The sequence below is a fragment of the Pseudopodoces humilis genome, chromosome 16 (genome assembly GCF_049639895.1).
Source record: "Pseudopodoces humilis isolate 2021_Gansu_Grassland_sample_001 chromosome 16, ASM4963989v1, whole genome shotgun sequence".
NCBI classification, from domain to species: Eukaryota; Metazoa; Chordata; class Aves; order Passeriformes; family Paridae; genus Pseudopodoces; species Pseudopodoces humilis.
The window spans coordinates 13,989,344-14,277,701 of record NC_142215.1 but is presented as its reverse complement, the minus strand read 5'-3'; the positions used below and the strand labels follow the sequence as shown (position 1 = coordinate 14,277,701).

Sequence of the window (288,358 nt, the reverse complement as noted above, 5' to 3'; positions counted from 1 at the left end):
TGCTATAACTCAGAGTCTGGTTTCCTAGGACGGCATTTTCCTGATCAATTTTGTTTTGCCCAGATAATGCATGAGGTGCACAACGAAGTTAGCGTAAACTGTATTGATTTAAGAGACAAGAATTAAGCATAGAAAATTTTATGCAACGTCACCGATGGCAAGGACTCTTTAACACTATGGAAGGATTGAGCTGTACATTTATGAGGGTTTTAGGGTGGGTATTTTTGTAAATATGCAGTTCGTGCCCTACCAGGAAAGAGGCTTATAAGGATCTGTCAACCACACCTGTATATACACATGATGATTTTGCATTTGAATCATACCTTGGATAAATGAGAATTGTGTACATTCATTTAGTAAAAAAGTAGACCTGATTTTCAAATAGCATAGTGAATTTTGCAAAAATAATGTATAATATTTTAACAATGTCATTATTTTAATGCTAGGCATGTGAATGTTGTAATATCAGCTAATCCCAAGGGAAGCAGTGAATATAAGCCTTACATTCTCTGAAGCTGGAAACTTGGTGAGATGTGGTCCTGTTATATTTCCTTCATGTGAACTGATGCTTTACTAGATAGTGTCCTTTCTGCTTATTTTACATAAATTCTATAGGAATGATTATAGTAAAACCTTTTTCTGAGCAGTGCTCTGGACACATAGTACATTGCTGTTACAGTAGATTTGCTTTTTGTTTTGTTGTTTGAATAAACAAAAGCAAAACATCATGCCAATAGAAGTACTGTGACATAAACAGAATCAGAGAGACATTCTCACTAGGTATCCCCAAATAATCACCCTGAGTTTTTTCAAGCATTTTTTAAATCTGAGTTTCTCTACATGAAGAAGAACTGATTTCTATTGGTATCTTTGTAAATGATCTTTTCCACACAAGTCAATTGCTGGCATTTAACATTGCTAAGCAGTTGAACAGATTGAATGACATCTGTAAAGGAAGCCAGTTAAACATCTGTGTATGGGATCAATGAGCTGGCTTCAGCATTTGCATCTTAAAATCAGTCCCAGTTCCTAACATCCATAGAATTTTTTTATTGTAAATAAAATTCAATTTCCAAACATAGGTGCTGTGCTTAATTGTGCCTAAATAAAACATAATTAAGAATTAAGAGATAAACATCCATTAAATTAAGATAACTATTCCAAGTGGTCCTCAGAAAGTGCCAAATCAACTCTACTAGTTTGCAGGTATAGAAATGGTGAAATGTGATTAACTTTGTAAAGATGACCCAGAATTGTATTAAGATCCTCTTTCTGGAAATATTTGGAAATGTAAAGATGCACATCTGTTACATGCAGAGATGACTTAGTTCCTCCTCATAATGCATATCAAGGTGTCAGCAAACGCCGTGCAAGGAGTCAACATAAAATCTGGATACTAAACTGAAGTTACAGAGTCAGCTATGACTGGAAGAAGGACTGGAACAAGAAGAGGCACCACTGTGCAGAATTAGCCACTGACTCCTGTTGGGGCTTCCCCCATTTTCCTCTTTTAGTTTGCTATGCTGCCCTTTGCCTGAATTGTCTCTGCACTGACTCCTTTGTGTCCAGTTCTGTGCAATCCCTCCATGACCCTTTTTATCATGTTGAATGTGAGGAATATTCCTTGGGTAATTCAAAGAATCTGTTTAATTTTTTCCTAATATATCTTCATATTCTTTTTGGTCAAAAAACCAGTACACCTGAGTTTAACTATGGCTTTATCACTGAGAGAGTTTTTCTACTCCTGCTTTGTTACACTGGCGCAAGTTCTTCATTGATAATGAGCTGCTGAGATGTTACAGAGATCATAATTTGATCTGTAAATTTTTATTGCTTTTGATAGTGCATGAGAAGGGAGCAATGTGGCTTGACTTTAGGAGTTTTCATGACAGCTGAAGAAAATAGGTGTTACTGTAGATTGAACAAACAGTACAAATATTAAGAAGTGATAATTATGAAACCTCACAACTGCATGTTCAGAGAAATTATCTGAGTGATAAACTCGGTTCTTAAAACTATTCCCTTCTTTTTAAAGGATCGTTAATTCCTACATCTCTGCAACTGAAGGCTACTATGCAAAAAGGGGGGAAAATTAAAAATCAGCAAGTCCAGAAAGGTCACTAAACCCATGATGTGCATAGTAAATATCTACTTGTACAAACTCCTCTTCAGCAAAAGGCTTGAGCCTTTTGGCTGTGTGTCAAATTATGTCAGAGACTCTGACCATTAAAGAAGCTGTTAGCCTCAAAGCTGCTTCCAGCATGGTGTCTATCCAGGAAAATGTATGAATTTGGTGTGGGCGGGGCTTTGCATATATGTGTGTGCACATGCACATAAATTCTTTATTAGACTTGTACCGATTCCATAAATGTAGATGATTAGGATTGCAAAGCAGTTAGCTGAAATATTGTGGGGGTTTTTCTCAAGCAGTAAGAAACTGGCACTTACAGGCTGTTATTTTGAAGTACTGCTGCAAAAGCTTTGCAAGCTGAACGTGACAGGCACACTGTGCTAAGCTGGGCCAAGTTTGTGTAGCACAGGCTGTGCCCCTGGAGAGTCACTCTCTGTGAATGCTGTCTTCCTTTAAAACAGAACCCTGGGACTTCACTGCTGCTTGTCATTTTTGTCCAAGGGTGCCAAATAGAACTGTTGTGAAAGTGATTTTTCTCTTTCTATGTGAATGAAATTCTGGGGGCAATTAGGCTATGGTGGGTTTTTTTTGATAGTGGGAGTAGGTAGGCAAATAAGCACAAACATGATGTGTGAGGGAAGACGCTGAAGCTTTGTCTTTCTCCAAAATATAATCAGAGTTTGACAAACGGTAGAAAACCTGCAACAAGGCTGAGTTTAGACCTGCTACTGCCATCAGTTTCAGTATAATAGAATTAAACTGAAAATAGAGTGTATTTGTGTGCCTTAAAACCAGTCATTATCATTTGGTGTACTGATAGAAGTGGGCTGGGCAAACTGGTATTGGTTAATGTAAATTCAAATTAATGTAATAACCTTCCCCTTCTGGATGAGTCATCAGAATTAACAAATGGTGTAATCTCATTTATTCCTCTGTGGTTCATATAAGTAGTTGGTAAATAGCAAAAGCAAATGGTATGTCAGGACTGCCAATGATATAAGAAGGAAGGGATAAGTGTGCTTTATTCTCATCTACAAATCTTCCAGTTCTGAATGTGTCCTATCATTTCAGAAAAGACCTTATGTCTTATAAGGCTATTTGAGATCCTGTAATGGATTACTTATCCTTTGAAGAGAAATATTCAGAAGGATATTTGCCTTGCTCCAGCCCACAAATGGCAGAATAAATATAAGGAAGAGGTGTTTGAAAGCCAAGGGGTCTCTTGACTCTTAATTTCCATTAGGAGTAAGTGAAAAGCTGGAGCTTGTTCCATGAAGAGACCATTCAAGGGCTGCTTAGCCACCTAACTCAGTGATTTTGTGTCTGCTTTAAGATCTGGATTTTATCAGAGTGGATTACATGTTGAGATGATATTTCTGTCTTTTAAAATTTGCTTCCCTGAAGTATTTGCAAGTATTGTCACAAGAAGAGAGTTGTTTCTAAATGTTTGTAGTAGGGAGCCTGTCCTTCTTTTATTTGTTATGTCTTGCATTCTCTGCTCAGGTTTTTTTACTCCAGAGTGCCTTTGTTCTGGGCCAAGGTAATATATAGGAGATGGGTTTTTTTTGAGAACCTTTGCATTTGAGAAAAGATTTTAACTCCTTTAAGCTGTTGTCCTACTCAGCTGGTTCAGAGAAAAGCTGTAATTGGAATATGAAAGAGAAAGGTATTTTCCTGGCTGAAATAATGGTAGAAACTAGATTGCACTGCAGAGATTCTGAGCTGAGCTTCCTGGTGTGATGAAGAGCTTTGTTTCAGAAACAGCTTCTGAAGGTGTCAGTGCAGTTCTTTACCTGACCTTTACCTGTTCAGAAGTAGGAGCACAAAACAAGTGGCAGGTACCGGTGTTGTCCTTTTCTACAAATTATTCCATGAGTTACCTCTGCCTACATTTTTGTTTAAAAGTAGCAGCAGAATTAGGTTTGCAAATGTCAGCAAGAACTATAAATAACTAAGGGATGCAGCCAAAAATTCACTTTTTTCTTCAGACTATTTCCAAGTTTATCTCTTTTTTAAAAATAAGAGGGTTTGTGTTTCAGTTTTGCAGTTTAATTAGATGCAGTTTTTCCCCTACAGATTATTCAGAAGATGAAGGCTTCATTTTTTTGTCTAACTCTTTCTGGCTTTTTCTTTTTGTCCTTTTTTTTTTAATATTCCTATAGATATTGTGCAGGATTTAGATCTTCTGGCAGCTTTGTAATGGAACAGTTTCCCTCCTGCCTAATAATTTTTGAAACCAATTCACATGCTGATGAATGTTTTATCCTAGAAAGAATATTAAGAGCGCTGATTATGATATCAAGATCAGTAAACTTTGACAAACCTTTCAGTAATGATGCTTATCTTTTAGATTATCCCCACCTTCCTTTGCCTGTCAACCACTGCAGTTAGTAATAAGAAGGGAAGATGGCAGGACGTGTCAAACTCACACCTAATGGGTGCTTTTGGCAGCAAAGGAGTAGTTATGTGCCTTTGAGATTAATATTGCCCCACTGAACTTCAGGTTATGACAATGCTGTGTTCTCGCTGGGAAGTGCAGAAGGCAAAAATGGGCAGTGGTAACTTACTAGTTTATTGATCAGGGCAAATCAAGCTTACACCAGTGGGGTATCAGTGGATTTGTGGTGATGCTTTTAGAGTACACCAAGTCACAAGGCAGCCTGACCTAGGTTCTGGAATGGAGCTGTCATGGATGGGTGGACAGTGGTGGAGAGACAGAGAGCAGCAAATTCCTGCATGCAGAACCCAGTCTTCACAGCTTTTTATGCCTCTGATAGCTAGTACAGGTTCCCTTTCTATCCTTGTTTTGGAGCTCTCCACTTCTCTGCAGTGGTCAGTAACATCTCATCTGAAGACTGTTGTTAGGGCTGTTTATTGCACACTTGGTGCTATTTAGTTTTTATGAGAATGCATCCTGCGTTTTGTATATTCAAATCCCGTAAGTAAAACTGTATGTTAAAGGTTGTATACTTTTTTTTTTCAATGAGGTGAGATGTAAGGGCTCAAAAGTGAAAATTGTGTGAGCTCAAAAGAATTGAAATACACAAATGACAAAATCCTTATTCTGGTGCTCTAATAGGTCTACAGCTGGTACATCTACACTGCAAATATCTTCTGTGTTCCGGAACTGCTGCCAAAACCAGCAGTTTGTGATTTGGAATACCACCTTAGTAAAGGGAAAACAACAGGAGCCAAAGATGTTCTGATCCTCAGCTCTAATGGATCTGGAAATTATACATAACTTTGACCTTTCCCTAGATGAGTTGCTGTAGAATAGAGCCATAAGTTTGTCCAGAAGGTGCACAGGCAAGTTAGTTTGGTATATTTATAGAGGTATTGTTATACTAAAGCAAGCTACCTTTTTTACTTTGTTTTTTAAACATCTATTCAGGTGAATAATTTTGTTATTTAGCTTTTTGTCATTCTAGTTGCCTTCTGTAACATGTTCTGATCTTCAGTAGCTGATTGAAGCTAATTGATCTCAATTCAAGTACTGGAACAAATTCAGAAGAGAAAAGTGATCTCATGGTCTTTACTGCAATTCTGTTTCCTTTTGATAGTCATTCTGTCAGGGCAGTGCTACAGCTGTGTTCTTGGCCACTGCTCTCTGTCTTTAACAAAGCCTTTGAAATGCATGTATTTGTTGTTTATAGTGTAGTTGACTTGGCTAGGAAATCCATATTCATTCTCAAGAAGGCAAAATATCAGCATCTGATCCTAAGTAATTACATGAAAGGAAAAGGAAAACTAATTAGCCCAGATTGTCTTTTCATTTCTTTGACTTTGAGTTATTGAGTATTTTGTTACTGTTTTATTTATTGAAAATGAGTCCTGAAGTAATAGAGTAAAAGCTTGTTATGCAGAGTGATAAACTGGAAGAAAAATAAATACTGATAAATGATAAGTATATACGGTTTGCCCAAATGAGAGTTAAACTCTTCAGGTTCTATTCTTCACTTATAGTAAGGATTGTTCCAGTATCATTGTTTTTCTGAAAAAGAAACTCAGTAGGAAATCAAAACTACTTTTCTGTTTTGACTGTGACGTTTTGTACTATATTTAAAAGGATCAGCATCCTAAATATGTTGTCATCTCGTTTCTGACTCACACATGCATTTGAACCCAAGATAAGCAATTACTTTTCATATATCTGTTGTTTGGCTGTAATGGAAAAGTGACTTGGATCTGCAAAGTGCAGCCAGGTCTTCAGGTGTTCTGTCCCCTAGACTAATACACTTGAGAAATTCTGAAAGTTAATGAATGATTTCTTTAGGGAGAGAAAGGAAAAATATATTTTACAGAATTCATAATCCTTAATGTGTCCTGTTAAATACCATTTCATTATTGATGAGTCACTCTGCTCTTCAAGGAGGCATATTGAAGGAAATCTAAAAGATTATCTCCAGAAGTGGGCAGCCTTGATTCCTTCCCTGTCTTCATGTGGAAACAGTTTTTCTTGGCTGTAACTGGAAAAAACACTGGAAATTAGAAATAAGCTTTGGGGGAATGCACCTGCCAATACCTAGAGGGAATTTTTTTGATCTTGGAGTCTGTTCTTGCATTTGGCAAGAATTCTCCTTCACTCCTCTCCATGTCTTTCTAGGCTAATCTCTCTAGATTTGTCTGTTCTAGCCCAAAAATAGAGCTATAGACAGGAGTTATCTGGTAGCTGTTAGTGACCTAAATGCTTTTTCAAGGAGGAAGACAGAGGCTAATGCTGTAGGTCTGAAACCCTTTTTTCCTTGATAACCCACGTGTATGTGCTTAATTTGTTTCACGGGTCAGAGTTTTGTTTGCATTACTGTCACTAGCCATGTCTTTTGATAGGCATTGAGCAGAATTCAGAAAGGAAACCTCTTTACTGAAAAATATTTCATTTGAAGAGACACATTGTGTTGTTTTTCATCTTAAAAACAAACAAACAAAAAAAAACAAGCTCCCAGGGAATGATGGTTAACTTTTCCTCAGTAAACCATCTCTAGATTCACATGGATGCCTTTCACTTCAAGTAGCTGGTGGGTGATTATTGACTGTGAGCTGTGCTGTACTTTTTGGTTGCCACACAGTTTGTATAACATTTAGTGTTGGTTGCCACACAGTTTGTATAACATTCAGTGCTGTATAGTGCACTTGCAAAAAAAGAAGACAAATCTCAAATTAAAGTATGTATGTATGGATGCCATATGGCTGGCTGTTTCCAAAATCACTATCCCTGTTTCTCTGCATAAAAGAGAATATAAAATTGAAGATAAAGAATATATTTATATAAAGAATACAAAAATTGAAAAAACTGCCTGAGTTTCTGAAATACTTTCGGTATTTTATAACCAATTTTCTCTTAGATAAACTGTATCAGAATAATGTAATATTTTTAAATATTCAAGTGTTACTCTGTAAGAAAAAGAATAATTTTGAGGCCTAGATTCTGATTTAAGTATTTTCTACAGTTTCTATAATAATTTTTCGTGACATGGTTGTGTTTGAGCTGACAATACTCCAATATAAATCCAACTGGATTTTTCATCCAAACATCAGCATATGCCATGTGTTTCCTTGGTACCTCTGTTATTTGTACCTTAGTTGGGATCCATTAATATTTCTGCTGTGATGGGAAAATGCAGCAACTGAGAATCCTGTTAAATGACAATAAAATTTCTCTGTGAGGGTGTCTGCCATAGCCTTTGCCTAAGAGTCTGGAAAGGCATTTACTGACAGAAATTCTTAAACTGGCATTTATCACATTGCACTTGAAAAATATCAGAGACCTTCTGGCCTGTGTTCTTGTTGCTTGTATTTGTCACCATTTGATTGGTTTTGTCATGCCTTCAGTTTGTTATACTGACAGCAAATGGAGGCATATTAATAGCTTGATGTGGAGGAATTTTAGTCAAATACACATTTTTGTATAAAGTTCCCTGTTTTTCCACATAAAACTTGTCCCATCATCAAGGGAAGATGTCTTTGCTATCTTTTCTTTTTACTGAAGAATGCATGCTGGATTTGTTTCTTACATTAGGAACCTTCTGTGCCTAACAAGTTTGGCCTTTGGCAGTAGAAGTCAATCTAATGCCCTCTCTCAAGGCCAATTTCCAGTTGCTCTGTTTCTTACTCAGAGTTGGTTGGTTTGCTTATTTATTTTCCTATACTCAACCATTGATTTAAAGCAACATGTTTTAATCTTTCTATGCAGTCTGACAATTGCCAAAGGTTTTCCTCCTATTTCTCTGCATTTCTCCCAAACGCCACCCAGTCACTGAAATAAACTGTTGTAGCAACTCAACATATGCTATAAGCTCTTGTGTGAGAGGGAAGGTTGGTTCAACCTTCTTCCTTCAACTTCAATTTCCTAGGTGGTTGTGATCAGAAGGGTCATTGTTTTCCTGAGCAAACAAACCAAAGGCAGCTGATGCAGGAACCAGTTAGGCAGCCCCAGCATGCCTGGCTAAAAGAGAACATCCTTAAATTCCCATTTTCCTTGTGATTCAGTCAGAACATCATGGTTGTGGAAATAACTTTCTAGTTATTCTAGACTACTTTATGAGTCATTCCTCAGTCTTGGTTCAAAGTATGGTTAGAAGATTACTTTCCATGTGATGGGATTTTAAAGCTTTTGATTTCTTTTGTCTGTAACACTCCATGTGGTCTTGCAAGGGGAAGAGGGGGATATTGCTGATTCCTTTGTCTCATACCTAAAAGACTCAGGAGGAGGATCTAACAAAGTCAGCCCCTTGTGCTGTACTGTTACTGTAAGGATCTGCAGACAGCTGGTAATATATACAGTAAATAGAGGCCAGAATGTTCCTTTTTTTATTCCCAGTTTTATTGAAATTGTGGAGATGAATGAGGTATCAAAAAGAATTTCCACAGAAAGAAACTGTCTGAATTTTAATCAGGGTCAAATCATTGAACACAGCTGTGACAGATGAATGCAAAATTTAGTAAAGTACCTATTGTGAGACTGTAAATTACATTTCTCAAATAGTTGACATACTACTTGGCAATGTAATCAATCTGGGTTAAACACTTGCACATAAATTATTTTTTCAAACAGTTCCTTGAGATACAGATGATGAACTCCAATTATTGAAGAGATAAATGCTTTGTCCTTGTTCATGTGTTTGGAAGAGGTTAAAAAGCACTTGTTTGTAGCACTGAGGCAGTTTGTTTTGCCTTGAAGGAGTTATTACTAGATTAGAAGCTGTACAGTTATGTAAACTTCTGAAACAGCTTTTGTACTTTTGTTGCTGGAGAAATTCAATCATTCTGGTAGCACATTGAAATGAAAATACAGTCTGTGACCTGGGAGAGCAGTTTTAAAAAGGAGGGAGAGATTTGAAGATGTGTTTCTTCAGAACTGCTTTTATTAGGGGTAGTAATATCAGCTCAGACCTCATGATGGAGGCAGACACACCAAACTTCTGTAACTTAACACACAACTTGTGTGCCAGTAGCAATTTCCCTAATGTGTTTATAATTTAAAAGCGTGTTGCTCAGAATATACAACAAATAGCATGGTGCAGTGCTGGCCACAAGAGAAACCCACACTGGTGGGGTCTGAAAAAAAACCTCAATGCTAGAGAACATCCAGTGTAGCATCTGAAATGACCACAGAATGCAGAATCTGCAGCTCAGCTACACAAGTCACACGGGTGCTACTGTGACTGGCTGTGGCTGTAAATGGGCACTGTCCAACCCTGGCACAAAGGGACTTGGCAGAGACTGGGACTCACTGACAACATCTATAGCCAGCTACATGACTCATGCAAGCATTTACAATTAGATGAGAATATTTGATAAAAGCTGGGTATAAAACCTGCTACAGCAGCATCATAAAGATGCCAAGATGAATATCAGTCATATGTTAAATATGAATGATAAGGAAGTGTGAAATTATCTTCTGTTTTATGCAAGTGTTTTGTGCACAGAAAAATACAGGTAGCTGCTGCTGCTGCTGCTGCTGCTGCTGCTGTTGCTGCTGCTGTTTAACAAAAGCATGGCAGTAAGTTTTGGAGAGTCCAGAATAAGAGGCTTTGAGGGCCTGTGCCAATCAGCAGGGAACAGGGTGTTGTGTGTGTTTCTAAATACAGTGTGAGTTTAGAATAGTTCCAGGGAACAAAACGGTTAGACATAGGAAACATGTCTAGGAAATATGACATAGGAAACATGTCTAGACATAGGAAACATACAGTAGGATAGATAATTAGTCCTGATCCTTAGGAGAGGAAACTGATGGGCAGAATTTATCCTATACACATGTAAACCATGATGTTCTTGCTTCAATATTGCACCATACAGTAAAAATATAGCTGAGAATCTGTTCTTCTGCCTGTGTCATTCTTCCATATACCAATGTGCACTGCTGCTCAATAATTCTGCAGAATTCGCTGTAGTTTACATAAAGAAGGCATCAGTATCATGACTTCTGACATTAAGGCCCTTCACTCCTGTTCTAAGAGGAACTCTGGTGTTTGGTTTGGGGAAGGCATTCCTCAAGAAATTAAAATGCAAATGATCAATATTAGCAGATGGGGTCCTACAGTATCATGAAAGGAAGGCAATTTTCCCAGAGAATAAAAACTGCCAAAGGGCTGCTACAGTACAATTATCTTGAATTAGGTACTCTTCTTCCATCAGATAATGACTTTTTCTCTTTTGATGTATTCTGGTAAGGTCCCTCAGTCCTTTAAATTAATGTTGAAATTGCAGGCAAATACAAATTTAATAATGTTGATTATTAGTGATACAGTTTGCTGTCTGTGTCCCTTCCTGGGTCTGTTGTCTGTTTTCTTTAGTGAGAAATAATTGGGTATTTTCAGGTGTTAACCTAGCAGTTGGTGAGTCTTAAATGATTAGAAATAAAAGATCTAAATTCAGGAAATTGTTAAAAATGGTTGCTACCGCTCAGAGACAAAAGTTGGTTAAACATCTCACGGAAAATGTGTATGGAAAGCTATTGATAAAATGTTTACATTTCAGAATAATGTGTACTAAGAGCCTTACTCCAGCACACCTGTAATGTTTGTGCTGTCCTGTAGCTATTGGTGTTACAGCCTTCCTGCTGATGACAAGCTCGGTATCCTATACAAAGGACATGGTCCTGTGGCAGTGCAGTGGGCAGAGACTGTACCAGCCCTGGGTTCTATCTGTAGCTCTGCAGGTGAGCTGCTGTGTGACTCTGATGTCTTGATCATTATAAGTGCTACAGAGAAACTGCTGAAAATCTCTATCTGCACAGACAAGACTGAGATTTTAGTTTATTATCTTTGCCTTCATAGCTGGTTAACTTGTAAAGCTCTGGGGTTTCTCAAGTGCAATGGATGTTTGCCTTGCTATCCATGCAGAGGCTGGCATGGTGAGTTTGGGTCTCCTTGACACAGATTTTCAGTAATGCAAGTGGAAACAAACACTGCAGCAGTAAAGGCATTAGTACTTGACACTTGCCACCACCTGTGGAACATCTCTCAGGGAGCAGATCAACCTGACACTCAGACCATTTGCATTTGCAGTCTCCGTAGTCAGCTTGTTTAATTACATGTACCCAGTGTTACATTGTTTCACTCAGAGGCTCTGAAGTACTGCCCATACAACTCGTCTTCTGTCATTCATCCTTCGGAAGGATTTTACATAGGCAGGTAAAATAAATAAGAAGTTAGACCTTGCGTGTTTTCATAATTAGGGCTTAAGACTCTGGATCTTTCATATGGGGAAAACTAATAAAACTTGGAAATATTGAAGTTCATCTGTTTCCAAGCAGGCAAATTTAAAGGCAAGTGTTCCTTTAATGGTTTTCTTTAATACCTCGTTTTAATTAATGACTCAGATATAGCTGGAAATCTTGGAAATAAATGAGAGTCTCTGGAGAGTTATTGACACATGGCATGTATAGAAGTTTTGTAAAATAGTTACTGGCAGTCTGTCTTCAGCTAAGACAGGTTGCAGTGTTGCTGTGCCAAGAATAAACAAGCAAATTTTTCTTTAATTGTAGCTTGTTGCATTTCAGAGTAAGAGCTGTTATGAGAGAGTTGTATAAAAGCTTTCTGTATAGTTCTGTAACACATGCCTCACCAGGCCGAGTACAATCTGACTAATCAGTCGTTCCTAATTTAGCAGTGTAGTTTTGCTAAAACAGTATGTTCTTGTGTTACTGATTTTGTTTGCCATTTTCACAGTTGAAGTAGAGCTGAACATCTGATGAATTGTGCCCACATCACGATCTCCTGCAGCAGCTAATGACAAATGTCATAGCCAGGGGCACTCTCGCCTTTCTGCCCGGCTCACAGTTCTGTAATCTTGTAGTACTGATGCACTCCAGGAGACTGTTTGCCCTTATTAGAGGTGTCTCCTGCAGAAAGCCTGGCCAAGAGAATTTTAGGTAGTTCTGTGGGGTTTAATTTCCACTTTCAACCAAATCCAAAATACATTTGGCCTGGTGCTCACTTGGGCAGTGCAGGTGAGAATTGACAAAAAGAAGGACAGAAACTTCATTGAACACTTACATGGCTACCATCAAAACATTTCCAGAATGTGTGTATTCACATATGCTTTCAAGTGCATGTGTATATGAAGAGAAATAAAGAGAAATAAATTAAACTATATTTGATACAATTAAATACAATCCTATTTCAGTAGTTAGAGCCTACTTTGGGATTCAGCACTTCATCACTGTTAAGTATATAAGACTCAAACGCAGCAAAAATGTGTCTGACTACATCTGGTATTCATACTGCAAAAACTGTGTATTTTGGGTTGACCATGTTCAAATTGATTCAAGTTTCCTGCATATTCTAAATATCCGAAGTATCTTGACAGAAAAAATGTATGGCAAGGCTTGCATTAAACTTTTTAGGCTGAGGACCAAAACTCCACTGCAGTTACTGTGTACTGCAGCTTTCCATTTGTAAAAGGGGAAGAATAGAATACAGTGTGAGACTAGACATACTTAAGGTTATGACATGTTCAGTGGCTTTTTAATAGATGCATGAATACACTGGAATAGTAGAAGCTCCTTAGAATATTACATAATAGATTTAACAAAACTTTAAAAGAATTATCCAGATTCAGGCCATGTGTCCTTATGGGATCTGTATGTGTGTAAATCTCTACTGAGTTCTCATTGATTTCTACCTTGTGTGAGGATTTTATGCCTCATTCATCAGAAATACAGGCACCCTGTGCACATAATGAGCTTAAGGTATTAATTTAATTGTTATTTTCCCTAAGAAGGCTAACTTGATGAACACACAATATTGACCTTGGTGTCACTGTTTAGGAGAGAACTCCGCTATGATATTTTGCTTACCTCTGATGTGAAATGGCATATTCATCCATGATGTAAGGAGCTGACAGAGAAAAAATCCCTTAGCATTTTAGATAGCTTTCTTCAGGTGACATCTTGCTCTTTGAGATGATTTATTTCCACATCCTTTTCACTATTCAATTCTGATGCTGCTTGGAATGTTTTCTGTCAGTGCAGTTGCATCTTCTAATTTTAATCTCAAGATGTCAACTTGCCTTTGTAAACCTGTACTAATAGCAATATATAGAAACTTACTTGCCAGCTTAAGAAACCTTTAATGCTTAAGGGAAATGGGAAATGTAGAGTTGGTGATCTGGCTCAGTGTAATTCACAAATAATATGACTGAACAGGATTTTTGCTGGTTGGATTTATCTGGTTTGCAACCTGAATAGTAAGAAATAGAATAAAATCATAAAAGTGATGTTCCTAAACAGGCATTGTTAATATTTAAGATGTATTGGTTTTCATTATTTGTAAGAAATTCATGTCATGGAATGTTGTGGCCTGACATATTTTTTTCTGATGTGCAGCAGTCATGATATTCCTAAATTAAAATGGACTTTGCTTCATACAGCCAAATCACAAGCCTTTAATATCCCCATCAGAGGGTGCTCGTTTTGGTATGTTCTTTCACAGTGAACATCCATCGTGCTCCCATGGGAATGTTCCCTCCACTGCTGGGTGCACAGCAGCAATAGTAAAAAGCCAGGAATGCACCAGGAGATTGATCCATAGCACTCAAAACCCTGCCCAAAAATAAGCACTCGGCAGGGGTATTCCAATATATTTACTGCAGCTTCAAGTAAACAAAGATGCTTCCTTGCTCAGTGTTTTAGGTAAAAAATAAAGCAGCTCTCCTTGGGAAATTATTTTAGCTGAGTTGCCATCATGAGGTAAAAATTTCCTGCCTGAAAAGTCTTACTAAGGCTGAGGGAGGAGAAGGAGAGAGAAGAAATTTATGGGCAGCAAGTCTCTTATATAGTGATACCTTTTATGTTGTTACTTTCTTTTTGTGGAAAAGTCTTTTCAAACTCAAAACTCTGCAGAAGAAATAGGCTGTTGTACCTCAAGCAACATAGTCCCATAACTGCCATTTCTGAAGCATTTGGGTACTAAAGGATTTAGAATTCAAATGTGTAATTTTAGTATGTGTTGAAAACATTAATAAATTACTTTGCAGTTTTGTACCAAAATAGGCATCTGTTGTGAAGCAGAGGTTTCTAATATGCAGCTATAAATTGCTGTCTTACAGTCCTAATGTCCTACAAAGTTGCACTATCAAAATTTAATAGGGTTTATATGCCGTGAAAAGACAAGAAGCTTCAAATTCAATCTAAGATTGGACTCTTCTTTATAAAAGCTGATGGAAGGAAAAAAGTCCTTCCTCTTATCTGGCTTTACTTTCACTGCTTTGAAATTTAAGTATGAAACAATCATCTGAAATGTTTTAAAGCATCAGTAATTACAGTGGCATTTTACATCTATCAAATCTTTTGTTGATATAATCTCTTGTTATATAATACGATCATTGGGTGATAAAACAGAAGTAGAAAGACTTAGTGTGTTCTGTGCTGCCTGTTGTTTTCCAAATGCTCTCTGCATTCCTTCTGATTGGTAGTAAAGGAACTTCAGCAGGGTGGTCTGTAGCATTCCATGACACTGAACAGGCACTGGGGTAAAACTGGCGTAGTGTTGGGACTTGTGTTCCACACATCCAGTAGTGTCCTGCCAGGGATTAGTTTCATATTTCATGTGTATGCAATCTGCATGCATTGTTGAACACTAACTGGCTTAATAATGTTTAAATTCATCATTCAAAATGTGATTTTGCCCTTCAGTGTCTTAGAGCAAAAATTTGGCTGAATGAATTGGAACACTTCTGCCTAATTAATGAGTTTTATGTGTCACCTCAGTGAAGAAGGATATGAATGATGGATTAAATGCCACCTGTCTTCCCCCATCATTGCCAGATGTGTTTGTGCCAGTGTTTGTCAAGTTAGCACTCATACATAAGTGAGGAATGAATGGGATCTCTGCACTTTGTCCTGATCCACAGACTTGCCAGTGGAAATAAATAACAAAGTTTCTGCTGTACTGGATTATGGGGCTGTGCTAAAGAACCAGCTACCAGTCACTCAAAAATAGAGCTGGAGGTTTTCAAAAGAACAGAAATGCAGTCACAGAGCATTTGCTAAGAGCAGCAGAAGATGCCTACGTAGTTGGAAGGCATGAAGAGGCTTCAGGGCACCTCTGTGGAACAGAATGAGCAGTGACTCATTCAGAATAAAGTTTGAAGGGTCTGGTGGGATTCTGAATGAGAAAGAAGTTCTTCTTAGATTGGTGCATGCATTTTGATTGAAGAGTGAGCAGCTTTTCTTGCGTTCAGTCTATTCTCTCAGCTTTCCACAGGCAAAATTCAGATTGATTAGGAATAATTAGGAATGATTCATTAGGAAGAGTACATTGGAAATACTGTATCTATAAGAAATGCTGGATCCCACCTGAATGAATAGAAGTTGTGCTCTTAACAATGAGCGACTTCAGCTTTTCCACAGGCTTGGGTTTTTTCCTTTTTGTTTTGCTGTCTCTTGAAGTGTGCATCAGCATTGGAGTGATAGAGCTGCCCCTTCAGAGACATCTTCCTTAGTAACACACCTGGTTAACTGTAGTGTAAAAACTAGGATTTATTTTAAAAAGAAAAGAACTGTCACAGCTGTGAGTACCTATTGATTGAGGGTAAGAGCATTGTATTACTAAGAGAGAGTTACCACAGGAGATTCCCCTGATTTAGTCCATTAGTCAGCCCTGAAATGATTTCTCGCAGTAGGGCACACCTCCCCCAAGAAAGAAGGAGTGGAAATCTTGACCCTAAATGAATCTCCCTTCTGGATCCAGAACAAACAGTAGAGCATTTGTTCAGTTATCTCAAGTATTTTATGGGCTATGGGTTTCTAACTGCATTTTCTTGTACTGAGTGCTAAACTCTCCATGTCCAGTGTTGACCCCCATCCCTTATCTCTGGAGCCTATGGCACTACTCATCAAGAGCACACTTTTCTTTAGAGAATGAAGGCAACACTGCTGAGCTGCTGTTTCATGCTAGTGACTGAAACCCTCAGATGAAAAAAGGGGCGGGAGCAGCCATGTGAATTATTAAAATCAAAACAACTGTCTGCGCATTTTGGTGAGGTATTTCTTATATAATCAACATTTCTGTGGTTAGCAATCCTATTTTCCTTGAGATAAAGAACCCTTGTGAGTGAAACAATGTTCTCAATCATAACTGTGCACTACAAATATGGTATCAGGTCTCTTTTTTTATTAACTTTCCTTGTGCTGTAAAGAAAACAGTTTAAAATATTCAAATCTTTCCCTTTGATATGCAGTCCAGTACCCTTTTGTAAGCTGTTAATAATGTTTTTAAATATATTTTCTGAAATGTCTTTTGGAGAAGTGTTGAAATCAATGATGGTTACTTTTTTTGACAAGATGGTTTTTCTCAACAATTAAAATTTCCTAGAACTATGAATTTATAGAATTACACTTTTCTTGCACTAAAAAATCTTTTTTAGAGATTTTTCACTGTTTTCACCAATGAATTCTATTAGTGAATCCTTAAGCTTACAGAAAACAAATTAATATGTGTAAATAAGTGAAACATAGGTATGTTGTAGTGTGACAGAAGTGAAGACAGCAGTTTTTCTGAAAATCACTGTTGATTAGCACTGATGAAGGATAAAAGGCAGTATGTCAAATTAAGTAGGATTTATATATTATTTAATTGAAATCATTTTACCCCAATAGGTAGGTATTTGTCTTTTGCTGACAAGAACACCAAGTCAGTCTTTCATTGATTTTGCTTGGACACATCAATATGGCTTTGCTGACACAAGCAAAAGCAGCTCATTATCTTCTCTTGCTCTTTCCAATTCATCACCCAGGGCAGTTCTGTCCTTAAATCGTTTAATAAATCTCACCACACCGTCCTGAAGGCTCTGAGCACATGGGGCTGCACCGTATCTCCTACCCTTGGGTCTATTTATTGGCACAAGCAAAAGCACACTGGACTCAAGGACTGCCAGCTGTCTCTTTGATACTGCTCCTCATCTGCCTTTAAAAATAGAGAACTACTTCTCTGATTTTGAAAACCACTCTTCTTCTTGTCAACTTTATTGTAACTTTAAATTTTAATTTTCCAGTCATTACTTTACCTGATAATGCAAAGATTTTAATATACAAAGCAAGATTATTATTCTATCCCCGTGTTTGAATTCAAAAACAAAAGGATGACTCTTGCCAGAACTGCACTTGACAGAAATTGCTCTGTTGAATGTCTGAACATGGACAGCTCTGAGAATATAGATTACTGCTCCTTTTAAAAATGATATTTTTCAATTTGTATAAGCACAAAGGAACTTGCATTCAGTTGTGATAAGGAATAATACCTTGTCCAGATTTTGCTTAAATGTTCAGGGGCTTATAGACAGCATGAGGCACCCCCTTCTAATGCTGTGCAGTGTGAAAGGAATCAGTTCTGTGACCAACTGGATTTACAATGTTGTATCACTATACGTACACAGGTCATAATGTCTTTCCCTATGTCTTTGACTCAGCTGGAATTCTAATTTCAGTTATTGTTGTCCATAGGCTTATTATTGCAACAGACTATTTTTTTCCAACAGTTAATCTGGAAATTAATATAACAGAACAAATATAATTAATAATGGGGTAGCAGTATTTTGAAAGATAGATGCTTTATGTTCCAAAATCATCCTTTCAAATGATCTATGATTATTTTATCTATCAATAAAATGTAGTCTGTATTAAGGCATAATGTGTGTGAACTGTGAGATCATCAGCAGAATGTAGCAGTTATTGAAGTGGCACCATAAGTCAGTAAAGCACTTCTGGAGTATCAGTTCAGTATAAAGCATGCATGAGATGGATTCACAAATGAAACAAAATTAATCTGGGCAACAAAAAAAACATGAGAAGGTGAAGGAAGTATAAACCACAAACTAATTCATATACCCTGTCAAACCACTCAGAATTCTCTTAATAAATCTCCACAAACTGAGCACATCAGTATCAGTATTCTATGTGCTTTTGCTAGGAGACCCAGTAAATATGATAATTTGTCATATACTTGCATGGTTAGTGAAACAAATGAGTTATGTTTTCTATTAGCATTATACTCCTCTAAGTCTTGTAACCGTCTTGCACTTCACATGAAATTTTTGCCACGGTTCATAAGTTGCTCTAGAAACTGATACAAACTTCTATCTGCTCTGGAAAATGGCAGAACATTTTGCATTTTTCAGAGAGATGTTTGAGATTACAAGATTCCTTTTCATCTCTGTGTCACATTAAGTCACTGTTTCATCATTGTTTTTTTATTACTGTATAAATTTATGTTGGCTTTGCTATTCATATCCTTTAATGTTCTCTACCTTCTCTCTGTCAGTGAGATGTTAGGATAATGAACTGCTTCATAAAATTGTTTAAAGCAAATAACATTTGTTAATGCCCTCATTATGGTATTTGACAAAGAACACATGGTCTTATTCTAGCAAAAAGATCTTATTGGATATTAATGTCTGATAAAAGTTCTAAAAGTGAAATCAGAATAATTGATATGTGAAGAGAACTTAAATTTCAGCTGCCTGATTCTTGATATAGTACTTATCAGTTTAAGCTGACCCTTTTTATTGTGCCACAGTCTTAAGTTATATGGTCTTTCCTACAGAAAAATCTTTACTACAGTTCATAAGCTCCTAATAATAGGAGTAGCAGTACACAGACTGTGATGCTACAGAAAAAGGGTTTACACAACCTTCAAGTTACTCTGAAAAGTAAAGACACTTCCCCAGCAATTGTGTCAACTTGAGAATCAATTACAGCAAATCTCCAGCCACTCCTGATTTCATACAACTCTATTCTAGATTTTTAGTATCTAATTTTATTCCCTTCACCTCTGGCTCATATTTATTGATTTGTATTCTGTGCAATCAATATGTCTTTCAGTATGGATCATGTCAGTATTTGTTCTTTTAGGATTCTCATGGTATCATTAATCAGACTTTCTCCAGGGCTTCCCAGGCACTTGCTGCAGTATTATGTAAGCTGGTTACATGATCAGAATTGGCTTCTGATACGAGATCACCTCTCTTCCCCATATTCTTTCCCTCAGTTAAGAACAATTGCAAATTACAGCTGCTACCAGCTAAATAAAAGCATAAGTAAAGCTTCTTTGTGCAGCACATCTCTACTCACATGCAGACTGCTTTCACTGCAGAGGTAACCCAGAGCCTTACAAAAACAGTCTTTCATACCAATTTGTTTATACCTCCAGTGTAGTTTTGCAGCAGGGGCTGTCTCTGCTGTTCTGGTGAGTGCTGATGATTTTCAAGGTCACTCCCACTGTACTGGCAGCAGCCTTTGTGGGTACAGCATCTATTGGTGCTGTCTCCTTTGTAGTCTCATTGACACAGATATGGGGCTTGCTTAGAACTGCCAAATGGTGGCAAAGTCTGTCTAAAAGCCATTCACCTTGAAATATAGATATAAACTTAAAATTAGTTTTTTTTCAATTCATGACACTGTTAATATTGCTGAGAGGGTGAAGTAAGACATTAACATAATTGTTCAAAAGATTTTGTAAATCAGATTTGAAATCTTTTCCAGATCTTTACATGGTTTCCTCAAAAAAGATGTGATCTGTTGTTTAAGTCAATCAAAGGTTTCCCTTCAACAGGAATTATGTCAATTATGCTGATGTTTTCATTAATTTTTTTGGTGTAAAGTAGTTTCCTCATGTCTTATTTTTAGTGGGAAAAATTAATTGTATTTCAACAGTGGCTTTCTAGTTCATGCAAGTTGAGCAGTCTTGCCAAGCTATGCTAAGAGCATCTGCTTGTTTGTTTACAGATTGTCTGGTTTCCTTTAAATGTTCAGTGGGCTGCACTGCTCAGCCCACCAGGACTCTGTTATGCTTCCTTATTGAAAAAAAGGAAATTGAGTTCCGTGGACTTGGTATATCCTTTCTGTAATAAAACATACTGAGCTGCTTTTCCTAGAATCTTGTGATTATGGGTTTTATTATTGGCTTGGGTTGATTAAAAGTTGAAACTTTTGCTTTACTGGGTGCAATTACTGTCCATATCTAACCAATGTCACACTGTATGTATAATATTTGTTAACTTATAGCTGTGTAAATTATAAACAGGCATACCAGTCATTTGCATTAAAACAGAGAATTGATTCCTCTTAATTCTGAAAAACATCCAGCCTGTACAATTAATTTTTCTTTGAAAGTGTTAATGTAATTAAAATGCAGAAAAAGCTATTTGAATACTCCTTAAGCCAACAGTTATTTCAGAAGAATATAGTTATTCTAACATTAAGCAGATTTCAAAAACAACAACAAACATTTTTAGTGTAGGTGTTGTGTAGTGTTTTTGAAAAAACTTTTTTTTTACTCCAAAACCATGGAAATTTGAAGAGGCACAGACTAAAATACCAATACCTTCAAAGCTGGATGTTACATGCAGAGAATAATTCAGCAGTTTGAAATTTGGCATATAAAAATCTAACCTTGAATGTTTTATTAATGTTCCAGATTACTTGAGCTCACAAGAACACCACGTCTTCCCAGAATTTTGTAACATGGGCCAGTTCTGTGGGTGCATAAGAATCTATGTCCCAGCAAACATGGAGGTAGGTGTAAGGCTTTTCCTTCTTTTTTATTTGTGCCACCACCACACTCTCAGTAATTTGGGAAGGTTTATTTCATATCCTGTAGCTGCAAGTGTCTGGGTGTATGATTGTTCTTATGCATGATCTCCTGTATATAACTATTGCTGTTACATTGGTTATTGCTGCTGTATAAGTATTGTTCATTTACTGTCACAGAAGTCTTGGTGTAAGTTGAAATGAGTCTGACAAATTTGTTCTGATTGACAGTTGGACCCTGATTATCAGATTGGGAGATGGGTGTTGTATGGGCTGGGTCAGTATGACCAAGGGCATCAGTGTTTACCCAGTAGGGTTAGTGGACTGCAAATGAACATGGAGAACTTGCTTGCACTTTAATTTGCATGGGTTTGATTTCCAAAACAAGGATCTGAACTTTCAGTAGAAGAGTATAACACAGAATATGCATTATGAAGACTTAGAAGTGTGAATATAAGGGCAAGAATTGTGTTTTGATAAAGTGATAAATGCCTGATTAATCTGAACAGTAGAAACACGGTGGTATTGACTCTGCATAAAAGGTAAGAAAAGGTTTGGTTATTACATGTGTCCCATAATATTGTGTTACTCATTATGCTGCGAGATGAGTAATATTTCACAAGTAGCTTTGTTTGGCCTCCTAAATGGACCAAGTACTCACAGCATTATCTTTAGCTAAAGTATTTTTGATGTCTAAGTTGCTTCTTTCTCTATATCTTCATGCTATTCTTGCTTAAAATAACCATCACAGACAAAACCTTTATCCATTTGGCCTCTCAAGTACACTTTACTCAAGACTAGGTGTTACGATTCAACTTTCTAAAAATCTGTTCATCAGTCTTTGTTCAATAGTAACTTTGTATTTCTTTGTGATAGCCTCAAGTGCTCTAGTGTTAGTAAAAGCAGTAACAAAAGGAGCAAGCAGCGTGGACTACAAACTTGCCAATGAGTTACCCCACTGATTTTGAGTTTCACTTCCTACCCTTTCATGCATTTGTATCCAGAGGGCTTTAGCTACTGATAGATGGCAGCTATGACCCTAATGCAACCCTGTGTCCTCAAATATTCTGAAACTTTTAGGGCTGTATGGGAATCTAACTGTTTCTCTATCACTCTTTAGTGTTGATAACTTGGTATAAATTGTGAAAGAAGCATAGGTTATGTCTTTTCCCTGACAAGACACACTGTATGTAAAATATGGAGTATAATATTTGAGGTGTCACCACTTTGCTCATACCATCAGCCTTGCTATTTGGAATTTTCCATATATCCGTAGTACAACACATTTCCCTGCTGAATAACTATATGCTTCTTTCTAAACTATGCCCATAATATTCCATGGATTATTAGGAAAGGTGTTACACCTTAATACCAGCTTTCTCTTGTGACTTATCTATTTGTTTGGGATCATAGATGGGGAAGATTATTCAAGAAAAGTGCTACCCATCAAACCTTTTTGTTTTCACAGTGGAAAGGAACCCCATTTACAGCAAAAGTTCAAAACATTTAATACCCTTGTCAGTAGAACTACTTAGTCATCTCTGAGTTATCCAAGGTAATGGGAGATAAGAATGGGAGAGAAATTCAGTGTAGTACAAATTATATGTAAATTAGGCTTATACCTTCAGTAAGTTCATTTTTGAAAAGCCTCTAAGCAGTTTTCTCTAGAGAGTAGGTGTGGGCTGCTTTTAACATCAGAAAGCAGAACAGAGCCTGATGTGAGTGGCTTCCCTTATGAGACTGGGAGCAGGCAGGGAAGCAAAGTCCTGTGGTCCTTTGCTCATACTGAACTGCATTGCTGAGAATGGACTGTAGATCCAACTGCAGCTTCAGACAAGCAGGGAATGGTAAGTATCACTGAAGCACTAAATCAAGCATAGAAGAGGATTTATGCAAGTGAAAAAGGGACTTCCTAATCATAAAGCTGTTGCTGTAACTACTACATCAGAATGAGGATCTGTGTCACTGATGGGCCATTGTGTCTGCTTCACTCTGTTCTGACTGGAACATGCACCAAAGCTGTGCTCCTGTCTTTTAAGGGAATTATGGGAAAGATTAGAAAGCTCAAAACTGCATGCTGATTTTTTCTCTTTTGTACTTTGTCATGTATTTTATTTCTGAAGTATGAAAAAAATTCATTAACTGTTCACTAATATTGAGAAGGTGCAGAGGTACAGGGGAGAACCATCTATTTCATCTTCAGGGAATTTCCTTGCTGTCAGGATGTGCGTTAAAGGTCACATTTTGCCTTCACACCCAACATCTCCTCACTAGAATCCCGGGACAATATAAATAAAGAAGTGGTTTAATTTTAAATGCTCATTACTGAGCACACAATTTAAAAATTTTGAATAAACAAGTGTTTTAGCTGTGCTGGGAATCACTGACATTGCTAATTATCCTCCTCATATATATCCTCTGAAATAATCAGACTTACATGTTCATTTACTAATTACATGGCATCTTCCTATTTAATTAAGGTGCTAGTGAAGCATCCTCTTGAAAATATACACATGATGTACTTTCTTACTCTGAAAGGGATCTCTTTACAGACTTATTACAGGCTACATGCTTGTACTTAAAAATAATCATTTTCTGTTTTATTTTTTTCAAGAAATATCCCTTTTAGTATATAGCCGATCTGAATTCCACTTTTTCTTAGTGATAAAATTGCAGAGAGCTGAACACATTGGAGTTTGGCATGTGGCCTTTGGTCACTCATGACTGTCCTTTGTTGATGATGCCATGGGAGTATTTCCATGATGGTCCTGTACTTTGGAGATCCTTCATTTAAGATAAATATGTTGCAAAGGAACTTGGGATCTGAATAATAAATTGGTATTAAACCATCTAAATTAGAAAAATGCACAGTTTATTAAGCTATAAAAGCAGTGTTTGAATTTTTTTGAGTGAGCTAAGGAATGAGAACTCTGAATTAGTTAAAATGCAGTTCTGGTATTTCTACCCTGCAAGGCTTCATAGCTTTTCATTTTTAATACTTTTTCAGATAACAAAATAGAATAGTGAATTTTTCTGATGATTAGTAATTATTATATAATTATTGATTTAATTTAAATTTTGAATTTGTATATCTTGAATTAAAATGCAGTTTAATGTAATTGGTCTATATTCTGCTGGTAATATCATCTAATACACACAAAAAAATGCAAATTTAAGGCTTAGTCTGTATCTAAATGTTATCAGGACTCCTTGAGGCTAATGCTCTTTGCATCCAGCTACTCTGGATGTTCTTTGCACTCCCTGAATGCTCACTAACTTATAGGGGCCATGTTTTGGTTTCTTTCTCTATATTGAAATGAATCATATGAATTTTTTTCCTGTCAAGGGGTTTATAGTTCTGATAGACAAAGGAGATCAATATCAAGCCCTTCATTTACAGTCAGCTGCAATTTACAGCCCTTCATTTACAGTCATTTACATTTTATCAACCCCTTCATTTACAGTCAATTTTGTCTTCTAACAATATCTGAGAGTCAGAAGAAACATTTTCAGTGTTTTGAATCCATTTGAGTGTGTTTGCAAACATTTCTATTGAATATCATATGTATTAGCCCGTAACCATTGAGGAAAAGCAGGTGGGTACAGAAATAGCTGAAGTTTTTTTCTCAGGAATTGAAATCTATCCTAACTACATGTTTGCTCTACTAGAGAGCAAAAAAAAACCCAATTTTGTGACATGGTTTTATCTTCCATGGTCCAGTGAGTTTGAGAGGTATGTTGAAGTGCATAGTTGTGCCATTAAATGCCTTTTTTCTTTTTTCTTCTAATTAAAGTTTTGGAAAGAACCAGTTTGTGCTCTTTGGATTTTATATATGGACTCTTGATCTTTTGAGAAGCTGAATCTTTTTTTCTTGAGAGCATTACTTTTTCTATATTATTCTGTTTGGCAAGAAGAGAGGAAGACTTTCTTTTGTGAAAGGTCACCCTCATTTCATCACCTTAATTTCATGTTATTAACTTATTTCTGTTAAAATTTGAGTTTTAAAATGCAAATTTGATCTGAATACAAGCAAAATAATCTCCTTTGCATTAGCCACTTGTATTTATTCTATGGCCAATGGAGCACCAATTACTTCTCTAAAGTGGTTTGTTTTGGTTTCTGGTAAAGAATCAAGCTTTTTGACAGTGTGGCAAGCATATGCATCTTATCATGTTATCATGGAACTTAAGAGATTGGTTACTTCGCATAGTAGTTGTATTTCAAATGAGAATGTGTTGAATGATCTCTTTCTGGGGCTTTCAGGCAATTGCATTTCACCAGGGCTCTGAATGGACTCAGCAGGGGCTGGAGGCAGCAAGTGTGGCAAGAGCTGTGGGATTTGAGCTGTGAGAAAATAAGGTTTGCTCTATAGTTCTGACTGTTGCAGCTGCTAACAGGTCTGTGCCTGCACTCAGTGCATGGGAATCACTCAGTGGTTACCCAGGGGATGCAGGAGCTGCAGAGAGAAGAGAGTGGAGTAGTTTGCACTGGAGTGATGAACAGCTCTCCCAGTCACCTTTGCAGAGACATGTTTGAAGGCTTCAGGATCTTTCCAGGATAGAATTTTGGCAGGTTCTCAAGTATTCCCCTGCCAGCTCCTGCCATGTCTAGTCCAATTTGTAAGCTTAAATTATTGTCCTGGTGGAGTGTCCTAGAGTTCTCCTGCTGCAGAAGAGGGCAGATTTAATATAGTGAAGATATTTATATATAATCTATATAAACTGATCCTGTAGGTGTGAAAATGGTCAGATATTAAGTTAAGATAAAGGCAATGGATTATGCCTGTGCTGGAGTGGTTGTGTGGGACCATGGGCCAGCTGGATTGTGAAATTTGAGCAGAAGAATTGTCTGGGTAGTCACTCACAATCCAGATGTAAATGCTGCTGCAAGGAACCTGGTCACAGAGGCTCCCATTGCCTCCCTGGCCATCCTGGCAGAGAGATCTGGTTCCTCATGATTCCCAGATCCTAAAGAGTTAAGATTTTCTTTACAGTGACCACTCCATTTATGGGTGTCAGTGCAGAGGTAAGCACCATTGAAAACCAGCGTCCTTTTTTGTCATGGTGAAATTTTATCCTTTAATGGTAAAAATGTTCTATTTTCTCTGTTTCATTTCATTCACAACTTGTTCGTAAATTCACTTTTGACTGCAGTGTTTGTCCCCACTTCTCTCTCTCCCGGGTATCTGCCACTCATCAGTTCTGTCAGTTCAGCTGCTCAAATGAGCCCTGACCTGCTCCAGCTAAAAGTGGATCTGAGGGAGCTTTAGCAATGCACCAGCTTTCCAAAGTAGCCATCAGTTAGTGTTTATTAGATTAATAATTAACATGACCATGCTCTTGCAACTATGCATTTTTTATTGCTAATTCCATTTTGATAGTAATTGAAGGTGATTTATATTTTGTCTTGGTAAACAAACAAGACTCTGTTTCCCAGTCACTTTTCCAGTGTCTGAAATTTCCTTTGTAGACTGTTCATTCCAAAAAAAGAAATATCTTGAAACAATTATTAATATAGCTTGAAAAAAAAAATTACATCTTGCTTTGGTTTATAGCTTCTGTCACTTTTATGATGCAGCCTTAATAAATATCTCATAGCTTATTGCTTTCTTTGACTTACTTTGTTCCTAACTCCCGGTAAATTGAGGCTTTGGGTGATGATGCTGGTTTTTTTAACCTGCTTGGGCATGGTGTCACTTTTAGCTGCATCAGACTATGGCAATTACATAGATTTTATTATCAGTGTCATTTTTCTATTGCCTGCAAGACACAATGATCCTCTTTTGTTTGCCTCAAATGGTATTCTCTTTCCCACTGAGCTATAAAACCAGTTTCCAGCTTTCACTTAATAACTCCTGCTTATGTTATTCATGGCTTAAATGGTAGTAATTACTCATGTGTAAAATAAGTATGCATCCCCTGTGATAGTTTAATAAGTTTTTCCACTGTGCAGTACTGTCTGTTGATTTATAATGAATAATTATAACCTATTTTTATAACCATATTTAACTACATATAACCATGTTTATGTAACCTTTATAACCATGTTCTGCAGAGGGTGAAATAGAACATACATTGAGGGTATGTGTTTTGTGATTATGCATCCACAGTAACAGCAGAGAATAGGAATAAATGTGGGTGACTGGGAGCTTTTTACAGCAAGCAAATATCTGTGGAGTGTTTGAAGCTGATTTTACTTAGTGAAACTCCCTAGAAAAAGTGAATGATACCACAAGTGAAAGCATTGCCAAATCATGTAGGGTGTTCATGTCTTACACGTGAAGGGAATTGTCCCCAGTGTTTTTCTTCCTGCTTCTGCTTGGGCTAAGAAGGAAAGAAAGCAGTGGCAGACTTTCTGAAAGGATCAAGATGGAGTGGGCACAGATGATATGAGTAGGGTGACCCAATTTAATTAGCCCTGGACTGAGAGCTGCTATTTGATACCAGACTATTTGTGATGCAGCAATTGCATCTGGATTTCCTCTTTTCAAACCGCAGTGCCTGCAGCCCTGCCCTCCAAAGGGAGCCTTTATGCTCTGTAATCCTCAGCCATCAGCAATTGTCTGAGGATTACACCTCACCAAGACAGATTAAGAAAGATCTTGTGTCATAGTTCATGTGTTCTACTGATGAGGAGACTTTTGGGGCTAAAACCCTTGTTTCCATAAATTCCGTGCTTGAAGACTGGATAATTTTAAACCACAGAGGAGTTCCTGTGATTGAACTAGGGGAGTGGAGCCAAGCCATACCACCTGCAGCATCATCTCTAGACACTGTCTATTGTGACAACAAAAGATATGAAGATGTGGATCTTGTCCTATGCTTCAGCAGCAGCAGGCATTTTTACAGCCACTGAATGCTGTGTCTTTGCTTGGGAATCCGTCTCTGTGGTGACCATCCAGAACAGAACCCAGTAGCTTCCACTGGTTTTTCTAAGCCAGGCAGGCTAAAGTTCCATTTATTTCCAAACCAAACACAAGAGGTGTGCAAGGCAACACTGAGCAGCTGTAACTCCAAAAGGAAATCTGTCTGATTCTGTGTGTATGTGGCACATCATTAGGAATGTTCTTTTAGGAAGAGCAGGGCAAAAATATATAAGATTTTTCCTGTGTGTATATTAGGAGAGATCCTGGTCTTTGCCCAGATCAGTTCTACTACCTACCAAGGCACACAGTTTAGAAAGTGGTTTTCTTGTGCTCAAATGGAAAGATTTTAATATAAACTAAAGGATTTAATTAAAATAAATACATGGTAATCATTTTTTCTCCTTGCATAGTTAATAATGCTGCTATTCATGGTGCTGATGTGTTCAGAGTTGCAAAGTATTAAGTAGGGCAGATGAAGATTATTTGGTGCTTCCTGGGGTTAGCATAAATTTCCAAAATATTGGGATACACTGGTAATTTATGTGGTAGGAGAAGAAAATACTGCTTTTGACTTTTCTTATGTTCCCCTAATGCACATCTGTAGCATAATAATGAGAAGTTCTGTGTGTGCCTGTTTGTGTCTTGCTTACAAAGAACAGCAGCTTGAGGGGCTTATCAATATTAATATACCTCTGCAAGTCTGTAGTTTCTTTCATAAAATGAATACTTACAGTAAGAAACTTGAATACAAGCTTCAAGAGAAATATATTTAAATGCAGACAGAGAGAAAAGGACTATTAAAGGTAATGTCCAGTGTATGTTTGTGTATATATTATTTTATATATGTATTTATATAGTACATATATATATGCATGCATGCATAAATATATATACTCACATATACATGTAGATGTACAAATTTGTTCTTTGCCGTCAAAGTGTAAAACTGAAGCCCCAGAGTTTCTTAAACAGCTGAAGGAATTCTCCTATATTTTCAGGAGAAATTTATAAATGATGCTCATGCATCAATATCAGCCAAAGATTTAGTACATAGACTTCAATGGGAATAGTTGCAAAACACTTTGGTGTTTTTTGTTTGGGGGTTTCTTTGTGCTTTCTGTTTTGTTGGGGTTTCTTTGTGCTTAATTTCTTAGAAGGGGTTTGTTCTGTTTTCATCTTCTATGTCTTCACAGCTAAATGCTCTCTGGACAAGGTACTGTGCAGTTCCTGTTTGTTACTTGCTGAACTTCAGGAAAAGACTTCACAAACTCTGTCTTGAGCTCTGAGATAGCCCAGCTTAATTGGGAAGTTTCTTGATTAACCAAGAATTCTTTCTGACACTTCTTTGGAAAAGATGCAGAGGCAGCACAGCTACTTCTGGAACTGATTGTCCTTGTGCTAGATGTAGTCATTGCAGTTAACCTTTATACTTTGGTAGCTAAATGCATTATTTGGACAGGTCTCTGCCAAATATTTAAAAGCAGTTTAACATAAAAAGGTTACTGTACTGTTCAAAATTAGGAAAAATTGTTTATCTTGACCAAAGGGGAAAAAAATGGAAATCTTTTTTCTTGATCCTTATTTGTCATTTCGGATAGCTGTGAATGAAACAGACTTTTTCACATAATGTCCCTGAAAAGATGTCATTAGGTCAATTGTTTGATTCCAAAAGTAGAGATAATATTTATAGGAGGGAGGAAAAGAAACAAAATCCTGGTTTATTACATTTTACAACAGTGGGGGAACAAAAAAATTAATGTTTCTGCCATGAGCCAGTTACCAATTAAGAGGTACTGCAGTTGTGCTAAAATGATGTGGTGCTGCTCATGTTTCTGGTACATTGCTAGGTCATTGCTGTGATGCTTTCTTGTTCCCTAAAGAAAGGATTTAATATGGGATGAATTGTGCCATAGTGTGTGTGCCCTTGTTGTTCATCTCTAAAATTATGGCCTATTACTTTGGCTCTTAAAATAAAGGAGGAAGGTTTGGTATAAGTAGCTTAAAGGTTGCTAGGAAAAGAATTATATCCACGTCCCTGGTGTCTATATGAATACTTGCCTCCATTTCCAGTCAGATTTATAACCTTGTGGTCTAAATCAATAACTACATTCACTTGATGGGTGGTTCCAGCAGAGCACAGAGCCCTTGTACTCAGGTGTAAGCAGTTTATAGATGGAGCAATGTGTAAAACCAGGAATAGGTTGAGGGTACTTATTGGAGTTGTGAAGCTCATCCCACAGCCTCACAAAGAAACTGGAGAGAGAGACTCCTCCACAGGGCATTTCCAGGTAGCTTGATGAGTCTGCCTTCGGTATTGAGCCTTCCCTGGAGAAGGGATTCCACTGCAGCTGTGAGGAACTGCACTGGCTGGGGAGCATCGGGTCTGTCCCTGAGTACAGGTGCCTATGGACTCACCCATTCCATACAGAACAGGATGCTCTGGTTAGGTACTTGCACAGGGAAGGATGTTAGAATGAGTTTTCTATGGAGAGGAAGTGCATTCTTCATTTATAATGGAGGTAAACCTGGGTGAGAGAGAGAATGTCATTCAAAATAAAAATTAATAAAATAATTTGGTATTAGAAGCCTGAATTTATACAAACATGACCTTTATTCCTACTTTAAGTACAGCTTACAAAGGGAACACATGTTTTAGAGGCTGCAAACAGTAGGAGTCATTTGGGTTGGTTTAAATGTGCATTCTTCCTGCTGTGATAATTAGCAAAAAGTTGAAAGAGAATTAAGCATGAGGGGTTTGTTTCTTAAACATTAACTTTTGGATGAAGCATAAATAATGAAGCAAAATATGTCCATAATTAATATTATGTCAGTCCTACAATTCACTGAGTATTAGATCAAGCTGCAGGAGCACCAGAATATTAAGTAGTTTGTTCTGCTCTTTAAGGAGCTGATACCAGATTTCTGTTCACACTTCTTGTTTTTGAGCCCATAATGCAGACCTATTTAGAAATGCACAAACAGGGAAGAATTCATCTTTATATAGTATTGGGAGTTAATTAAGAATTATCTGCCATTATTTCTCGAAGAGCAAATTTTAGAATTGTCTGGCAGAAATGCAGATTAGGTACTTGGTTTTCTAAGTAACAGTGAGGAATATGTCTTCTCTGTTGGCATTTTGAAATATATGTGAGACTGTCCAGGCTTCATCTGGGATAGGATAAAATTGTATATTAAATGGTAGATAAGTGTGTGCATTCTAGAATGGTGAAAATGGATCTGAACTTTAATTCAGAAATAATAATTGGAACTAGTTCTAAGAATTCATTAATGAATGCACTTTGCATGAGAATGCTATAGATACAGACTAAAACTGTATAAATATAAAAAGCTAAAATAATTTTTATGTAATTAATTTCTAAATGCTTCTGTGTTACTCAGAAATTGATGGTATATAGATGCTCGTCACTGGAAAGGAATTTCAATTTACATGGTTTAAATCAGGATCAAAGGGATTTATTTTCTTATTAATGACACATATTCAACAATCTGTAAATTCAGAATCAAAATGTTTTCTATCATATCTCTAAATAGAGGTATGCTTTGAAAGTTTTTTTTATTTATTAAAATGAGCTATCCAAATTTCTTTGCATCTCATTAAACACCAGATCAACTTTTCAGTGTTTGAAATAAAATTATTTAGAGTAAGAGTAGCTGTTGGAGCTAAATACAAAGTTCTGTCTGCCTTTCCCATTCTCCCAGGGAGCAGTGACCCTGCAGTCAGAAGCCAGTCCCATGGGTAAGATGTTCCTGTTGTCCTTCTGCCCCTGTGCTCTGCTGCTCAGGACAGAATGGGCCAGAGGGGAGAGGGGCCACTGACCCCCAGTGCACAGGGAAAAGTTATTACAGAGATGTAACAGGCAGTGTAAGCAGCAATGTTAATTATCCTTCTGGCTTCTAAATACAGCATTTGGGAATTGATAAATTAATTTGGGGAGTGGTGGGGGATGGGAAATGTGGCACTACAGTGTTTCAGGGACAATGCAGCTGAGAAGTTGGGTTTTATATTAAGGTAATCCAGTAAACAAGTTTAAGCTTGTTGATAATTACATGGGACCCCATGCTGATCAAAATGGAATGGTTTGGTCATTTATTATGGCAGTGCCTTGTGTTACTTTCTGTAATGTTTAATATTTGGTGAGTTTGGGTCACTAAAAGAACATAACCCTGGATCCACATCCTCAGTTTAATTTCCAATAAACAGGACAGCCTTGGAGATCCTGGCAACTTGAAATTTGTTGCAAATGAAGAAACTTAAAATTGAGTTTCTCCATTTGCAACTTTGTAGATCATGGCTTGCAGTTCTGATTCCAAATCACACTAATGAATTGAATCTTTCTAACATGATGTCAAAATCTGTTTAATTTTTTATCTTGCATAGGGTGAGATGGTTGCTTTTTCAATAGCAAACAGAATGTAAGATCAAAGAGAGCGCTATGTCTCAAATGTTCCAAGTATTGATATTGTGCACTAACCCATCTATTTCCAAGTATTCCTTAAAATAAGGACTACTTATTTTGTACATCTTTGCATTTGTAAGAGTTACCAAACCAAAGGCAGAGTGAATTAAATGTCAGCTCACTCAGGTGAGTGAGCTTAGGGCCTTCAAAGCCCAGGTAAAAGCACACAACTTTCAGTGCATTGTATTCTTCCTGATTTTAGTTGTATGACAGCACCTAGTGATGCCAGTCTTAGTGAAATGTGATGTCTGAGGAGCTCATACTGAAACACAACACTTGGAGTGCAGCATGTATGGTGGAACCATGGAAGACAAAGGCTGGGAACACCTAGGGCCTGCAGTAGTGCATTGAAAAGCCCTTAGCAAGCCACTGGCAGCACTGGAGAACATTTTAGAGGTGTTTCCTGCTGGAGTGCCATGTGGATTTTTTTAATCATGGCTAGTGATTATTTTTAGCTTCTTTTGGGGTGGGTAGGGGTGGAACTGTTTTAAAAGTTCTACAGTCTCTCATTGACAGAGGAAGGTGGAGAGTTTGCACTGTTTCAGCATGAGCAGCTCTACACTCACAGTGAGCCCATCACACCCATCACACAGAATGGGCTGCAGCTGAGCTGGTGCTGCAAGGCTGCCCATCTACACAGCTGAAAGCCAGGCTGTCTGGAATCAGAATTAACTGTCTTGGATGTTATAAACCCTTCTAGTTTTATTAATTCTCAGTGTAGTTACACTGACCTTGGTCTCAGAATATTTCTGATTAAGGGCAGAAATAGTAATTACAGATTACATAATTGTAATTTCTACTTGAACATCAGCTGCTTATTCTTTTGAAGCTGTATTGTAAATGTAGGATTGGATTAATTTTTATCCTGTACTTTTGATATTGATAGATTAAAGACTGTGTAGAAAAACATTAAAATTGTGGAGAGCTGAATCTTCAGCTGGCTGAGGGGCTTTGAGTAAAAGGACTGATGTTATGGTTGATGATAGTTACAAGCCTTTTAATGTAATTCAGATTTGGAGGTCTCCATAAAAACACTGACTTCTGGCATCCTCTAAAGACTGTGACACCCACTTGGTATTTGAAAGCAAAGGAATTCCCTTCTATCAGTGCTCTCTCTTCTCTCATGGGATTCCACCCTAGGAGTAAGTACTCTCCTGTTTGGATGTACTGGGTTTGTATTTTGTGAAATGTTGTTCTGCACGGACACCTGCCAGCAGCTGTGGGACTCTTAAAGCACTTGCAGTGGCTCTGTCTAAAGCAGCACTACATTAGTGTTGCAGCTACTGAAGCCACCACTGATCTGCATTTGTTCACTGTGCTGCATAATTTAAGTCTGATGTTTATACCCTTCACTGTCAATTTAAAATGTAGCATATATTTTCTGGTGCTTTCTGTTATTTATTCTTTATGAGTTTTTTAAATTTAGTAGGGTAAGTAGGAGGCCACTCCCCCCACAGAATGAATGCCAAAGAATCAAAATTTTTGGAGGAGACTGAAAATAGAACAAGCTGATTTGAGGTGCTGAAGAGGTCATTGCAACACAGGTCATTGTTTCCTTGTGAGTACAGTACCTTCCACTGTCCCTTTGGTCTCCATACTACTTTTCTGTAAACCTGATTCCAGCTGCAATGGAATTTCATTCTCTCTTTAAGTTCTTTGATACTTTATTTACAGTCATCATCTGGCTCATCAGTCCTGTTAGATTAGGATGAGTTTAACTGTTTTAACTCACTGTGAATTTGTTACTTGGGTCCCTGTGTCTAATCATATTCTTTCTAGCCAAATTGACTCAAGAGAACTCATGCCATGTTTGCTGTCTTTTCCCACCAATTCAAAGAGAGGTGTTAATCATTCTGATTAAGGCCAGCTTCATTCTCATAAATTCTGGCCAAAAAGAAGGCTCATCCACCTTGCTTCTGATCCTGTAGCTGTAATGGCTGATAGCAGACATTTTGAGTCGCTGGTTCTTTGATGATACCGTGAAATTCCCAGGAGTGTAGTGATTATGAAATGTGAGAACATTTAAGGGATGTTTTGAGGATGAATGCATTCATGTTCGCGGGACATTACCATCCTGTGGTGCTGAAAACCAACAAAGTTAAACATTGACATTTACAGTTTCATTTTTAGTCTTTTTTGTTCCGATATGTTTGTGGAGAATTGGGGATATATTGGAATGCGTATGGTCATGAATCAGTCAAGAAAATGTTGACATTTTGTATTTTATATGTGATCAAGTTATTCTTGAACTTCTGCACTTGCTGAACCTTTTACATTTGATTTTTTTTGTTTTTTAATGGTAACAAATCAATGTGAAGCTGACGTGTAAAGTGTTTTACTTTTCCTCTTTCATCCTATATAGGTTTTTCTTATTTTTCTTTTCTATTTTCTTATATTATTTTTTTCTCTCCTCCATTGATTACTGTAACTAGGGGCAGATTTTGCAGTAGCTTGTAGTCAGATCAAATTCTTCCTGTCTATAAACAGAAAAGTCCTTTTACTCATGTTGTCTGTATAGTCTCAGTGAGAATCATGTAACATTTAAGTGCCCTTGAAAGATGAAATCCCAGACCTTGCTCATGCATCAGCTCTGTAGCATAATTAAAGGATGAAAATGTATCATACTGTTTTATGCAGGTATTTGAATGCTAAGTGAGGAAAGCTTCAATCTTTTTTCTTTCTAATTACATTGTAGCATGAAGGTTAAATCAGATGAATTATAAGACTCCTATGCTTATGCTTAGCATTTTAGTTACATATATTCTGGTTTATATGACTGTTAAACAATGACAAGTTTTTATATATTCATATATAATTTTATTTATGTGCACATACACAAATATATCAATAGCATATGACAGTTAAAACATTCAGCCTCATGATTTGTGGAAAATCTGTTGCTTTTCTGTTGGCAGACTTGTATAAAATGAGTGAATTGTTTATAACTGACACTACCGAGTGCTGCAAAGAGACACACATTGTTACAGGAACTTGTTGAACAATTTTTCCTTCTGAACTTCTGTCTTAGAAGGAGTCTGGCACCTCAGGGATTGAATATGGGAATATATTCCTGCAACCTCTCACCAGGAAATGGAGAACACCTCACTTTTCCATATTTTCTTTTAAAATAGAGAAAAAAAGTTACTGAAAATCTGTATTACTGATGAGTGGGAACACTCTGCAGTCTCCTTGCGTGGCTTCTGACAATTAAATGTGTGCCTGGACATCTGCTTCAGATTGAAGGGCCTGAGAAGGGAAAGATACTTAGCTAATTCAACGTAAGATTATTTTATTGATAGTTTTACTTAAATATAAATCTTTAGGAAGTCATACGTTACTTATTAGGAATGAGATTAGTTAGGATTTGTATGCAATTTTTAACTTTGATACAATTAATCATCACACACAATACAAAGATCATTAAGAACAAAGTAAGTGTGAATTCTCCATTATTAGTGTGGGAGGCTACTGTAGTTGCTTCAGCACTCAACAAAAGGAGTAAAATTTTTGGAGGTATTCCATGATTGATTTAGAAAATGAGAATCTTACCTGCCTTCAGACACAGTGAGAGAAGCACACTTCTTCCTGGTTTTCTTCATCAGAGAGGAGTCTGTAAGGACCTGTTGAAAAACCTACTGTCACTTCTACATTTGTAGCAACTCTTTTCTATCCTTGCATCCTAAGCTGTCCTTTATGCTGACCATAAAAAGTAATTTTGTTCAAGTACAGACACTTCTGTGGTGGAACCATAATGCAGGAGAGGAAATGAAGAAAAACAATTTCCAATTAAGGCTGCAGAAAGAATTTAGAAAGACTGAATGTAATTACATAGATTGGAATCTGTCCAGTATTCCAGGTCTAACAGCTCTATAATGAAATAAAAACCTTCTGTTTACAAATATTTTATTCTCATGAGTGCATCCTACACTGGGCTCCAATCAATTTCAATATTACCCAAAATAAAATAAATGACAGCCTGATGCTGTGAGTGGGAGTAGCATTGTAGGGGCATTCTTTTATTGATATCTTCAGTGATTTTTACCTTCTGAACCATGAGATCTAATTTGTCAAATTTCATTTTTCTGTTTTTTCATAAGCACCTCTAGAGCAGATGAGACCTTACTCCACTGATCTAAAACAGGTGGCTCATTACAGGGAAGACAGGTCTGGTGGAGTTTTTTTTCCTCCCTGTCTCTCGTAAGGGATATTAGGGAGGCAGAAATACCAACGGCTTGGTATTTGCCTTCTGTTGCAATTAATTAGACTTGATTTAAATCCATTTCTTATTCCTTGATGAGCTTCCCAAAAACTAATCCTGAAGGTCAATGAAATTGTTTTACCTATTGAAATATTTCTGGTTAATATATGGGAATCTTTAGCTGGAAAAGTGCAGTGCAGGATTTGGGGGCAGAAATCAGAAATTAATTGGATTCATCAGTATGTTCCAATGAGCTCAATCTGCTCTTGAAGGAGATTGTCTCTGGTGTTCTTGTGCACACGGCAGTGGGGCTGAGGGAGGAGTGGTTACTACAGTGAGAGTTGATAGCCATTGGATAAACAGGTGGATAATGCTGAACAAGCTGGCACTTGGGACGGATGGAAACTCATTCCTAGTGCTTGAATTAACCCAGTCTGCAGTGCTTTGTCCTGGCAGACCTTCCTTCAAGGAAACTTAGACTTGAAGAAGATGATATAAAGAAGAACAGAGTCTATTATTCTGCACTGTGAAAAGTGTATTCAAGTAAGCAAGACATCAAAAATTCATTGACCTTCAGTAGCAGAGAAACACCTAATTCTTCAAAGCGATAGAAAAATTGGTTTAAACAATGTAAAAATCAAATGCATTTCTAACCTGAGCAGCTAAAACCAAAATTTCAGCCTAGAGTATCAGTGACAAATCTCCATTTGGGGAAAAGAGAAAGAAGAAAAAAAAAAAGGCAATAACGAAAGTGTTAATGGGCTGTGACACACAGACGGTAAGGCTGCATGTTTGGGTGACATTTATGACCTTAAATACTGTGACTTGGAGTCTTTCTCTCTGGTACTGCTGGCATATTCTTGAGTGGTGTTTTTAGCACACTTGACATGAATAATGTGTATTTAAAAAAATTAAATTAAGAAAAAAAAAGTCAAGTCTTTCTAAATATAATTCCATTATCTTGAAAAGGGAAGTGCCAGCAAACTTGTTTGTAGTGATACAAATCCATGCATTTTAGCCATACCTTTATCTTCTCAATTATGAGAAAATTGCACCTTACTGAATAGCTGCTGGAAAGAGGAGCTAGAGTCTGTTAAATATTCAAGTAACTGAGCAGAATCCTTTCCTGAAAATTATTCCATAGCTATAAAAATGCAAGTTTTACTTTTCCATAGTAAGAAGTAGTCATTCAAGAGATTGTTCTGATTTTATTACTGCAGGCACTTGAATCTTTAAAAAAGGTAGCATAGTAGATTAAAAAGTATCAGTAACACAGATGTGTAGCAGTGGTCTGTGAAGAAAACCCCAGTACTGAATGTGCTGTTGTAATGAGGCACTGAGATGCAGAGTTTAATACCCAGTTAACTCTGGAATCACTTGTGATGCTTGGTTACTTTTGTAGTGCTCATGTGTCAGTGCTTTAGGAAAGAAGCGCTTGCAGTAGAAAAAAGGAGACCGTGTGGTTTACAAATAACTGCAGCACAGCACATCCACACGTAGGAGATTGCACCTCAGTGTATCTCAGTAATACAGCCTGCCTTCACCCTGTTCTCAAAACAGACTTCCTAATGGGATTCCATCACCCATGGATGAGTAGGAGCTTGAAAACATGGACTTATTCTGCTTGTCTACATATAGACAGCTGGATCTGAAACCTGGGAGCTTTAAGGTGTTTTCCATGATCAACAGGAATACAAAAATGGGAGAAGAGCCTGTTACTCTGGTGTCTTTTTGATTATCCCTGATGTTACTTTGATTCAAACAAAAGGATGTTGTAATTTAAAGCACATGATTATTCTTAGTATTTTTTCTCAGTCTTTTGAATATTTTTAATACATGTACTAAAACAGTCCATAACATAGTCTATGTTTAGGATACAGAAAGGTCCTTTCTTCATTTGTGTGAAGTCTGGCTCTTCATGAACTGTCCACATCGCTGGTGTAAGAAGAAGACCAGTGTGACCCAATAGCACACAGTGTGGTGCCAAGTGTCCAGCTGGCTGTTTCCCTGTACTCCATTTATGCATTTAGATCTGCAAGCCAGTACATCAGGAGGAAAGCAGCAGGCACAGATAGGCTCCTTATCCAGTTCTGCCCAAGGAAATGTCTTCACATGAAGATGTCTGACAAAAATAAAAATCTCCACATACCATGAATGGGTGTACACCTTCTTATAATTACTTCAGAAGTAGTTAGCTTCCCAAAGCTTCCAGGGGTCATGGAATTACTATGAAATTAAGGTGGTGTTACATCATCGCTAATTTGTATTTCCCTAATGACAAAAATCTGTATCTACAGATGGTGATTAGTTTATTATATCTGATAAATGCTATATGAGCTTTAGATTAGTTGAGAATAGTGCAAAATCTCATAGATTAGGAGACCAGTGTCTGTAATTTTTCTCATGATTAGTTATGGTGGGGGTTTTGTCCATTTTTAATATACAATTAAACGTCATCTTGAACATATATTCCAAGGTTATTTTCCTGAAGGCATGATAGGTACAGATGTGTTGGTGAAGTTACCGCCTGGATCCACCCTTTCACTTCATTCACTTCATTTAGTAGTATATATTCAGCCTGATTGAGATTTCTGTAGATCTGCAGAATTCAAATCCCAGGGTTTCAGTAGAATGTCACTCCTCTGTGTGTTTTGCTATTCTCTGTTTTGCTAATTTATTTCTTCCAGTCCCTTAGTATAGAAATCAATTCTAAATATGGTACTCCTTGATAGGACCTTCCAGGAATGTTTTAGGTCTATGAACTCTGCTTGAAAGAGTGGCAGAAAGAGAAGCACTGGGGAAAGGGAAGAGAGCACCTGAGATCTGCCACATTGAAGCAGTAAAATCACAAAGGACTCTCCAACTATTTGAAGTTAGGGAGGGTATGCTTTATTACAGCCAGGCAGCACATGGAGTCATCTCCCACAGATGTGTGCACCCCACCACTGTCCCTCATTCCCTATTTATTCCCTAAAGTATTACATATGCTTAGGAGTACACAATGTACCAAATACATATTCATTGCGTGAACTCCATCTGCTCTCACCTCATGGTAATGAGCTCCACACCCCTTTGGGCATGCTCAGTTCTTCTTTTGAAATGGGTCTGTGGTCCTTTTAATTGATTATTAATGAACTCTCCCTCTTCCTTGGGCTTGAACTTTTCAACTGTGTCTTGTTGGCAGCTCTCCTGGTCCTCTTGGACATAGTTCAGATCTCTTGCCTGCAGGTGCCGATATGGTTCCTTCCTTTCTACAATAGTTTATCTTTCTTGTCTCTTTCTACAAACACAACTTCAGATAAGTAAAAATGATATATGGTCCTATTCTAACTAAGCTTTAAAACAAGCAGGCTGATTATATATATCCTTGGTCTATTCAATTCATCTTGGCAATTGTTGAGCATGCATTCCTTCTACAAGCAGGAGGTATATAGCTTAACCATATCTAGTAATCATTAACTACCTACATTGCTCTTATCTTGGATTCTTTTATATTTCTTATATTTACTTTGAATTTCCTTAAATTACTCTTATTCTAGTTAAAAATCTTAATTTCCCAATTTTCTTAACTCAACGTGCCCAACGGGAGGATGGCACCAGAAGCTTTAGGCCTGTGTTTGGCAGTTTGCAGGATCTCCACAGTACATGTTCCAGCAAATTAATGTTTTTTCTGCCCACCAAACTTAAAAAAGTGATCAGGCCACCGTGTGCTTTCTTGCTCATGTTCTCCACAGACTGCTGCAGGCACAGAGATGGGCCTACTTTGGCCTTTTTTCAGATGGCTCCGGTGGTTTGAACCTTTGCACTCCCTCAGAATGAAGTTGTGTGGAAAGTTGCCCTTTTTTAGGAAGAGACGGATCCAAGCTCCATTAGACTCAGTGGGAGTCTTCGTCATTAATGGCTTTAGAAAGTGTAATCTCAAGCCCACAGTCACTTCAATAACCCTACATGTAGTTTAAATTCTGCCTTATGCCCTTTAATCTTTTTACCATTCCTCATCTTGGAATTAACTTCCTTCTCCAAAGTGAGTCTGTCAGTTGAAAGTCACTGTACATTTTGTTTAAGCTGCTTGCAAAATTTTTAATTAGAATAGTTTAAGAACTGAATCCCTCCAAAGATTTTTCCTTGCTTTGCTTTTTTCATCTGTTATTTAGAAATATGCTATTTTCCAGGGAAATACCCTTTTGAAAGACAGAATGAGGTTAGCAGTACAAGCTTCATAGTGGATTTAGAGAACATTTGCTAAAAAATAAATTTAAAAAAAAGTCTCAAGATAATACTACTTTTATATTTCTTGCAGTACTAATCATGGGTTTGAAAGAAGGTAATTATTTTGTCTTGAAAGTTCCTGTCATGATACTGTGATAGTCAAAATAGGATAAAATTATGCTTTTTAATGGAAAAATGCTGAGGTGCATGTATAGAGATATAGCCAGTCAATATATAAGCTATTAAGTGAATTGCATTTTTACAATTGTATTTACAAATTTACAGAGTAATTTGTAATTTGGTTCTTCAAAGAAGTGAACGTATGTTCTAACTTATTTCCTCATGCCCAAAATAATAATGGTTTTAAAGAAATTAAAAACCTGGATCATTACCTTCCTTTTGTTTTCCCTCAGGGCAGACCACCTCCAGGCTTAAGACTTTTCCTGTCAAGGCAATTTTAAACTGACACTTTTGATGTAACTATATTTCCCTTCTTTTCCAATTGCCTGAAAGCTCCAGAATCAGAACTGTTCAGAAAATTGAGAGGAGGTAACTCCATAGATAGATACTGTGCTTTCACTGAGTTTTGGAATAAATTCTGAATTATTTAAAGGACCCTGAGGGTGGGAGTTTGTGATAAAATTCAAGCATCAATTGCTTACAAACTGATAAAGTTGAACTTGAAAAGATAAATTTTGGAAGGGGAAGAGTTTAACATCTGAGGAATTTCACATTTCGCTGGTTATAAAATCCAGATGCTACTGTGCAGTAAATGCCACAGGCATGGATACATGAGGAGTATGTTACATGTTTGCAGAACATATAAAGATTGTTCAGGATCATGTAAACTGCTTTTTAAACTGCAGAATTATATGAATAGATTTATATTCAAAGAATAGAAATTTCTGTCTCAGAAAAGTTAATTTTGTTTTTCTTACATGAGGAAAATGTAGCAATTATAGATTTTCATTTGCCAGGTCACATAGGTACCATTTAACCAACTCTGTAATTGCCAAAACAGGAAACTCATTAGGACAGAAATGAAGCAAACTGAAGGGCTGTTAGACAGACTAATAGTGGCTTTTTTGAAGACCTGTTAATTTCACAAGCTAAATTCACTGTCTTGTTGATTTGAGATAATTACTGGAGTGGGAGGAGAGGGAGGGAGGGTTGGCTGGGTCAAGGCATTTCATAATAAGCTTGACAACTCCTGCAGGAAGATTGTGTCTTTTACCTGCTGGTATCTCTTAGTGCTAATGTTTGACGTCCTGTGGTTATTAAAGATCTATAATAGCATTTTAATCCTGCTCCACAGCTCTTTTACAGTTGAATTTTCACAATTCTTTTTAGTAGGGGCCTGATGCTTTCTTGGAAGGCACAAGGCTAGGCATAACTCAGATAAGTCACAAGAAAATTCCTGCAATGATAAAATAAAGAAAAAAATAACTCCAAAAGCAGATAGGGTCATACTGTAGTGTTTAGTCTGTCATTTAATTTGAAATTTATGTACTTTCCTAGCCTTCCTTCCAACTTCCTTGAGAACTTCAGCACACCTTGGTAACTGCAGCTTCAGGCATGTCTTGTTATGTGCTGCCTGTTTGGTTGTGCAATCCTTTTGTGAGAGCTGAGAGCTGACTGGGCCATTTTGGGGGCATCAGCACTGGGAGTGCTTCACAGATGTGGCACTCCAGCAAGGACTGCTGGCAGCTGGGAAGCATAAAAATGGAGAATGCAGCTGTATGTACAGGCAGAATTTTACACAGGGTAGAAAAGTAATTGTTGCTGTCCAAATTATATTTGTATGTCTATAATACCAACTTATTCTATATTAGAAATAATTAATATTTTGACAAGAAAGCCCCATTCTATAGGTTTTAAGTGTTTTCTTAATGCTAATATTTCACATGGATGGGTCACAGACATTTTCAGGTTAATAACAGTGCACTTGTGCCATATTGTTCCACCCCCTTGAGATTTCTTTCACATGCAGTATGTGATGTTCCACACAGAAATGGCAAAATCCCATCTCTCTTTTTAATGCAAAATTTGTACTTTTACACTGAGGTATTTCAAAATATCCCCAGCCTGCATTCTGTCCCGGTGAAATCAGATGGTGTCACCAACATTTTCATAAATGAGTATATTTCTGTTCATGCATACACCAATTTAGCTTACAGTAATAAATTAGCATCATAAAGTCAGCTATTTATAATGCAGTAGTATCTGGAAGTCAGTCAGTAATCTGTTTCTGCTAAGTTTATTATGCTATAGCTCTTCTCTGGAAGCAGGAGCACTCCTACTCACTTGCTCTGTCTGTAAACAATGTACTGAGAGTTATGGAAGCTTTATGTGATGTCAAACTCAACCCTTTCTTTTGTATGATGGTATAGACACTCGGTTTTTCCAGTGCACCTACTATATTTAATTAGAATATTGTCATCAGAAATTAAAAGTGTTTTCCCAGAGATAGCCCAGCAGCTGCCCTCTTAAACATAGATGACACTGACTCCAACAGGAAGTATGAGGAGCTAATAAACACCACCAGGAACCATTTGCAAGTTTTCTATGAATCTGTGTGTAAATACAAGTCATGTTAGGCCATGTTAGTCCATCAATTGCCAAAGTGAAGCCAAAGGAGGAAGAGCAGGTACACCAGGTTGGAGGATGAATTGCTATCATCAGAAAGAGCTTTTCTGTGCTCACTGCAGGACTGCAAAGAGGGATAGGATGAATTTCTTCCCCAAACATAAGCTCTGAAAAGAACTCTTTACAAAGTAATAGCCAGTATTTCTCAGGCTTGTAGTGCCTTTAGTCCCTGAGCACATACTGCAGGAGAGACATCTTCCTTGGTACTGGCTTGTTGCCTCGGCAGAATCAGAGGTCTGTCAGTTTGCCTTGCAACTTAGACAACCTTTTCAGTAAAATAAGAAGAAATTACTTAATCAGTATTAGGCACAGTCATATTGACAATAATTTATAGAAATATTTCAAATATAACCCCAAAAGACCTCCTGATAATGCCAGGGATTTTTTTCCCAAAATATTGTGCTGGTTTCTGTGGGGCAATCCTGTCATCCTACTCATAAGCTCAGCTGTAACTCTTCAGCAAACTGTGTTTTTTGAGGTTGTTGGCTGAACAGTTTGGCAGATGCAATTTTTCTGAAGGTTGCATATCTACTTCTGAAAACTAATTTTCAGGTCCTTACTGTACTCTTTTACCTTTCTTCCCTTCTTTATCCTACTTAGACAAACTCATGGAAAAGTATTGAGACCTAGAAATCCATCATGTCCTCTTGAAAGTCTCACCCATATTTGGACACCGGTTTTGGTAAATTTGTGGTCTTCATGGTATTCTGAACTTTTGATAGAAACCATTTAAAACTGACATGGATCTAGTACTTAAAAATTCCAAACATTGTACAGGGCACTGGTCCTGCCGTCTGTCTAACAGCACACTGTCCCCCCTGCAGAGTTTTGCTTCCAAAGAAGTCCTGCTGAGTCTTTTCGTGCTCCTTGTGGATTATTAGCAAGTGGCAGCACGACTCCCTGTGCCTGCACACAGAGCAGCGCTCGCACACTCACTGCTTCAGCAGCTTTCTGACTCAGCAAGAGCTCGTTCTCTGCTCTGTCACAGAGCAGCAGATTGAGTGCTCTGCGGTGTGGGTACTGAAAATTTACTGCTTTACAGTTTCCTTTAAACTATTTTGGTGTTGAAAAATACATCTTGCTTCACCAGCTTCTTTAAGTACATGTATTCTTCTAGCTTTGGTCCGCTCTCAACAGATGTTGGGTTCTAGCTTCTCTGTGATTTCATCATTTAGGCTAAAGGACAGTTAAAACCTAAAAAAGTCCTGTAAAAATAATTACACTTTGGGCTACAATCTATGGCATTGAGTCCTGCAACCACAGCTAAGCAAAGCTTGGACCATACGTGGCTGTGTCAGGTAAATGAAGGGAAAGTGAGTTTGTTGAATTGTTTTGTCAGGTGAATGGGAAAAACAATGCTGCTGCTGTCTGAGAAAGTACAGGAGTACCTGGGAAGCCTTATTGTGCTTCCCAACCCAGATTATTTTTCCAAATCAGTCATGCCATTCGTGGCACAACACAAGGACTATTGAAGTTTCCATACTGACTCTGCTCAAGGGAAAACATCTAGCATCACTGGAGGAGAAGGCCCTGTATGAAAATTGTCAGTAATGAAAGCTCTTTGATCAAACACGTTGCACACTAATAAGAAAACTGAGACATGAAAGCAGCCATCTCTGAAATGTCAAAGAATTGGTAAGTAAATGCAGCTATTTCTGAGCCCAAATGGTCTAAAGGTTTATATAAAGGTGACAAATACTGGTTTTATGTAAAGAGTTCTGGCATTGTTTATCTTGGAGAAAACAATTTTCTGTTGCTGTTGTTACTCTGCCTGTTGTGCAAAGACTTGGTACCACTATTCTTTGAAGCTAGGGACAGATTTTGAACTTGCAGAAGTTGCAAAATTAAGATGTGTCCTGTATGCAATACTGGGCTAAATCTCCTGTAATTTACACTGATATAGGATTACTATTAAAATGATAAAGCAAATACATGGAAACACAAATTTCAGAATTTGCACTGCCAGTTTTCTTGCTCCAAGTGCACAGGATATTTTCTAATGCACTAGGAAAAGTGCATGAGAAAATAAATCGGCACAGATCCAGTCTATCAGAACTGAGGCTGGACACTTTAGATGTCTGCAGTGCCATTCATTATGGGTTGGCTTCTGTTAGGTGCAGGGAACGATCCATTAAATGATTGCAAAGAACAGTGAGCTTTTTTAAAAGACAGGCTGTAGTGTGCTCAGCTAAAAGCTGTGCTGGCCATAGGAGTTTGCACTTATACCTCATTTGACCCACACAGATTGCTTCGAAATTTCAGCAAGAAGGTTGCTACCCCCATTGCATTATCAGCTGGCATAATAAAAGCCCTGGCATATTGCTGCAACTGAAACCTACTGTAAAACTAGGAATTCCAGTATATTTTTAGTGACAGAAACCATGCTGGTTTTGAGCTAACATTGAGATTTCCTCTGCATAGATTTTTCTGAATACTTTGTAAATGTTTATTTAAGTCCTTGAATATGCTTATAATAACCCTGTTTCCCTGGAGGAGCAGACTTTATATGTGTATGTAGAAATAGGGGGAGAACAGTGAGGAGTTCTCTGAGTTAGATAAAAAGTGCTTTAAGTCATGACCAGCTCTACACCTGTACCTCTGTGTGTCATCAAATGAAGTGCAGTCATCACAAATGCAGCACAGGTATGTTAAGGACACAGACTGAAGGCTGGCCCTCTGTGACTGCTCTGTCCCCAGTCAGTGTGGACCTGCTCCCTCTCAGCCCCATCTGGCACAAACAGCACAGGCTGTGCTCAGCTGCTGGTGGTCAAAGAGACTCTTCTGGCTTTCTGGGCTTTGAGGGACAGGTGTGGTACTGATGACATGTCACAGCTCTCTGCTGATGATAATATCAAACCTGCCTCCTCTCACTCTCTGCCAGTCCTTCATATGTCCTTTTTATCTTTCGCTGTTTATTTTAAAAGGTGCATTACTTTGGCTTCTTGTCCTTGTTTCTAATCTCTTCACTGCAAGAAACTTTCAATTATAAACAGTGTAAAATGTAAAGTATCATTAAGCAATGTTACCACTTTGCTAACTGCAAACAGGAATGTGAATGTTAACCCTGACTGCAGAGAAAGATGCAACAGATTATCTTCTATGGGTTATAAAAGTGCTTAGCAAAAAGAGAACTACAAGCAATGTCCATATCGTTAACCTGGTTTCAACTTGGTCCAGTTTAAGATAGTTCCTGATGGTGTTACGATAACACCAATTAAGCTGTGGTGCAACCTGTAATTCCCAAATATTTTACACTGTTACCTCATCAAAAGAGAGAAAATCTCACTAGCTGATCAGTAAAGACAGCATATACTGTTTGTATCCTCGATCAGAGCATAGTCAGAAGAACCAGGAGAACTTACTTTCCATGCCCCATGGAGGGATGGGAGAGCCTGCTTTGTCCTGCCACTGCCCTGCTGCCATCTGGGAAGGCCTCCTCCACTGCCCAGGCACCTGTGCACTGCAGGGCTGGCATGGACTTCCCACTGAAGTATCTTCTTTCTAGCACAACTTGGCACAACAATGTCAGATTTTCTGATGAAAAGCCAGAAAACTTAAGTGTTAAACTTACACAGGATTTCTGAATGTCAGGCCCGTAACATTTCTTCTGATCAAAATAGTCCGCTGATTAGGTTTCATGTGGCCAGAATTTGGAAGGACAGTGGGCAGTAAATGTGCTGCACTAGCAAAAGCAATCTCAAACTGGAATTCTTTTATAGGAACAAAAATTATTATTGAAATATTTCGTAGCTGTAATACATGTACACTGAGAGATAAGATAATATTTTCTTAGGGATGTTGTGCATATATCCTGCTCTGGGATGCAGTTGGGTTTTTTTAGCCTAAAACAAATTTAATATAAATATTTAATACTTGGCTTACTCTTATTCATCTACATACCTACCATGAACCAGACTAATACACAAATGATAACTGTGAGGTTTGTTGGATTGAATGTGTTCTTGATCCCAAAATTTCAGACTCAGTAGAAAGATTTCTCTGCCTTATATAGGCACTGAGGCATTGGGTTATGCCTTTAATTGTTTAGCTGAGAGGAAAGCCTCTATACATGTTATTGTCATGCACACATTTTCCAGAGTAGCATTATATTATGTCGCAATTATGAAATTCCTGCTGGGTTTTGGTTTTGTTGGGGGTTTTCAAAGGTAAAAATAAATATGTAGCTCAAATTATTTTGAAGTTTAAACTGTTATTCCTTGTGGACAAGTCACTGCAGCTCTGAAAGCCCAATGATTCACTTGTGATATCTTTACACGGATGCTAAGTTTCAGACTACCTCAGAATACTTTCATTTTCTGTGAATTAATTGCAGCTTTTAATGTGTTTATTGGGGCATGAGATACTGCTGTTTATTCTCTCTCTATGCCATCATCTGCAAATTGCTTAATAGCATAAATCAATATTACATAAATGCTAAGATTTTCTCTCAAGCAGCAGGACCAATGTAACAACAAAAAGATAATAGTGAAAGGCTTTTATTTGTGGTTGTAGTGCTGTTGAGATCCTGCTGGATTACCAGGTTAGATTTGTTGTAATGCGGAGATTCTGTTCACGGCTTTTTAAGATTTACTGACTTTTTAAGATGAGGTTAGGCTAAGAAATCAGTATTCTTGAAGTAAAATACACCCTGATACACAGAGGATTAAAACTGGGTGGCTGATATAGTTAGTGTCTACAGCCACGAGACCCAGTGGACTGTGATGGACTTTGCCTCCCAGAAGGCAATGGCATCGGGTCTGCTCATGAGTAAGCTCCTAAACCCCAGCGGCTCTCAGTCTGCCTCTGAGCCACCCAGATGCCCAAGAGCAGGAGCACACAGTGCTCTGATTTTAATCCCACTCACAGAGACTTCTGAGATGGAGTGTATGTGATGGTGGCTCCGTGGGCAGTGCCAGGAGCCTGCCTGCTGCGTGTTAAGATGAACCTGTTGGACTTGTTGAGGTCTGAGAGTAGATGTGACACAGACTGTCCTTCTCCTCAGCACTGGAGAAAGGTGGGACACACTGGCAGAGTGAGCAGCACCAGCACAAGCCTCTCTTGAGCATTTGACATTGTGACCACGGGACAGCCTGAGGTCAGTAACAACTACAGGCTTGTGTGACTCGTGTGGTGCCCTGGCCCAAACTGGTCTTCTTCAGCTGTTCCTTACTTAGGGAAGCATGAAGAGAATTAAGTCTTGGGTTCAGCAGCCCTTGATCTTTTACTTCTGGTGCGTGCTCAGCAGGGTGTAAAGAAAGGAAGATGTTTCAGCTCTTGGGCAGGACAACTCATCTCTGCAAGAAACTACACTGACACATCTTTTTGCATCTGAGGGATAGTCTGCTGATTAGATTTTTTTTCAATAGTAGCAAACAAACAAACTTTGCAGCTGGAAAAACCAACAATTTGTTCAGCTGGTATGGATTTGTTTTTACTCTCTTCTGTGTTAAACTTCCAAAAATAAATTAATACTGGCATGGAGACCACTCCAAAATTTACGTGGTATTTCAGTCCTTCTCAATTAACTTTGATTGCTTATATAAGACTGAAGTGATATATGTTTGGTGTGGGACTGGCTGGCAGGAGGATATGAATTTATATTTAATTATCAAAGAACTCTGTCATCCCAGATTGATATAACCAAAGACATCTTTCTTCCTTTTATGGCTATTCATGTTTTCTACCACTTGAGATTTTTCCATGTTAGCAAAATGAAAAAGAATCAAAAGTCTCTTGATCTAAATCTTTTATTTGTACTGGACTGAAAAGATATTGAGTTGCTTATATGACAATCAGTACCTGACAGATGTAACATCTCTTTCTAATGCCCTTTATGCAATGTTTCTTAATGTAAAAAATAGTAAAACAAAAGAAAGAAAATCTGGGGCTTTGGTTTACCTTCTTGTCTTGTTAAAGAAGGTGAGGAATTGAATTGTCACAGGTGAACTGAGACTACATCCTGCAGCTAGAGAATGTAAAGAGAATTTAAAGAAATCTTTAAAAAAAGTCTTACATAGTATTATCAATTCCTATATAAAATAATTTAATATTTTAAATACTTTTTAAATAATTTATCTGTATTTAAAACTAAGTTTTTAAAATTTTACGTTTGGAATCTTTTTGGCATTAACACTTAAATAAATTTTTTAAATATTAAAAATTTTCTAAATATTCAGTACATTTCAATATAAAAACAGAAAAGTAATATACATTGTTCACACATAGTATTGTACATGACACCTGAGCTCTAGAGTGAGCTTTTGAATTTGTCAGGCAAGTCATAGCTTAGTTGTGGTGAACCACTTCTTATTCTCTATCTGGACTCTTTATGATTATAACAGATCTTTACCATCAATATGTAGACTTTAATATTATATACACATACTGTATACAGTATTTAATTTCCATCTCTATGTCCAGAATTGTAAATAAATATTTTTTCACAGCATTTAGATCAAAATATTGTTTAGCGCATACACAAATATATTTAAGACACACACAAGTTGACAAGAACCATACTGATTTTGCTCAGCTCAGTTACAGGAAAAATTAACTTATAGGTGCTAAACAACATAATGGAGGAGCCACTCATATTTAAAATGTATAACAAACTTATTACCAAATGTTTACAGGTTGTGTCAACAGTAGGAAAATGAGGATTCCCTTGTCCCCTTGGTGCATTTTCATTGACCCTGCCAACGACAAAGGCAGTGTGGGCAGAATGCTGGTGTCTCACAGCCCCTTCGTCAGCACCCACAGTTCTCTGATAGTTTTACCAGCTCACTGGGACAGACTCTGGCAGGACTTCACTTAAGGCCAAACTCTCCAGTTTTTAAGGGTAGGCATGTCTGTCACTGAACATGAAGTTTACTGTCAAATTGTAACTTGCTTTCTCTATCCTCCTGTATTTAGAAAGATGATTTCCACAGATACCGTAAATGGATTTGGGTGGAAAGAGCAGGACTCTCATGCTTCCTATACCACATGCATCATGTACTGTGAGAGCAATAGCTGTGTCCCATTGTGCAAGGGGGTCCTCAAAAATCTTTGTTTTTCTTTGAAAAGCTGTTCTCCAAAAGGATCCCAAAACTTTACAAAGAATAAATGGAACACCCTACATAGCTGTTTAGAGATACTTGCAGCAGGAAAATACACCAATGCAAATCAACATTCTCATCAGGAAGCTTAGCCTAGAAAGATTACCCAGAAGAGGAGCACATGCCACATGATATGTGCAGTTATTCACAAATGAACAAAACTCAAATTTCAGAGTTTGCACTCATAGTTTCCCATTCATATGCAATCTATAAACTAGAAACTATCTGCAGGAATTGTTATATGGCTTATTCTAAATAGTTGTTCCTGAAAACATAACTTATTGACAAGTAATTCTGACACATATTTTCAGGATGAACTTACAAGAAGGTTTTGAATGTTTCACTTGCATTAAAGTGTGAGATTTGGAATGGGCCTTTAGGAAAAGGAGAATTCACAAAATGAGAAATATCCTGCCTGCCTTTCACTCCTCGTGACTTATCTCAGGCACAAAGGTGCTTGTACAAGGTGTTCAATCAGGTGAAGAGTGGTATCTGGGGTGACTGGGCTTGCTTTCCATGAAATTTGATTTTTGTGCTCTCAGAGGAGCAGACCTTGAGAAGGAAATTGCTACCTAGGGAGGATAAGCATTACAGCCACTTCATTTTAACCCATCTTAAGAGAGAAACTGAGGCCTTGAGCTTATTTCACAGTAAAAATATGGTACAACAACAGGCCTCTGTGTCTTTGAAGACCTCAGCCAAACAATTTGGATTCTGTAGGATAAAGGAAGCAACCAATGCTAAACTAATCCTCTCCCACATCTTTTACCACTTATAGCATAGGTTAGGACTTCTGGTGTGCCAGTGAGGGACTAATTCTCAGCTCTTTTGTACACATGAAGTTTCAGGTCCTGGTATTCTCAGCTCAGCCCTTTTCATTAAGACATCAAAGTGACATCAAAACTCAGCATATATTGACAAGAGAATTTCAGAACCAAAAATAACATAAAGTGTTGAACTACTAGTTTTGCCTTTGCAAAAGTCTATCTAGACTTAGGGAAATTTGTTTTTAAGTTTTTACCTTTCCTTGGATGCATCTGCAGTGTGTATATATATAAATATATATTTATACAGTTAATAGTTTATATCAGAAGCAAGAAGCTTTATTATTCATTAGTACTCATCTGATGATAGACTGAGCAGAAAAGGTGCAGTTTTCTTGTAAAGACAATGTTACGGTGACTCAACAGAAGGAGTTCTATTAAAGGCTAAGCATACAATAGATCAAAAATTTAATTTTTAAATGAAAACCTTGATCTTGGGATTTAATGGCTTTTTTTTTTTTGCTTTAGAGTCTTCATTTATGCTTAAGCCTGTACAAGACATAGAGTTAATTTTTCCATACTGGAATCCAGTTAACGGTAAAGAGAAAAGTGTGGGGGTTAGGATTTTTTAAACAAGTGATGATGAAGGCATCTTAAATCAATAATTTTTCCTTTAGATAGTTAAAATGGTTATTAGTTGAAACAATGCCTTTCTGGGGAGAAAGAAGAAGCAGTAAACACTGCAACAATTACTGTGAAGCCTGTTTTAGAATTAAAACCAAATTTCTAGGTCAAACTCAGAAATATGTGGAAGGACAAGTATGTGGTGTGTCCTCTGAACTTTCAGGTTTCTGGTGTGTCAGACAAATTCAAAATCCTGAAAGTCATATATTTTGTTTGCAAAGTACATGGAGGGAGTTACAGGGTGTGAGTGAGGAGCTGAAGAGCTACATAAGACATTTCTCCCTTTTCTCTGTTTGAGCAGCCATTTGGATTTAATCCTCTCCTAAATGTGTTTATGATCACTGATTCAAATAGATGAGATGGACCGTGCTATCCTCTATAACAAAGTCTGGATGTGCCATTTCTGGCATTGCATACCTCTTATTTTGGAACAGCCAAACATGTGTAAGAGGTGGTGGTGCAATACCCTGTCATTCTGAAGGGACTTGCCATTTTCCACAAAAGAGCGCTCAGAGGAGCTACACAGACACAGCCCAGAGAGAAACTCTTGGCTTCCCTTCTGAAATGCCATTCTTCCAAAAGGAACTCAGGACCAGAGAGGGGGCGGACAAAAGAAAGCAGACAATGAGAAGCATTATACTCATTAAAAACAAGCAATCAAAAGACCCCACATTCTTATTTGCTACATACCAATCAGAGAAGCAGGTTTTAGTTAGGAGTTAGGCAAAATCTTTAGACACAGCCTCTACAAAGTTTGGTGCTGACATTAAAATACCAATTGTACAAATGATTGTGAATACTGAAAAGGCCATCAAGCAGAGCCGATCCACTACAGAGGCTGCAAATTTCCATTCATTGCAAATGGCTTCCTCTTCATCCTGGTCTCTGAATCGGTTTGCAATGTACCTGACCTCTTCCAAAATCTTAGCCAAATCTGGGTCACCTTCAGAGGGGTGGCCACTGTGCAGCAGGTTTTCTTCATCTGTTGGTGAGCAGGTCATTCTCCCACAGATGACGCCAGAATCAGTGGTGGGTGTGCAGTGCACCCCTTCCAGCCCCCTGAACCCAATGTACAGCATATTACCATTACTGGATTGCTGTCCACTCACAGTGTTCATCTCCACACTAGACAGGCTACAGCGACGCTGTTTATGTTGACAGGCAGGACGTACTTTATCTTCCCCTGGTCTTTTCATCCTCAGAAACCAAGCACACCAGTTCAGAAGGATGATTCTTGTCTGAAAGAAAATTTTTGAGAATAAGCATCTTTTCACACAGCCGCTGTTTCTGGTGCCGCAGGTATTCAGGCAGCTGGGGTGACTGGCCCATGGTCTCTGCTTAGCCTGCACCAACTTCTAGAAAATGGTGCTAGAGTTTTCCAGCTGATTAATTTACCAATCACTGGGGTTCTTTTCTTACTCTAGCAGTGATATTGATTGCCTCAGACTGACTGTCAGTACTGGGACTCCTCCCTCCTCTGGTGGGAGCGTCCATAGTGTTAACTCTTCCTGACACTTGAAGAGTGACATGGCAGCCTTTTCCATCTTTACTAGAAACCATGGGTTAGACAAAACCAAACCAAACTCTTACTGAAGAAGAGTTACTTTTTTAATAGTCTTAAAAACTCTGCTTTGGATGGTAGTCAGTAAAGTTACAATTCTTTTTCTCTTATTTGCGCTCTAATATTAAATTCACACCCATTACTGTTTGGGTGGGGCTGCTGAAACAGATTCTGGACTGGACCACCGAGCTTTAAAATGTTATGGCTCTGTTCTCATATTGTGTTCACAACAGTTGTAGATTTCAGAAAAGAGATCTGGATATAACATGAAGAAAATATGGAAAAATTACTTTGATTTAAAAAAAAAATTGCCGATTTAATCTCTGTGTATCATTTTACTGTTTTCCACATTGCCTTAATCCAGCCTTACAGAAAATGCAGGAAAGCCAGAGACTGTTCCACTTCAAATGAAAGCTTCTGTAATTTATTTAAATCAGATTTTAGGAGCTCATGCCAGCATTTCTTTTTCAGAGTTCTAGTGAAATATTATTGTATCATATAATATGCAAACCTTTTCCTATAATTAATATTAGATTGGGTCCATTTATTCTGACTGTGGATTGTTACTCACAGTAGATGTTATATCCATGCAGGTATCCCAGCCAGAGACAGATCTTTCCCTATTACTTTCTTTATGCTATCAAGCTTCACCAAGTAAGATAATATTTTGTTAATTTGAGGGCCTGATCCAAAATCCACCAGTATCCAAATAACGTTTGTTGGACTTCAGCTTCTCAACACTACAGCTCCTCAATGTCAAGTACTCTGTTTTCTGAGGATGTTTGGCTCAGGAGTAAACACTGTCCCCTTTAGGTCATCAAACACACGTCTAAAGAGATCTACCTTTTATTCTCTTCACTGAAATTTACTTTATAGTCACCACCCCAGAACAAACCAGGAAATATCTCATTATCTCTTGTCCTCAGGGTACTGCTGTATGCACATTATTTCCAGATAAGTAAGGATTATAATAACTCATTGTTCCAGAGAGAAAAAAGAAGAAAGGGCTTTCCATCTTCAGAAAGGCCTGATGCTGCCCTGGGCTGGGTGAAGTCAAAGGAGGGGACACCTAGCTGATGACAGTACTGTGTAGTAATCTAATATCAGCACAATGTTCTCTGTAAAACCCACCCCTCATAGAAGGACATTATTTAAAAAGTCTTAAATGCTTAGAAAAAATGCTTTAATTCCTTGGACTTTACAGATGTTCTTGAACAGTGAAGTAAAGATCAGGATTTTCAGAGAATTCCCCTTTAAGGGCCATCTTTAACAGATACTTTTTAGGCTATGGATGTTTCTGTTTGGGCAGCAGCTAAGTATGTAGTGGCTGCCCAGCTGCACCTCAAGAGTAACGTATTTCATGCATTTATCATCTCCATCAGCACCTTACTCTATTCTTCTACCTGGTTCACTTCTAACATCTAAAGCTAATTGGAAAATCACCTTCAGTTTTATATTTATGTTTTAACAAAATCCTGAATTGCATGTAGCTGTTCTGAAGGAGATGAGGAATTAGTGGAGGTATATTCATTCTCTTTTGCAGACATTTTCTAAGAAACCAACCACATGGAACATATCTGGACACCTCATTTCTGGTGAAACTGCTTCTCCAAACAAAATGTCTGGGGAGGATTTGTATGTTTTTAACGGTAGAAGGTAATCATGGGTGACTAGCTACTCTATGAGCTGGACATTTATGCAATGGATAGTGAAGGAAAATCAAACCTTACCCATTTAGGCATTTTTCCTCCATCTGGATCATGATGGTGGTATTGTAGAACAATAACAGTGACAACCACAGAAAGACCAACAATAATCATAGTGCTGGCAAAATACTGAGCTGCAAAATAAGGAAACAATTACAGGAACATTCTTTGACTGATACAGCTTTAATAAGGGATGTTTATATATGCATTCATAGCATTTAGTTCTTTTTCCAGGGTAGTGCTGCTCTAGATACTTCTGAAAGATTTCTCAACAGCAGAAAGATCAGACATTATATTGAGGGCATAGCCAGCATTTAGCTGTTTTTTTTTGTGGATCTGAGCACCTGCCTTTTCTAAGAAACCTTGACACAGGGTGCCTTCTAATTTTCTTTCAGCATTATTATATAAACTGACTAGTACTTGTCTTGAAAAGTTTCTCTTTGTTTGAACAACTACAGTGAGAAGATTTAATTATATTTAGCTCATGCATTCCAATTTCCTAATTAGAATTAGGAATACAGAACACAATCTGGCCAATTGTGTCAAAACTACAACAAATTCTTCCATGGAAAATTGATTCTCTTCTGATTTCTGTTTTCCCCAAATACACATATATTCTCTATTTCATTCAGAGCAGAAAGCACCCATTAGAGCCTCTCATCAATTGGCCATATTTTTCTAACTCAATTGCAGTCATCCATTTTACATCTGGTGATTTTCCTTAATGCTGGCCTTTGTGCAAAGTCATTGCACCTTGTTTGCTGAAAAAATCCAAGTGACTAAAAGCTTACCAATTAAGGGCACAGAGTCAGAGGTTGCTGGCATAATTTCAGCCACAAGCAGCATGAAGACAGTGAGAGACAATAAAACCGTTATACCTAAAAGATAAACATAAAGTATGAAATCATACCAGTAGCTTACAATTACAACAAGGAGAGAAACAAAATGAATCTGAAGGAGTGCTCTGTGCAAGATGCAATCCCACTGTAATCCTGCTCCAGCCCCTTAGTGGTACTCCTGTCCTTCCTCGTGCTGCCTCAAGTTCAGGAGAGCAGTGCTGCCAAACTGGCACCAGTGCTTGCACAGACATAGGTACTTTTACATCCCTGTAATGGTTCAACTTTTCTCATCATTTGCTAATTAGCTGAGGCAAATCAAAGCAATTCTTGTGCTGTATTAGCTTTAGAAACATGGTATGAATCTGAGTATTTGAGCATGTGACACTTGATTAATTGTCATGGAAGCTACAGGTGGTGTGATACATAAATTTCCTCAAAACCAGATTTGCTGTCTTGGACAGAATTTGGCATCCTTTGATATTGGTGTTGGGTTCTGCAGGGGATTATGCCCAAGCAGTCTTGACTGTTGATTTTTGGAGTTTGACTTCTGTTGCTCAGTGATGAGTTCCCACCTTTCCGGAAGAAGATTTAACTCTTTTCTCAGAACTAGACTTAAACAGTAAAGAGTCATTGTCAGATGGGAAAGGATTAAGGAACAAATAATTCATCTTAAAATATGGTGAAAGACAACAATTGAAGAGGCTATTAATCATAAATTTAACCATATTCTGGAGAAATGTCAAGTTTTCTACCTTTTAACAGCAATGTTTACTTAGCAGAAGTCAGTTCATTTGAATTTTGTATGGGACTAAAGATTTCTTTATATAAACTCCATCTTAAAGATTAAGTACTCAAAATCAGATTTGTTTCACAAATCATTGCTTAAGTTCACTATAAAAAGTAAAATAAGAGCATTTAGACTCAATCTTTCTGAGAAGGCACCATAGGCTCTTAATACAAGTCAATATTAAAAGGAAGTATTAAGAAGAATTCAGTGTTAAAGTATTCAAATGTGTATTTGTAAACTTAAGTTTTACCTAATGAATGTAAGATTCAGCAAATAACTGTCAAAAAATGAAAGCCTACTTCTTAAGGAAGGTACTCAGGAATTGTTTATGCCTCTGCTGGTTCAGCATCAAACACTAAAAGTAGTTTGTGAGCCAGAACAGGACACACCAACTCTTCCTCCTGCCTAAAACTGTTTAAAAAGAAACTTTAAAATGACATCTTCTTTTGGTTTAGTCATTTGCAATATCCTATTAATACTCTACCTAGTGAGATTTTTTCTCCCGAGTCTGCTGGAAGCAGGAAAACCAACAAGGCGAGTGCCGATATCAGGACACAAGGAATAAGGAGATTGAGTCCATAATAAAGTGTCCTACGTCTCATGGTAACTGTAAAGGTCACATCTGGATAGGGTTCTTTACAACATTCATAAAAGCTCTCAGTTCTCTTCCCAGGAACTCCTGAGTAGGAAAAAAGAGGAAGAAAACCAGAAATGAATGTGAACAAACTGTATATTATATAGTGTTTCTTTTTTAAAAGGATAAATGTAGTTTTCCAAGTTTTACTACAGGTAAAACTACTTAAGCTTAATTCCCACTTTTCTCAGATAATAAAGGAAAATCAGATAAAAGATACTTACAGAACTCAAGCAGCAAATTTGTCTTTTTTTTTTTTAATATTGATTTGCATCTGAGATCTGTTCTCAAGAATTTCAAATGCCACTGGCTAGGTCATTTATTAATTTAATTTCTGTCTTCATTTCCTAATTGTTACTCCATCCATTTCAGCAGTGAAAACAAGGCTGCAAGTTCACAGTGTAAATAAGGAATTGAGAGCTTACCTACTAAATCCCATTCTCCATTTGAAATATAGCCAGATATATCTGCTTCTTGCATTTGTAAGTCCAAGGACCAGCCTCCATAAGTCCAGGATCCAAACTTCAGATTGCATTTCTGAACATCAAATGGAAACCAGCGCACATCTATGTAGCATGAGCTCTTAAATATGCCTAGGTTGAGATTTTAAAGAAGAACATGTAATTTAAATGCTCATTCCACATAACTTAATGTACATTTTGTAACCAGAACTTATTCTACATTGTGGCTTCAGTTTTTCATTTATAAAGCATATTTCATCTCAGTCCTGTCTCGACATATAAAGAGCAAAAGTCAGTCATAGAGAAGAGAAAGAACTGTACCATTAATGTATTGATGTTATTAACTATTTTTAAAGATACTCTTCCATTTTGGCACATAATGGAAGAATATTCAAAGAACTCAGATTTCTACATACAGTATTTCAGGAAGAATTGAAGCGGAATATGTAATCTGTTTCTATTTCTTTTACATACTTTTACTGACTAAAGTAAGAAATCCTGAAGCGTAAGAAATCCTGAAATATTTATTTGCTGTTTTATTAGATTTATATGATCTTGATTTATTCAGGAAAGCTAGCTTCTTCTTTTTTCACTTGTTGAGTCAGACCCTGTCCTTCAGCAGCTTTCAGAACTGAATTGAAAAACCCCCACCAAATGGAACATCTTATGAGAGCAAAATCATGAAGCAAAGCCCTGAAATCCTCTGGACATCTTAGGCAGAGAACCTAATTTGTCTGGAAAGCGTTGGCTCTATTGCTGTAGTTTTCAAAATTCGAATGCTAGGAAGAGTTAATTCTAATAATTATACTAATTAAGTTGGGGAAGAGAAACAGTGCTCCACTGTTATACATCCAGACATCAATTGTTTTGATGAAGCATTTATTGAATCATTTCAAATAGAAATGCATCCAGGATGTTACTAAGCATCTTACTGTAAAATTAACATATTAATAAAAGAAACACTAAAATAATTAAATAAAAATTTATTAAGGCATTACTATGACTTTAATAAACAACATCTTTTTATAGTAAGGACTTCTGAACTTCTGAAATTGTGCATTATGACAGAAGAGTTTCCATAATTGTAATAAAACATGTATCTTGTATGACGGTTTTCATGCAAAGGTGTTAACCATTTAACCATAATGCATCTAGGCTTACATCTATCAAATGATGCTAGATAAACAAATAAAAGGTAAAAGAATTTATGGCAAATTTGAAACCATACCATATACAATTAATCTATCAAAACTTATGACATGCAAACAGCCTACCTGGTGGCAGGTATTGGCAATGTCCTGAAGAATTGACTAAAACATTAGTGTGAAAAGTAGCATCAAATCTTTCATCAGCACTAGAACAGGGGAAAAACAAAATGGGTTATTTGCTCTTTGAGTGGCTGAAGAATGTCTGAGACAAATCTGTTCTCACAAAAGGACTATGTCACCTCAAACACTTGACAGCTTTTTTTCCTGCTATCAGTTTTCTGTGGCCTCACAGTAACTGGCCTGATAGTTCTGGGTTTGCCTCTGATTAAGAACTGTAAGTGAAGGTCAGCCACCTCATACTTGCTGCTCACCTGCCCACTAGATTCATTATAGTGCCTTGGCTCTATTGATTTCCTTTTGGAAAGTAAGCATTTTATAAAAACTTCTCAAAGAGCTGTACAGGGAAATCTGTTCTCTTGCTGTCTACATTAACAGCAGCTAATGAGTACTGAGGAGACGGATACTCCAGTGTCTGTGTCTTCCTACCTCTTTGCATGGGTGAACATTATTACTACATGTCATACATGAGACCCTTTAATGCAGCTCTGGCCTTCATTATCTACCTCAGAACCCACAAACTGAGTTCAGACAAGAAAAAAAAGCAGCCCTATTTCAGGTGTTACTGTAGTGGTGTGGCCAGCACTGCCCTGGTGTGCTGTCCTTGCAAGTCTCTAGAAGAAGAATCATAATGTCATTTGGAGTGCTCCAAATTATGAATTGGCATCTACTGCCAAGGAATATCTCAGTTCTGTCTGGCACTATGTCCCAGGAATTTACCAGGCATCAACATTTTAAGTACCTCTGTATGGGAAACACAATGAGACACAGGCTACTGTGTTTGTTGTGCTGTTGTAGCCTCCAACCTGTCACCTTGTGGGGTGAGTTGGAATGCGAGGCAAATGCAGAGCCAGCTGTACTGGGCAGGGCAGAGGTGTCACACAAGCCTCAGGGTCCAGATGCTTGCAGCAATCTGGACTTTCAAAACCTGTGCATCTCCAGATTAATTAGAACACTACAAGTCTCTAATGTCTCTTTGCCTGTTAGTGGTCTAGTAGCTCATAATTTTCTAATCACCTTTTAAAACATCATTAGAAAAACAGTAAAAATCTGAGATGGTCATTGTCACATGGGGGTTCTGAGACCTGTTGTGCAGTTTGGCTGGGTTGAGTGTGATTGAATAAATCAGGACAGGTATGATGGAGTGCCCAAAGATAGATTCTAATGTTCACTTGGACCACATGGTCCGAGGGGCTGCATCCAAAGACCCGGGGGCGTAGTGAACAATACATAGGGGTACCCGAGGGCAGCTCCAATCGTGAATACGGACCAGGGACGTGACCTACTATGGAATGATCCCTGTAGCATCCTAATTTCCATCCCTTCACATCCTCCCTCCCAGGGTCTCAGGTTTATTCCCCCCATGTCAGGAACCCAGTCCAAGCTATAATCTATCCCAGCTGATTCGGTTCCCACAGGTCATAAAGTGAAATATTAATAACTCTAGCAAAAAATCAAGTATTTGAAGGTGTTTCTTAAGAGAAAAACCCTTATTGAGATATCCTTTTATTGAAAAGAGGAATTTAATATTTGATCCACTCTGATGCAAATGTTGTGTCTCAGAAGCTAAAATAAAGCAACTTATTTTAGACATTTTTAATTAGAATTTTTTAATTTTCATTTTACTTTCCCCTTATATATTTGAAGAACTTAGATTTTAAAAAATATCTGGGCTGGTTTGTGAAATTTGCAGACAAGAAACAGCTAAATCCAAATAATTACTTGCTCATCTGGAGTTGCATTTTTTTCCTGTGATGAGCAGAAGTTTCACAAGTATTGAAACTACTTGCAAGTATTTAATTTGAACTTTGAAGAGAAGCGGACAAGTCTCAGTATTGTGTATGTGTGATGCCTGATCCTAGCACACAGAGGGGAAAAGGCAGCTCAGTCCACAGCTCATGGCTGGATTCTCCTGGTTTGGCTTACAGCTCCTCTTCCAGCTGCAGCTCTAATTCTTCTCCCTCCACATCTTGGCTGCCTCTTTTTGTGATGTTTGTAAGAAACTGATGCTGCAAAAATTTTTACTGATTGCACTGCCAAATTCGGTAGAGGATTTGGAGAGAGAGGCAGCAAGATCACACACACATTCACACAGGTGTGCATGCACACAGGTGCATGGGTCTCATTTCCTTAGAAAACCAGACCTAAGGTCCTTCAACGAGGTTCTGTATTAGACAAATAATTGCTTTGACTTGAAATTAATAAGGGTTAGATGATGGAATTCAAATGAGTAGTCAAATTTAGGATGTAAAATTATCCATGCCACACAAATCACTTGTTAAGTGGAAATTAATGACTCCTGGGCTAAGTTCTGTTCTCTTCCTCAGGAGTGGAGGGCAGTTAAACACCAGGGAGCTGATTCTAAGACCTTGCTGCTGTTTCTGGTAATTGGCAAAAATAGGATTTTCACAAGAACGAATTATCAAGGAACCTTGATTTCATTGCCATATGACTTTGCCTTTCATAGGCACATTCTTAAAAGAAAATCCAGTGGTAGTGAGGTTCAAATATTAAATTCTTTTCTTCTGAAAAAGGAGTGTGTGTTTTTCTATGATGTGCTTCTAATAATTTTTTGAAATGCACTCTTTCTATTGGGAAAGCATTAAAGTAGTTGAAGAGACTGGACTGAAATGTAGTGTAATGATAGAAAACCATTTCTGCTACATTTCCTCTTCAGGGTATAACCCACTTGAAAGCAGATATTGATTACAGGACACTGAGATGACAAAGCTGTACCTAGAAGACAGAATCCCAATGTCCCCTAACCTCATGTTTCTAAAACTGGAAAAATGAGACGTACTTTCCAGAGCTTTTGTTATTCCATGAAGTACTGAACACTATGTGGCCATTTGGAAAATAATTCCACCAGAAATGAGCACTTTTAATAAGTATAGTTAAAAGTGGAAGACAGTCCACATGACACTAACACAGTCAATCCTGGTATTGGTATAAAAGCCTAGATTTTCTTTCCTCAGAAAAACTACAGATGAACTGGCCCTGCTCTCCCCATAATAGACTGGATGTAAAATTTAATACAGCTGCCACAATTTCTCTGTACTAGGCTGCAGCAAGATGTGTAAGAACCCAAGACATAGTGAAACATGCATTCATTAAAATGGAAAGTGAATTTATAGTTCATTAATTTCTCTGTAACTGCAGACGCATGTCCCTAGTGAAGCATAGAAATTGAAAGCATCTATCTCAAAATGGCATGTCACTAGAAGGGAACATCATAATATTCCCAATGTAATTTCATACAGGAATAAGAATTTATTTAAAATAGCTTTGCTCTCTGACTAAACTCTGCATAAGATTTTTGGATTAAATATGTGTTTGTAGTAGCGAAACTGTAGAATAATTATTTCATGACTGAGTCATAGTTAACAAGCTGAAGATTTGAAAACCTGTATTAACAGAAAAATTGTGGTTTCAGTTTTCCAGGTTATTGTGACCCTTCTCATTCTATAAACCACTCCAGCTACAGTTAGCATGCATATATTAATATCACTAATTTCAAAAATATTACCCTTTCATTTTGGATATACTTAAATACTGAAGCCTAAATCATCAGGCACATTGCAAATATCTCTCAGGTATGTGATATATATGAGAAAGAATATTGTCATAACTAATTTTTTTTGGAAATCACTAAATTTCTATTGTAGAGTACCAATTTTATGGTATACACAGCGTGTCATTCATCAGGACAATGGAAATGAAGGTGTCATTTGTCAGATTCTTCCAAGAAAATGGTAATTTATGGAATCAAGGTAGCTAGGGATAACTGCTCAAGAAAAGGAGTTTGCATTGAAAATTACATTAAGATTAATGTTTCAAAAATACCTGTCTCAGATATCAGGCTGCTCCATTTAGTTTGAAGGAGTGTTTTAGGAGTTTTTTTGTTGGTTTGTGGACAACTTGCCATGTTTAAACCAGAAGTGAGTAGTAACATTGCCAGGCAGGTACTGTGAGTATGGTGAATTGCACTGGAGCTCCCCTCAGGTCACTCAGTGTCAGCTGCACCTCTGGGACAATGCAGGAGCACCCCAGTGCCTGGCAGATGCTGCCACTGGTGCTGCTATCCTATTATTGCAATGCAACAGCACCTGGGACTGCAACATTCAACATAAAGGTGCTCACCAAAAGGCACTGGAGCAAAACTGCAGCTGACATTGGGAACAGCTATTCTCTAGGTATATTCTATTCTAGGTGTATTCTATTCCCTCTCGTTGCAACAAAAAGCAGCTGCTGAAGTGGGAAGGGGAATCAGGTTGATAAGCACAGCGAGGTGTGCTCTTATGAGCCATATAGCAGAGAAACAAAGGAAAGAACACCATCAGGAAGACAAAGGGCTCACATCACCTGCACAGGCAGCAAAACAGTGTACCCTGGCTACCACAGAAGGGCCAGGCTCCATGGACAGAGCAGATGTAAGTTCTTTCCAGTACCTGGGCAACAGCACACAAGCCCATAACAACTGCAGCAGAAGGCAATTTGTTATAGAACAGGCAGCTCTCAGTGTTTTATAGTTTGAACTAAATAAATTCAACAATGGAAACTACCATGTAACAGTACAGCCAAAGAATCTCTCAATGTCAGCCAAAGGTTCTGCAGTGGATAGATGGCAATCTGTCTGTCCCTGAAATAGGCCCAACTCAGAACACTTTGACAAGGAGAGCAGCAAATATCCCAGCTATTTTTGTAGCAGGAGGAAAGAGTAACACCAAAACTGGACATGGAAAAATGCAAAGATCCTTCATGGCAATTGCCTCTCCTGTCTGTAGTGAAACCCAAACTAAACCCTGACAAACAGGCAAACATCAGATTTGAATTCACCAGTAACCATTTAGACCAAAAAAAATCAGAGAAAATTATACTATCCATCCATTGAACACAATCTCCTAAAAGCTACTCAATTAGAATGGTAGTAGGGACTATATTGTTATTCACAAAGTATTTGAAAATATGTCCTTCTGTTCTGTGAACAGGAGACTGGTGATTTTCCAGTATTCCAAACACCTAGAAAGTTTTGGAAAATTATTTTAAAATCTAGGCATTTTGATGAGATGATTATGTCATTTACCTTGCGTTATCTTTGTGTTTGGACAGGGTGCTAGAAAACTTCATGTAGATACCCTTTCCCAAGAAAGGTTGGAGCAGTTGAGCTTTCAGGAGATATTTTGCAGGTCTATAATTCTACAATCTTCCCTCCATCCCCACACACACAAAGAAAACTGTGTCTACCTGTTATAGAGAAGAATATCAGGCTTCCAAATCAGTCCATCAGGAAAGCGGACATTCTTCACTCCAGGGTATTCAGACACATTCCACTGTAGGTAATGATCTGTCCAGTACTAAGCCATACACACAAAAAGCAAGTTAGGTCATCTCATCCACTGGTTTACTGTAGTTCTCTAGGGACTGGGTGAAACAATAGGTGTTCTCTTGTATAGCTTTGGGGAGTGAAATGTTTGGAAAAAGCAAATGAGCACCTAGAGCACAATGGAACTCATAAACCTCTCATTTCAATTCAGACTGCAGTGCACATAACAGCCTAGAAGAGACTTGGGGTGCTTGTGTATTGTTAAAACTGTCTCAGGTGCCAGTTTGGGATTGAACTGCTTTTATAATTCATGCAGTAACTTCCATTATCTTCATAGACAGTTTTATTTTCTGTGGTTGGAAATTCTCAGGTTGTAGTACCTTGCTAATAGCCACGGGGTAGAGCAGCCAGCATTCACTGCTGACAGAAGATGACTGTGATTGCACAAGGTTAATGCCAGCAGAAGGTCTTGGCAGCTCCTGGGGCCTGGCATTGGGCAAACTGAGGCAGCTGCTCTGGTGCACTGCTCAATCCCACAAGTTTCCTCCCTGGCTGGCACTTCCTGCGCTGGAGGTGGCTGCCCTGGGGCTGCCTGTGCTCCTTTCAGCCCAGGCCTGGCTGCTGGCACAGGCAGGCTGGCACAGGCACACCAGCGGAGCTTTGATCTGAGCTCAGCACTGCTAAATCCCACACTCTGCCATTGCAACATATGGTGGTGCACAGCCATAAACAAGAGCAAAGCCCCAGACTGAGCCAGCTGAGCCCTGTGGCAGCCCCAGCAATCTGCTTACCTCCTGCACTCCAGGGAAATAGCATGGGCTGCTGCATTTTCCTGAAATTGAGGTTGTACATCACTCCTTACTATGCAAAGGTCTTGTCATGATACTAGGGTGGTTTCTGTTGTGCACCAAGGGCATAAGGAATATAGTTCAATTCATTTTACAAAATTCACAAAATGTTCTCTCATGTCCACGTTCATTATAATGGACTTCTCTGTGTCTCCATTACTATGTTGTTTACATTAACTTCACTTGGCTGCAGGCATCATGGAGGACTTGTCCAGATTTACCAAGCTGTTGCAATGCCAAATGTTAATTCTTAAATGTAAACTTTTAAATGGGTGAGTAAATGTACAACAGTTGGACTAGTGGTCCTTGTCAAAATGTTTGATAAACATTAATGTCCAAAAAAATTGCCAGTGCATATTGTGGAGGTAAATGTTATTGGTCGTTCTCATGGGGTATTCACATCAAACTGGTCTATGTAATTCCTTGCATTACTGTCACAGGCAAGTTCTGGTTTGATACACCAAGTCCCCAGTTAGCCTCATGCTGCAGGTATTCAAATACATTCTCATACCTTTACAACAGCACAAATGACCATTTTGATGCATTCAGCACAATTAATAGCATTCATCATGCAGCTTTTGTGAAGTGTTTACTATACTTATTTTTGGCCTGTGCTTCTATATCTCATTTTTTACAAAGACTTTGTAGCAAAACCAGACAAAATATCTGAGTTGTGCACTGTTCTTTCCTTTAGCTTTGCAGATAATCATTTTTTATGGAAATCTTCAAATTTTTGGCTCTGTTCATAGTTTCTGTATTCACTGTTCTCTAGTTAAGATACATGTGTTGCTCACAGCCATCTATACACAGCTTCTGTAAGCTGATCAACTGTGTCTCATATTTTTTCAGAAGTTCTACATGCATTTTCCCAGTGAACTGTTTTACATGAACTTCCTGGTTGACAAATGTCACTGTAATTTTTTTACCACTTCATCTTTGTGTAGTGTAGAAGTCCTGAGATGCCAGGACACGTCTGTTTTTCCTGAAGGCCAGCAGTGTAAGCAAACAGGCTGTGTGGGTTTAAGGCACAGAAAGCCGTGGCTGTCATGGCTTTGGGTGACTCGTTCTCAGGAGCCACCAGAGCAGGTCACTCGCAGTCGTGGTGGCAGGGCTGGGACTGGCAGGCTGCGTTCACTGCCAGCTGAATGCATCCTGGGTATCAACAGATCCAGTCATTTCCTATCCCAGCTTGCATTAGGAGTTACCATGGCCACTGTACTGTAGCTCAGGATGATGCTGAGTGACGTAAAGACAGTCCAAAGGCAACAGAAAACTTAATATTCAAGCCTGGGTTAGAGATAATGTTAAGCAGATTTTACGGTTGCTCTTTTAGCCCTGTGTACAAAGTGCTCACCCATCCAGCATGATCTGCTGCATTTTGCTTTAACTTTAGAGCTACTGTTAAAGGAGCTGAAGCACCTTTAATTTGGATTAAAATAGCAAAGAGCTCAGGGTACTTTGGTTAGTACCAATCTGTGTGATTAACCAAGGCTCCTGCTATAACTTAGATCAAGTTTTAGATTTTTGATACTGAACAGTATTGCCATGGAGATAGTGGTCGGATGAAATAGTCTGCATGTATAAATATAGATTTATATTCCCCTTTCTCTCAAGTTTTTTTTTTCTATTTAAGTATTTTGGGGATAATTACATAAAATACATTTAAGATACGTTGCTGATTATACACACATATATATCAAAGTTTGTAGTGGAGACAGATTTCAAGGAAAAACTTATTTCAGATCATTTAGAATAATAAAGTGACATATGTTTGCCTTAAGCATGCTTTGAATCTGTCTAGAACACCATTAATAGACAGTTAATATGCAAACACTTATTTTTATGTGTACACAAGCCAAGAGGAACGGCTACATTTTTTTGTAGTAATCAAGTGTAGTTCATTGCAGTCTTAATGTGCTTCATATCCAGTATGTGCTAAGGTGAATAAATCAAAAGAAATACAGAAGGTATAATATAATCAAAAATTTCCTAAGGGGAAAAAAACTAACTCAAAAAGGATAAAGGATGCTGTGAGATAAAAGAGAAGGAAAATAAATTACAGCCTCTTGAGTATGAATTGTTGTCTTTTTTACTGGTAAGAAATCATAGCAACTATGGTCTTTGTAGGTAAAAGCCAAAAACATATTATATTTGACATTTTTAATCCTGCTGTACAACAGGCCTGTAAAAAAGCATGAGTTTAATGCTTCTTCCATGACAGATTTTCTTTGTGAGTATATGGAATAGTCATGCTATCCTTACAGGTCATCAGAATAGTCTTTTATTTGTTTCCAAAGGCCTACCCCAATGCAAGGGAGGTGCTCTATCTAAAATGTTACAATAAAAGAAAAAATAATGCCTTTAAACTGAATGAGCTGGTAAAAAAACTGAAAAGTGTAAAGTTTCTGCAAAAGCCGTGTGATTGGAATAATAGAAATCTTCTGTAACTTCCTCTACATAACCCAAACAGTTCAGTTTCTGTAATACTGATGGGAATTCAACTAGTGACAAATTCTCATCCATGCTGCTAGAGATGGAGAAAACTCCACATTACCCTGTCTATGCAGAGCTCAAGACAAACTTGTGGTGGAAAGGCTTGTGGATACATTAGGACTCCACAGGAGTCAGCATGCTAAGAAGCACCTTGTTAATTCTGAGTCATAATGTAACCTTTCAGAGAAAATAATTTCAAAATACTCTCACAAAGTTCTTGAATTGTCTATTATATGTTCCATTTATTAAAAATTGACTCCTGCCCAGCAATACTGGCCATGAATTAATGAGGACAAAGTTCTCCGCTGTGGTATCTAGTGGAAGGAAAGAAAATCTGACATGGAATTAGGAATCAACTCATATTTTCTTACAGACCTGAAAACTTTCTAAAATTCAAGCCTGTCACCAGATTAAACTCTAAGATTGAAGGGGGAAAACACATACTTTGTTTCAAAACTTACCATTTGTAGCCAAATATTTGTTGTTAATACTTGATTCTTTTCATCCTGGAGAGAAAGAGGAGAGGAAGAAGAAAAAACTACCACTTGGTACCATACAGATAAAATAATACCATTAAATTTATTTGTCTATTATAAAATAGTCAGTGTGCTAAAGTACCTTTCAAGGCAATGGGACTCATTGCCACTCACTTATTGGAACAACAGTTTTCATGGGTACTTCTTAATTTCAATTTTACATTACCACAATCAGTCAAACTGTTTCCTGGGGGTATCCTTGTTCCAGACTGGTCCCTGGGGCTCCTTCCTTAATAAAGAATCTCCAAAGGCAAGGCAGATTACAGTAGGGGCTGCCTGTATCACCTTTCTTAGGAGCAGCCCTGTCACTAATTAACCTTATCCACCAGACATACACAGGCAGTAGAAAAAACAATGAGCAAAGTGTGGCAGAGCTCAGGTGAGGTGTGTGGAGGCCATTCTGAAGAGCTGCTTAGCAGGCAGGTAGCACCACTCGTGCCAGTGGAACTGTACCAAAAGTGTTACATCAGCTTTACCAGAAAACTGTGGTCAGGGCAGAATATTATCATTCTTTGAAGGCCTTTCCCCTGGACTCCTGTGGCTGTTTGATGTAAGTTCAGGTGACACAGCAGGCATCTTAATGCTGAAGTTGTAGACTTTAATTCTTCACTGCTCAGACACAGGAAAATATCAGTGACATTCTTCTGTGGAGGTACCGTATCAGCATACATGTGAGTTGTTTGAAGTGAATGGAATATACTATATATGCAGTCAGTATTCCACATTTTCCAATCTGAGCACACAATCCCTATCCCAACACCAGTCAAAGCTCCATTTACAGTCTGAGAAAGTGTCATAGGAAATTCAGTCACCTGTACAGCCTCAACTGCCAGAGTTGTTCATATGTCTAGTCCTCATATGTCTAGATCTCTGAACCTAAGTCTGTCACTCTTGAACTTAAATGTCATTCCTAAATGCCAAAAAAAGGCCAAAAATATTTAATCACATTTCATACACTAAAAAAAAAACTTTTTTAATTACATGCTTTTACTAAAGTTCGATCTCTTTCCTCTTCTGCTCTTGTTTTGTGAACTACTAACCAAAACAAACTCCTGAGGGACCTTTCATTGCAACCATTTTAGATCAGCACAATATAGGAAGTTACACAGCATGTAAAATCAAATACCCTGCAAGGGACAATGGCATTTTTAAAGCAAAGGAAGCCTTTTGACGAGCAGCATCAGTAAATGTATGACATTGTTACTAGGCTGTGTATAATCACAACTAAATGTACAGCATACAAAAAGAAAGATTTTAAATAGAGATGGCAATGTGCATGAATAAAGTATACCTTCACGCACACTTTTACCTTGCTTTAAAACAAAAAGTAAAATAAAAATATAAATAAACACAGACCACAGTCATTCAGCACTTTTCCTCTCTATTTTCTGCTTCATCACCACCACGAGCCTTTTTCAAAATTATCTCAAGTGAACAACTCATTTAAATGGCATCCTGGGGAAACAGGTCTCTAACCATTTGGTTTCAGAAATCCATTATTAAGCTCCACTGAATCTGCATGGTGAAGGCATTGCTGAAGATGTAAGCTAGGCAAACCAGTAATTAATATAATACTAATACTAGTAGCTGCTATTCTCTAGCTGCATAAACATTAATTTGGAACCTCTCTCAACAACCTGCTTATAGAGTAAGAGCACTACAAAACTAGTTTTGGATCTTTAATTCATGAATGAACAATCCTTAAGAGATCATTCACATCACCATGAGCTGAAGTCTAATGAGAAGGGTTGCCAGTTCAGGGTGTGTAAAACCTTCATGTTTCTATTTATTGTGGGCAGTTTTATCTGAGATGGAAATACTGCCAATGATAAATTATCCTCCAAAGTTCAGTAGCATTTTCTCAAAGCTCTGTGTGCTGTCCCAGGTGAACATGACAAGTTCCTATAATGTAATGTCCTGGCTCAGCACCTGAGCAAAGCTGAGAGCACCACTGCTGGGTGGTTTCCCTGCACAGGCATAACTAGCTACTCAGAGATGCAGAGCAATTCAGAATCCATTATGTTGTGGGAAGCCTGTTTCAGGACTATTAGCTGAATACCATGTATTCCTGCATGGTTAAATCCTGAGTTAAACTCTCATTTTATTCCCAGTGTGATCTCTTTCTACACATGAGTGGCCCCAGCTTTAAAGTAGTGATGTTTTAAAAGGTCCTGCTCAGCAGCCAGAAGGAGATTGTACTGAAGCTGGAGTGCTGCTGGTGCTTGAGCTGATGCTATGCCATGGGGATCTGCTGGGAGGGCCTGAGCCCACAGCACAGGCATGGGAACTATTTCAGGAGTAACAGGAGGGAACTCTCCTGTCAGTGCACATCACAGAGCCAGGACAGAGAGCAGCCACTGAGCACTCAAAGTAGCACAGCAGAAGGGGACAGCAGACTTCTGAACCAGCTGTGCTGCTGGCAGCATGATTCAGCTGCCTGCCACTGCCAGGCACATGGCAGAGCATCGCAGGTTGGCATGCAGGACACTGCAAGCATATTCTGAAAGCCAAGAGTTATTCTGAAGTGTGATCTTTCACTCAAACCTAGCTCAAAGAGCCTATTCTGAGAGCACTGACTCAAATGTGACTTGTACTCTGAAGACAAGCCCTGAGTAGATGACCCATGCTGTTTTCATGGTATTTCTTTCTGTTATTTGAAGCATTTAGTTTGAAAGAGAGTTACATATGAACTATATAATTTCCACTTGAATCACTATATTTAAGGTTCCATCAGTGTTTGAATCATAAATCCTACCATTGCTCCTCGGCTATAAAAACTTTACTGCCTGCTGAGGTTTGGTTTATAGCAGTTCTGAGTTTTTAATACTGTTTGTTGGAGCAAACCATTTCCAAGATTTTGTCATTATTGGATTGATTAATCCATCACTAGAGGAAAGGTTCTGATTTTAGAGAATTTGTCACTCTCTGTGGCCCCAAGTGAAGCTGGTAAGAGGTGGGGCAGGAGACATCCTGCAGGGTTTCTCCCTGCTTAGGAGAGTTCTTTGGACACTGTCTTAAATGCTTCACAGCAAACTACATTAACACTCTTTTCAACAGAGTTGTGCAGTACCTCCCCATAAAATAATGGGTGGGCTTCAGATGCTTCACAGAACTTCACCAGTTTTTGTCACTTCATTTTGTAAACACTTACAGAACACTTTATGTGTTTTGAACACAAAAACAAGGAAGCTTCTATTACAAACCCTTTCTGCTATAAAGGAGGAAAGAAAAATGGCTTCACGGTATAATCAGAGATGTTGGAGAATATTCCCAGAAGAGAATGATACCTGACACTATATCATGTTTGGATTGGTGTGGTGTTTCCTCCATACCAGCTGCTTTAAGTTACTTGCTGTTATGACAGTACTGGCCAAGTAGCCCTGCTAATGGAGAGTTAGGTTTCCTTGGCACAGTGGGAAGTGGGTGGAAGCTACCTTGGTCTATCCATAACTACAGTTAAGATGTGAGAGGACAGACAGAAAATTGCTGCTGGTCTGCTTGTCATGTTATTTTGTGGAAGTGCAGTTTAATGAAGGGAAAGTAGGAGACTTGAATGGTCCTTCATTCATTTTTGAAGGTAGAGGTAATAATTTCTGCCAGTCTTTGAAGGAAATAGCACTGTCTCCATTCTTCCAGGTCCCACCCCTTGTTTTGTATTTTTTTTTTCAATTTATACAAGTCATCAGCCTGATCACTTTTGGAAACAGTTACCAGAGTCTCAAATTATCCTTCCCTTACCCTGTCTTCATCAGAATATATAAAAGAAGATGTAGAAACTTGATAATGCTTTATGAAAGGTGTTAGCCTGGACATTATAAATTCTGTAATGACATCTGTAGACTTTAAAATGGATTTCAGCACACATAGCATCCACACTAGAAAAGCTACACAGGAACTGGAAGGGAAAAAAGAATTAAAATAAAACTGCTAGCCTAGAGAGTGGCATGCAGTGATGTGCAGCACCTAGCAAGAAACACATACTTCCCAGGGACTAGCATAAGGGGATATCCTGACTAAAATCTATGAGCTGTAATTTTTGCACTTCAAATTCAGATTATTTATTTTTACGTGGTTGAGTCTCACCTAAATTACAGGAAAACTTACGGCTCTTTGAACTGGGCTTCAATTACTTTGACTCTTAATAAAGGCTTTGTAAGAACATTTAAAAACATCACATGTTACACCATCAAACTATGCTCCTGCTTGGTACCCTCTAGCAAAACTGAAGTAATAACTGTAGTCCGAAGTTAACAACACCCTGACAGCCAGTGAGAAACATTTAAGACAGTTTCTTAACTGATTTTCACTTTTGTGTGCTTGAAAGTCATCCTACTGAAACCAGCAGGTTTGTCAGTTCATTAGCTCTTATTGTCTCAGCACTTGCTCATTAAACATTTTCTACATCTTCTGATCCACAGTGTCAAATTACCTGTGCCTAATGACATTTCCCCCCCCATCATTTAAAATCCTGTTATGTTTAATTTTTGCTTCACACAGCTTGGGGTTTTCTTCCTGTTCCTTTTTAGGGTCATGCACTGAGCTCACTGAATTGTATGTGAAAAGGGTTGTTCAAGAAATATAAAGATGAAGAAAGTCAGTGTACATGATTTGTGATATTAAAGACTGGAGTTCCTGATGCCTCTTTCCCACATGACTTCCTTTTCACCATTAAAGGAACAGGCCAGTGCAATTACCCTGCACTGACATTGGTCAGCAATAGACCTGTTTATACAGTAAAATGATTTTGACTCAGCTTACAGCACATATTTCCAATTATGGAGAAAATGCTGTGTAAATAGTTATTACCACTGCATAAATAATATTAATTATATTCCATGATCCAGCATGTGAGATTCAACACCAGGAACAAACAGAATGTTTCTGATTTCTTGAAAATAGGTGCAAAAGACAGAGAAATATTCCATAAAATGTCAGAAGTGAAAAATATAAATTTTCACTGTTGCACCACATTTTTTGAGACTATTTCAAACTTAAACACACATTTTTATTTGATGTTTTGACTTTTGCCATACCAGTGACATTTTTGTATAAAACCAGAGCTCTCGCATTTATGACTTAATCTTGTGGTGGTACAGTCTCCTGCTGGGAAAGCCAGGCTCCTTCAAAACCACAGCAACTGTTGCAAATTATTGTTCAGCCAGAGCTGAAAAGCAAGGTCAGGATGCTGTGCCAGTTCTGCATGACCTGGCCTTGGGGTGTGAATGTAGAACGAGAGCCAATCCCTCTGCATCAGCTGCTAATTTGCCCTGATTCTGTTGGTGCAAAGAATCCCCTGGAAGCAGGTCTTTATTATTTTGTGCTCAGCCCCTAACTAGTGATGTTACTGAAAGCTGGAGATGTTTAGGACATCACCTTTCCCACATTCCACTGCAAAGCAAATTTAGCCCGAGGCACCTTCACAGCTAGGATGATACCTGCCTGATTCTAGCCACCCACTAACTCAGGCTCTGGCTCCTTCAGACTTCTAGGGATAATTGCAGCTCTGCTCAGGATTTAGTTAAGTATCTCCTGTAGCATTAAGGTGAGTTTTATAGTGAAATCTCCAAAACCCAGCCTGAAAATATCTTCATTACTTGGTGTGCTTCTTGATCTTTGATTTAATTTTTTCTAGCTATTTTTAATCAAAGTATTAAACTATAAAGGCCATTCAAAATATGAGTAGTTAATGAAAATGAAATTTGAAAACTTCTCTTGCACTGAGCTCTTAGGTTTATTAGATTTGTGATGGATTGCATATGAATGGCTCTGCATGCAGTCTGCACGCTGGAGATCTTTGAAATAAAGAATGGCTCAGGAGAATTTTTCCTGACTGAGAAAAGTGGAGTTTTGTTGATAGAGATAAAACAGACTGGCACAGATTGCTGCCATTATCTGTTTTGATTTTTTAGAAAAGCTGACTTTGGACTGTAAATTTAATGAGGAACAAGGCAATAAATGGCTACTTTGGGGCTAACCGAAATACGTAATTGTTCTATATGGGAAGCAGGTGGAGTTTCCCTCTATGAACATCTCCTCCTCCATTAATTTGTGATACAGTGAATAAAGGGTATTGAAGTCCCCTAATATTTATCATTTTCCTGGTTTGGTCTGGTTTCACTTATTCAGTTACTCTTATTTCAACTCATGTGTTTCACCTTTTCTTTCTGATTGTCCTCCCCACCAGAGGAGGGGCCTGAGTGAACAACTGCATGCAGTGTTTTAGTTTCTGGCTGGGGTTAAACCATGACCGGCCAATTCTCAACTCAGCCTGCTGTCCTGAGCACGTTCCATAACTCTGAAGAGCAGAGTGGCAGTACCAGATGCAGTGACAGCTCCTCTGTTTCCTGTCTGAATCCTGTGTGTAGTGTGGCAGATCTGAACAAGAACCAAGGCCAGAATGAACAGCAGGAAAAGAGAATGCAGCAAAAGACTGTGAAAAAGCTGAAAGCAGTGTTAGGGCTAATGACTGTTATATGTGTGGGTTCAATTTTATAAAGAAATTTGAAATATTTGTAGCAGAGGGTCATTGTTAATCCAGTGAAATTTCCTGCATGGGACAGGTGGGATTAAGGTCTGATCCTGCACTCTCATTCTATTTATTTTTTGTTTTGTTTTGGAACCGTGTCCTACATTCAGTAATTCATCTGCCTGGCCATATTTACTAGAACTATTTCTTTAATAAATCAAGGAGTGGGCTTTACTTACTAGAAATAATGCTGGATAAACCAAACATTCCAGCTCAAGTTACCTCTCCTTATCAGAATGCTCTGTTGGTGTTGCTACTTCAATTTTGTGCAGCTTCTTACCCTCAAACTATGTCCTATCTTCATAAATGTTTCCTTAATTAGCCATAATATTTAAAGTTCAATATGGAAGCTTTCTTTCAAACAATGCCTACTTACATCATTTCCCTTTGAAATGCACCCATCCAGGCTGGCCTATGTATATTCATGTAATGCCATTTTTAAAATTACTTTTTAGAATATGCTGCTTAGTGTTTATTGAGCATTTTCTTGTCTTGATAGTTTGTAAACATATCCCATCCAGAACTCACAAAATTGTTCAGACTATTTATTCTCTTGTGGGGGTTTTGTTAATTAAGTTATTATAAATGTAAATATACGAGTGGAAAATCAAGAAATAGATTTTTTAAAAATTACTTTGCAAATCTTCCCTCTAACCTACAAGCACATTATTTTCAGCAAATTAAACACGAGGAAAATGGTGCCTGTCTAGCAAGAGAAGGGTCAGGCTGAAGCAGCCCCTGGTACTGGGGGCGGGATCCTGGGACAGGGGGTGCCGAGGCTGTGCTGGAACCACAGTGAGCTCCAGGTTCCATGGAAACTGCAGGGGGATGCTCTGCAAGTCACTCAGCCACACCCCTGAGGAAAAGCATCCAGCAGCTGGGAGGGAGAGAATGGGAGAAGAAAGGAAAGCTCCAGGTGTGAGTGGTGGACAGATTTACAGTTTACAGTTCTGGTCTGTGTTTAACACTTGAGCCAGTACATATTTAATACAAGGTTTACTATGAGCTTCCACATAGTTACAGTTCAGACTTTAGTAACTGTAGTTTACTTACCAGTTTGACATTTGTGGAAATCTGAAAAAAATGGGGATTTTCAGATATGTTGTGCATGGATATTGAAGCCTGGAGTTCCTCTGTCCCATGCACTGTTCAGGTGTACATGGAGTGAAACAAAACAGTGGGGAAGTAAAGCTGAATATAACAGATGAGCATGCTTATGCTTAGAGTTAAATTTCTGAGAAAGTTGGAAAGTTTCTAAAGTGCTAAAACATTACTAGAGCATTCTGTGCTGCTGGGATAGGAGTAGATGTTCATTTTTGGCTTTTTGAATATATAATTTTTTTATTTCAAAATTAGAAAAATACAATTTGAATTTTATCTGTGTTAAGGTTGAGTTTGGAGTATGAGATAAGGAGTCTGATTACTTTGCTTAACTTAATTCAGGTGAATTCTGAGGGGGGTTGTTTGTTTTGCTTTTTTTTAAGTTGTACTGTTTGTGTATGAAAAAGGCCAGCATTTTCTCCAAAACAACTTGTCTTACATGCTTTTGCAAAAAGCATTTGCTTTCTCCCCCATTTCTCTATATTGCTCTAAAAGGAAGGCAGTTTGCTTAGACCATACACACGTCTCCCCAGATAGATGCAAATCCATCACAGCAAAACACTGCTATAGAAAGAGTATAAAAGAGTGACCTTAACTCTGAGCAGAGTATCCGTGTGAAGAGCCTTCTTAGGATATAGGAAGGTCTTCGTGTTCCAGATATGCTCTATTAAGTCTGAGAGTTGTGTTGCCATTGGTTGCACCAGGGCTTTGTCCTGGCAGTGGGCTGGAGAAGAGGCTTTCAGCGAGTTCCAGGAAAAAGAAGCTGAGATTATAAATATATGTGAGAGCCTCATGATGTACCATTTTTGTTACCATGGGGACGTAATTGTAACAGCAGTCTGTCTTTTTTTTTTTGTACATCATTGTTAACAAGAGATTGTATTTAGATATGAGCACATTCATCTTTGCAAAGACAAGCAGGGATAAGGCATAAGAAACAAGCAGAGTACAGCATAACTAATTGCATACATCAGTACATCTTGCATGAAAAAATACATTTTGAAGAGCAAGTTGCATTTTTCAAGTTATCTTATGTGATTTCTGTGATTAATTGTAGGTTTCACTCAGTTCAATTTTTGAATATAGCATAGAACTTAAAGTGCAGTTAAATTTCTTGCAAACATGCGAAGTAATGCATGCTCTTCTGTTGCTTTATTTACAAATCATTCATTATTCCAGTGTATTTTGTAGCAGACTCCTGTTGAGAGGACTGAACCCTGAATTAGTGGTAAATACTGGCTCTAGGTGCTGATGACCAGTGCCAGGCTGGCACAGACAGGCATCTCAGCTCTGAACATATGCTGGAATCTGGGAGCTACCAACAGTACCACAAGATAAGATCAATCTATAGAGCCCCCACAGCCCCACTCATTAAATGATGTTAAAAGCAGAGAGAATCGAAGCCTTTGAACTTGATCTGTTACTCTAGAGGTTAGCTGCAAAACATGGAAATTGAAAGGTCAGGTTGTTACACTTGAATGTACCAGCAGAGTGAAGTGGAGGGAAAGTGTGTGTGTTATTTCTATAAGGAGAGGAGAGAAGAGAAAGTTATGGGAGAATAAGTTAAGGAGATGAACCCAAAGCTGTCTCTTCCTCTCCCTGTGTGTGATCAGAGCACACAGGTCCAGCACCAGCCTGCTGCTGGCATTCATCGGTCCTGTTTTTTGAGTAACAGTAACACAACTTTCCACACCTGACCAGAGTATGTTTTCCATGATTTAGCATCAGCTGAAACCTTTGAGGAGCACCAGAGCCACAGAGACAGAGGCATCTTATACAACCAGAAGGAATAGCTCTGTGCACTACAAATGGACATAGGTAAAGCCAGCTTCAGAGGGTCAGATAGCAAAGTGCTATTACTCATCCCAGAGAGTCTCTCTAACTACACTACATCCTACCTCCATCTTCACAAGTATAGGAAAATTAAGCAAGTAGGAGTTGCTCCAAAATTCCTGTGATGTGTAACATTACCCATTATCTTGGATGTCTTGGGTTCTCTGTTCAATCTAAGATCCAGCATCACCATGGCAATTAAAAAACTTCCTGGGAAAGGGCAGAGTACAAAATGCATTGCTTATTCTGCTGAATGTCTCTGCAACACTTGACACAGAAGTATTGCTAAGACACTTCAATAATTCAAGATGATGAATCATATTACAGTGATTCTAGTTATTTCTTACCCTACATCCTCTGATGGGCACATTCAAGACTCCTCTGTTAAGGGTCTTCCTTCCTTGCTTGCTTTCCACAAAAAACCATACTGCCTCCACTTCTCTGATACGCCTGTAGAGAATCACTTACAAAAGCACTGAAAAACTGTGAGCTTAGATGAGAGGAATACTTTGATGGAAATCAACCATATCTCTGTTTCTTCACAAATGCAACAAGCGTCACGACTGAAATGTCAGAAACACCTACACGGTCCTTCAGGCTGCTTTTTCCACTGCACAAAAGAGCAAATTCTCCTCTATGAAAAGATTATTTCTGTCTGTGGGGACAGAGATGGAGTGAGCACTGCAAAATCCATAAAAATGCTCATCTGAATTTCTTGAGATCTGTCAGTGCTTATCAGTTTTTCTGTCCTCATTCTTGCATTTAGTAGTTTTGGAGATGGTGAGTAAGAGGCCTCTTTCCTTCCTCCCAACCCCTAAATGGGCACACCTGTGAAGTTACTGAGAGTAATTAAGGAGATGCCAAGCACAGAATGTGCAAACACTTCTGACTGAACGCCGAAAACAAGCCAATAAAAGTTCAAAGTAGCAGTGCTGTATAATTAAACATGTGCGTGGGTCCCCCAAGTCTGCACACGGTTATTGATCATTTTCCCTTCAGGGGAGTATTTTATAAGGAGCACACAAGGAATGAGGAGACAGGATAATAAGCCATGCAAACGTGGCTTCACATCACTACCAGAAGATTTGGGAGAGATGGATGAATATCATATTCTTATCTTGCTGCTACTGAGCAGCATCATGGCTTCATGCCATGCTCTTAGTGCTTCACAGTTAGCTGTTGTTGAAGCCAGGGTTACCAGCCTTCCCTTTACACAAATCCAATTCTAGTTGCAGTAATAGGCATGAAAATGCAAGCACAAGCAAAGATTAAATCTGAATAGACATTTACTTCAGGCTGCTTCTGGTTATTCTTGGAAAATAAATCTTTTAATTTTGAATAAATTAAAAATTAATTGGTTAACACAGTAAAGTAAATTGTTTAAGTAATTAAAATTCTAAGAGAATTTTAAAAGATTTATTTTTTTATGTAAGTGCTCATACAAATAGGCTCCCTACTGCCTACCCATTGTGAAATCTTTCTTCCTTTCTTCCCCATTTTTGTAACTCACAGATATATTTAGATTGAGAACAGTTGGATTGTTTAGTAATCTATTCAGGCTACTGAATATGGTGAAGAGTTCAGGAGAAACTGAAGAATTCACATCTGTATCATCTAAATTTGAAGTAATTAACATTTGAAGTAATTAACATTTGAATGTATTTATGTTAATATGCTGTTCAGAGATACAGAATTGTTTGCTTCCAATCCATTGACAATACTTTGTTCAACTGCTGCCAGCAATATTAGATTTGTAAATGACTGGTAACTTTCGATAGCGTTTGCTGAGAGAAAAGCAGGTGCTGTATCCGCGGGGCTCTGAGAGCGCAGCCCTGAGCAGAGACAGAGGACAGGAACAGAAATACCACCTCACTTCAGCAGCACTTCCTGGCTTCCCTTGCCATCGTCCTCAAAATTGCTGCAGCACATTCCTGCCAACTTGTAGACCCACACAGATCACACCACAGGAGTGGGGCTGAGGCCGTGATGGTTACTTGGAAGTTGCTTGTCCCCACAAAATTCACCCAGCCCACAGCATCCTCCCACAGCACTTCCAGAAGCCTTCCCAGAAAAGAAATGGGTTCAGCAGGGGCAGCCACCTGCATCTGAACTCCCTTCTCCTGTGTGTTGATGCTGCAGTCTGAGGCAAATCAAGCCCAGGAGGAAACGAGGCAGTTCCCATCTCCCTGTGCATGGAAGAGGAGGCTTCCCAAGGAGCAGCAGGTTCATGGAGCGTGTACCAGGTCTGTGCCAGCAGAGGCCAAACCGCGCACACTGAGCCCGCGGCTCTCCCACGAGCGCGGCAACAGGGAAACATCCACCAGGCACACGGGGCTGCAAAAGCTCTGCCAGTACTTACTGCAGAGAGCCAGATCCTTGGCCAGTGCAGGTCACTGGTGTTCCACTGGCCAAGGACAAGAACATTTATGAAGAAGAATACGGGTCTTTCAATCTTTCCATACAAATTACCACAGACCATAACAAAACATGGGAACTTGTGTAACAGATAGTGACATCCTGTGTTGTCTGGTATTTGAACGTGATGGTATTTTTTTTAAAAAGGAACAACTCTGAATATTACAAGGAGTATATTCATTTCAGTCCCAAACTTCTGTTAATTAAAAGCTTTGTATAAGACCAAGTATTATCCAGATCTGACTCCCAGGAATTAAATCTTGCACTGTAATTTTGCTTCATTAGCTGATTACTGAGGAAAACTGATAATTACTAGACGATGTGACTTTGCAGGTTCTGTTGTTCTAGTAAGAGGCCCTGTGTAAAATGTGAAGGCTTTATGTGGTGGTCCCTGTGCTCTAGAGCAGTGTCACTGAGGAATCTGTTTCCTAGCACCTTAGCCATGCTTTTCACAGGAAGGTTACAAGCCTTTTTCATCACAGCCCACAAAGAAGTAGATGTTTAGTCATTTTTTAAGTTAATGGGGCGTCCATACCAATGCAGTTAGAAAACAAACTATGACGTACTGAGTTTTTATGATTCAAACTGATTATTTATATCAAAATGAATAAGAAAAATATCTGAGAAACTGCTTCACTTTACTCCTATTAGAAGAATACCCACACAAACAGAAAAACCCCAGATGATTCGTATTACAAAAAAGTTCCAAACATCTCTCCTGTAGAACCAGAAAGCAGAACAGAAGTTCTGATTTTCACTTACAGTGAGCATCTCTGATGTCCTTGAGTGAACTATTATCAGGAGGGTTTTTTATAGCATTTAGTCTGTCCCTTTTTCCTTCCTGCAAACTCCCTTTAATTAGTGTACATTCATTGCTTCCCATTCCATCCTACACATTCTCCTGTGTTTAAAATATCTTTCCAGATCTAACACTGCTTGAGGAGACTAGGTAAAATGCTAACAGAAGAGTTAAAAAATCCAGAAGATACTTAAACACACAGGAAAGATGGACAAATATCACAGAAATAAGGCTGCAGCTTCTCTTAGTGTAGTAATAGTTCTCCACAGTAGGGTAGGGAGAGGTGTTGTCTGCTTGTTAAAGTAGATCAGTTATCAAAATATTTTTGACTCTTGTCTGATCTGTTCTTCAGATTTCATGGCAAAATATAATACTCTGTTTTCTGTTATAATCCAGTAACTTTCATGGTATTAAACTAATCAAAAATATCAAAAGGCATATCCCAGTACCTTTCCAGTTTTCTAAACCCTTAGGAATAAATTATGGTGGAATGGAAATGGCTGCAAGATAAAAGTGTAAACAGTTTCTCTCTTCAGTATGGTGGGAAAAAAGTTCAAGCAGCAAACTGAGAAGAAAATATAGCTTGTAGAGATATTTTCTAATGTACACAAATGAATGCTAAAATTAAAAGAATAATGCAGATTTGATGAGCTTCTGCCACAGCTATTGTTTGCAAAGAGACTGCTGAGGTCTGATAAACAGCTTAAGAACTTCATTAGCACCATTTTCTAATGAGCCTCTTGATTTGGTTGTTTTATTAGTTTTTCCAGATTTAAATTTCTTTTTTTCTTTTTTTTTCCCCCTTTTTTGGCGGACAAGATGTTTGTTTTATAGTCTGTTTCTTTACAGAAGCTGTTCTGCCTCTTTGAATGACAGCATAATTTTCTTTTCAAAATTTCAAGATATTTGACATTACTATCTTGCCCAGTGGGTGCGGGGTATTGGGTTGCAAATACTGAACTGCAGATCCTTATGCAGAGTTTTTGCAAAGCCTTGTATGTAAGTCATTGTAGTCAGCTGGATCACTTCACTGTGTAAAACAAAACAAGGACAAAAGCCCTTGAATATATAAAACTAAGTCATGCAAGTAACCAAGGGCAATGTAAGATAAGCAAACTTTGACTAAGTTCAGATAAATGTAAAAAAGTTTGCACGCTTTCATTTATCCTTTGGTCTGCACAAGTGAGTTGAACAGCCTAAAGAAACAGGATTTCCCTTGAGATTCTGCTGCTGCTCACTACATACAAACAACTATTCAGCGCTTTTCTTTCCCTTAACTAGAAATTTTAAAAAAAGGGAACAGGAAAAACTGGAAAATAAGCAAAAAACTGTTTGTAGTAAATTATTTAATTAGCCAGCGTCTCCAGGAACCATGAAAGATTCCTGACTAGTGTTATGCAACATAGTGAATTTGAATATTCATGTAAATAAGTAGCTTAATTCATCTTTCTTAAATAAATTACTAAATGTTGATTCTAAAAAATAAACTAATTCATAATCAGACTAGACCAAAATGGTCACACTCATAACTACCAAAATGTTTGTCACCATGAGTCTTGTTGAAGAAGTCACAAGATAATATTGTATTGACCCAGCATTCTCCCAGGTTTTGCAGCTTGAATCAGAGATAGAGCTCATTTGTATTTTTTGAAATATATGACATGTTAAGTGAAGAGCCACCACATGTAATTTTATGAGCAGTTTAAGCTAATCTAAAGCCAAAGTACAGGTCATGTAGAGAACTGACCCCTCATGAAAGGATAAGGCAACTCTCAGAGAGGCACTAGTGCAAGCCAAAGCTGTGGGAGCTAATGAGCCCAGAACTCAGAGAAATTTCTTCCAGTAGCAAAGGCTGAGATCAGCTTAGGACACTCCCAAAGTACTGCCCCAAGTTCCACATAGAAAGCTGGTAAAAATTCTAGATTCCAGCCAGAAAACTGAAAAACTTATATATTGAGAGTGAACCATTGACAGCTACTCTAAGAAGGAGTTCTGCCATGTGGGTTTACCAAGATTTCATTCTCTAGCTTCCTGCTATGTTATTCAGAAATATACACACCTTGCTACAAATGGTCAAGAAATCTGGAATACTTCACCAAAAGTATCTTTTTTTATTATTATTTTCCTGAAAAAGAAAAGGTGTCTCATTTTTCTAGAACTGTTTTTTTTAGTACTGTTCCCAAGCTGAAAAATTGGAAGTTATGCTTAGATGTAAGGAAAAATGTACCATGATGGTAGCGAAATACTGACTGCCCAGGAAGGTTGTTGAAACTTGCTGTCAAAGTGGTCAGCACTTGACACAGTCCAGAGTAACATGATCCATTTAAGACATCTTCACAGTAGGGGAGTGGACAAGATGACCTCTAGAAGCCCTGTCCAGACTAAAATAAGATTGTGATTTTTCTACCCATTTAGATAGCAGTAAAAAATGGGTTCAAACTATCACTCTATACCTCAGTGTATTCCAATCTTTCATGCTTGTCTCAAAGCAATCATTTGCAGTTAAATGTGTGACCACTTAATTTCTAAGACTTCATCTTCTGACTTTTGGGGATGAAATACCCTCTGATACATTTCTTGTAATTGTATTAACTTACAGTTGATATGGATATGTCCATTGTAAAAATGCCAGGCTAGGCACAAACTTCTCACCCTCGTGCTCACTGCATTTGTTTTTCTGTGCCATTCACTATTCTGTATGAGATGTAGCAGAGTAGGAACAGCACTGCTGCTGTGTCTATTCCTAGTGTTCCCTCCAAACCAATAGGCAGTGGCTGAATATTCTCCTATAATACTATTATTGGGATGGATGTTACAAGAGAAAACAATGCTGTTAGAAGGTATTTACCTCCATACAATGTTTTAAAATGTGGTGGTTGAATTTTTTTCCAGTGTGGAAATTATGTCATATCATTGTATTTCAATAATATGTTTCTCAAAAATGTATATGCTGGAAATTTTCCTAAGCCTCAGTTAGGTTAAGATTCCATGCCAGCACTGAAATACCATACAAGCAGAAGACCAGTTTTATGTGCAGATTGAGGGGTTTCCATGAGGTGAAAAGTAGAGAAAAATAAATGGCTTCTCTACATCCTATTCTTTATTTTTACTGCCATTGTACTGAAGCTATGACGATTCATTAGCCCCTCTTCCTCTCCTTCCACTAAGGTATGCCTTAGTCTTTGTCTCTTTATTTTTTGAAGTCCACTCTTTCAAACCTCTTACTTTGCATTTTGCATCCCATCCTCACCCATCTAAATTCCACCTCTCTTCCAAATTCTTTTGCTGTATCTCAGGCCTACTATGCACTCCCACTTCCTCTCTAAGCACTCCCTTAGTTTCCTAGCTCTCCTCTTGGGTCATGCATCCCCAAACTGCATTTTTCTCATGTTGCCACTGCTTTTCCTCCCCATTTAGAAACATTTTGTATAAGTTGCTATGCCAGCTTGCATTCTCATTAGACAATTAATTAATTCTATTTTCTAGTGAACTCCACTAAGCTGGGGCAATTGGCACTTACAGATCCCTCATTATATACTGCTGATACTAGCATGAATATTAGTGTGCAATATCATTAAAATAAAAACATATCTACAACTATGGGGGTAGAAAATATCTAGTTTTAATAGGACAGGTTAAAACTAGAAATAGAAGGTAGGAAACATCCATTGTATTTTGAAAAGATTTAATATCCTGTCTCCCTTTTCCTGTCAGCAAAGTCAGAGTGGAATGGAAGAGCCTTCACCTAAGGAATAGCAGCAACCCGGATCCAGCCTGGCTCAATCTGTTCTGGCAGGGATTTCAGGGATTGGCTCTGGAGAGGTCTAACTCCCAATTAGGCTCAGTGGCTATCAGCTGAGAAGCCATTAATGTGAATATGTAAACTACAGGAAAGTTTGATGGTGACATGTTTTGTTTCTAGCTTGTTAAGCCAGTAATTGTTATTGCAAGTAGCGGCCATTCCCACCAGCATTTGCTTCTTGTTGACAATGAAGAAAACTCATTTGTTTTATAGCGTGAAGCCTAATTTACTTCATGGTTGGTTTCTTGCTTTGGCTGTCAATCCCAGATCTCGGAGAAAGAAATGCAGTGAGTTTTATGGCAAGCAGAATGAGTTGTAACTAAACAGCCAGTACAAAAAACTAAGGTTTCTGACTGACCATGAGAGGTGGTTCTTGAAAGGCACATAGGATCAAAAGCTACCTTTTGAATCATATTAGCCAAGACTGGCAGTCATTGATTACACCCAGATTGGCTAGTGATCTGTGGATGTTTTCCTTTCATTTAATATTTAATTTTTGTTTAACATTTCATTAAATTTGGCAACTCCAAAAGAAATTAATTCTGTGTCTTGAACTTTAGGCATCTAATGGGAAGATAATGGAATTTTGAGGTTAAGTATGTTTTTAAGACTTTAACTTCCTTATGAGTTATTGTAGCTAGTTGAATTCAGTAAAATAAAATACTGTAAACCCACTCATATGCTGAGTTGCATCTCTGTGCCACCGTGACAGAGTGAAGTTTAAATTAGTCATATTTGAACCAGAAAGATCCTACAGTGCATTGTACAAGTACAGGACAGGAATATCTATTGATATACCAGTCAAGTGTGGCTGTAAATACAGTAGCAATTTAAGTGTATAGAACATAGCAATCTTGTCTGCATACAAAAGGAAATAACAAAACTTGGATTTTGGCCAGGATTTCCTCTCTCCTCCATCTTCCAAAAGAGGCAGCTCTTAAGTGACCACCAGAAATTAAGAACTTTGGTTTTTCAGATCCCTCCCAGACCAAATTCCTTGTTGGTTCTAAGGACAGTTAAGGATTTGAAAGACAGAGTGTGTATTTTGAACTCCTCTTGAAATATTTTCTACTGCTAAAAATGTTGGGAATTTCTGACAAGAGCTCTAAGAAAGAGGTAAATTGTACTTCTAAGTTTCATTTTTTAAAAACGCAGACAAAATTTGGCATTGTGTCTTGAATTAGTTGTGCTTCCCAATTTCTTGTTATCTTCCTTTGCTATCTGAGATGTCCCTTCTAGGAAGGAAAAAAAAATCCACCCTTTGATACAGTTTCCTAGAAGGTTAGACTTACCACATCCATGATCTGCATGAGGCTGAGAGTGAAATACACAGTGAGTGGCTGGGAATCATTTGCAACTGGTCGCTCCAATGGATTGTAATTTTTCAGCAGCTCCTTGTAAAGCTTCCTTTGGAACTCTCCTTGCAGGGACTCTTTGGGCACAGGAATAAAAAGATAAATAATAAGGATTCTACATCAGAAAAAGCTCAGGCATGCTTTTTCACTCCTATCATATATTATGCATCTATTATTACACCTGCTGCACTCCCAGAGAAAAATGTCACTGTATTTCAAATAGTTCATTAGCTATTACAGCAAAATCCTAATCACAGATGTTCATCCCAGCCTGTAAGGGGGATTACCTCTTTGATCATTTCTTGACTGGCCAGGAGTGATACGTTCTAAATGCTAACGATGCTTTCTCAATGTACACACCCTTCGGTCCAGCAAGAAGTAACAAAGAGAAAATACAGTACCTGTGACTGGACACCTGTCCTGGCATAGTTATAACCAGAAAAGCAGAACAGAGATACAGCAGAGGGCATCAGCAAAACAATGGGAGAAAAATGGCCACAGGTTAGAACACTGCTCTCAGGCTGCTTCAGACAGAGAACTCTTCTGGGCAAGTACACTCCGATTTGTTCTCTGCTCATGCTGTTATAAACAAAGTGGGTTACGGGGTTCCTGGCAGAGATTATAGCCACTGCATTAATATACATACTAATATTTGGGGATTTATGTCCTTTATACACTTAAAATCCAGGGAGGATGCTTACTCTGCCGTCTTTCTGTGGAGAAAAGGAGCAGGTCTACATGAATGGAGCAGAGTAGACCAGGGACAGAGGCAGTTTTCAAATGAAGGGGAATATGCGACAGGGTAGGAACAGGTGCTTTGGATGTAAGTCCTACCTGTCCCACTCCAGACGGACTTCCCTCTTCCCAATTTTCTAGTCTTCAACTCCCCCCACAAAAAGCCGCAGCCTCTGCTCTGGGACAACCACCGTTTAGTCCCTCGACAGAGTTCGCTCCCCCATCCCCACCGTCCTTCTCCCGCGTCCCTTCCCGGCAGGTCCCAGCTCTGGCCAGCCCACAGTGCGGCCCGGGACGGGGGCGAGCCCCGCAGCAGCGGCGAGGCTGGGAGAGGGCAGAAGGGGACGGCCGGGGCCGGAGAGCCGCCGTGCCGGGGAGGACCCGGGGCTGCCGTCCCCGCCCGACCCACCTGCCCCGGGTGCCCGCGGGGCCGGCAGCACTCACCACGGACGAGCCCCGCCGCTGCCAGCAGCCACACCGCCAGCTCCTGGAGGCCCATCCCGGGAGAGCCGGCACCGCGAGGGACGCACACGCCAACAGCAGCGGTGGCTTCTCCAGCCGCCGAGCCCCGCCAGCCCCGAGCCGCCGACGGGAACTGCTGGGAACCTCTGGGAACCTCTGGGAACCGCCGGCGCCCCGGGCACCTCCGGCAGCTCGGCCCCTTCCTGCGCCCGTACCGGAGCTCGCCCTACGGCGCCGCCGGCCCGGGCGGAGCGGAGGGATGCTGACGGCCCGCCTCCCCGCCCTGCCTCTCGCCTGATGGATTTCCCTCCCTTCCCTAATCCTCGAGCGTCTCCGGGCCGGAGGGGAGGGAGCGGAGCCGCTGGCACGCTGCTGCGGCAGCCGGAGCGATGCGGTGCGGCTGGGCGAGGGGCCCCGGCATTATAGAGCCGAGAGCGGGGGCGGCCCCCTCCCCTGGCGGGCAGCCGCGCCCGCCCGCAGCCGCTGCCCTCCCCGAGCCCGCAGCGGCACCGCGGGGTGGGAGCACCGGCTGCTCGGGGACAGCAGGACAGGGGAGCACCGGCTGCTCGGGGACAGCAGGACAGGGGAGGGGAGCCGGCCCGATCCCCTCGGGCAGCACACCCTGCCCGCGCTGCCCCAAAAGCCAAAGTGCATCAGCCACACTCAAGCCCCCCACCGCTCCCCGGCCCTCCTCGGCACAGGTCATTCATTCTCCTTCACCATCGGCAGCATGCTGCTGTTGTGGGAGGCGTGAATCAGCCCAAAGGGCAGCAGAGTGCCCCGGGCAGGATAACCCCTGCCGGGGGAGGGCAGCACAAGGGGAAGGCAGCCAGGGCACGGACCAGGGCAGGGCTTGGCTTAGGTCACAGCTGGGGGGAGAGCAATGGCCACAATGATGTTGCACACGTGGCTATTAAATCCCCAGCAGAGATGCAGGGCTTGGGGCTCAGGTGCTGGATGTTTTGTCTAGATATGGGAATAAAAGCCATGGCCGAGGGGCATTGTGTTTAGTGCTTGACAAACACGTGACAGTAAAACGGTGGCTGAGCTCCTGCCTGGTACAGGTATAATGAACCACAGTTGGAAAGCAGGCCTAGAAAATTCAATTCATTTTGTTGATTGTTTCCCATCTGCAACTCTAAGAGCAATTTTGAGACCATGGATGAGTTATTTCTTTCAGTCCAAATCCCTGCCCTTCAAATCCAGTTGCTACATTAAATGAATGTCCTAGGCAGCTGCGCTGTAAAAAGAATGTTATTGAAGAATGTCATCATTTGCAAGGGGTAGCTAAGTGCTTGTTTTTCAAATGACGAACAAGCAGCAGTTTATTTAGCCCATGTTAATTCTTGGCTTTAAAAATCCAGGTTATCTGTATTGGCTTAAGCACTGACCTAATTTATGTAGCAACTGTTTAAGTATTTTTAAATGTTGAGCACAAAAGCAGATGCATCTTGGGGCAACCTGAGTAGTTCAGCAATTGGGACATCATGTGTTCCAGCTGTCACTTACAGCAGGACTGAAACCTTCCACTTTTCAAATGAGCCAACATGCCAGACAACTTTACCAAGGGGTAGTAGAAACCAGCAAGTGGTAAAGCTAACTCTCCAAAAGCCAAGTAATAGCTGGTGGTTTTTTGGGTTTCAGCTGTTTTTTTTTTTCATGAGATACTGACCTTTTCGACCAGCAGACAAGAGTGAGTTGCTAGGGAAGCTCTGTGTTATTCACAGAAAAAACAATTGTTGTTATTCATTTGTACTTCAACCTTCCCATGGCAGTGCTCTTAGTATCTGGATTTTTGCCCTGTCTCATTTTGGAAAGAAGAGTAATTTTCTTTCCTCCTTCTACTGTTATCCACTGCTGTTTTGGCACAGGTGCCCCAGATATTTTTGGGTGTTCAGTAAACAACATGAATTGTTCAGGCAAGAAATTAGGAGAGAAAATCTACAGTTCATGGCTGACCTCTACTGTTGGTTCATTTTTTTGCTTTACACTTCGCTTTGTTGACAACTGCCTCAGCCCTCTGTGATGAAAACAGGGTCAGCGCTGCACAGCCCAAGGTCTCAAAAGGCAAACCTTTCCAGGGATGGTGCTGAAACCCCAAATTCCTGTAGTATAAGTGAGGAAATAATATTTTTTTAACCATTTCTTTGATAAATTGTGATTTATATTTTGTTTGTCGCAGTCTCATTTTCATCTGATGTTAGCAAATTAAATTTTATAGGCACTTCAGGAATTCTTTTGATATTCTTTAATAGCGATCAGCACCTTAACTCCTTGATTAAATCATGTTCAATCAGGGGCATTCTTACTAAAGGTTTTACTTTTCAAGTCAGAAATTCTGCTGTGAATGCATACAAATGGCAGGAAAAGGTCTTACCTGCTTTCTCTAGACATCCTGGCTAATAAAAGTTAATTTCACAAACATTTATAGATACTGTGTAGATACTAGCAAAGAAACATTTAAAAACAGTATACTGAATCCTCTAAAAGCCTTTATTTATGGCACTGGTTATCTCTGTGGAATTTGGTGTTCACAACTTAAAAGCAAGTGGTACAGTCTGTGGCCAGCAGAAGCTTTCTTTGCCTGCAGGGCCCACCGGAGACAACACCTACTCCCCTCTGAGCTTTGATGCTTCTCTCTCTGCTGTCCAGCCAGGTGATTTGGAGGCAGCTGTTTCCCCTCCCTAGATAACTTCTTAGACACAGTGATGAATGTGAGTTCACTTTACAGTTACAGGCTGTAGCAATCATTGTGGGTCTCCCAGCACATCTTCCACAGTTGGGTGTTTGCCAGAGTATAAAGAAGCCCATAATGTCTGCTTGTTTCTCACATACATAGGATATAATTAGAGACAGCCAATTGTGTGTGTCTGTTTGTGAATAACCAATTGCTCAAGGACACAACATTATGCACAGATCATGTCACATATGTCAAGGTCAGGTATAGAAAGTATGTGTGGTAATAGTGTGCATCCAGTACCGGTGTGCTATTGCTTCTTTAGCTGATAAGCAGTGAAGTAAATATGTCAATGTACAAAAGGCTTCACTCAAGTGCTGTTTCAGGTCTATTTTGAGTCTGAGAGAGGCACAGGGCTACTAGAGAAACAGCTACAGGATTCTGAATTAGTGTGTCTATAGAAGTGACCCCCATCATGACTGTAAGATGATTGTTTATACCCAAAGACCATCCTCCTAGTTCATTTTACAAGGCTCATCTCATGCGGTGGTCAGTGAAAAGAGCCAGGGACTGAAGAATATTCAGAATGACTCACGCAGTCATTACAAGAAGTTGCAGTTGCCCAAGGTTTATAATATCCCAGAACAAAATTGTGCATCTTTCTGGTGTGACAGAAGATGATAAAATAAACCTGAGAAGAGGCTGATAGTGAAGAAGTGACCATCTTGTACTGTATCCATGTACAGTGACTGCAGCACTTAGTGACTTCGATCTAATTATTGTGTAGCTGCAATGACCTGGGGCTCCATATCAGAAAATATTCTACTTTTCCTTCATTTTCATTCTATTTACAGAAATAGGTAAAATAGGCTAGGATTTTAAATGGTACCTAACACTACATGTTAATTCTTGAATGTTCTTTGAATTAAATGATCTCTTTATTTGTTAGCTGCCTTTTTTTTTTTTTTTGGTAGTCCTGGTAATTGCATGCCATGTTATTAGTTATTCTCTGTTGTTTACTTTGCCCAATGAGTAGTCTCAGGGATTGAGAAAATACATGTGACAAGCTTGATTTTTTTCTGTAAAATGTCCTGAAATATTATGTGGTTCTTCCTTGCAGGAGGTAGAAAGTAGTCTTGATGTTGAGTTTTCCATGGAAGAATGAATTAGTCATCTGAAATAGAGTTAATTTTGTGATTGAACTTTATATTCTCTACAGGCTAATTTGAACAGTGGTTCACAAAGGTAGTGTCTTCCCCAAATTCTTAGTTCCTACACCAGTATGTGATTTCCAGAAAATGATCCATGCCCCCAATTGTCATCTGTTGGGAAGGATAAAGAAGAGCACAGACTATTCTGTTGTTTAAATATAACAAAGCTGCTGCCCTGCCACTTTGTAAAAAGTAATTACAGAGAGTGTTTCTGAACAGTGCTCAGATGTGAATAATAAGGATTTGTCAAATTTGCCTAATGACTGCGTAACTAATGAGTAAGACCTGTGGTCATTTCTGTAATGCAAACATTTTTCTAAATTCATACTTGTCTTTTATTACTGTTAGCATACACTCACATTAAAGTGTGAGCATATTAAACAACAATGGCAGCACCACTGTGTTTCTGGGAATGAACCATCTCAAATGCTTTAACTATAGATCTTTCTCAGAATATCTATCCTACAGGTGCTTTTCTCTGTCCAAAGAAATATCACATGTTTTTACTGACATCAGGCTCAGCACATTTGCACTTTAATTTCTGTATAAGGAATTATTGTTCCTCTCATATCAGCCTCTGTCAGGTCCTTCTGATGCATTTTGTAATTCCAGGGCTTGGCATTCATTTCTCTCTGACATACAAGTCACATTACAGAGTTGCTTTGCCATCTTTTTGGATGAGTATGAACAACAGAAAGTTGACAAAACTGCTTTTCTTCACCCTGGTTAATTTTAAACAACTACATAATTTAGGGTTCAGAGAAGCTAATTAAAGTTGGCAGGAAATCTGCATTTTAAGCCTACAGCTTTAACAGATCCTCATCTATAAGCATCTGAAGATCAGCCTTATTTATCTTGTCCTAAAGCAACACACTAGAAATTTTTCTTTCCTGAAAAAATTGCCGTCTGCTACAATTTCAATAACTAACATATATTCCACAGAAATGGTCACTGGGTCTGAAAAGACCATTCTAATAAGGCTTTTTGACCATAAAGCTAAGCTCAACCCTTTTCAAAGACAGAATGTTGTAGTAAAACTGAGAGCAAATTCATTTAAACTTTGGACTTATATTTGAGGCAGGGGACGAGCCAAATTTATACAGGCAAGATTTCTAAAAGGAAAACTAGTCAGGGTGCTAGCTACATGTCTAGCTACATCTGCTAGAAAATACTGAATTTTGGCCTTTAGAATCCTAATGGTTAAGTTTCAGTCCATCAGAGACATACATTTTTAATATGGCTTTGGGGAGAAAGATTTTTTTTTATTTTGTCTTGGAATGCATGGGTTACAAATTTACAGCTGTATTTCTTACCTTGCACAAAACTGTATTTCTTACCTTGCCTAAAACTAGCACTTCCTAACTTCTCCTGCAAAGTCTCAGTATTGCTACTGAGGACATCAGTCCAGTCTTTGTATGATTTATTGTAACCAATCACTGATGAAGTTGATGTTCTTCAAGCTTGTGCAACAACAAACACCACATATCATCCTCTATTTGAAATGAGATCTTGTGCTTTCTCTAATTGCCCCTCTACACTGGCACAACACACTGAGAGAAGCAGCAGGGCTACAAAAGGCAAATGCCCCAGTGAGTCACTGGAGACAGGCAGAAATTCAAAGAGGAATCCAGAGAGGAATTCAGAGAGGAATTCATTGCTCTCAGCACTGGAGTGGCAGCCAGTCATGGCTCGGTGCAAAATGCTGTCTCCAGCTGGTGACAGTCCTTCATGGAAACTGTTGCAAATGGGAGCATTCAGAGAATGGAAACAAAAATGAATAATTTTTGTTTCAGAACAAAGCATATTTGGAGGCTGTGGATCCTTTAGAGACAGGCAGATCTTCAAAATGAGATTCCTTACTGGACTCAAAGGAACTCTCAGAGCAGCTGCTAGATTGTTTCATTGGTGAAGAGCTGTGGACCTCTGGAGGAGGAACTGAAACTATTTTAAATATAGGGTTTGATGGAAAATTCACGACAAACAATTCAAAACACTAGATATGATCTGTTTTATCTGAATCCCTTATAGAAATACACATTCCATTGGTGTGTTTCTGGAGTGCTGAAGATGGGTTGTGGGTTTGCCATGCTCAGGAATGGAGGCCGTGTTTTTCCGCATGGGCAGCGCAGCACGGAGCAGCCGTGCTCTGATTTCCCAAACACAGCAAATGTGAGCAGCAGAAAGCGCCTGCTGGCTCCTAAGGCTTGCAGGAATGGCCAAGTGTGTGGGAGTAGCAGATCCCTCTTCCAGCTGGGCTTCTGATGTTATTGTTTGTGACACAGTCAGCGGGACTTCTCCCTGCCCATTGCTGGTTTCAAAGCCCAGGCGGTCTCCGCACTACATCAGCGGCAAAGCCAGGAGTGGAGGTGGGTGTCGCAGTGTCAGGAGCGTGGCTCAGGGAACACTGCTGTCAGGGAAGGGACACAGCACTGCTCAAGCCCCCAGTGCCCAGCACTCCCCCAACACGAGCCCCTGCTGATCAGCCAGAGATGGGGGCTGGTGAACTTGGCTGGATGAATATCTTGTAATCACATATTTAAGTAGGATATAGGAAACACAGCCCTTGGTCATCTGTGATTCATCAGCACTGGAGAACCTGACAGAGTAAGACCAAGTAACAGCCCCAGCACAGATGTCTGAGGAACCATTTCATGAGCCAGCTGGGGGTGAGCAACCACAACAGACACGCACAGAGGGAAGACTTTTCCAGTATTAGATCTGCCTTTGATTCTGGTGATAGTTAGCTCTCAAAATAAAACTTCTCTCTTTTCCAGTAACATCAAAAGGGTTTTTGTTAGTCATGAGTGAATGCAAATTGCTTTCAGTGTATTTTTCTTGAACTAGATTTAAAAGACCACAGATAGTTCATACATTTATTATGGACAATTTTTTTCTAAAATGTCTTTTTGTTATGACAGAGAGGATAAAAAAAGGGAGAATGGGGACAGAGAGGGAGGAAGCAACTGTCTGGTTTGTTCAATGCCTTTAATTAGGTAGGAGGATTTTTCAAGCTTGGATAAGCTTTCAGGTATTTGCTTAAGCATTTGTTTTGTGGGAGAAATTGTAGACCACTGATTATTTTAATGACTAATTAGAATTTTTAAAAAAATATTATAAAAATAAAGTTAAAATCCAACTTAAAATTTGCCTACCAACTAGACCAACATATTTGGAATGTCTTTTTATGTTCAGAGAGAATTTTGCCTCACACAGCTCAAGGAGTATCTTTTTCTGCACATCTTGCTAGTTCAGATTGGTCTAGAGTTTGATCTGTTTGCTATGCTATGAGAGCATGAGAAAAATTATCATGGTTACCTGAGCCAAGCAAATAAAAAAAGAACCTTACAGCAGCTTTCTATTTTCACATTTCAAGTTCATTTTTAACCACAGATATTTGGATATCCCGATACCTTTTAATGAAATCAAACTTTCAGGGATTTGTCCGGTTTTGCTCTCTACATAGAATATCTACTTACCTAAAACTGTGTTTCTGCTTTTGCTAATTTACATAAGTAAATCTTAATTTTTAATTGAAGCTATTACTCCTATTAAATCTTTTGGGATGCATAAATAAAAATTCCATGGGTCTCTTTAGTGGCTGTAATTCAAGGCTATCTTTTTATCATGGTCAAAATTGTTCTTCTGGATTCCTGGTTAATTATGAAGATAATGCAATGTGGCAGGTCAGAGGCAACAATGACATTGCTAATGCCAGGCTGTAAGTAACTGAGATGGCTTGAATATTTTGAGTAATAATTTAATTTATCTGTTTGTTGATGGATTGTCTGTGGTACTGATTTTTGTAATGCAAAAATGTCAATGCTTTCATGATGACGATCGTAAGAAAATGTTAGTACATTTTTTAAAAGCCCTGCAGTGATTTAGAGCCTATGTCATGCTTGTTAAAGAGATCCTGATCAGCTGAGAGCTTCAGTCTTAAAGTTGAATGCCTAAAAGTGGGTTTTCTTAGCAGGTGGCTGCATTTTATTCTTGCCAATAAAATAAATAATAAATTGCCAAACTGCATTGGAAAATTTTATCCTACCATTGGTACTAATTTTAATTTTTCAAGTTCAGCTATTGTGTAACAGAGACATTGAAGCTGTTGATTTTGAAGGTGTGAATGTCCAAGTCCAGAAATGCACAGTTGGAAGTGTTACAAGGCCAGTTTCCCCTGCTTTCCCTGGCAGAGGGAGCTCAGCTGAGCAGGCACTGGGGAAGCCAGGCATTGCCTGGGGCAGAGAGCTCGGGGCTCTCTGGTGACAGAGACCTGGCAGCATCACCCTGGTGTTCACTGCTCAGCCTGCCAGGGACACTCTGCTGCTCACTGCTCACCTGTCCTGGAGCTGGCAGCCCAGGAAATCAAATCCTTCTGGGCCTCACACAGGTCCTGAGCTGCTCTACGTTTGCTCCTGCCTTTTAATCCTGGTGTACAGTTTGTGTGGTTGGTGCATTGTATTGCCAGATTCAGCCCCAAATTCCAATTTCATTGAAGCATTTTCTCAGTTGTGAAGAGGAAGTGACAGGATTCCTTCAGGAGGAAGGAAAAATAGAGTTGTTCTGTGAATGTGGAAGTGCCCAGGTGATAAAGGGCAGGATGCTGACAGGTTTCCTACCTGAGGGAGATTGACTGGGTTTTAGGATTAAGGACAGGAACAGAAGAGACAGAGTTGCCCTCTTGAAGCATGGGCTTTATTAGTGTTGGTTCTTTTTATATTTATATTCAATTTGTTTTCCCTTTTTGAGTTGAACTGGTATCTGCTTAGCTAATATGGCTTATCTTTAGTGAAAGGATTAACTGAATTTGGGTTAAACTTTAGTGATGTTTGTTATGTTAGGAAAGTAAGTAATTGCAGAACTGCTGGTTTCAGGGTTCTTTTCCCTCTTTTGTTTTAATCCCATCTGGGAATTCATAGAGCATCTTATTGTTGGTGTTAGCACATACTCAGGTTAATAATTTAGGAAATATACTCCTGTAATTCATAAACCAGTGAGCATTATTGAGATATTTTCAATGCATCAAATTTCTTCCACAGGGACCATGAAGAAAACTAGAATGTCCTTGTCAAAGATGGGGCTGAGACACAAATCAAGTGGGAAGAAGATGACAGCCAGGTAAGATTTGATTTTTTCCTCTTTGAACATCTTGCTAGAGCCACATGATTCTAGAGAATCTTCCTTTAGGAAAATTCTATTAAATTGAAACAAAATAGGATTGAAATAAAGTTTGGTAAAATATTTACCATAGCTCTGCTTCTCAATCTCCTCTTCATTACTTTAATGATCAGGAACTAAGAAAAGGAATCCAGATTCATTCCAAGCTGTGGTAATAAGCTGTGAGCTCCCCAGTTTCATTAAGGTGCCTGGTAGGTACACGTGGAAAACTTGGAGTAGGCTCTTAGAAAAGCATTTTGTGGGTGGAGAGCCAAGGCAGAGTGCTGAAGAAATTCTGGGAATACATGCAGGACTTCAGCGTGCTCCTCTCTCTTCATTTGTGCCAAAGGCATCCATGCCCTGTCTGTCTGGAGTGCCTCATAGAAATGGATTCAAAATTCACTAGGAAAAACGAGTATGCTTGTTTAAATTGGTGCTTGCATTACTGATGGAATTAAGTCTTTATAACAAGGCATGTTTATGTGCATGGCATAATCTATCACTAGTTGAAGTATATGATCATGGAATCATGGAATATCCTGAGCTGGAGGGACCCACTGGATCATCAAGTTCAGCTCCTGGCCCTGCACAGAACTACCCCAGGAGTCCCCATGGGTCTGAGAGCATTGTCCAAATGCTTCTGGAACTCTGGCAGGCTTGGTGCTGTGACCACTTCCCTGGGGAGCCTCTTCAGTGCCCAACCATCCCCGGGTGAATGATGATATTGCAAAAGCATTGTTATTTCTAACTGCAGATTAGCCTATGTACAATCCATTTCCTGACTTTCTGGATGAATTCTGTAAGGTTAAGCATCTGGGACAGAAGCATTCCCCTTCCTTAATGCTTTCTTAAGACAGACCAAAGAACCTGTTCTTTCTAAAAGCAGAAAAATGATCACTGTCTTTAAAAAACATTATTTTCTCCTGGGAGAAAGTTTTATTCATCACAAATTGTTTTTTTTTTTCCCTTATAATAGGGTGTTATTTATAAAAGTTCTTGAAGTGAATCACAGGATTCTGAACTTTGAAACTCTCTGCAAACAGCAATGAAACTTGCCTTAAGTGTAAATGAGCAGCGATTTAAATATTAACTATCAGTTTATATTTCACATTGCTTCCCACATACTCATTTATAAAACTGTCAAGATGCAAGCTTTGTATAAATAGCATTTACTTATTGCCATGGTTTAATTGAAAGTTTGGTGTTTGAGGATGGTTAACGCTGGTATGCAGGAACTGGGAATGACTGTAGCACTTGCTGTGTCATAGCTCCACTGTGTAGCTTGAGAGATGACTAAAATTAACGGTGTGCCATTCCTCTACCTTGAATTGTTATACTCCCTATCTAACAGGGATATTGTAAAACTGATAATAGTTTTATAGTACAGCAAAATTGTATTGTGTGTTTAGACATAACTAGAGTGCAGCAAGAACATGTTTACAGAGTTCTTCAGTTTCCAGGAATTTGGAACCATCAGATTCCACTGTGGGTGAATTAAAGATAGTGACTAACCAGAATCCATTAACATACAAATTAAATTGCCTTGAGTAAAGGAAAAAAAATTAGAAAGAATGACTGTTACTTGTCTGGAGCACTATTTTGCAGTATTTTTTTATCAGTACCTACCAAACTGGGGCCATTAATGTCTCTCATACCTTCTTTTTTTTTTTTTTTTACCTTGTGCAGAGATAGGGATTTGACTAATTGTTACAAGAAACCTTAGGGGGAATAAAACATGTTCTGGGACTATGGGGTGTTGGCCAATAGTATAATTAAAACCAGAGTTACAGAAAGATATCTGACAGCCCAGGTGAGCCAAGTATTTAAAATATGTTTTGTGCTTGTGAAAACCAGGTTCATCATACACAAAGTGGTAAATTTGTTTAGATGCAAAATATAAAATGTATTTTAGATGCCACATGTAAATATGTGTAGACATTTCAGTGTTAACCACTATATGCTTCTGTGAGCCAGAGTTGAGTACATATAAGAGTTGAAGCTATTAATCATTTGCAATTAGTCACAGTCATACCACATGGCCAGAGAGCCAGACCCTCTGCCAATGTTCCTTCAGGCCTCCCTTGTGCTGCTGCCTGCTCATGAAGCAAAAGGCTCTCAAGTGAGCATTTCTGGGTGCTTTACTTATTTATCCTTCTACTTCTGAATGACAATTAAAATATCTTCTCACTGAAAACCTGCTGTTCTGTTCCTAAAGCCATAATATTCCCTTGAGCTTTCCAGATGCAAGCACAGATGATTATCTCAGGGCACAAGTGACTCCATTCCTGTCCCTGTCACATAAATCTTGCCTTGAATCCTCAGATGTTCCCCTGTAGCTCACCGAGGACTCTTTGGAGCCAAGGACAGGCAGGAGGAGCTTCACAGCCAACATTAAATGTATGAGGTGTTTTGGTCTCTGCCTGGCCTTTGCTCTTGTGTGTCAGAGAGATGTCTTATCTGTGGAGTTTCTCCTACTTTAGTGTGCTTACTGGGAGCCAAGCTGTAGTAGTGCAAGGGAAGGAGGACTTTTTGCCCTGCTGTGGTGTCTGCCATGTGGAGCTCTTATCCATTTGTGTCAGGGAGTGCCAGCCTATCCCCAGAAGACTTTGTGGAGATTCACTCTTAACTGAATCTCTGTGTTCGCCCTGGTTAATGAATTTGTCTTAACAAGTGCTGTCCATAAGGCATAATCTTTTGACTTAGTGAAATAATTTGTATGACTTTCCCTGGGGCTTCCTACCTGCTGAAATCCTTTCAGAGCTGTCAGTTCTTGCAGACATATAGCTTGCCTGCCTGCCTTTGCCTGACAAGAATAGTGACATCAGGTGCCAGTGGGGCCTCAGGAACAGAATAATACTAAATTTCTTTGTCCCTTTTTACCTTTTTTTTTTTTCTTTTTTTTTTTTTTTTAATCTAACATGGTGTGGAAGTTATTGCAATCTGGGCAGCCTTATAAATGTAAATAATTCATTTACCATTAGGTATTTTACTGAAATAAAGGGCACAGAGCTATAGATAATGGGCCCAAACTAGGCCAAAATCTATCAGGAGATTGAGAATCCCACCACTGTGCTCTGTCTCGTGATGTCAATATGGACATTATCTCTCCTCCCTCTGGAAAACAGAGATATTAAAATAAACACTGATAATATTATACCATTAATTTTTTTGTCTTGTTAGTCCATAATAATTGGAAAACCAAAATGTTAAATAACAGTTAAGATTTTTCTATTAATGAAAGATCTTTTCCCAACTAAGTGATTCTATGATTCTAAGATACCAGGAGACCATACTGGAGACCAGCAGTCCCTTTTGTTTTGAAACATAAGACATTATACATGCAAAGAGGTAAGTAAGCAGTTTACACTGTGAGCTGCCACATTCATTTTAGGAAGATTAATCTCACAAAGGAAAGCATATGTGTAATTGGGTCACAGCCCTTCACATATTCAAGCTTGTGTAAGATACAAAGTGATCAAACCCCGTAAGATCTTTGTAAAGTGAACAAGGTTTATTATTTATAGTAGTAAACAGACTGGCATTTACCTTTTCAAAACATGACAGTGGCATAAAGGATGTTTTAACTTTTGTTGTTCCCAATTATTTGCATTTTAAAAGCTCTGCTTTGAATCATTATACCTTTCTTGAATTTAATGATTTATATACGACAAGATACTTGGAATGTACTGAAATTACAATTCTCAAAGCTAGTGAAGAATGAAAGAACATGGACAACATGAAAATTCAGTGTTATTTATGCAGCTGTATATATACTCTATTATGCAATTATTGAATCTCTAAGTTTTTCTTAGCAGAGATGGCAAGATCACAAAGGCCACCTGGCAGGGTGGGTGCCTGCCTGGCTGTCCTGATACCATCAGGAAGTGGCAACACAACAATGAGACAGCACAGGCATTGAAATATGTCTTCATTTACAGTCTGCTTCAACTTCAGCCACGTAGAATGGAAGCCTGTTTGCTGCACTGGTGTTAGAAAATGAGCTTTAGCAGAAGCTGAAGTCAGGTTTAATGAAAGTAACTGTTTGGAGTATGTGCAGCAGTGCATGATGTTTTTTATTTTAATTCCTTCCTACTAGAGGCAAATCTCCTTTCTCCTCTCTCACCAGCAATTGCTACTCACCCTCTCATACATTTCAGGTTTTTTGTATTACGATAATTACTACTCAGTTTTCTTCTTAAATTTGATCCTGGTTCTCTGTACATCACTGAGCTCACAGCATTTTTTCGCTGATCTGTGCCAAAAAGGTCACTGCTCTCTCATGTATTTTGCAATGTTTGAGGCTATTCCACTGTATTATTTATTGAGAGATAATCCTTGCATGGATTGAGAGAAGCTTTTTGTGCAGAGCTTCATCTCTGTAGTAAGTGTTGAAGTTATCCTGTGCTCTTTCAGCCCAGTCTCAGAGCAGGATGCAGTGCTGGAGGAGCCTCTTCTGCATGTCTGCAGCAATGTGAAAGGCACGCTGCTCTTTGAGCTGTACATTATTTAGGATCTAGTGCTTTAGAACTGTTCCCGATTTTTTTTCTGGGTTTGGGAGTTTGTTTGGGGTCTTCTAATGGTTTGTGTTGACCAGAGTTCTGCTGACAGAACAGGCAGCAGAGAGCAGAGAGCTTTGGTCCCCAGTCAGCATGTTGTCTAAAGGAGCATCACAATCACTTTCAGAATATTTTATTTAATTATTTTATTTTATTGTGATTTTACAGAGTGACGTCTTTAGAATATTCTTTTTTTTTTCCTTTTGTCAAAGTACATGGTAAATACTTTCAGCCCCGTCCCAGTGGGATTGCAGTATCTATGGATCACACAGGTACAGTGAGACCCGGCCTTCACTTGCCAAGAGTAACAGTGACACCCTGTGGCAAATTGAGGAGAGGCCGCCAGCCCAATTTCCTTGGTTTCTTCCAAATTTGGCTCCGAATTTCTTACACCGTGGGGAGTGTCACAGGAGGAATTCCTCCCCTGCACATAGGAGGGTTTCATCTGATTGTCATCCGTGTCTTATTAGACGTTTTCATTATTGGAAAACATGTCTAATGAGCACTTTAATTCTTACATACAGAGAGCATTCTGCCCCAGATGGCCAGATGCTCATGGAGGTGGAACACAAAACAGAAATTGAGAAAAGGAAGTTTTGACTTTCAGTTTAAATTGATGTTATAGGAATACAATGCTCTTCATTATCATTCACACTGCTTTTCTCTAACATGGCAACTGTCTATTGAACTATATCAGATTGTAATGACAAAGATATCCACAATATAGAGTATCCACAACACAAAACTTACTACGTAAACAACTGCATGTGGGAGTTAGGGTCATCCTTTAAACTTCTTCCTGGCACCATTCCTTTGGTTTGTTTAATGAGTATAAACAGCACAACTGTTCTGTAATTACTGACATAATTCTGATTCCAGCCAAGTCCCTCACTGCACGGAACCATGGTTCTACTGTGTTATCACATGCTAATGTAAAAGCCATGTAAACCCCATGTAAAACCCCAGTTAAACATTTTCCAATGGGTTTAACTTATGACACTCAGTATGTGCTGCACAGCTGACTGAACAGTATGGTCTGCACACCACAAGTGATGTAAGCCTCATGCACATGAAATAGCTGACAAAAGAAAGATTTTAAAACTTCAGGAGTTTTAAGTGGTCTGCTTTTGGCTGTTTTGGTGGTTTTGTGGTGGTGGTTTCTTTGGGCTGGGTGTTGCTGGTTTGGTGGGTTTTATATGAAAGTAGGAAGGAAAAGAAAATTAAGAAATATTGTGCAAATATCCCTGTGAAGCTTCATTTGAATCATGTGTTATACACAGATTGCCTTAAATAAATAATGAACATGCAGGAAAGAATGTAATAAACTAGTTTTTGTGTCCTCTGTGCTTGAAATTTAAGGCTATTATGTCTTGTTCTAGTTTAGGTGTTTGGGTGGCAAGGCAATCTTCTTTAAGCAGTGGAACAAACTGCATTAATCAATGGCTTATTCTTAAAAGACTGTTATAAGCAAGTTACAGAAGTGTCTATGACAAATATTTTAGGTAGAGTTGGATCTATTTCAAGGTGGAGAGGTGGAGCAGATGACTTCCTAAGGCTCCTCCCAGTCCTTCCTTCAGAGAGTTTATGGTTGTGTCAGTGAACTTTGTGATTTAAATAGTACTTTGTGCACATTTAATGTTATACATTCCCAGGTCTCATTCTGTTGCTCAAGTGCCATCCACACAAACACTACCTCACTACCTCGTTCCTTTTGTGGCCTTGGCAGGCTTGAACTTGGTGCAGAAACCTGAGATTCATAGCATGAGTACTTGTGCTGAACAAAGAAAGCACATTATTCCACCATCAAAAGTGGACCCTGGTGTCCCTGAAGGACTGGAACACAGAAATCCCATTGGACACCAGCTTAGAAGGAAAAAATAGGGGCAGCTCTGGTTTCAAGCACTGCTGTTTCCTTCTATTCGGCTTTACAGGATCTCTGTGGGTCAGAATTGGTTTCTGTTTGGCAAAATCAAGCTTCCACAGATCAGTGTCTGCAGCACTGTCCTGTGGCTTCACAGTTGTTCCCCTGAGGGGATGCTGGGTCTGAGGAGAGGATTTTGCCCTTACATGTTAGGGTGATCGGAGGATCCTCAGAAGCAACTCTAAACTCTCCCTAGAAGGACTCACTCAGCACATATGAGCACTCCCTGGCAGACAATGGCCACGAGACATGGTTGACCCTGGGCCTCCCTCCACTTGGCACTTTAGGGTTTGATGACACTGCTTGGCAGTAGGTTGATATTATTTTATTTATATTTTACTTTTACTTATTTGCTTTAGCTGAGATTTAGGAAAAAAATATTTTTAAGACAGAAAAGGTAAAATTTGATTTGGTTTCATGTGTTGTTTTATATCTGGATCAATCATACAAGATTTTTACAAGAGAAACAGTTTATTAAAGTCCTATATAAATTGTTTCTGATTCCTTGTATGCTCTTCATATCATACCAGATTTTCTCAGGTACAGACTTCCAATTACAAAATTTAAAAATTATTCTGGTTTTGGTCTGTCACTTTCCATTTCTCTCTTTGTTATTGTTTGGGTTTTTTTTTAATAAAACACCAGTGATAGCTTTTCTACTGCACATGGCTAAATATTTAAGAATAGATAAGAGTACATACATGAAGTAAGATTGAATTTTTGGAGACAATTCCTAAGAAATATCTAATTATCTCTCTTTAGGGAACTGGGCTTTCCCCTCAGGTGCCATTGTAAATATGTTTCACAGGACATGGATGATAACAAAACTGCCTCTGGTATTCTTGGTTTGTGTCAGAGAGCACTGGAAGGCAAAACTGCAAATGCTTAATGTGTCTTTGAGACTTCAATGACTTTCAACTATAGAGGAAGTGAATATAAACTTGGGTGTTAATCCTGTAAAAATGTATGCATTTACTTGATTTTTACTCTACACTGACTTACTGAAGTTAATGACTAAGTTCTTGAAGCAGTTTTTTAATTCTTTGTTTGTTTTATATATGGTGACTCTGTGGACCAAAATGTCTTTTATGGAAGTGATATTTGCCACTGATTTTCTAAATCAAAACATGTTTTTCCAATGCTAGCTGAATGAAAGGTTCATTAAGGGCAGTGTAGAGACATCCTACATTAATTTATTTAGGTTAACAGTACTGCAAATTCTGTGAATTAATATTATTTTTGTATATTAATTACTATTAATAGTATAAATTAATAGGATGCTGGATAAAGTCTTATTTTTCATGAGGGTTTAATCCTGCATGACTTACAAACATGAGAAGCAATATATCATGCTATGAATGAAGAAGTAAAAACAACATATATTTTTTTCCTATCTAGATAAAATGCCACATGGGTGCTGATTTTCATTATGCAATCTCTTCTGGGAATGGAAATTATTATCTGGCAATAATGTGAATGCAATTAGCAATTTGAGTCTGCTAAACTATTAAAGACTACTTAAATATGATGAATAATTTTTTTTACTTCAATGAAAATTTCTAAGGAAATCATAAACTGCATTTTATTTTACATTACAATCTCCAGACTAGGTTAAATCATCACCTTCTCTTTAGTTTTCAAACCTTTCTAAGTTTTTTATCAATATAATGAAGTAAATCACAGGAACATATGCCCAGTAAAAATTATATACATCTTTTCCCTTGTGTCAACTCCTCTTGGCTATTAATTTTAGAAGGTTACAATACTTAAGACCATATAAGTTAAGTTTCTTATGTTGTTTATGAACCATATTAGTTACAACTACATTAGTAACACTACCTAGTTTTCACACACAGGATATTTGCAAACCTAAACAAAGATTTTCTGATGGTGTCTAGATTTTGAAGATTTGTCTGTTTAATGCCAATTCTGTCTTCCCAAGAGAGAAAGTCACTGTAAAAATGTTCACTGATTTCAACTAAGTAATTTGTATCAAGGTGGAGATCCTTGCCAAATTCATATGAAGCAAATGATAGCAACTTGCCTTTTTGTTTTTAAAGGTGGAGGGGTGCAGGTGCATATAAAAGCATATAGCTGCCTGATCAAGACTGCAAAACTGGAATGCCTTTAGCAAACTAGGTGCCAACTTTACCACTGCATTACTCCAGTTTTACACAGTGCTAAATTTCCTGACAGCAACAGGAGTAGTGCAGTGGCAAAGCAGCACCTCAGCTCAGAAGGCTCATTGCCAGTTATCCATGAACAGCTTGCATTTACTGCTGTAAGCAGTAAGTAAATTTACCTGTGCAGCAGCAGCAGCAGCAGCAGCAGCAGCAGCAGCATGTCATTTGGTACATGCAGGTAATTGGCATTACAGATTGGAACAACACTAGAGTCTGCCTAGTAGGCAGGTAAACACTAATCTCTCAGACAAAATCTTGCAGTCATGGTCCAGCCTCTCCCCACCTTGGAACCTCCTGCTTCATTTGGTGGATCTGCTTCTGTAGTTCATCTCTGTCCAGCTTCATTTTGGCTTCTAGAACTTGCCGTAGAGACCCAATGCTCTCATAGATAGCTGCAAACCCTAATTGCAGGTGAGAATTACATTAGTTCATCATGAGGAGCAAGAGTATCACATCATTGCTATCAGAATGCACTTCCATAATGTTCTGCTCTGTGTTAGGAACACAGCAAAAGTTCTGAAGGAAAAGGGATGTAACTGTGCCGATGGCAGAAATGCCCTGATGGCAGCCCAGCTATGGCTGTGCCTGCTCTGGGGAGAATACTTCTAAGCTGGTTGTCACCCCTTATTGCTCTGCTTTTTGCACTGAATGGAAATCCTTCTTAATGCCACAGGTGTAGCCATTGCATCTGCCCCAAAAGTATTTAAACTACTTTGATACAAGCAAAGACATTTTGAATTAGTATCAGTTGTTCACTATCACCACAATTCAGAATAAAGAACTGGATAACCATGGTCCTACCAGCATTAACTTCAGCTTTCATTTCTTTTATATCTTCATTTATCTCATTTTGAAGTTTGATAATGCGAATATTTATCTTTTCTTCAGTCTGTTTTGCTTCATGTGCTTCCATGGTTATCTTCTGCATTTCTTCTATTCTCTCAATTTTCTCTGCCATTTGGTTGAATTTCATCTCAATACCTCTCTCACTCATTTCCTGGGAAAATAATTTTAATTATTTACTCTGCATGTAGAATAACAGTGGCTTTTTAAAAATATGAAATATATACTGATTAGTCATCTTTTATCTGGAATTCAAAATGTAAGGAATTACAATTTTTCATAAAATCATTTCCAATTACTTGATTAGTGTAGGTTAAAATACTGATCTATTTAGCAGTGACCAGATTAATTTAAAGATTCTCAGGTTGTAGGTATTACACTTGATACCAATGAAGAGACTTAGGCAAATTCTGAGGCTATCTGAAAATTTCCCTCAAATAATATCGCAATTACATCATCATATTTATTAATAATTCTTTTGAATGCTTCTGGAGAAGTATTAAAGGACATCTGAATAAAACTTACAGTGCTTTCCTTAAAAGTCAGGGAGAGTTGGTCAATTTTTTGTACGAGCTCTTTTTCAGTCCTTCCATGTTCCTGTTCCAGCCAGCTCCGTGCAGACAAAATCTGATTGCTGAGCTCCTCAACAGCATCTTTTAATCTAGGAGCACAATAGAGATCAGCAGATACAAAAGAGAAGAACAAGTCATTCAACAGTGACTTTTTTTATAAACATGTTCATAAAAACACAAAATGGCAATTTAATACATTGTTCACACCATATTAAGGTAAGCCTTTGAATTTTAAGGCTGTTAAACTGGATAAGGTAACATTAGTTTAGAAAATGAAGGTCAAAGTTCACAGCAAATTATTATGAAACACATTACAAAATTTGAATCATAGTAGATGAAAATTCACTTTGACATTGAAAACAGAATATGGTCGTCCATTCAGATTATAAACTTTATATCCATATGTATTAAATCTGAGCAAAGAGTTGGTAGCCACCAAAATTCTGGTGACAATGCTGGTTCCTGTAGCTCCACTTACATTGCCTATACCCACACCAACTTTATACCAACCAATCATGCCAGTGAAACTGTTTCTTTTCTCCAGTGAACATGTGAAACTTGGATTGCATGGGGACAGAGATAAGAAATGAAGATGTGGATGGCTTATACAAGAGCTGCTACTGAGTGAAATGCCTGGATTGGAGTTAACATCTGAATTGAATATAATGACCCCATGTAATGTTGGGTACTACAGAGTATCTGATCACTAACAAATTAGGTATTTCAGTTATATTCATGTTTGAAGCCAGTTTAAAGCAATAGAACTCTGTGAGAGCTGTGCCTTGCTTCCTGCTTGCTTCATTGGAACTTTTTCCCCTGCTCTGGACAGCCACCTCCAGCTTGGACAGCTCTTGCAGAAAGGCACCAGGCCACTCTGACAAAAACCCTCAGCTGTGTCCTTTAATACAAGTTCTGCCTGAATACTTAACTAGGAACTTAATGAACTTTTCAGAATTGCCTAACCACATTAGGGGCAGAATTCTTGGTGAAAGCAAGTCCCTCTTGACAGTCAGCCTTTGTAGTATCTGTGGAGCAAACACATGTATCCATAGAGGTTGCTGCTTTTATAGGCCTGAAGATTACACCAGTCAGACTGGGAAAACTGAGGCCCTACTCCCAAGGTACATGGCAGCAGCAAGGCTTCCCAAGCACTCACTTTGTGTCCAGGACTTGCAGCTGTTGGTTGCTCTCTTTGTAGGCAATCTTCAGCTTTGCTTCTTGTTGCATTATTGATTGCTCTACTCTGCTCAGCAGATGAGAAATCTGAAACAAAATTCAGAATTTACTATTTTTCAACAGCATTTCATCACAGTTTCATTTGGGACATTTTCATAACAGTAAAGGAGGTCTCACAGCTCACTTCTGCTAACATTTTAAAAATTATTGAATTTGCATGTTTTACTTTATCATGAAAATATACTATCTCTCAATATGAAAGTATCAGCATTTTGAAAACTGTAATTATTTTTGCCTTAAATGATGTGAATAGCTTCGACTTGAAAATCTCTGCCTGATCCCCCCTAGAGACAGCTGAATTTGCATGATCCATACATCTCCAAGTTGCTACACAATCAGAATAAACAAGTGCTGAAGCACTCCACCACTACTGAGGGATGTGCTCCATCGCTTTGTGCATGAGGGCTGCTGCAGGGGTAGAAGTGCTGGCTTTAACTGGGGAGAGGTGATTACTGCAAGAGAATATCTGTCACCAAAACAATCATCCCACTTTCTCAAAGCATACTATTCTCGTTCACTGCAAGAAGCATGACAACATGCTCCTGGCATGCTAATATACTACACTGAGGCTTCTGAGAAAGGCAAAGTGGATTTTAGCCATTTACCTACCGCAAAATGAAGATGTAAAATACTTTTGTTGACCAAGAAAATGGGAAGGCCTTGAGATGTGACATTAAGGAAAAGGATTCTTCATATCTCCAAGTCTCTGCTTGTATCTAGTGCTCACTTCCATTCTCAAACCCAATGGAAGAGAAACCTGACAGACAGATTAATGGATTCACAGAACCCAAAGCCAGTTTTGTTTTGCAGACCTTCAAAAATTGTGTTCAAATACATATAGGATCATCTTGGGAATGCCAAAACGTACAGTGAAAGACACAGAGGCTTGCATTGTTGTGTTTTTGTTGAGCATGTGCCTTTACATACTAATCCCTTCTACACAGCATGCTGCAGGCAGAAATTAAGGACCTTTTGCAGTTAGAGCAGTACAGTAATGCATTTAGGCACCAATGGTCAATGTAATAAGGACTGTGAGCTGAAACACCTCCATTTGTAAATCTATGACCTCCCAGGATAATAATTAACAGTAATGGAGTCTGTGTGAATTAGACTTGAACTCTTACCTGTACAGGGATTGCCTTGGTCTAAATACCATACCTGTATTTCTGCCTCTTTGATTTTAGATTCTAAGATCAGCTTGGAGGTGTGTTGGTCTTTACTTAGACTCTGAAGTCTTTCATACGTAATTTTATGCTCTGCAGACAGCCTGGCTAACCCAGCATCACACCTGTTTGAATAGATAAAAAACAAAGCACCAGCCAAACAGAATATAAAGTCCAGGCTTTTTAAATTATTCATTTTGTACTGGCCATTTCTGTGGAATTCCTGGCTGGCTAGGGAAGAAATGTCTTTGAGCCTGTAAGAATGGTAATACATCTCATAGTGTTCAGCAGAGTGCTCCCAAATAGGCCTCGAGGTCAAATAGTGTGATACACAAATCCCATTGTTCTTGGCACTGACATGAAATGGGTAGGCTGTGTTATCACTCAGAAAAATCGCATCAGAAATGCAAAGATACCAAATTTAATTTCCGTGTCCTTTTGTTATACTCCAGAAGATATCTGATAAGGTGTGTATGGGTTCCCCTACACGATGAGTAGCCTAAATAACTGTGGACCATTTTTTCATTATTGTAGCTTTGCAATTTTATTTGTGAAATAGTAGTATACAGCTAATATGTGTAGTTAACAATGTGGGGCAAATATTATGGTTCTTAGTCTTTATTTAGGTGAATAAATAAATTGTCATTGAAAGCAATGGCAATTTTGTCTCAGAAAAGGCTATAAAATGAAGTTCAGGAACATAATAATTGTTGTTTTCTTTCTTCACATTGGAACATTTCTTGATGCTGTAACATTTCCAGGATAAATATGCTATAGAACATGTGTGCTTCTACCAGATTTTAAAAATAATTTGATCAGGTGGATTTCATCTACAGTAATGCAGTGAGGACATTAACTGAGCTGTAAAAATATGAGTACTGTGATTTCAGGAGTAAGACCTCTGTGAAGTATGAGTCATATATATATTTTTTTGCTAAGGGAAATATGTAATCATCAGTGTTACCAAATTTGATATAAGAAACAGACAGCAGTTACAGTTTGAGCGAAAAAAGGCAGTAAAATGGAACAAGCTGAGGCATGTTAAGTCATTATCTAAACCAATGACACACTTTCTCATCTCTTTAGTCACATTTCAGTTCGAAGGCTTTCATTTCAACATGCATTTTCATCACCTCAGTTACAGGAAGTGCCATTATCATTAAACATGAAGGGAAACTCACAGCTAAAATGACAAATGGAGCATCTGCTTATTATTATAATCCAGTTTCAATATAAAAATAATCAATAATGTAAAATAGCATGTAAAATAGCACACAGGCATTATAAAACTTGATTAAATTAATTTCTAGTGTAGCAGTTCAGCATTGTGAGACCCTTTAGTAATATCTGCAGGAAGCCTGGCTAGGATTTACATAGCAGTGAAAAGCTTGTAGGGCTCACAATCAGGCTGTTTCTTTGGAAAGACGAGAGAAGCCAAATCTCTCCAAGTTGTTGCAATCAGAGAGAATCAGAGGAATGGAATCATCTTGAATCTAGTCACCAAAAGGTTGTGGGCTCCAAAAAATGGTTAGTATTGTTTTCCTGAAGCATGGCAGAAAATATAAAAAGCAACAGCTTTGAAAATACTGAAGCAAATGTAATCAGAAAGCACCTGTAATTTTTTTTAAAGCAAATTAGTGTTTTGGGTTTCATCACAGAGCATCTCTCTCCTTCATGGAATTCAGCTATGTGGTCAAAGGGTTCATGTAGTTCCATGGTAACTGAAACATTAAAATTCTGACTATGTGACTATGAATTTAATCTCTGCCTGGTATGCATAGATCAGATTATTTTGGTTTATCTCCTATGTCTGTCGTATACACTCGCAAACACATTACTGGTTTGAAAGAAGATGTTAGTGTTCAGCATCAAAGAAATCAAAAGCCTGGAGCCTGTAAAACCTCTGTTATTGTACAGTTTTCTGTTCATTATGTGTCTTTAAGTTGTTGATCCATTCAGTATCACTGGGCATAGATAAAGTGAGAACTGTGCCAGTGCTCCATAGCTGGCTGCTATATGCACGTGCTATAATGGCATGGAGAGAGCTTTTATTGTTCCTGGTTTATTGTAACAGGAGATGTTTCAGTTAAAATGCCAGTGTTTCAGTGAAAAACAAGTAGCTGGAGAACAGGTAGTGCAAAGCAAGTGGGAATGCCCAGTTGGGGGCACTGGCAAGAGCAGCAGAACTGGTGGATTGGATGTGGGGCAGGGAGCCCAGAGCTGCCCCCGTGGTGTCACCTCCCACACAGCAAGGGCCAGAGAGCAGCACATTTATTGTTCTTGGGGAGTTCATCAATGTGGTGCAGCCCAGATGCATCAGACTCATCATCTGTGAAGCAAGAAAATCTGCCTACATGTAATGAGTCCAGGTTGTCTGAAATGAATCAGTTCTATAATGTAGATAAAAAAGTCATCTCTATATGCAAAGTAGGCACAATTGAACATACATATTTGCCATTTCTCTGGATGTTTCTGCTCTCAGGAAGAATGAGATCTGCTTTTATGAAGAGCTACTGCTATCATTCCAACCAGGCTGCTGGATTTAAACTTTCCAGACAAATACTCATTATCCACAAGTAATTTTCTAAATAAATGATAAGGCACTAATGAATTTTATTATCTGTTATCACTAGAAAAAAGGATTGGTAAATCTGTATAATATAAAATTGAGAACACAAGGGATAGGAGGCTGGAGATTTGATCTACTGGCTTCAATCTAACTTTCTGCTAAATATGTCGCTGAATTTTATAGAGGTAATATTTTTTTCTTAAAGTTAATAATAATGCTGATTTTTAGCAATCATTCAGGGCTGTGATAAGGCTTTACAAATTCATCAGTAAACTATGTTTATTGAGAAAGGATCCAGAGGCATGAGATGTAATGTATATTCTGTCATCTTCTGATAGCAATGAGTTGATTCTGTGATGTGACTGAGGTATTTTGGAATCTCTCTCCTGCAGGGCTGTGGGCAGCGTGGTTTGGAGCTGGGCTTCAGAGCTGCATGTGCATGTAGGGATCCCTTGTTCCCATCATTAACAGCACCAGCCCTCAAGAAATATTGAGACAGTTGTTTGATGATATACTGACATGTTACAGAACAGCTGGTGTTAGGAAATAAACACCCTTCTCTCCAATAGTGAACTTGAACAAGATGTTTAGTATGCGTGAAATTACTGGAAGTGAAATTTGGCCAGAATCCTAAGATGGACAGTAAAGTTATTACATGACAAAGGGCTCAGGCTTTGGGATTTACTGTCTAAACTGATTCCCACTGCCCTTGTGCATGCTGCCAGCCTGGAGCAAACACAGTACTCAGAGCTGCTGCAGCCTGAGCCTCTCAATGTACCTTCACTGTGGCTGAAAGTTGATGCACAGGAAGTTGGTAACCCACAGAAACTTGATCGTGTTTCTAATGTTTCACTCTGAACTCCTCTGGAAGCTAGCACCACTGGAGTTAAAAGTACATTAGATGAGTAAAGTGTATTTTATATAAGGAGCATTGGCTAAAGTAATCAGAAGGTGTTTATCTCAGGGAAACTCTCTGTATTGTGCCAAAGGCACAACAAACTACTCTCTTGACTATTATCTCCAGCTAGTGCTACAGTCATTATTCACTGGATCACTAATTTCAAAGTAGAATATATTTGTAAATAAAGTCAAATAGCTTTCTCTCATGGACCACTACTTTAAATTGCTTTCTGATAAAGGGAAAAGCTTTTTGTTTTTTTTTGTTTTGGTTTGGTTTTTGTTTAGGGTTTTTTGGTTGTTTTTTTTTTTTAGTAGAGAGCATGCTGAATAGAAGCATAGGATGCAGAATGGAAGGCAGCAGTTAAAAGGCAATAAACTGATTCTCTTAGAGGAATGAAAACAAATAACCTGCATTCATCACACAGTCTGACATAAGGCACAAGGGTATAATCTCATGCAATTTGCAGATAAGTTGCAGCCCAGGCACAGCACAAGGGTGGTGCCCTAAGGAAATAAGGGAAGAAGCCCTGGCACAGCCTGTGCCCATCCCCACCATCCCACACCAAGTACTTGGGCCAGGACAGGGCCCTGCAGTGACACCCACACCAGCACAAGTTTCTTCTCCTGAGTTCCCTGACTGAGGACAAAGGCACCACATTTTGCCTCCCAAGGTGTCAGTAACAGTACTGCTCCACAGAGAACCCCTCTCAGGATGTGGTATGATCTCAAAGTATTTTTATAGAAAGAAGCAGGAAGATATAAGCATGGGATTCTGGGGGGATTTCTCAGCAGGATAGATATGTGTATGCATATCTCTCAATAAGGTTTTTCCATCAATTTTCTGATTTGAAAAAAATAAACCAGTTCATTTGTGTTTCCTAAAGGATAGTGCATAACTTGCTAAATGTTTAATCCTTTTTGAATACTCTCTAAAGTATTTTTTACAAAATGAGCTATGAAAGTTACAGACAATTGAGTAATTTATGAGAAAACCTTATTTCAGTGAAAATCCCTCTCTGATTATTTCTGTATGTTGTTGAAAGTTATCACTAAATAAGGTGATGTGCAGAAAAGGAAGAAAAATTACCTGTACAATATAGACAACAGGTCAAATTCAGGACAAGTATAACTCCACCAAAGTTATTACCCAAGCAGCAGTAGGCCAGGTTATGTCCTTTTCCTGTAGCTGTACATATCCTCTGTCTTTCATGTTCAACCTTACAGGCACTTAAACAAATGTTGTTGTGCTGGGGCTTGTAAATGTGTTGATGACACAACTGAAGTCTGTGTGGCCACACAATTGTAACCTGGAGCCTGTAAAACCTCTGTTATTGTACTGTTTTCTGTTCCTTATGTGTCATGTAGCCCATGTGGGATTTAATATGGCTAACCACTAACTGAATGTGCAGATTTTTACTTCTAAAATATATGCAAAAATGTGCAACTATTTTGTTCTTCACAAGTGCAGATTGTTCCGTGCTGCCTTTATAATTGTGCTAATTAACGTGTTTCAAAGACACATGAGTCTAACCACGGTACTTTTGAAAAGCTGAACCAAATCCAAATTCCCAGGGAATTTGAAGTAATTGATTTAGAACTAATTTCAGGAATTTTAGGAATTAAGGATGATATTGTCAAATTAATATATAATACTGGAATAGAAGGTATTATTATTCATTTCCTTGAAAACACAGAGCAAAATTATCCTTGGAATTTTGCCAAAGTTGAATTCAACCCATTATCATTAATACTTCAGCATTAAAACAAGATTAGCCAGTCCCCAAAACACAGTTCCGTGGGGATTTTTACCTTGCGACTCTTCCCCGAAGATCTCCCAGGCCAGAAAGCTGCCGCATTTCAAGACTCTTCAGGGTAGAATTTGTTCCATAGCTGAGATTGTCTCTGACACGTATCTGTTCCTGCAGCATCTACAGAGCATTCATATGCAAATAAAAACTCAGTATGTCACATTTAATGTACACTTTAAATGTCACTCATTATTTTTCAGTAATTCAGTATCCTCAGATACCATTTTATTATTACTTTATTCAAAGCTTCGTCTTGTAATGTACTAAACCAGACACCTTTTAGGTATTCCATTATTTCTTATTATTAGTGTCCAATCTGCACACAACTACCATAATATATACAAAGTATAACTTGACAGTGAAATGGAGACTTAATTTATTTTTTTTCCCTTTTGTTTTCCCCACCACACCCCTGTTGTTCACTGCAGCAGAGGTCAGACATGAAGTCATGTGTCTGCCTACCATTAGGTCATAAAAATGAGCTCTTGGGTTTGGTTACTTCGTGTCGTCAGTGAGTCGGAAGGGAAAGAAAGTTTATTCTACAGGGAAGGCATTTCCTACTGTTTATACAGCACAGCCTTTGGACTGAAGTTGAGCTGGGTATTAGTGTCGCATTAATTCATTTTTTCAAGATTTTCCAGTGCAGCTTTTGAAAGCAAGCTTATTAGAACCACAAAGGCTCCTGTGTTTATATGCTAATATCCTGTGCTATTTTCATAGCCACCAAAGAATTATGTAATTTGCAAACACTTTTTCAAGTTGTAAAAATAATTTATAAGCTTACAGGATCTTCAGACCTTGTCTGACCTTTACTTATCCTGTGGTAAACTTTGTTGGGAAATTAGAAGCAATAAGTAGCTGAGATGGCATTAGCGCTGTGCAGCATTCTTGCCATACCTCGATGTCCCGATTGAGCTGCCTCACTATCGCTGTTATGTTTCGGATGTGTTCCTCCAGGAGTTGCCTTGCCAACCGGTCACCCCCCCCTTTGTTCTGCATTCTGTGCAGCGTGGAGACAATGTCCTCCTTAATGCGAAAAGCGTGTTCCACAAGAGCCGCTGTTGTTTTCTCATGGCTCAGGATTCTGTCCTCCAGCTGATCCACCAGGCTGGCGGATGCCAGCGGGACCGCTGTCAGTGCCTGGCTGTGCAGAGGGATGTTTCGGACCCGTCTAGAGGGGAACAATAGCCACATCTTGTTAAGTTCTCACACCAAACTCTGCAGTGCCTTTGCACTGGAGATGGTGTAACACTATCTGAGTACTGGCAGTGCTGGAGAGAAGCCCCAAAATACTCCCAGAGAGAGCACCCACTGCTACAAATAAGGGGGTGATGTGTTGGCTACGGTGGGTCTTGTACAAAGGCAGATCAGGCTTTTTTTCATACTCTTTAAGGAGGTTTACAAAAGCATAAGATTATAAGAAAAGGACATTAGCATAATAAAAGTAGTTACAAATCAGAACTGTGATTTGATTAAGAACCCAAATTCAAACCCTTCTACTGAGTTTCAAAAGTAATGTTATTTGTCTTTTACAAGTTTCAGGCTTAATCAAAGCTGTAACAGTTGAAGGAAGGTAGGTATTATAAATTAAATGAAAACAGATCAGGATTAAAAAGGAGTAGCTTGTGTCAATCCCTTTTCTGTCTCTATAGCTACCCTGTAATACCATACAGAAGCTTGTTCCCCTGCAAACTGGACAGGAGCATACATGGGCATAGAAACTGGGGTGAAACCAATATTATGACAAGCTTCTCACAGTCTTAGAAGTTAAGTTGCCCCTCAAAATAGCTTACATTTGGGTACCTTGAATAATTACCGAGATTTTTGAAGAGTGCTCTGCACTGCATAGCTCCCATGGAAAGCAGTGGAGCTCATGGGTGCTGAAAGCAATAAAATGAGGCAGCTAATGCATGCAACCTTTTCCTACCACTATGTTCTGTAAAGAAAACAACACTTTCAGAAGCATAGGTGGAGGATACAAGTTCAACCTCGCTTTGGAACTCTGTTTTTTACTGTTTTTTTATTCTCATGTTGTTTCCTGCTAATGAGCCAAATTAGCAGTTCAGTTTGAACATGATGATATTGATAGCGATGGATGAGGATTCCAACACAGGTCACTTTTGCCTCTATGTTTTCACAACTCATTCCACAGTCTTTGAACACAGGCTAAAGTGTTCTTGGACTTCTAGTCAGTGAGATTTAAGCTATTTAATTTCTTTGGGAAATGCCTAAGTAAAAGATGAGTAAGGACTTGTGATTTGGGCTATGATTTGAATGTCTATGGTATTTCACTTTGCTTTGCACACTAATGCCAAAGTCCCAGGTCACAGCATTACTGTATATAGGGCATTAAGAGATACATAATACTCTGCAATATGAAGATTTTTGCTTTTATATTCCAGACTGTACCTTTCAGAAGGGGCAAGAGTTGGGAAGATTGGGCTTCGGTGGGCCATTCTCTGGTCAATAATTTATGTCTGTTGAAAAAGTACAGATTGAATTATTGAATAGGTTATATCTGGTACTGAAATGACTTAAAGCTTTTGCTTTCAGTGCACCTTTAAGTAAAGTGCAATATTATGCTGACACCAGTGATCTTGGCATTCAAATATTGCTAATGCAATAAATGCAAATAAAAATTAATACAAAAGAATGAAGACTAAAAACTGCTAGAAAGCTTTTAATAGTGAAAATTATACTCTTGAAAAGACAAGGTTGACAGCGTTGAAACCGAAATCTGCTGTTGACCCACAAAACTGGTTTGGCAGGGCAGAGATAAACAAAGTCCTTGTCCCCAATCTTCTACTGGTGTCTGACATCATTAATCAATGAATAATAAAGTAAGGTCTACAGGATGATAATAAAACTTAAGAAAATATTGACTGGAGAATCAAATACAGGTGTTTCATGACAGCAGATTATTAGGGGTAAGATATTTTTCTCATAAAAGCATTGGCAATCAGAAACCTAAATAAAATGTGTGACATCAGCATAGTTTATCAAAATTGAGTCTTGTATTAATTTGTCTTCAAATCTTAATGACCACAATGTTGTAAGTAAATTCTTCTGTGGTAAGAACATAAATTCTGGTTTTAATTTTTCGACACAGCCAGCCAGACTGTGACAGACATTACAGCAGAGTAGGTCTATTAAATAGCTTCATAGAGATATTTTAGTGTCTTACTGTGAGACCAGTACCTGTCTCAGCAGCTTTGTCTGCTAACAGAAATTAATGAAAAATATATTAGCCTCAATCAATCCAACTGATCTCCCCTACATAAAATAAATAAACATTTTTAAGTATAAGGAGAAGTAGTATGGCCTGAGCCTGATCTCCTTGGGAACCTAAAATCCTCACTGAAAAATAAAGACTGATGTATGAAAAGAAGTTTCCAATTGCTGATGAAATCCTGTGCAATCTGAGAAAGATGGGGTTATGGAAATACAATAGTCGAATATTGATAGTGAAGAAGCAATAGGGCTACCTGTTTGAGATCTCAAAATGCAAAGCATGTTTGTGCTTTAGAAATGTATGAAAGCACTGCCTGAAAGCAGAGAGCAAACATTGTCACAGTGTGTGTGTTCTATTTATAGCACGGTGCTTCGGAAACTACAAATTAGAAAAAAAACAGTTTTAAGAGAAGCTGGGTTGCTGAGCAGCAGTGACACCAGACAGGAATTCAAAAGGTCTGAATTGAATTCCTTCCTCAATCTCTGATCCCATTGACTTTGGACAAGTTATTTCCATGAGTAATGACTCAGTTTCCCTATATGTAAGAGAGATAACCATACCTACCTCCTTGTTTAGGTTCTTACATGGCTATAAGTAAAAAGCACAGTATAAGAGCTTGGCATCATTGTGGTGACTTCTGCATTCAAAGTCCTGCACAGACACTGAATGTCCAGTTCTGCAGTCTGTTCCTCACACTCGTCATTTCCCAGTTGCTGGATTTTTAAGGAATGCCAGCACTCTGCGAGGGGTCCCTCCTGCTCACACCACCAGATTGCTCCAGGTCACACCACCAGCCACCCAGCTCTCAGTGGGCCTGAGATCTCTGGGCCTTAACACATTTTAAAGGTCTTGATGCATTGCAGCTTTTAAGCACAATTTAGCTGTAAGTACAGGAGTTATCCCATTTATTTGGGAAGAGCTATTGTGCACTGCAGCAGCAAAGCACTGGATGCTACCTAGAAAAACAAAGAACAAATATTAAAGTTTCATACATCTAACAGCATCTTGGTGAAATTTAGTGAAAAACACCTTACAAAAACCAGCCCAACAGTGCTTTAGTCTCACAGCCTTTGGTACCCATTTATTATCAATTGGAAAATAATGTTTGCAGCAAACCAAGCACAGGTTTGAGCAAAGTCTTAACTCTTTCTGCCAGTCTACCATAAGAAATGCAGCTGAATGCAAAGATCTGGAGTAAGTGTGGATATGAAACAAAAGTTACACAAATTAACTTCTCATTCATTTCTCTCTGCTCAGTATCTGGTGAAGCATCTCATCATCAGATATCAGATTTCTTGATCTGATCCAACAGCCAGAAAGGATCTAAGACCTTGATTGGCAGTTGTACAAAACTTTCCTGCAGTTTGGAAATACTTGCAATAAACAAATAGATGTCAGAACTAATGACAAATTCCTTCTCTATTAGTGTAATACCAACTTAGACTAGCAAATAGAAACCATAAGATTTTCTGATACTTAGATTCAGAGGAGTATAATTTCACATGGCTCTTTCAATGGCAATAAACTGGGATCAAGTAAGATACCAGTTGAAATACTGGTTATGGGTGCTTAATTTATTTTTTTTTAATTGATGATGTTTCCTGCTTGATACTGCTATAAGCAATTTAAGTTGCAATATATTAACTTAGTAAATTTGGGTTGACTGATTTAAGTTACTGAATATTCCAAATATGCTTGTCACATGGACAAGATAAGTTTTTTCCTATTTGTAAACAATATGCCTGATTGCCAAAAATAACGGTTCACATGATACTTAAGGCAGGTTTTCCATACAAATGTGGGGTGCTTCTTTAGTGTTTCTTTAAATCACTGACATAAGATGTGTGAAAGCTTGAAAAAAAATATCATCCATGGGACCTGATGAAGAGACACTTCTAGCAATGTGCAGTTCGCTCCTTGCTGTTTGTGTTGTGGCTTCCCTTCCCCACTTCTCAGACTGCCTTGCATGTTTATTTTCTGTGGGTTCTCTATTTCTCCTGTTTTGAAGGGTAATCATATCTGTAGTGTTCTGTTCCCCATCTTCCATGATAACCTACAACTAATGCTGTAATGTCTGCGCACCTCGGAGTGTTTTTCACATTCATTCTCACAATATGCCTGTGAGGTAGGAAGCATTATTATCCTATAATTTCCTTCTGTTGCTGGTAGGGAAGTGAAGCACGGGGCGGGCTATGTGACTTGCCACAAGTCACACGGGAACCAAAGCATACTGAAATACCTGCCTAGGCAAACACTTTAATCACTCTTTTTTTCTTAAAATAGAAACCGCTTTGGTTGTTGCACGGGGAGCGTGACGGCATCACCCCGGCAGCCGCCAGATCCTTCCCGGTGTTACTCTGAAGTGCGCTGGGGCAACGCTTCGGAGTAAGCGGAAAAGTGTCTGTGCTGCAGCTCAGCAAAGGGATGGGTCAGAGCCCGGCAGTGCCCGGGAGAGCCGGAGCCGTGCCGAGCCCCCGGGAGCCCCGAGGCGCTCGTGAACATGCGCTGGGCGATGCGCGCCGAGGGGCTCCCCCGGCAGCGCCGTGACCGTGCGGGGCTCCGAGCCGGGCGGGGGGCTCCGAGCCGGGCCGGGGGGCTTCGAGCCGGGCCGGGGGGCTTCGAGCCGGGCCGGGGGGCTTCGAGCCAGGCCGGGGGCCCTCTGGAGAAATAGCGCGATCGGCCCCGGTGCCGAGCGGCCGTGAGTGGGGGGATCGCGGCGGAGACCCGCCGGCGGCAGGCCGAGCGCTCTGCCCTGCCCTGCCCTGCCCTGCCCTGCCCTGCCCTGCCCTGCCCTGCCCTGCCCTCCCCGCGGCTCGACCCCGCCGGGGGTCCCGGTCCCGCGATGCGAGGGTCACCGGTGGGTGCGGCGAAGGTTGCGGGGACACGGGGTGTAGGACAGCCGACAGGACACCGCGGTGCAGACACCACTCTGTGGCCATGCAACACGGGGAACAGAGCCGGGACAGCCTCTGCGCTCACTCACCGGTGCTGGCTCAGGGCAGGGCAGGGCTGCCCGCCGCTCCCGCGCATCCCCGCCGCCAGCCGAGCCCCGCTCCGCTCCGGGCGCGCTGCTGCCGCGGGAGCGGCCGTTCCCGAGCGCCGTGACCGCCGGTGCGCGGCCGGGGCTCCGTCCGCCCGCCCTCCCGGCCGGCTGCGGGGAGGGGAGGGGAGGGGATGGGATGGGAGCGGCGGGGAGGGGGGCGGCCGCCGCAGGCCGGGCTGCGGGAGCGGGAGCGGTTGCCAGGACGCCGTCACCATGGGAACGCGCTGCCGCCCTGGCGGGGGGAGCCCTTCCCATCGCCCCCTCCTCGCAGCTCCTCCACGGCAGTGCCCGATCCTGGGGAAGGGCCCCGCAAACAGCGGCGCTCCCTGCGGCACGGGGGACGAGCGGGGGGGACGGAGCGGGGGCCGTGCCCGCGCCAGCAAACGCCGGCCTCCAGACAGAAAGTTCGGTGGTGACGAACGGCGGTGACTCCGAGTTTCTGGCGGTGCGAAAGAGCCGAGAGGATGACTGAAAGCTTGGGATTTTCCAGAGCCTATATCAAATCCTGTCAGAATACAACATCATTAAAATCAATGACAAATATTAGTCTCGTTTATGAAATTTCCATGTTACATTTTCAAACGAGTGCTAGCATGCAGCTTCAGTAAAACTTCATATATCACAGCAAATAAGATCCATCTGCTTGCACAGCAGAGGCGTGTCAGCTAAGAGAAAGTATTACTGGAAAAACAAAGTCACACAGGGTGTGTCTGCCTTCACTTTTGTTTCCTGCTTGTGTCATTCCTTGGACTTTGATACAACCACCTTGGGTAAACAAAGCGTAAGTGAAATCTGAGAAGAACTTACTGCACCAGTTCACTCTGAAATAGCAAATTGTCTCTGATTTTAGTTAAAATTCATGAGACATCCCGTACCATTGTAGAGGAAAACCATTGCAGGACTAGGGATCTGGTAGATGTGAAGGATAAAAGGATTATACCATGCACACTCTATTGTATAAAGCAAGGTGAAGTCTGAATCCACACTCTGATTGACCTATTTATTTTAAAGTAATTCCCACATCAAAGGATCAGGCCAGAGAGAACACATGCCATAGGTGCTTTGAAAACTATGAACTAAAAGTCATAAGACTGTAGGATAATTCACCTTACAGTGAACCTCAGGACCATCCTTGTCCAACCTCCTGCTCCAAGTGAGGTGACTGATGAGGCCAAATGTAGCTGTTCAGGGTTTTATCCAGCCTGCTCTTGAAAACCGCCAAGGATGGAGACTGTCCAGCTTCAATGGACAGCCTGTTCTCATGCTTGTTGGCTGCTGAGGAAAGAACATTTTCTTTATACCTAGTCTGAACCTCTCTTTTTTACATTTGTATTGTTGTCTTCCCACCATGCACCACTATGAGTGTCTGGATTTGCCTTCTTGATGACTTCATCACAGATATTGGAGGGCCCTGGCAGGTCCCCCAAAGCCTGTTTTCATCAGGCTGAGCAGGCCCTGCATCCTCAGGGATCCAGCTTCCAACCATCTCACTGGGCTCTGCTGAACTTGCTCTGGTTTACTGATGTACACAGCTGTATTCCCTGACCTGGCAAATATCTAGACTAACTTCATGTCCCTGTGTAGTTTGTGTGCACCTGTCTAGTGGTTTCTCCCTGCTAAAGGACTGCTCAAATAGCCAGTATTGTCTTGAGTATGTACATCTGGATAGTAGGGCTTGAAATCAAATTGTTAAAGCAAATCAATCGAAGTTATTTTAATTTTAAAACATAACATTTTTATTTCCTACTGCAGTCTTGAAAACAACATTAAAATATATCTCCATGCTCAGCTCTCAGCCTGCTCTCTCCCTCCGGCCCTTCTCTGGCAATAGTGGAGGCCAAGAGATAGGGACAGAACAAATTCTTGTCTGTTCTTACACTCCTTCCAGGGCATCCACACCACCAGGATTTGAGTGGTCCTTGGTTTGAACCACACAGAAGCTCTTTTCATCTTGTGTTATCAGAGATCATTATTTTTTGTACTTGTAACATTTTCTTGATACTCTAACAGTACTAACCTATTGTATTTTATATAATTACATCTTCAGTGAAATTCACGTGGAACATGTAAATTTATTTTCTTAATGGCAAATTCCTATCACAATCTTTTTATCAAGGTACAACATCAATAACATTAATTTATTCTGGAGTCTTCAAGTACCTCACTCATTAATTGAGCCCCACTTAAATAATCACAGAATTACAGAAGAAAACAGTTTAGGCTGGAAGGGACCTTAGAGGGAATATGGTCCAACTCCCTGCTCACAGCAAGGCTAATTTTGGTGTTGGATCAGGTTGCCCATCACAGCATAAAGTTTTCATCTTAAAAGCTTGTGTAAGGTTGCAAAAAATCTCCCTCTGACAGAAAAAAAATAACCCTTGTAATTTTGTTGTTGTGAACGTACATAGCTTAACTGAATTCAGTCACAAAACACAGGAGGCAGAACTCCTCGGTTACCAAGTCTTTGTGGACTTCTTCCAGGTTTATACCAGCTTTGCAAATAACAGCATTATTCATACGTTTTGATTTGCAGTTGGAGAAAAATTCAGCTCCATGAATTCTAAGTATCTCTTACATCTGAGGCTTCTCTTATTAAGATCCAGAGTGAAAGAGAGAGACACGTGCTATTTTTCCTCAAAAGGCCTCAAACCAAGCAGTGGATGTAAAAGGGCTGGTGACTGTTGCTGTGCTTTTTATTCCAGTGATACTTTGGATGGACACGTTGAACACTTTCAGGGCATGTTTTCTGAACAGGAATGCTGCTCTCTATTGAGGTCAACAACAGAGAGGAAAGAAGAAATTTTATTAGGCACAGAGAGTTAAAGAAAGCTACAATGATTATATTATTTTCCAACCTGTCCTAAGCACCAAAGTGATTTCATCACATTTTAAGTCATAAAATTCTGCTTTTGTTTTATACATGCTATTTTGTTTCTCCCTCCCTATATTTCACAAGAAGAAATTGCTGAATCCATCTTTTATTTCCTATAAGTAGAATTCTACATGCTCCAAGTGTAACTGAAGGCAGAGTGTAACCATCTGCATTTTAGAAGAAAATGTTACAATTCAGAAGTGTCTGTTTATTCTTTGGAAGGCAAATACAGGGAAAAAAACTACACTGAATTTTTCAAGTTTTCTTAATCTAATATAATTTGTTTTTCTATTACACAAGTCTATCATCTTTGTAAGAAATACCAGATCATGTGGTTTTCTAACTAAAAGAATGATGTGTTGTTAAGGGTATTAAGCCTTATTTTAATAGCTTTCAAGTATTAATTAAATTGTTAATTAAATTATTCTGGTCAACAGAAGACAAATATGTGACTTACAAAACTTATTTCAATTACAGTCTTTAAGTAAGAGAAAAGTACTATTTTTTCCCCTTTGCTGTTATTTTTAGCCAGTTAGAAAGCAGTCAGAGCAGTTCTTATTTCATCACAATTTCTAATCTTTTCCAGATTCACTGACTTCTCGTAAGAGTTATTTCTTTCTGAAGCCACAATAATGTTTTTAGAATGCAGAGCAAGGGAAAGCTTTATTCTGTGGCTTTTCCAGAGATAAAGACCTTGTTCTTTTTTCAGTCAGTTTAGTGTTTCTCCAGTTTAGCACCAGGCTGATCCCTGTTTGGTGCTGGCACGCAGTGTTGCTCAGGCAGTGGGTAGGTGGAAAGGCACGTGTGAGTTACCAGATGCACCATGTAGTCACTTCAGGAAGTGCTGAGCCTGGACCAAGCCCTGCAAGTCCCAAATGCTGAGCTAATAAACCTCCTGAGCCACTGAAGAGAAGCTTCACTTAAATATTCCTTAAATATTTCCCCAAAGCATAGCACTAGTGATCAATATCGGGAGAATCAAGCAGAGCAACTGTTTGCAGCTAGAAAATATCCTCAAAATAATTCTTGATGTTAGCACTTCTGTGCATGAGCTGTAGGTGTTACTAACCAGACAGACTGTCAGACAATACATGTGCTGAAAAAAACTGATGGGAGTTCTTGATACAGGGAATTTTTCTTAAATCTTTTCAAGTGGGATCTTTGAAAGGTATCCTGTCCATACCGACGTTTTGATAGAAATGTTGCCACTTCTAATTTTTGTGCATAATTTGAAAGTACAGGGGCTCCTCTTTAATCTGCTAGAACTCCTCAATATGAAAATGTGTGTTCTGCCTTTCTCTGAGATGAATTGTACATTCTTGGCTGAAGGAGCCCAGGCATGCAGACCATTCAGGCACATCACCACTGACATTCAAGAGGAAATGCTTTTCCCTGCTTCTGAACAAGGATGTTGAATAAGTATCATTCAGCTAATATAGGCAGCTTGGGAATTAGATGTTTATCATTAAAATAAGCAGAATGTTTAAAGGCATGAAAAGAGTTCATTGTGAATTAGACTGTGCTTGGTCCACCCAGTGCTTACCAAAGGTTCATGCAGATGCACAGCACCAGTTCTTTCAGCTCCACAAATTTTGTTCCAAGTCATCTTGTAGTCCATGTAGAGTAGACAGACACAGTGGCACATTCATTTTAGTGAATTCAGGACCAGTTTTAATTAATTTAACTTCAATTAGCGGGCCAATGTGGATGGACTTTCTAACTATTATTCCACAGCCTTGTTTCTCGTTATTCATAACTTGTTATAAAGCTGTTTCTATGTATGTAAACATGCATACATACAAATATCCATGTCTTAAGAAGATTAACCTGTACATTACACAGACTCACATCCAAAGCAAATACAAAAACCTACAAAACCTGTATTGATTTTCTATCTTCTGTTGGCCCAATATATACTCTCTGGACTCTTGCAGGACTGTTTTCACTGCCTTTTATCAGCCTCATGATTTTATGTAACATATCCACGTTCAAATGAAATACTTGCTTATGCTGAATCTCTCAATTAGTGTGGACACTAGTCTTTATTTTTTTCATAAAAACAATGAAAATCGAATACACATATTGTGTACAAACTACTCCCTATTTTTTCTAATAACTGCACTGCTTCTTAGTCAGAAATAAACTAAATTCCAGTACAATCTATTGATGAAAGGCAGGATCTTTACCCATTAGGAGTAGTTTTCCAAGTGGTTGGGAAGCAGTATCAACATATGACTCGGGGTCTGGCTGTTGATATGATTTTTTACATTATGTTGTTTCCATTTTACTTATATTCTGGCTTAGAAATGGCGTTACAAACCCATTAGAGCCAACAGCAGGGCTTCAAGCCTCAAGCGAAATGTTTAAGAGGACCACAGCAGGCAGCTTCGGGCGGGTTTACTGGTGTGATCGCTTACACAGCGCAGCCCCTGGAAGTTCCTGCTTGTGTTCTGCTCACAACGAGCTGAGCAACGCGGAGCGGAGGCCCGCGGACACCTGGCTTGTTTCGCATCTGTGAGATGCCCGTAGGGCTCGTTCCAGCACCCACCCGGTGCCAAGATGCATCGTTCTTTCCAGTGTTTCCAGGGATTAGCAGCACCGCAGTTCTGTGGCAGCAGCCTTGCGGGGGTCCGGCCGCCCCCGCTGGCTTAAGGCCCGTCAGCGCCGTGCGGCGGGTGCTTATCCCGGTCTTTATCCCGGTGTTTATCCCGGTGTTTATCCCGGCGCTCCGGGAGCTCGAGCCCTGGGCCGGAGCTCGCGAGCCGCGCGCGCCGGGATTCCCTCAGGGAATGACGTCCCGGCGCGCGGCCATTGGCTGCGCCGCGCCGAGTTCTCCATTTATGGACACGGAGCCGCGCGGGGCAGCCCCGGTCCCAGTCCCGGTCCCGCGCCGCTCGTCCCTCCCCGGTGCCCGTCCCGAGCCGCTCGGGCCCGGCTCGGCCCCTGCACCGCGCCGCTCGCCCTCCGGCCCCGCCCCGCCCGGCCGGGAGCTGCGCGCGCGGGGAGGGCGGAGCCGCTGCCCCCTCCCCTCCCTCAGTCCCGGGGCGCCGGCGTGTCTGGGCAGAGCCGCGGGCAGCGCAGCGCCGAAGAGCAGCGATGGTGAGCGGAGAGCTCGGCCGGGGCCGAGCGGGGCCGGGGCGGGAGCGCGGCCGTCGCGTCCCCTCGCGCGGTGCCGGGAAGGGGCCGCGGCAGCGTTCCGTGTCCCGCTTCTGGTCAGGGAGCCGTTGTGTAACAGCGCCGGCCTGCGGGCAGCCGTGCCGTGCCAGGCACTTGCCGAGGGCCTGCGGACCGGGTCGGTGCCTTTAGTCCCGTGCCCAAGCCGCCCGTCCTATCGCGGGGCGCGGGCAGGGCCGGCGCCGCCTGTGAGCGCGAGCCGCGTCTGCCGCCCCGTCCCGCCGCTTGGGACCTGGACAGGACTCGGATGTTGGTGGCCTCGGGTGGGAGGAATCCCGTGGCACGGGGACGCCACGGCGTAGTCGAACAACAGGTGACGCCTCTGGTTCCGAGGGCGCTGGCGGAGGGGTCTCGGGGGGCAGAGCCGCGCCCCGGTCCCGGTCCCGGTGCCGGAGCACTCAGGTGTGCCGCAGAGGCGGCTCCCGAGCCCGGGAGCTGGGGCACCTCCACCGCTGGGTCTGTGCGCTGCTGGTGCGACGAGGGGACGCGATGTCCGGAAAACACCTTAGTCCTAGACTGAGGGAGAATTGAGGTTCAGCAGGTGAACCTGGTTTGTCTTTAGTAATTGCCTCCTGATGATTAATAAAAGCTTTCATCCTGAAGTAATCCAAGTAATGATTATGTCTACCTGTTACACAAGAACTAAGAATAAGTAGTGAAGAATCCTTTGTGGTAATAAACTAGACTAAAATCCGTAACTTTTAAACACATAGTTTACTTAAAACTGTTCTAAAGCAGAGTTCTACAGATTTGAGCCTTAAGATACTTGAAAAACTTCTGCAGTATTTCTGCTAAAGCTCAACTAAGGTTAAGATTTAAAGACTGACCAGCCTAGTTCTTGTGTATTCACGACTTTACTCCCAATAAATACCTTTTCAAGGATTCCTTTCTTACTGCTATTGCTTCTGCTTTGACATCCTGAGGCAAGTCAAGTTGTACCTTGTTGCATCTGTGTGGAGCACAAATCTTTGCTCTAAATAAAGCATTGCAGAAGTTAGGAAGCTAAAACTTCTCTTGAAGTCGGGGATGATACCAACTGGAAAAAAGACAGCTAACTATAACTTATAAACCTGTTTTTAGTAAGGAGCTTTGAATAAGATAGGTGCTTGTGTTCCCTGGGGGTTGATTGTTTTGCCAGATGATTCAGATCAACTCGTTAGCCTTAATCTTTACTCCTCAAGTACCTGCTGTGTCACAGACACCTGTGGCACCTACAGGCTCCTTGGCGGAGGCTGGCTCATTGCTTAGACTGCTGACCTGGGGTTGGAAGCCTTTGTTGCAGGTGCTTCAGATATGTCTACCTGTTCCCAGTACTACTTTGCAATCAGTATGCTAGGTGATGTGCTGTGGGCTCCATTCATTCCTTTTTAATGAAAGGTTTTAATCAAAGTGGTTTTTGTAAATTCATGTAACTAACTGGCAGCATATTCTGTGATATTTTCTTTATCAAAATAAGAGAATTACTTTCTTCCACAAGATACGCTTTTTAGGGATGTATTTAGGCAGTTATTCTCCAGATTTTAGTTTGATACTGAAGTAGTTTTTCACTGTCATATCTCAAAATAATATTAATTGCATTTTTAGATTATTGATAAGTAACTATTAAAACAAAACCAGAAAATTACGTTTTTGAAAGTGCTGCTTTTTCAAATAATTATGCCAAAACAGTTGTTTGATAGTCATTAGAAGGTAGTATTTTGTAACTTAGTTGGCAGGATTGCTTGGCAGGACTTAAAATGACTGCTGATGAACATGAATCATGCTACTAATATCCTGAAACTTTATATTCATTCTCTGTGCTGTATAAAAACCTTGCATTATTTCTCTTATTTTTGTCTTAACACTTGTGGTGTCTTGAGGGTGAAAGAAGCTGAACTTTTACAAGTGTTTTGTGTTTTCTAAATCGAGTCTTTTCTGCCATATCTTCTTCACTGTAGACCTCAGAGTGATCCTGTCCTGTTGTGGCCGGGTCCCCCGTGCAGGGTGCCACTAACATCAGGTGCTGTTGGTGCTTCGGGGCCATCTGGTCGAGCAGGGTGGTGTCCGTGGTGTGTCCCTGGTGTGTCCCTAGTGCCTTCCCCAGTCCCTGCCATGCACTGCCCCGCCCAGCTCAGATGGCACACTGCGAAGCTCTCTGCACTTCACAACATATCTGCTCCTTTTTGCTGGTTTATTTTTAATCCAGATCAATATCTGTGTCAAGTTAACAGGGTGGTTTCAGGAGGAGATCTGCAAGCATGGAATGGGTGAGCTGTTTCATGGCAGTACAAGGTGGGAATGAGCAGCAGCAGGGTACAACTGTAATAAAGCTGACAAATCTAAGGAGCATTAGGTAGCTTGAAATTTTTCTCTTGAAATGCATCCATTTTGTTAGCTTTGTGTTTCAATGTTTTAAATAATAAAAAATAAATAAAAAATAATAATAAAAAAATTCTAAAAGCTCTAGCAGCTTAGCTGAAGCTTTTAAGTCTTCAAAAACTGCGTATTGTCAGTGCCAGGTAGTCCCACTCCAATGAAGGACACTGTCCATATTATGCAGGAAGCCTCATGGTGAAACTAAGCTGGAACTTGCTTGAAAGGGAAGCATCTGGGCAGCTGAACTTTATGCTGTTACATTGTGAGTTAAAGCCTTCATGTCATCGGGTACTTCATGGAGATGCATTGGAGGGTCTTGAATTAGATAGAGAATCTGTACCATATCACAAAAATCATCTTGGACCTTTCATTTAAAGTAGCTCTTAAGTCTTCAGGGAAAGATTTGCTCCCCAGAGTAGTGTCAGGTGGCTTTAGCTCTCCTAAGGATAAAACTTTGAATGTCAATCAGCAAATATTTTCTAAGGCATAAACTGCTTCTCTATTTAGAAAAAACAAACCAACCACAAAATCAAATAAATGCTCCACCCCAACAGCAACCCATCAGTGATCAACTTTGCCTGCTTTTGCATAATCTCTGTTCCAGAGTACTTCTGCTGAGGTTTTGTACCAATTTGTTGGGCAGAGTGAGAAGGGAAAAGCTCCCAAGAGAAAGGATCAGCAGTATCTGGATTGGCTCACAAGTTGTTGAGCAAGCCAGGGTTGTTTAATAAGCTTATGTTAAAAAACCCAATGTGTTTCTATGCTACCTTTAACCAGTATTTCAGTGCTAAGCAATTTTCTGTAACACTGCAGTCAGTATGTGCATTTTATCTGGGCGTACTTGGTGTCTTCTTGGTTCCACCTCTTCAGCAAAGATGGATTTTTAAAAAGGAACATTTTTTTAGCAGTTTGACATCAGAAGAGGGCAGATATTTATAGCCCAGTCCAGCAAGAAGATGAGAATGTCTTGATTCCATGTAGTGCCTATGAATGTCTGCAGAAATGAAAGACTGGATTACCCTTGCTGGCCTTTAGGATTCAGTCCTGAAATAGTGAATGTGTGACAGGAACTGGGACCTTATACTATCTCAAGTCTTTTTATTTTCTGCAGGGAAGTCACAAGCAAGACAGTGACGCTTCTGTGTTTGAAGGGTGCTTTTCTGTCTGGTGCTGCAGACAGTAGCCTAAGCTCAAGCCTTGCTTTCTGCCAAATGTGGAATACTAGGAAGGGTAACAGCACGTGCTTTGCATTATGTCTAGAGGTGCATTAATGGAAAATCTTCCAGCTATATGATGTTTCTTTCTGGCTGATACATAAAATACACTAAAACACAGGAGTACTTGATGTGTTTTGTTTAGGCTTGCGTTGTGTGCATGCTTGTTTTTGTTTCTAGCTTAGACCTCTAGAATGATTACGGATATACTGTGTATGTTAGCACGTTTTCAGAAGACACTAATGTATGCAGAATGTTACTCAAATGAAACTTTTGCAGCTGAAAACTGAACATGTGATTGTGTATGTATGTATATCTTAAGCAATTTTCTCATCATCTCTTTTGCCTTCCAGATATGTTTTTTTTTCTATTCTACATACAGAACTTATTTATTGTGAAGGAAATGGAATGGCAATACTATTAGTAGTTTAGTTAAACTATTTGCAGCCACTTTTTCTTAACTTAAAGAAATAACATTCACCAGTCTCACTGCCTTGTTCTTAAGGCATTGCTTCACATGTGGCATGGGTGAAGTTAAAAGGAGTTTTGTCATGGTTAGCACATGGAATGTTAAGCTTTTATGAGTGTTCAGTAAAATCTTAGTAATGCTCCCATTTTTAACATTGAAAGTATGTTACCTTGTTTGAAACATTAAAAAGTTGTACATCTCGTTAGAGAGCTGTTATCACCTTTTGTAATAATTTAAATTAATTTGACTTCATAAATACCACTCTATTCTCTTCTCAGTTGTAGGAGTTAGTCTAAAAGTGTCATTTATTTAAATGGTTATGCTCTGCTCTATCTAAGGTATATTATAAAAAATAAAGGTTTTGGTACTCCTAATTTCAGCATAAGGAATACAAAATTCCTGTGTGTTTGGATTTGTATTCTAATATAGTATGCATGTATACGTTAATGATACTAATGTATAGAACATGTAAATAAACATCTTCAGAGTTGCAGAAGAATCCTTTATATTAATAAAGCCTAACTTAGTAGCTGCATGTTGTGATGAGGAAGGGAACAAAAAGAGGTGATTTTTCCTGCTGGGCTCCCAGCTGTTACTTTGCCAGGCTAACCCTGGGAGTGAGTTTCCTGTAGTTACCTGAAGAGCTCTGACACAGATCAGTGCAGTTCTGCTGATGAAGACCAGCCTGGGATTGTCCTGCAAGTTGTCAGACTTTTGCTTTACCATTTGTTTCTGGTTATTGCCACAATAAATGGCTTATAAATGGCAAATTCATCTGCTTTCCTTTTCAGTTTCCTAAAGCACTCTTGTAATGCAATACTTCTGGTTTTTTTAGGAAGCTGCATTCCAGATCTAGTTGGTGTGTGGCTACTGACAGGCATTAAGAACGGTGTTAGAAAAGGATTTTGCACCTGATTAACAACGGTTTTGTTCTGAGAGTTAACCGTGCTAGACCAAAAGCAGTAAAATTGAAGCAGTTTTTGGAGCTGGGAGGAGCATGTTTGTATACGTGTGTGCTACAAAAATGAGGATTTGGAAACTATTTCAGTTCCTCTGCAAGGGCAGAAATCCAGGCACAGACTTCGTTAAGGAAGGCTTGGCTTGCATTACTGGTAACTCTTTGAATTAAGCCACTTTGTACTATCTAAACTCTCACCGTGAATATAAGCAGCAAAGTTTACCCTAGCACAAAAGGCTAAACCTTTCAGGGAAAATTGTATAAAGGTTCTCTCACACATTTCCTCATCTGCTGAACACCATTCATTTCTTCACTACCTATGGTCTCCCAAGGAGCTTTTCTGGTTGATGCTGGTCACTAGCAAATGACCAGCATTGTTTTAAACTCTGATGGAAGTGGGTTTTTGTGCTGCCTGTGTATGGGGAGGTATTCCAGGTCTATGGAGTGCCTGCTGACTTTTGGACCTGCTGTAGTCAGGGGACTCTGGATAGCTGTAGTGTGTTGTTTGGATGGCTGTAAAAGTGTTTGTAAATATGAGAGAAACATGGCAGGAAGTAAACAAGATTTTTTTTTCCCTTCAGATGAGAACTGTGAGCTTTCTCTGAGGACTTGCTCAGACGTTCACCTCAAACACAGCCTCCTGTGGCACTCCTGGGGCAGCTTGGGTGTGAGGAACTGTAATTTAGTCAGACCTTCCTGAGCTCAGTTCAGTCTTTCCCATCTACTCCCTTCCCCACATTCTTGAGATGCCAATTACTGTCCTGCCCAGGAAGTATGGTTGTCACTCCTCTCCTGACTCATCCTCATCTTCTAGCTTTCCTATCCTCCACCTACTGCTTTCCTCCCTCCCTTCTTCAAACTGTGAATGCCCCCTGGGGACACCAGGTGTGCAGTCAAGTCCTGGCAATGCAGGCATCCATTCTCTCTGCTTGACTGAGTCATTTCTGTGATCAGAAAAGGCGTCTTGGTCTACAGCTTTTTCACACGCTGAACCTCACAGGTGTTTTCTGCTCCTTCTGTTACGGGTGCTTCCTATAAATGTGTAAATAGCTTTGGGGTTTGATGGTGTTCTCTACACAAGTACCTCTAAACCCAAGATTCCACAATGTAAACAGCTTAGGAAGAAGGGTATGGTCAAGATTTTTTTTCCAAAGACACAGCAGCATTTATTTGATACTAAAACCACTCATGGATTGTGTTCATAAACTGTAAAATGTAATTTTGAAAAAAAAATTTTGAATTTAATTTTTTTTACTTGAAACTGAAAATATGTTTTAAAACAAAATAAACGTGAGAGCTATCAAGGCAAGCAGTGTTGGCAGTTGGAGTGTAAGTCAGAGCTATCAGAAGTGATGCTAATGGGGAAGCCTGCTTACAAGGTGCTTTTAAAGTACAAAGGCTTATCTATTAACATAACTTACTAAATGTGAACTTGAAAGTTAAAGCCAGATATTAGCAGATCTTGTGGTCAAAACTGTCCTGGAAGTGTCGAAAGGATTATAAAATAGGTCTGGTGCTCTGTTCTCCTGTCATGTGTGTCTTTTCAGCTGCCAGAAGTGTCTGGTGAAAGCCATTTCTGGCTTCCAGGGGATCAGTGCAATGGCTTTGGGATGGAGTGATGATAGAGGTTTTTCTTTAGACTCCTTCAAAAAAAAGGAGACATAAATAGTTTATGCAAAAACATGTGCTTCTAGAAGCTATTTTCATGCTTTTTTCAGCAATTTGAAGTCTAAATGAGAGGTTTTTGTTGGCATCCTTCAAAGAGGATTAGCAGTCTCGTAGTGACTTGCTGCACTTGTCCCTGTACAGGAAATGTGGGGCTTTTTTTCCTTGCCAGCTCAGAACCACTCACTGAATCAGTCATCAGCTGAGCCTGAGTCTGTAACCACTTCTTGGTCAGCCTTGTCTAATTTAAGTGTTGAAGTCATACTCAAGTCTGAACAATGCCACCTGATACCTTCTATGAAACAAGCAAAACGTTTTCAACAGCTTTAAAGTCTTTCCTGCTTGTCTTATAAAATATGCTGCCTGATGTTTGATCTTGCACCCTAGGAGAGTCTTCTGCTTTTTGTCTGACATGCCACAACATTTGTGAGGCTTTAAATTCTAGGCAATTCACCAATGCACACTGTTATCTTTTACAGAGATTGATGTCTTTTTTCCTGTGCTTTGAGTTGGATATTGCTAATAGCAGAAATACAGAAAGATGGAAGTTGGAACCTCTTGTTAGTAATATATTTGCAGTGCCAAGCGGTAGTCAAGAACTTGTCTCATCTTGTTTTGTTTTGGTTTTTTTTTTCCTGCCTTGAAGGATACAAGTCTGCACAAATACCTAAGTGCTTCCAAATTTGCTTTTGTAATAATTTGCAGCCCTGTGTTATTCCCAGCTTTGTAAGGAAGTGTACAGATGCAAAGTGTGTTTAATGCTGCCAATGCATTTGAAAGCCCTGGGGTTGTGAGCCCTGCTCGTTTGGTGTGGAAGTACTATTGCTCTGGGGGGTAGTGGGAGCATTGTGAGGGCAAAAGTTTATCTAGTTATTGTAAACATCTTTCAGGTGTTATGCTCCTTCTGACACACACTGGCATGGTCATCCCTGATTGCTCGGGTTTTGGACTCATTGCAGGTGTTTTGATATATGAAAAGGAAAATACTTCTTTTGCTAAGTGAAAGCAGTGTTCTTGAGGCATATTGAAGGAGAATTTGTGTTAAACCTAATCTAAATCCCATTTCATGGGACTCAAAAGCAAGTGCATACTTTTAAGTATTTGCTTTTTCTTTCAGTATTTGAGGAGCATTTGATTTGTCCATTTATTAATTCTGAAAGAATTTGTTTTCCTGTACTGATACCTATCTGTAATCAGTATATACCTAAAGAAAGAGAAATGTGCAAAAGTATTTATAACAGTAATTGAAAACAGTCATAGTTAGACTACAGATATACTTAAATTAAATGGGGAATTAAAAATGTGGTTAGATTCATTCCAGAAAGGATATAAAGCTACAAACCCACCTGTTCTTTCTTTCAGAGCACAGAGGTATAAGCTGTCTACATAGTCTTAATTGGTAGATAAATCTCTGGTAAGGCAAAATAAACATGGATTTTGCATAATTATTTCTGCTAACTAAACATAGATTGTTTTTGAAGGAATGAGTGATACGATGCAATCATCTAGGAAAAAATAATTAGTCATGGGAATCCATAGTTATATTAGACCCTTGTATCAGACTTAGTTCTGTATTTTTTGTTGACTCTTGATAGTGCAGTTTTTATGAGAGCATGTTAAATGAATACACTACTCCTGTCAGGGAACTTCTGATATCTTTCCTACAATAATTTGAATAAAAAATTTGGCTACAATGAAAGCTGATATATTCCTAAGCATTATTTTATTACACTTGCCTTCAGTACCATGAAATATCCCACTTCACATGTAAACTTAATTAGTTCCTGAATTCTGAGTTGCCTGAATCCATGAACACAAATATTTGACTTGCCCAATTAAAATATAAGATATCCACTAAGAACAGAATTACTTCAGTTGGATTTATTTTCTCCACTTAAAAACTGTGCCTTACAGTCGTGTTTCCACGACTTGATGCTGTGTTGTTGGTAGTCTCCAAAGCTTTTTTCAGTGCTTCCCCTCGAGCATACACCAGGAACTGCTATATTGGTTAGTAATTGCTAGATTCAGCAAACCAAAGTTTCCTACAAAAACATTCTGGTCTTTGCAGTGGAAAAGCAAAAATAGCTTCTCAGAGTAGGGCAGTTTGGATGTGTCCAGTTTTTGAGGGGATCCTGGCTGGTTTTTGTGTATCCTGCAGGACTTGAGCAGACTGAAGTAAGGTGCCTTTTTGGAATTGATTTGCCCTGGTGGAGGGGGGAAGCGTCAGCTTCCTGCTATGGCGGAGCAGTGTAAACCTGCTGAGAAATCTATTGCAAAAGAGCTAAAAATGCATAATTTTCTCCTGAGCTGTACCCAGACTGTTGGCCATTATTTGCTCTGCTGTCTGTTGGCTTTGCAAAGCATCTCTTCCTGCTTTTTCCTGGGGTAGCTGGGAGTTGATAATCCCAGCTGTCTGCAGGCACCTTTGCTGGGTGTACTGGTGGCACTGGCACATGTGCTGCTGTGAGGAGGGAGGGACTCCCAGCTGAGGATGGCACTCAGCAGCTCCTTGGGCGTTTGGTGGCCAGTACTTGCCCATGGCTGTGGTTCAGAGCCCTGGCAGGAGCTGTGGTTCAGAGCCCTGGCAGGACCTAGAGCCCATGTTGGTGATCCTCGTTACAGGAAGAGACTGCCAGCAAATAGAGGTTGGAGTAACCTCTATGTACTGTGCTATTTGTTATGGTTTTTTAAGAAGGATTAGACCTGACCCAGGGAAAAAAGTGAACTGGGATGTTTGGTAACAAATGAAGATCCTGTAATGGTTCTATGTGTATGTGGAGATCTGAGCTTAGGTCTGGCCTTGAATGAGCAAAATCTTGAACTGCATTTGAAGCAGAGCTGGGAGTGGGGAGAATGACTTCATTGTAGGAAAGGCCACTGCTTTTGCTGTTCTGCTGTGCTTCGGTTGTTTTTTCTCAGCATTCGGTTGCTGCCACAGTTTGAAGCATGAACTGTTTTCAGATGAGAAGGAAAGCAGGGATAGGTCTTCAGCAGAGCAAGTCAGGTCAGAAGTGTACCTACAAGTGAAAGAAGACTTGGCAGTACCTGAGTACCCAGTATCTGAAACTTGACGTAATGTTGAGTACTTGTTTCTAACAACTGAAACTGGCTTCTTAAGCAGCTTAGGTATTTGTCTATAATTGTTATTCTTGTGTCTGAGCATTCTGTAATATATATCTGCATAGCAATAATGGGCTAGATTCAGTGCATTGGAGAAAATAAGAATTTGCCCAATTTGATACTTGCTTAGCAATAACAACATATAACAACAGCATATATTCTGGTATGCGGTCAGCAAAACTTAGATTTGATAAAACTGCAGAGGCTTCTGTTGTGATTTTAAGAAGTATATACATTAAAGGAAATTAATCTGTTCTAGATTGAAGCTGCCTCCAAGCACTCAGAATGTGTTCTCTACAGCCTCCAGTGACTTTGACCTCAGTCTCAGGAATATGTAATGAAGTGTGTGAGACTACAAAGTGTTGAAATTCAGTAGCATGGAGAAAATGGATTAATTATTTCACATCGATAGGGCTATTTTTAACTGGCAGTTCTAATGTTGAAAGGAGTACTTGGTTTGCCAGTTCCAGTGTCAGTAACCCAGCTGACTGCTCCAGGAGCCTTAACGCTGTTCCCTTGAGTACTATTTGTTAGAGCTTTTCTAGTGGTAATAGGAATTCTGGTTCCAGAGTTCTTAATGCCTCAAATACCAGCACACCCAGTCCACAGAGACCTGATCTCAATATGCAGAATAAGTTCATGACCAGCAGTGGTTTCTTCCTGTCATTTACTTTGTGTTTTTATTCTTGGTACATTCTAGGAGCACTTGAGAGGAAGTGTGGCAGTGGCTACTTACTCCCATATTTGGTATTATTCTGGACAGAATGGACATCCCTTACTGAAGGAGTGTGGTGATAGTGTTCCTGGACAATCTAACCTGCCCCCACCACAGCTTAATCTTGGTAGAGTCACAGGGGTGCATTTCCTTTGCAGCTGTGCATGGTGCAGTTTTCTGCCTGGAGTTATAGTGATGGTTGGTGGCACTGGTGGGGTCCCTTAAGATAGGTGGTCCTGTCTCTTCACAGTACTAAAAACTTGTATTTACATTGTTACAAATCCTTGTTCTCCAGTAGAGCTTCCATAGCTCTACACATTAGTTGTGGTATATTTTGTGTTATAAAGAGTAGGAATTAGTGAGTGTTACTAAGTACTGTAGTGAAATGAGCACTCAAGTCTTTAACTGTAGGAAAGGAAAGAATATTTAGAACATCGACTCGCATCTCCTGACTTTCTCCTTGGTATTTGTCCTGAGACTTTTATCAGAAAGAGCTCCTGTCTTCTGTACATATATAGGGGTGGGGAGGGAACCCCAACCCTAAATCTGCTTTCTTAAATAGTCACTATTAAAGCCATATTGGGAAAGAAGCAAATACAATATATTTCAGAAAAGCATTGCACTCACTGACAGCGTAGGCACTACTTCCTTCTGGAATAGCTGGCTACCTTATCTGCTTCCATGCAATTCACCAGTAAAAAGACAAACTAAGGACTGTAGAAATTAATCTTTATTTTATTAGTCCTGAGATTGACCTTCTCTTGTTCTGAATTATTACAGTCTGTACTTGAACTGAGACTAAATAAGTTCAGCTGCATGTGTCAGAATGCCTAAAATTAATTCTTTATGGATACAGTCTTGACAGAACTAAAACCTTCTAGTTCTGAATAAGAAAGGAATGTCTGAAATCGAACCAGGAGAACAGAACATAGTAGAGCATTTTAAAGCCCTGTTTCAGTGCCACAGGATAAGTTTATAGAGTTGAACAGCTGGGTTTTTTCCCAGAACTGAGCATTTCTTTTGGAGAGAGGAATTTAAGAGCTATTTATTCTGAAAAGGGGCTTAATGGTATGAAAGCTGACAAGTGCTGAAGCAAGACTTTTTGAGCTGTAGTGACAGTTCAGCATGTTCCCTTAGAGTGTAGTCAGGTACTTCATAAACCACTGAGGATGTTCTGATGGAGGTTCAGAAAATGGTAGTTTGTAATGGAGGAGTGTGTTGTTACCACAATTAATGAATTAGTCATGAAGAGCTATTTAGTTTGACACACCTCGAGAGTGTTCACCTACTGAAATCAGGTTTTCTTTTGTTCAGGTCATTTCTTAATGATACAACAGGCTGGTTTTGCACCTGAGGCCATTAGGTGATTTTTTCCACTTTTGACTTGTCCCATCCGTGGATCTGTTCTGAGACCAGAATACATTTAAAATGAAGCAGTCAACAGGCTTTACCCTGCAGCTCTATGGGGGCTTCTCTGAGTGTGGCTGGAGTCCAGCCTGGGACTGGGAGGGACAAAGCCAGCAAAACTGGTCCTGTCAGCTTGACTGTAACCCATCTATTGTGGTTTGTACTGGGTCTCTGATACTCAAAAATGATTAAATAGCTCTTAACTTAGTGGGGGGAGGTGGGAAGAGAATTAAATCAGAAATACCGTTTCGGGTTTTTTTACTGTTCTAGAAGCATTTAAGATGCTGGGGAGTTCTTCCTAGTCTGCACCTCAGAATATGTAGAAGGGAGAGTCAGTAACTGTGATGTTAACACCTGTGGTGAAGTAGCTGTGGTCATTCATTTTACATCTGAAGCAGACAGTATATTTGAAGAATATACCTTTTTGTTTAAAGGTTATTTTGCCAATAACTGCACTGAGATCTTAAGGTTAGAAGTCAAGGTTGTTGTGGTGTTTGTTTTGGGTCTTTTTTTTTCCCCCAAGCCTTTGAAAATATTTTATCATCCTGCTCTCTACAGGTGTGGAGTAGTAGATTAACTATAAAATACTAATCCTGTTGCTGTTTGCTCATTGATAGTGCAGGTGTACAAACAGGAAAAGAAAAAAACAAGGGGGAAATTAATATAATCTGATTGCTAAAACAAAGAAGCTAAAATTTAGTAGCTAAAATTATGTTCACACTGGTAACAGGATACAGTGAACAATGAAACAATGAAAAATGAATTCTGTAGCTAATTGTGTCCTTTTAGGGCTTGTTTTGGAATTGTACTTGACCAATTGAAACTCTTCAGGGGAGTAGAAGTCAACCTCATTTAAATGAACCAACCTACTTTTTTTTGCATCATGGCTCAATGAGATACCTAGGCTTTTATATTTTTTTTTTTTTTAAGACTTTGGAATATATCCAGGAATTAAAACCCTCTAGTTTTTTGGTTTTTAAGGTGGTGTTTTAAGTCAGGGCAGGTCAGGACACTGTATGTATTAGAAATGGCAGGTGGGGAGAATACTTTTTTGTTGTTCTAGCCATTTGCTACTATAGTAAAACATACAGTTTTGCCCCCTTATTCTGTTATTATGTTCTACCTTCCAGTCTCTAGTGAGACAATGTGGGAGAACCTTCTGAAGAACCAAAGCTGTGCAGAGCCTTTGTGATCACTCTGTGGGTGTTGCTTGGTTCTGGTGCCATTTGAATAAGGACGGAGTGGGGATTATATCTGAGGCATGTCCCTACCAGCTGCCCTGCACTGTGCTGTGGAGCTCTCCTAGGAGCCTAAATTATCTATAGTGTGAGAGAGGGCTGGAATCCTCTGCTGGTTTTGACAGATGATACATGCAAACTACGTTGTGCCCTCTGTGAGGGAAATGTGACTTGGTCCACAGTAGGCTGAGTGACAGAATTTTCTTGAACGGGAAAGAGAATAAGGGAAATAAATCTTAAGAGGGAATGGTCTGGACTGGCAAGATGGTGAGAGCCTAGTCTGGTTCAGCAAGCTGCTTCCAATTTCCATGTGAAGTTTTGCTCCTTCATCTCTACCTTAGTAGTGCTCTTTCTGTCTGTTCATAAGCCTTTACTATTGCTGATGGAATTGGTTCAGTCTGACACCTCTGATTCTAACCTCATAGAGGAAATGTGTATTTGTCCTCCTACCCACAGATCAGCCATGTGGCTTTGAAATACTTGCCTGAATCTGGTCTTAGCTCTCACCTTCTATGGTTGCCTTCCTCATGCCTTCCCTTCTACATCTTTAACTCAGCAAGCCTTTGCAGAGGTCTTTTGTCTTCAGCTGCAAACGCCAAAGGCCATTTCATTACACTTCATTACAGGCTTTCAGGGTGATTTTGGGGGTTTATCCCCTAAATGTTATCTGTAATGATGTAATGTGATGTCTAAGTTATGCTTTCACTAGTAGTTGTAAACAGGTTTAGGCTTGCTCAGGCAATGGTGTGTGTAAACATTGGATCGTTTTTCTGGTCCTTATGTAAAGTGCAGATTTTCTTGGCAGTACATACTACAGGGAAACTTGCAATGAAATATGTTGTATAAAGGCAAAGAAGTTCTATTTTGTACTTTGCAGTAAGGTCACAGAGATGAAAATGCATGTACAGATGTACATTTGTAATTCATGAACGTGGTTATGTGAATGTCACGTTATTACTTAAATGCCTGTATATGAAACGTGTGACTTTAGCAGTAGATTACAAGTAATTTTTTTTCTTCGTAGTAGTCCTTACAGCTACTGCTGTCGAGTGTTGGACAGCTTTTCAAAGTGCAATGAAAGATATAAATAATCGGTATGTTAGCACTAAAGAGGCAGAACATCCCTGAGGATAGACCTCCACTAGGAATCTGGAATACCTGGTGTTAGGTATTGCCTGTATTCCACAGACCACAAGTGTGTGTTAGAAGATACAGGAAAGCCTTTCTGTCATGCAGGCTTATTCACCGAATTATTTAAAATGCAGAGCATTTTTGAACCTGCTGTCAACACTGTCTAGAAGCAATATAGCTGGTGGACTCAACTTTTACTTGCAAAATGTTTCATGGCACCTTTTTTCACCACAAATAACCAAAATCTGACACTTTATTTGCAAGGTTTTGTCCCTTTTGATAGCCCTTCTGCTAAACTGGCAATTACTGACTCATCCATGACTAAATTGCTACTATTGTTCCCTAGAAATCCGGGCTTTACCTGATGCTCTCCCATGCAAGCGCTATGTAAATCAACCCTTGCTAAACATTGAGATTTGACAGAAGCAAATTGCAAAGCAACATAGCTGCAGGCTGCTTCCTATTCCTCTTACTGTGTTTCAGCAGGAAAAAAATTATTCTGTCAGTCAGACATTGCAAAAGGAGCATGCAGAAGCACATCTGCATATCTTAATAGTCTGATTCTTAATGTAGGGATTTTAAGAGATGCTTTCATTAACTGGATGAGACATGCTTAGCTGCATAACATAGTTGTTCAAATTAACGTTTTGAAGAAGAAAGAAAAAGGCACAGGCAGATGGCTGGGATGGCTGAAGATCATCACACACATGCCCAATGTGTGATGTATTTTTTTCACTATATGATACGTGGAACTGTGTGTGTTTTGTAGAAAACAAGCTTTTCTCACTGATGTGCTCAGGTTTATTTGAAGTATGGTAATTACCCTGGATATATGTGCAGTCTGGAGAGTGAGAGCCTGGAGAGCAGCACCACGGAAGAAGGGACCCAGGGTCCTGGTTGATGGCGAGTTTTAACATGAAGGCAGCCGTGAGAGCCAGGTTGTTCTGGGGGCACCAGGGCCAGCTGGGCAGGGGGGAATTGTCCTGCTCTGCTCTGGACTGGGGCAGCCTCATCTCCAGTGGGCACCCACAATACTGAGCTGTTAGAGAGTGTCCAAAGCAGGGCATGAAGATGGGGAGGGGAGGCTGTGTAGGAGCAGCTGGAGCAGTTGGTCTGTTCAAGCTGGAGGACACCAAGGGGAGACCTCATTGCAGGTACAGCCTAGCCTCCTCGTGAGGGTAAGAGGATGGGCAAACACTGATCTCTCTGCTTTTGTGACCAGTGACAGGGCCTGAGGGAATGGCCTGAAGTTGGGTATGGGTTGGTCTAGTGTGGACATTAGGGAAAGGTTCTTCACCCAGAGGATGGTTGGGCACTAAAACAGGCTTCCCAGGGCAGTAGTCACAGCACCAGCTCGACAGAGTTCCAGGAGAGTTTGGTCAATACTCTCAGGCACATGGTGGGATTCTTCGGGATATCCTATATACATGGAGTTGGGTGTTTGTGGATCCCTTCCAGCACAGGATATTCTATGATTCTGTGGCTTTAGCAGAGGTTTTAAGAATAGGAGACTCCCAAACCTGTGTTGGTAAATGACCAACCTTCAAATCCCATGTGATTTACTGAAAGGACTAAAGCAGATTAGTGCCTCTACTCCCTTTTCCAGCATATGTTTTAAGTCTTACATGGTGTCCTGCATGGTGACTTTGGTGGGCCCCACTTACCGACAGTGGTGCTACACCTGGCAGGGTTGAAGCAGTAGGAAGTGATGTGGCTGTGAACTGTGAGCTTTTTGTCTAACTTCACTCCTGGTCTGCAGCTGCCCCTAAATGCTTCACTAATATGAGTAAATGTGAGAAATGCAATCCAAAACCAGTCTTTCAGTAAGTTAAACTGAAATGAAATCAATAGATATCTGAAATATTATAATAAGATCTTACCATACTGCATATAAAAACTGAATAGGAAACTTTGAAGTGGGATTATTCATCTACCTATTAAAAAGCTGAACTAGATGAGGCATTCCAGTGCATACAGGCTTTGGGTTATGTTTCTGCATTTAAATGCAACAGGACCTACAGTAGGAATTACTTTGTGTTGATTGTAAACAATTCACAAATTTTACTGAAGAACAGTTCCTGCTGCTATGTTCTTATTTTATTTTGGAAAAATGTAAAGAGAAAACCCCAAGGTTTTGCTTAACATAGGTGATTCTGATAGCTTTCATTGATTGGGTTATTAACAAGGAGCGAGTTTGAAGTACTAAAAATTGTATTCTCAATGGCAACGTAGCAATTGGTTTAGCTGCTGGCACTCTTCATACCTTGCTTGTTTAAAAAAAAACCAACTGTATAAGGAGTTCCTCTGGTCTTGTTGGGTTTGGACTTACGTGACTTAGTTTTGTTGATACTCTTTTGTCTGTATTTGTGTGAAGTTATCTTGGAATATATTTGAAGATCCAGCTCTATAAGGGGTGGAACAAATTGTCCTTCATTTCAGTAGGACAGATTAGATGGAATCTGTAACATAGGGTTTCAGTTAGTCATATGAAATGTGTAGACAAGGAGGAAAACATAAGATGTGTGGATTGTGTCTTTTTTTTAATTTATTTTTAAAAAATGATTGCTATCTTTAAAAACAGATAGACTACTTCATTGTCTTTCGTGCAGTCCTGCAAATGGTGGTTGGCGTAAATACTTTTTGCAGAAGCAAATGGTTTTCTTCTCAACAAAACCTTACTAGGCATAAAGAAAACTGGCAAGTTATTACAGATTCCTGGATATTTAATGATTCTTTGTTCTTTTTTAATTGCATGTTCATAATTAGAAGACCTTTGGTTTTGAAAGCCTCAGTGAGTTTCAGTATTTTAGGTGTTGAATAATTCATGATGAGCTTTGTTTACACACTGTTTATGTCCCAAAGAACCTCAAGCAACTTTTATTAATAAAAGACTTTACCACATTCCTTAATTGAGAATTATCCTCTGGTTAATTACATTTGGCAAAATCTTAGCTATGTTTATTTAAGGACTGGTACTCTGCTGAGTCTCAGTGAGGGATGCCTGGATCCAAGTCAGAACTGGGAGCTGCCTGTTGTGGATCATGCTGGGGAACCCCTGAGCCCTGCAGAGCCACTGCTGCAGAAGCCAAAGGCCAGCTGAGACAGGAGTGAACAGTGCTCACAGGTAAAAGGAGCAAACCCAGGCAGCTGGCTACTAGCAGAATAACAGACTGATCATGGGCAACTTGAAAATGGAACAAAACTCTTGGTCCCTTCTAGCAACTACAGTAAAAGCCCTGGAAATGTGTCTGCAGGTTTAGGATTATCCAAATGCTAATACAGCATGTTCAGCCCTTAGTCAGCATTGGGGAAGCCTGTAGAAAGTGTTAGTGTCTTTTAAGAAAAACACTTTTGCTCCTGGAATGCTCCCAACATTTCTTGGTTTCCATCTGATTCTTATTCTATCTTGGGGGTCCCTCAGTGTTTCTAGATCAAGTGTGAGGATGGCAAAGGAACTAGTATGGAAGAAAACTGTATTGGAATGATTTGTCGAAGCTAATTAGAATTCTGCTCAGAGTAGTTAGGAATGAGGTTAAGTTGAACTGCAGTGGGTGGTACCTGTTCATGGATTGTGTCCACCTGTGTGCCTCACTCACAGCCATGGTGCTCAGCAACGGCACAGCTACAGGTATTGCATTTGGGTTGCTCTTCCAGCACACCACTTAAAATTGCATTTCTGTTAGGCAAGATGGAGTCAAAGGCAGCGTGTGGTTGAGAGACTTTAAGCTGCTCCCATGGTCCTGATGGGGTCATAAGGAGTATGTTGTTTATCAAGCTGTTTTGTAAGCTTAGAAAAAAGCTGCTTGAGTGCAAGTTACTTTGTAAGCTAGAACTTTATTTTTAAGAAACACAAATCTTGCATGTTGCATGGTATGTAGAAAAAGGTAAGGCTGCTTTATGGGCTTCACCAGTGTAATGAATTGCAGCAGCCAAAAGTTAAAGGATTTTGAAGATCTGAGCATCTGTTCATGTCCAGGTTGTTTGGGGTGGAGGGAATGAAACAATATTCACTGAGCAGTTGTCTTGTTTGAATCGGAATATTATGCTTAGATGAAGAAGTAATTCAGCTGGTTTTAGTTTATATTTTAATTCAATATTATTTCAGTTCATGTGGGTTTGAGTCGTCTGAAATTGAATGAGTCCAGAAGTTGAAAGCAAGGTACATCACAAGCATTTAAGTTTAGTGTGGGTTTGTGTCAGAATGCTGCAAGGCAAAGTCTTCAGCCACAGTTTAGCATCTGAGACTTAAAAGTGTTTTCTTCAATTACCCCAATTTTGAAACCTAGTGATTTAGCTTGAATTTCACCCATTCTGGGTTTTCATCATGAACTTTAGCACTTTGCTAAAGACATAGAAATGGGAAATTAAAGGGAAAAGAAAATGCAGCATCACACTATACCAGTACAGAGGTTCTTTTAAATAAAACTAGGGTATTAATCTGCAGTGGTCTGAAGCAGTTTCTCCTCAAAGCTGGCACTTGGCTTTTTACTTGGTTTCCCCTTTAACAGAAATTGTAGGAACCTTATGTATATTTATGATGCTGATGCTGAATTGCAAGGTCTAAAGACATTTAAATTTGGTCTTTTGCATAATCCTGCCAAGTCTGTGATAAAGTTACAGGTTTTGTAAAGCAGCTTCTTTGGCTGGCATCTGTGCTCAGAGCATAATTATGCCAATACAACACCTGTGAGACTGAATCTAATGCATGTCCTGATAGCATCAGTTTCTCCTAGCAAATAGAGGAAGAAGGGTAGTTTGGGAATAATGTGCTTGTTCACACATCTGGTAAAAGACTAGAGTTACAAAGATAGCTAGATGTCCATCTTAATTTTCTGTTAGCTTTCTTGGTTCAGGAAAAATTTGAATGCTAAATATTAACATTAAGCAGTCTCACATACTTAAAATAAGATTGAGGGGAAATAGCTGTTTTTGTGCTAAAATCTCTTTCATAGACAAATAGGAACCATCACTTTGGCTATGAAGTGAACTTCTGCCCAAAGTTAGTAAAAGACAAATCCTGGGCATGCAGAGATTGTACATGTGTTGGCAGTACAGAGCCCAGATAATAACTGTGAAAGCCTGGTCTCCTAGCTGTTGTTGGTTGTATTAAAAAATGCTGGGCTGGACATTTTTTACATATTTCCATTAATAACCATGGTGATCATAGAGTGGAATGAACACTTCATATTTGCAATGCATTTCTATGCTTCCACCTTTCTGGGATATCAGCGTTACTGACAGCGTAGTGAGCTAGAAGAGATCATGTATACTGATTTTTAGTTTAGTTTTCTTGGGTGACTGGTGAATCATTATGGAAATATGAAAGTCTGCAGAGCCAGGATACAAGCCTAATACAAATCAGAGTAAATAATTTGCCGCATAGGACTTTAGAGGAAGAAAATTAGACAACTATATGAAATCTTAAGCAAGATGGGTTAAAAAAAAAGTTCAGAGAATAGTATTCTTGCCATACAGATTTGAAAGTTACTGTAATAACAGCAAATGAAGTAAACTAAGCATATTGATTAAATGACAGTAAACCAGTTATTCTATACAACCAGAGTGTTACATGCTGGATTTTTAAATTTATTTCTTCTCAAAACTGCCTCGATTGAATAGTCAAAGCTGCTTTAAAAAATTAGTGAAATGACAAATACTAGCTTTATGAATAATGTGCATGTGGAAGATAATCTGGTTATGAGAATCTGTCTGTTGTGGATATTGGACACTCAATGGGCCCTGCTTGCCCTGGCATAATGTAACTATTGGGTAAAGTAAGAGCGAAGCCCTGACAAAGGCTCAGTGAAGCTGTGCGTGAGGTTGCCTCCTGCCAGAGGTGAATGTACAGCTGGGAAAGTGGATTAGTATCTGCTTGAGTCTTTCGCACAGGGTGTGAGATTTTTTGGGTCTTTTTTTCATTTTTTGGGTCTTACGTTTACGGCTTCTCCCAAAAATTTTGCCTCCTGATGGTTTTTGATTAACTTTTATGGGAGTTGAAGTGAACTTGTAAGTTTGGTCCGTTGGCAAGATGTGTAACTTATTCCTGAGGTGGAATGTGCAAACCAATTCTTGTTTGTATTTATGTAATAATTAACCAAGGAAACGTTTGTATGTGGGTACACTGAAATAAATATTAAGGTTGGATTCTTTTAAAGTTAAATTTAAGGTTTAGCCAACATTTCAAAGAGTTTTATTTCCCACGGTGTGTGAAGTAAAATCTGATTTTTGCACGAGTATCAAAACACAGCGGCTCATAAGAAGGACTCCTGTTGAGCCACATGTGTGTTACCACCCAGCTGCTGGCTGTGCTGTAGGTGAGTGAGCACCACTCCCTGAGCCTTTCCCTGCTGCTGCCAGAGGTAAACAGGAAGCTGCTGAAGTCCTGGAGCTTTTACTCCCTTTAGTCAGCACTCTGTGAAATTAAAATAAACATAGAAAGCAATTTTTGCATCAGAACCTCCCCCAGTGTGGAGTTCCCCCTGACCCCCCAAACACTCTCCTCCAGCCCCCGGTGAGAGGAGTTGTTGGCTCCTGTTCAGTGGTATATTGGTGTGTGGGGAGCTCTCCTGAGTGCCCAGAGAAACCTTTCAGCTGTCCCCTGCACATCCCAGCTCGCACCCTGGACAGAGCTTCATGGAGCTCCTCTTGTCCAGGCAGACCCAGCACAGACCTCAGAATCACACTGCCCTGAGCACAGTCCAAGAACAGATCACCCAGCTCTCACCAAACATGAAAGCAGACATTCCTTCTTGGGAAAATCCTGTGTAAACCTAACAGTAAGCACTGGAATTCTGCAGATAAGCTCTTTATCACAGCCTCCACCCTGGTACACAGAGCAGTGATTGTCTTGTCCTGCCCCACTCATCCCCTTTGAAGCTATGCATACAGGAGGGAAGATCAAAGCAAATGCCTCAAAAATAGGTGAACTTGAAACCGGTGACCACGCTAATGCCCAGGTTAAGAAATAAGCAGTTGACTGCATATCTTATTTGTGGTATCGGAACAGTTAAATGTTACAGCTCTGAGCAGTGCATTGCACTAATAAAGTTTGGTGATGTCAGCACAAAGGTGCTTTTTGGTACACGCTGTTGAAAAAAACAGTCTTGGCCACAGTTTTCTGCTGTGTTGCAGCTTTTGCAGTTTCATCATGCCTGTTGCAATAAAGAGTGTTTTTCTTTAGCCTGAACTGCTGCAGGCATGTGACTACATGACAGTCTCTGCTTAGAAAAAAATATCTGTATTCCCTCTGGTTTGTAAATAAGTTCAGAAAATGGCCTTTTTTAAAAGGAAAAAAAAAATTAAAACCCCATGAAAGAGACTCAGCTATAGACTTTCTAAATTATTTTAAATGTAGTTGTTATTCAGGGGGATGATTTAGCTAATGCTTATTTTAGAAATTAGTATTTGAATTTTTGTGGAATTACTACATACTGTTACTCAACTAAATCAAACTGTTAGTATGAAAACATCTTGTTTGATATTCTTGGTTAAAAGCAATATTAAAATAAAGTCTGTAATCTGCCCAATGTGTTGTAGTTTTACAATCCATTAGTAATTGGTGAGGACAAATATACCCAACAAAATGTAGATGTTCAATAATTTTATTGAGAAGTGTAACTAAAAATACAATTGAGTATTTATTCTGGAGTTATGGTATCTTTCTGCTTATAGTTAAGCATTAAGTTGTTTATATAAACCTTTGTTATTGGGAATGAGATTTTGTCAGTCATTTGAAGGTGCTGGTGACATCAGTGGAAATGGATTTGGTTGATGCAGACAGAGTATAAATGATGTACCTGATACTCTTCGGCCACAGTAGAGTGCTGTCTAAATGGTATTTTAACAGGAGCTGCTTTATTGCCTGGAAATCCTACAAATTCTAAAATTAATTCTCCACATTTTAATACTTGCAAAAATGTATTTATTCTTTCATCCTTCAGTGTTGTCTCGTTATCAGTTTAAATGCTACATATTTCAGAAATATTGCATTGCTCTTAATTTGTATTCTGCATAAATAAAAAAAAGCAAAACCTGCAGCTAAAGAATGAGGCTAAAATTAATTTTCTTTGATATTGCAATGCCCTGCTCTGTTTTCTGGAAGGAGAGCATTGTGGTACAGGGAGGTGATAAGAGGGGAGTCTGGGATGAGCAGCCATGAAACTGACTGGAGACTCCAGGAGTAACCAGGTGCTTCCCACTACATCCCTCTGTCACAGGATTGTCAGCTGGGGGATGCTGCCGGGGCAGACTTTGGCCTTGAACTCTCAGGGTAATGTCTTGCAGTATCGGTCTGATGAGGAAACAAATGTCTTCATTTACAGAGAACAGAAGGGTCAGGAGAAGGGGAGCAGGAATGGCTGCAGCCCTGCAGAGAACAGAAGGGTCAGGAGAAGGGGAGCAGGAACGGCTGCAGCCCTACAGAGAGGGCACTGACTGAGCAGAAAGGAATTCACTGCGGTGATTGTGGCCTGAGATTCCAAAAGCTTCGAGATGGGCCAGGGGAGTGAGTGTTGATACCAGCTAGAACAGGACATGGTGGGGATGGTATTTTTGTAATGGGCCATGGATTTTACGTGCTCTGAAAGTTCCCATTGGCACCAACAAAGTGCAGGAACCCCAGCATCCACATGCACCACTCCGGCGCGTGCTGCGCTGTTGGTGCCACGCATGGAGTCTCTTGAGTCACACAGCTCTGAGATTCCTCGCTATGGAGAGCCCAGTGACTTCAGTTTATTACTTAGTTTCAGGATGATCCAGGAAAAGTATTTTCAGTCTTCTGCTATAGGCAGTGGCATGTCTGAATCTTCTGATGGAGTTTTCAAACTGCATTTTTCAATTAAAGACCATAATAATATTACATATAAGGTGTAAGATTGCTTAAACCCCTTTGAAACCTGTCTTTTATGGAGGAGAATGACACACATGAAATCTTCATTACACTTTAAGGATTGACATAGCCAAGATGAAAATACTTGTTTTCATTTATCTCTTACATTTCTTAAATTGCATGATAGGTATATACAGATGTGAAGTGCGTATAAAATTTACAGCTCAAGAGTCAGTGTGCATGACTGCTGCTCAGTGCAGTGATTGCAATACCGGGGGGGGATGGTGGTGGTGTATATGCACACACATACATGGATGGACTGAAAGTTGCTATTGCAAAGCAGCCAGGGCCTATGCTGATCCACCAGTCCCAGGAAAGCTTGCTGCTCATGCAACAAGGAACAAGTCAGACACAGAGCAGCTCTGGAGACTTACTGACTGGAGTTCAGTAAGTGAGGTAAGACAATAAATATCTAAGAACAAGTCAACCATATTAAGTTGTTATCATTATTGCATTTCCTTAGAAAAATTATTTCTGGGAACATCAGGACAAAGCCACCCAACAAGCTGTGGGATAAGCAAATAGGAGTTTACAGTCATTAACTACTTCCCAGTATCTGCTTGCATTCTGTAACTTGTTTCAAAACCTTGGGCATGTGTTGTGTGATCCTGTCCTCATTTCGGTCTGTTGTGTAGCTGTGTCTTACTAAAAATAATCTTTCAAAACTTTTAATGAAAGTTAATTCTGATGCAACAGGTGAGCCTTGTGGTCAAAAACTCAAGTAACTTCTATTTAGGTAATGTCCTGTTACTTATCTTAGAGGAACGCCAATGTTGTTTCTGCCTCCCAAAAGTGATCATGATGTGTAAATCCTGTAGACTCATGCTCTCATCACTCCTGTTGTGTTAGAGCGTGTATTTGCTGCCCAGGTGAGCAGGCTCTGGTTGCTGTCGTCTCCTCCTCGCAGCCCTGGCTGCAGGGAGGTAAAGCCTGGCTGTTCCTGGCTCCAGAGCCCAGAGCAGGAGGTGATGGTGGGGAGCTGCCCTGGGGTCAGGCCCTGCTGGGGCAGCAGCACCTGCACAGGAGCTGATGGGAGCAGGTGTTTGGGCTATTGGGATCTCCTACAGCCTGTAACCACTTCTGGGGTCAGTCCTTCAGGTCCTGTTGGGCTGAATCCACCCGTCTCTGAGCAAGCAGTGAGGACTTTTCCCCCCAGAATTTTTTTTTCTCAGTTTTATATTTCCATAGATGTGTTTTTTTGGATATTGACCTGCTAGTAGTTTCCATTCCTGAATACATTTTTGTTATTTTTAGTTCTCTGTGTAAGATGTCTGTCCTGCTGCTTAGATGCTCAGTATTTTTGTTTTGCTATTTCCTCAAATCTTTTAAGCATTGCTTTTCATCTCCCTTAATATTTTCCTCATGTTAAATTTAAATAAATGGCCTTTTATCTTTGTCTATCTTTCTGCTTCTGCTCTCTTCCTTTAATTTCCTTTCAGAAATATGGTCACATCATTGCAGCCAATAAGTATTTTTTCTAACACAAGATATACAAGAGCTATTTTGGAGCACATTTGTTCACTATAGCTTCTCTGTTTTGATTATCCCTGTCAAGGACCAAAATTCACATTAAGTATTTTTGCAGTATTCTGTGGGAACAGTAGACCCTTTCATTTTTTAGAAATATGTGAAAGATTCCTCAAAGTGGATTAGAAAAATTGGCTAATTTTGACAGATTATATCATTGCAGAAAGCCGTGGGTTTATTTTCTTGTTAGCTGGAAAAACGGATACAAATTATGTTTGTATGGGACTGGTGATATGCATCTTTTGGGAGAAGCATTGATGTCAGGTCTAAAGTAAATGGTGTGCAGCTTTGTCAGTTTTGGGACATCTTTGGCTAATGTGTATGTGTCTAATTTACTGTTTCATTCATAATACTGAGCTGAGGAGGTAGGCACATGCTCCAGAACTACAAGGATTTTGTGCAGTAGTACCGTGTCACTTGAAAAGGGGAAGAAAAGGCCATGCTCGTGATTATTTGATGCTCTTACTCCCTCGTGGAGGCTGATAATCCCTTCTGCACTGTGATGGGACATTGATGTTTGCTACTGAAAAAAGCTGTCAGAGATTCAGAGTGGCAACTTTACCCTCTGTGGGAATGAAGAACGATTATTGATGGTATGTAGGTGGTTGTAGTTTAGTGAGAGTTCTGATGGACAAAGAGTAACAAGGTTCTCAGGCGCTGAATATACAGTCTCTTCTGATCCCTTGTTTTTAGTGCTTTATTTTTAGATGTTCTATTTTTAAACACCTTGATATACAAAAATATTTGCTTTTTTTCCAGTTGAAAGAAAACCCATGTTGTGTCACAGCATGACTCTATCTTTTTTATAGCTACATCAAATACGTGTTGCTTAGGATAATGTAAGAATAGACAAACCATAATAAAAGCAAAAATGAGAAAGCAGCAGTTGCTGCTGTAACACAAGGTGGAGGGCAGCAAAAAGAAATCCGGTAAATAAATGTCTTGCCAATACTTACTCATTCCATACAAAACAATGATCTGCTTTAACCGTATTGTACTGCCAGTACCAAAAGTAGTGCAGGAAGCATAGACAGTATTTAGTACACAGAATATATTTTGCATCCTGTTCTTGGTATTGCTGTAGCAGTTGTGTTAATTGTTGATGAGTGGGTGTTCAGGGACACGCAGCAAGAGAGAGCAGAAGGGATTTTGCAGTTCCTGGGTGCCGAGGCTGCTGAGGGGCCCTGCAGGCCCCGAGCTCACGGGGTCAGCTTGTGACTCGTAAATATTATTCTTGTCAGTGCAGAGCAGATCTGATTTTGGGCCTAAAACAGCAACCAAATGAGTTACAACAGCTGACAGCAGTGTGGTACACGCCTTTAATTGCAGCCTCACCAGTACAGCCTCCACTCCCTGTGAAACATCAGATGCTTGGGTTGGAAGCCCAGGAAGAGCCTGGGGGAGGCCTGGCAGCCAGGTTCTTCTGCACTGGTGTTTCCACTTCTGTGGCTTTTAGCAGCCTGTTGAGATGTGTTTTTGTTTTGGGGTTGGTGTTTTGTTTTGTATTTTTCTTAATCTGCCAAGCTCATCTTTTTCCAGCTGCTCAGACATTGTTAGTGCTGACACGAAGACTTTTATTTGCTTACTTACTGTACAGTTAGATCACACTTCAGAGAAAAGCTAAGAGAAGCCAAGTAGCTGACATCTGACCTGCAGGGCTTGGCCTAGGGCTGGACCTCGGGCTCTTCTGTGTCCCAGGGGAGCTCTGACAGGTCCTGGCTGGGGCTGTGCAGCATCGGCTGTGGGGCAGCTCTGCCACCCTGGTGCTGCTGGCCCTGTGCCACCCTGGTGCTGCTGGCCCTGTGCCACCCTGGTGCAGCTGGCTCTTTGTTACCCTGGTGCTGCTGGCTCTGAAGAACCTTCTGGGAAAGGAGGACACAAGCAGGCCAGGAGACCTGGCCTTGTGTCTGGATGATCCATCTGGAGAGGGGTGGAGGGAGAAGTGTGTTGTGTGCTGGACAGCAGAGGACAGCTAGCAGCTGAGTGAATTAGCCTGAGTGCACCTTGCAAAGCAGGTTCAGGTGGACACCAAGTAACTAGCTCAGGTGTAAACTGTCTCCCCATTAGAGTGCTGCATTTTTATCTGGATAATGGAAAGCTCTGGCTAAAAAAAAAAAAAAAAAAAGCTTAAATTATCAAGAAATAGGCAATAAGAACAAATCATTAGTGCAATTTTTAAGCATATAGCCTTGACCTCTGGGAAGTATGTAGCCTGGAGTTAGGTGAAGAGTTGCTTTTATAATTGCTATGATATGAAGTCTTTTTCAGATAACTGATTATAGGAAATTTTTTTAAATTATTCTTTTTTTTATTTCAACTCTATTAAAAACCAGTTAGTTGTTAGCTGGACATGGTTATTGTACCAGTTGAAAGTGGCTGAAGTTGTTAGATTCAGTTTAGACTCTATAGTCGTTGCTCATGCATGGAAGGGCAAGAACTTGGGAGTGGGTGGTGTCCTCTATCCAAAACAGTCCGTATTTTGTTGCCCAGACACAGAGGTGGTAGCCACTGCTCCTAGCCATCTCACTGGTGTTACCCCCCGGAGTAGGAAAAGTGAGACCAAATTTAACCGCAGCTGGTCAGGCACTACCAAAGCTTGGGCTTATTTCTAGATCCCAGCGAGAAGTCTGACAATAATCTGATGGTGATTTGCTGCTCCTCTGCACTTTTGAATGTAAGGCTCTGTTTTGAAAGGAAAATGGTAATTCCAAACTACTACAAAACTGCCATTTAAATTGAGTTACAACTTTAATGTGAACTACTTAGTGCAGTGACTCTCAGCTGTCTTCTGTGCCACTGTTTTACTGGGTATTTAGGCTGCTGCCTTTCTGTGAAACCCCTCTGCAGGGCTTGCAGTGTGTCTGTGGTCATGTGGCTCTCAGCTTTGATTGCTGCTGTGATTAGAGCTGGGCAGGAGCTGCTCTCAGGGGAGCTGGGCTGCCCTGGCACTGCCCTCTTACTTCCCTGCTGGCTCCCAGTGCTTTTGGGGAAGAACCCTTTGGCCTAGTCCTGTGTGTGGCATAATCACAGTCAGCAGCATAGTGACTTGCATAAAGCTGCTGTTTTGCAGACAGTGTGCACATTTTCCATGTATCCTGTGGCTTTGCAGGCTTTGTGCTCGTTGAGCTCACTGGGTCTGATGCCATGGCTTCCAAAGGGAAGCTTGATTGTTTTCTCAGTCTCATTTCTTACACATTTTCTGTAGCTTACTCCGTTACCTGATACTAAACCACATTCTGTATTTGTGGTTTGTGAACAATCCAGATTTGTGAACAATCTAATTATCCATATTTATTTTGATACTGCACCTTTTTGTCTATTCTGCCAGTTCCTTTTCCCAAGCGTAATAATACAAATAGCTGATGAATACACTGAAGGAAATTATGCTTCTCTATTGGACTTCTGTTTTCTCCAAAAAGTCAAGCTTCAACAAATATTTTCAGTCATATGTTTTATGACAATTAGAAAATCGATTCTTTGTTTTCTCAGTGCTTCCAGATCACCACTTCCATTGTAGAGATAGAAAATTGACAAGATTCACACAAGCTAAGCTTGTTTAAGGTTATTATTTTATTGAAAGTCATGTACAGTTGTGGATGTTCAAGCAAATTGCTGATGTGTTTTCAGGCATTTTTAACTTTGCTGTACTATATTTGAAAGCATTCTTTTGATTTAAATTTGCAACTGTTCTCCACTGGTAATGGATCTGCATCAAGGATAGCAGTGGCTTGAGGCTTAAGAGAAAACACACATAAAGCCTATAGCTTCTGTGCTGTCTGCAGTAGCAGGGTTTAGTGGAAGTTAAATTAACTCGAGGTAAAAATCCAGTTGATCTTTTATGTCAGTTGACATCAAGCCAAGCTGTTGGCCTGGTGTAGCGCTTGGTGTTGGTAAAGTTGTGTGGGTCATTTGCTCCTGCAGAACTGTGTACACACAAGTTGCCCTTCTGTAAGTTGCTGATGTCCCATTTCAAAATACCAATGCAGGTGAAGTGTTCAGAGTACCTAAATTTTCTTCTTTAATCTTCAATTTTTTTGCAGAATAAAACAATTCATATACTTTATAATAATAAATTGCTTGTATCCTGGTGAATGTGACTTGATCCCAGATAAGGTGCACCCAGAGTAGTGTAGTTAAATCACATTGTTACAAATTGTAGCACTAAAGAATAAGGGGAATTTGCAGAATTGGCATTTTGTTGGCCACATTTTCCTTGACAGTGCACTTGATCACTTCTCAGTGTTAAATGTGGTGATTCCAGAATCTCTAATTTCAGTACTGTGTAAGCAAAAATAAAGTAGAAAAAGGGAAGAGATCAGAACTCCATTAGCATTGTCTGCCAGGCTGCAGAAAATAGGTTTGGGTTTGGAGAGCAGATTTATAGCTGAATTAATAGCCTTGATGTTGACTGAATTTAAATCCGTTTGTGGGTGTATCCATGGAACCAAACTACTGTTCATATCAGCTGGAAGAAAAACAGATTTTGATTTCAAGTGGTACAGCATGAAATGTCACATGTTCTAGTAGCATCTTGAAATAGTAGTCTCTGAGTGTGAGGAGAGAGTATCTATTTAGATGTCACTTGAGCATGGTGACTAACAGATCAAGAGGGACTGTGAAGATGTGCAGCTGACAAGTTGGGGTACGTAATTTGCAGAACATCCCTGAATACTTAACTGCAACAGGCTCACAGCTTCCCTCCCAGAAACAGCTTATGTGCAGCTTTGACTTAAGACTGTAAAGGTTGAGGAATTCACTGTGGTGATGGTAATTATCCTCACTGCTAATAGTTACAATGTAGGAGTGTAATTTTTGCATCCTTAGCTTCCAATAGCTGCTGTATCTCAATTGGAATAATTTGGGTTTTTTTCTACTAGATTTAAGAATGTCTGCCATCTGAAATCCATTCTGTGTGTAGGTGGTCACAAAACCCCATGGAATTACCTTCTAGTTTTGGAGGGCAGTGCAATTCTTTAACAGTGCAGAGGCAAGTCAGCTGACACCATTTATGTATGCTTTCATAGAATGCCTGGATCAAGGAATAGAATTCAAAGAAAAACATTTGGGAAGTTGGAATTGAAATAATTGGTTTTGGTTACTTAGTGCTGATGAGAAATGTAGTAACCTTTGTGGTGTTCACTGTGCTTTCCTGCAGGGCAGCAAAGGACACTACAGATACCACTGGCAGAGCCACAATGTCAAGCACAGCGGAGTGGATGATATGGTCCTGCTTTCCAAAATCACTGAGGATTCCATAGTGGAGAACCTCAAGAAACGATACATGGATGACTATATTTTTGTATCCTTTGTTGGTTTTGTGGGGCCCTGTGGCCTTGCTGAGCTACTGTGACACTAATTATATGTATGTATTCTCTTTAAGCAGATTACTCAAGGATGCTAAACATTTTATGTGAAACTTCACCTGAGATAACAGAAAAAGCTTTGAAAACTCAGCTAATTATGAGAGTGGAAAATAAGATAGCAAAAATTATTTTAAGGTATTCTTTTTAATATGTTGGAGATTGTACTTCCATGTTTTTACATTCCCTGAAGCCTCCTTAGGGAATGCTACTTCTAAGAGCAAGAATTAATAGGTTTTAGGTGTGTGTACATTTACTGATGTGTTGTCTTCTATACCTCCAAAATTATAATGCTTTCAAAATAACATTTCTTTTGTGACATAACCCTACTTACAACTTACTCTGAAATTGTTAATAGTGTGAATCATGGGATGATGGAAACAGGTGTATGTGTCAGCATCTGTAATCTTCAGTGTTCTCACTTAAATTTTTTTTCTATGATTAATGAAAATGTGAAAATTTAAATACCTGAACATGCAACCTAACAGGAAGAACAGACTTCAGTACCCAAAGCTTGCTGTTTTAAAAAAAATTCATATGAAAGCAATTCCTTAAGAAAAGAATAGTCACTATTTCTTCTTCAGCTTTCACAATATAACGTGAACTGCATGAGAGTTTGGTAAATTCTAGTCAGTGATTATGACTAGAAAGTTATGCTGTTCTTTCTGTTTTAGCCAGGTTTTCATACTTCCTAGTTGTATCTGGAGAATAATTTCCTTGAAGAGTTTAACATATTTTAGCAGAAAGGGGAGGAAATATAAGACCTCCTGGCTGTTTCCATATATTTAGATGGTCACGAGCTATGTAGCAGCTCAGTTCAGCAAGGACTGATAGAGGAAAGTTCATGTTGCAGTTGTTTCCATCATGAACTGCAGAGGTTTCTCATACATGTGTGAACATGGGTTTGAATCCCCTGTTCACAGAAGTACCACACTATTATTAGAATTGCTTTATAGGAGCACAATGAAGTTGAACAGTATTTGGCAGACTGTAGTACAGGGACAAGCTGCAGAATCCTTCTGGGTAGTAACACAGGTGCTTCTGGCCCGTGGAGAGCTGTGTGCTCCTCCCAGTGTGTGCACAGGGACTTCAGTGCTCTGTGTGAGAGAGCTTTTTGCTTTTTCTTTTTTATGCAAATAGTGAGATCAACATGGGGATGGTGTTTCTGCTGAAGCTGGAATAAGAGTGTTTTCTGAGAGGATTAGTGGTCACATTGAGGGATTGGTCTTCCCTCATGTAGGGAGAAAGACTCCTTTTGCAGTTCTGTGAAGGCTTTTCATTCAAAGATGCAGATCATCCCCTGAATATTTGAATTGTTTGCATGTCCACCCATGAATGAACATTTCTCAGTGCTACATTGTACAGAGATGACGGAATCATCCCAGAAAATGCTGGTATTGTTTGCCAGCAGAAAACTGTCACTTCAAGTGTTTATACTGACAGAATGAGGAATTGATCTTTTATATCCAAGACCCAGATGTTGTCACTCTTTTTGAAATAAATTTAAAATGTATGAAGAATGCATTGCAAATTAATATTACAGAAGTTATGTTCATTTAGTTACAGTTTTTCTCTAACATGTTACCTTTGTGCCTTGGCATCACAGTAGAAGATTCCTACATAGGACAGTTTGACAGGATGGATTTGTTAATTTTCCTACTTTGTACAGAAAGCTTAGATAGCAAGTTTGCCTGTGAACAATTCCAGATGGTTAATGAAACCTGCAGTACAGCATTTTGGACCCATAGGTATGGGCTCATTGCTAACTCCCAGCTCATTGAAAAATGATATTGATACCTATGAATTACTGTTGTGTGATGTGTACTCTGCAGCTGTAGTTCTAAAGGTTTATGAAGTATTTGAAGTGCAGAACATGAACAGCTGAATGCAGAATGATGAAATACTGTATTAAAAATGTTGCAAAAAATCTAATAATGGCTTGAAATTGAGTGTCTTGGTACAGGGCAGCCTGCAGGAGAGGACTCTGAGGGACTGTTAATAGTTTCACTCATAAAATAGCACCACAGGCTGAATTACCCAATTCCCCCAACACCCCCCAGTGCATGCAGCTGAGTAATTGTTTGATTTAGCTTGGCAGTGGCCGTTTCCATCCGGCTCTGCTTGCTCAGCACTGTCCTGTGAGATCAGAATGTGTCACTGCACTGTATTCTGCAAAAGGTCAAACTGATATTTTCTAATACTGACAATACAACCTCTTCAGTTACAAAGGATTAAAACCAGTTCAAATGTGCCATTTCCTTTCTGTGTTTTTATTCAAGGTGTGTCATGTTTTGGCCTTTAATACATGTTTCTATACTTAGCTTGTCCTAAAATAAGATAATGTGAAAATATTCCAATTGAATGGTATGTTTATATTGTTGTAAGCCTGCTAATTTAATTTTTATTAACAATTGTCGTAAGCTGTGGTGGTTTTACTATTTTTTGAAGTATTATGTAATAAGTGGAAAAGTTCTTTGTCACCAGTAGTAAGATGATGCTTAATAAAACTGTGGTTACCTTAACTTCTCTTGAATGCAGACGTACATTGGCTCTGTGTTAATCTCTGTGAACCCTTTCAAGCAAATGCCATATTTTGGGGAAAAGGAAATTGAAATGTACCAAGGAGCAGTAAGTAAAGCAGTCTAAAATATTGTGCAGTATTCAGGGGCTTGGAAACACTATTCTACACAGTTTAACACTTGGAAGTGTTTGTTTCTGGGGTGCTGGCCTGGGAGAAGTTGGCAGACAGTCATTGCCATAGACTGAGTCGTCAGTTCGAATTCCTGCAATGTAAGATCAGTATTTCAAGAAAATACTTGTATTGATCAGCTCTAATCCATATTAGGTCTCTCTCCTTGACATGCCCTGCTCCTGCAAAGGCAGTTTTTTAAGCTGTCATATGCATAAAATGGCCATTAGTGGATTTGGAGACTGGGGTTTCAGAACTGTCTTAACTGGAGAAGAACAATAAAAAAAGTGAGGTGCTAAAATTAGATGCCACTTCTGAAAATACAGCTTGAAGAGTGAGTCAGCACAAGAACATCAGGGACTCCTGCTTGAGTTGGGTGTGTCCACTTGGGGAAGCTGTTGGGTTTGGAGGGCCCAGTGGATGAAAATGGGCCCCAAGGCACCAGGCTCTGAGTGCTGCTGCGGGAGAGCATTGTTAGCACATGACCACTGCTGGAATGGGCTTAAATTGTGTGAGTTTCCTTTGGACAAGTAATACATTTCCAGCAGAAGCCATTTTTAGAACAGGGTATTTCTAAGAGAAAATTATGGTTGAGAGGAAGTTCACTAACAAAGTCCAGGGAATTTGGTCTGTTTCTATTAAATGTACCAAAGAATTCTTGGGGAAAATTCACATTAAAGTACTATTCAGAATTATTTTTTCCATAATAGTAACTCTTCCAATTTAAATATAAATTTATTTTGTTCTTCCTGCATTTTTTAATGCTGTCTTGAAAAAATATTCTTTATTTCCCCTCCTAGGCACAGTATGAAAACCCACCACATATTTATGCTCTTGCAGACAGCATGTACAGAAACATGATTATTGACAGAGAAAATCAATGTGTCATTATTAGGTAAGAAAAAGATCAGTAAAAATTGTTTTATCTTCTTATGGTATTTTAACTTGAAGAAGCAGAAAAGTTTATTATATCATTAAAAATCTTCTGTCTACATTCATGTTTTGGGATTTTTTTGGGGATAGCAAAGTATTTTCTGACCCTCCTTTCCATTTTCCAGTAAAATCCTGATGATAGATTAACCACAAGAAATCTTACTCACACAGCCAGCTTCTTGTCCAAGACCAAAATTACAACAGCTTGAATAACTGCATGAGGGGGCTGGATTAACAGCTGTATAGCCAGATACTGTTAAATCCAGCAATCCCACGTGGACTGCATTTATCATGGTCTTTTGTTCCTTTTGGAATTTTACTTGGATTCACTCAGAGACAAAAGGCGAGACATACTGGGAAATTAATTTTGTATTCGCTATTAATCTATTTTAATTATTAAGTGATGGAATTCTCTGTAGAATTATTACTCAACTTTTTTAATGACAGGCATTATTTAAGTGACAGCCGAAGTGAATTTTGGGACCAGAGTTAACGCTTTGTAACTTTTTGTCACAGATGAGAATCTGTGGGTTTTATAGGTTGTGTGTGATAAAAGAAAATGTGTGGAGAAGAAGAACTGCAGGATGCTGCAGCTGGGACCCTCTGCCCCTTCTGACAGGGCCCTGGGAAGGTTCTGTGCAGAGCACCTGGAGCTTCCCAGGGCTGTGCAGGGATTTCACACCTGGGAAGGCCAAGCAGCTGGTAACAGTTTGCTGGGTCCAGGGGGGGGCTCTCCCTGCTCCTGGGCCCCTGGGGCATAGGAAACAAAAAGCGCAGAGCTCTCCTGCCTGTCACTGGCATGGCTGAGTTGTTCCCTGAGCTCAGTCTTTCTCTTTGGAAAACTGATGCCTCTTGCTGTGCTGAAGTTTACCAGGCACATGTAGTCAAATTGAGACCTGTTAGGAATGGGTAAAATTGGGATTTTGCTTTTGGCATAAAGTAACATCCCAGAGAGTGGGATGTTTCACACGAAGCTAAGTTTACAGTGAAAATCTTTGAGCTGTTGTGGATTGTGAATAAACCCCTACTTTTTGATCCTGTGCTATGCCCCACAGTGCAAGGCATGCAGAGAGTCACATTGTGAGAGAGCTGAGATGCAGATCTGAGATACAAACTTAGAGTTTTAATTTTATGTGAGAATTCTTGTTCTTGAACGCTGGCTGATGTATTTGAATGTGCATTTTGCATGTGCAGAGTGAAACTTCTCCAGTGTTAATTGCAATCTACTGCAAAACTGAAACAAAAAGGATCATATTTGCAAGAGACATTTCAGAGACTTTTTTTTCTTCAGACACATTTATTTTTCCTTTGATATTTTTATTACAAATGCTGTAGAAGCTGTGGATTAGATTTACAAGTAGTTTTCATGATGGTTTTTGATTTTTTTAGGACACTTAAAATTTTTTTTTTGTAATAAATCAAGTAACTCAGCTGCTCACTAAATTGATATTGTTTGGTTGTTGTTTTAATATTTTGGACGACATTTGATTTCAACTTTCAGATACATTTTGTATTTTCTGATTTAATGTCATCACTATTTCCAGCAGCCAGGGCTGGCTTTAGAAAAAAATTTCTTGAAGTTTGGAGTTTGCTTGTTTTGTTTTGTTGGGTGGACCAGAAGGTGCTGAAATTGCTGCAGTGGCAGCTTCCAGGATGCTGCAGCTCTTGAGTGAAATGAATGTTCTGAGTCTGCTACCACTCCACCAGTTTCACATAATAGCTGCCAGGGGCTTTACCATTTCTGTCCCTAAACTGGTGAATCTCAAAACCTGAGACACAGCTCTGTCTGTTGTCAATGTCACAGAAGTGGTTGAGCATAAGCAGTTCCAAATGAAGCTTTGTGTTCAGTGAAACAGGGTTTTTGCTGGAAAAAATTGTCCTGTGGAAGATGAGTGGTGATAATATGGTTATAGTGAGGTGCTTCTGGCATCTCTGCTTCTTGTCTGAATTTGGAATGACTCCACTGAAAATCCCTGGCAGAACAGAAGGAACAGAACCAGCTACTACTCAGGTTTTTCCTTCTTTTTCAAAGTAGCAGATTTCATGTAATGAAAGGTTTGCAAAGAAAGAAGGGAAGAAATAAGGTGTAGACGGGCCCTATTCACAGCCAGCTCACAAAGGCTGTGTCTGGCTTTTGTTGCATGTGGAGCCTCAGGAATGGAGACAGAAGGATGGTGGGGAAGGGGCAGCTGCACACTTGCTGTGTCCTCCCATAGTGTGCTTTGGGCACCTGTGGCACCTACCTCCAAACCTGGGAGGGGACATGCACATGCATTCTGCAGACTAGATGTGTGTTTCAGGCAGGTGAAGGAAGGTCCCTAATGTAGGCAAAACACCTTTTACCTGGACATGAATTCCTAATGCATTTAGACATTGATAGAAAAAACTCATCCTCTTCAAAAGTCAGTGAATGAACTGGGAAAGCAGATCCAAAAGAAAATTCTCTGAAAGGCTGGATAGGTGGCAACCAAAAATAATCTCTTTTCATATGATAATACTAATTTTAAGAGAAAAACTGTTACTAAACAACCTTTCCAGGGCCAGGGAAGGCTTTTTCATTAGCTGAATAATTCCAGCATATTTGCATATGCATTACAGAAATTACATGTGCACATGTCTAATCATAGCTGAGCCGCTTTGCATGGCTGCTGCAGAGTAAATAAACAGTGAGGTTATTCGTGGGCTGAGTCCAGGAGCAGGGTGTGCTTAGGTGGGAAGAGGGAGCAGTGCCCCCAGGTCTTCCCTGGCTCTGTGTGCATGGGCAGGAGTGCAGAGGAAGTTCACTCACAGGGGTAACATGGCTACACTGGACTTAATTTCTCATTCAGTTTGTTTTACTGAGGCACGATACTTAATTTAGACCTTTCTTGAACTAAGCTCTTTGGTGGCAATTAAAACAGGCTGTTGGCATTTCTCCCCCGTGTGACATGGCAGCCCTTCCAAACTATCAACAAGGAGTTGTCCAGTCAAGATTTTAATTATGAAGAATTATCTCTTGTGGCTTTTAATTCCTTTTGGGCTATTACTGTCCTTTAATTGAGAGAGTGGAGGTTATGATTAGTATTTTTCTATTACGTAGCAATAAATGCATTTCTTCAGAGCGTTGTTAAGGTTTTACCTTTCTATAAAGCTGAGGACTTAATTTTCACTTTGATTCTGTGATCCCTGCCAGGAGATGTTGCCATTGCTTTAAAGCAGTTTTTCTTATTTGTAGTTTTAGTTTACATTTGCCATTTGTGTGGTGACATTTGAGTCCAGGAAAGAAGTGTATGATGACTGCATATCTGAAAAGACAATACATCTTGTATACTACAAACAGGTGTTAATGAAAAGGTCATTTACCACCCTAACTTCTTTGAGTGAACAACTCATGTCTGTCTATCTTAAAACTATTAAGTTCAAAATTCATTATGAGATTTCTAGTCAGCTTCTATATCTCATCTTTCCGGAAGACTCAAATTATTGATCATTCTAAAGTGTCTGGAGGGAACCTGACAGGAAATATGGCTGAATTTTAATGAAGAAGTGATAGAAACATAAGTGTAACACTGTAAGAAAGGTTAAGGATCTGATTCAGAGGAGAAAAATATTTCACTGAAATCATGCTGCTGAGGTTTCTCTGAACGTAATTGCAGAAAGTAAATTTTCTGTGTAAACAAACTAAAAAACTTACCCAAACACATCAGAGTGTTTTACATATACAGTGTTCTCTACCGGCAGATCCAAGAGTTCTTTATAAATATTTGCTATTAAAATTTCTACATTGTCCTGGTGATGTAGATAAGCATCACTTGTATTGTTCTACAGCCATGGATACCATATTAAATGTCAGTCAGAAAATTAATTTTAGAGAGAAGGATGATGCTGTGTATCGGATCTTGCTTCTGTAATTACTGATTGTTTCCTCTGGGAAGGAAGCAAGGAGCAAAAACATTTCCTTCTGTCTTTGTAGTCTTACTCTAATTTCAGCTAAGTATTAATAGACCTTATGGAAGAAAATGTCATTTTTCTGAAGTGGTGAATAATGCTAGAAGAAATAATACATCTTTCAAAGTATTATAATTTTTGTTAGTGATTGAGACTGTGTGCTAGTTTTATTTTTAGCAAGAAAAGTCTGAGAAAATTGTTGATACCACAATCCACTTTAAGCCATTTTAAGAATTTTTTCAAGCTCCAAAAACCTCCATACTTCCACTTCAAGCTACAAAGTTAGATGATTCTTATATCTTCTTAAAATAGTTTTAATAGCAGTAGAGCAATAAGATTTATATGAAGCAGCTGCATGAGAACCATTTGGCAGGAATGCCACGTTTTCCCTGTTCCATTTGAATACCTGAACTTTATTGGGGGCAGGATACCATCCCATCAGATAAAGCTACTTTGGTTCATAAATAATGCATCTTCTTGTTTTATTCTGGCTTAATTGGAGCAATTTGCTGGTCTTTGATCAATAAAAACCTAAAACTGAAAAACAGTGTATGTGTGCATAAATCTAAAGCTAACTCTGGAAGGCAGTCTTTTGGGCAAATTAATTTGCTAGAAAGTATCACTTATATTGAAGCAGAGGCTAACAATAAAACAGAGCTTTATTACTCTAGGTCAGTTCTATGGCAGACACTATGGAGTAAGAAATACAAGCCACACTTGATTTGAGCAAGGAGAAGAAAGATAGTGGATGCATTGAAGAAAATCTTACAGAAATGTGTTATATTTTTACTGTCTGATAAATAATACCTGATCAGATTCATTCAGTGTTTGGCCCTGGATCCTCCCCTGTACTCAGTTGAAAACTGCAGTGTGTAATCTCAGAGTATGATTCAGGTTCAGTTGGTTTGTCTGGTTTTACAACAGGATGAACAAACTTACTGCCAGCAGATTTTGAAGAAATGTTATTTTAATTATTGAACTATTCATGATTTGAACTTTTAAAAGCATCTTGCCATTCATCAAACTCTGTCCCTGTGAATGTAGTAGATACGCATAATGCAGGCTTTCTTGATTGTTGGGAAAAGGTGACTCAGAATAATAATAATAATCATGGTCTGTGCTCCACAGATGGATTCTCAGTAAGTACTTTTTCACCCATTCAAAATTTCAGTTTGATCTGTAAAACCGTAGTCAGGAGAAGACAAAAGCATGAAAACATTTCTGGGAAAATAATTTAAAAGAGCCTTTCGGTGTTTCTGTATTGTTTGGAAGCTGTAAAGATGTAAAATTACATTTGCAGCTTGGCATTTTGGGGAGTTTTTCCAGAATGAAACCTTTAAAAATGTGTCTATTAGTCATGCTGATAAGGAGCTCTGAGTTGTTCATTCTCAGTGAGTCCCTTTCCTGTACAGGACATGCTGATGTTTCTTTGGCAGATGTAGCTAAAATTTGTGCAGGAAAAGATGTGCATTTGATCCTTATCCAGGAACAAGTGGGCGCAGGATAGAAGAGTCAACAACAGTCACTGAAATTATTCAGGAGTTTAAAGATAGAACACATTTTCACAAAAGCAAAAACTATTTTAGCTCTTTTTGTGACATTGAACCAACATCTGTGTGTTGTTCTTTTTGTGTTGGCGCAGTTGTCCAGGTCATGGGAAATGCATTAAGAGCTGACTTGCACCAAGGTTTATGGAGTCTGGAGGAATCCCATTGAAATGAAGGGAAGAAGCTTTAAGGGATGAAGTGAAGGGAGGTTGAATTGTCAGCCATGCCAGTCTTTCCCTCTTGAGAAACTTACTGATTGCAAGAAGGCAAAGCTGCTGATGTTGTAAACACCATTCACCATTGCAGTGAAATATTATAAAGGAAGGAAGGAATTGTGAGAGCTAGTATGGGATATTAAGACTTCTTGTACCCTGTGTCAAGAGGCATAGGAACAGGAAGGTAGTTCTTCCGTCATTCAGGATGTGATTAATAATGCCTCATTATTTTATTCAGGAACACCTAAAACAAAAAACTACTAAAATGAAGTAGGTATCTGGTATGGCATGCACAGCTCAGATTTTCAAATTAGTTTTTGTGTCAATACCTGAAAATCCCCTTAATGTAGATGGTAACTGAGTCTTGAACACACAAATTCTCTTTTGAGCATCTTGGTTTAAGTAGATGCTTCTCAGTGTACATACTTTTCTGACCTTGATGTCTCACAGAGGTTCTGGTGTCTGTGCAAGGTGGTGTAGTCAGAGTTCTGTACTCAAAAACATCCCAGTACAATGCTACCACACTGTATCACACTCTGTATTACCAGGTTACTCAGTCTGAATGTGGTGTATGTAATTAAGGTACCTCACCTTGGTTGGACAGGATGAACTAGAAATTACCCCACTGCAGAGTTAATTAAAAACTAATGTGTACATTTTTGTGTTTCTTTTTCTATAGTGGGGAAAGTGGTGCTGGAAAGACTGTAGCTGCTAAATATATCATGAGTTATATCTCCAAAATTTCAGGAGGTGGTCCTAAAGTACAGGTGAGTTGATACACAGTAATACTGAAGCATAAGCTTCGGGTTAGGACCCACTTGAGAGGTGGAATGACAGTGGCTGTTGGGGCAGACACTGGCAGATAAGAGGCTCTTTTGACCTTGGTATCTTGGGGGTGAACAGCCAGAATCACATGGGCCCCAAAGCAGAGCACCCTGGGCTGGGCAGCTTTGCTGACCTGCAGGATGCTGCATGCCAGGGTCAGCCACAGGGCCACAATCAGCTCTGCCCCAGCTGCTGTAGCCCTTATGCTGAATTGCATCTGCCAGATGGGTGTTTTTTGTCTTGGTTTTTTGTTGGGTTTTTCTTTGTAGTTAAGCTGTAAGAGGTACTTTAATTGTTCTGAACCACATTAAGAACAGCAATCAATCCTTTTAGTAGATGTGTGGTTTTATCTTCCTGTGTTGGCATTTTATTGAAAACTGACCTGGCTTTTTGGGTTTCTGTTGCTTCCTTTAAATTTCTAATTTGTGTGTATACATCAAAGAGGCACAGCAAAAACATCATCTTGTTTTATGAGGTTACCTAGGCAAAATTAGGATGTGTAAAAGCTGCCTGACAGAACAAATAGTTGCTTTTATTAATAATTATGCTGGTGATGTCTGTTCCACTGAAGGACTAAAGCTAATTAAGTGAAATAGCCATGAAAATTCCCTTAATGACATTACAGAGTCAGTCCTTCACTGACAGGCACTGGTAGGTAGTGGCTGCTTTTACCAGTCCATTCCTGTTGAGTGCTTACTGTAATTTTTACTTTATTGCAGTCTCTGATGTTGAGTGTGTTCTTTCTGGGTAGTTTTGTGCAACAGTGACACAGGGACCATTGCAGAGAATAACTCAGTAACCAAAGTGACTGATCCGGAGAGAGACTGCGTTGTGTTATTTTTGCAATAAATATGATGATACTTTAGAAGTAAATATCTTGTTTTGTTTAGAAGATTCCAGCTTTTTGTACAAAATTAATGAATACTCTTAGTAATTACAGAGTTAGAGTTGATGAGGTTGGTAGGTTGCCTTGAGCATTTATTTTGAAATAAAATTCCATCTTCTTTTCACAACCCAGCATGCATTTGATTTCTTCCAAAGCTGATGTCTTCTCCATGTTTTGAGCTCCCAGGAGTAGATAAAGAGACAGTAGACATTACTTTGCATTCTAAGACAACTGGATAGCATTATCAGTGATCCCAAAACAGATTGCCGAAGCACTTGCAGATTCCTAAATTTCATCCTACTCTGACTTCATTGGTTGTGGTTCCATATCCCCCCAAAAATTTAAATGGTCATGTGTGAGCATGATTTAAAATGAAGATGATGGAAAAAACAGATGAATTTATCAGCTGTGTTGCTTGGCAGAACAATGCTCAGAAGAACCAGTTTTAGCCTCAGACACTTCGTTTAATTCTTTAGGATTTTCCTCAAAAATAGGAACTAAAAGCTCTGGAAGAAAAATTGTTGGATTCTGTTCCTTATATGATCAAGAGAATTTTTTACAGATGTGGGATTTCTTGCCTTTTTAATATATAATTTATATGTCATGGGGAGTTTTTTTAGAAAATCTGTGACAACTCTAAAAATGTCTATTTCTGAATCTGCATTTCTTTTGTTTCCTAAAATTTTAGCATGTTAAAGATATTATTCTACAATCCAACCCTTTACTAGAGGCCTTTGGGAATGCAAAAACTGTACGGAACAACAACTCCAGCAGATTTGTAAGTCCCTCTACCTTCAAGATGACTTTACTCTTCCACCTTCTGTGCTGTTACAGAGACAGTATTCAGGGGTATAATATAAATTTACTGCAGGTGAGGTAAATCTGAATAAGATATAAAGTGTGTTTTAAACAAAGGTAGATGTTAGAGGCTTCTGTTTCATTCTGTACAGGTTGTGCATTTCTTTCCCTGTATGTACTGGGTACAGCTTTTGAAGTACCAAGGCTGCAGTCTTTACCAATATTATACTGGCAGTAGGCAGGAATTACCTTCAGTCTATCATTCCAGAAGTGTCAGGACAATCTCATAAAATGACTGCTCACCATAAAATGATTGCACACCACAGGTTCCATTTTAAAAAGTAACACATAGGCTTTAAAAATTTGAGATGTGTTCCTTGGCTAACATGAGTGTTAATGCAGTTAATGTCTCCCTGAAAGCAAGAGATCATGGCTTTGCTTTGCTTCCAGGCAGAGCAGTTTGGTGGTGTTGGTTGTAAATCTGCTGAGCTGACTTGCTGTATGAGTTTCCTTTATACTAAGCAAGAATCTCAGCAGTGAAGAGAAGCCACTGATCTCCTCTCTGTGTTTGCATTAACATGGGATGTGTTAATGTCAAGCTGTATAAATGCAGAAAAGACATGGTTCAGAAATCTAAGCTTAGGGTTGTACCTTGAGGTATCCATAAACATGTAAAATCTTGTAACATTGCTTGGAATAATAAATAATAGTAATAATAAATAATAAATGCACAATTTTGAATTTGCATTTCCTAATCATTTAACAGCTTGAATTATTTATTGCAGGGGAAATACTTTGAAATACAATTTAGCCCAGGTGGAGAACCAGATGGAGGGAAAATATCCAACTTCCTACTGGAAAAATCTCGAGTTGTAATGAGGAATCCTGGAGAGAGGAGTTTTCACATTTTTTACCAGGTCAGAAGTGTTTAAGTCCTTTTTGAGTTATGTAAAGTATCTAGGACTCGTTTCTCCTTTTGACTGAGAAGTTGTTCCCAAAGCAGTGAGATTTGAATGCACACTGCAAAGGTAACCTAGTCTCTGCTGGGAAGCTCAGCAGCATGGTGAGACACCATCTGCCATAGACCTGCCTGGCTGCCTTTCAGCTCCAGAGCAGAGTACTGCAGTATTTCAAAGCCTGGCTTGGAAATTCATTGTGAACTCCCATATGGAAAAGTCTAGGAGAATATAATAGAAAATGAGAACTTTTCAGCAGATTTCTTTTTAAACTGGCTCAAATATATATAGAGAGAGCCAGTTTATGTATATTGGCCTGTACTTCCTGTGAAAGAGAAATTTGATTCTCAGTTTATTTTTCTGAGATATTTGTGATGGTACTCTTTGTTGAACTATCCAAGTATCCCCATTTTTTGTGTTTGAAAATACTTTGCTGGCCCTCACTGGTCTTAGATGTGCATGGTCCTTACCTGCTGGAGTGCTGCTGACCGAGCTCTACAAAACTTGGGCCAAGACAGAGCTTTGTAAGTGACTGTAGCCAGTTTCACATATAGTTGAAATGCCATTGCCAGGAGGGAAAGCTGCATTGGCACTGGAATTGCTCCAGGAGCTGTGTGTTCTCCTTTTCCGAGGTATATGTACAATTTGGCCTGTCCTGCTGCTTTTCCTGTGGCCTGGAGAGGTTTTTTGACACAAGGGTTAAGAGACAGTGGGATTTGACAGTTCTGTTTTGAAGTTTGTTCCTCCCTGGTGCAGCCCTGTCTGTGCATGACTGCATGGCCTTTGCACAGGTCTGAGTAGCATTAAGGGTGCTTGTCCTCACCGTGAGAGCCACAGCTGATGCTTTCTGAATGTGCTGTCAACTCTGCCTGCCTTGCAGTAGGTGTGGAAAACACTGCTCCTGAGGATTTAGGGAATACACTGTAGATTGGAAAACCCACTTTGCCTTTTCTTAATGAGTTAAAAATAATGGAAGGCATTCAAGGCAATCACATTTTTAGCTATTTATTAGTTGTGAAGTTAGAACTAAACCATTTGTGGGAATGGGATTGAGAGCCTCGTCCTTTGGATTAAGCAATTACCAGAAGGTAGGAAGGATACATCCCTGGCACAGCACCAGCCATATCTCTCCCAGTAATTTCAGGCTCAGTCACCTGTTTCTGACCAACTGGTCTCTGCTGGAGATTGTTGGGTGGCACCTAATTTGGGGGTTTTTATTCTGCAGCTAATTGAAGGGGCCTCCTCAGAACAAAAAAGCAGCCTTGGCATTACCAGTATGGACTACTATTACTATCTGAGTCTCTCTGGGTCCTACAAAGTCGATGACATCAATGACAAATCAGATTTTCAAGAAACACTGGTGAGTTCTTAACCATATGATTTACTTAGTGGTGAATGTATGTTCATTTCACCATTCATTTTTAGCAAAGACATTGATCTATTAATGTGGGAATGAAAAATTAATGTAAATATAACTTATTCTAGTTGTATTTTGCCCTGAGGAGGAGTATGTTAACCCTGAAGACAGGTTTTGCAGAAAGGTGTTGTGATTTTCAGTTTGTTCTTTTTTGGAAGGGTGCAAATTTAATGAAATTTAGCTTGTACAGATAATCTGTAGTATGAAAAACGTGAAAATGCAAACACAGCGAGGAGCTTGTATTAGAAGAAAATTATAAAAGAGTGCCCTGCTTTAGCTGAATTCCCAGTGCTGGCTGACCTTCCACGCTAATTTAAAGCAGTACAGCTGAAAAGCTGGAGAAAGGGAGTGTGAAAGCACAGATCAGCGATCTTTATCCAGTGCTGCTGCCAGTTCATTGTGTGACCTGCCAACTGCTGGTGTCCTGTTCTTGGGAATTTACTATTTAAAGTAGTTGTATTAACACATCTATGTATGTAGCACATACAAAGGCCTAAAAAAATAATTGCTACTGTTGTATTGGACCTTATTTGGTATTTTAGAAAAAGTTTGTTGAGAAGACATTGTGTACTCTGAACTCCAAAAGCCAGGGATGCTGGGGATTTTCTAGTAAGTGGCTGAAATTCACAGCCTAAGCCAGACACTGGGCTGCTTTTTAGAGTCATTCAGTACAGCTTCACAATTCTTAGTCTTGGTGGGTAAACTGAGTGTGTAGAAGGAATAAAATCATTGTCTCTGTTTCATTGTTTCCCAGTTTGCAATGAAGCTATATATTTTTAGTGTGATACTTAAAAGCAGGTGTTTATTTTTTTCCAGAACTTCCTTTGTTAATACATCTTCTAAAAGGTGTAGATGCTTCTGTATTTAATTTGAAAAAATACAGAAATGCTGAAGTAGGACATCTGGTACCCTCTGAAGCTTCATTGCAGCTTTAATGAAATTTGGTTGCCTTAGGAATCTGAACTGCTTTGAATAACTCTACTTTTTAACACCAAAATTTTAAAATAACTAAGACAAGGATCTTTGACTGATGCAAATTTATTTGTTTTTCTTCCCAGCACGCAATGAGTGTGATTGGGATCTTTGCAGAGGAGCAGGCATTGGTACTGCAGATAGTGGCAGGAATATTGCATTTGGGAAACATCAGCTTCAAAGAAGTTGGCAACTATGCAGGAGTGGAGAGCGAGGAGTGTAAGTACCTCTGGAAACTGTTACAGGAGCAGCAGTGGGCTGCAGCCCAGATGGCAGAAGGTGAATTGCAATTTAGAGCTGCTTATCCAAACAGAGCATCATTTCTTAGAGTGTGAGGCTGCCAATTGAGAGTCTCTGCCAAAACCAGGTGCTGAGGCCCCTCTTTTGTCTTGTAAAAGGCCACTGACTTAACAGCAGTGTGATTTTGAATTTGAGAAATCCTGTTCCAACCTTTGAGTATGAAATAATAGACACTGTTAGAAGGGCTTGAACTCTGCTTCTTTCAAAAGTGCATGAGCACACATTCCTAAACCCCCCCCTGTTGATGATGTGGTTTGTGTGGCCTCCCTGTCCTGTGAAAGCAGCTCCCATGTGTGTGTGTCCCTGGCTCAGGACACAGCTGCTGCCCAGGCATCCATACAGGTGGGTGTGTGTGCCTTGTAAACAGAGCTTCGGAGCTGAACTGAAATGCAGACTTCACATTCTGCAGTTGTGTTTCCTGTGAGTTCCTTTAGCTACAGCTACTGAGTGACTATTTGTTTACAGTTCCTGTTCCCACAGTGCCCTGTCCTTGCATCCCTCAGCACTTGCTCTGTTCTGTACAGGTGGGGTCCACAGCAGCAAGGTGCTGGAATGTTAATGGACTTGGAGTTTTAAATGTTTTTGTTGTGATTTATACCTTGTGTCTAATGTGGATTTGTGCTACTTGGATAGTTTAAGGACAGAGTGGATAAGCACAACGTAGATAACAGTACCTTACACATACCTGTGTGTTCTCTTAATTCTTGGTTCAGAATGGGTCTTAGGTTTAGGAAAATTGCATTTGTTTAGCTTTAGATACTTGATTCATAACTAATCACTTTTAACCTTCCTAGTCTCTCAAATTAAGAAATTAAGTGAACCCAAAGAAAACCATTTTGTGGCATTGTAGTTATATGCCTTTTGATTCCAAATGAGCTACTGTGCTTCAATTTAAATCACAGTGTTAAATCTTTCTACTAAATCAAGGCATTTAAAAGCTGTACAAGTTGGATACAGAGTGGGTTGCATCGAAATAACAAATGGCAAAGACATGAATTGAAAATAAATCATTGGAAGTGAATGTATTTCTGTGATGAGCCATGTCCACCGTGTTTCTCCTGCTCCCTGGGATACAAATACATCAATTGTGTATGAATAGTACATGGGAAGAAATTAAAAAGTAGAATGAATATCAAACATACACATAAATATACTGATTTTAAAGAAGCCAGAGAAGAAATAGCCATGTCTAGCACAGTTTCTATATTATGAAGATGAAAGCTGTGCTCATTTCTTTTCTCCATTAGTCCTCTCCCCAGTTTACTGTTTGTCCTAACCAACTCAATAGCATTTATAAATAAGCATTTATAGCCTGCATAGCCATGAAAGATAAAGCACAAGGAACAGCCACTGGCCAGTCCTGCTTTGTGTAAGCCTGAAATAATCAAAAGTTTAAGAATTTGGTTAATAGTGTTCTTGTTTACAGCGAATTGCAGAAAAACATGCAAGGCCATTCTTTGCATATGCATAAACTCTATTCCCTTGCTCCGAGTCAGAATCAAATCTGTACACATTGTTCTTGACAGACCTTTAGACAAATACATCTTTAAAACTGCTTGTGATTGCTATCTGTTCTAGTTTTTGATTATATTAATTATATTCATTACTATATTTTATTATAAAAATTAGAAAAACAGTTTAATAGAATATATTAAAATATGAAATTATAAAATATTATATAGTAAAATAGTAATATATTTAATTAATTATATTTTAATTATACTTTAAGTAGTTAAAAATTATGTTTTTATTATATTAATTATGTTTATATCTAGTATTTGATTATATTAATAGATTAAAAGTTCTTATTTCCTGGAAATCTTCCATGCTGCAAATCATGGCAAATAGTAGTACTTCTCTCTTGGAAGAAGAATTTAAACCCTCCCTCTTTACACTTGTATTGTATTGAAAAGGTTGTTTTCCACTTCCTGGAAGGGCAGGAAGTGAGCCCAGTCTTTTCAGCTTTCCTTCACAGAGTGTATTTAAAACTATTCCACTGAATGCTACTGATGACTCTTTGATGATCATTTTTTCAATTACATGCATATCCTGCTTTATAATAATTTCCAGACTGTAACTTCACGGTCCCTAACTAGGGAAAACAATCAGGCATCTTAAGAATGTGAAGTTGTATCAAGTGCTGGCCAGCTACTCTTTCCTTACAGTAAATCATTAGCACTGGGAAGGGAGAGTTTCTGAGCTCTGCATGGTGCTCCTTGCCATTACAATGTCTTCATAAATTCTTACCAGCAGTATTGGTTAAGCATTTTTCCTGGCATCTTAACAGTATATGTGAGCATATCTGGTCTGTAATTGCCTACATTCTTTTCCAAGTTAAAGCATATGATGATTGACCTTTTCATGTGCTCTTCAACCCGAGTTCTCTGAATTACCAGAGATGTTTCCAGTGACTCGGCTTTGTGTGGTTCCTGGTACCCCAGATTAAATTTAATCAGCTTGCTGATGGTAATAAATCATATTTTAGAAAGCTGGTGGTTATTTCAAATTTTAAAAATACTTTTGGAATAATGTACTAGAGGGTTTAGTGAAGTCATGCTGTGACATTACAGATGTATAAAGCACAAGTGACTGCTGCCTTAGTAATTATTTTACATTTTCCTTGCACCAGTAAAGTAGATCTGAAACCAATGGAACATGGAGGAAACACTGTTAGAGGATCATGTGGTTTAGTGGAGGTACAATACCAACTCCAGGAGTTTTCCTCAGGAGCTGTTTCTGTTTGCTTTCAAGTCACTTCTGTTTTTCCACTCCTTAAGGTGTGTGTGACACCTGCACTAACATCAGCACCATGTGCTGAGAGTGCAGAGAATCCCGGAGTCTGGGCTGCTTATGGCACAGATGTATTTTTGTGCTTTGCTTTTAAACAAGGGGAAACAGAATTGGCAAAGTACTTACAGAATAAGTGATTAAAAAATAAAAGGCAAGGTAATTGAAAACTTTTTGCAATGTCCTAACTTACAAGAAGAAAGGATATTAGAAAGCAGATAGCCTACTTTTTATTATATTTTAAACATTTCACGTTTTTACAAAAAATTTTCAATGGTGTCAATTTTATTTCATGTGTGAGCTCTACGTTTTATTTACATCTCCTCCAAGAGTGATTTGTTTGAACCACACAGTTCAAAACTATGTCCTTACATGTTTGAAGGACTGAAGGTACAGAAATAGCTATTTTACTTCAAGGTGGTTTATCTTAATTGAAATCCATGTAAGTAAAGAGTTGAAAATGTCCTTGAAGAGCATAGGGGAATAGAGGATAGGGAAAAACGCTCCTCATTTCCTTTTTAAGCTGGACGCTCCGTGAGTTTTATTGTTATTTGAGATACAGTTAATTTTTTTCTTTGTTCTGTATTTAGTCTGTAAATCATAATCCAGCAAGCCTGATCTTTCTTGCAGTTTTAGCTTTCCCTGCTTTTCTCCTGGGAATTAACCAGGACCGCCTGAAGGAAAAACTGACCAGCAGACAGATGGACAGCAAGTGGGGAGGCAAATCTGAGTCCATTAATGTCACACTGAATGTGGAACAAGCCTGCTACACCAGGGATGCGCTGGCCAAGGCCCTTCATTCCCGTGTTTTTGATTACTTGGTGGATGTAAGTTGGTTTTGCTTGATTTTACTGAGGTATCAAAACAAGTTCAAGGGCACTGGGAATGTTCCTTGCATGCCTTTTCTTGACTGTCATTGCTTTGCCCAAGCCTGCCCAGGACAGTGGGAGTGTGGCCATGGATACCAAACCCAGGGCGCTGCCTCTGACATGAGCTGTGCTTGCCAGCTCCTCCTGTAACCCGTGTGGGATCCTGAACTCCCTCCTGTCAGCATCTCTACAGCTCTGAGTCTGACTTCCTCCTTCATAGCAGAGCAGAATTAATTGTTGGTTGTGCTCCCCTGCTCTCCGATCTCGCGTCTCTGCAAAGAGCCCCCTCAGCAGCCGGATTTGGCGATGGAGCCAGGAGCCAAATTCCATTCTCCATGCTAAAATGCTCTCTTGTACAGAGTGAGAGCCTGGGCTGGAGGCTGGGAGCCCTGGATGCTCCTGGTGCAGCAGGGATCTGCTCCGTGGGGACTGCAGGGACCCAGAGCCTTCCTCCTGACAACAGCCCTGTCACCCCACTGTGCTTGTGCCAGCACTGATGCTGCACAGGAGGGGGACACAGAGCGAGGTGAAGAGATTCAGTGTACCTCAGTAAAATGCATCAAATAGCATCAAATAGCAGACTTAAGGCTGTTCTTTTTCTGTTGGCTCCTTTTATTTAACTGAGCCAATTACAGTGAAAAGGAAAGATTTTTATAGATAGTAGATCCAAAGGCTCACTGACCTGGAAAACAGGATAACATACTGTTCATTTCCTAACTGTTAGTAACACTTTGTTAAAAAGTGAAAGCAAAATGACATATTCTTCGTATTTGTATTCAATTAAATTATTTTTAAATAATTTTATTATAAATGTTTAAGAATATGAATAGATTAATTGTATAAACTATACTTTGTTTTATGTTTTGTTTCTGTTTTATTAGTCTATTAATAAGGCTATGGAGAAGGACCATGAAGAATATAACATTGGTGTCCTTGATATTTATGGCTTTGAAATATTTCAGGTATGGCAATGGAATACTTGGGGTTTGAGCAGATCTGACCTAGGAGAGTTTTTTTGTAATTTAGAGGGGAAGAATTTTAAACCAGAAAAAAAAATCACGGATCCTATGGCCAGAATAAAAGCAAAATAATCCCAACCCATCTTTCTGGATGTGTTATCTCACTGGTAATGTCTCACTTAATAAACATGAGCTATTGAAGAAACTTCAAAGAAATGAAGTCATTGATCTTAAAGGGAAGATCTGAGATTCCACAAAATGTCTATGAAGTCAGCAACTCATTTGTCACTGACAGTTATTTCTTTGAAGCTTATTGCCAGCATAAGAACTAAAAATTACTGTATATAAGGCAGGAGACTCATTTTTACATTGTTTCTTTTTCTACAGAAAAATGGTTTTGAACAGTTCTGCATCAACTTTGTAAATGAAAAACTGCAGCAGATTTTTATTGAACTGACACTGAAGGCAGAACAGGTAACTGCACATTAATTACTTCAGGATTCACAAATGAGCTATTCCTTTTTCAACTGGTGGAATAAATGACGTTTCCTCATCTGTAAACAGTAAAATCTACCTTATTAAACAAGACAAAGGGAGAGAAAACAACCTTTGTTGTTGGCTGACCCTAAATCTGTAAAGCACATCAGCTGCAGGCATTTGTTCTCTGATGGAGTGGTGCAGAAGCTGGTCCACCCCACGGTGTGCTGGTGCAGTCATATGACCGTGCCCAGGCGTGCTGCAGTCTGACTCATGGGCAGGGATGGAAAGCTGCAGCCTGGCTCCATCCCTGGGCTTCCCTTCAGCATGACACACATTTCTTTGGGGATACTTTCCTTCATTTCCTCCACACCTTTTTTGTTTTTTAAATATATATATATATTTGTGTATGTGTAGGTGTGTATATGTAAGAATGAAATAGATCAGAGAAATACAAAAATAATTGTGAAAGTATTTGCAGTTCTCTGCTCACAGTCTTACTGCCAAATCTGACTTATTTTGTTTCAGCATGGGAGAGCAGACAGGATGCAGCTGAGACAGGAGCCCTGTGTGCAGCATGAGCTCAGGGCTGGCACCAGCTTTGGGACAGTTTTCAGGAATGCCCAGACACAATTGCTTTTGTGGGAGAGTAAGCGGTCATGGTGGCACTGGGTGCACAAGTGACCTGCAGACTGTCTACTGAGCCCTTCTAAGTACAACAGACTGGTGCAATGTAACCGAATTTTAATATGGATTTTTCCCCAGTCTTTCTTTGGGTGTCTTTATGGTTACAGTAATTGCATACAGAAATAAAAAGCTGTGTCTTCATTTCATGTACATTTCTAAACGTGTTGTCTGGGGGATGTGATCCTCAGTGTGCCTGTCACAATCTTAGTTTCTAAAATAGATCAGGATGTGGATACTTACGTGCACTGTCAAGATACTGTAAAAGTCATTTTGTTACTATTTGCAAAGTGCTTTGACAATAAAGCAGTTGAAATCTTCCTGCTGTTGTCAGTAACCAAGGAAGGGCTGTGAATGACAAAGGAATGTGTGGGGAGAACAGAGTAGGATTCCGATTCATCTTTTAGGCAGCAGAGAGCTGGATTTAACTATCAATAGGGTCATTTCTCCCACCTCCACCCAGTCATACATTTGGCAAGTCTCCTGAACATGAGTAGTGCAGAGTTTGTGTCTGTGGAGTGAGTTGTAAATCTAGTGCTACATCTACAGTGCAAAGGAATGTTTGCATCTGTTTCTTTTTGCTTAACAGGAAGAATATGTGCAGGAAGGAATTAGATGGACACCAATAGAATACTTCAACAACAAAATAGTGTGTGACCTTATAGAGAACAAAGTGGTAAGTATTTAGAACAAACAGGTAGAGAAAACAACATGTTTTTTTCTCTTAAATATTTGGGCAACTGTTTTTTTCTGTAAAGGTTCATAGGAAAATGCAAATACTGTTGTTCAGTTACTGAGTCATACCAAGTCTATATATAAATCTTACATAAGATGTCTTATAGGAGTCCTGAGATATGTCATGTAAGATACCATCCAAAAAGAGAACTATACCATGGCTTGATTGACACGTGGCTAAAAAACAAAATAATGGGAAAAAAAATGTATCCACTGAAATTTATCATGACCTTACTGACATACTGTACATCAGATAATGCTCTTTGTGTCCCTGGGAGTTCAGTTTGGGGAAGCTACAGCACCACCTTTCCTTCAAGGTGCTGTTGCAAATCAAGCAGAAACAAGTGAAGAGTCAGTATTGTAGATAAAAGAAATTTTGTGGTTTTGCTCCACAGACTGTTCTGTAGTCTCAAGTCTTTATGTCCTGTTTTGGGCTGACAACAAACTTTGAGTTGTCCTTTAGGTCAGAAGTAGGATGTTTTTCAGATAGTTCTTTATCCTCATGTAGGCCAAAACAGTTGTTGAAAGACTGGAGTGACTTGTGCTACTTTTTGGAGTGAGGAAAGAAACTTTAAGTAAATGTAGAGTGTTTTGATGTTTTTGTTAATGTGGGTTTTTTCAACAGTAATCACTGTTTCCTCCATTACTTCCCACTGTCAGTGTCATCCCATGAAGTGTCATCTCTCCTTAAACTATTTGCATATTGCTGTAAAAGTTAGGTGATTGGAGGGAAATCCTTCCTGACTAGGCTCTAGTAGCAAAGACAATTTTCTGTCTGGGGCAAACAGCTGGCATCATAATCTTTCTCCCCTTCACTTGAGCTGCTGTTCTTGTTCCCCAACACTTTAGAATCCCCCAGGGATTATGAGCATTTTAGATGACGTGTGTGCCACAATGCATGCGGTGGGAGAAGGGGCTGATCAGACACTGCTCCAGAAACTCCAGATGCAGATTGGGACTCATGAACACTTCAACAGCTGGAACCAGGGCTTTATCATCCATCATTATGCTGGAAAGGTAACGTGGAAATAACCCCTGAATTCTCTGTAATGTATTTCTGAGGAAAGAAAAAGAGTCCTGAGAGGAAGGGGGAAGCCCTGCAGAGGGCTGGCTTGGTTTTCCACAGCCAGATTCTCTCAGGAGAGTGTCCCTTCACAGTGCAGGGAGCTTAGGACAGAAATGCCTTCACAAATGGCCCTTGTTGGAGAGAGGAGTCTGGGCCTTGCTGCTCTCAGAACCAGAACTTAAATGTAATAAATGAGTGCCCCATGACTTTTATTAATTGTAATCTCATTTGTTTAATACAGTAGCAGTAAATTTAAAGAATCCAGATATAAAAATGATGTTTAAGTGATGATACACCAGTAAAACTGGGAATATAATGTGCAGTTCAATCTTGTTTGGTTTTATTTCTCAGTATTCATTGCTTTCTGCAGCTAATAACAGTAAATACTTTTTTCTTAGTAAAATTCGGTATTAAATTCACTTGTTCACTAACCATGTTCCATTCACTAGTTCCATACATTTTTTAAAATTTGATTTCAAACTGAATTTATATTTAAGAATGAAACTCCTTTGTTGTGAAAAAGTTTAATAATACATGCCAGGATTTAGTGCTCATTGTAGTATCTAAGTTTTACCAGACTAACCAAAAAGTACAGAACAGCAACTGATGACTACAGAATTTAATTTTTCTTTAATTATTGGGTTCTCAACTTACCACAAACAATCAATTTCCACCTTGGCCCAGGTATCTTATGATATGGATGGATTCTGCGAGAGAAATCGGGATGTTCTTTTCATGGACTTGATTGAACTCATGCAGAGCAGTGATTTGTACGTAAGCAAAACTTGCTTCAAGCTGGGAATGCCGTGGTGGTTCTGAGGGGCACAGAGGGCCTGACTTCTCAGCTTTGCACCTGCTGACCTCCTCTGGGTAACACAGCAAATAATCCAGGGCTGCACTAGAGCAGCATCACTTCATTACCCCGACCTTCATTTCTACCGATTGGACCAAGGGAGGCACTGCAGTGTCAGAATCAAATGCTGTAATGGCAGCCTTTGTTTTGGCCTCAAGCAAGGCCACCAGTGCTTTGGAGTCCTCTCAGAACCGGCACTGTTTTGACAAAGTAACATTTCTTTGTGATGTATTTTAATTAATTGATGCTTATTTTGTAAGATGTGCATTTCTTCAAGTCTTCTGGCTGTCTGGTGTTATGGCTTTCAGTGCTCACTAAAATAGCAAGGGGTCTCTGTGAGAAATGAGGCTCATGGAAAGTACTAACTAATCTTAAAATAGATTTGATATAACTCAAGATTAATAGAAATAGCTATTTATATTCTGTTCAACTATCAACTTTTACAGCATATTCTTTGACATGCCTGCATTGAATCGTCTTTCTATGCCAACCCTATTTTATAAATTCTCTCCTAGGCCTTTTATAAAGGCTCTATTTCCTGAAAATCTTCAAGTGGACAAGAAGGGCCGTCCTACCACTGCAGGCAGCAAAATCAAAGTATGTCCCCTTTTGCTGTGTGTGTGTATATGGTTGTGTGTTTGTGTATGAACGGCTAAATAAATTCAAAAAAGTATTTTTCTTTTTTCCTGTCCAGATATTTTTAAAGATAGGTATTAGGGGTATCTTGATGCCGAAGTGATGCGTTGTTTCAGTATTGTTAGAATTGCCCAGCACCGGTGTTGTTCATGAAATGTTGTATTCAGCTGCATCCTACAGCTGTGAATTTTCAAAACGAGCAGTTGATAGTACTTGCATCTGCATAATGAATGAGCCACCTCACTCAGCCTCTCAAGTCCTACAGTTAACTGCAGATAATTGCTCTCTTTACAGTGCAGAAATCCTGACCCAACACCCACGCAGTCAACAGCAGACTACTGACCACAGAGTGCCTTGCCTAAGGCAACAAGTGCTACAAGGCCAGGGTCTGTTTGGAGACTGATTGTAGAATACACATAGATTACACATGATTTTGCAAATCAATATTTTACCAATCTCTTTTCTCAAATTTCACCCTGACAGGTTAATTTTATTTTTATATTTAATTTATTATTTTTATATAGAAGTTTAAATGTATTACATAGCTGGAGATAATGGTGCCTTCTATTTACTAATAAGTTTATTTTGAGGTGCATATTATCCCAAAACACTTTGGTTGTTGAAGAAATACCAAAGGCAACTGTATCTAGCCAATGGAATCATCAGCAAATGGTTGATAATTGTAGAATTCCCTCAGGATTCACCCTGTTCAGCTCAGATCCTGTTGTTTCCCTTTGTTTTACAGAAACAAGCCAATGACCTTGTTGGCACCCTGATGAAGTGTACACCCCACTACATCCGCTGCATCAAACCCAATGAAACAAAGAAGTCTCGAGACTGGGAGGAGAGCAGGTATGGATAAGCAGAGTGTGTGAGGAGAAGCAGTGCTAATGGTCAAAAGAAGCCACCAAAATTCATAATTTGTAATTGTACAACCTACAAACAGAACGACATTCTCTAAGCCAACAGAAATGAAATCTGGCATGACCTCTTCTAAACTTTGAAGATAAGTGGTGATAACTTAGTCTAAATCAGCACTTAGCATATGCAGCTCTTGGTTTTTCTCCTGCCAGTTATGAATAACCAACATTTGCATGAGTAACACAACCAGTATATTAAAGACTCAAGAATGTGCACACCAAGTGTATTATTATCACTTCTAACTTAGGCTTTATGCTTTGAAAACAGCTTCTATTAAGAAGCATAAAAGCCAATATGATATCTGTACCTGTTTTTATGTATCAAACCTGCCAAAAAGTGTCTGTAACCAACAATGGAGAAGGTTCCTCTTTTACTTCTTATATTTAATTTAACACTTTTAAACTAATTTACCAACTCTTTTAAAATAATTGATTGGAATGTTGTATCAGGTGATTATGTAGACATTAAATAGATGTCTAAATGATCCATTTGCTTTATCACATCTCTTTTAAGGCATCTTTAACTTCATGGTGCTTATAGCATCTTCCTCTTCTCTGGAAAAGGTGCTGCTCTTTTTGCACTGGGGTGGGTGCTCAGGAGCCTAATGTAGGTAGCATTAATTACTATATACCAAGTACTTCTGAGAGTGGTAAAATTGCTGATAAAGCAAATTGGTTATTTCTATCACGGTGAAACAGCTTGCAAAGTCTGATAAAAAGCATTCTTGGACAACCCCAGCAGAATTCCCTTCCTGCCTTTCCAGCAGACCAGCACAGTCACATGCAGATAGGGAGTGCTTACAGAAGCTATTGGGACTGCACTTCAGAGTCTCAGTGAGGGCTTGGCAGTAAATGTAGACCCTCTTTAGCTTTTGTACCCTGAAAATCCTACTGTGCAGCACTTAATTTCCTAGTGACACTGGGGACCAAAGGAGTAAACTAAGTGATCCTGGGAAAAGTATTTACAAAACCTATAGCTAAAAATTGAGGGGCTTTTAAAATCAATCATTTGCATATTGAGAAACAGGCCTGTTATTGTGGAAGGTGTTGCTAGGAAACCAGTGAAACAAATACAGTCCTAGTCAAGAGAAAAGGAAAGCTTTCAGGAAACCCCTTTAGGAGCAAGAATGGGCAAGATTTCTTCTTGTTTTCCTATAATGAAGATGGTGTGTTATCAGTGGCTGCTGTATTTGCCAAGTGAAATACAAAGGATTGTATGCTATCAAGGTCAGACAGAAATGGAAGTGCTGCTTACAATGGTAATCCTTCATCACTGGTAAAAGATCCAAACGTTCTCCCATTTCAATCTGTGCTTGCCCATTTACTGTACTAGGACTTCACTGGGGCACTTAGTGACAGGTCTGGGGAAAAAAAGTTTATGTGCATGTGACAGTTCAAAGTTCAGCTTAATATTGTTGCTTCTCAGTTTTACTTTGAAAAAGATTTGAGGGAAATTAAAAACATAATTGAGTTTATGTGATACTTTGTTGATAGGTTAATTTTTAAATTTTTTTTGTTTGATTTTTCTTGAGTGGTCACATAATGCTGCATCATACACAGGCTGCCTTAGTCAGTGTAATGGAAGTAGCAATTTGCTTATTAGTAGCAGGTTACTAGACCATGAAAAATGTAACTGAAAAAGGAAAAAAACCCTTTCACAAAGTTGGTTTTACTTCATGCTCACAGAAGCCATGGAACTCCACCTTTCTGCTGCCATTGAGTAACTCCAGAATATTTAGCACTGAAGTATAGGCCTTGTGTAATATCTAAACCTTGTATAATACCTTACTTAGTCCAGAAATTGGGGTGTTCTTGAAATGTGTTTTTGTTCAGGTCCTGGCACAGCCACTTGGACTTGTATTCAAAACTGCTGCATTAGCTGAATTCCCAGACCCTGACCTGCTTGAGGTTGCTGCCTGGAGGGAGATTTTCAGTGTGTCTTTTCTCAGAAAGGAAAAGAAAAAAACAGAAAAATGTCTCAAATTCTCTGGTGCTGGACACTGATACTGGCAGGACAGTAAGAAAATGGGAGTAGTACTGTTGCTCCAGTGCATTATTCCAGATGTGAACAGGAGGGAAAGCTATAAACAGGAAAATGTATTTTTGTCCACCAGCTTTGTACTGTACCAGAATTCTTGGAGTGGGTACAAAATATACTTTATTCCTTGAACACAGCAAGAATAAAATGTGTAGTAGTCTTTATTTTAAGCTCTATGAGCAATATCACTCATCATTTAATGATATATCTCTCAAAAGTGGTCTTCAAAAAGAAGGAATAACTGAAGTGATTTTGTCATTTGTAGAAAGGGATTTCAAAAGATTTTTCCCTTCATACTATGAGTCATTTGAAAAAAATGTCACAACAAAAAAACCCCAATGGGCTCTACATTTTATATTCAAATTTAACTTCTCAAAATAGCTAGAGAAATAACACTGAATTAACTGAGTGTTTCAGGATTTGAAAAATATTTTAAATCAGAGAAAGTAGTAAGCAAAACAAAATTAAATGGCTTCTTACAGGCTCACTTTTTAAAAGTTATATGTAAACAGATGCTCTTTTATATACTGTTTGTTAAACTTGCAAGATTGAAATCTTAACGACTGCTATAGTTCAGACTGAAAGCTGAAGCTTTTATACTTTGCCCTATAGAAGAATAGCACCAGAGTGAAAAACTGACATTCCTTCTTTCAGCACAGGACTTAGATGAGAAAATTAAGGAAATGCAAAGGAAATCAGCAACTGACATTCTTCAAATCAAATCACCAAACATTGAGTAGTAGACCAGCAGGATATGTAAGAAGAAATACAAAAGTATAAATGTACCACGGGTCTAGGAAGGAGGAAAAAGTGCAAAAGCTTTCTTGTTTTGCTGTTTTTCTGCTTTGCATTTCATGGGCACATACTTGTTCCCTGGTTAGAGCCTAATTGGAAGTGCTTGGTGGGGCAGCTCTGATGGTGTTGAGATAATGATGACAGTTCCCATGTGCAGCAGAGTTCCTCTACAGCCATTAACACTTTCTGTGGGACTGGTACCACCTCAGCTTTTGTTTGTCATTTAAAATGTGCCATGGATGAGTCATCCATTACTGGCTTCAGCCAGTCTTGTGCCTATCCTCCAATCCTTCACTTGCAGCATGATAAAATTAGGAGGAATTCTAGTTTTTCATCAGTATGCTGGCTTTCTTCTTTGTGATTCTTTGTGTAGTGAAGGTTTGGCATCAGGGGCTTTTTCCAGCCATCAAATTTGGTCTTTTCTCCATAACAACGAGGAAAAAAAATGTTGCTGTGTTGCTGTTTAAGCTATGTAAAGCGTAGGAAAAACCTTCAGTAAGAGAACACAAAGCAATTTCCCAATTCCTTGGATACCAGCTGTGTAATTGTATAGGTAGTAGTTACTTGGCCTTTTATGGATTTTATTATTACCTAAGAAATTTATACACAAATTACTTTGGAGATGGGAAGTTAAACTAGGAAAAAATGCTAAGGTTAATGTGCTACATATTACAGTGCTGTAATCAACCTGCCTGGAATATCTTTCCTACCAGGCAGTATGCAGGGAAGGTAATGTGCAAAAATAGATTCATTTACCTGTGCATGTATTTTAGCAATCAAAACAGTTAAACACGACTCAGATGTTTAAGAATGCCTCAATCCACAAGTATGCTGAAATTAAATGGATTTTAAGCCTTGCATTGTTTTTGTCCCCAGGGTAAAACATCAAGTAGAATACTTGGGTCTGAAAGAAAATATTCGAGTCAGAAGAGCTGGCTACGCCTACAGACGGGTTTTCAAGAAGTTTCTGCAGAGGTAGGTAACACTCATTTAGAAGAATTGCTATAAACAACAGCAGGGTTGTTTACATGATGAGAAGAGAACCAAGAGGTTGCCAGTTTTGAAACCTTCTCATTTCTCTCTTAGCCATTTCTCCACATGTGCCATGCTCAGTGATCTCGATTACACAGAGACTTCAAAGTGCTTTAAAGCCTGGCTTTGTGTTATTGAAAGTACTTCATCTTTTCGGTAAACTTGCCCAAGGCCTCAGTATTTGTAGTGCTATGAGAGAGTTCCTCAAAGTTATGAAGAGTTCAAGGAGCTGCTGCAGTGCCTGAAATCTGAGTGTCCAGCTGCAAGTCCTTGTGTAAAATGTTACTGCTCCAGCTCTCCCCAGCAGACAGAAGGCAGGTAAAGAAATCCATGCCTGCCATTCAGCCATTGCAGTGTAAAGAGTAACCTCAGCTTACAGTACTCGTTGTTCTTCCACTGCTGTTCCAACAGCTGGGAATGGGTACAGCTCAAACCTCTGCAGCTGCTCACTGAATGAATGAAAGCAAGTCAGAGCTCTGGAAGATCAATCCTGTTCTCAGTGTCTTAGAACCAGCTGTTAACGTGATTAACTACCTCCACTAGCTAATGAAATCCTCTTAAATAAGAGCAGTTGCAAGATTTATGCAACATTCAGCTTCTGGTTTTCAGAAACTGGAGACATACAGCTAAGAAGTGCCCAAACAGGCTTTATGTGATAAATCAGCTTTTGTTGGAAGTCTTTGCACTGAATTTGAGAGTATCAAACAAAAACCCAATCAGTTTTTGCAAGGAGTGGAGTGTAGTTAATCAGACAGCACAAAACAAAGCCATTAGTAATACTTCATGATAATACCAAGAACATTCAAATAATGTAGTAACAGTCAGACCTAAAATATCTGAAAGTATGGACTTAATTTTCATTATGGAACAGTTTTAAATTCCTTTTTCTTCATGACCTTCAAGCCCAGACATAAAAATATGAATATGCTATAGGCTGTGTTACTTAACACAGACTTTAACACAGACTGTTGCTGAGACAAATAACAGATTTATACTGTGAGTTAAATCTAGCCTGAGCACAGACTGTGAGGGCCAGAAAAGCCCTGAGAGCGCTGCACAAAGGAAAGCTACGTGGTACTTCTGAATCCACAGGCAACTGAAACTCCTCTTGTGGAATTCATCCTTTTGTTTCAGATTAATCAGCTTTGTTAAATTTAACATTTTGTTATGAGTAAAAACTCTTCCTGAACCCTTTCCATTCACAGTTCCTAGCATCTAGAACAAGCTCTGTTCTGACCCCCTGAGTCAGTGTGAGTAAAAGGGGGCTGAGGCATGGGATGGACAGGAAATGCACGCTTGCACACTTGTTTTCATCCTTGGCAGCCCCATGCAAGTGGAGATTGCTGAGCTGAATAAACTTTTATGTACAAAATTTACATTTGCATGCAAAAAGCTACAGTCACTGAAAAGGCCTGTGTGTTCCCAAGCATAACCAATCTGAAAGCTGAGCTCCCACTCCCTGTTCAGCTGGCAGACCTGACTGTTTACTGGGAGTTTACCTATCTGGGGGGCAGTCATGATTTGAATTTCTTTCAGAAGCATGTTAAGGACACATTTAGTGCTTACACTGAAATCATCTGCAAGATCAATTTATACAAGCTTAACAAACCTGGATTCATGGATAGTGACGTGACTGGTTTCATGGGAAGCATGCATGAGGACACTGAAGTGCCATTGCTGAACAGCAGTGAACATTGAGAGTTGTCACATTATCAAACTGTGACATGCTTAAATAGTGCATGTTATTGAATGATCTGTTTGTTCTGCCCTGTAGACCACCAGTAAAATGTATGAAATTATTTGATGAAAAGGGAGAGTTTCAAATCTATTCTTACTTTGTACCCAAGAGCTCTATGTATATTAAAATGTGTATTAAAAGGTCTTGAATCACAGTCTAGGGAATTACAACAAACTGATCCATATTTGATCACTTTTTTCATGTGTTGAATAGTTTTACTAATAAGCATGATTTAGTTTACTAAACTAAACTTAAGCATGCCTAAGACATAAAAAGGAAATTGTCAAAAGTAAAGAATACAAGATTTTGGGGAGAAATTAGTCTCAACATATTTAGCTGTTCTCCAGTCTTGCTGTCAAAGGAGCCTAAACAGCTGTTGCCAGAGAAGTTACTTACACACAGATATGCTGGGGCAGCTAGAGCCCAGCAGTGCTCCTTCAGTGGGCAGTGGAACGAGGCAGCTTTGTAACTCCAGCCTGGCAGTTCCAAAAGCCCAAGTGAAGCCTGGAAAAGTGGGCAGTTCAAAAGGGGCTGCAACCTGCATCTGCTTCATTCTCAGGGGTTTACAGAGGACACCATGAGAGAGAAGGCTACATGCTTCTTTCTGTCAAAGACAAGTTAGAGCAATTCCCTGTTCCTTCTGGGCCCTTTGTGGGGTCAGTTCCCTGTGTGCCCTCAAGGCAGCAACAACATCCCTGATGCTTTCTTCTTCCACCAGAAGCCAAGCCAGAGGCTTCCTGGGATAGGGCCAGGAATGGCTCCTTGCTAAATGCAGCCCAGCTGTTGAGCAGGTGGGTTAGAAGGACAAGCTGGTCTCTTGCTCAGAAGCAGAAAAGACCTTTGTAAGAATAAGGCAGAGAGAGAAGGCTTGAGTGAGAAATTGGATGTGTGCTTGGGAATCAGTTTAGAGTGCCAAGGATATAGGTACTCAGAACTTCCTGCAATGAGCTGCTGCAGTTACCAGACAGCAACTTCACATCTGGAAATGGGAGACTCCAGAGCACTGTTGTCCTTCTCAGTTGTTTGGTCTCACTAAACAAGAAACATCTTAATACTGTGCATCTTCACACACACCAAGCCCTGCTGCCATTGCCACCCTCCCCTAGGGCAGTGCTGGCCAAGAGTCAGTGGTGGTGTGCTGCTGCTGCTGTTTGACCCCAGGCTTTAATCTTTTCTGCTTGGTGGTTAAGGTATGCCATTCTGACCAAAGCAACCTGGCCCTTGTGGAAAGGAGAAGAGAAACAAGGAGTCCTCCACCTGCTTCAGTCAGTCAACATGGATCCTGACCAGTACCAGCTGGGGAAGTCCAAAGTCTTCATCAAAGCTCCAGAGTCTGTAAGTGTGCCAGAACACAATTCTTTAAATGCGCAGCTGTTTGCTGAAATTAAAGTCCTGCCTGCTCAAGTTGAGCATGATACCTGCTGAGGTTGGGGGAAGTGTAAAAATCGAAGACAAATGCATCTGAGTGCATCTGTCATAGGGGCTGTGTAAAGGACACACTGTGTAAGGCAACTGCAGGGTTTTGGTATTTAATACAAAGAGAATTAAATGCATCAAGAAGAAGAAAAATGGGTTATGAAGATGCTTGAACATTGATCCCCTTCTTGTAACAAGAACTACTGATGAAGGTAGAATAGTCCCTAGGGATGGTGAGGATATGTTACACAGCACGGAGTAAAACAGTGTTCCAGAATGACTGCAACTTGAAATCCCAAAGAGAATATTAGGGAAGCATCACAAGGCTGGTTTTATCCTCTTGCTACTAAATTGTGCAAAATCTGTTGGGAAGAAAATTTTCTTACTTTGCTATTCAGAGAAGTTGTTAAGGAAAATCTGTGCTCTGCTCATCCTCACATATTCCTGATGCATCAGAAGCAATGGGGCTTAGTTTGTGTAGCACAACTTGCAGCTGAGCATTGATTTCTTGGTGCTTTGTCTGAAGTTAGATGCTAAAATAAAAGCTGAACACTTCTGTGGCTATCATTTGCTGTTCCAGGAACATATATTTTTCTCTGTAGAACAACAGTAATGCAGGCAATGATGCTGCTGTGTCCAATCACATGGGAAGATATTTGTTAAAGGCAAAAAAATAATGCTTCTCCAAGTCATAATAGAAATTTTGTTGTGTCTGCCATAAAAAGGGTAAGATACTGTTTAGGAATAATGGGATTTACATTCCTGTCTACATCTGAGAAACATATTTATACACCACAGCATACAGTGCTTGAGATGTTGCTTATTACAGTACTTCAGGTGGCATGTTGGCAGAGCAGAAAACTAATATGGGATTGATCCTACTTGGTCATGGCAACAACAGCCAGCCAGTTCTGAGGGAGTGTGAGCTTTACCTGCTTCCTCTGGAGCACAGCTGTGATTTCTTCCTGGAGATTATTGGGAGTTTGGTCTTACGAAGTTGGTGTGATTTCCTGGTGTCTGTCTTCTGTTCAGAAGCCAAGTGGCAAGTGCTGCCATGGGATTGATGGATGCAGTTAATGATCTGTACCCCAACATGATGTGCTGCTGGCTCTTTTAAGAGGATGGCATTGTTGCCCAGTGGAAGCAGCTTTCCATCCTGATGCATTTTTGTGATGCTGAGTCCTGTTTGCATGGATGTGTCATTTAATGGTGTACCTGTGAATTTTACTGAAGGGCAGTTCTGCAGGTTAGGACAGCATGAAATTGATTGGAAACTTCTTGGGGTTGTGTTTTGATTTGAATTTAAATTAATGCTTTCAATTACTGTATATGTTTTCATTATTTTTTTTTTTAATGCCATGAAATCTTTTTTAAATAAGTACCAAAATGAGTCTGGGCTTTTTTTATTTTATGTTGAAAATGTTTATATGAACTGAATATTTTAAAGAGTAATTTATCTTTTATTAAGAAAGACAATCATCTTTCATCTTACATTACTAAAGTATTGGCTAGGATTGTATTGCCTCTGAGAAAAATAATCTTTTAGGCGGTAAATGAATTTTTTTTTCTTCCACCAAAAAGAGCACCTGTTGTGGTTAAAGATGAAAAATACTTGATTTGCTTGAGAATGTAAGGGGAGGCTTTATAATGCATATTTTAGGAAAGGGCTTATGTAGTAGCTTTATTTCTATAGGTTAAGAATTTTAGCTCAGCGATTTAGTCAAACTTCTTTAATGGTAACCTTCAGCTGCAGATGAAAGATTATTTTGCACTGAGGTTTTGCAATTAGCATTATTGTTAGAGAAATAAATAGTGAGTGTTCATGAGAGACAGCATCAATATTGTCACTGTAACCTGAATTGCACAAAGGCTTGGTCGTGGCCCTGCTGCAGCTGAGGATGTTTTTTGCACCAGGAGCTCTTGTGCCTGTGCTGAAACCCCATCCAGTGCTTGTGTTCAGGAAGAGATTTTAATTTTTTTTAAAAATAAGTTTGCTGCAGATGGAGAATTGCCAACTGTGAAATAAGGTTTTATGGGTGGCAGAAAGGCTTCGTTATTTACATTTCCATCACACACCTGAATAAATAACTCTGTACAGGAGCAAGTGAGATTCTGAGGAAATGGTTTGCACCAGATCAAGTTTCCTTTTTCAGATCAATATGAACAACAGTGTTTTTCTAGATTTGCATGGTTTAGAGCAGTAAAGTAAAAAAAAATAAATCCTAAAGCCTAGATTTGCTTCTCCATATACCCATTTTTACTAGTTTTATCTCTTGAAAGCTAGAAGAAAACTCCTGTGAATATTTAAAACGTAATGTGGGGAAATAATAAGCAGCAGTCACGTCAGTGGACTGATTGAATGCTCTAATTTAGCCAAATGCTTGTGCTCCTGATAAGACAAAAACCATATTCAACTGAAGTCTGTAAAAGGCTATAGTGAATATGCTGTATCCTACAATAATTATGAAGTTGTTCTAATGCATTGAATTTACACATGCTTTAATAGGACCTGGGAAATTCTCAGAAAAAGGGGGTTCACCTTCCATTCCTGTTTTAATAAAACAGTATTTTTGCTTGATTTCCAACATTCTAGACCCAAAAATCTTACTATGTCATGTGAATTATATATTATATAATATATTATATTACTATGTCATACTTGTGAATTATAAGGTCATAGTTCCAAGTCCTGCAGCCAGCTGACAACCTTCAGTGGTGAGAGAGAATGGAGCCAGTGTACATGAGGGCATGAAATTCATCCAGGGAAGAAAATTGTTTGTGAACAGTTATGTTACACATTGCACAGATCCTCACGGACATGGATCTTCTGACAAGAGAAGTAGGAATTTTGGAGAATGTGTGGATGGAAGCTGAAGAAATGGCCAGTGGAGAATCTTGCGTTGCACCAGTAGAATATTTCAGGGACAATCCATATTCCTCTTCCTTCATCATGGGGTCTGGAAGTTAATGGGTAGACTGATAACAGCCACAGCCACTCTAGCATCAGAGATTTCTTCCAGAAAGGCCACCTTAACATTCCAATCTCAGATCCCACAGTTGTGGAGGAGGCACCAGCTTCAGTCTAGAGTGAAATGCACTGGAGAGTTGTTGAAAATAAAATAGAGCTTTTTCTTGAACTTTGCATGTAAAATGTTTGACCCACCCCACTGTCTCTTTCTGCAGCTGTTTCTGTTAGAAGAGATGAGGGAGAGGAAGTATGATGGGTATGCCAGGGCCATCCAGAAGGCCTGGAGGAAATACGCAGCCAGGAAAAAATACGTGCAGATGAGAGAAGAAGGTAGGTCAGAACTTCTGATGGCAGGGGCTTCACACACACGTGGTTCCAGGAACGGTGGGCACAAAGGGGAAGGAAATCTCTCCCTCTCTGTGGGCCGAAGTTGCATTGCAGGTGACTGTCTCATAATGATTGCACTTTGTTGGACCTCTAAGATACCACTGATGAGGTTGACTGCTCTGCATGCACAGATCTCTTGGGCTGCCCACTGTTTTGCTCTCAAATCAAAGCCAGACTGAGTAGGACAGAGATCAGAGATGCTACTGCAGGGGAGGCAAAAACCTTCCCACAGTTACACTGTATCTGAATAATCTGTAGATTATAAGATCAATCCATGGACTCTCCTGGGACTTAGCTGTGTGTGACCTGGGCTGTGTGAATTAACATGCTGGGTTTGGAAGGGTTAATCTTTACTTTCCAGCAGTGAGTGAGAAATTTCTTAGTTCCAAAAGTTCTCCCAATTAACCAGAACTACTGAACTCGCCATAAGTGTATTTCATTAGGAATGGATTTAGTGATCATCTATATCCTTATCTAAAGGATTAGTAGGGGTGCTTCACTGCTTTTCCATATTAGAAACAATGTGGTTATCACTTCCAAGAGATTGTGTGAAACAGTTGGCTCTTTGAGAGCATGACTTTAGGAAATCTAGTAGATGCTATTAATCGACGTTTATGTTTTGTATTTAAGCATCAGACCTGCTGCTGAACAAGAAAGAGAGAAGACGGAACAGCATTAACAGGAATTTTGTGGGAGATTACATAGGCATGGAGGAACACCCCGAGCTGCGCCAGTTTGTGGGCAAGCGGGAGAAGATCGATTTTGCAGACACTGTAACTAAATATGACAGACGGTTTAAGGTGGGTGGAACAGCAACATCCCCTAAAGATGAGTTCTGCTGCGAGTCAGAGTTGTCTTCACCATCCTGTCCCAGGAAGTGCCCAGCTCAGGGTCACAGCACGCAGGACACGGCTGTGTATTTTCAATGTTGTGTTTCAGAGCGTGAAGCGAGATCTCGTCCTCACTCCCAAGTGCATTTACCTGATCGGGCGTGAAAAGATAAAGCAGGGCCCAGAGAAGGGCCAGGTGAAGGAAGTCTTGAAGCGGAGGATGGAAGTGGAGAGAATTCTTTCTGTTTCTTTAAGGTTAGTACTTGGAATGTATTTTTACCATTGACAGAGTCATCTGTGTAGGACAGGGAAAATAAATTGATTGATGAAGTGGGAATTGAAAGCTCTCTTTTTGAATTTGCTTGCTTTGGGTTTCAGACTTGCTTCAGTAACCTTTGAATTTCCAATTTATCTCTTGTCACAAAATCTGCCATTACTGAAGAGAGAGATTATAATTGTGACTTTAATAGCACATGTTTTTTTGCTAACAGCAATTACTGTAAAATGACTAAATAGTATTCCTATCTCTCAAAAGGGTTTCAGCTATTCTATTACCCTGAAAAAAACCAAACCTCTGAAGCAAGGCTATGTAATTAATGATGCTTGGACTTTGTTGTGTTTTTAAAAATTAACCATGAGTACTCTGCAAATGTCATTATAATGCTGGCTGTATTTGCTGACGACATTTTAAACTGGATGGTGTATGCTCTGATTTCCTTGCAGCACCATGCAGGATGATATTTTCATTCTACATGAACAGGAATACGATAGTTTGCTCGAATCAGTCTTCAAAACAGAGTTTTTAAGCCTCCTATCTAAAAGATACGAAGAGAAAACACAAAGAAAACTACCTCTGAAATTTAGCAATACGTGAGTTATGGCTTTTTTCAATGGGCTTTTAGGGATAAATGTTTTGTTCTTGCTTCCAAGGCAAATAAGTGAGTGCAAGTTGTACATTGTTTGCAATAATAGGAAGTAGCATAGTGTAAAACCCTGTATGTGCAAGGAGACCAGACTTTGTGCTTGCCTTGTCAGAGTAACAGGTTAGCATTTACCAGGGCCACTGGACACTTCCTGCTGTGTGTGTGCATGGAGAGCTGCCTTTGTTCTCCTGACCGTGGCACCTGGACAGGGCCTCTGCACAGCTGCTGCTGGAGACTGCAGGGTGAAAAATAATTCTAAGGAGGCCTCACTTAAGCAAATGATATTGGGAACATTTTTTAGAAACAAGTGTGAAAACTTGGAGCGTGTCTGATGTAGTTTGGCTGTGAGGACATCCTGGAAACAATCCCAACAAACGTGCTTTTGTTAATACTTCCATCCACTAAGGTGATCGGCAACAGCAGGCCTTGGATTTGTATGTTTATTTTATTGCCTTCAAAAAGGTGGAGGAATTATGAAAAGCAACAGGAGATCACTATTTTTGTTTGGAAAGGGTGTAGAAGGAGAATTGAAGTGAGGAACATTAGTATAGCAAACACTCCTCTACAATGGGAATGCAAAGCCAGTACCAGAAGTAAACATCATGTATTGCACTTCTGGGGTCTTGCCTAGAACCCTGAGTTCAGTTGAGAGCAGATGGATAGTGTGGCAATGCTGGGAAAGAATGTGTGTGTGTGCCTGCGTGGGAAAGAATGTAAAACAAAGAGGCTGAGGTGTGTGTGTATGCAGAAGTGTTCCCTTGCAGCACAGCACAGCCCCAGAGCACCCAGGGCAGTGCACAGCCACCCACAGATGTACCAGTGTGTGTGTACCTCTGGCTCTGTGTGCAGGGACTGTCCACAAACCAAAGCACTTGAGCAGCGCTAGCAGAGACAGTGGCTCAGGGCTGACACATCTCCTACTTGGATCTTTGCACTTTTTTATTCAAAGCTCGCTGTCCTCTCCAGTTCTTTGAGAAGCTGTACCAAGAAAGTTAAAATGTCAATTAAGAAGAACATTTTTTAAAAAAGCATGGAAAAAGGGTTTAATTAGGTGGTTATATCAGCTGAGTCACTCATGGAATGCAGATTCTCAGTCTAAGCTTTTAATTTTATATTTCTAAGTTACCTGCTGCCAAGCAATACTGCCTTGATTTAATGTAGCAATTCTGGTTTTTTTCATTCTTGTGTTCACACACTTCTGTCAGACTTGAAGTGAAGCTGAAGAAGGAGAGCTGGGGGCCCTGGAGTAGTGCTGGTTCTCGACAAGTGCAGTTTATGCAAGGCCAAGGAGATGTAGCTATTCTCAAACCAAGTAATAAAGTGCTGCAAATCAGCATTGGACCAGGGCTATCAAAGAATTCCCGTAAGTAAAAATTTCCTCTAGAGTTTAGGGGTTTATAAAATCAGAGAGTGGTTAATTTTTCTGTTCATGCATGGCTCTAGCCTTACCATGTCCTTTATTAATTTCTCTGTAACACACAAAGATCCTAAGGATACAGCAGAGTCCCTTGCTGCTCTACAGCTGTCAGTGTTCTGGGCCTTGCTTCCTGTAGTTTCAAGAAGGCTTTGCTTTGTATCTTGCAGCTGAACTGCATTACAAAAGGGAGAATATCCCAAAGTCATCCTTTTTGCACCAAATGCTTTATAACAGCCTGGGCAACCCTGCAGGAGTCACATTCCTTATTCCTGAAGATCAGCTTTCTCATCACAGAACAGGGGGTCTGGCAGCCAGCTAATAAATGTAATTGTGAAGAGGAAACAATGTCGCTGGTTTCTTCTAGGTCCTACTAGACGGAACCTTACCCAAGGCAGAGGATATTCCAGTAGGTCTCAAAATCAGACTTATCCTATGAGAGCTGCACCACCTCCTCCAGGTAAGTCCTCTTAGCTTGGGCAAAACTGAATTCCAAATGAAGGCTTTTGGTTTTCTCTTGTCATCTGGCAAGTTTTTTATCCATTAAAAAAAATTATGGTAACAGTTTAAATTTCTCTTTGAAAGATCCTGCCTGGAAAGCATCTGTTTGTAGGCATTTTATGAAGTGTCCTGCTGGATATCCCCCTGGAGCTGTCCTGCTTGATGTGATTGTGACTTGTTCAGACACTGAATCTAAACCTGACCCTGTAGCCATCTCCACTGTGAAGGGTACAAGCTCTGTGCTTATCAAGCCATAGACAAAGCTTCGCAGTGAAACTGCTTTCAGAGCCAGCACAGCGCAGAATGCAACCTGTGTCTCATTGTCCTGCCCTGGCAGACACGTTACAACTCCTGTGAGCCCTGGTGCTGGGACACAGCAGCTGTGCCAGACATCAGCACGGCTCTTTCTGCAGGGGACCGATGTCATTAGGGCGTTCCACTTCTGCCCTGGGCAGATATGATTAATTTTGCCTGTGAACTCACAGAGGAGAACAATGTTCTGTTGACTCAGTGTTTCCTAAGAGATTTTTTTTTTTTACTTACACTCCCAGAGTACTTTCTTTTTAACGAAGAGTCCTCTTTCAGTCTGCTGCTGTTTACTGAGAAGCATAATGCTAATGGTGGAAGTTAGGCGTGTGACCAGTCTCGGTCACCAAATGAAATAGACCATTCCAAATCCTCACATCTTTATGAGTCAAACTAGATTGTGTGATCTGCCAGAACTGGTAGTGAAGTGGGAAATTACTGTAAGAGCTGACCTGTCAGCAAACAGAGATTGTACAGCATCAGTTAAAGCAAGGACAATCTGGTTTATATTTTCAAAAGCTGTTTCAGCAGTTCTATAGCTAGAAGTGGTGTTACTGAAGTTAAGTGCTGTGTTGACCCTCGGGCATTGGGCTATCACATTTAAAAGGTGAGTAGGCTTTCCTACAAACCTCTCCGTACTTTACAGTTACAATGCTTTTTGTTTATTTGGTTGTTTTTTGAATGTTGAACTCTTGGAAAGTAGCCACACATAGCTGGACAAACAAAATTGCAGACAGGTGTTACAAATGAGTTCCTTCCAGTTAAAATGTCCAGACTTTCAAGAAGTTTGAAGCCATATTACAATTTGTGCAAATTCCTCCTTGAAAGTCCCAATTATCTCTGCTATTTTCCCATCTTGTTTTGAAATCAGTGATGCAGTAGCTGAACAGCATGTTCTGTACAGGTTCAGAATAACCCAAACTTTTCTTTATATCACCATAATGTATGTGCCATGCTGGCTTGGATTGCAAAGTGGGGTTTACACAGGAGTCTGTGACCCTTAAGTTCTGCCACAGTACCCGGAGAACATCGGAAGCAAAGACCAGATGTTACAGGCAGTAGGGTTTTCCGAGGTGCTGTGATTATGAATTCTCTCTGCACAGCTGTTCTTTCTGCTCATGTTTAGCAGAGGTAATCACAAACAGCAGAGGAGAGGGTCACCCATATAACTGAGGAAACTGATTTTTAATAGAATCCAATAGAAAACAAAAAAATTCTGTTTTGTTCCATAGGGGTTTTAGGAATGTAAAGTATGCAGATGAGCTCTTTAGGCCCTGATATTGCAAGTAGCTCAGACATGGGTGGGTGTGCTTTAAATTCAAGTTAGAGGCATAATTATTTATTTAAAGGCATATACCTATGTCAGTCCTAGACAATTCAAACTCCTTTTCAACTATCAAAATAGCATCAAGGCATTTTTTTTAACAAAACAATAAAATAGCCCAAACACCCCCCACCCACATACTTGTTAAAATAGACAAGTATTTATAGCAACTTAATAAAAACAGTCAAATTCCTTGAGTATGTGGTAGACTGAGTTTGAACTTCAAAAGAGAAGAAATTTTGGCTAGCTTTGGATTAACCCTTATCTGGATAAAATGTTGTGCAGTGTTTTAGAGAGGAGTTGGTTAGCTAACCATGTTAGTTAAACTGGAACTCAGCTGAGAGCTAATCCTTGTGCTTTCTTGGAACACCCAGGGCACATGTCTTCAACCTGAGCACAAGTGCATGATGTTGGGAACCCAAAACAGATTGCCAGCAGACCAGAAATCGGGTATAAATCAACATTTCAACATGATTGTGGTTTTGGATTCCTTGATAGTGGGGCTGTCTGAGAGCTGAGTGACAGCTAAGCCATCAAAGGTTCACCTTCACTGAGCTGGCATTGGGACTGCATGCACTCACACTTTATTTATTTCTAGGTCAGCAGCAAAATGGAGTAATAAATCCCCCCCAATCTGCAGCCCATCCCCAGATGCCAGGAAATCAATGGGCCAATCAGAAGAACCTGTTGTACACAAGTATGACACGACCAGCTTTACCACGGCAAACGTCAGGAGGATCAGGCAAGATTTCACAGCAACCACAAAGCTTGGATTTCTTGAAAGTACCTGACCAAGGAGCAGCTGGGTAAGATTTTACATTGAATCTGATAAAAAGGTGTCCATTTTTGCAAATAGTTTTACACACTCAAACTGTTCATGACTGATAAACTCTGTACATTAATCACCAGGTTGTACTATTGAGCTGTACTCAAAGGTATCATCATCCATTCCACCAGATTCCAAAACACTACATACTCCATCCTAGACCTGTAGGAATAAAGGTGAAGCAGTTCTGGTTTAACACCTTAAATTTGAATGTTGAAGGCCTTAAAAAAAAATTAAACCTTTAAAATTTGCAGTGACCCAACAGTTTCTATTTCAACTCAGCCCTTACTCCACTCAGTAGAACATTAGTGGAGCTTGACTGTAGTGGGAATTTTGAGTGTCACTTAATTGTCAAAGACTGCTGCTTATTCAGCAGTTCTAGGGATAAAAAGGAAGAATTTAATTTAGAAGAAGCAGTTTGCTGCTGACTTCCCATGATCTGCATGAATGGGGGTTCTTGAAGCCAGCAAAAATATATTTATTTCTAACCGTATCAAGAGCAACTTTCTGTACAAGCAGTCCTGTCTCAGCTGTCTGTCAGCAGACAAACTCCTTAGCAGGTGTTCTGCACTTCTGCTGCTGTGTGCTTCAACAGGCTGATTATTAAGTGGATTAGTTACAACATTAGTGAACATTACACACTTCACAATTATCAAATAGTATGTAAATGTGCACAACTGATAGATTTTGAGAACTGAAAGTGCACAAGATTCCTGAGGAGCTTTCTAGTTCCTGAACATGGAGCCCTCAAGCAGGGTTAGGCATGTACAGAGGTCTTTGCAGTTGTTCCAATGGCAGTCATTTTAACCCAAGTGTCAGACTATAATATAAGATATTTCAGGCATATTTAGAGTATTTTTATGTTTAAGATTAATCTTGAAATAAGAAAGAAATCAGAAAGAAGTGGCCACTGCTACTTATTTACCACTTTCAAACCTATCAGCACATGTCAACAGGCACATTTCCAATCTTGTGATAGCTTCCATGGTTTGGGTGGTGAAATGTTGTCACATGTCAGCTTCTTCCTAAACTCCTTTACTAATACTACTTTGTCTTGAGACTACCGTTCATGTAACAATAAAAACACATAAGCCATAGGCTAAAACCAAAACCAAACATGCCAGGTGTTCTGCAGCAGTAACAAACCTAAGGAAGTACTCTCACAAAAGTGACATTCCCAAGGCTGTCTTCCTGACCATTATGAGCTCCTTTATTAATACACTGAAAAGAAACAAGATAATTGTATTCAGCAGTGGATTTCAGACACATTTCTGTACCTGTTCCTTTTCAAAAGGAAGTTGTGAGCTACAAGAGGTGTGAATTTATTATTTCAAGACCATAGCCATATATAAGCAGATATAATTTTTAAGGAGTAGAATTAGGTTTTTTAGTAAAGTTGCCAGGAAGGATGTAGTGGTACCAACAATCCAGTACAAGACCAAGATTAAAATCAGCAGGCTCACCCCCAGCAGCAAAACATCTCAAATGAGATTCTGTAGTTCTACTGTAGCTGTGTAAAAGCTAAGATATTTTCCAAGACTTGTGCTGAATTCCTTCATTTCCGTATGTAGGTCTAGGTTTCATGTCTCTTATCCTGAGCAAAGGGAGTAGATGCTGAGGAACAGGAGAAAAATCTCTCCCCTCACAGATACATTGAGAACTGAAGCGCTGTTATAATCCATACTACAAATCTTATTTTCTGGTGCCGTTCACTACAAAATTAGAATTAGAGGTTTATTGACAAAATTAAGCCTAGGATTTCATGTAACTGTAACCCTGTTCTGCAAAAGCTGTGTTACCGTGGCATTACATGACATGATCGCAATTCATTCTCCTCCACATCATTACATTACATTTTTAGTCATTCAGCACATATATTATTAAACTGACATACTGAGTCTAATACCTGTTCTCTCTTCCAGCCTTTATTAGCTGATGAGCTGGCAAAATGCATTTCTTCCCTCTTTCCCCTTCCTAATCTTTGGAGTGGTCACAGCTGTGACAGTTTGTGCAGCATCTCCCCTGCTGCTTCAGAGTTGGCTATAACAGAACAAGTCCATAGATGGCCCTGGAATCTGAGGCAACTTAAGAGATACGAGTCTCTGTTACAGCTTAGTCACAAGAATGGTAAAGTAGCAAGCCTGTGAGCTAGAACTTTATTTTTGATACTGAAAACTAAATCACTGGTGACTTTGGGGCAAGGGGTAAGCTCTACAAGCCTAAGCTGTGTAGATACCAAGATATGCATGAACCGCATGTGCACATTTGCTTCCATTTCAGCCTGGACACTAAATGTCTTCTAAGCATTTGAACTGCTGTTGGGAAGTACCTACTCATCCATTTCCATTGGAAAAAAATGGAAACTGTCTCTTTCACAGAGAGGTCTCACACTGCTACTTTTAATGGTTGTGACATTCAAGAAAATGTGTTTTCCCTTGTTCTATGATGTTCTTTAAAATGAATTCATTAAGAGGGGTTTGGTAAAGCTGAGGTTGAGTCCCAAGCCCCAAAGCCCACGAGCCCTTGCTGTCCGCAGTGTCCGCAGGCAGAGCTCGAGCCGCCCACCGCCGGCCGGAGGAAGGCCCAAGCCGCAGCCCAAGCCCAAGCCGCAGGTGCCGCAGTGCCGGGCGCTCTACGCCTACGACGCGCAGGACACGGACGAGCTCAGCTTCAACGCCAACGATGTCATTGACATCATCAAAGAAGGTACAAAATTGGGTACAATTCTTTGAGGTCCATTGCCACAAGGAGTTAGGCAGCGCTTTCTGAGCCACCCCACTTCCTCTTGTTAGGCTTACAAATTTCCATGATGGCTCAGGGAGAAGAGAAATCTCCATCCACCCCAGTCCAACCTCTTCAGTCAAGAGCATGCCAGAGAGAGACCAAGGACCTGTCACTGGGTACTGCCAAGCTGTACACTTAGACAGTAATTCTGCCACTGGCTCTAGAGGAAAATCAGCCTAAACCGTAGCTGTAGCACAAGCAGCAAAATATAATTAACCAGTTCCAGCTCTGGGTCTCCAAAGCACCCTCCTCAATGCAAAATGATGTTGCCAAAAGATGAACACGTCTGTCCCCTCATTTCTTCCCAAAAAGGCTCTCCCTGAGTGGCACAGCTTTGCAAGCTTGCACCAAGTACACAGAAAGGCTTCCAGAGCACAGAAAGGCTTCCAGAGCCTCACCCCTTTACCTTGCTGTCCTTTTTACAGATCCTTCTGGCTGGTGGACAGGAAGACTACGAGGGAAACAAGGTCTGTTTCCCAACAATTATGTCACCAAGATTTAAAAGACTGTCAAGACAAAAATTGGTGTAAAGGTACCAGTGGTTGAAGATGTTTTCCCTTGCCTTCAGGACATTGTTCTTCCAAGGTCTGCCGTTTTCAGCAGTATTTTCACCAGTAAATTGTGTATGAGTGGGAAATCACCCAAAGCACAGACTTTGATCTTTGTCTCAGCACCATACAGTAATGAACTGACCAATTATTTATTATATTTAAAACCTGGTTTAAAACACCTGGTAAATGAAGATTGCTCAAACCTATCGTCTTCCTGAAACGTGTGATTTACAGTCTGGAACCAGGGACTTCGGAAGGGGTGTGTTTAGTAAGTGCCTTCAGCTGAATATCAAACTTTTTAATTATCTACTGAAGATAATGTTAAATGCACATTTCCTCTAATGCAGATCATTCTGGGGAACATATTAATAAGTATGCTGCTACATGTCAAAAAGATTTAGGCTTATTTGGGATATTACCATCTAAAAAACTACTGTGATGGTCTATTTAAGTAATCCTGTACAGAGATGTAATGGAATTGGTTTGTGTTTGCAGGTGTGTTTAAGGACTCCAACAGGCACTGTAAGAATTTAAAACAAAACCACATAGTACTGTATGCTAAACAATGTTGCCTTCTTCAAGATTTATATTATAATATGGCTGGCCCATGTTGGATTTATGTTTAATACTCTGCCTGTTGTTATAGGAAGTGTCTTTATGCAGAGCTGTACATTTATAGAAATAGTTATATACTGTATATAAAAACTGGTTATGATAGACACATGTATAAAGGTATAATGCAGTAGAATCCACTGTTCTTATTATGATGTAGTACTGCTAGAATTTTTATGCCAGGTACTTACAGATATGCACTACTCCTTCTCCTTTTAAATAGCAAAAGCACAGGTGTTACTGCCCAAGTCTGATTGCCTCCCCCAGCAGAGTGGCTGTTGCTTGCCCTGCAGTTCTGAGAATTCCTGCTTTGCCTTTTGAACCTCCATAAAATAAAATACAGGAAGATAAACAGGTTTGTTCTCTGTGCCATTTGTTCTCAAATAAACAGATCTCTTCACAACAATGGCTTCGGAATTTTACTACACTGACTTCTAAAGAAAAAAAACCCTTTTTTGACTCCAAACCAAATTATTTTCCCTATGCCCAGCTGAAGTGCTGTGCATTTCATTCTCTCATGTTAAGAGCAGTTAAAAAGCCCTGCAGATATTGGTATTAAAAAGTTGCATAAGCTTTAAAATATAGCTAAAAATCTTGAATCCCTCCCTCCTAAACTGCTGCCTAAGTCTAACTTAGGTACATAAACTCCATCTTCTATAGGAGCTGTTTTTGGGAACCAGAAAGGAGGATCTCACTCCAGAGGAATAATATCCACACAAGGAATGAAGCACATTTTTCAGAAGACCATTTGCAGCAATTTCTAGGCTTACTTATTGCAGGGAAGAGAAAAATCTCCTGCTTGAGGAGATAAAACCCAGTGGCTTTACCATCCTTCCCACAGGGGAACACTGAGGTCTAGGTCAGTTCTGTAGCATCAAGTTCTTGCCTTCTACATCAGAGCCAGCACACTCATGAAGAGGAGATGCTGAGCAATCATAGAAGAGCTAGGCATGGAAGGGAGGTACTGAGTTCAGTATAACCTGGAGATTATCAAAAGGTCTAATTTAACATTACTTATACAAGATGAATTTAACAAAGAGACATACATGAGATAGTGAGGCAGAAAATTTGCATTACTTACATATGTGTGTTCCCTGAGCATACAGATACTGACACTTAGATTAGAAACAAAGACAAGCAAAGTGTCAAGGAAGTGACAAGATGAACTGCCTTGTGCTGGGTTTGACTCTAGGATGGTGGGGGGGAAATGTGGACAAACAAACAGGTAATGAAAAACCTAAGGGGGCTCTTTTCAGGAAGTGGAGAAGGTTTCAAGAACTGAGCTGCTTTCAAAAGGTCTCATGCCCACAGTTCCACTCCTGTATTCCCTGCACAGCTGATAGCATTACAGGAGATGTCCAATTTTTCTACCCTTAGCTCCCTTTTTTTAAGCATCCAGAGAAATACAAAGATGTACAAGGTTATTAATACCTGTTCAAGACAGCCTACATCTTTCCCCAAACTTGAAGGCACCTAACTACAAAAAAATAAATGAATTCCAGTATACTTTCTTGGAAAAAGGCACTGAAATGAAATTAAGTACATATTTAGTGTTCTTTAAGGTACAACAAAAATATGCACTGTCTGCCTCTTTATGTTAAGAGTGAAAATAAGTTAATAAATATAATGCAATATATAAAGCTTGGAGATTCTCTCTGGAAGCAACCACAGAGAATAATCAAGCTCATTTAACTGCAAGTTGTAAAAATCACCTAGTTAGTCGAATGTCCGACTTGGACATCAGACTGCAAATGTGTAGGTTGTACCTTAAAGAGTCACACTCTCAATACTTAAAAGAAAGGAGTTTTATTTTTAGATAGAAAGCTGTGTTACAAAGTAAATTTAAAATATCACCTTCTGCATAAGTCGGAACTGTCTCTGGGAGACTGGAATGCTATGTACAAAAGCAGTAGACAGACAAAGTGCACACCCCATCAGGTCCTGGCTGCCCAGGGCTTCACAGGAGCGATGCAGCCAGATCCTTGATGACCTCACTGTTGAGCTGAGGGATGGTGCTGATGGTCAGTAGTTTGCTGCTTGCATACTTGTTCTTGATAGCCTGCAGAGTAGAGAACAGAGACACTAAAGTTTCACACATAAACTGCTTATGCTTAGGCAGATAAGTTTGGGTCAGTTTGCGTGCCTGCTTGGAAAACAAGCAAACCAACAAGGCTGGCACTGAACCAGTCTGCAAAGTAATAAAGAGCACAATTTGTCTAAAAGGTTTTGCTGTTAACATTAATGCAACAGGCTTTGTCAGAGCAGCATATGCTTTATACAGAGTATTTACCTAAGGAGCCACAATGTGCAGCAAAGCTATTTTTAAAATATTAAAGGATTTAAGTAGTTATACTTACAGTGTATTTGGTTAACTTCTCATTTACTTTGACCACATTCTTTGCCATATGTTTCATGGTCATCACGAGACTGTCTTCTGCATAGCCAGTGTAGTACTGCTGCTTTGTACCCTGCAGCAGAACAGTAACAAACTTGAGATTTGTGAAGGGGGAATTGCTGCTCAAGGCACAATCACTTCAGGCAGCAAACACCCCGAGCTTCATGGCTAAGCCTCAAGTGCTGGAAACTGTAGCTGTCAGTTTAAATGACAGATCCAGACTAACCTGACATACAGAGGTCTGAACACATCAATTTCAAGGATCATGCTTTTAGACTGAATAGAGGATAAAAAAGCAACTACCAGCTGAATTACAACTCACTACTCATGTCTACAAGTCTACAACTTCATTATGCTACATGCACTGCAAGGATTATGAAAATACACTTTTACTTACAGTGTAGCCTTCAGTAACTCAATGCTTTCATGAGCAAAATCCTTTTGTACCCCAGTATTCAAACAGCAAAGGAATGTGAGTTTTTTACTGGTACATTCCTTTTTCTACCTGCCACTATTGCATCAGGCTGTCCAACCATCATTCCAGCACCAGCACTGCTGCCAACCTAAACACAATTTTTAAGTACTTTTTTATTGGTTCTATTCCACTGTGAAGAACAATGAGTTTGATTAAAATACTCACCCACTTGTTGTGTCCCAGAATCTTCTGAGACAGGCACAATGCAGCAGCTGCGATCTCTGAAGGCCGGTGGTGAACCATGTCATAGTCTATCAGTGTCAGCTCCATCAGGTATTTTGCTAGAGTGTGTTGCTTAGCATCGGCCTAGAAGGTTGAGAGCTTGTTAATCCACAGTTTGACTTCACTTTAGCATAATCACTCAGAATTGCTTATTATGTTCAAGAAAAAAATAGCAAAATCTTTACTACTACAGTTTAGTTCCTTTCTAACAGACATTCCTTTCAAAATCAAGACCAGCAGCCATTTGGAATTTAGACACAAAGTGAGGGACTTCAACAGAAAACTGCAGTATCAGGTACTGCTGTGCCCAACCAGGAACACTAATGCTCCTTCTGGAATGCAGACTAGGAGGGGAGGTTTAAAGTGACTTAAGGAGAACCTTATTTCAGTTACCCAGTGGTCTGCTGAGGTAATTAAAGCCCACCTCAAGAGTGGACAGTCACTTGAATATAATGACTGAGGTAGAGAAAAAAAAAGATTGGGTCAAAGAAAAAGCTTATCTTTTGATTCTTTAATATGTGCACCAACAGTTACAAAGAACTGCAATACTGCTAGTTTTACTAATAATCCTGATCACCAGGATTAAAAATATTAAAGCAAGGGTTCTTAGCTTAACAGTAAAATTACTTCAACTAAGGCTGAACACAGGCCTCAGTAAATAGAAATGTGAAAGACTATTGGCTGACATTGTCATCTTACTCCACACGGTGGAGTTTCAGAGCTGAGCATTTCTTCATCCAGCATTTAAGCTGGAGGAACTAGAATCAAAGATAGAAATGCCAGAAGCAATCCTGAGAGACTTTACCAACACAAGAAAGTGCTAGATAATGAGGACAAGTACCCACCTCCCCAGCTTTTGATGCTCTTCTTAAGAAGTGAATTGGAAGAGGTCGCCCCAGGTCAAAGTTTAATTCTTTAAGAATAATCATCTCCATTTCTCTAATTTCACTACTGGTGTAGGCATTGTCAGTAATGTAAACAAAGTCTGCTACATCAGGAGACAATATCTCTTCATATTTTGAAGCTACAAGCAGCGCTGTTACGCCCACCAGCTGAAGCTTCTTGCGAGGTACTGGATGACTCTGCAACACAAACATTTAAAATGCAGGCCCTCAAGTGTCAAACTCTAGATAATCAGATTTGTATTTATCAGTTTAGAATATCAGCATGACAGTGTAAAATGAGTGTAAAAAGGTTTTCACTCTAGTCAAAGGTGTCTGTATAATGACGGGCTCAAAGAAGCAGCCTCAGAGTTAAGATGCTGCACTGTAACAGCTCTTACAGAGCAGATTTTGTAGATTGTTAGATTTCTAAAAATCCCAAACTCCTTTACGAACATGGTAACTGAGTAATTACTGAGCATGACTTGAAGGAGATCTCACCTGTAAGAAGCGATCCATGATGGCCACACACATGTAGAGTGTCTCCTGCAGAAGGCGGAATCTCAAGTGCACCTGGACGAGCCAGTCCACCAGAATCGCGCGCATGCGCCCATTGGTCATTCTCCCGTCCAGGTAGTGTGGGCGAACCGACTGCTGCAGCTGTGGGGAGAGCAGGGTGAGCAGCCAGGTAACCCCCTGAGACACTGGGGCAGCCATGGGGCATCCTACCTCGAGCTCCCTCAGGTATAGGTAGATGTCTTTCACGTAGTCACTACACAGCTGGGGGTTCTCCCAGTCATCAGCATCAATGTCTTCTACGTTGTTGAGCAACACGTCAGAGAAAGCTTGGCACAAATCCTCCTCTTGCATTGATACATCCATAGGGACAGGAGACAGAACCTAAGGAATAGATCGTATCTGTTAACACATCTTATGGATTTACTGTTTAAGTTTCAATGTTTCTTTGTTTCCATGTTTCACCAGCCACTAATACAATTTCTTTAGATAGAAGTTGAAACCAAGCTTGGGCTCCAGTGCAGCAAGTTTCCACTGACACACACAAACACAGAATCCCAGGATCTTCTAGTAATTGCCAGCTAAAGCAGAAACTCAATCCAGTACTTGAACAGCTCATTCTGCCACCTGAACGCCAGCCTTTAAATATAACATGCATTAAACAAAAACCTCCATACAGAGGCTTTGCTTTTTCAGCAGGGGAAGAATGAGATACAGCCACAGATAAACTATTGTAAAGGTAGAGCTCAAAGTTGCAAATCAAATTTAAAATTGGAACAATATCATCACTTCCTACCTTTGGAACATCAGTTTCTTTGTTTGCTTGATTTACAGCAGCTGGAGCTTTGGGCAGTACAATTTCGTTTGTCATCTTGCTAGGTCCTTTCACAGGCTTTATAGATGCTTTGGGGCATTCTGTTTTCTGTCATGAAAACATTTATTATTAGTACAGAGCAGCAATCCAACTTCTCCCTGTGTACAGACTTTAAGCGTTCTTTTACCTTAGATACGTGTGTTCCTCTTGTTGCAACTTTATTTCCTATTTCTTCTAGAGCAGCCCTTTTGCCAGTCACGTGGGGTTTTGCTTTACTTCTAAGGTCAGACACAGCATTCTCCATCCCTCTAGTGATCTAAAATGATAAAATTACAAAGGCTTAAGTCAAAGACCAACAACTTTCCAATGCCTGACTCAATTATACTTACCACCTGTGTACCTTCGTGCTTACAAGCAGCTTTTACTTCCAAACCAGTCACATATGTTCAGAGGAAGAAGTCTCCTCTCTAAGATCAGAGCACTGTATTTCTGAAGGGTGTTGTAAAATTAAGCAATGCACCCTCTCTCACATTTTTCAAGGTCAGACTGCTCATCTGTTATTAAGTCCATTATTCTTACGCTTTGTAACTGCAGCAGCGCCCCCCAGAGGATGCATAAAGCAAGTTGTTACATACATGCCATATTAATTAAAAAGCTATACTATACACGCAAAAATTAATATTCTTTGTTATGCACAACAATGAAATCACCAGGCTTCACGTTTTTCATGGAGTTCAGTTTAGATCATTAGACAATCACCACAGAAGAGAGGCTCCGTAGTCCTTTCCTACACCTCCCCCTAAAGCAGCTTTAGTTTTCCCACTCCCACATCCCCCCCCCCCCCCCAGTTCCGCGGGGGAGCCGCGGGCAGCCGAGGCCAGGCCGGGGGGGGAGCAGCGCCTGCCGCCGCCCGTAGCGGGGCCCCCTGCCATCGCTGGGCCACAGCCCGGCCTGGCCGCCGCCCCACCCGCCCAGGTAAGGGGGGCCCCGGCCGATCTGAGGGCCGGGAGCCGCCCCCCACCCGGCCAGCCCCACCCGGCCAACCCGCGGCCCCCGCGCCGCCCGAGGGCAAAGAGCGGCGGAGCCCCTTGGCCACCGTTGGCCTCTCTCTCGCCCCCCGGGCTGCTCCTCTGTCGACCCCCGGCCCACCCGCCTCCCGTGTTGGTACTCACAGGGGCACGGCGCGTCACCGGCAGCGCCATGGGCACGGACAAGAGGGGGGGCCGCTGTCGCCGCTCCGTAAAGAACCGTTCCGCTCTCCAGCCAAACCGGCGGCCGCTCCCTCACGCTGCCGCGGCTCCCTTTAAACCCCGTCCTGCTCTACTATTGGGTAACTTCGTACGATGCACGCGTCCGATTGGTCCGCCTGCGCAGGCCCCGCCCCAGCAGGAAACGGCTGTAGCCGCTTCCGGTGGCGGCGCGGGAGCCGCAGCGCCTCCCTGAGGGCGGGGCCGGGCCCGGGCGAGTTTAACCCCGAACGCAGCGGGAAACGCCTCCCGCCAGGGCGCAGCGGGCGGTTTAATAACGAATCCCGAGATTCAGGAAGCTCATCGTAGCTGCCTAAACTGACAAAAGTTTAGTTACAATTCTTCTCCAGTCTCTAAAAATTAAATTAGCACTGAAGGTTCCAGATAACTCCATTTAGCAGGATAAGTAACTTCAGCTAAATGCTGATCCTTAGCTAAGAGGTTTTTCTCAGCCAGTACCTGCAGTAATTAATACGTGTAAACGAAACTGTCTACGCATCAAGATTTCAAGAGCAAAACGAGGGAAGGGGAAAAGAATTGCAAAAGAAACAGATTTGAATGATACCAGTCTAACATTTTATTTATTGCATACAAAAGGATTTCTTTTGACAATGGAATTTTATATGAAAAGTAATTTGATGCATACTGTTGAGAATCTTATCTTCAAAGATGCTGCAGAAAACTTAAGGCAATGCATCTAAGCATATAAAGCACAGTAAGTGGTGGAAATTTTCAAAATGAAAAGACTATTCCTTCTCCTTCCCTTAAACTATGGTTAAGTCACAATCTTCTGGAACAGAAGTAAGCTGCAGCTTCTTAGCCCCTGCAATAGCATTAAGATCAGAACACCGTGATTCCTGACAAATACCTAAGTGTTCAGCATCACATTACAATGTTATGCATACATTTAAAAGCAAGACAGTATCAGTAGCTATTATTAACAAATCAAGTAATGGATCACTAAAATACCTCTAGTACCAGGCACTCAAATTAGAACCATAAAATAATTCCTTAAAAAAAAATTTTAAAAAAAAATCCTCCAAACCTGTGCTTCTTTGTCCTGTAAGGAAGCAAGCCAAAATAGATTCTATCACATACCCAGGGTCTTAGTTACTTCAGAGGCCCTGGGGTTTTTCCCATATCTCTCAAGTACCTTCTTGGAAACTTTTAGAAATGAGTATCATCAGTCTTCAAGCATTAGTGGTCAATAAACTTCTTTTCAACAGTCACTGGAAAACACAAAGTGTCTGTTCAGTCCTTCCAGTTATTTTTATTCATTTTTAGCAATGAATAAATTAATGCAGCTTCAACTTCACAGTCACTTTCAGTTTCCTACAGCCAAAATGTTCAAGAAGCTTTAGTATAAACCCAAGTTTTGAAGCAGTCCCACTCATGTTGCCTCTCTCCCATATCCCCCATCATACAAGCGCAAAGTGGTTTTAAGTTCAGTTTTAGCAATGCAATTAAGCTTGAAAAGGTCAGTTTATCTCACATGCTAGAATAAAATTTCTCTCTGTTTAAAGCCTCAGTGCCAGAGGTGTGAAGTTCATTGCCAGCAACAGACACTGTTCTTGCAAATGCTACTAGTAACAGGTAAAAAAAATAAAATAAAAGGGAAGCAGCTTTAACCATACAGAAACAGGCATCAAATTAGATAAGGTAATATTTATAAATGGATTTTTAAGTGTAAACATAACAGTTTATCTTCTAGGTTTCCTGTAAACCATTTTACACATAATCTGATCATGAAAGACAAAGACATGAGAAACTGAAGGTATTTATTATTCAATCCACTTACAAAGCAGGTGGCTTAATGCAAGCTAATTGACATGTTCATATATGATCCCCAAGGAACATCTTTTCCAAAGTGACAGTAATGCCGTCTCAATGTTTTTGCACATTTGCATTTTGCAATGTTGAGCACATTTAAATAAACTATAATCTATTAGACGTGAAAGAATGTTGATGAGCAACTTGAATCCTGATATGGATTAAAACCTCCTTCAAAGGCAAAATGTTAGTACATTATAACTTAATTCTATATACTTTATTATGCAGCAAATCTTAACTATAGAAAATACTTCAACCAGTGATGGACTGTTGGTAATTTATAAAGAGGGAATCTATGATCAAGGCAAAAACTAGGGAACCACATGATTTGTGTCTGAGTTTCTACAGGAATTTACAGGCTTTCAACTTACTAATGAAAAATAAAAACAAGAGACAAGTGGATTTAGCTAACTTTATTAACTTTAAACCTAATAAAAATCCCAAGACAAGCCTGGAATCCTTAGAAATTCTATGAATTAATGGATATAAACCCAAACAAAAACCCTGCAGCTTTAAGTCCTTATTGAATGGTTTTATATTAAAAAAAACAACAACACAAACCAACAAAACCCAAACATATAAACAAAAAAACACAGCCAAAAAAAAAAACCCCAAAAAAACCAACCCTCAATGTGCGCAGATACTTCAACTTAAGTTAGCAGAAGACCAAACAGATTCTAAGATCTTTTTCCCTGTCCCTAATAAGTCTTTCAACCTGCAAGTATCTACAATCCAGCTAACTGAAATCAACATTTAGTGTTCACTAAGAGCTGTTTCACAGCAGCATATATTTAAGTTAGGGATTCAAATTTCTAGACATAGAAGAAAATGATAAATACAATCTGAACAGCAGTCTAAATGTTTAATATTGACATTCAAATATATCTGCATTGTGCTGAAATTTTAAAAACAAACACAAAAATCTGATCAGACAAAAACTCCGGTGATGAGTATGCTATATGCATCAGTCAAACTGAATATAATTAATATTCTGTTCCCAGTATTAAGGATGTTATTTGACTCATAACTGATCTTGTAAATATACAGCAGCCATTTTTTCCTAATTAAGGAATGTCTCAATACATAATATTATCCTTTTCTAGATGATCTTTATACATTTAAACTAAAATATATATGATCGATTAAATTAAGGAATTCAAGGTTAGTAATGAGTGAAATCATACTTTCAAAGCTTGATACTAGTTAAAACAAACCAAAAAAGAGACCACACAATTCTACTTACTAAAGCAGCTAATCTCGCCTGCAAGTCTGGGGTCACAAAGCCCATAATATGTGCAAACAAATGCAATACAAGGAACCATGCAAAAATACAGTAATGAATTTAAAGAAACAAAATGTAAAACAAACAAACAAATTTATAAATACACTGAAACTCAACTGTCTTCTATATAAACTGTAGGTCTAGCATTAGTTGTACCATATAGCAGAGCCAGCACTCTGGGTTCAATGCTTCCAAATCTGCGCAGGTAAGTCATGCCATCTTTGGTTGACTGCAGTACCAGGAAGGATGAGAGGGAGCAAGAGGAAGGACAAGAGTTCTGGAAAGCAGTGTCAACTTTCACTAGGCAGCTGAGCCTCAATGTCCACTCTGCAAATGGGGCACTTCTTGTTAGTAATCAACCACTGATCTACACATACTTGGTGGAAAAGGTGCATACATGGAAGGCGCCTGTCATCAGAACACAAAAACATGTGTTAACAGAGCATTTCCAGATCAACAAACCCATTGGAAAAAACACAAAGTCAGCTTTGCTACTGAGATCTATTTTCCCAAAAGCCTCATAGCCTTTCCAGTTGCACATGCATTCTGTCTAGCTCCAAAAAGGAATAGATATGGGCAATGAAGTCAAGAATCAACTGGCTTCTGCTGTATTAAACTGATTTAAACCTGTTGGAGTTTAAGCAGCATTACTCCAGAAACACTGACAGTCCTGATTAATTCAGGGCATCAGCTTGGGCCCACGTTATAACACAGGCAGTCAAATGATGGAAGACTGTGATACAATAACCTACACTCTTACCTAACAAGAATACAGACTGAACAATGTTTATTTTCAACTGCAACTTCTTTTATTGTATTGGTTCAATGACAGTGGTCAACTGTAACTGTTAACCTAACCAGTACTGCACAGCAGTGCACCAGATTCAAGTATGGTGTCAAAGCCAGAACATTAACATTATATCTGATACTCAGTGTTATTTACCTGACATCTTCACCTTCCTCCAATATAGACAAACAGATGGTGCACTTTTCCTCTGTGTCTTCTTCTGTTCCTTCCTCCCCATCTTGTTTGCAGTGCAGTTTCCTCTGTGAGAACCAATCAGTTGTTACCTTATTAGTAGAGATGACATTATTGACAAACTGAGTAAAATCTGTTTTTGATACATATTCAACACATATTTCTTTGAAAACATTTTGTAATACTTATTAAAATGTATTTGAACCAAAATGAATCAAAAACCAGCACTTGGAGAAAAACCCAAGACATTTCAGATTTAACTGTTGTTAATTACACAAGTCTACTGGACTATTAATTTCATAGTGCTGCAACCAGTCATACTTATTGTCTGTGTTTAAATATCTTCATTTCATTGATGTGGAGGCAAACAAAAATCCTTTCAACCTAATGTCTTGTCACTGTTTATCAAGTATGACAGTGTCACGTGGATGGGATTGTACATTATCATACACAACTCCAATTGAGGAACAACCTCAGTTGTCAAAACTGTGTATACCCCAGTTCAAAACCTCCTGGTGTTCTAGTCATCACCATGTGTTCAAAGTAAAGGTTAAATTGATATAGACCAAGCAGGCAAGCACCGTGAACTGTTTACTACAAACATAAAGCTTTAGTTTGTGAGCTATCACCGAGGTCTGTTATTTCCTACTACCAGCAGTTATTTCACTACTCACAGGGCTACTTGTAACTACTGGACAAGTTAATCATATCAAACCACTTCTGTTTATCACATCACAGTAGCTCTTTATCTAAGGAATTAATTTTAAATTTTCCTTGTGAAACAAGTGGCACTGTAAGCTTTGTTTACAATCCTTGAAATTCCAAGATACAGAATACATGCCCTCTTTGAAGCTGACACTTCTGCAGACTTAAGCTAATCATTAACATTATTACAAGTTCAAGGAAATATTACAGACAGGCCACAATTTGAGAAATCCTCACCTTTTTGTATTTATGTGGATATGTGCATCTTTCTATAGTTCCCTGTGTTGCTCCACGATTGACATTGCCTAGTCGTTCCTCCAAGTGAATTAGCTCCTAAAAAATCATGAATGAATAAACAGTGTAAAAACACTTATTTCAGCTACATCAAGGAAGTATTAATTTTATTCTAACCCATTTTCATTCTCAGAATTACAAACTCTTATTTCCCAAATTAATTAAATATAGGCAATTCCAAAAAGAGTATGTTGTGTGGGAAAAGTGATGGGCTCCTGTAGAAAAACCCACACAACACAGTCTGGTATTTTAAGTTCTAGGGAAATACTATCTTACTACAAAAAGAATGACTGTCAGCTAGGAATGATTATCAGTATGTCCACACATACTTCTATGTCTAATGAGGAAAAGGCAATTAAAATATGCCATGTAAATATTTGCTCTCTAATAGTCATTAAGGCTTCGAAGAAAAAAAAAAGTTGCTTAAATTGAAATACAATGACTGATTTATTTTTCTCCAGCAATGAGTTTATTAGAACCATGAGATGTCACTGAAGAGGTTTTCAGTGGACTAGGTCATTAACTCTCTGCATCTGATACCTTTTATGTTCTCCTGGTTTTTTCCTTCACTCCATTTCAGTTCCTGCACCATACAATAGGACAGCACTGTTAGTGTGGCCAAGTTTCAGCCTCACTTGGAGGATCCTGGCAGTTACTCAGAGACATCACTGCCTTCTCTCAGAATGTCATGGGACTACTCAGTCCTTCTGATGGCTGGTGGGCTGAGCAAGATGTACTGTCAGGTAATTGCCACCTAACCTGCTTGGTCCAGGGCACCTTTTCCTGACCAACCTTTCAACATGCTTTTGTCCCACTCCACAATGCTGAGGGCACTCTGTTAGCAAATGGTATTCACTTTATGATTCTTTTTCTATCTGTATATAGAACCAGCTCTATCATACACCCTCCCCATATTCCCTCAAGACACATTTTGACATATATCTAGTTTTATTCTATTACAAACCTCAAAATTGCCCCTGAAAGGGCCTCTGAATGATGTTCCATCCAATCCCGATGAAATGTAACGGATGTGAGGGTAGCCCGCCATGTCTGGTACCTATTCAAACAGCAGACGTTAAGTTAAACCTATTCAGAACAGTTTCAGTATTTTACTGTTCACTCTGAAAAAATTAAGTTCCTCTTGCTTTCATTGAATCACTTTTTATATTCCTCAGCCTGAGCATACAATTCCAACTGACAGGACAACACAAACACCACTCTGACACATCTATACATAACCAGAAGCAAAACCAGAAGTGAGACTAGATCCTCTCCTGTAATCTCTCCACATCTGCATGACAGTTCCCAAGTCTCAAAATCTCAACCTACATTATATAAACCACCATAAATATCTACCTATTTTTGTAAACAGAACACCTAACAGCTACACATGAAGTTATGAAAAGGACTCACTACAGATTCTCAAAGCTTTTGGTACCACAGAAGAAACAAGGCCAAAAAACTCAGTCTGGAAAAAGCAGCTGATACTCTTTTCTGACTCAAAACAACTGAACAGCTTCAGGCACGCTTTAAATTTAGAGGCCGATAAAAATTAACACTCAAAACTTGCATCTGAAGTCACAGGTAACTCTACATACACTCTACATTCAAGCATCCACTAAACCTCCTGGCACAGTAAGAGATAAAAGCAGTGAACAAAAGACCAGTGTCCAGTGCTATATCCCACAGGCCCTTCAAGCACAGCACTTTTGACAGAGCAAAGCTGAAGGACAGTAAATACAGCAGAGACCACCTCCACAGCAAGGCTGCTGCATTCCTTTTTTTACCCCACCAAGATGAGTGAATATTGGTCTTCACTTTTTGTCAGAGACATCCCAATAGCAATTTTTAATGAACAGGTGAAAAAACCCCAAAATGATCACCAGATTTGGTTTACTTAATCCCACACACACACTGACAGGAAGACTGTAAGCAGCAATTCACTTGGAAACACTTGAGTACCATCTTCCTTTCTGTGCTATCACCTGATAATGTCTGCTGCTGTATATGACAGCTCAATATTAATCTCGCAAGGCTTTCCACAAATCAGATATCCCAGATGCTATTCATGAAGTCACATTCACGTGGTGCTCTTCTTTCCAATCAGACACTTCCAAGTTTGACATATATAAAGGTGTAAAACTCATTGAATGCATTGTGGAAAAAGCACAGGCCTAGACAGAGCTACCCACATCAAATAAGAGACCAACTGCCTTTCTACAGTTTTCAAATCCAGTCTTGCAACTAAAAGCTGACAGGGAAATACAAGATCCCTCTGTCGTAAATAATTTTTTTCTGCAAAAGAAAGGCAGAATCTGATTATTTTAAAGCAGTTTGCATGGTGCTTGCTAAATGAGAATGTAGTGCCAACATCCACCAACCAGAGTAATAGAAACCAAAGATATATATTAACGTGCATATTGAAACACTTAATGTAAGCAGTATTTGTTGGTATCATACATCTTACTGTTTGACAATACAAACTGGCTGTTGGGGGAACAGATTAAAAATATGCTGATTTGTAAGAAATCTCAGATAATCACTGTTTTATGATTTTTTCTGCATTTTAGTGTGTAATTCTACTTCAGCTTCCAATCACAGAAAATGCATTTAAAGAACTAGGTCGTTCACTCACACTAAGAACATACTTACTGTGCCAGGTTTTCACTAGGCATAAACCTTTCTGGCATAATTTGGAAAATTTTATTGTGTATTATAAAATTTGGAATCAATGGCCACCACTCAAGAGGAAGGGAACTTCTGGAAAAATTTAACCTAAGTCTCAGAAGTGACAGTTAATACCTGCTTCTTACTGACCAGGATTTGGAATCAGTCTTTTGGAAAACAATCATCTGATAGTGTAGATACTGCATCATTACAAAAGTCACAGATGTATTGCTGTAATTCCATAATTACAGTTCCAATTGCCTCAGCAGTCAGTTTACCCACTGCAGAGACATGCACCTGGATAGGTCTTCTATTTGGAGACTAAGAAACCTACTAAATTTAATTTTAACAGTACAGACCCAAAAATCATTCAGAGTATGTATCACAACAAACTACTGAATTCAAGACAAGAGAAATGTTGTGCAGGACAATATCTTTTCATGCTAATAAACGGACCTTCATATTATCCTGATGGGGATGGCATAACACCTCTGCAAAATTACCTGAACATACATAATGTATACAGGCTCTTAAAAAATACCCTGAGAGCACAGCTCACATTTCTGGTCAGGTAAAATGCGACTCTGAAAAAACATCTCTAAGAACAAAAAAAATACAACAGTTCCTTTACACCTGCAGAATAAGGAATCTGCTAACACAGCAAGATTTTAACTAAGTACATTTGTGACTACAAGATGGAGAAAAGATTTGCAAGAGAGAACTATCAATAATAAACAACTAAGAACAGTCTTACTAAAATCTCTTTGACAGTTACCACCAAGCTTCAAATGCAGAAAGATTTCAGCTCTCTTGAAGAGCTTCACAGACAAGTGGAAGTTAGCTTTCACTAAGATTTCATATAGAATGTAAGAAAAAAGGAAAAGATTAAAGCTAATGAAGAGCGTAAGCAGTTAAAGGTAATGCCAGTCTGCACTAACTATTTGTATACTCTCTTTTGGACACAGTCAAATTAAAATATATACTTTTAAGCAATATATTCTGGACCTGAAAAGTCCAGCACAAGTCTGCCAAGAACTGCAGAGGTTATCATTTGTTTCTTGTTTTGCACTTCCTATTGATACTTTCTATGACCACAAAAATCCGCAGAAACTAAAATAGTTCAAGGCTAAGTCTGAACCATTTACAACACAAACATTCTCAAGAGTTTGAAACATCTAACCTGCAGGGAAGGCTTTCTTTCTCGCTACTCTCTCCTTTAAATACTCTATCTTTGCAGGATCTTTCTGCTTTTCAGTTGCCAATCAGTGGAGAGATTCCTGCCCCGTATGGTACTGATTATCTTGTCCACCCCAGCCTCTGTGATTCACATCAAGCATGAATTCATATGTACTAGAATAAATCCCCAGTGTAAGCCTTTTCAGTTAGCTAACTGTTCAGCTACTATCAATACACAAAAAGAAGTAAAGCTCACCATTTAATGTCTTAAGCCAAATATAAACAGAGAAAAGCTGAAGTTTTCATAGAAAATCATTGAGTGAAGGAACACAAAAGTATCCATCTGCTGAATAGATAAAACCCAATGGTACCTGTGTCTTAGGGGAACATAAAATGAATGCTCTTCAATAGCTTTTATTCCACAAAAAAACAAAGAACAGTAATTCATGTTTATATTAAGGAAAAAAAACTAGAAGGTTTTTCTTAAAACTGCAATTCTATTTGATGCAGCTAATCAAGGCTATTTCAAACCTGAAGTTCATCTTGAACTACTCTTAGTACATCAAGTCACAGCCTTAAGTGCTCAGGTATATACAGAAACATTTTGGCTTTTGGGGTACAGAACAGCTCCACCTCTCAGAGTGGTGACAGCTGTATGACTACACTGAGCAATATTATTCCAACCAGCACACAACTACCATAATGTGCTGGGACCTACTGGCTTACACCTCCAAATCCCTAAGGATTTTCACAACTAAATGAGACAGCCTCAAACATTCTGAATCAATCCACAGGTAAAGGAACAAAACATTAAGGCTCTGCAAAAGAAAAAGGGGACACAGCATATTGAAAGTTGGATGTGAAATACCTGAGAGAGATTAAGGTACCAGAAGAAACTTGAGGTTTGTTTGGGGTTTTTGTTGTTCTGAGTTTTTTGTTTGTTTGTGGTTTTTGGTTTTTTAAAAAATATGATCCAAAGATCTCCCTCAGACTGAGAAGCTGCAGGTTCACAGATAAATTAAGGAGTCTTCTCAAGGCTTGCTTCAGCTCTGGAGAGCTGAATTACACAATACCTAGCAAGCTACAAAGTACAAATAATTCCCCCACCATTCCTCACCCCTGATGTTCACATTCAACAGGGAATTATTCAAAAGGGCAGAAGAAGCTGGAGTCAAGAGTCTGGGACACAATATCCCATAGTAAATTACAGAAATTACCATCCTGCCCACCCTGATATGGTAAACAGTGCTAGAACCCCAAGCCAAAAAGCCTGTCATTAACAGTGCCAAAGAGCAGCCAAAGGAATCCAGAGTGAACAGAAATACAAGTGGCATCTAACAATAAACACTGGTATCAGAGAAGGACAGAGGAATAGATAAAAAGCCTTTGTGTCCTGCATCCTTCTTGTCTAATGTTCCATTAGTTATGTCATGCATTGATCTTCACTTGAATCTCCCTAAAAATCATCAGTTAGCAGAATGGGTATTTGTCCAGAAAGGATTGCATTCAATAGCTCTTCCTTCAGCACATACATAGCCTTAAAACAGTAACAAACACAAAGTCTAAGCCATGATCACAAAATAATCATATTAAATCGAGGGAAGCAGCCTGACCTTGGATACATAGATATGAAGAATGCTGTTCCTAACTGTTTTTAGCCTAGTACTCCTCCTGAAACAACACTTCCAACAGGTAGAAGTCTCTTCAACTAAACTAGTGGAAAAGGAGATTTTGTTTCCTCAGCTCTCTATTTGGACTGTCAAAGCTGCTGAACACTGATTATCTTCCCCCACATATCTTTATCATTTTGTCTCCTTAAGGATTAAAACTGCAGTCTGCATTCCAGCACTGAGTAGATGAAGATTTGGTTATCTGCATCTAATTAAAGTCAGAAACTGACAGAGAGTACTAATGTAATTAAAGCCCAAATAATCCATTATGTCCTTTACAGTCTGGTGGTAATTTGAAGGGGTTTCAGTACTCCACATAAAGAAAAGCACACTGCCAATGGTGCTGCAAGCCACAAAGTGGATTCAATATTAATGAAATTCTTAGTTGATGGACTGCATCAGTTACTTTAAAAGACAAACCCCTCTCAAAAAAAGGAATAGTTTATGATACCTGCATCAAAAATATGACGCAGTTCAGCCTTTCTTCCCCCACCCCTATTCCTAGTTACAAAGAAAAAAAACAGGTGGCAGGTGCAAATTATCTGTTGGCTAAAACAGCACTTTTGTTTAAAATCCAGTCAAGTTAGTTAGATGAAAAACTTCACTGACTATTTGCTCTCTATTCAAAATAAGTTTTGCTGACAGATCCGCTGTACTCTCACACACGCGAACAAAACCCATGACTTTATTTCCATAGAAGGGGTAGAATCATCAAAAGGCATCTGCAATGCTTTGAACTCATTGTATATATAACTTCTAGCAGAGCTCTAACCTGACTTCGTGTTCTTCTAGTGTGAATACACTTGAAATTAGTCAAAGACTCCACACAAATTCAAAGCCACCGTGCTCGATCTGATCACAGCAAGGTTCAAACCAGATCCCAAACGCTCGAGGAAGTGCTGCTTAGAGCAGTCTGTTTGTGACGACACATGCTGTCAGTGCAGTGTCTACCAAGCCCCAAAATAAACTTCAGTTTCACTCAGTCACTCATTAATTACTGTTATAAGGATCAAATATCCATACATAAACACCTGCACAAATTTCTGTAGACTTAAAGATCCTTATTTCATCTCCCACTTTTACCAATTAGACACTGCAGGAACCACGGAGAAGGGCGTAAGTCCCTAAATATATTTTATCATACATTCAGTAAATACTTCTGAACATTCTCTATCATAGCTTTCTTAGACTCTACTGCTAAAAAGATGAAGAGTGGGGTCCCAGCTATTTGCTTATGTAACATTTTAGCTGTAAAAATATCCCAATTAAAATTAAAATACAATTAAATCTCATCACATTGTAATGTAAGGATCATCTGAACTCCTAAGTTTCTAGAAACTTCAGAGATAATTGCAGTAAATCCCACAGATGACTTATTAGCCCTGATAGAAAATGAGATAAAACAGGCACAGCTTTAACTTGTTGTCTCCTAACACAATTACAACTCCCTGAACTATTAGGAGGGAATCTAAAGCAGCTGATGTTACCTGTTATAGTACAACACATGAAATAAATGTGAGAGAGTAAAGCCATGTTTCATCCATTTGAAAAAGCAGACACCTAACTGAAGAATGCAGAAAAACTTAATTTGAAGAGATGATGCACAGGAGACAGCTATGCAATAAGAAGCTCATTGGCTACACTAAAATATCAAATTCTACAGACTGCTTTTGAAAGTCTGCTAAGTATGTGAGCAGCACCCACAAATGACCAACACTCATACAGGAGGGAGACACTTGAGGATCATATCTGGTCAAATCTGGTAGTTAAAGAGGGAGGAACACCCAATGCAAGACCAGGCTGGAGACAGTTACTACAGTTTGGTTGTAAATTTACAGTTTAAGCCCCAAATGTCAATTCAGACTACTAACAGAGGAAATTTTGAAAAGATAGGATATGCAGGTTTTCTTTCAATTATAATTTTAGCATTCATTTACAGATGAACTCACAATTTTTATTAGTCTACCTAACTTTAAGAGGGTTAAATGCATAAACTCAAATTTCAAACTAAATTTGTTTCTCTGTGAATTTTCATTAAACAAAATTAAGAAAAACTTCAACTAAACCTATAACCATCTTTCGAAAGTAATACTCTGTAACAAGAGTAAAGATATGTTGGTCTGGTTTTCTACTGTGGATTTAAAAAAATGTATGTGTAACCTTACCCTCACACTTCCTGCAGATTATAACACTTCATGGCACAAAATTATATACCGTATCATAAATAATTATGTTGATGAATAATAAATATTATTTGAAAATAATCAAATCTCTAGATGGAATTCTAATTGTGTGCATATACACTTTAAAAAGAAAGATTCAGTACTAATTCTCATGCTTTGGGTGGAAAGTTGGTACCTTTAGCAATCCAGTACTCAATAAAGAATAATCTGAACTTTAAAAATCAGATGCAGAGGGTCAATGCATTACAATGCAAGTGACAATTTAATTCAAATATATTTTATTTTACAAGAGCTGAAGTTAGAAATGTAGATGCCCCTATACTGTTTGCTCTTACTACACAATGGGCCTGCTCAAGCACACTGGGAGTAACACACAGACAGACACAGTGAAATATTTTCAGTTAAGCACTTGGCAGCAATGTATACACATCTATTTCCCTGACCAACCAAATCAAAATGACCAATGATCATAATTTTCCATAAGCTATCTCCTTACCATTAGAGGAAGAGCCCCTATTTGCAAGTGATGCAGTCGAGGAGGTGCGTGGTAGTGGGCCAAGTGAGGATGCAAGGGCCCTGGAGGGTAAGTAGCTGCAGTCACACCAGCTTCAATTCCTAGTTCCCTGTCACACACAATGAAATTACTTTACATTACATGTAAAGGAACAGCTTGCCTTCTAGGTACAATCCCACTGCTTTGGAAAGCCTACAAAACAGTGCAGCTACAACAACAGTTTTACATAAAACTTTTTTTAATCACATTTAAACTTTGCTAAAGGATCCTTCTATCGTAAGTAAAAGTTACTTTGAAAACAGCTGCAAAGACTTAATATGAAAAAAAAAAAATCAAGACAACTCCACATATACAAACTTTAAGCTCCAGGTACATGCAGCAGCTTTTAAAACACAGCCAGCATTATCAGCACTGTGATCAGCACATTGTGGTCTCCTGTCCAGAGTCCCAAGATCTCAAACAGTGTCTGATTACTCACCAGGCAGATCTCTCTGGAGCTTGTCGAGGATGGGAAGACATAGTCTGAGGCACATGGATGTGATGCCCATGACCATAATTGGGATGCATTCTGTGAGGATGAGGAGGAGGCCGCTCATGAGCACGTCTAAACAACAAAGAACAGCCACAATTAATTTCATATACTTCTTAGTATAAGGAAACCAACAACCATAATCAAAATATTACAGCCCGAGCTACTACAGCGCCTTTAAAATAAGACACTCACCATGTAGTATTTTAATTTCTACTTTAGATATATGTTACAAATTAATTTTAACACAGATTTCATATTCAAAACCGAAGCCAGCTTCAACTACAGTGACCTGCCCTTCACTTGGCAGACATGACTACAGAGACTGAGAAAGTGTTTCATCCTAACCTCAAAGGGCAGGTAGGAAAGGGAGGGCTGCATGACAGTCATGCTCAGATTCAGTGTCATCCACAGCTCTGCTGCAGATTTCTAGTAAAACTATACCACCAAAAGTAACTAGAGGAAACCTGATACACTACTCAGAGGACATTTTCCTTGAAACACGCTTGCATCATAGCTCAGGTAAACAGGGCCCACAGTTTTATCCATGCCAGCCGGTATAGAACAACTACGGATTTGAAAAAAGGCTTAACTCCTACTGACTGATTACTTTTACTTTCCCACTTTCCACTTTACCTACTTTACCACAGAAAGAAATGGATTAGGATTTTTCTTTCCATTGCTCTCAATGCAGAAAGGATGGCTTATTATTCAAACTAAAAACTTAGATTTTACCAAAAACAGTATACATTCTCCAGGTTCAGTACCACCTTAAACTACCTGACAAAGTAGACCAGACATTTTGTAAATTTACATATCTAGAGAAGCAAAAATGTACTTAACAGCAAACTATTCTAATCATTGTGAAGTGACACTTCTCCAGAGAAATCTGTCAAGCTTGCATAATTTATGTGGGAACTGCTCATTTTTCGCAGTGGTACAGACTAAGATGGGAACAGATCTATCAGCAAAACATACTTGTAGTCTCACTTCCCTTCGGCTTATCAAGTAACTATGGGGAAAACATCTGGAAGAACACAATTTAATTAAAAAAACCCAAAAAACACAAAACAACTTCCATAGTTTCACGAAACCTGAACATCATGTAGACTTATTTTCCCTAAAAAGAGTCTTAATCCATAATTTCTAATTATAGGAATCATGTATAAATGTAAAACTCCTAGGCTGTCCATCACACAATCTTTACGGGTGGGTAATTAGACAAAAAATAAAATAGAAAACCCACATGTTATACAGATGCTCTGTACCTTGATACATGACAGTGAGAAGAGGACTCTAACCATTCTCTACTCCCAATCCTGAAAAGGCACTATACTGTTGGACAGGAAGGATACAAACTAGACCATTATTCCTTAGGTTATTTGTAGAAATGAAGGACAAAACAACATGTTAAGAACACTTCTATATTTCAGGACACAGAACTGAAGGAACTGCAAGCCTGCTGGCAGCCTCAAGTCAGTATTCAGTAAGAGAGCAAGACACATCAGTTTATGGTTGTCAGAGTACAATCTGATTTATAGAAGGCTGGGCCAAGACACCTATAAGACTGATTTTGCACATAATTTGAATGAGAATTAGAGGGGTTAAAAAAAAAAAAACCCCAAGGGCAGAACAATTCCATATGGTTACAAACCAAACTACAAGAGGAGAAACATCACTGAGCAAACTGGCACTGTCTGGTCTGGGACCGGTGACTTCAGATAACATCAAGGAAGACCCTTAATATCAACATTTACCTACAATTTCCTGTACATATTCATATTTCTATACAAATTCACTAAGCTGCAGAATTGTCAATATTCACAGCTCCAATCCCCAGACTACTGGAAAATGTCCAGATCTGATAAGATAGCTAGCACTATTATTTTTCCCTAAAATGCTACCTTGCTGTCTCACAGCCACTGGCTTCTCTATCATTTGTGGGGAGTTACTGCCTATAGACATCTAACCTGGAAACTGCCTCAAAAGTTGCAGTTAAAGCAGAATTCTCTTTAAGCATTAACTTCTAAATGAGTTACAAGTTAATTATGAAGCAAATTTGTATAACAAAGTTAGGAACAGCAACTACAGAGCTCATTCTTGAAATTATCTTAAACATACTGCCTCCAGAATTAAAACAACTTCAGCTACCCTGCAAATATGAAGCTCTCTGTTGATATTAGTATCAAAAATCTAGTTAAGGAACAACAGTAGCATGTCTAAGTAGCTACATTTCAACACTGATCACCTTCCCACTCTCCTCTTCTAAAGCAAAAGGCATAGTAAAGATATGTAAGTATCTAACCTGAATTAAACCCAGTATATGGTCCCTTATGATAATTTGTTCATTTTATTTTAAAGTATTGGTTATATAAAAAGAATCTTAACTACAACAAGGCAAAACATGCTGTCAAGAGACATCTGACCAGAGTTTATGATGTACTCTCCAGGCTGTCTAGCTTAAAAAGGAATTCCTGTTTGTTATCCAGAGTAATGGGCACGAGAAACAAGCTCCCCTTATCTTCCATGCCCCTTCGTGCCTTACCTGGAGCCACTACTGAGAGATGTAACGGAGCAGGATCAGTCCTAACGCTCGTGTGAATGTGGTGATTTGTAAAGATACCTCTTACCATGGTTTAACACTAACAATTCCTAACCATGCATTTAACAGTTTGAGATTCACATGCAACATTTTACAAACCTGAGGGAAATTAATTACATGTTTAGATATTGTTCTGAGTACATTTGTTACATACGTTGGGTGTTGCATCATTCTTCTTCTCTGGACCTCCATCCTCTGGATCACTTCATGAGGATGTAGCCTCTGTGCTGGAGGTGCTGTAGCGGGGATGTGATGGGATATTGGCTGGTGTGTTGCAGGGAGATGCTGTGGTATTGGAGCAGCTGCATTGGCTAAGGGATGAGTTGGTGGTGGAGGTGGAACAGGATGAGAAGATGTATGAGAGGAGATTGAAGGATGAAAGGGATGCACTGGATGAGGGATAACATAATCCACTTGAGGTGGAGGTTGTGGCTGTGGAGGAGGATTTCCATGAGAGTGAGGACATGCAGAAGCTTGATGGTGAAGAGGTCTGGTCAAGGAAGCATCTGCAATGAAAACATCAGGTGCTTTTAATTTGGACAGTTGCAGGTTTTGACTTAAATTTATTTTAAGGAGTATCTTCACACAGATGTTTCGGTATTATTACACCAGTTTGAACAGTGGCAACATGGGAATATATGTTTATGCAACTTTTAAGTAAAGCGATTCTAGCTATATACCCTACAAGAAACCTGCAGCCAAAAGCATTCTGTTTTCCAATACTGGCAAAAAAAAAAAAAATTAAAAATTTAAAAAAAAATCTGTGTGATACCAGCTAGAAAAGGTATAGAAAGGTCTGGGCTGGAAGGGACTTCAAAGATCACCTTGTTCCAAGCCCCTGCCGTGGACACAAACACCTTCAAATAGACATGGCTGCTCCAAGCCACGTCCAGCCTGGCCCCGAACACTTCCAGGGAAGGGACAAACACAGCCTCTCCAGGCAAGCTGTACCAGAGCCTCACCACCCTCACAGGGCAGAACTTCTTCCTTAATTCTGATCTAAATCTACTCTCTTCCAGCTTAAAGCCACTGCCCCTTGTTTTTACCACGTTCCCTTGTCAAAGGTTCCACTTCAGCTCTCTTAGAGCTCCTTTAGGCTCTGGAAGGTGCTGTAAGGTCTCCCCAGAGCCTTCTCTTAGCCAGGTAGAACAGTTCCAACTCTCTTAGCCCTTCCTTGGAGAAGAGGTGCTCCAGCCCTCTGAGCACCTTCACAGTGCTCCACAGACTCACTCCAACAGGCCTGCCCTTCCTGTGCTGAGGAGCCCAAACCTGAAGCGCTATTCCAGGTGGGGTCTCATGTGGGAGGAGTAGAAGAACAGAATCCCCTTCCAATATTACTTTACATTTGTTGTTTAATTTTTAAAACCTTTTTCCAGGTTCACTAATCTATTGAGACAATAAAACCCTGAAAAAAAAAACCACAATCAAACAAATGATTCTGCTAAAGCAGATCTCCCTGGGGGGAAGGGACAAGGGACCAACCAAGGGAAATGAAATAAAAAACCAGTACTAGAATACAAAGGAGATGAAAAATATTTTCATGGTAAACACAGTTTTGAAGTCTCATTGTTATTATGATCACCCATAAGAAAATAATTTAACTTTACCTTGGTTCTGTTCAAACCCCCTAACTGTTAATTATTTCTTAATCTGTGTTTTCCTAGGCCAGCTCTAGGATCAATGCAAGCAGGCAGGAGCGTTCCCCTGCTGCCAGGGCAGCGTGCCAGCAGTACTCACAAGGAGAATGCATGTAGTGGCGGCAGGACGAGAGCGAGGCCTGGGGCGGCTGTGGCTGCGGCTGTGCCACGATGCCCGAGCCGTACCCGTCTATGGCCAGCGCCTGGCTGGGCCCAGCGCCCGCCTGGTGCCCGTAGAGCGTCGTGCGCGACGAAGAGCCGGGACAGCACGGGTCAAAAGCTGACGTTCCGTGGAAAGCGCCGCTCCCGTGACTTCTGATACCACTGCTGCTCAGGTCTACTGGCAATGCCTGCTGCAGAAACAAGCCACTTTTTAAAAGCCACTCTTCAGACAGTGAAAGCAAAGTCCCAATTCAAACATTAGATTTAAAAAAAAAAATAAAAAATACAATCACGAGCAACTGGGGTCCAAATTTCAAAATTTAACAGCTTGACTCTGGAACAATTTTTAAATATGGCTAGCATTTCTTATTCCTAAATTCATAAATCTGGTGAGAGACTAACTTCCTCACACTAGATTCCATAAAAACCAACCAAACAAAACCCTCCACAAAAATCCCCGCCACCCCCTAACTAAACTAAAAACCTCAGCAAAAACTCCTACAATAGATCAGTAGGATTGATAGTTCTGCATACTGTAAGTTAACATAGTACTGTTCTTTCTTATGACTGTATTGTTTTACAGTTGTGATTTAATTGCTGAGAAAGTCTTAAACAATGCTTTTAGAGGAACAACTCTTTTATACTTATTATATACAGAACATTAGACTTAATTTTTTTCTTCCCTCAAAGCAGCTCAATTATTTGCATTGCAAAACTGCTACGATGGGCAGAATATTTCAAGGTAATTATGTTCGGTCTGCTATGCAGTCACTCACAGCCATGAAGAGGTCAGCTGTCAATGATTACTTGAAGGATCACGTCTTTCTTGAAAATTTCAAGGTTTTGTGTTCATATATATTACAGCTCAATTTTTCCCTTTAGTTCCCTTCTATAATGCCTGATGCAGAGCAAGGGAATAATTTATAATTCAGCATCCTTATCCTATTCTCTCCTATCTGGAACAACTTGAAATCCCAAGTCATAAGGTGTGATTGTGAGTCACAAGGATTAAACATGCCTGCTCGTGGTAACTGGCGCCAGAACTGCTGCTTGCTCCACACGGGGCAGGCACGGGAGGAGGCCTTTCCACAGGGCAGCTGGAGTCACTGAACGAAGGAGATAGTGGGACAGCTGGGTGAGGGTTGTGGTGGTGATGGTGGTGATGCTGGAAGTGGTGGCCATGCTGCTGAAAGCAGCTTGTATGAGGGTGCCCCAAGGCGTGATGAGGCTGTGAAGGTCCTCCACAAGGAGAATGCTGGGGGCAGCACGATGGTAGCCTTGGCATGGCCGGAGGGCCAGTTTCCAGTGTTGAATTAGATGCAGCTCTTCTTATTTCATCTTGAAGAGAAAGTTAATATTGAAATGAAAAAAATTAGTAAAGCTGATCACTGTAAAGCAATGTCTTAAATAGAAACAAAACACCCTGTACCTCACTATTAAGTATTTAACCAACTAAAAAACAGATCTAGACTATAACAAAAGAAACTAGACCCAAAAAATAAGATTTAGCTATATCTGCCAAATAAAACAAAACTGAATGGTTCAGGTGGAAGTACTCATGGCAACCACTGGAGGACATGAACTGATGTTGAGTTTCTTATGGGTCTTGGGTCTTCAAAGAGACAAGAGCAGTTGCTGGTTGTTGTAAAGTTGTTTATTGTATGAATACATCAGTCTCAAAGGCAAAGAGTTCAGAGTATTAAGTCTGTGCTAAAAGCTTTCTGGCATAGAGTCCCAATGTTCCAAGCAGCAGCAGCAGCTTCTTTTTTTCTGTGTCTTTGTGTTTTTTTCCACCCCAGTACTGGGGGATTTTATTCATAAATCATCCAATCAGCTCAAAACACAATTCTAAAGCATTCTTCCTACACTAATCTGACCTTAATTCTAATGTATGAAAGTAGTGTTAGTTCTCACCCAAAATCTACACATGTATTTCTGTTTACACAAATAGCTCTAGTTGTTCTATCTAGAAATGCAAGCAATGTTCTGCTATGTTTTCATTATGTCTGGAGCCAAGTTAATTTTGTCAAAGGTAACACTACTGAACTTTAAACTAGGCTTTAGAGCTTTTTACTAGCTAACACAGTCTCTTAAGGCACTTAAGATGTATTTCTACTTACTTAAAACTTACACTCCTACTTCATTGTCTGTGGCTTAATATATTTTAGTTTCTCTAAAGGCTCCAATTCAATCCCTGCATTCCTTTCTCTCTCTAAGGGACTCAGAGAGGCTTCAATTTCATGCATTCCAACAAACTGACACTTGCCTTATTCCAGAAGGCATGTCATCAGCAGGGAAAGGAGAAAAAATTGCTCCCATGGTTAGTATGCAGAGACCCCAGATTCCTGTGCAACTGTGGTCCACCCAGGTTAATTGTCCCTCACCACACTTGCAGACAGGGCAGCTTTGCTTCAGATATGTCATGAGTGCTCCCTGTATATACAGCTCTATGCAGGTCTGTATAAATGTGCTCCCAGGGAGTTATCCACAGCAGGAGATATACTCAAGGAATCCAGATACATCCTTCACTTCCTTACAACACATTGAAATAACACCTCTGTAACACACTGCAATGAGAGACTTAATTCCCAGTGAACTACATTCCACCTCCTCAAAAAGCAAGGATATGGCTCGTTATGTATAACCAAATCATTCCAACAGGCACAAGCAGAAGGCTCCAGCAAATTTCCTGTATCTTTATGGAGAAAGCAATGGTCTTTTTCAGTTTCCTGTCCTCTCAGCTTACTACTGTTAGATTAAGTACTAAAAGTTCATGTGGAATTTAATTTAGAGAATGCTGACTAACTTCCTCTTTTGTACCTCCTTTGCACTCAGAGGCAACACAACAGCTCGAAGCTCTTATTCTGTACCTCCAGTTGAAGTGCCAGCAGTGCTGCCACTGGGGAGACTGGGAGTGGTCTCTGGTGCTGCAGAGGGCTGGCTGGTGGAGACGTTTGGAGCTGCATCAGAGGCCTGCTCTGAGGTAGACGTACTGGAGCTGGTAGTGGAAGCAGAACTCACAACCTGCGGCTCCACTCGAGCTGATGTGGTTGGCACAACTGTTGGCTCTAGTGAAATAAAAAAAGCTTTCATGTTCTTTAAGTTTGAAAAGCTGCTGAGGCTTTTTTATTAAGCTGTTCCTGCTTTTGAACTATTTTAAAAGACATTCTCATTTCTGGCCTTACCAGAAGCTAAGAAAGTCACAACACAAATACCTGACAGGCTTGTATGTGGAAAAATACCCTAAAATTATCTTTTTTTTCTCTCATGTTTTTTTAATCTACTCAAGTTTTAATAATTAACATAAAATCAATTCTCAACCAAATCTGACATTTAAATTTTATTTACTGGATTAAAAAACTCCTACTACAAAGGAGATTAAATTACTTTAGTCCTTTATGATAAAAATGCTTGCTGATATCCTCCATGAATCTACAGGCAAAATACTCTATGATTAAGTATTATCCTTATAACTTTTTATTGCCTATGTAGAACAGAAAAACTTTTAGATCACTCAGAATAGCAAAACATCTAAACTAGCAGTACTACTTTGCAAACTTCAATCATTCCAGACACATAATACTAAAGGCTTTAGCAAGATAAGCTCAGTTTCTAGTCTCAACACATACTAAAAGCAAATTATCAATATTTGAGACCTCTCTTAAAGGTACATACCTGTTCATATTACATATTGCAAAGCTAATAGTGAGCAATATATCCTGGAAATCCAAAACACTTGATGACTTTTGTCCTTTATTAGATAACTGTAAACAAGTTAAAATTTAAAACTATACTTGGTGGCATAATTAGAATTTAGTTTTGAAAAAGACTTTGGCTATAAGTTTGAAATTTCTCTTAAGTAATGAAAGGTGATGACATGACTAAATATATAAAATACCATAAAAGGGAAGATTAACAGAAAAAGCTCAGGCTTTTTTAGTAAAAACATTTGCATGGATATTGGTCAAAAAACTTCAAACACATCCTTTACACAAAGTCTCAAAATAAAATATGAGTAGTTTTCAAGATTTCTCTCTATCTAGTAGGAGTATCAGCAACTCAGAGAGGAAAGGAATAAATATATCTTCTCTCTTGCAAGTCTTCCAGCTCATCACATTAAAAACACATGACCTGATATCTACATTTAAATTCCTCTTACTTTTAACGTGGCCTTCCAATATACTAGTTTTATTTATTTAAAGGACATTTTGGGTGAAATGTATTAATGTTTAAATTCAGAAAAAAAAAGAGCAACTTAAAAGTACATCTATAGCTTACAATGAAAAGCGATCAGCCAGTGATCAGGTCAGCAGCCACCCTGAGTTCCCTCAGGCTCAGGTTCCCCCACCAGCCCTACACACTTCTGATTCTCCCCTGCCCAAACCAGTGAAAAACAGGGAGCTTGGTCCATCATGAACAAGTAGCTAAGAGAAACTGAATTTCTTAACACCCTGCCCAGACATGAACCCAGGAAGTCAGAAGGAGACAGGATCCTTATGCACAGGGAAGCAGACAGCCAAGTTTTAAGACCAGTATCTTTGATAAAACAAGTAAAGTTGGGATAAACTGCACAGCTGCCTTTTACAGTGTTAATTCAGAAGTCAGATCACTTTACACTAATTCATGTGTGAAATTTGATGCCTAAACCCAAAAATAGTATTCCTTAAATCCTGGAAGATTCATCTTAGGCATTTCCTCTAGAAGGCAGGAGAAACAGCTAGTCTTTAACATACGCATTAGGAAGTGTATTTTAAAAATAACTTGATTTCTGAATACAAGACTAAATTCTATAATATGAATTTTAAGACTAAATCAAATCAATAGAAACCAACACTGCACTGCTTCCATCAACAGAGCTGTTGGGGCATTTCATGGTAAATCCATTAAAAAAAACAACTGTCTGTACATCAACTCATCCTCTACTTTAAAAGCCATTAACCAACCAAAACTTCTCAAGCCTTTCTGATTCTCCATCCCACCCCAAAAACCACAACAACTTGAAGACTAGATATTGCAAGATACTAAGCTTGCAATGCACTTGGACAGAACCACAACAAGACAAAGTTTATGTTCACATTACATAACACGCACCCAAGAAATCCCCAAAACCACCATCTGCAAATATAAATGTGCAAAAACGTACATGAGCTTCAGTTTTTCCTTCTCCCAATTTTTGATATAATTCATAAGTTGCTCTTACTATTTTCTGCAGGAATAGAATTATTAAGTGTCAGCAGCTTTTAATCTTAGGAATCAATGAAAGGTTACAGCTTCAGAAACCTAACACAATTTACTAGTTTAGGGCTGGGCTTTTTTTCTTTTTTTAGAAGTTATTTTTACTTCAAGGCCTGAAAGAACAGTCACTATTCCAAAGCATAGGCAATGATAGACTTTCCTTTTATAGTGCTGTATTGAAGTAAGCACATATTTTTCAAGAAGTAGTTCCAACCTGTTCTGTAATTTCTGCCTGGTGAGTCAGCCCTCAGACACACACCCAAGGCAGCTTTGGAAGAAAAACTGTATCTTTAGACCTAAAAAACCCATTGAAAATGGCTAAATTTTAAATTTTGAAAGGAAAGGCACAAGAGGATTTTCTGACAGGCTTGGAAATCAGATATCCTCATAGAAGGGTAGCTTATATCTGATGCAATTAACTCCAGTGCCCTTATACACTGCCCATCCTGCTCCTGAAGAGATTTCTCTGACAGTGCAACTTACCATCTTCATCCACGGTGAGATCCACGACTTCGGCTGCATTCTGCCTCAGGGGCTGGATGACTGTGGAGATCCTGCTGCGGGATCGCTGCTCCGGAGCCCGGCCAGCGTGGGAACCAGAGCTCTGTCCCCAGTGGGATCTCGAGTGTCCGAGTGCAGAACGAGACCTTAACAAAGGGGAACACCTTAGCTACTGGCCTACATTTTGCCATGATTAATTTCTTCTCCTCCTGTTTTAGAAGCTACTTGGGAGTTTTTTTATTATTAGAAAAGCATTTTGTTACACTGAGATACCCCATGACTCCACTTTCACCAAAGACACTTACAAACACTAGTGCAGCCCTTACCAGAGAACATAACAGCAAATGCCCAGCATGGAGAGAGAGTTTAAAACGTCTTTAAACCACATCCCATGTACCTGCAGCCCTACAACCATGGTCAGGCAGCAATTATAGCTGAAGCTGGTTTAGCTTTGTAAATAGTAATTGAAGAGTTTCCAAATCCCGTACTACTCCTGTGCAGTCTGAAACAGCAGGTCTATAAATGATGACAGAAGTATGAAGACAAAAATTTGCAAACATTAAGTACTTTTGCATGCTAATTTGTGATATTTTCAGAGGATAACTTTTATACTTCAAATTTCCAAAATGTCTTGACTGTGCAAAATCTCTGGACCTTTCCCTCTGATATTATTTTGCTCCCTCTCTTCAGAGAACAAACACAGCTTTTTGTGATACTTAAACTAAAATGCAAAGTGGCTTGAGGAGAGGAGATCCTAAGCCAGTAACCATACCTAAGGAAAGGGATGGGTTTATCTCATCTCTATATTACAGCACGTAGTATTCATTCTGTTCAGTTTAGCCATGCAAACCCTAACACTTAAGGACAATGATCTTTGGAGTGTGTATCCTCTCTGAAGCATACAGTCTTTAATGAAGAGAACAATATTTCTACAGTATTTTATTTACCATTTCACTCTCAAGAAATTTTGACTCTCCAGTATTTACATAAATCAACTGGCTCTTATTTTCCAATTTGGAAAAACAATGTACTCAGACTTCAGAAATTCAGAAGAGGAAAATGTGAAGAAAAGGGAATGACTTCACTAAAAACAAACAAAACCCATTGCACAAATCACCATGGAGCTACTGCTGTTTTGGCTGTAGCACTGCAGAAGGTGAGGGAAAAAAGTAAATTTTTTCTAGTCTTAAGGCTATTACAGAAAACACATCTTATTCATGCGAGGAAAATACAAAGCTGTTTATTTTTTAAAAGCAGCTGGCTTTAGACAGGTTTGAAGTTCTCTTCAAGGAACTCCTTTTTAATAGATTCTGTAAAATCTGAAAATATGGAACAAAACTTCCAGAGATTCTTGGAAGAACAGGAAAGCATATACAGCAGGAGCTTAAAAAAAAGTAGGGTGCTTTCCTGAGAAATACTCAGCTAATCTCTAGATAGTCACTTCAGCCTACACATGCTCTCCCTCGGATGTCACTGTGCAGCTTTGCTTCCCCAAATTCTGCACATCAGTCACACTAATACAGCCACCTCAACTCCAGATTAGTTCAATTCTCAAGCTTTTGGGGTTTTGTCCTTACTTTGTTTGGGGATTTAGGATTGGGGCTTTTTGTTATCAATTGGGTTTTGTTTGATTTGGTTTTTTTAATCAAAAATGAATCAAAAATCACTGTGCATTCTGGTTAGAATTCCAGTGACATTACTTTATGGGCTTTTAGTGGCCAAAGCATCATGACAAACTCAGGAGACAAACAAAACTTCATTAATACAAAGAGACGCAAATCTCACCTGTAGTTTTCACCAACTGTGACAATCTCCACTTCACTATCTGTTGAGGTAACATTTATTTCTTCGTTAGCAGTGACTTGGGGAGTGGAGGATGCTTCAATCACCACAACATCTTCATCAATACTTCCTGATGAGGAAAAAGGAAAAAGAAAGTTTCTATACTTCATTTACACTTCATTCAGCAACTGTCATGATGAGAGACTACTTTTCATAGACTGAAAATATATGTAGGCAGAGAATTCCATGGCATATGTCAAAACCTTAGGTGCAACTGTCAAATACATGACCTAATTATTATAGGAAGCAATTCTGCTGTAAATACTGAAGCAAAAAGAAGGAAAAAGAAGACTGCATGTGGGGTAGGTATGCAAGCTTGCATTACAAGCACTGAAAACAATTACAATGAATTTTATTATCTGTAACACCAAAAAAAAAACCAAACTCAGTCATTTAATATAAAAAGAGAACAAACTTCCAAGCTAGCAAAGCAGTAGTGGTTTGTTATCACTAACAGCTTTTAAAAAAATGTTTTTATAGGTATCAGTCTTAAGGCTAAACATTGACAACAGAAGAAAAATGATCCACCAACAAGTTTATACTTAAAACAAAATTAACCCCTCGGTGTTTATAAACACCTTTGTATCTAAACTTTTTGTGGCATTCACAACCTGTACTAGACAGAGGAAGATAAAATTAAACTAAGAATGATAAAAAAACAACAACCAAAAGCTCAAAAAAGAGACAAGTTTTCTTAGGAAACAAACTTCCACTTCTGGAAGAATGGTTACAGTTCCAGCCTAATAAGCAGAAACATGAAGCACTTCTCTAGAGCTGCAACACAGGCAATGATGAGTCTGAGCTATCTTCAAGACTTAAATTCAGCTATGGATTATTCACTGAGCACAAAAGAACTTCCTAAAAAAATCAAGCTGTATATCTTAGAAATAGCTAATTATCATTTTGGTTTTTGCAAATTGGTTCAAGAAGTGCCTGAAGAATTCGGTCTCATTCAAGTCAATACTTCCATCCTGTATGGACTGACTGTCCTCAGCTGCTTTGCCCAATTACACGGTGGGAAAGATGATCCATTTTTATTTTTATCAGTTTTTCTGCTTTGAAGAAAAACCCAAACTGCATTACCCATTTTCCAATGGCCTTTATTTCTGACCATTCTTATCCCAGAAAGATTGCTGGCTGAAGATGCGAAGAGTGATGCTTCCAAAATGCTGGTACTAACAAAACTCTAGCAATTGGAAGTAGTGTGGAACAAAATTAATTCTCAGAACCAGCATGAAAATTTTGGGGGAAACTGAAAATACTGCAAAGTCTAAAAAACAGAACATTCCAAAACTGAAAATACTGAAAAGGCCAATTACTCAGGAGTGAAAGGCAGCAGCTAAAGCCATCATCCCATTCAGAAGAATGTGAACATTGTGCCTTATCAGGGGCAAACTAGAAACAGCTTCCTTACACAAAACTATCTCAGCTGTTGTCAGACAAAACCACTGGGCCAAGCAGCTGGGGAAAGGTCACTGAGAGAAACCTACAGCTCCTCCTTTGATCGTCCAAACCTGCCCTTCTCTGAAATACAGAAAGTTTGAGAGCACTCCTCAGAGTCCACGTGTCCTCAGTCTCAGTGTTTATTGAAATTAACAACAGGTGCAAAAAGTAGAAAGATTTAGGCTTAAATATGAGTCTGTTACTTCAGAAAACAAATTCTCCTTAAGGACAGAATCATCTGCTCTGTATATCTATACTGAAATTCACCCAGTGTGAACCTGTACTGTAATTCTGACACAAGCTTAGCTTATGAAAACCAAAGGGAATTCTTAACTGAGTACCTACACAATTCAGATACTTTTCTCAATTGTCTGAAAGCTCATTTTATTCAATCTTTTTTTTTTTTTTAAGTACACGTTTGGCTGAGAGGTGATTGTACCAACTACACAAATCAGACTGTAGAAAAAAAACCTCAAGACTGGTACTGAATGAATAGGTTTTATGACTTCCAAAATAACAAAGCAAATCTTCAGGAGAACAAAGTTACTCCAAGTAGGATATAGCATAGACATAGTTCAGACATATGCAATTTCCTACTGTTCATGTTTCCAAAAACACCTTCATAAGTCAAAAGCACAAACTGATGAAGTTTTCATCCCATCAAGCAATTTCCTATGCAAGGAACCAATACTTTCTTCAAAATTAAGCAGAAAACCAACTCCTCTGAACTACATAAATATTCGTTTCATACTGTCCACCACAATAAGGTACAATTCACTTTTTTCTTTTAGAACATACCGGTCACTGGCCAGTCATCTTCTGCCTGTAAAGAACTTCAAGCAAAATTTAAAGCATGAATACCTTACTCATCAATGCATCACCTGAATGACTGAAGCTGTAAGAAGCCAGCTGAATCCGGATAATTACAGAGTTAACTATACTATTCCTGCAGTTCTTGAGGGTTATCTCACTTCAAGGAAAAAACTCACTGGACTGTTGACGGCAAAACAGTTACACAGATTTAAGAGATGTATTTTGTACTACTCTCAGACTAATACCTGTGGCTACAAAACAAACAGAAAATCATCCTCCTGCAGGCACACATTATTTCTCTGTCATCTTCTGAATCATAAAACACAGCAAACAAATTATACTCTAGTTATTTGTGAGTAAATTAACCGTTGGGCCACCACTGAAAGACTCAGTCTGCATTTCAAGTGAGCTACTTCAAAACAAAACTTCTCTTGAAAAATCACAGCAATGATTTTATTTGTTCCCACAGAATTTTGGGTGTTTTTTTCTCTTCTCACATCCACAAATAATATTTCATAGTGAATGTAAGACACCAAATTTCAGCTTGCAAGTTTTGCATTTCCCATTCAGACATTTCAACAGCCATTAGTAATTAGGTTTTGTATATGACTATTAATCAGAAATAATCAGTAACTTCTTCATGTAAGCTTTTCCTCCCTCTTTTAAAAGCCTTTTTTTATGATGGAAACCTAGTGCTCAGCTGGCCTAGCAGAAGGGATAAACTGCACATGCTTGAATCCAAATCTAAACATGTGTAAAACTATAATCCTCCCTTAAAAATAAAAACACACTCTTGTCCAGGCCTTACCTCACAAAGACAATAAATCTATCATAATAAAGTGCTTTATTAAGCAGAATATAACTTTTATAATAAATATAACACTGGACTCTGAAGTCCAATACTTAGATCAGTAAATGACACATTTTTCCCTAGAAAGTTGTAAGATTACTTCACAACAGAAACTGCTATGTGCCACTGATAGACCAACTTGCTGGGAAGGAAGCTTTAGAATCAAATACTTTACAATTCAGAAGTTGTAAGCAAGAGACAAAGCTTTGCCTAGTATAACATGTATAATATGTATAATTATACTAGTATTTAACTCTAAAAGACCATGGCATAACTCCAAGATTAAAAAATCATCATCCCAAGTACCACACCAAGGACATAAATAACACTGGTGTAATACCCAAATTTATGATTGGCTATTGTCATTCTCAGAGGGTAGTTTCACATCTATTTTGCAATTAACATGGAGTTTAACCAGTCTGAATATTACACGTAAGATAATAAAAGCAGTGTCTCATTTGAAATTGTGTATTGTAAAATCTGATCAAGTCTGAAGTAAAACCAGAAGAGATTTAAAATCAGCAGTCAAGATCCAGTGACAGAGATGACTTATTTTGAATTACAAGCTTTCACTGGATCAGACCGAGAGCTCACTCAGGCACATATTCTCTCTGCCAGCTGCAGCAGGCAAAAAACTGCAGTCAGAGCAGAAAATTCAGGCTACAAATTTTAACTAAAAGCTCTCATACCACAACAATGTCACAGATGTCAGAGCACACTTCCTTGTCCAGTCACTGCTCATGGACAGCTGTCAATAAGTGTGTTGAAACCCTTTTTGAATGTGGGACTATGTACCTCTATAGCCACTTATGCTCGTGAATTAAAGATAATGACTTGGACAGTAATTCAGCTTGAAATGAATAAAATTATATCTCGCAAGTATTAATGAGTACTGTCACTTTTACCTCTCAAATATCTTGAACTAGGTATGGCTGGTAGCCCTGCTCTGAGCCAGCTAACCCTGTTAGCATAACATCAATGTATGAGGAGCCATCCTGTGACTGAGCTGGTCACGTATTTGTTGGTTTTGCTCTTGTTCTCAGGCTCTGAAGGTCCTGTGAACCAAGCAGACAGACCAAACACATTTGTGCTTTCCCTCCCTACATGTCTCAAGATTCCTGGGCACCAGGACAATCACTCCCTTCCCCTGGTGGCCTTGAAGGTCCCAGGCAAGAGGCCAAGCAGGTGTTGTTGATGACCCTGCCACAGCACAGGGGAGCCTGACAGCACCTAGAGCATTGGCCAGAAAATCCAGCAGCTACGAGCCCCAAATGGGAATCTGGACCAGAAATGCGACCCCCTCCCCCTCACTGGTGGCAAGGGACACCTCTGTCATCATCTGCTTCCTCTGAGGATGGAGTGAGTGACTCATGTTCTTTTATATGTTTCTTTAGTCTAGATTATGATTGTTATTTTGATAAAGCAAACCACATGTTAAGATTTGACCTGATCTGCAGAGGGTCCAGGTGATTAGGAGTTTTAACTTAGTGTTAATATGAATTTTGTATTATGCTACTTACTTATAGATTGTATTACATTGATTCTACTTACAGAAATCCAGTGCCATTCTACCCATAAAATCCTGCTGAGAAAAGAAAGGCTTAATTGTAACTAGGATTTAGTGCTGTCAACTCGCCTGTTCCCTTAGGGGTGTGTGAAGACAGTTTTTCTGTACCTGAGACTTACTGGGAATATACTTTCCAATAGATTTGCATGATGGGAAAAATTTTCCAAAGCACACAAATTGCTTAGGAGTCTGCACTCTGGTGGTAAAGACAGTCAACCACAGTTTAGGGGATTCTGTCCTACAATGAGCCATGCTAATTCAAACCTGTACCAACTGTTCTTAACCTTGCACTAAAATCAGTCCTATGGGTGATGCCACAATTAGCCAATTCTACAAATTCTATCTTTTCAGCACAGAAAGCTGCAGCAGGGCTGAACAAATTCCACACTAACTTCTATTACTGTACTATTTAAAACCCCAATTCACAGCAGATGGATATAGCAACACTGATTAATGTCCACTGCTCACAAAGCCAGGTGCTTCTTTCCTCACCACTTCTCAGTTCTTCTCCAAGTAAGCAGCATGGTAAACAAGGTACTTATACACTTCCTTATCCACTAATGCTGTTGAGATAAAAGGTTGGCATTATGAGCTGCATCAGTTTGTGTGAGAAAAGGACTGCATGCTGTAGTTTGTAGGAAGAATTAAGTAACTGAAAAATAATCAACTCTAACAAAAGGCAGCTCATTTCCACTTAACCTGTTAAAATAATCTGAGCATGAAGCAGTATATGCCTAACATTTTCACCAGCCTCTGGCTTGTAAAATATTGAATATCTATATTCAATATTTTTTTGGGTGACAGACAACAAATGTGAGAAAATCAAGACGACAGTAGTGAATAAACACTGTCTTATCATTCTAAGCAGTTTTGAACGAAATTTGGACCAGCTTCTCATCAGCATTACATTCTAAGAAAAGAAAAACCTGTCTAGCATTAGCTGTTCAAAAATATAAAATAACATGTCAGACCCCGAAGGAATTGTAAGTTATTAGGTGAACAATTTATGACAATGCAAAACCCTACACAGCTTGTTTTTTTCTAAAACACTTTGCCGTTTTCCAGACTTCTGCTTTATTGCCAAGTCAGAGTATGTAGCATTAAAAAATTGTTCCTATTTAAGCTTTTGCTAGATTTCCCTCCACAGACTGCCTCCAAAGGGCAACTCCAATCCTTTAGATCCAAGATGAAAATCAAATACCTACAGAAGCAGAAATTTGTATTACAACGTAAGAGATCCAATAACAGCAAAAGTTGAATTCTGCTACCTTTCATAAGCAAAGGTGGAGGAGAATTATTTCTGTTGGTGTGTACAAAGGGGTAGAGAAAAGCTTCTGCACTACCTAAAAAAATACAGACTTAAAATTCATGTTTCCCAGCAAAAATGCTGCTGCTTGCTGTCATTTAACTGCAAGCCCAGTACTGCAATTGAAACCAACTGATCAAGTCTGCAATTAGAACATACACCCCTGTAAGCACCTGCAGCCTCAGCTTCAAGGATCGTTAAACTGCACACAGCTGTTTCCAGGCTGGCCTTATGCCCCCACCTCCTGTCTCCCCTGAATGAGCTTCAGCTGCCCATCCCAGATGTAATGAGAACAATGCCTTCTATGGCACACAGCTGGTACAACATCATCTAGTCCCAGGTGTCAGGTTGTACTGTTCACACTCCCACACTCCAAAAGCACAAAGTTTCATTAGAAGAATAGCTAAAGCCTTAAAAGAACAGGAAGAAAATCCCATATAACGATACTTGTTTTTTTGGTAAAGGTTTTGTTAAACAAACAACCCCCCCCCTTCACATCTCCATTCATATGATTTTTCCAAAATTAGCCAAGTTAATTTCATTAATTATAAGAACTTGCTTACTAAATACTTCTTTGGTTAAAAAGGTCTGTTACTTCAATTTCTTGCAACAATCAGAAAGAAATGGTTTTCAGAATGGTCCAATTAATTTAACTTACTAGTTCTTTAAATGCACTGTATCTTTATTGAAATATCAAAGCAAAGAAATATTTTCTGCAATATCCTTAATACAATTTGCTACTCAGCAGGCTACAAGACTAATCACATCACTTTGAAGCCTGCTTTTTAAAAAAACAGTTATTACCACACCTTCTTTAACTGTCTTTTCTCTTCCAATTATTATTATTATTATTATTATTCTCCTTCTTTCCTAAGTCTGACCTCTAGCTCCTTTACATATATGCCCCAGGACTCATATCCTTGGCAGAAGCTATTTGTCCTTCAGCACACTGTAAATTCAGCAGGTATGTGCCAACATAACATAGAGCAAAGAAATTTTCCCTAACATTAACAAGCTTGTATAGCATTACTATTAACACAAGCCTTCCCTCATACAGAAACCCCATCATGCTTGCTCACTATACAGAGAAATTGCATAGCTGTTTTTCCAGCTGGCCCCATTTCTGTCCTAATTAACTCAATAACTAGAAATGCCTTATATAACTGCACAAAGCTACAAAAAATGATAATCACATTTTTATCTTGCTAAAAATAGGATACTTTCACAGAGGATGTCTGCTCAACTTCCCATTATATCTGCAGTGTAAGCAAAATGCTCAAAAAACTTTCCATCAATATGTATTTCCACTGGAAAATCCCCTCACAGTATCCACACACACTAAGCCAGAATTGCTTTTCAGCTCCCTGCAAGTGTTGGTCCTGGAGTACAGGCACGACAGGACACAATCTTTAAAGCAGACCTTCTTTCAGTTACAACTCATGTCAGTATTCTAATCTAAAATTAACTGGGGCAGAACTAATTGATTTTTTCATTCATGACATGAAAATAAATGCTTTCATTAATTAAGTGTGCTTTTCAAATAGTATAAAAATTAAGCCATTGGACTTTTCCACATCTGTGTGGAAGGAGAGTTGTTATTGATCCTACATAATTTTAGTTACATTAAACTCTACCCTCTCTGAAAATTGTAAGAAACCATTAACTTGGAAACAAACGTGTTAACCCAGTAATTTCTCACATTTGCTTTTCATATAAATGTATGTATATCCCCATACATTTATTATTTACAAACCATATCCTTCAATATGGTTACACATGCATGTCAAATGTAACTTTTTTAAGCCTAATTAATTTCTATTCCCACAAATATGCAAAGATAATTAAGGCTGTACAATAATTCTTCTGCTTCAGAATTATATATGCCCAGCCCTAGCACTGCCTAAGTAAGACTTCTGCATTACGGATTTTACTTGTATTTAAACATCACAGAAATTATTTCCTACTGCAATGAATAACAAGCAACAATCTAGACTTTAGTACTCTGGTTCTGTTCAAGCATAAATCCTACTCTAACATGAACATTCACACTTTTTTTTTTAACCTGTCCTTGTATTTTCAGCCACATTTTCTTAGAGGAATGATCAGCACAGCCTGAGATATGGTTTTCTTATGAAAACATTTGTCACTAGATAAAACACACGGTTGCACAGATTAACACCATGCTGTGTTCTATCTAGTTCCCCATGCTCTCTAAAAAGCTGAGCTAAAACAGAATGCACAACTACTTTCACTTAGCAAATTGAACATGAAAGGGAGTCCAAAAAATCTGCCAATTAACAAAAAAAAAACCACAACAAACAAACAAACCAGGAAAAAACATGCAAAACAAATCAAACAAAACAAAAACATTCCCCAAAAAGTCTTCTTCTGAGTACTCAAGAATTCAGATACTGTGACAAGACATTAGAAAAATAACTGTGTAAACCAACTGCCTTGCATTGAGTTTATCTGGGTAAAAACATTTGGTGTATATATACAAAACTTTTATTATCTCAGTACTAAAGCTACCTCCAACTAACTCGTATTTCAGCTCTTTTAACAATGGACATTTTTCTCCATCTTTTTCTAAACTGTCAAGTTAAATATTAGCAGATATTTCTACGTTATGAAAATAGAATTATTACCACAATCAGTCCAAAGCTAAAATTTTTAACACATTCAACAGCTAAAAAAATAAAAATAGATCAACTCAGCAGCATGGGACTAATCAGACTAAGCAACTTCCACTATGCTCTTTAGAAACCATTAACTTCTACATTCAAGATTTTAGATTTGCTATAATTCTACTGTAAGATATGAATGTACTTCTCCCATCAAGAATTTATGTTGCAATATTCACAATACTTGCAGTAAGTCTATCTGTAGTACTAACTTCAGTATAAACAAAAACTGCTCTGAAGAACTAATAAAAAAGCCTATTGTACACAATGAAAGATGACTAATATAAAATACCTCAGGAATTTAGTTTTACCTGAAGGAACAGCTGTGCTGTTCTGGTGGTTTTCACCAGGTGACACAAACAAGTCTTCCTCCCCTTCAGTAGATGAACTGGAAGAAGATTCAGTACTGAGATCATTCTCACTGGAGCTGCTGGAACTGGGCAGTAAAGCATACTTTCTTCTAGCTAACACTTCCCGCTTTTTCCTCTGCATTAAAATTCGTTCTTTTTGGTTCTGTGTCCGCTGTGATGAACTTGTTTTCACAACTCTCTTCCTATATGGAAGTCTTCTTAAAGAATTGTTGTGAAAACAGGGCCTTTTCATCAATAACCCAGGTACGGAGTCTGCCTCAGTCCGAGGCCACTTTTGTGACCTTGCACTGTGAGTTCTACTTGGAGTATTCAACACTGCCTGAGGGTGTCTCACAGGAGCATCTTTTTCTTCATCAGATGTTACAGTGTCAGAGTCTCCAAAATGCAAGCTAGATGAAGGCGAAGAGATACAGTCACTAAATGAAGAATCATTGTCTTCACTCTGTGTTTCTAGATGCTGTCTCAATCCTAAAATTCCTTTATTTTCTTTATCTGGACAGTTTTGAGCGTATGAAGGACCAGCCTGCTGGCTCTTGCGTTTTTTTCGCACCACAATACCTTTTTCTTGGTCTGTATGGTTGCCATTCATGTCCTTTTGCTTTTGAGAATCACCACACAAGTGAGAGAACTCATTCCCTACTTTACTGGCAATCATCTCAACTTCTGCACTGAAGCTTTTGGCCACCTCAATAGACTCAGGGTTCAAGAGGATCCCCTTCAGACTCTCCTGTCTCTTTGGTGCATCAGAAGGAACTTCACTCTTCATATCCGCTTTTAGAGTATAAACTATATTACATTCAGGAGTCCATTTAGACATGGAAAGATTTAAGAAAGGCCTAGAAAATAAAACAGATAAGCATCAAGAAAAGAAGCATTAAATTTTTCAAAAGCAAAGCTAAAATAAGAGAAAACCCATTTACAGCTAGGACTAATCCCCCAGTAGGAATGACAAAACACCAGTTACTAAAGTACAGCTGCTTCAAAATATTAAAAATACTCCTTGACAACGTAATTTTTCATTACGACAGAACTCTTATAATTTGCACTGAAGGGAAGTTCTTATGGTCATTGAAAACATCACTTTCACAGAGCAAATACTGGTCTATGGCACCTGCAAAACAGATGATGTCTGCTTTACTGATACTTAAGCATGGCAGTTACAGGCTACTGCTCATAGAAGTTACCTGAATTTTGGCTAAATAGCTCCCATTGATATCAACTAAAATCTTCCCCTGCAGCGGAACACATGGACAGTAAATACTTCAACACAACACATAGGTTGTATGGTGCCAACTGAGCTATAAGAGTCAGTTACATAGAATTCGTTGTTCTTTTTTGACATGAAAAGGAATGAAACATGAGAGATTTTGAACCACCATTATTTTGGGGCAAAGTAATAAAAATCCATTTATTACCTTGAGTCTCTTTTAAAAACTACCACACATTAGGAGTACAGTGTACAAAGCTATTTTCAGTCCATGTACTTTTAACTCTTACCCTGTGACAGAAACTGAGTATATCATATCATATGTTCCTTTCCTTTAGCAGTTGCTCTTGGGCAGGTGCCTCTCCCTGCCAAAATATAAAGCTGCCAATGTATAACACTGGCCTCAAAGAAATACTTTTGTACTGGAAGATGCAGACAACAGTAACTTCAGTAACGGATCCATGTTCAAACTGCTTCATCTGACATCTCTACCTTTGGTTTAAATTCCCAGAAGGGAATGATGAAACAATTTGGTTCCCACTGTGATAACTACTGGAACTCTTTACTGTAACTAACAGCATGGGTTTTTATGCCTCAGCTGAATAAGGCTACAGTAGATACTTGACAGCTTACAGAAAGTTGTGCTGAAGTACCGAAAGGCTGCTTAAGAAAACATGTGCAACAGTGCCCTAAGTGGAATCAGGCTGCCTAAGCAACACAGCTGGGAATATGCATGAAGCCACAAAAAACACCTGAGCTATTTAGAAACAGCAACAACAGCCACTCAGAGGCACCCTGACAGGCCTGAGAGGTTCACAAAGTTCAACAAGGTTAAGTGCAAGGTTCCTGCACCTGGGCTGGGGCAGTCCCAAGCACAAATACAGGCTGGGAGGAGAGAGGAGTGAGAGCAGCTCTGGCAAGAACTTCAGAGGGTGCTAATGGATGAGAAACATTATACGACCTGACACTGTTTGCAGCCCAGAATGTCAATCATATCCTGGACTGGCTCAAAATAAGTGTGGCCAGCAGGTCAAGGGAGGGGACTGTCCCTCTATTCCACCTGCACTAACATGTCCAGCTCTGCAGCTCCCAGCATAAGGATATGGAGCTGCTGGAGCAAGACCATAGGAGGCCATGAAGATCCTCCCAGGGGTGGCATCTATCCTATGAAGACAGAGAGAGAACTGGGGTTCTTCAGCCTGGAGAAGAAAAGGCTCCAAGGAGACAGTACAGCACCTTCTAGTACCTAAAGGGGCTCCAAGAGAGCTCAAGAGGGACTTCTGACAAGGGCATATAATGACAAGACAAGGGGGAATGGCTTCAAACCAAAAGAGGGCAGATTTAGATTAGATATGAGGAAGAAATTCTTCCCTATGAGAGTGGTGAGATGCCAGAACAGGTTGCCCAGAGAAACTGTGGATGCCCCATCCCTGGAAGAGTTCATGGAAAAGTTGGGCTTTAAGCAACATGGTCTAGTGGAAGATGTCCCTGTCCACGGAAGGGAAGTTGGCAACAGATGACTTTTAATGTTCCTTCCAACCCACACCATTTTATGATGATTCTATGATCTGCGGCAGGTTAAGCAGCCCTGCCTACTCAAGTCCATAATCCTCTGCCTGAATCTCCAAACTCTTCAAAATGCTAATGCATCCTTACATGCAGTGCCAGTATTTAATGCTCTCATTTATTTTTGTCATAAAACATATCAGTACAAGACTGAGACTATAGGACAGATTTAATTCATAATTTTTTAGACTGTTTCACAAACTGATGCTTTCAGGAGCATCTGTAAGCTAGCTATTCCTAACAGACCCTAAAGAATTACTTATTTTGGTTTGCAATGGGTATAAACTGATGCATCATCCCAGGCAGCCTGTGCTCTCTTCATAGCCATAAGCAACTAAAAACTACTACACTCCATGTGATGTAATCTGGAATAAAAACTTTGGAAAAGACATCTATGCTGCAGAATTAACACCTACAGAAGCCATAAGCTGAAAGGATTATTCTGGAGATCAAAAACCTTCTGGATCCTAGAACCCCAGCTGAAACGCCCCATTTGAATGTTCTCACTGGAAATCTTATGAACATTTATAACAATTACTGTTAAATATGAGGTCTATATCCTCTGATAAGAAAGTGTTGCTGCTCTCTATTGGAATTACAGCCGATATTCATGCAAGTTGGAATAAACCTCCACTTGCCAGTACAGACAAGGGGTTCTTACTTCATCAAAGCACTAGTTTTTTCATAGCAGTAAGTTTTAGTGGAATGTACTATATAAGGCTACCTTTTCCCTTAGGGCTGAAAAAATAAGTTGCAAAATTGGGAAAAAACTTAGAATAAACATTAGGAGTGCAAAATGTCTACCTAGAAAACAAAGACTACTAAAGCTGTGGAGCTCTGCTGTCTGCCCTTCTCAGATCCAGCTCTTAGACAGTCCTCAGTGTGCTCATCCATATCCTCACACACATGCACCATCTTGCTTTGAAAAGATTAAGATTTCCATTTTATCCAATTTCTATTAAGGACAGGAATACAGCATTCAGACCTTCCACAAGCACACTGAGAACAAGCAGTACATAGTCCTTTTTCTGATCCTCCCAAGGTCACCTTTTAGCTCCGTTATTTATGCGCCACTGTTTTACAGAAATGTAACAGTATAGTCAGTCTTCACCCCAGTCCAAAAGCAACCCAGACCCTCCCACAAGAACACTGTATTTCATCACAAGTTTTTTTGGAAAATCCACAGAGTATTTCAATTTTGGGGGAAAAATATTATTTTATTCAGAAAGTGTCTCTGAACACAGTCATAACTTTCCAGCATATACTACATGTCCAGCCTATACATAACTGTTTCCCATCCTTTTAACATAACTTCAGAATCAAAGAGAATTGACCCCTTAATTTTCTTTAAGAAATGAAAATCTGAATATTTTCTCATTATGTGAGCACAACATTTACAAAGGGCTCATTTACAAAGGATTCTGTTCTACTCACTGGAGTGCTACTTCCCCCTTTTTATTGTTAAACTGAAGTGGAGGAATCCCCATCACTAGGAAAATTCTGCATACTGAATGTGATTACCTTTGCATAAATTCTGTTTACTTTAGTGCAGAGGCCACTCTGAAATACAGATATAGCTATTTAAGTTACAGCAAAAAAATTAGCACAGTGACATTTATACTTTGAGAAACCTCAAACTACTGTAAGATGACAAAAACATGAAATTATCACACAGTGAAAACTAGCGCATGTGAAACTTGACTGGCTTGGTTTTACTCCAACAGGCAGCCTACATACACTAGCCAGTTAACAGATTCAAACATTTTGTATATTTTTACTCTTACAACCATGGAAATTCAACCAAGTAATTAAGAACTCTTCATTTTCACTAACCAGTACAGAGGCTGAAGGACTGCTTACTCACAGGGGAGCTGCTGCCAACTACAAACTTACACAACAGCTTAAACAGGAGCGGTTTTGAAGTGAATGACAGCCATCAACAATGACAAATAATCTATTCCTTCACTATTTAGAAATGCTAGTACAAACTTTCAAACAAAAAAACCTGACCAAAAAAGAAAAGCTGGACTAGATTTCAATCCATTTTAAGTATCTTCAGTGGTTAGACAAAAATAGCCATTTTTCTTCTGCACAGAAGACAAAATTTAAGAGGGACTACAAAACTATTATGTAAATAATTAAGTCATTAGAATGAGATCATCTACTGTTAAAACACTTAGAAGTTCCTACAATATCTACATCTCATTAAAAGTAGTCCTCAGAAGCTTTTTCAAAAAGCAGCAAGATGAAGTAAGCTAAATCAGCACTAGTGTTCCGTTTTCCTAATAAAAACATTTGCCTATTGACTTAGTCTCCCACGTTTCCTCTCAAAGTTTTGATTCACCATCTTCTTCTAAGCCATTATGATTCAATGAAGAGCTGTTAAGACAGCTACCTGAAAACCATAGTTATTCTAAGTTTTCCGCCCAGGTGTTAGACTGTTTAGAATTATGAAGTGCACATGACTTTTATCCATTCTTTTCGCCACTTAAAACCATTGATATTAATCATTCTAAGACATACAGCCATGCAAGAAAATTCATGCAAACTGGAAGTCCTGGGAAATAGGTAAGTCAAAAAACAAGGTTAAAGAGATCTTTACAGCAAGTTTATGATCACATATCAAAGCAAAACACATTTGAGTTATAAGATGGAGCAAAGTATTTTGTCATTAATAATTAATTTCTTTATAAGCAATCCAAAAGTATGTAGCATTACAGCACTATAAAACAGTAAAATGCTCCATTACACAACACATAACTCAGTTTTTTGGTATAAACTTGGTTGATGAATACATGTGACCTAACATATCATTACCCTGAAAATGTATTTTCATACACATTCTGAAATATAGTCAACTCCCTTTGCTACCTAGAAAAAAACTCCTTGCATTTGTTGTCCCTTTAATCAGTTCTAACTTGTTTTCTTTGCAACACTGAGTTGAACTCCAACTTTTAAAACTAATTCCCTTCCCTGATATGCAGCTTGTATCAGTTTTTACTTTTAATATTATTTTCACTCTGACCAGCTAATACTCATACTGCTAAATTCATGAGAAAACCTTTCTTAGCTCTCATTAAAAAGATGTATTCTTATTCTTTCAGCAAGGCTTTTCCATTAGATATATCAAGAAATAGGAAAACGAAAAAGGTTATAAAATTAATACAAGGCCTTCAGCAAAGTGAGAAAACCTAAGCATTGTTACTTTCCAATCTCAAGTGCAGGCAGTCAAGCAAGACCGATTGCTGCATGGCCCTGACACAAGGCTTAGGAGCCACTTTCGAAGTTGGACCACCAACTCAATCCCATGGAGATTGAATCTCAATGCTACCATGCCCTGCTGCTTCAACAAAATAAGGCACTCACTGAGTAGATCACAAAAAAAAAAAAACCCACTTCTTTTCCTAAAAGAGGCAGTCCTGACTTATTCATTTCATTTCTACCAAGCAGGGACAACCTCTATGCCTGTAAAATGCAGAGTAAGTGACAAGAAGAAAATCTAATATTCAATCCCACTATCAGGAAAACAAGTGCAATCAGATTTCCAAATTTTATTGCATTCTTCTTCACTTTTGGTTATTCTTTACTTTTCATCACAATTAGAAAAATAGGGCTCTTTTAAAGCTTATTTTGACTACTAAATGCTTGCATTCTACATACTGGTCTTCTAATCTTTGACAGAAAATAAAGCAACTGATATATTAAAGATCCACGCATTTTATAAAACAGCAACAATCAGAAGGTAACCACCTGAATTTCCATAGTGTTTGCATTGATATTATGTATCTATTCACAAGACAATATGAAATACCATTGCAAACCACTCCCAATTTCCTTTCTGTGCTTTCATGCAGATATAGTGATGACTCCATTTTAGAATGGCAAAATTACTTGAGAATTCTCTGAGAAGAGTACTTATATTCTGCCCTGTAGAAAGGTACAGTATTTCAGAATAACATACATAGTATGAGTTACTAACTGCATTATAAAGTTCTGGAAACAGGTTCTTGCTTACAGACTCCCAAAGGCAGCCCACTACATCCAGCCCAAAAAGAAGGGTTTGTCTGTGCTTTGCAGAGGTGCTACAGCAGTACAGGGAGGCTTACCCACTCCTGGAAGGCAATTCTAGGAACCATCATTGGCTTGGAAAGTCTACTCTTGAAGTGAAACAATCTTATTTCAAGTACAGCACTACCCTTACTAAACTTTGCGAAGCCATCTCAAAGTCAGACCACAGTAATTGTATCATCAAGCACTGTAATGAACAGTATCCGACCTCTGGATACAGCCAAGTCTCCTTAATTTTAATCCTGAAAAAAAGTCCTCTGGAACCTTCAAGGTTTGCTTCCTGATGCCTAAACCAATTCAATTCATTAAGCAATTATCTTCTAACAGAAAAGTCAGGCCACCTATAGGACACCTATAAAATACCTCTGTTGTGCCACACCGCCATTCACCTCTGAGACTGAAGAGTACTGTATTCCTAGGGAGAGACCACTGAAGTGTCTGTGTCACCTCTTCCAACAGAATCCAGCACATGATAGCTACAAACAGAAGAGCTCTTCAGGACAGGACCTACTGCCTGGCTCCAGCTGGTACAGACAAAATGCACAGAGCATGTGCAGCTGGAGGCACCTCCTGTTAGCTGGTGAGCTAAGAGCAATGCTGCAGAGCCTTCTGAGCACAGGTGAGCTGTGCTGCACAGAGCCCACCCAGCACAGGTGAGCTGTGCTGCAGTACACTGAGTCATTCCAAGGCCATAAAGACACCCAAGGAAATCCCAGCCTGAATCAAGCATCACCAGGCACACACCCACCTAGGCAAAGAATCTGCCTTTGCATGACGGATGCAAGCAGGCCAATTTGACAAACGTGGTGCTCACAAGCACATTCAGTCTAGACATTTCATTGCTCTGTCCCAGGCTTAAATCAGTTAGCTACATTAAAAAGAGGTAAATCATGGGTTTAAGATAGAAGCATTATGATTTGGCAATCAGGAATGTTTTGGCTTTGCTGAACTCCAAGACAAACATAACAGCATTGAACTTGGGAATAAAAAGTTGTAGCTTTATAGAATGACAAGAAAATGCAATTTTTTATTGGAACTTAAGATCTTAACTAGGAATTTTGCTTCCCAACGCAGCTAGGGAAGTTCTGAGTTACACAGCCATCAAAAATTATTTTAAAAAACGTTTCTTAGTCCCCCTGGCATTTTTGACATTTGAGGTATGTATAATTCTTCTTGATGTAGTGTCATTTTGCAAATACTTTTCGATAAAGCTTTGAAGAGCAAAGTGAAACATGATCTTTGCCACAGCTGCTAGTAAGAACCTTTCAAGTGAGAATTGTGAAATTAACCATTAGGACAGTTTTATGCTGTTCTTCAGGAAACCAATGAGAAGTAGGGGATTTTATAGCTTCTAAACTGAGCATATCTGCCAGTTTCAGGGGAAAGGACACTGCAGCAGACTTCTCCACTCTGCACCCAGCAGAGACAAAAGTAAACATTTTACCTAACAGCAGTCAAATATTAGGACTAAACTGTATTGGGAAAAAAAAATGACAGAAGCAAATAGCCCATACTGGCCTCTTGCTAGTAAAGCCACGAACCAGCCTTCTCAGATTTCACTTGGCACACACTTAGTAAGGAAGACATCATTCTAATTTAGAGCAATTCATTTTCCAAATAACAAACTATACAAAACAACCAAATAATCCCATTTTATCACCAGAACTGTAGTGGTTTGGCTGTCTGCATTTTAGTCAAGTCAAAAAGAGATTTATAAACATGCACATTGAGTAATATTGTATGGGATACATGTACCATGTAAGAATACGATAATTACTCAAAGTTGTAGTCTCCTAAATTTTGTCAGTGTAGCTGCTTCCAAAGCTTAGAGGTACTCTTGTAAGAAACACAAAATGTATCTACAGCTGAAGTCTTTTAACTAGTGAACTTCCATCAAGGTTAAGTACAGATCGGTGTTTTTATTTGGTGGGCCCAGGTCAGGCCTAGCAGAGAACCCTAATGGGGCAGAAGGAAAACAAGAAAACAAAATGTTTCTTTCACCAACCCAAACCTTTGCCTGACAACTCACTTAAGGAGGTTGCACTGTGAGGAACTTTTTATACAACATCTATCTATGGCAAATCCATCTCCCTGTACCATCCCCCACTGTTTACATATGAACTAAATCATCCTGCTCCCCATCCCAGCATCACTCCCTCCTCAATTTTTCCTTATTCATTCAACTGCTTGACATCCAAGCCTCTATAATACATCAGTTATGGAGGAGGGCACTATCATCTCTATCTTCTCAAAATAATGTCCTCACCATTAGAGGAAATATAAACAACTGAAATGAAAGATTGTACATCTTAGAAAAAGAAGGCAGCAACTGCTGTCAGCTAAATGTTACTGCAACACAGCCACCTCCAGTAAAAACCAACTGCTATAACTGATCTGGTTATGTAGGTCAACAAAGTTACTAATTCAAAGATAAAATGCAGTCACAGTCATGTTAAGATACACTCTTAATACACTTTTACAAAAGCCATTGCTTAATAAAAGATGTATTTCTGAAAGGTCAGAATGTTCTCATCCATATTTTGAAAGGACATGCAAAATATGCATGAATGCTGTGAGCTGTGTTCAAGTTCCCAATATCAGATACAAACTCAGCTGTAGCTGCCAGGGCTTTAACCATCAATAAAAACCCCCAGATTTTTAAATATGTGAGATTTCAAGAGTTTAAAAACAGTAAGCTTGGTGCCTTATACACTATAATTTAATTAAAGTGAAATATAAAAATAGTGAAATATAAAATGTTCCTACAGCCTTTCCTGACTAATGAATTCCATAGGTGATGCTGTACTGCGGATGCACAAGACAGGTGACCAGATGTTCACTTTATCAAATAAACCAAGATCACTTCTTTCCCTATCAATCCTCGCACATCAGCAAGAATCACCCTAACAGGGTTTGCTTTTGTTCCCTCCCTGCCCCAGGACAGTCCCTTTATCTAAAACAAAAGTAACTGCAAAAACACTTAAACTGCTGACAGCAAGAACTGTGTATATGGATATGTGAACAAGAAGATGTCACTCCTGTTTTTAAGAGTGGCAAAGCATTGTAACTACCTAGATATCAGTGTGCCTGGAAAAGCTTTCTACTAAGCATCCAGCATTAATATACCTTTGGAATTTTCTACAAGTTACAACAAAGACAACATAAGACCTTACTCTGCACCTGAAAACCCAGTTTATAATAGACGTACTATAACAAACCCAGGTCTACTGCAACATCTTTTTGGTCAAATCTCTGTTCTTAAATAACTGCACTCAAACCAAATGATTCTAATTACAGCAAAATCTTACCTCCTACATTATGTCCTCTTCTGCAGAAGTACTTGGCTATCAGGAATTAAGGGTCTCATTTGGTCAGCTAAAGCAACCAGGCCTTGCTTATAATTTAACAAAATCAATTAAAGCCATGGAAGAGCTTACCCAAACAGCGTGAACATTCCATGAACACATGTTCAGTCCTAATCACAGAAACACAGACCCCTAAAAGTACATACTCTTAACAGCTGCCCATTGAAACAGTGACAAGCCTTCATATCTCTGAAGATCCTGGCCTACATTTCTGAATGAACATTACTTCCTTGTTTGTCAGGCAAAAAACAGCTGAAAATGGTTATTTTTTTTAACATGGGTTAAGAGAACACGAACTTCGCAAACAAAACAAATGACGTCATAACAAACCCTATTACGCACAGAAATAGAAACTCATTTCCCTAAGGGAAAAAATTGTGACAAATTTGTGACATAAACCCCAGAGAGTGCTGCGGCTGCCCGCAGTGAAGACACTGCTTTGTGCGTCAACGAGGCGCTGAATAAAAAAGGAAAAATACATTCTGCGTGAAGTTCCCACCCGCCGCACAGCCCCGCCGGTCACCGCTGCCGTCAGGGCTCAGGGCGGGGGAAGCGAGAGAGCCCCCGGCCCCACCCGCGGGGTCCCCGCCGCCCCCCCTACCTGAGACAGCGAGGCCGCGGGGGAAGGGGCGGGTGCCGCCGGCGCCCTGCGCAGGGCCGAGGGGTAGGAGCAGCCCCGGTGGACGCCGCAGTGACCCCGCGGTGCTGCCCGGCGCGGCTCGAGAGGCCGCCGCGTCCTCACTGTGCCGGTGCAGCCGCTGCCCCCGGTGCGGTCCCGGTGCAGCCGCTGCGCCGGGCGGGCCCCAGCTCTGTTGTGGCGCAGCCCCCGCCGCTCCCTGCCCAGCGCAGCGCGACAGTCGGCGCTGCTTTACAGCCGCCCGCAAAGCGCAGCCGCGCCGGCGCGCGCCCCGCCTCCCGCCGCGCCCCCTGCCGGACCATGGCGCCGCCACAGCGCGGGCTCCTGAGGGGACGGGATGGGGTCGGGGCGGCCCTGGCTGCCTTAGCTGCTGCTGCGTTTACGCGGTCGTGTGTAAATACCTAAAGCGAGGGCGTCAGAACATGGACCAGGCTCTGCTCGGTGGTGCCGAGCAATAGGACTCAAGGCAACAGGCAGAAACTGATGCACAGAAAGTTCCACACGATCTAAGAACTTCACTGTGCAATGAGCGAGCACTGGATCGGGCTGCCCAGGTATCCGAGAACTGGGCGCAATCCTTACCGTGTCCTCTGGGATGACCCGGCTTGAGCAGGGAGGTCGGACCAGAGGGGGACCCACCGTGGTCCCCTCCAACCTGACTCTTTCTGTGATGTTCCTTTCTAGGACTTGTATAAAAACATCGGGTTTCTTCCTTGACACCGCAGTGTCTCACGGCTGCCTCTCCTGGAGCCAGTGACAGGTGCGGCTGCGAAGAAAGGCCAACAAATCCCAACTCTCCATCCCAGCTCTTTAGAGGTAGGAAGTTATTTGCCTTTACTGCACAATGCAGTCACTGACTCGGGATGAGGTGTGCCTTTCCCCTCTACATTACTGATGTACACACAAACGATAAGGAATGTATGTACATCATGTACTGTATGTCCCATACAGTGGCCATATGTCCCAGGGACAGCACAGCAAGCACCATAGCTTTGGGAAGGCTCTCATACAGCAGCAAGTCTGAGTGTTTGTTGACTTTGCAACTGCCAAAGGCCAGGATATCTCTCTGCCAGAGGTGACGTTTCATCAGTGTCAGGGTACACATTCCAGCTCCAGACTGAAACACTGGATAGACAAGGGTGATATACTCTGTGACCAACAGCTACATAAACCTGAGGCTTTGGAGCAGAAAGGTACAGTCTGGTCTACCAATAGTTAAAGAAAGATCTTACTCAGAACACACTGCAGCACGGAGTCATCGGTACACAGCAGTTCCTACGTGGTTTAGAGGAGCTAAACAACCTGTGTGCATCATTACAAAAGAAATGGTCACTGGGGAAAAACGCATGTTGACACTATTAATTGCATGAGTTTCTGAATGGAATTTCCTTAAAGCAAAAGTGGATAAAACAACATGGAAATTAGACTCTACTTCAATACATCCACAAGTGTACAAAATGCAAAAAGTGCTATAGCATATAAATGATATGAAAATAAAGCTTTATGTGTCAAATGAGAACACAGGAAGAAGTCAGACCCACATAGAATGAAGGTGGGAAAAAGGATCACAGGTTATTTCATGTGGTTCCATGAGCAAAGCAATCATTCATTTCAGTTTGCAATAAAGACAATAACACTGGTTATCCAGCATTAACTTGTTACCTTTCTCTACATATTTTTTCTGGTGTTGGGTAGTTTTCTTTTTTTAAGTCATGTCTCATCCAGCTAATCTCAGTAAATAAAGACAGGCTCAGACACCTGAGCCACAGGTGAAATAACCAGTGAAACTGGGGAGAATGTGAAAACTGTAACAGACAGTGGGAAGAAAGTCATATCATTCAATGGAGGTCACTAATGGCTTGTCTGTGTAAGCAATTTTAATATTTCCCATTAAGCACTAGATCCAAAGTTGGAATACTTTACTAAAAATCAGCTGGGGAAAAAAACAATCAAGACAATATATGGGAAGAAGTGAACGACCCTGAGAACTAAGAGAAGCAAAGTGAAAAAACATCAAATACAAAGATTGTGCACTTGAATGTTAATGACCAAAAGTTTTGGGTCTTTCTCAGGTAAAAGGCAGTTGGATGTGAACTTCAATTATCATTGTAATTAAGTAAATGACCATCAGTCAACAACATGATGTAGACATGAAAAAGCAAACATGTCTGTATAATAATTTAGTCTAAACAATTTTCTCAGAAAGTTTTCAGTGCTATTGCAAAAATTATTCGTGATGTAGTCTTGCAACTACTTTATGCAGCTTTTTTTTTAATATGCATCCAAGGAAGATGAACTCTAACCTTAGTGGGACACTCAAGAAAACACAGTATAGATAATATGAGAGGAAGCTAATAAAATAAAATTTGGCTGGATTACTTTAAGAAATGAGACAGAGGAGCATTGTGAATAAGCTGATCAGAGACTAATACCTATAAAAAACCACACCAACTAGTTACGTGTTTACCTATTTACGTAATAATTGGTTTGAACACTCGTGACAAATGTGACAGAAAGGTAGTTGTTGGTGGAAAAAATGTACAGAGTCAGTTTCTGCTTGCCAGCTGAAAGATGTACAAAAGATCATTTCAAAAAACAAAAACAAGTGGCTATAATTTTCAGTTCACAAATTAAAAAGCAAATGCAGTCAGTCTTGATTCTCTCCCAGTGCAGTGTCAAAGTGGCCAAATGATCTGTAAATGTTCTACTTGTGTATGATTCTGTAGTGTATGATTCTGTAGACCTTTCTTTAACAGAAAGGCAGATTTTCTAGGATCTTTATTGGCTAATATTTCCTAATACCTATTTCAATATGGACCACCAGCTGACAGGAATATGGTAATTTGTGGGCCAGTCACCCTTAAACAAACTTTTGATAAAAATTAGTTTGTCTGTTATTGACTGATTATTCGCCTAAGTTTTAAAGAAAAGTGATGTAGAAAATACCTCAGTGGCCAGAATTATTCACTATTTTAAAAAACCCAAGTTTCTATCTGTGCCCTTTCATGTGATTTCAAGTGATTTCTGCCATTATCTTAGTATCTTGCAAAGACAGATGTCTTGAAAATAGATTATTGATTCCTTGGAACAAACCAAAACATTCTCCTTCTCATACTTCGTAGGTATAGAAAACCAAAAGATTAACTGGAATAATTCTAAATCACTAATGCAAATTTCAGAATGGCTTTCAGGCTATAGTGTCATCAGTTCATGATGAACTCTTCAACTTCTCCTAACTACAGCTGAACGAAACCATTTATATGCACACCCCAGGGCCTGGCAGAACTAAAGACATGGAGAAGAAATGATCTTATCCAAGATCAAAACTTGCCAGCCAGCAGGAGATTGCACTTCACATTTTTGGCAAAAAGACAAAAAAAAGTAACCCCTTATCCTCCTTACCCTGAGGTTCCTTCAGCAGCTTGGCTTCCTGGCTGGACACGGCTCTGTGCAGGGCTGCTGTAGCAGTTTGCTGGCACAGTTTTTTCCAGAGGTGAGCACCAGCTTCTGGAACACAGTGCCACAGCCCCACTGGGCACAGGGCCAAGAGCCGAGCTTCCCACTCTCACAGAGAGTCCTGGATCTGCTCTGAGCCCTGCTGGCTGAAGCCTGGTAGTGGCCAGGACAGTGTGGGAAGTGCCCACCTCTAAAACTCCCGCCCGCAGACGCGAGTGTGGATCTGTCACACGCACACTGCTGGCGGGGAGCTGTCTCTTGCAGGCAGGCTGTTCATCAGGACATCCTTGGCATTTACATCAGAGGTACCTTCCTGTAGATTTCACATGGACCATTACTTAAGCATATATTTAAATGCATGAGCTAAGTCAACTTACAATTATTAGTAATATCAATAAAATGTAAAGCCCCTTGTAATATATTGTGAGGATGATACAGAAAACCAGATAATACAGAAACATTTCTGTGTTAGATCACAAAATCTTTGGGATTGATACTTGGATGATAAACAGTCACAGCTCCAGTCAGCCCAGATGAAGATCTTATCAGTGAAAATGGGAGAAGTAGAGAAGAGATAAAAAATCCTGAAAGATTTATATTATGAAAAATTGCTACTAGGAAACAAGAAAAGAATGATCATTTGCAGAATCAAAAATAAAATTTGATGGTTGTCTGTGCTATACATTTTCTGATGGAATTTTTTAAACGTGATTGACAAAAGAGCTTTCAAAAGTTCTGGAAAATAACATGCACCACTCAGGTAATTCATATTTTTAAGATACATGGAAACACAAAATACCCTGCATTACAGTATAATGTTAATGTAGAAACGACCCACCAGTCATTTGATTTCATGTTGTACAGCCTAATGAAGCTCTCGAAGGTTAGAAACAGCACTTTTACAACACATGACTTCAGAAATTATGCAAATCCTTACTAAGGTCTCACAGTATCTTTCTGAGATTATCTGACAGCTTAAGTATTTAAGTTGCCATATAATTAAGAAGGTGTGGTGTATATAATTACTTGGAAATAGCTAGTTTGTTGATGGTATTTTTAATAGTTCTTTTTCTTATTCAGAAACAAGTATGTCACCAAGCTCTTAGTAGAAGATCACGAGATATTCCTATTTATTCTTTCAGTGCTTGTACAATAATGGGGCCAAATATATTTTTGTGTCTTAATGATGCATCAGTGGCTATTTTTAGAGCAATTAGGTTTAAAACAAGCAAAAGCATCCTGCATTTAATGATCTGTCTTTACACTAAGAAATTCAATAGCCATTTCATAGCATGTATATATAGTTTCAGTGGTAAAATATAGGATAATATTTGTGTTTGATTTACAATTGGATTTATGTTCTTTTCCTTGCTGTTCTGTAGAAGAATTATAAGGAGAGCAATTGAGAGATCAGAAATTCATTTTTACAATCTCCTTTGACTGCTCATAATGCAGTACATCAATAATACATCAAAAAGAGAACTATACATTCAGAGTGGAAAAAGTGATTTTTTTATAGCAGTGATACATATTAAATTATCTGTGATTTTTATCTCAAAGTGTATCTATTGTCAGGCATTCACTGAAATGTCTCACATAGCTACTCTTGCTCTGTCTAGTTGAGAGAAATAGTGCAGTTTAAAATTGTAGCAACCAGATAATGTAACATGAGAACTGGGGCAAGATTCACTGTCTTTCAAAGTAAAAAGGATTCTTACTTCAGTTAATCCAGCATCAGCCCAGCCTCACTCTTTTTAAAAGGGTTAGACTGAGAAAGGAACTGAGTCACTGCATCATATATGCCTGTTATAACTAGCTTTCATGTAGTCAGCCCCCAAAGTAGATCCAAAAATCTGTACTAGAAACTTGGGTTTAGGAAGCAAACAAACAAAAGTTTGTTAGAGTTGTTGTTAACTAAAGAATGAAAACACAGACTGCAAAAGTCAGTTTTTAAAGGAATAATACGTTAAGCAGAGAAGTACATAGATCTTTGCAATAAAAGAAAAAAAAAAGAGAAATGTGCTCCAAGTGGACAGGGTTCTGTTTAACTGTAGAGACTGTATTTAGAGGTGACCTTCCAGCACCCCAAACCCCTCCCCTTTTCCCAAACCAAAATCTCTTTTTTTTAGAAGGGGATATGGACAAATGGGTGGCTGTGTGAAGAGGAGGAAACTGGGACAGCCTGTTGATTCTAGTTGAATGCTCTAGCCAGGCTTCCTTACAAAAAAGAGGCAAGAACTATTTCTCTATGTTTAAAAACACTGAATAACCCTTTATTTTTACAGAGCCCAGTTTAATTAAAACTACAGTTTTAATTAATTTAAAAATTCAGGTACCAACTGCATGAAACCATTAAAGAGATGAGAAAGCTGGTGTTTGCTCCTGCATTGTGCTTCAGTGTCAGGTTGGGAATAGACTGGGCAGTGAAGTTGGAACTGGGATAATCTACACAGAAAAAACTCGCAAAAGTAGAAAGCCCAGGGGAAAATGTGACAAATCTAGGGACATTCATAGCTTCCAGCTGCCTCACATAAAAAGTAGACAAAAAAAAATTTACAGGAGCACAGGTCTGTACTTGTTTAAATACTAATACCTGGGCCAAATATTTCTCATCTTTGGAAGTCAATTACCATCTCCTAATCAAACCTTTCCACAAATTTCAGAACCTAATGGTAGAAAACAGCATTTATTTTGAAAACTAGAAGACGTTTCAAGAGACTCGTAAAGAACTGAGTGTTTTTCTTTAGGGAAAAAAACCAAACAACACAACAATCAAACAAACAGGAAATTAGAATCCAGTCAATTTGATTAAAATTCCTGGATGGATTAAAAAATATTTGTATATACCTGAAAAATAACAAAATTATAAATAACAACCAATATGATTTGTTCATGACAGTCTATCAAACCAACCTAGTTTTTAATGTCTCGTTCTACAGACATAAATAAATTGAAGATCACTTCAGCAAGACTTCTGTTTCATTGACATTTTCATAAGAAAGATATGGAAATTTAATCTGGATAGAAAACCCACCAATTTATGTAAAACTGGTTGTACTTCAAGGATTGCTGTTAACAGTTTAATATCAAATTGCACAAATACTAAATTTACATCAAACAAAATTCCGTGTACAGTTCTATATTGTTATCTCTTTGCAGAAGGGCCTAGAGACCACAAGCCTGGAGCTGCCACCCAGCTGGGAGGTGCTGCAAGGAGGAGAAGCAAAAGTAGAGGTTGAAATCATTGCAACAGGGGGATGATGATTCTATAAACATGAGAGCAGTGCTGCACTTAGCAAGAAATCAACTGCACAGAGTAATTGCAGTAATAAACTTGCAGAAAAGAAACCAGTAGGCAGAGTGGATCGTAAGCAGAACACATCAATTTCATGAGGTTGGAAAAGGCATCCACTCTGCTGAGATGCATAATCAGAAGAGTTGCCACCAAGGTAACTTTGTGAAGTTGTGAAAAGATAGGGTGGGAGCTAGAAGGGTACAACAACAAAAAGTCGTGTGTTTCAGAACTGATTAAAAGAAAATAAAATATCTGTGCTTTTAATAAAAAACCAACCCAAAAGAGAGACTGAACAAAAATATGGAAACTGTCTTAATTTGTGTAAAGGACTGCTGCAAAAAGAAAGGGAACGTTGTCTATGTTCAATTGGAATGTATCAGCTAAACTGCAGCAAAAGGTATTTAATCCAGACATTCAAAAAAGAGAGTTAAGGACTAGACTAGACTGCCTGAGGAATGAGTGGAATCTGTGTTTATGGCTTTAAGAACAGGTTATGCAAACATCCTTTGAGGTTGTTTTCATAATAGTTTATTGTGCCTTGGGGCAGGAGGATGACTGAGAATCCAGGTAAGGTCACTTTTGGCTCTCTTGGTTGCTTTTTATTTGGGGAGGGGACATGTACAGTGTAAAGCTTTAACATCTACATGACCTCAAACAACAAGCACTGACATTTAGGTGTTTCAAGAAATCCCTAACAACCAGTGCAAGTGCTGTCTTTGTTATTCCTCTCATCTTCTTTCCAGAAATGAGACACACAAAACTCACCCTCACTAATACAGGAACCCACACAGTGGGTTTTGGGTGTATTTGCACAGTTTACAACACTAAACCTGACAGCCCTGATTAAAATTTTGCTGCACTGCTGAATTCAAGGTTATGTGAAAATAAAACAGGTCTTTTTCCATACACTCAAAAATGTTTCTATAGTCTAAAGTTCAGCTAGCGCTTATCTATTAACCTCAAAGTCAATCCTATTATATTTGATGTTAATACAAATGTCACAAAAGACAGTGTAATCAAAAATATATATTCTTATTTAAGATTGTTCTTTTTATTAAAATCTTGGTATCAACTGCAGCAGCAGCATAACATAGCTAAGCCATGCATGCAATTACCAGACCAAAGTGTGCTATAAGACTTCTGTGTATGTCTGCCTTCTAACCACATAGATTTTACCTTATGTTAACTGATAACTACTTAAAGTATTACTTCAGATAATTTTGAAATGCACTTCCAAGTGCACTTTGAAAAGAAGAGAATGGTGTAACAAATCTTTTAGGATTCAGAACTTAATTTGCACAAAAGGTTGTTTAACAAAGATTTGTTGAATAAAACAAGCATTCATTTTTTTTTCATTTTTAGCTATATGTAATTTCTGAATGAAGAGACAGGAGGACTGTTGTAGCTTCAATTTATAGGTACTTAAGTTCTGCCTCATTTGAAGGTTTAGTAGGAGCTTAACATATGTTGTTGACAAAATAATTTCAGGCGTTCCCTACAGAAAATGAATGGAACTAAAAAGTAACATCTTCCATTACCTGGTAAAAGTACAGCCTAATAAATAATAAGAAGAGGTATTTTGGTAAAATTCAAAACATTAGTATTATTAATTACATATATATACTATACATATATATATTATACATATATATATATATTTACATACTTACCTACATATATGTCATTATTGTTATATTAGTATTGTACTTCTGAAATACTTCCAATAACAAACAGATACACAAACAAATCAGTTGGTCATTTCTTAAACTCTGACAAGTCAGTGGCCAGAACACCCAAGAATCACAAACGTAGTTAGGTTGGAAAAGACCTCTGAGATCATCGGATCCGATGGCTGAAAACAATGTCAGCTGGACTGCGGCACCAAATGCCACGTCCAGTCTCCTTAAAGTCAAGGACACTGATTTCACCACCTCCCTGGGCAACCCGTTCCAATATCTAATCACCTTTTCTATGAAAAAAAAAATCTTCCTAATGTCAAACCTAAACCTCCCCTGGTGCAGCTTGAGGCCACGTCCTCACGTCCTGTCTCTGTTCCCTGGGAGAAGAGACCGACCCCCACCCGGCTACACCCTCCTGTCAGGGAGTTGTAGAGTGATAAGGTCACCCCTGAGCCTCCTCTTCTCCAGGCTGAGCTCCCCAGCTCCCCCAGCTGCTCCTCACAGGACAGGTGCTCCAGACCCTTCCCCAACCCCGCTGCCCTGCCCAGCCCCAGGGATCTTCCCCGCCCACCGGCGCTGCCGGGACGCGGCGCCGCTCGCTCCCCTCACGCGCAGGGCGGGCCCCAGCCGGGGCGGGCGCTCCGGGCCAGGTGCGCCGCTCCGCGCCTGCGCAGTGCCGGGCGCCGGCCGCGTTCCATCCGGGCACCGCGCTCATTGTGCGCGCGGCCGCCGCGCTCGCTCGCCCGCTCTAAAATGGCCGCCGCCGCCTCCGCTCCCGCCGCCGCTGCCGCGGGGGCTCCTGCGGCTCCCGCCGCACCCGCTGCGCCGCCCACCGAGAGCAAGAGGATCAGCGACCTGCGCGTCATCGACCTCAAGTCGGAGCTGAAGCGGCGCAACCTGGACATCACCGGCGTGAAGACGGTGCTCATCGCCCGGCTCAAGCAGGTGAGCGGCGGGTGCAGGCCCGGCCCGGCCCGCCCCGGCGGCCGCTGCTGCAGCCCGGCTCCGGGGGCGGGGCGCTGGCGGCCCTGCCGCTGTCCCGGTGTGGGGGGGCGGGACCTGTCCTCGCGTTGCCGCGGGTGACCGGGCGAGGGTCAGCCTCGCCGAGCCCCCGGCTCTGTGTGGCCCCTCTGGGCCGCGCTGGGCGCGGTGTCCCGGCTGGCGGAGCTCGCCCCGCGGCCTTGCGGCCCGCCCGCCTGCACGGGCGCCGGAGTTCGTCGGGCGAGCCCCCGGGCAGGTTGTTGCTGAGGGGTGTCTGTGCTTCCCGCTGTCCTGCTTTTGAGCTGCCCTTAATGCCATTATGGATGTCGTTGTGGCCTTCTAGTCCTCCGTTTCCAAAGCGAAACATGTGGATCCTTGATAAGCTGTACTTCCAAAGTGTCATTTTAACAGCTGAAACTCTCAGCCGTTATTATTTGTGTTCCCTTGCTCTTCTCCAGCTGTAAGTGAAAGCTTTAACCCAAAGTGTTTTACCAAATATTTTTGAGATGCCGAAAGAACTGTTCGGCTTACAGACTTCTGCTGAAGTCAAACTGTCCAGCTTTCCACTGAAAGCCATTAAAAATTGTATTTTTTTGTCTCATTTAGGCTATTGAAGAGGAAGGAGGTGATCCAGATAATATTGAAATAAGTGTTTCAGCTGACACACCCACCAAGAAACCAACTAAAGGCAAAGGTTAGGATCTGTTGATATTCTTTATGTTCTTACACAGGTTTTTTTTGCATGTATCACCTTAGAGAAGGACTGTGGTCTATAGTTTGAGTACAGTTCTGACATTTCTGTTTATAACTTCTGTCATATAAGACATCCTTTGCCTTGCATGTCTGTTTTCAGGCACTGTAGGGGAATGCAGGAGCAATATCTATTGAGAAAGATGTAGATAGGTGGAAAATGACTGGGCTAGGAGATGTGTGTTATGAGGTAGTGGCTGTGCTGGGGGGGTGTTTGGTGTGTGCTTTGTTCAGAGATCCTGAGGGTGGGGTGTTAGAGGTGCAGGGTGGAGCAGGAGCTGCTGGGGGGCTCCATAGGGTGTTGGTCGTGTCCAGAAGGATCTGTGTAAAGCAGAGGTTCTTCAGCCGTGAGCAGGTGCTGGACTCTGCTGGTGATGAGGCCCCAGCAGTATGTGATAGGGGCTCAGTCCCTGAAGGGGACTGTGTAGTGTGTGTGTATTAGCATGCTCTCTACTGAAGACAAGATTTATAAATGTGAATTTTCTGAATAGGCGTTAATTAGACAGGGGAATGTCTAATTAAGAGATTTTAGTGTTTCTCTTGTGAGAAATTAATATTTAGATTTTGTGCTGATCTGTTTGGCAGTGATTTTTTTCAGATTTTTCAGCTCTGTTTTCTTTTGCCTGAGAATTTAAATACTGTATTTTGAGTTTGGAGTCTGGGGGATTTTAGTTTGGGTTTGTGTTGTCAGTTGTTCTGGGAGCATCTGTGATCTATTAGTACTGGGAAGCAACCTGTCTGCTTTATCCACAGCTTTCTTTATTGAACAGACGCACTAATAGTGTTCATGCATGTGCATGTTTTGGACATGAACAGTCTTACACCACTGTCTCTTGTCATGGGCTGAGTTTTGTGGTGAAAGAGATTATTCAGTCAGTCTGGTGTTATGAATGGTGAAATTAGTAAGAAAATCTATCTGCTTGGAAAATTTAAATAACTTCTTCGCACTTATCACACATTAGTGAAGTGAAAGGAAATAAACTTTTGAATGTGGTTTCATTTTTTTTTTCTATGGCATTACTTTATTCTCTGCTTTAGAAGGGTAACTGTTGATTAAGATAACTACATGGAAGCTAAATAAGGAAACTCTTCCACAGTTTTTCATACAGAGATCTAAATGGTTCCCTGTTCTGCTGTGACAAACACTTCTTTTATCTGCTGCTTTTTATCCTCCTAGTCTCCAAACTAATATCATGATATGCATAATGTTCTTGAACTGGCTTCTTGGGTAGTTAGACTATTTTACTTCTGCAGAGGTAGCTTGCCAACCAGTGCTGCTGCTGCTGCCTGAGGCAAGGCTTCAGTAGCTCTTTCCTGCCACCACTCCTGTGCACCAAATCCTAATGCATACATATGACATGTGCATTCTTGGTAAACCTCAAAGGAAAACACAGCGTTTGTGAAGTTCTTATCAGTTCACTTTGCAAGCTCAGGAGTTTTTCCTTGTTACTTTTTAGATTACAAAAGTCTTATGAACAAATTTTGTGCCAAAAGTATGGGAAGTTCATGGTGGAACATGAAAAATTCACTGTTTATTCTAGGGGAAATGTTTTTTTATTGTATTGGTTTATTTCTAACTGTATGAAATAATATATTGTTTGATTTTTAACTACTCACTGTGAGGTGTTTTTCCTCCTTACCGATTCTGCTGACAGACTGATCCAGGCCTTTTTGCTAATGCTTGTTTTCCCCCCTGCACCCTACAGCTTCAGATTAATACTGATGGGTCTCTAATTATTTTGCTAATGCTTGTTTTCCCCCCTGCACCCTACAGCTTCAGATTAATACTGATGGGTCTCTAATTATTTTGCTAATGCTTGTTTTCCCCCCTGCACCCTACAGCTTCAGATTAATACTGATGGGTCTCTAATTATTTTACTGATAGACAGCAGTAAAATTAATAACATTACTAGTTCTATAGTATTTTAACCTGTGCTATTATTGCTGTGCAAGGGAGGGTGGGAGTATTAGATACTCATTTACAAAGAAAATCTTCAGGGAAGGCCAGGGAGTGGAAGTGCTGATTAAACCTCTTCATAGCAGCCAGAGGGGGAGGCCAATGAGAGGGAAGGAAGGAGGTTGTCCTTCCAAAAAGTCAGAAGGTGTGTCAGGTGGCTATAGGGTTAAGATCTGAAAGTCTTCTGTAACCAGTTTTACTGGAGCTCTTAAGGTCTGTGGAAAAAGTGTGATGTCTGATTTCCTAGTGCTGTCTGTTACAGAAACCTAATCTGGAATATTGATACAGGCCAAATTAGAGTAGGAATGGTGTGTGGGGCGGGGAAGGGAACAATACATTTGCCTTTCCTTGCTTTTTTTTGTGTGTATGTTTACAAAAAGGGAGACTACTCAAAAGACTAAGAGTGGGACTTTATTTCATGCAACTTAAAAATGTTTGCAGAAGGATTCTTTTTTGATACTTTAATTGAATAATTGGGGTAAAGAACTGCAGAGCAGCTAATCAGAAGATTATACAGGTAAATAGGTAAGATAATTTAGTTTTTTCAATTAAAGTTTGGAGGTAACAAATGCCAAATGCTCATTTTTTAAGTGCCTCAGCTGTGCCTCTCCACCCCAGCATTTAGTAGCTATGGAAGAATTCCTCTTTTGTAAAAAGATGACAGTTTTTGGAAAAGCTTATCTTTTTAAGCCTGACCCTTCTGCTGCCCAGTCTGCTATCTAGAGGAAGTTACCTTACTACTAATGTGAAATATTTTTCAAATGTTTCTGATATAAATGCTTCTTTGAAGGATCTGCAGTCAAAAATGTTGTTGAAGATTGGAATATTAAAACTGGTAATTGAAAGTTACTTTTCTGATGAGTTCTGGAATTAGTGTGGGTGAAGAACACATCTTAGGCTGATCATTTTTAACTTTGGAGAATTAACATGAACCAAGATATTTATTTGCTCCTCTACAAGTTTCTGATGCCAGTTAGATACCTGTTAGTTTGTGTCTTAAGTACCACTCTAGTTTGCAACTGAATTTCCAGATTGTCAGTACTATTTTTTTGATCAAAAGCTGACAACCAACAGTGGCTGGCTTGTGCTAATGCCCAAATAATTTTAACTTCTTTATTAAAACTGTTTAGTTACTTAAATATAAGAACAAAACAAAGTAAACTAAGTTGTTTGCTTGGTTTTCACAGACTTTTCTTTCTAAAAACAATGAATGACTAAGAACTGTGTCTTTTAGATGCAGTAGAAGGCTTAAATATTCCTGTACCTCATGATACCATTTCAGAATTAGATAAGGATCATTTACTTTTCTTAATATTGTGTCAAATGATGCTTTTCAAATTGCACTAGACCTCTTAATGCTGTAGAGTTTATTCCACTGTAAGGATTTATCTCCTCTTTACCTCTTATCCCATGTTTTTGATGAATCTTTCGCATTAGGCGTGACAGAACCGTGTTGGGAGTTTCAGCAGGATTACCAGAAGAAATACAAACACTTATTCTTCCAAAATTTTCTGATTAGTATGTCACTTTGCTTCTGCCCGAGATGCAAATATTTAGTTCAAGAGGTGTCCAGAATACACTCTTCTATAATTCTGTTAACACTCAGGTAGCCTGAATTTCTCATGAGGGGGACCATGAATAGGTAGAATAAGCTTGTGCTACTGTAAGGTTTGTAAATGAAATAAAAGCTAAACCTGCGTAATATAAAACCAGCATTTTAAAGATGTTCTAATTCTTCTACTTACTTATAAGGAGAATATTTGGTCTCTGTGTAATAGTCTGTTGCAATTTTATGGTGTATAGCAATTGCCGTTGCCAGAAAAGGGATTGAGCATGGCTTGTAAAGGAGTGCCATCACTCCGAGGTAAATGAGTGTTTGTGTTGTTAAGTACCCAGATCTGTGGTGAATGCTGCATACACACTGACATTTTGAACAGCCACTGCTTGGATAAGCCTGTACAGAAATTTAGGTGTTGACAGCTTGTGTGACTGGAGACCAGCTGTGCCTGTTGCCTGCAGAAGGTTCAGCTGTTCTGGCTCTGTTTAACTTACCCTTCAATAAGGTCAGCACTGGTCTTGAATAAGTTCAGAGAAACAGTCATTTTCTGCAAGGTGTTTGTTACAATCTGATTTTAGTTAGGTGAATTTAGGAGCCAAGTGTGCCTTTAAGTAGCCCACTGTAAATGAGTGTCAGACAGACAACTGCTGAATTTTTGTGGATGCTGGCTTTTTGGCAAGTTACTGTACCAACATGTGAAAACCCTCTATATCAGAACCTTGAAGTGCCACTTTTAAGCAGTGTAACTCTAACCAGAGCAAAGTAACCTGAAGCACAGGACTTGAGAGAGAGAGCAAACTTACACTGTTTTCTGGCTTGAAGTTGAAAAGTGAAGGTCATTGTTCAGTCTCATTTTGCCTTGGAATACCTCTGGTACTCAGAGTAAATGGGACTTGCTACAAAGACAACAGACAGTAAAGCAGGGCTAATGAAATCATTACTTAATCTAGTAGCAAATAAAAGACAAAACAGCTTCATTACTGAATGCTGTAACTTACTCTTGATGGGGACCAGGCAAGTAAAATGCAGTTCTCTAGCTGCTATTGCATAATAGTGAGGCTAACTTGAGGTAGCTTTGCTATTGGTTTGGTTTTCTTTTTTATTCCCTATAAAGTCTTGGTTCTAGTCCACCAGCCATATCTCCTCAGGCAAAATAAATGTTTTAAAAAGCTTTCATGAAGTCTATGCTAGAGAGTTTCTAAATGAGCGTCTGCCCTGTGTGCTTGCCTGTCTCTGTGTATGCTTAGCTGGATATGGGATGCAGGAAAAATTTGGTCTTTCAGGTTTAACAAACAAACAGAAATGTGAGATGGTAAATAGAAAGCAGTGGAATGTGTGTAGAAATCCTTGCTGTTTTTCATTGCTCTTTTTTTGTTGTTGTTGTTGAAGTTACCTGGGATTTGTAGATTGTATCACAGACTAAAATGCTAATTCAAATTAGTCTTTGTTTCAGGCATCAGCTGCATTCAGATACACATCAGATACACTCCTTTCCAGTATAAGTCCTCTTCCTGTGAAGAGCTGGTCCCTTAGCATACCTGTGCAAGTGGCTTTTTTGCCACCAACAGGATTTTTTGTGGGTTTTGGGGACTTTTTTTGTTTGTTTTAAGTGAAGTAAAATCATTGACACTAACTTTAGATTTGAAAGTTTAAATCTCATGTTTTGCAGTCACAGAAATAGTTTCTGCCATGTGCCTTTTCCTGGAGATCAGTGTGTGCCTGTACTGAAAACAGAAATGTGCTTTTTCTAGAAGTATGGTCAGAGTGCTGCCTTTCAGGGAAATGAGTAAAAGCAACTGGAATCCAAGCAAACCCAAAACAATAGTGTCTCTTCTTGCCCTGTAGTTTAATACTTTCCAGCTTTGAAGTGTGTTTAAGAACTGCATATGAAAGACCATGGAAATTAATGGCTGAAAAATTGAGTATTTCAGCTAGCAGAGATGTCTATACTACGTTGAACATTGGCTTATGGTTTTCTTTTATATTCCTTTGGAATAACTATAAAATTGGTTTAGCCATTCATTACAGGTTGAAGGGAGGAACAGGATTCAATGCCAAAAAAAATGAGGCATTAAGTGCTAATTATGACTGCCATCTCATTTGCATTTGAATTGACACTGAGTTTCACTAGAAGATACAGTAAAGCCACTTCTTAACAGAACTGATTTTGTACGTTCTGCTACTGAAAACTGTTGCATAGGCTAATCTTTGATAGACTGAATCAAAGAGGCAGAACGTTCTTCAAAGGATGTGTTTGTGTGGAGATATTTCTGTCTAGTGTTCTTAGGTCTTGTTTTTCGGAAGAGTAAGGAAATGCAGTGGGTTCCAGAGGGAGCTGTGTCTAGTCATCATCCCCACAGAGACATCTCTAATAGAGAGAAGTGTCTCTGTGCTGGACAAACAGAATTCCTCAATGGCCCTTAGTACAGTAAAGCATTTGTAGAAAGCAGAAGTACTTCACCTATTCAATTCTTCTGCCTCGCTTCATCCACTAGTGAAAAGCACTGAAAAAGGTGGTGTGGAGAGGCTTGTAATTGCCATGCTTGTGGATATTCAAAGATGCAGCTAAATAAAGCCCTGAGACATTCCATTGTCCTTGGAACTTCACTGTAATTTTCAGCAGGTGATTGGGTGGACTAGATGGCCTTTAGAGGTTCGTCCTAACCTAATTTCTCAGTGATGTTAGTTATCCTCTAAAGCAAGGCCTTTCCAAAGTCATAATATCTAGTTTACTGTAGTAATTCTAGAAGTGTTTAGTTTCTAGTTCAATGTTCTCCTGAATTCCATTATCACTCAGAATAGAAGGATGGGTATTAAAATCACTAACATGGATGAAATGGCTTGTTTATTGAACAGCATTGATTGTTCGTTCTCACTCAGCTGACACTTTATTTCCTTATCTTAAAAACTGCTCAGTTTTTGGAGGTTTATATTATAGTGAACAATCCAGCTAAACTAGAACAAGCAGAGACTAATAAAGTAAAGCCAAACACATCAGTATAAAAAGTGTGCTCTACATAGCAGGTCTAGTCACAGCATATCCCATCATTTCAGGTAAAAAGCAGGAAGCTGATGAATTGACTGGTGATGCCTCAGTAGAAGAGGACTCCTTTGTCAAGGTAATAAAAGTATGTAAAAACTTCTCCCATTTTGTGTTTAAGGTCAGTGTTTGACTTCAGTTAATGAAAAAGCTTCCATTTTCTTTGTGGTAATTTATGTGGAAATTTGGAGCATTGTTTTTACTGTGTTTGCAGTGTGATGCCTAGGGGTGTGAAGCTGGGAGGTTTTAAAAACATAGTATAAATTTTACTATGCATGTGAGACACTGATCCAGCAGTGAAACATTGATTCTAGCAGTGATTTTTTCAGAATAAAGATGATAAATTTAGTTATACCAAGTATTTGTGTTTACAACAAAAGGAAAGTGAACTGGAGACTCAAGATGCAAGTGATCAAGATGGAAATGATGAATTGAAAGACTTCAAAGAGTCTGTTGAAGATGAGAACTTGAATTCTAAAGAACTACCCTCTGCAGAAAAGAAAAGATACCATGACCTGGAGCCAGTGGAGACAACAGAAGATGTGGAGAAGGATTCTGAAAGTCAGGTACTTGGTTATATTTTACATGAATTTTTATCAGCAAAATGTACATTTTTCTTAGTGTTTGTTACTAGGAAGTCAGAACTAAGTTTTCATAACTAAGTGCTTATCCCTAAAAGATAGGTTTTTTTTCTTTTTACCTTACTCTTTTCTTTCTGTTTGCCATGATTTGTATTTGAATAGTCCTGAAACAAATGTGGCACTGATTCATAAAATTCTACCAGAGTCCATACAGAGTTAGCTCCTAAGTGGTCCTTTTCCCTTGTACTATCAGTGACTTGTGCGTTTCAGTTCAGTGTTCAGATTCTTTCCATCAGGAGAGCTGCTCATTGATGCTCACATTGTTGAGTGTGTATCCACTTAAACGGTTACCAATCTGATGGACCCTCTTGACCCTCTGAATGTCTGAGTGTCTTATAAATAGTTTGCTTATCTAGTCCTTTTTCTATTTCTATAGGAAAATGAAGGTCCAGACATGGAAGATTACACTTTTCCAACTGTCCATGTGAGTTCTAAATCCATTCTATTAAGCTGATTTTCATGTCTGTTTAGACTGGTTTTTCTGTTCCAGCGTGCATGTTAGAGTCAGATGATGTGAGACTATAATGTAAACAATATGGGAAACTTTCATTCAAATGTTAAATAATGCAGATAATTGTGATACCAAATAAGTTGACCTGTTTAAAGACATAATTTGTGTCAGCAGTTTGGGAGTGTTCAGTGCATAGACTTCACAAAGAATATGTTTCACACTCCCTTAAAAACATATCAGAGGTCTATGCCAGATGCTGTTGCAGTATATACAGCGTGTGCAGGAGTTTAGAATTCTGTTTCATGTAGACGTTTGTCCTTAGAGAATGTGGGGATTGTAGAACTGGGTATGGATGTTTGAGTTGCTTTTTGGTGTTAATACTAATATCTCTCTTAAGTTCAGAAATTAATTCTGAGTTACATGGAACTGATGTCTGAAGAGACTTCTCATACACATCTCTTGCTCAGTAAAGCTAATAAGAAATAAATAAATACCTATTAAAATCAGAGTTTAATTTTTAAGTACTTACAGGAGGGATGCTACCTAGTTTCTGACTTTTTCTGTCTTGAGCTTTTAAAGCTAATGATGAACTGCTTGCATTTCTCTGAAAGCAGTAATCAGCAGTCTGACATCCATTCTGAAGGCTTTGGTAAGATGTGGAATAGTTTAGAAATGTCCCATTGAGTTAAGGGGGTAAGACAATAGCTGCATGTGCCAATCAACTGCAAGTGTTGCAGTTAAGTGCCAAGTTGTTTCATAAAGAAGTTTAATACATTTTTTTAGTGATTTGACAAGGGAGGTACATAAGTTTGGTTCTTGAATAATCTTTGGAAACGGTTTTCATTTCAGTATTTGCCTTCATATAATAGAAATTCTATGAAAAATACAAACCGTTCTGCTTAAAGTTTCAAAATAGGAGACATTTAGTGTTGACTTCCTTTTCTTTCAGGATGGGGAAGATGAAGAAAATGAGAAAGGTATGTCTAAAGTTTAATAGAGTTCAGAGGCCTTACTCTGGTAGAGCAGGCAACTTTCTCTTGTAATATTCAATCTCTACTAATACTAGGCTTATCTCCAGCACTAAGTATCAGTTGTCTCCTCATTGAGCTCAGCACCTGGAATCACTGCAGTCAGTTTATTTCACTCCTAAGAGTTACTTTACTCTTAAGAGTTGATTACAGTTCTTACCAGTTACTGTGGTGGATGTATAACACAGTTGCAATACTATGATTCTTAATAAAACCCATAGTATTCAAGGACTGATTTTAATACACGGTAAGTCTTGGTGCCAAAGCCTCCAACTTGCACTGCAGTAACTGATGTTGAGTGAAATGCTGCACTCTCACACTGAAGTTGAGCACCCCACAAATGTATGGACCATCATATGCTTGGCTTACTGTCACTTAGAAATGCCAGTTGTACATAGGATGGTAAAACAAGTGTTTGAAAACCTGTGGAGTGGCTACCATTTTTTAAGCTGTGCTCATTAGTGAAACTATAGAAGGAATGTGATGCATTTGGGCAAACAGACTTCCTGGACAGAAGTCATAAGGATTCTACCTTTTGTGGACTCAAAAGGACATGGAACACCATCACTTTACACAAGATGGAATAAACACATTACTGAAGCTATACAGGATAAAACTACAGACTCGTGTTTACGAGGGACCCCACGGCCGAAGTGTCTCATCTACGCAAACCCAAGAATACAGCTGGAGATATCTCTGTGGGACTGAGATGGAAAATCTTTCCAGTGGATGAAGACCGAGGACGATTTGTCTACGAACTCTGGATTAAGGCTCACCTATCCATGTTCTGCAGCAGCCTTGTACGACTCACTTGACTGCCAAGCAACTGCTTGGAAAGGAAAAGAACAGAGAGCACCGGCATGGAAGACTGACTGGAATTCTCCAAGACTGTAGTTCTTTCGGATTTGGGAAGGTTAGAAGTTTGGATCCAGGAAGATTCAAAGACAGATTAAATCAAACTGTGAACATCCAAAGCAACCATGTTCTTCTGGAATGCTAAATCCTAAACTGGAAAATGGATACTTATGAAGAATGGGTATCTCCAGGATGGAACCATATTCTCCCTCCTAATGTTTTGGTATTTGTCTCTAGAAAATGTGTTTTGCCATGAAGAATAAGTGATCCTGGGTAAAGGATTTATATTTGTGTTAATACACCTTGTGTTTTTTTCTAACCTTCCATCAGTGCTAATAACTGGCTTTGTATTTTCTAGGTCCTATTCTAGCTTATGCATATGAAATTGTTTAAACTTCTTGTTTTGCCATATTTATTCCTGTTAAATCCTCTTAGATAAAGCAGGTTCTGGTGATGGTACACAAGAAGTATCTAAACCTCTTCCTTCAGAAGAAAGCCTAGCTGAGGCTGATCACACGGCTCATGAAGAGATGGAAGCTAACACCTCTGTGAAAGAAGCTGAGGATGATAACATATCGGTTACAATCCAGGCCGAAGATGCCATCACTCTGGATTTTGATGGTGATGACCTCCTAGAAACAGGTAAAAATGTGAAAATTACAGATTCTGAAGCAAGTAAGCCAAAGGATGTGCAGGATACCATTTCACAGAGCCTGGAGAAGGAAAGCAAGGACTATGAGATGACTGAGAACCATAAAGATGGTAAGAAGGAAGACTGCGTGAAGGGTGATCCCGTCAAGAAGGAAGCCAGAGAAAGTTCAAAGAAAGCAGAATCTGGAGACAAAGAAAAGGATACTTTGAAGAAAGGTCCCTCGTCTACTGGGGCCTCTGGTCAAGCAAAGAGGTTTGTTTTTCTATGTCAGTTCTTTACGATACTGAGTACCAGCATTCAATAAGATCACTCTACATTAAGGGGGTAGCAGCAAGAATCTTATAATTAGTATCCTATGCTCCTGCCTATAGGTTTTTTGACCGCCATAAGTTACTTTTTAAAATTCAAGATCTTCGTATAGACACTATGTCCTACTGATTGCATTGTCGAATTGTCAGCATTTATTTATTTTTTCAAATTGACGATTTTTTTAAATGTCCTTGTGATGATGGTAATGAACAGCTATCAGTTCTAAGAACACAAAATGAAGTCAAGTCCCCGTCCTGAAATCTGGAGAAGATTGCCATATATCCACTGAATAGAGTTGTCAGAAAATCTAGATCTTCAGGCATCTTGGGGAAAATCAGTGCAAGAATCCATAAGGGAATCATTTGTTCCAATATACAGTCTGGCCCTTTTTCATTTTTATTTTTTGAAATGTTAACTTGTGTGTTAGTGTTAGTAGTATGAAATGCAACACCAAATTCTGTAGTTTCAACTTTCTTCTGATTTTTTTAATTTGCTTCTCTAGCTCTACTAAGGAATCTAAAGAAAGCAAGACAACATCAAAGGATGATAAAGGTAACTATTACGAATTAGGGTAGTATTGTCTTGAACTAAATGCTTTCCTGATTGAGAAATTGCTTGCCACATAATAAAATGGCCTATATGATTGAACTCAGCCATCCATAGTAAGCTATGCTAGAGGTACAGTAATCATTTGCTATATGTATGTGTCCATATATTTTGTCTCTCCTTGTGCCAGGTATGTCATAAGATCAAAAAAACTTACTCTTAAGACTTGATGAAAATATATTCTTCTGTTTCAAAATAGTTTTGGGAGCAAATTCCATTTAACATTTCCCAAGTCTTTGTTTTGATGAGAAGCTATAATTTTCAGTTAAGCCTGCTGTAACTTACAGCTAAACAAACAAAAAATAATTGCAAGTACTTAAATGTAATGGCAATGAAATTTTTTGTCTTGTTTGTAATTATAGCTCATTTTTAAATAAACTGAACAGTCAAACAAGTACTATAGCTGAGATGCAAGCTTGCAAAATTGCACTTGTGGCTGTTTAATGTATTAAATTTGAACCTTTTTTCTGCCTTGGAGTTTCCATCTGTTTCCATACAACCCTGTATTACGATTACAAATTCGAAGACTGGAGCACAAGAGCATTTTAATATCACCAGTTATACTGATGCTTCATGGCTGAACAAATGCATTTGTGTGAGCTCATGTGTCTGCTTATTTTACCTACTCCTTTTCTGCCAAAAACCTTTGTCACAGAATCTCTAGTGTAACACTAAGGGACGAATGAAACTTCACCTGATAAATGAATTTGAGAGGAAGTTTTTGTGGCAGACATAATTAGGTCTTCTGTAGATGTGTCTTTTCCTGCCAGTTACATGCTTACAATGAAACTGAGAGCAGATTTGCTGTGCCTTTATTTATGTAGCATATGTGATTACTGTAATAGTAACTTGTAAGGCTTTCTTAATATACACAGCCAAAGCTAGGATAGTCGCTGTTTAATGGTATTTATTGATCTTCTAAGTGCATCACAAAACCATAGAGTGTTATGGGTTGGAAGAGACCTTTTAAAGATCATCTCATTCCAATATCCTGCAAGGGCAGGGACACCTTCCACTATCCTAGGTTGCTCTAAGCCCTGTCCAACCTGGCCTTGGACACTTCCAGGGATGGGGCAGCCACAGCTTCTCTGGGCAACCTGTGCCAGGGAAGAATTTCTTCCATATATATCTAAACTAATATCAAGATAATCTTAGTATGACCATAACTGAGATATGTTGCCTTTTCCTCTCAGTTAATCTCAATGCATTGAAAAAACAAAACTATGGGTTTTTTTCTCAAGATGGTTAAATTACCTTATAAAACTCTCACATTACCAGATTTTCCCGCTGTCAAGACAGAGATCTAGTTCTGGTCTTGCCTGTAGGACTGGCTACATTTTAACATATTCCAAACCAGTTCATACATTCAGCAGCAAACAACAACAAGCTGAACTACGTAACTGAAGACTGAAAGATACTGGGAGGGAAATTACATGAATCTCTTGAGTTCATATTGCTGTGTTGTCACAAAACTAGCTAATATATAGGGTGGGGAGAGCATTTAAGGCACATAATATTCTTCCAGCTTTTATTTAGTATCTTCTTTAGTATGTGGGAAATAATTTTGATGTGTTGAATCCAGTTCTACATCCAGTAGTATTTTTTAAAAACTGCTCTGGATGAAGCTGATACTTCAAAAAGTTGTGGGAATTGGCCACGTGATTCTGGAGGCTGGGATTATCCACGTCTCCTGTATTTGCCTTTCTGCTGTCTCTGGTAACTTGAGCAGTGTACAGACATCATGATGGAGAACAAATACTGTGTGCAAAAACCCCCATATTTATGGATGGCATTATCTTAATGATAAGAGTCATATGTTGAAGCTAAATGTACATACCCAAATGAGGAGTAAAGTGTGCCTTTAATGAAGATTTGTGTTATTTTTCTGTCTCTGTCTTTTGGGTACAAGCTAGCCAAGCTCTTGGTCTCAATACATGGTTAAATGAATGAAATTTTATGGCATTTTTTTTTTTATATATTTTTCTTTTCAAGAAAGGTAACCAGATAAATAGTTACTTAGAGGTAACAGGCTAAGTTTCTCTTTTCAGGAACAGTTTGGTAAAATATTCATGATGCCTTTGTCTCCTTAATTTTTTGGCTGTTTTGTAAAACTTGTTTCAGGAAGCGCGAGCAGTGTTAGTGGTAGCAGTGGAAGTTCAACTAGAAACCTGTGGGTTAGTGGACTGTCTTCCAACACAAAAGCTGCTGACTTGAAAAATCTCTTTGGCAAATATGGAAAGGTATTTCATGGGGTGTGATACCATGTGCGTGGTGTGTGTCTATTCCCCCTCCTCTGCTCAGTTACAGAAATTGAGTAATAATTGATTTAAATAAAGGTTTGAGACAACATGTCTGACCAGTGCAATCTAAAACCCCATATTGCAGCAGTAAGAGTGTATGCTTACAGGAAGAACCATATGTTCATTTTATAAGAAGTTTTTCTTCCTGTGGAGGTAAGATAAGTACAAAAGAAATTTCACAAATACTTGAATATTCTGGTCAGAACTGGCTTTTAAAATAATGATGGCTATGTTCCTTTGTAGCAAATGCATTTAACCATGAGGGCAAGATAATGTACAAACTGATAAAATTGTAATACAAATAGTGTTTATAGAACATCCTGCATTGGGAGACTGTTTTAAAATGTGTTCTGAAGGCCTATGAGTGGGAAGAATTGATAAAAAGATGTGACATTTAATGTATGATCCTTTAGGGACTTTTTCAATTATATAATGATATTTTTTTTTTTTTTACAGTCTGCTTAAATTAAATCTGTTTTCCCAATTTTGGTTAATTGAAACATACAAATTCTGTAGAACACTGTGGAAATCTTGAAAGCTAAGCAGTCTTCTAAAGCCAGGGTTCTCATTTTCCCAAAGGACTTGCTGATAACTGTGTGAATTTGTAGTGTTTGTGTAAGCCTGTGCAGGCAGTATTGTATCTTTGGAACTTGTTAGAACCTGAGCACTGTGAATATCAAGTATGTGTATTGTCTATGGCATATCTGATTTTTCTAATGAATTTAGCAGGTGATTTTATTTAATACATTCACAGGTGTGGACACCTGATAGTATATTTTGTTGAAACTTGCTGTGTTTTGGCTGTTTTCACTGTAAAGCTGGTTGGTACTTATATTTATGTAGCTTCCCAGTTTTAAAATTGATTGGGAAATATTTAGTGACTGTACCATGACAGTCTGCTAGAAAGATGAAATTCTTGCCTTTAGAGCATGACTTTGTCAGAAAGACTGGCTCCAGTGGCTACACTGGTTCCTTCTGGCAAGGAGAAGGAACACAAAGCTTTGACCGTCCCAAGGTCCCAAGGAGCTGAATGCTAAAATGGCTTAACTGACACGCTTGCTAGATGACTTTGAAGAATTGGCTCCCTTATTAAGTTACTGCATAATACTGCTTATACATTCCTGCCATTAATTGGCAGCTGCTGACTTCTTTTGTGGGGCTTCATCTGTCAGAGATGAACCAGCAAATTCAGCAAGGTCAGTGTGTTTGTGTGAATGAATGTTGACAATAACTGAAGAGAAGCATTTAGATAACGGGCATGAGGAGGTGACTGGTCAAAACAGGATGCAAACATTAATATGCCTTGATGTGCAAGTTGGGATAAAGTTCTCAAAGCTTTTGAGAACTTGGGAGTATCAGTCTTTCTAGTGGGGTGGGAATTATGTTGCTGTTGGGGTGAATTTGTTTTGGTTTTTTACATACTAGGGTAAAAATCTTACTGGAATAACATAGCTTCCTTAGTAGAAACGTCTCTCTCAGAACCTGAATTCTTCCTGTTTGCGTAGGTACTTGGTGCAAAGGTGGTCACAAATGCACGAAGCCCGGGGGCAAAATGCTATGGCATAGTAACAATGTCCTCTAGCACAGAGGTGGCCAGGTGCATCGCACACCTGCACAGGACAGAGCTGCACGGACAGCAGATCTCTGTGGAGAAAGTAGGTTTCATAACATGAAGACTTTTCCCAAAATAGACCATATTTTACAAGAATCTGTATTAACCTGTTTGCTTTTGAAAAAAAAAATAATAGGTAAAAGGTGATCCTTCCAAAAAAGAGCTGAAGAAGGAAAGTGATGAGAAATCTAGTTCGGGTAGGAGCATAGGAGATAAGAAGACCACGTCAAGTGACAAAGCCAGCAAGTAAGAAATTTCACATGCCCTGAAATTGTTGAAAATTCTTTAAGCTGAATTTCCCTCATTGGATTTTTGTGTTCTTTTTCCTAATAAGAACTCCATCAACCAAAAAGGAAGAAAAGAAATCAGAGAAATCTGAAAAAAAAGAAAGTAAAGAAGCCAAGAAAACAGAAGGTAAAGATGAGAAGAGTGATAATGGAACAAGTGGCCCTAATCAAGAATCCACTAAAAAAACTGAAGAAAAGAAAAGAATAAGTATGCCATATAGCCATATTTCCTCCTGTTGAATCTGTGTCTGATTTGTCTTGGGGGCATGTTCTTGCTCTTACTGGAAACCAGACAATTAAACAATAAAATAACACCTGTTATTTTTTAGACTCCTGTAACACATTTATTACTTCCATACTTTCTTTATACTAATACTTAATTACAGGTGTGTGCTAGTATGCTTCTCTTAGCAGTACCAGTTCACTTGAGAGATTCAGAAATTTCACTAAGGAGAATTTGTAATAGACAAATAGAGATAGTTGTGTGTGTGTTCTTAAACCTTCTTTTATTTATTTTTTTTTTTGTTTCCCCCCTTCACTAGGTGGTAAAAGCCCAGGTCAAGTTGTAGTTTTAGACCAAACAAAAGGAGACCAAGGCCACACTAGGACAGTTAGAAGGGGAAGGTTTGATAAAGTAAGTATCTATAGATTTGATGCAATCCTTACCTGATTTGATCCTACCTTGCAGTTGATATTTGCACTGAAGAGTCAATAAACTCTCACTAACTGTTAAGTTTAGATAGAAGCATTGTATGCTTTGGGATTGCTAAATCATTAATGATACTTGAACGTAGCATCCAGAAATCTCCCTAAATGAATGAGACTTCTGAAATAACCATTATAATCTCTATCTATAGCCACAGATATTGAGGAACAAAGAGCGTATTATTCAAGATAAAGTGAAATTCAGGGAATACAGGGGTAGAAAGGATATCTTGCCTTTTGAAAAGATGAAGGAACAGAGATTGCGAGAACACATGGTTCGATTGGAAAGAATACGACGAGCTGTTGAACTGCGAAGGTAGTAATTCAACTTTTTGCTAAAGGCTATTTTATACATTAATTGATCAGATACTATATTTAGAAATCTAATCAGAATGCATTCTGTCAAGCTTTCTAACCAGATGTTAAAGTCTGGGACTCTACCTAACAGTATCTTTATGTGATTTAACAAACTCCAAAATTTTTGTGGAATCTTTTAATAGCTATATATGTACACACACAGCTTAGATTTTGTTGCAGTGGGGGGTGTATCTCATAAGTGTTATTGCATGCCAGTTTTCTTTTTGGAAAGGTGAGAAGTAGACTAGGAGATAGGGCCAAAAGTAGTGTTTGGGATTTGTTTGTTGCTTTGTTTTTAAATAGAGAATGTTGTATATCTTTATGACAAATCAAGCATAATACAATCTTGACTCTTTAAATAGAAGGACCGAATGGTTACACTGTTCTGTTCTGCTGTTTTCATATGTCTGAAAGCTTGTAAAGAGCAGTTAAATGAGTTGTGTTGTTGGCTGGGTTTCCCTAAACAAAGGGAAACAATACCTAAACAAAGGAGTTCCCAGCAAACATAAAGCTAAAAGGAGAAAATGCCTTTTGTGCTTCCTCTAGGCTGTATTATGGGAAGTAAAAAGAAGAAAGCAAAATTTTTTGAGTCTACTAACCTGGGCAACTCAGAGTCATGATTGGCTGTCTGTCTTACTTTTTGGACAGAAAACCCTAAGTAAATAATTTGTTAGCTTGAAGAGGACAAGAGCTAAAATATCATTTGTTTTTTAAATCCAATCATACTCTTGGCTACTGAGTACTGTTGTTATTGTGTGTCACATGACAAACGAGAAATCCAAATTAATAATAAAATACATCAAGAAATGATTCTTGAAATAACTTCCTATCAGTTGTCTGCTAATAGTTCTGTAGATAAGCTAAAACCACTTTGGCTGCTTGGGGCTAAAAGGAGTAGACTTCTGGTGCAAGGGCTTTTGTGAAGAGCTTACTTTGAACTAGTTTTTGAATGCCTGTGCCTAAGGCAGTGTTAGTTGTGGTTGACAGAATTTTTCAGATGAATTTCTGCTACCTCTTTTTTTTTTTCTTCAGGCGAAGAGAAATTGCCGAGCGAGAACGCCGCGAGCGAGAACGGATACGGATAATGCACGAGCGAGAAGAGTGCCTGCAGAGGGAAAGGGAGCGACTGGAAATTGAGAGGCAAAAGCTGGAGAGGGAGAGGATGGAACGGGAGCGTTTGGAGCGAGAGCGTGTTCGGATTGAACAGGTGGGCAGTTGTGCTCTGGACTGTGCAGGAGCTTTTTGGAGGATGGCCCAGTTTGCCCTTGCAGGGAATTTTGCTCTTCACTCTTCTGTCCAGTCCTTTCATAAAACCCAGCCAAACATTACATAATTCACAATGTACAACAGTGGGAATCTTCATCTTGTTTACTTGGGAGTAATTTGATGTAAAATGCTTGCTACTGTAGCAACTTTACAAGTCAGTCTCTAAATATGAAGTACAACAGATCACTTTGTCTATACCACTCTTCTATAATTTGACTAGATTTTTCCTATAGAATACCACTGCAAACTTCAAGAAGTGTTTCTGGGGCAATAAATACAGTAGTAATACAAGAAATTACCTGGAGACATTTCTATGTAACAACAAGTAGCATCTCCAGATCTCTTTACATTTTTAGAGAAATATTCTCTGTGCTCTTTAATCTTAGGTGCTGCCCAAGGATGAATTTTATCAGATAACCTTTAGCAGAAAACTGTCAAGTCTGTATCCTTGCTAGCTGCTCTCTGGGTATCTCTAGTAAAGACCTGCTCTATTTGTGGTTCCTGTCATGGCAGGAGAGAAGAAAAGAAGCGGAGCGAATTGCGCGGGAGAGGGAGGAGCTTCGGCGGCAGCAGCAGCAGCTCCGGTATGAACAGGAAAAGAGGAATTCTTTGAAACGTCCACGGGATGTAGATCACAGGTAATTCTCAAACTGTTTTTTGCAGTACATAATAAAAATGAAACAGCTACAAGCCATGTGTCAGACTTGAAAATGCATTTGTACCTGAAGCAGGTACTCACAGAAGAACTGGATTTCTGGTATTTGTTTTGTTTGACATTAGTTTATGACAAACATGAAACACTCCTTATCTGTAGGAGGGAGCTTTGAAATTAGAGAAGCATCTCATGAGTTAATTCTTGTGAAAAAAACACAATTCAGAGCATTTGCTGAGAAAAGCTGTTCTGCCTTAATAGTTGTAGCTTCTAGTTTCTACTTTAAGAATTCATATTTCTGCTAAATGGATGGTTGGTTAGTTTTGGGTGCTTTCTTAAATGATTTTGTCCACTACTCTTTAAAGAGTCTGCCTTTGTCAGTGGCTTTCCAGAGGTCAAATAAGCATCTCCTAAAACAGACAACTGACTCAACAATTTTCTGGCCTTGATTTGGCTACATGTGACTGATGAGGGTTCCTTTGTTTTGGCTTTTAAAGGAGAGATGATCCATACTGGAATGAGAGTAAGAAGATGGCTCTTGATACAGATGCACGTTTTGGCCATGGCTCAGATTACAGCCGCCAGCAGAACAGGTTCAATGACTTTGATCACAGAGAACGAGGCCGGTATCCAGAAGGTTCTTCTGTTCCATCATCTTCTTTTGATAGGTAAGTTCAGATAATGGAACAGGTATTTGTCTGCCAGCATCTCAGTGGATTTCACTCTTAGCTGTTCAAAACTGAACGGTGCTAAAGGCTTTACACACTTCTGATGTAATGGAATTGCAGTACTGTCCCAATATTTCTTGTGTCTTCAGGACTGGCCACTTTTATCATGGATTCTAATCTGCTTTTCTCTGAGGACTTTAAATTAACTACTTGGTGGCCTTTTTTGTGAAAAGGATTTTTGCAATTATTCTTTCTTCTTTCATGTCTAGTCATAAGTTCCAGTGGATTACCTGTGTAATTTACTGTGCAGTAACTACTGGTTCCAGATGAAACTTCCATTAAACATCTCCAGTAATCACTAGGAAAGCTAAGACCACATAATTGTAGCAGTGAACTAGAATTATAAATACAATTCTGACTTGAGAAATCTAGCATTCCCCATTTCATACTGCACAAAAAGGTGGCCCCATAGTTGCTTAAATTACACTGACCAAACTATGAACAAATAAATGCAGAAAAAAAATGTTTAGAACTCAAACTCAAAATTAGAGTTGTAGAAATTAATACAGTTTGGGGTGGGAAGCATCTTCAATTTCTATTCCATGTATATAGTAACAAGTAATACAAAGATGAGTGGTATTTTATATCCTTATGCATGCGCTTACACGAGCAGAGAAAGGTGAAAATGGGAAACAAGCAAATCACTCTTTCCTACTTTAACAACTTAGGCGAGATCGTTTTGTAAATCAAGGTGAGGCAAAAAAGACTCGCCCAACAGCACGAAGAGAAGAGCCGGGGTTTGAGAGATATCCCAAGAGCTTCAGTGAGTCCAGAAGAAATGAACCACCACAGCCAAGAAGTGAACTCCGAGACACGGACAGACGGGAAGTGCGAGGAGACAGAGATGAAAGGAGAACGGTGATAATTCACGACAGACCAGAAATACCACATGGCCGACATCCCAGAGAAACCGGTTCCAACCCACCTAGGCAAACAAATTGGAAGAGTGAGGGAAGCATAAGCACAGACAAACGAGATGGCAGGTAAATTTGCTGACTAACCAGTGAAAGTACTGACTCTTGTAGAATTTATCCATAGTAGCAATTCCTCAAGCATTAGTGTCTGAAGAGACAATAGACCCTCCCCTCTTAATGAAAAGCATTGGAAGAAATGCATAGGTTGTCAAATGCTAAATCTCATCTAGGAACTGCATGCTGACTCCCGGCAGTCTGTTCTTAATCCTGAGTAGTAACACAGTTAAGGAGGCTTTTATGTAGAATGCAGATGTAAATGAGTAGCATGTGAGTGTTAATTATTTAAAAAGCCACATAGATCTAAAAGAATGTTTCTAAGAAGTCAGATGCATGTGGTTAGGAACCACAGGAATCTCTGCTGTCTACATGTGCTGTGATTTGGTACCAGTTCAACTATACTGAAACCAAAATTTTGATGAAAGCAATTTTTACAGAGGCGAGCGGCCGGATCGGTCGGGAAGGGAAGTGTCTGGCCATGTGAGGGGAGCACCTCCCGGGAGCCGCAGCAGCGCCTCCGGCTATGGAGGCAGGGAAGGAGAGCGTGGCGTGATGGGAGAGAGAGGTGGAGGACAAGTGAGTCACCTTCTTGTGTTTGTGTGCGTGAAGGAAAGGCTGGAAAATGCAGACTCACGCTGGAAAAATGACCATATAACATCATCAGAATGATTCACAAGCATTCTGCCTATTTCCAACTTAGTTTTCTTTATGTTAAAGGTTCTTGTTTAATAACAGAAGAAATTGCAGAAGAATTACCCTATTCTCCTTGTCTGGCATCTTTATGATCAGAACAGTACCTGAGAGAGCAGATGATTAAGCTTTTGAGAATTGGTCCTCTTCTTTTCAGGGTTTTAACCATACACTGCCTGCTACTTTCAGTGCAGTTTGCAATTGTAATTTGCAATGTGATACTGAGCTAAAATCCTTCTGCAACACTTGTCTTTAAAGACTACAGATTAACTCACTCCTGCTGGTAAATCTTGAAGCATTTAAAAAATATTAATGTTCTTCCTGAGTTTTATGCCAGTGACAATTAGATCAGGGCAGAATTGGGAGTAGAGTATGAGTTTGTGAACTTCACTCCCTGCAGACCCACACACTCATCATTGCAACTAAGTTTCTGTTACCTAGAATTAACAGGAATATTGTAGACACGTGTGAGCAGCCTATGGACTGAAGTCTTAAAAGGGGCTGGACTTGCATTTATTGTATCATCTATAAGCTTACTTTTCTTGACAAGCCTGTTTCCTGTAGATAAAACAGGATTCTCACCCTTCCTTGTGAGACTGACTGACTGTCACTTTCTCCCCAGCACTACAACGAGGACAGACACGTCGTAGAACGCCACAGTCGTGAAACTGGACCAAGGAAAGAATGGCATGGACCTAGTTCTCAAGGAAGTAGCTATCATGACACAAGGAGAATGGGAGATGGCCGTGGAGGAGGGGGCATGATGGCTCCACATACAAGGTACAGAAACCACTCCCTGTCCATTCCCTACTGACCCCCCTGCAAGCTTTGGTGTCCGTAACAAGTGCAGCAGTGTGGGTAGCAGCAGGGTGACTCCTTGGGGCTGCTGCACAGCACACAGCCCCACCTGCCCAGCCAGCACAGGGCTCCCTGGGGTGTTGCTGCTGGCAGCATGGCCCAGCAGCACAGGAGTGAGGGACTTCTTGCAAAGTCTCTTTTCCTGCATGTTTTCAAGTCTCTTTTGAGATGTACAGTTTGACAGTTGAGTGATAGATGTAAGAATGTTATCACCTGTGCACCAGGAGTTTAGGCATGTATCATAACATTTTTTTTAAAACTTCTATTTCCAGTAACTCTTCACCCATTAATAGAGTTGTACAGATCACAGGCAATTCCATGCAGAGGGGAAGTGGCTCAGGATTTAAGCCATTTAAAGGTGGACCTCCACGAAGATTCTAAGATCTACAGCTGTTTGGTTTCAAGATAACTTATTGAAATCTCTTGTAAACTTTCTCTGATTAAGAACAGGAAATCTTGTATGGAAATCCTGGTTAAATTTTTTTAATTTAACATGATTATTTTCCTCTCAATTTCGGAGGCATTTTAATAGTTGCGTTGTAATTTTGGATAGTTTTTGTGTATCTTTGATAAGCATTTTCCCTGAGGCACTAGAGCTGTGTATAAAAAAATTGGAACCAAAATTGTTAATTCTGTATAAAAGAATAGTTTGCAGCTGTGTGCTAGTAGTTTGATTTGCCAACATTAGCTCTGTGGTGTCATGCTTTAAAGTTAGCTACTTCTCACAACATCCACAATAACCTCCATTTTGAAGGTTGTCCAGGCTATTATCTCTGCTTTCTAATTTGTAGAGAAATAAGATTTGTTCTTTCATTACTGGGTATTATGTAACCTATTTTTGCAGAAGGTACTGTTACATTGAGTGCATTTATGTGTATTCTTGCAAATGTATTCTTTTGAAATAAACCTTCATATTCTGTATAGCTTCTAGTAAGTCTTTAAAGCAGTCTTTGGGGGAAGGAAGGCAGAATTAAACAGATATGTTGGTATAGCAAATCAAAGCATGGGTCCCATTAGGTTCTATCTGAAACTTCCTTGTCTCCTTCACTGTTACTGAATTGAAAACTTAGAAGCACGTTTGCTCACAGAAGATAGATTAGAACCAAAAAATAGCAAAACACTCAAGCAAGGACCAAAAAAGTAATTTTCATTTGCTCTTTGTGTTTAGCAAAGGTCTGTGGAAGTTTGAAAGAGCTGGGGTTTTTTCACCAGACTACCACAAACTGCCTACAGGGCTTGGGGACTCCTGCAGCTGCTCACTGATGTGGCCTTGAGCAAAAGGCTGCATCTTGTTAAGCCCTTTGGTTTGGGTCAGCATGGAAAGGGTCTGTGTTAAACCTTTCTGTAGCAGGCCCAAATTGAAATGCCAGGCCAGGACTCATTCATCACCCAGCCAGGTTAAGGGTATAGTTAAAACTCTGCTGTCCAGCAAGGGAGAAAAGCAAATGAATCCCATTTGGAAAAGCTGGGTGGTGGATGGTTACCCAAATGAAAAGGGGACTCCTAGCAGCACAGGAGAGCTTAGGAAATAGTCCTTGAATATAAGCTGGAAGTCTTTACTGATGCAGATTGCATGTGAAAGAAGGATTTTACAAGTTGTACATTTTTGAAGATGTGAAGCAGTAAGAAGATGCTGATTTCTACTTCCTGTGTGGAAGAACTGCTAAGCACCTGCAGTGTTCCAGGGCAAGTAAGAGCAGAGAATGAGTGAAACTAAACTGGTTTTGATAAAGTAGCCTTTCAGG

At 39.4% G+C, this 288,358-nt stretch overlaps 6 protein-coding genes and 1 long non-coding RNA gene across 20 annotated transcripts; 3 read left to right on the top strand and 4 right to left on the bottom strand.

The window, feature by feature from the left end:
- Positions 1 to 49,877: 49,877 nt before the first annotated feature.
- Positions 49,878 to 87,701, bottom strand: CHRFAM7A (CHRNA7 (exons 5-10) and FAM7A (exons A-E) fusion). 2 transcript variants are annotated; one of them, XM_088062892.1, is made up of 10 exons: positions 87,589 to 87,673; positions 86,382 to 86,521; positions 68,539 to 68,583; positions 64,658 to 64,767; positions 59,363 to 59,442; positions 58,053 to 58,220; positions 57,478 to 57,672; positions 56,159 to 56,245; positions 55,392 to 55,501; positions 49,878 to 53,338 (listed from the first exon to the last, which is right to left on the bottom strand). In XM_088062892.1, the coding sequence occupies exons 2-10, from the start codon at positions 86,397 to 86,399 to the stop codon at positions 52,820 to 52,822; spliced, it is 1,332 nt and encodes a 443-aa protein (XP_087919018.1). In that variant the 5' UTR covers positions 86,400 to 86,521; positions 87,589 to 87,673; the 3' UTR covers positions 49,878 to 52,819.
- Positions 87,702 to 100,224: 12,523 nt separating this feature from the next.
- On the bottom strand, positions 100,225 to 120,778 carry FAM81A (family with sequence similarity 81 member A). The gene is made up of 10 exons (XM_005521458.3): positions 120,650 to 120,778; positions 118,231 to 118,622; positions 116,844 to 116,911; positions 115,332 to 115,605; positions 114,436 to 114,554; positions 109,153 to 109,282; positions 107,915 to 108,021; positions 106,712 to 106,847; positions 106,145 to 106,340; positions 100,225 to 105,744 (listed from the first exon to the last, which is right to left on the bottom strand). The coding sequence occupies exons 3-10, from the start codon at positions 116,888 to 116,890 to the stop codon at positions 105,605 to 105,607; spliced, it is 1,149 nt and encodes a 382-aa protein (XP_005521515.1). The 5' UTR covers positions 116,891 to 116,911; positions 118,231 to 118,622; positions 120,650 to 120,778; the 3' UTR covers positions 100,225 to 105,604.
- Positions 120,779 to 126,563: 5,785 nt separating this feature from the next.
- Positions 126,564 to 203,051, top strand: MYO1E (myosin IE). Its single transcript, XM_014251210.2, has 28 exons — positions 126,564 to 126,680; positions 156,597 to 156,740; positions 159,340 to 159,429; positions 160,291 to 160,385; positions 166,792 to 166,879; positions 168,512 to 168,601; positions 169,407 to 169,538; positions 170,803 to 170,937; positions 172,053 to 172,185; positions 175,684 to 175,880; positions 176,804 to 176,884; positions 177,269 to 177,355; positions 178,632 to 178,718; positions 179,627 to 179,794; positions 180,528 to 180,613; positions 181,212 to 181,293; positions 182,078 to 182,184; positions 185,962 to 186,060; positions 189,046 to 189,190; positions 192,455 to 192,569; positions 193,257 to 193,426; positions 193,566 to 193,711; positions 194,180 to 194,326; positions 195,585 to 195,742; positions 196,161 to 196,253; positions 198,523 to 198,730; positions 201,287 to 201,456; positions 201,960 to 203,051. The coding sequence occupies exons 1-28, from the start codon at positions 126,678 to 126,680 to the stop codon at positions 202,034 to 202,036; spliced, it is 3,333 nt and encodes a 1,110-aa protein (XP_014106685.2). The 5' UTR covers positions 126,564 to 126,677; the 3' UTR covers positions 202,037 to 203,051.
- A 1,436-nt stretch (positions 203,052 to 204,487) lies between these two features.
- On the bottom strand, positions 204,488 to 209,332 carry CCNB2 (cyclin B2). Its single transcript, XM_005521459.3, has 9 exons — positions 209,173 to 209,332; positions 208,188 to 208,316; positions 207,983 to 208,108; positions 207,400 to 207,570; positions 207,172 to 207,330; positions 206,635 to 206,871; positions 205,733 to 205,873; positions 205,055 to 205,165; positions 204,488 to 204,756 (listed from the first exon to the last, which is right to left on the bottom strand). Exons 1-9 carry the CDS (start codon positions 209,200 to 209,202, stop codon positions 204,655 to 204,657), a joined length of 1,206 nt encoding a protein of 401 aa, XP_005521516.2. The 5' UTR covers positions 209,203 to 209,332; the 3' UTR covers positions 204,488 to 204,654.
- Positions 209,333 to 209,849: 517 nt separating this feature from the next.
- On the bottom strand, positions 209,850 to 255,116 carry RNF111 (ring finger protein 111). 7 transcript variants are annotated; one of them, XM_005521460.3, is made up of 14 exons: positions 254,894 to 255,116; positions 244,027 to 244,922; positions 234,999 to 235,125; positions 233,196 to 233,359; positions 230,348 to 230,545; positions 228,496 to 228,815; positions 227,416 to 227,668; positions 225,833 to 226,184; positions 223,026 to 223,151; positions 222,530 to 222,656; positions 215,302 to 215,394; positions 214,281 to 214,376; positions 213,303 to 213,430; positions 209,851 to 212,767 (listed from the first exon to the last, which is right to left on the bottom strand). In XM_005521460.3, the coding sequence occupies exons 2-14, from the start codon at positions 244,901 to 244,903 to the stop codon at positions 212,650 to 212,652; spliced, it is 2,979 nt and encodes a 992-aa protein (XP_005521517.2). In that variant the 5' UTR covers positions 244,904 to 244,922; positions 254,894 to 255,116; the 3' UTR covers positions 209,851 to 212,649. The 7 variants fall into 7 exon arrangements, with proteins under 7 accessions (XP_087919159.1, XP_087919160.1, XP_005521517.2 ...); XM_088063031.1 differs by lacking the exon at positions 254,894 to 255,116 and adding an exon at positions 254,365 to 254,381 and having other exon boundaries at positions 227,416 to 227,665; XM_014251318.2 differs by lacking the exon at positions 254,894 to 255,116 and adding an exon at positions 254,236 to 254,252.
- Positions 255,117 to 255,239: 123 nt separating this feature from the next.
- On the top strand, positions 255,240 to 262,836 carry LOC106628114 (uncharacterized). Its single transcript, XR_001331379.2, has 3 exons — positions 255,240 to 255,483; positions 255,614 to 255,745; positions 261,545 to 262,836. It is a non-coding gene; the product is annotated as an uncharacterized LOC106628114 (long non-coding RNA).
- Positions 262,837 to 264,088: 1,252 nt separating this feature from the next.
- On the top strand, positions 264,089 to 287,534 carry SLTM (SAFB like transcription modulator). 7 transcript variants are annotated; one of them, XM_088062913.1, is made up of 21 exons: positions 264,089 to 264,304; positions 264,947 to 265,034; positions 271,660 to 271,733; positions 272,026 to 272,211; positions 272,663 to 272,710; positions 273,687 to 273,714; positions 275,110 to 275,524; positions 276,084 to 276,133; positions 278,309 to 278,427; positions 279,993 to 280,142; positions 280,236 to 280,345; positions 280,434 to 280,594; positions 280,929 to 281,020; positions 281,244 to 281,407; positions 282,481 to 282,655; positions 283,228 to 283,352; positions 283,864 to 284,034; positions 284,763 to 285,077; positions 285,491 to 285,641; positions 286,378 to 286,535; positions 286,886 to 287,534. In XM_088062913.1, the coding sequence occupies exons 1-21, from the start codon at positions 264,113 to 264,115 to the stop codon at positions 286,992 to 286,994; spliced, it is 3,081 nt and encodes a 1,026-aa protein (XP_087919039.1). In that variant the 5' UTR covers positions 264,089 to 264,112; the 3' UTR covers positions 286,995 to 287,534. The 7 variants fall into 7 exon arrangements, with proteins under 7 accessions (XP_087919039.1, XP_087919040.1, XP_014106595.2 ...); XM_088062914.1 differs by having other exon boundaries at positions 275,056 to 275,524; positions 280,434 to 280,513; XM_014251120.2 differs by having other exon boundaries at positions 275,056 to 275,524.
- The last annotated feature ends 824 nt before the right edge of the window (positions 287,535 to 288,358 follow it).

What these genes read in the sequence shown, in the direction of transcription:
- MYO1E (XM_014251210.2), top strand. An exon ending in CTGCAGGCAGCAAAATCAAA is followed by an intron (nt 181,294 to 182,077) that starts GTATGTCCCCTT and finishes TTTGTTTTACAG; the next exon opens with AAACAAGCCAATGACCTTGT. An exon ending in AGGGCTATCAAAGAATTCCC is followed by an intron (nt 195,743 to 196,160) that starts GTAAGTAAAAAT and finishes GGTTTCTTCTAG; the next exon opens with GTCCTACTAGACGGAACCTT.
- RNF111 (XM_088063031.1), bottom strand. An exon ending in ACAGTTGGTGAAAACTACAG is followed by an intron (nt 233,360 to 234,998) that starts GTGAGATTTGCG and finishes CCCTTTGTTAAG; the next exon opens with GTCTCGTTCTGCACTCGGAC. An exon ending in ATCCACATAAATACAAAAAG is followed by an intron (nt 213,431 to 214,280) that starts GTGAGGATTTCT and finishes TCTACTAATAAG; the next exon opens with GTAACAACTGATTGGTTCTC.
- SLTM (XM_014251120.2), top strand. Translation starts at nt 264,113, where the DNA reads ATGGCCGCCGCCGCCTCCGCTCCCGCCGCCGCTGCCGCGGGGGCTCCT. An exon ending in AACATCAAAGGATGATAAAG is followed by an intron (nt 276,134 to 278,308) that starts GTAACTATTACG and finishes AACTTGTTTCAG; the next exon opens with GAAGCGCGAGCAGTGTTAGT. An exon ending in TCAAGTGACAAAGCCAGCAA is followed by an intron (nt 280,346 to 280,433) that starts GTAAGAAATTTC and finishes TTTCCTAATAAG; the next exon opens with AACTCCATCAACCAAAAAGG.
- FAM81A (XM_005521458.3), bottom strand. Translation starts at nt 116,890, where the DNA reads ATGGCCCACCGAAGCCCAATCTTCCCAACTCTTGCCCCTTCTGAAAG. An exon ending in CTTCGGGGAAGAGTCGCAAG is followed by an intron (nt 109,283 to 114,435) that starts GTAAAAATCCCC and finishes CTATTCAAACAG; the next exon opens with GTGTGATGCTGGGTTAGCCA. An exon ending in TCAAAGAGGCAGAAATACAG is followed by an intron (nt 108,022 to 109,152) that starts GTATGGTATTTA and finishes ATTTTGTTTCAG; the next exon opens with ATTTCTCATCTGCTGAGCAG.
- CCNB2 (XM_005521459.3), bottom strand. Translation starts at nt 209,202, where the DNA reads ATGGCGCTGCCGGTGACGCGCCGTGCCCCT. An exon ending in CGGTGACGCGCCGTGCCCCT is followed by an intron (nt 208,317 to 209,172) that starts GTGAGTACCAAC and finishes TTATCATTTTAG; the next exon opens with ATCACTAGAGGGATGGAGAA. An exon ending in AAGAAACTGATGTTCCAAAG is followed by an intron (nt 207,571 to 207,982) that starts GTAGGAAGTGAT and finishes TCTATTCCTTAG; the next exon opens with GTTCTGTCTCCTGTCCCTAT.
- CHRFAM7A (XM_088062892.1), bottom strand. An exon ending in CAAATATTTGGCTACAAATG is followed by an intron (nt 64,768 to 68,538) that starts GTAAGTTTTGAA and finishes TGTATGGCTTAG; the next exon opens with TACTGGACAGATCATTACCT. An exon ending in TTGCCAATACCTGCCACCAG is followed by an intron (nt 58,221 to 59,362) that starts GTAGGCTGTTTG and finishes ATCTCAACCTAG; the next exon opens with GCATATTTAAGAGCTCATGC.